The 237793-nt window shown below is 39.7% G+C and overlaps 4 protein-coding genes, 2 non-coding genes and 2 pseudogenes across 8 annotated transcripts; 2 read left to right on the top strand and 6 right to left on the bottom strand.

The window, feature by feature from the left end:
- Positions 1-1912: 1912 nt before the first annotated feature.
- Positions 1913-38808, bottom strand: GSR (glutathione-disulfide reductase). Its single transcript, XM_053659961.1, has 13 exons — positions 38484-38808; positions 24980-25006; positions 22912-23000; positions 21265-21334; positions 18787-18934; positions 18384-18438; positions 16270-16369; positions 11832-11918; positions 10613-10771; positions 8367-8478; positions 6521-6652; positions 5630-5763; positions 1913-2843 (listed from the first exon to the last, which is right to left on the bottom strand). Exons 1-13 carry the CDS (start codon positions 38772-38774, stop codon positions 2694-2696), a joined length of 1554 nt encoding a protein of 517 aa, XP_053515936.1. The 5' UTR covers positions 38775-38808; the 3' UTR covers positions 1913-2693.
- A 7169-nt stretch (positions 38809-45977) lies between these two features.
- Positions 45978-63092, top strand: UBXN8 (UBX domain protein 8). Of its 3 annotated transcripts, XM_053659885.1 has the most exons (8): positions 46094-46395; positions 49181-49303; positions 51099-51169; positions 52720-52842; positions 55236-55367; positions 57417-57458; positions 61723-61797; positions 62306-63092. In XM_053659885.1, the coding sequence occupies exons 1-8, from the start codon at positions 46308-46310 to the stop codon at positions 62480-62482; spliced, it is 831 nt and encodes a 276-aa protein (XP_053515860.1). In that variant the 5' UTR covers positions 46094-46307; the 3' UTR covers positions 62483-63092. The 3 variants fall into 3 exon arrangements, with proteins under 3 accessions (XP_053515862.1, XP_053515861.1, XP_053515860.1); XM_053659887.1 differs by lacking the exon at positions 49181-49303 and having other exon boundaries at positions 45978-46395; XM_053659886.1 differs by lacking the exon at positions 61723-61797 and having other exon boundaries at positions 46085-46395.
- A 4072-nt stretch (positions 63093-67164) lies between these two features.
- PPP2CB (protein phosphatase 2 catalytic subunit beta) lies at positions 67165-99351 on the bottom strand. Its single transcript, XM_037128752.2, has 7 exons — positions 99234-99351; positions 82865-83074; positions 80874-81047; positions 76954-77043; positions 76679-76840; positions 74656-74774; positions 67165-70073 (listed from the first exon to the last, which is right to left on the bottom strand). The coding sequence occupies exons 1-7, from the start codon at positions 99333-99335 to the stop codon at positions 70001-70003; spliced, it is 930 nt and encodes a 309-aa protein (XP_036984647.2). The 5' UTR covers positions 99336-99351; the 3' UTR covers positions 67165-70000.
- Positions 99352-106053: 6702 nt separating this feature from the next.
- LOC119036933 (U6 spliceosomal RNA) lies at positions 106054-106159 on the bottom strand. Its single transcript, XR_005080106.1, has one exon. It is a non-coding gene; the product is annotated as a U6 spliceosomal RNA (small nuclear RNA).
- Positions 106160-111843: 5684 nt separating this feature from the next.
- Positions 111844-158129, bottom strand: TEX15 (testis expressed 15, meiosis and synapsis associated). Its single transcript, XM_053659801.1, has 9 exons — positions 157991-158129; positions 151902-152067; positions 139001-139238; positions 135733-135879; positions 134729-134891; positions 119298-126616; positions 117697-117755; positions 114542-115809; positions 111844-111931 (listed from the first exon to the last, which is right to left on the bottom strand). Exons 1-9 carry the CDS (start codon positions 158127-158129, stop codon positions 111891-111893), a joined length of 9540 nt encoding a protein of 3179 aa, XP_053515776.1. The 3' UTR covers positions 111844-111890.
- Positions 127842-127999, bottom strand: LOC119036926 (U1 spliceosomal RNA). The gene has a single exon (XR_005080103.1). It is a non-coding gene; the product is annotated as a U1 spliceosomal RNA (small nuclear RNA).
- Positions 158130-179320: 21191 nt separating the features above from the next.
- Positions 179321-179624, top strand: LOC119036817 (vacuolar ATPase assembly integral membrane protein VMA21-like; annotated as a pseudogene).
- Positions 179625-181894: 2270 nt separating this feature from the next.
- Positions 181895-181988, bottom strand: LOC119036930 (uncharacterized; annotated as a pseudogene).
- Between the last annotated feature and the right edge of the window lie 55805 nt (positions 181989-237793).

Genomic DNA, 237793 nt, shown 5'->3' with positions numbered 1-237793 from the left:
AGTTTCTCTTCCACTTTTTCTCCCACCCTTCCCCTCTCTCTAAAAATTAATAAAATCTTTAAAAAGAGAAAGATGGCCACAAATTCTTTACCAATCCTCCCACAGAGAAACGAATTCCCATTAACTTCTGCTTAAATCTGGGCTGGCCTCAGTGACTTGTTTAACCAATAGCATGTGGCAGAAGTGATGTTCTAGAACCTCTGAGGTTAGGTCATAAGGCTCGCAGCACTTGCCTGGGAACCTTGGAACCATCTCTGGGAGCCCTGAACTTCACTATACCACCCAAGTCCATTACCCTGAGACTGAAGTGCCGGAAAGGGCACATGTAGGCACTCTGGTTGACAATCTCAGCTGAGGCCAGCCTTCCAGTCATTCTTGCCTAAGTATAACATATAAATGACTACGTTTCTGACCTTCTAGACCAGTTGAATATTCCCAAATGGTCTCTGTCAACACCAACAGAAGAGCCATCCTTCCTTGCTTCCTTGAGTTTTGCTTCAATTCTAACCCACAGAATTGTGAGATACAGTATCATAAAGTGGTTGCTGCTTTATGCCCGTAAGTTTTCAGGTAGTTTGCTCCGCATATCTGGATCATCAGGCAAACAACTGGGGAAGGACATTCCCAACAAAGCAAACACGCACGCTTGCGCTCCAGCCACACTGAATGAACTCATTTCCCACGAACACTTTGCCCAGCTCTGACTCACATACCTTCCACGTGCCCTAACCTCCTCCTCCACCGTCCTCAACTTCCAAATCCTATATAACCTTTCTTACTCAAAGTCTTCTTCAGTTTTCACAGCAAAATGGCACTTTCCACCTCTCTAATAACGAAGGTGATACTGTCCCTGTTTTCTGCAGAAGTAAAAATTTATGCTTTTTGGTCCAGTTAATTGTGCCTTGTTTCACTCCCAAAAGTGTCCAATTTTAGTCAACACATCATGTGGTCATCCAGGACTTAACACCGTACTTTCAACTGCAGTTATCTGTGTAGGACTTTAGTTCTTATTCTAGACCGTATGGTTACTGGGAGCAAGTACCAAGTATTTCCTGCAGTAACCACTTATGAACACCTACAATGTGGCAGATGTTGCCCTGTACATTCTGAGCTTGCCCAGCTCCTGATGTAATGGAGTCTGTTGCAGATCACCTCACAGCTGAACCAATTTGAGGACTGGTGGGGAACAGAGTCTGCAACTTGGAAAAGGTTCCTTTCATGTAGATTTATTATACAGGAAGTGCAAAAGATACCTGAGACCAAAACAAAATTACATGGTTAGAGTGGACGTGACTACTGGGCCCTCGCCTTTTCTTTACAGAGCCACCTCAGAAGTTTGGGGCCTGTGTGCTGGGAAAAACCCACCGGGTCTGCGAAGCCCAGAACCTCAGCCCACAATTTTCAGGCTGGTGCATATGAGGGGGGAGTGGTTGTGTCAGCCTGTCCATGACCAGGTTTTTAGACCCTCTTTTCCTGCCGCAATCATCACGTAACCCAGTTACTAATGTGGCAATTTCACTGACATTGGACCTGGGTGAAGTCAGGGCAGCAAACCTGGCCACTGCCGGCTAGAAGGGCACTCAGCAACAGCCTGATGAAAGAAGTCGGTGGCACCGCATCACTAATGAAGGCCACGGGAAAATGAACTTACCTAGCTGGTGAAGGCTACCAGAAATAAAGTGCTGTGATTTCTAGGCTGTTCTTCCAACTCAACCATTAAAGAAACTAAATGATTTTCTTATACCTCTGGTCTCTTCTTTATAAAAGTGCAATCTGTCCCCCATGAGGTTCTCGGTCTTCTGAAGGTGGTGGCTCCGTGTTAACAGCTGATCCTCCAATGGCAAATGCTCTTAGAAAATGAACTGGTGTGATCCATACACTCATAACAACAAATTTTATAAGAAGAAGAAAGTATGTGATAAAAGTATGTGATTTTATTTTCAAGTTTTGAAAAGTGTTTTCAGAAAAAAAGAAGACAAGAACACATACAAAAACTGAAATCTTCCACTGAACTAGAATTAGGAGAGGAAGGGACTTTTGAAATGTAAGGCCTTGTCCTTAAATCACCTCTAAAATGTCCCTCACTCAGGTGACCAGCCTCCTCAAACCTTTCCCAAGTTTGGTGTACTTCATGTCATAAAAGCAACCAATAGTCTTTAATCATTTAAAAGAGAATAAAATAAGGGAGGAAAGGCCTCTGGTGTTGTCTGTGGAGAAGGGCCGCACGCTTGCAGCAGCTTTGGAACACGCAGGGCACAGTACTGGCTTCAAAAACAACGAAAGGTTCTGTGCACTTGCACCGCGGGAACGTGAGCAGCTGCTGCTCACCCTCCTCTATGCACAGTGGCTACATTCCTTCAAGTGCATTCACTTAATTGTAGTTCATGTACTTCTGCCCTTGGGATGGGGCTGAAACAGAAACAAAACAACCAGCTAACACAGAGCTGTTAGCAAAAAAAGTCAAAGTATTAATTATTGTGAGAAGCGATCAACTGACAATCGATCCTGGATAACAACACAAATTTCCAATTACATAAACAAATTCTGTTACTTACTGAAAATTTCCACCATTGGAAGATCCTGATTACAGTAAAGAAATACATTAAATGGAAACGGTTTAAGGAAATGTGATTATTTGGTTCATTTCAGAAGGTCTGCTGGTCCAGCTGCTAGCCGCAGGAGTCCCTGAGTTCTCAGCGAAGTGTGACCAGTTCTTCCGAAGAGGTAGGGTGAATGGCGACCGTGTTGTCGAAGTCGGCCTTTGTGGCTCCCATTTTCACCGCGACGGCAAAGCCCTGCAGCATCTCGTCACACCCGATTCCCTGCATGTGGATCCCAACCACCTGGGAAACAAAGGAGGAGGACACCTACCGTTTAGAAGCCTCTAAAACATGGCAACGCTGAGGACACAGCCCACCAGGCCCTCGCAGTCCTGCCTCCACAGCCCTCCACAGCCCTCCCTCAGGCTCTTGGTCTCGCTAGCTTTCCTCTGGTCCTGAGCACTCACTGTGCTCTCAGCTTTGCACAAACTCTGCCGGGACATCTTTACTTTCCTCTTTTCAGGGAGAAGGCCCATTTGCTCTTCAAAGAGCTACACACTCCTTCCCTAGCAAGTTTGACGATCACGTGGTCTCTCACTACTAGTATTTTTCCACGATGGTTCTATCACAACTGCAATGCTTTACTTATTTATGTGGGGACTGAAGAGTTGCGGTCCACCTTTCCCATCAGACTCGAATCTCAAGAGGAAGGGGACTCTGTCTGCTTTTGCCCCCACTCTATCCCTATGGCCAGGCACACAAAGGCCCGCACCTGCTGGATGAATGCATGAAGGGCTGTGAAGGGCTCTTTGTTTCAACTCTCATTTCCCGGTGGTTTCTCGCTACACTTTAAAGCTATGAGTTATTTTAGGTGTGGTTCTTAATAACTGTCCTTTCACTGTTCATCTTTTTAATCTTCTTTTTCTTAGGCAAGTCCCTTTAACATTTCATATAATAAGGGCTTGGTGATGATGAACTCCTTGAATTTGATCTTATCTGAGAAGCACTTTATCTGCCCTTCCATTCTAAATGAAAGCTTAGGTAGAAAATAGATAGGGGGGAGGGCAAGAATAGTGGGGAAGATATAGAATCTAAAGAACTTGAGACATGTGGTCATAAACTAAAGGGGGGGAACAGTGGGGGAGGGGTGTGCAGGGTGGAGGGGAATGAAGGGGGGGAATAGTACAACTGTAATGGCATAATCAATAAAATATATTAAAAAATAAATAAAGCTATGAGTTAATGTTCACCTTCAGCAAATACTTTTAGGGTAACAAGTCCATTGAAAAACAAAGAGAACATACAATTCAGCCACAAAAATAGTTTGTTTATAAACATGTCAAGAATATACTTAATATCAAGCCCTGACTGGTGTAGCTCAGTGAATTGAGCGCGGGTCTGCGAACCAGACGATCACGGTTCGATTCCCAGTCAGGGCACATTTGTGGGTTGCAGGCCAGTTCCCAGCAGGGGCCAGTTCCCAGCAGGGGATGCACCAAAAGCAACCATACATTGATATTTCTCTTCCTCTCTCCTTCCCTTCCCCTCTAAAGATAAATAAATAAAATCTTAAAAAAAAAAGAATATACTTAATATCAGTGAATGGTACACTTAAAAATGGTGAGGATGGTAAATTTTACATCATGTGCTTTTTACAAGGAAAAAAAGTACCTCTGAATTTAAAGCAAAAAAAAAAAATCCAAATCATATATTATCTATGCATTAAAAATCCACATTTTTAGAAATGTATTATGATCTAAATTGATTTTATAACCCCACAATTTCTGATGATGGCAGGAACTTCATATCATTCCTCTCTATACCCCAGTTCTTAGTCTCTATTAGGTTGTCAGGTAGTGTTTATCAAACAAATAAATGATGAATGGCATGAAGAAATAGCTGATATTTAGAGATAGGAGGGGCCCGGCTGATTCAACAGCTGGAAAGCTGAGGCTACTGAGGAACATTCAGGGTCAGGAAACAGCGACCCGGGCTTCGCTGCCAACCCACCTCCTGTCTTCTCTTTGCTCTGATTCTCTACCCTGCCAGTCCTCAGGGACGTTGACTTCTGTAAGACCAGGGGCTCTGCCTTGTGGATTTTGCAGTACGGGGCCAGTGAATACAGACTATGCTCTTTTTGATAAGAGAAGTTGGAAGAATACATCTGAATCTTCAATTAAGCCACTGTCCCTCATGGAAGCAGGTTCCCAAGGCATACTGCTAAGTGGCATTTCAATATTTAATTCCATCTGTAGAAAAGCCCACTAGACTGACTAATACCCAAATAAAACCTGTACTTCAAAAATTCTGTTTAAGAAGAAACCTGTTCCGCCCTGGCTGGTATAGCTCAGTGGACTGAGCGTGGGCTGCAAACCAAGGAGTTGCCAGTTCCGTTCCCAGTCAGGGCACATGCCTGGGTCAAGGGCCAGGTCCCCAGTAGGGGGCGCATGAGAGGCAACCACACAGTGATGTTTCTCTCCCTCTCTCCTTCCCCTCTCTCTAAAAATAAATAAATAAAATCTTTAAAAAAAAACCCAACCTGTTCCTATTCATACCAAAATCACAGTAAGACACCACTTCACATCCACTAGGATGGCTAGAAGAAAGAAGAGTAACAGGTGCTGTCCAGAGTGTGGAGACACTGGAACCTTCACGCATGGCTGTGGGGGACGAAAAAGGGCAGCCACTTGGGAAGCAGTTTGGTAGTTCCTCAAGAGGTAAACCCAAAATAGATCATTTTCCTGGCTAAACTTCCTCTGCTTTGCTGATTGGTTGTATTCAAGGTATCTGGCATTAAATTCTCACACTTAACACTATTTCTGAGTTTCCTATCTACTCTGGCCTACTGGTTGATGACAGAGAACTGTTTGTGGCTTTCGACCTTTCCCCTAGTGTTTGCAGTAGAACCTTCCCTACTGATGAAATATTATGAGGAACCTTAATGTGCAGACAGACAAGTGGAAGTGGGTCGGCCCCAGCAGAATCAGAGAAGCCTCACCTACGCGGTCTCCTCCCTCCCAGTCCCACCAAAACGCCCCTTTCCTGCCACCCTTGCGGTCACTCTTTGGCCCACTGGGTTTTCCCCATACCTTTTCCTCTTTGTTAGCGCAAACCATTTTCATCACACAGTTTGTTTTCCTTGTGGTAACTGCATGATACATTGGGGTAAAGGTGGTGGAATAGATCTTCACGTTTTCTTTTCCATATTTATGCATGGCCTCATCTACAATGTACAGGGAAAAAGAGCATCTGTGAAAAAACAGAACAATTCCACTGACCTATCAGAGAGCAAGAAATATAACAGATGACCTAGTCAAATTATGAATACCTAACAAAGCCACAGTGAGCGACAGCCTACGAAATAAATGCTGATGTCATGAAAGATAAGAGACTGAGGAACTTTGTCTCTAACAGAGACCAAAGAGTTATAAAAACTAAATGCAGTGCGTCATCCTGGACTGAGTGCTGTACTTGGGAGGAAAAAATGTTAAAAATGTCCTGATTTGAGATAACTGGCAACATGTGAATAGAGTCTGAAGTTTAGATAATATTGTTTCCATTTAAATGGTCTCGTTGGAAAACCGCACTGTGCTTCCGTGAGGGATGGCCTCATTCTTGGGAACAGTTACTGAGGTGTGTGTGAGTGTGAGTACACGCGTGCAGAAGGAAAATGGTCACATGAAAATGTTCAGGGTATACAGGAGGCCTCCGCACTATTTTTTGTAACATTTCTTTAAATTTGAAATCAGTGCAAATAAGCCCAAAAAAGTCAAAGAGACAGACAGGGTGGTGTGGGGGAAAGGAACTAGACTCTCAAAGGGGTAGTGGTCGGCGAAGAAACTAGAATAGCAGCAAGAGGCTAACCAAAAAGGGGTGTAACTGGGGGGCCGAGATAGATTTAAGCAGCCGACAGACACCCAGTTTTAAGCTGGGGATGGGAGGAAGGAAACCATAATTGATTTCCGTTTTTAAATACCTACCTTCTGTGAGTCCCACTGTGCCAATAGGGGGGTGGCTGAAGACCACCGTGGGGATATTGTCATAGTCTAATTTGGAATCTTCTTTGCATTCAAAAAGTCTATGGGCAAGTTTTCGGCCAGCAGCTATGGCAACTGCAAAGATATTTTTAAATATCAGTGGTTAGCTTATTGTGCATTTTAACACAGCAGAATTGTAACCATTTAGCAATTTGGCTTAACATGCTAGTTCTGACAAAGTTTTATACCAATTTTCATTATACTACCTAGTTCAATATAATGAAGACATATTAATGCCTTAGTTAATGCCTTTTAACAACTCAAAACTAGCAGCTTATTCTATTACATCACACACACACAAAAAAGAAAGAAAGAAAGAGTGAGCTCTGGCTTGTATGGCTCAGTGGACTGAGCGCCAGCCTGGGAACTGTAAGATTGCAGGTTCAATTCCCAGTCAGGGCACATGCCTGGGTTGCAGGCCGGTTCCCTGCAGGCCAGTTCCCAGCAGGGGGTGCACAAAAGGCAACCATACATTGATGTTTCTCTCCTTCTCTCCTTCCCTTCCCTTCTAAAGATAAATAAATAAAATCTTAAAAAAGAAAGAAAGAAGAAATTTACACATTTACAAGTTCCCAGCCAATCTGGCAGTTACCTACTTAATGAGGATATTAGCTTTTTGATTCAATATTTATGGAGCAAAACTATATTAGTTTCAAGCATCTTCAGTCCTACTCTATAACCATGCTTAGTTCACACAAATATTTTTTTAAAGATTTTATTTATTTATCTTTAGAGGGGAAAGGAAGGAGGGAGTGAGAGAAACATCAATGTATGTTTTTGTGCGCCCCCTGCTGGGAACTCGCCTGCAGGGAACCGGCCTGCAACCCAGGCATGTGCCCTGACTGGGAACTGAACCTCGATCCTCTAGTTCACAGGCCTGTGCTCAATCCACTGAGCTACACCAGCTAGGACCTCACACAAATATTTTAATGTTTAAATTATTTTATTTCTTATATTTTTTCAAAGTTTATTCTCCATGGCCTGTTTTTATTCCTGATAGTCTTTTAGAATAAATGCCTAAGTTCAGTAAAAGCATCAGTTATTAATTGTATTGATTTAAATTGACAGGTTTTTCTCCCCTCTCCAAATAAGATATCAGTAGGATATGTAAATTTCTTCACTTCAACATACTTTTCAACTGTTATAGATTGTTTTCATTTTATATTTTATATACTCACCCGAGGATGTGCTTATTGATTTTAGAGATAGGGGAAGGGAGGAAGAGAAACATCGATGTTTGAGAGAAACATAAACTGGTTGCCTCTCGCATGCACCCTTACCAGGGACCGAACCCGCAACCTAGGCACGTGCCCTCAACAGGAATTGAACCCATCACCTTTTGGTTTATAGGCTAATGCTCCAACCAACTGAGCCACATTGGCCAGGGCTGTTAACATTATGTTTTAAAGTTTTTTAAGCTTTACCTGTTATTTTGCTTTTTGCTAAGACAACTTCCTAAACATGCTAAAAGGCTTTGGGGGTGTAACTGGGGACGTTTCCATTCTGAGGTAAGACCCAGGGCCGTTCCGGGGTGGCTGGTGAGGTCCCGGAGGGGTGTGGAGCGAAAGCATGTGGAGTGGTGTTCACAGTGGAGAGAAGTGGGACAAAGAGCTTGGGAAGGTGCCGGTAACTGAGGAAGCTGAAGTATGGGATTCAGAGGACAGGGCCAGTCTTGGTTGTATCAAGACTAAACATTGCATTCCTCCCCCCTTTTGGTTTTTTCCCTTTTTATTTCCTTTTTTTTTTCGCACCCCATTTCTTAATACCCAGAGCCTTCAAGAAACGTTACCTGGAGTGAGAAGAGCTTTTCCACATACATCCCCAACTGCGTAGATGCCTTTTACGTTAGTATTCTGGAATTCGTCTACAATGATGTGACCTTGGCCATCAGTCTGAATCCCCTAAAATTGTGAAGGGACACCATGTAAATATTTGGCCTATTACAAAAATGGAAGATCAAATCTCTGGGTCTACCTCATTTTAGGCACCTCTTTGGGCTGAATCTCCAAGAACCACATTACTCAATCACAAGATGAAAAAAACATCTTAGCAAATTGGCAACATTCATAGCTTTTGCTTAATTTAAAAGGGAAATATTTTATCCAATTTTGAGGTTTTTCAACAGGGTTTGACTTTGCAGTGTTCAACTCAACTGGCCAGGCAAGATGAGAAGGAATCACTCAACTCCCAGACGTCGTGTTTGCTATCCCCACGTAGTCCATCTAGGACATGTTTTTGCCCTTTTCCACCAAAGCACTCAGTCCTCCCGAAGTAGACTCAGTCACACGTAGAGGGCTACAGCCCGAAACAGTCATCAAAACCAGATGTGTGTGAACCTTACCATTTGAGCCTTAAAATCCAAGCAAATTGTGCACTGTGCTCTAAAACATGCTGCTGTTTCCTTGAAACAAAACCTTTTCCCTATATATCGATCTGAATTTTTGCTCTAAGATGTGTCGTGTTTATCTTGTTGTGCCTTTCTAGATCCCGCCTGTATGTGCTCCCATGTGGGAAGTAGACAGACAACAGAGGTGGAAAGTAGGAAGCTTAGCGGGTAAGGGCGTATTACCTTGGAAGCCAGACAGAGCTGGGGTTCAAGTCCCAGCTCTGACAATTACTAGCTATGAGACCTTGCATAACCACCTACGTATCTATGAACATTTGAACTTCTAGCACAAATGAGGCATGAACCTTGTCAGTGTGAATACAGGGGCAAGTGTAATACAGACAGCCTCCCGGCTCCACAGAGTTTCCAGCATGAGTTATTTACTCGCTCTGTGCTCCTAGTTTCCTCATCCTCACACCTCAGAGTTGCTGGAAGATTCAATTAGGTTAGTAACACGCTGACAAAACCTACAGGTAGGGATCATTCAATCTGCATTACAAAATATACCTTAACACTGAGTGAGATTAAAAACTTGGCCTCTTTTTTTAAAAAAAAATCAGCAAATATAGGTGGAAATTGGACCTGCTAGTGCTTATATTTATACAAAGGCAAAATATCCCCTGAAGGATAAAAAGCTGACTGATTGGCTTTGTTACTATGGAAATGGTTTTACTACATTTCAATGAATAATAAGCTTCAAAACAAGTAAACCATCTCCCTGAATATTTTATTTGTTAATGCTAAAAAATATATAAATGAAAAAGGACTGTACGTTATAACAGATCATAATATTAGAACATAAATCAAAATATTAGCTACTTCTCCAGAGGCTCCATGAAACGTATAATCCTCAAGCATATAAAATAGCTATCATTACTAGCAGAGTAGTATAGCATTTCAAAAAAGTCACCATCATCACAACCATCAACAGCAGCTGGTGAACATTTACTGAGTTCATACTATAAGCCAGGACCTTAGTGAATCATTTTGCACGACCTTTCTCATTTACTCTTCTCTACAACCCAATGAGGCAAGTAGTATTATTATTCCCATATTTACATGAAGCAGTTCAACTTGAGTAATTATACTGCTTGCCTAATAAGGTCATGCAACTGGTAAATAATAGAACTAAGGTTCAAAATTGGGTCAAACTCTGGACCCACACCCCAAGCTGCTCTATGCTAGACTTTCCTTCAAAATGTAAAAGCACAAATAAAAATGCTAATTATAACACTGGTAGATCAGCTTCACATCTATTCCCATCCCCACGTGCCACAATGTCCAGATGATTTACACACCCAGCTATCGGGGTCAGCGCTGCAGACAGCAAGGAATATGACAGGGCTTTAAAGAGACACGTATAGTAAAACGGAAATCTCTGTGCAAGAGGCTGGTCAGGAAGCTGCTAGACAATCCAGATTAGAGGTGTCAGGGACCTGATCTAGGGTGAAGACTCAAAAAAGAAAATCTTTTAAGTTCAGAGGAGCAGCAATGGGGTTTGATTACAAACTGAATGCAAGGAATAATGAGGATAAAAAATCCAATACAGCCCACCAAAGTGTGGGGAATCTGGATGAGCTGGGGGGGGGGGGGCGGCACAGGGCAACTAAGAGGTTTCAGAAGGTTTGGGGCAGACTAAATCAGCTTACCACTTTGTTTAAATTCAGGCCCCCAGAATTCGGGTCCCGCCCAATGGCCCAGAGCAGGCAGTCAACATCTTGAATGGTGGTGAAGGTGGGTTTCCTACCAGGAACTGAGGTAACCACGCAGACCTCCAAGCCTGAGGAAGTCTTTTTAACTTCCTTGACCTATTGGCAAATAAATATGTTAATTGCAGGGGGAAGGGGGAAGGAGGAAGAAAGGAAAGCAAAGAGGAAACTACAATTGTAAACATCTAAAAAAATCCCCACTGAACCCGACATGTGAATCTTACAAGCTGACGCATTTCCTTCTGCCCCAAAGCCACCAACATGAGACGCCTGGGAGCCAAGACTGTTTTCTCAGCTTCCCCGAATCATCTAGACGATGGCCAGAAACAGTAGCTCACTGTCACCCTCCTAATACTTCAGCTTAAAACAAAGTATCCTAAACTGTGCCTTTAAAAACTGGTAAGATTTTTAACTCACAAATCTAAGCAGAGCGCAGCAGGAGTGTGAGGAAGACGAAAAGTATCACTAAGAAACTTTTCATGCCGTACACTCACTGCATCTCCCTGGACATTTTCGACCAGAATCGGGAGGGGCGAGGTGAGAACTAGGTCAGGAGAGTGGAGCCACACAGTTCAAGTTTAGTGAAGGTCCCAAATGATTCTGATGTTGACCCCAACACCAATCTAGTGCTTTCACATTCACAAGGCTCGTTCACATTTTTTACTGCACCGGGCATGGCCTATGGTGAAAGGGCCAATCTATGGGGGGAAAGGGTGACTTTTACAAGGCTAATGCTCCAGGAAAATGCTGAAATTTAGGTGATTCTCTGAGAAGTAAAGCACTCTGTAATTCTGCAAATCCCAAACGGGTATGCTTTGAAAATAGATTCCATCACATCTCCTGAAAAAATAAGTACAAACCTGCAAAATAAGGATGCTCACATAGATGTGAGCATCTATGCACGACAATTAAAGTTTTAGTTCTAACTAAAGTCAACTCCTAGATTATTCTAATCTTTTATGCCCTGACTTCATTAATACATTAATGAGAAATATAGCAGCTTAAAATGAAGACAAGAATTGGTAGTACTCTAGAAAGGAATACATTGACAGGGGTAGACAGAGTCTGCGTTTATAAAGCTCAGAGGGTGAAGCCGAGAGCACAAAGTGTGAGTCATGGCAGAGAGACAGGCCGTTCGCACGCCCTGGGCCAGCCATACCTGAGAGTGCTTCAGCACCTCAACGCCAGCATTGTTCAGCTCTTCAGTGCAGTTGGAACTGATCATCGAATCAAAAGTTCTAAGCACCTGCATACAAACAGAGGCAGCAGAAGGATGGTGGTGGGAAAGGAAAAGCCTTGACCGAAGCTACGCTACAAACCTGGCAGGGAAATTTCAGTGCCATCCTCCCTCTTATTTCCCTCTTCATTCATGGCCATCCTGGGAGCGCAGCTTTCATAAATCTATTTTCCCACGTCCCCACCAGTGTCTGCCTTACATCTGACTTCGCCCACTCCTGCTTTAGACTCAAAGAGATAGGCAACCTTCAGGCCTTCACTACCTTCACCATGTCCTCTCCGCCCAAGCTTGTTTCTCTCTTCTGTAAGTCTAGGGACCAGAAATTCTTTCTCTTTTTAGTATTCCAAGGCCAGCTTTCCCTCTGATATGATGTAAAATCTCCTTATCGAGGAAGAAAACTCAATACAATCATTTTGAAGATTTTTTTTAACCCTAGTCTTACTATTTAAGATCTCCAACTATTTTAGTGATTTAAATTTGGTAAATATGAATTCCATTCCTATTAAAAATTCCTGACAAAGTTAAAATATTGGCTTTTCCCCCCATGATACAATAGGTGTTGTTCTAGAGAACATCTGTCTCTGTATCCATCTATCTACCCATCCTCAAATCCTTCTAATGAGGGTATGGGGTAGGTGATGCTATCCTCATTTATTTTTTCAGATGAGAAAGCTGAGACTCCAAGAAATGGAGTGACTCTTAGAAAGTATTACAGCCAGGACTGAAAATGAGCTCAATTCGATCCTTCAGATCAAGTTCTCTCCACGACATTATGCACTTGCTTCTTTGGTTACATAATCTTGAAGGTCATGTAAAGACCCTGGGACTACTAAGAACTGACCACTGGGCGCCCGTCAGGACAGACGGCTCTGCGCCATCACCCACTGCAGGGCTATACATCCTGGGAAGGCGGAGAGGACATGGGAGAACAAAGGCATAGGAACCACTCTCTTGCCACATCTGTCAGATCTGTGTATGGTGTCACTAGCTGGGGAGTAAAGACATGGGGCTTCTTCACGTTCCTAGAACCAAGGCTCATTAATCTCCTCTCCATATTTGCGGACTTCATTTCTTCTGAATTGAGTTCAGACTGGCAAGTCCAGGGCATTGGTGAGTTACATCTCCCAGGGCATTGCCATGGTCTCTAGCACAGCCGTTACGACACCACCCTCCCACCGCGCCTCTCACAGCCACCGTGTACTCAGTCTTCACTGGAATGCTGTCATGAAAGGGAGCGGACGTGCAGTGACTGCCTATTAGGTGGGCTGTACTCACGTAGGGAAACCTCTGTGCCTTTTCCAGTGGAGGGGAGAGGCATGCAGCTCTTGCGAGCTAAGCTGAGGTCAACACTGTAATTGCTGACCATTCATTCCATTAATGAATAGTTATTAAGCTCTACTATGTGGAAGACATAAAACAACAGAATGAAGGACACACTAATAATTAACTTAAAAGATGTACAGATATGGTGGTCTAGAAGGGACAGAAATTATACAGAAGAGAACAGGAAAATTTTCATGGGGAATGTGTTATTTGCACTGGATCTTGATTTGGAAAGAGAAAGTACCTTAAGTAGAAAAGTCTGTACAAATATAAGAGATGGGAACAGCTTACAGGCGGGGAATAGGCTAGAGATGGTTCAACTCCTTCTGGGAAACGGGGCATGTCTGACGAGATTACTTTTATGAGGGCTGAGTATGTGCTTAGAGGGATGCTCAGGCCTGCAAATCACAGCAGTAGATCAACATGCCACGGAATACAGTGATGGAGGACTTGGTGGGGATGGTAATGACACAGGTGATGATGACGCTGGTGATATGATGACAGGGGTGTTGGGAGATGATACTCAGTGGGGAAGGCAGGTTTTTGGAAAGAAAATGGAAAAACCCACATTTTTCCTACACATTATTGGGTGAAAGTCTACCCTAATTATCTTAAGGTGTGCCGCCTCAAGATGCTAATAGTCACTGGGGAAATCAAGGAATTGGTACTGCACCAGATTTAATAGCCAGCTAAGCTAATTAAAGAAGGCAATGGATCTCACGAGATGTGATCAGGCCTCTTGAAAACAAAAGAAGACACAATTTAAAGACAAGCAAAACTGGTAATAAGGAAACAACCTAAGGTATATAATTAACCCATAGAATCCAGTGACATGGGATACATTAACGGACAGTGAATTTAAGTAGAACTGTGAGATTTATAAAGCACTTGGCACTTACATGAATAGGTAATGTTTTAGTATCTAATATCCCCAAAGATAAGTATCATTATCATTTGTGAATTTTCACTTAAGATGCTGAAATAGCTGTTCTTTGCTTGCCCTTAGCAAGTTCCCTGAATATGAACGTCACAGAACCTTGAGGTCATTGGGAGCCACATGAATGCTAGAGTATAAATAACATCACTGAAATAAGAAAGAGAATTGACATAATAATCAATCTAAGTTTTCGCTGCCAGGATTTTTGTTCTTTTTTCAAGATTCCCAATGTTATTTCCAGTTGGATTTCAATGTTCATAATGATGGCTTCTATCACTGCCTTCAGGAGACTAGTCTTTAAAATAACAGTTGTTACTGTCTAGTAACTTTTCTTTTCTCATAGACATCCTCTCTCTTTCTCTAGAGATTTCTTTGTGATACCACACATACAACCCACCCCAGGCAGGGTGAAGGTGGGGTCATGAGTTATTCGCAGGCTAGTTCTAGGACAGAGCACACTGGGACAGGGGACAGAGGGAGAAGGAGCTGGGTGCAGGCAGGGGGAGGAGCAGGAAGCCCAAGCAGATGTGGCTTTTGGCAAACAAGCCACTTGTCCAAATGCAGGAGATTCACCACTCTACCGATAAACTGCTGTATTTTCTTTGCTTATTTATATATTAAATTCAGACTAGCTACCCCTCTGCTTTCCTTCTTCCTTTCAATTTTCTGGATATATTCCAGCAATACAAAATAACATTTACCTATAAAAAACATTATTCAGGACCTAATTCTTCTGAGGGTTAACTGTATGACGAGTCTCAAAGCCAAAAAAGAAAGCCCTGTAGACTCTAAGGCTTAGAGTACATGCTGACCAGGATTATTGGTTTTCCTCCTCTCTCTCCATTTGCTCAAATAATAAAGAATGTGAATCATAGCATTTCCGTGGTCAGGGATCTGATAAATCCTGCTCCAAAGACATTCAATGACTTGCCCAAGCGATTACTGCTCCACACCGTGTCTCTGAAAGGTCCGATACTGCTCCACAACCCAATGGTGCTAGCCCACAATTAATCAAAAAACGCATACAAAACAACACTTCTTCATTATTGGCAAACATGGAGGCAGTATTTTCACAGATAAAAATACTAGCTTGGGCTTCTCAGACCTTAGCTGACTCTCAGTTCTGACACTAATTAGCAGTCTCAAAACCTCTCTTGGCCTTAACATGAGGTTCAAACAGATGGCTTATGAATCTTATGGCTCTATTTTTGTGTGTGTGGTAAAAAATGCTTAACATTAATTCACCAACTTAACCATTTCCAAGCGTACAGTTCTAGAGTGGTAAGTATATTCCTGTCGTCGTGCTGACCTCCAGAAGCTGCCCCTCCTGAAAAACTGAAACTCTGCACCCCATTACACAACACCTCCCCATTCCTGCCTCCCCCGAGCCCCTGGCAGCCACCACTCTACTTTCTGTTTCTATGAGTCTGACACTCTAGATACCTCACAGAAGTGGGATAATATAATATTTGTCTTTGTGTGAATGGTTTATTTCATTTAGCATGTCCTCAAGGTTCATCTGCACTGTAACATGGCAGAATGCCATTCCTTTTTAAGGCTGAATAATATTCCATGGTATGTATATGCCAATTATGTTTATCCATTCATCCACCAATGGACACTGGAGTTGCTTCCACCTATTGGCTACTGTGAATAATACAGCTATGAACATCGGTATGTAAATATTGTGGATATGTTTCCTGTTAATGCAAAGAACTTTGCTGAATGAGTGTCAATAATCCAATACTACCTGATCATATGATATTGATTTCCAGAATAATAACTTAAAATAATAATCTATTCAATTTAGCTAATATTCCTATATAAGCCTGCATTCCTCCTAATTAAGGCCTATGAAACTACCTAGAACTTCTTGAAGAAAACACCAGCCAGTTCTATGAAATCAAAAGCATTGTTAGCTGGGGAGGACTTGAAGCTTCACTCAAACAACCTCTGTGCAGCCCCACGTGGGACAAAGCAGCTGATCCCCACATGCTTTGCACCCTAGTATTTAATGACAGTGTGAGAGGAAATTCTCACTGTAGATTTTTTTTTTTAAATTAACATCAAGGAAAGAGGAGGCCGGCGGGCAGAGCCTACCTTGTCATGCCGTATCATGAGGGACGTCCTAGAGCCCAGGGCAGAGAGGATCCCGGCGATCTCCACGGCGATGTACCCCGCGCCGACGATGACACTGCGGCTACGGGAGAGCAGAGGGCTGCTGTTCTTAAATAAACTTATTTCGGGATGATTTTAGCTGTACAGAAATGTTGAAAAGCTGGCACAGAGATGGCCTGTACACCCCCGCCCAGCTCTTCTGAAAGTTAACATCTTGCATAACGTAGTACAAGTGTCACAACTAAGAAACTGACACTGGTAGGATTTGACCGAATTCATTTCACTGCATTTATTGCTAGCAATGCAAGTTTAACAAATGATTTCAAAATGCGTAAAGGACAGCCCTGGCTGGTACAGCTCAGTGGGCTGAGCGCAGGCTGCGAACCAAAGGGTCGCTGGTTTGATTCCCAGTCAGGGCACATGCCTGGGTTGCGGGCAGGTCCCCAGTGGGGGCCTGTGAGAGGCAACCACACAGTGATGTTTCTCTCCCTCTCTCCTTCCCTTCCCCCCTCTCTAAAAGTATATTTTTAAAAAATAAATAAATAAAGCCTCTGTGAGGGTAAATTTGGATTGACTTATATCATCTAAAGAAGATAAGTAATGAATGCATGTGTCCTATCATTCGACTCAAAAATCAAACAGTACAGGGTGGATCACAGAGAAGAAAGGCTGTTCTCTAGCATGTTTAATGCTCTGCAGGCAGAAAACCTAAAAAAACTGCCTTCCTTCCAGTCAAAAGCCTGCCTTGTCTGCACATCTTAACAGGACATCTTCACGGCAGCTGTGGAAGCACACAGAAGCCCTCTTGTCTCGTATTAATTCTGGCTCCGGGTGAATTCAAGTAAACGTGTGGGCGAGAATTTTATTTTTTGAGAGCACATTTACTAAAACTGGGGGCGGTGAAACCAGGAAGGGCTTAGGGCAGAAGGAACGACAGGAAGGAGCCTTGGCAGGGCTGCCCTGACTCGGTGAGAAGTCAGAGGAAAGAGGCCTTGGACACAGGTCCGGGGCCGAGCCTGGGAGGGCCTGCCGCTGCCCGTTGCTCCCCTAGTTGCAAGTCTCATGGGGTCCCTTAGCGTGGAGGAGAGGAAAGGGAAGATGCTCGCCCAAGAGGGAACACAAGAGAGAGCGCGCCACCAGGAATTTTCAGTAATCCCCCAAGAAGGCCTTTATGAAAGCACAGGATGAAGGCCTCAGACGTACTGGCAGCACTCGCCAAGGGAGGAGCAGAGTTGAGCAACACTGACTCCAGAGTGAGTGTTACTCAGGAGGAGAAAAGGTCCCTGGGCCAGAAGGGTCCCTGCTCCGGTTCCCGGGTTGCACCCCTTCGTGAGTGAAGGGAGGACCCCTCTAACCGGGAAAGCCTTCGATGGGCAGCTTCTTCAAATCAGAGAAACAAACTTCCTCATTATCTTTTTTCTCTCTGTGTTATGACAGAGAGAAAACCCATCGCAGAAGTTCGCTAAGGTTATTTGGACAAATACGTATAAGGAACAATTTCAGAAAATTTATTTCTGTGAGATTGACAGAGCTTTTATTTATGGAGATCCCTCTGCACTAGCTGTTTTGAAAACCAGGTCCCAGCCCTGGCTGGGTAGCCCAGTTGGTTAAAACATCATCCCAATGTACCAAGGTTGCGGTTCAATCCCTGGTCGGGGCACATGCAAGAATCAACCAATGAATGCATAAATAACACCAAATCGATGTTTCTCTCTCTTTCTCTCAAATCAATAAATTAAAAAATAAAAACAGAATCAGTTATTTGAAACACATTATCAATTGATGTTGTATCAAATTGAAGACAGAAGATAGTTTTAGGGCTGTACTATTTATTCTTCAGAACCACCTGGGTTTGGTTCTGGTTCTAAAAATTCTGCAACAGCCTCTGACCAAAGGTATGAAAGATCTGAGTCCCTGCATGAGGGGTATGAGTGAATGAGATGCCCACCGTCATAAAAAGAGAAGAGGCAGGAGGACAGAATTCAGGAAATGCCTACATTTAATGGGGGGCGGCGGGGGGGCGGCGGTGGTGAGAAGTGTCGGCAGGAAAGACTGAGGGAGGATGAACAGTGAGTTCAGCAGGGACGCCGGCTTACCGAGGCAATTCTTCCAGCTGAAAAAATCCATCACTGGTTATTCCCAGGCTGGCGCCTGTGTAGGAGAACACACTATCAATCGCACAGACTGGGCTTTGTCTTGGAAAATAATCCCGAGAATTTATGCAAGCCCCAACACCTCTCCAGACATCACACTCTCTGTTCTGACAAGTTCTTCACAGTCCTCACTCAGGAAGCTTCCAACCCTGCCCTCCCTGGGTCAATATTTGTATTTTCTTTCCAGCAATAAGAGCAGTGATGACTAAATAACTATCAAATTCCTCTGCGGAACTGAAATTTTCCCAGCTCTCAGAGTGGACTCTTTGCCAGCTCTTCTTCACTCTCCCACACTCTAATAAAGTCCCGTTGGTCACGAACCAGCGTTTGCCTTTGGAAGACTCACCTGGGATCTCGCTCTCCTGCGGCTGCGAGGGTGAGCCACCTGTTGCGATCAGGATGTGAGGAGCCGTGTATTTTTTCCCAGTGACCTCCACAGTGGGCTTGGGGTCGCCTGTGAAGGCTGCATAGCCAGGGATGATTTCTATATTGACCTGGAGAAGGAACCACGCATGACGTGAGCCTGCGCTTCATTATTAACATGAAAACACCTCCTGCAACTTCTCAGCATTTTCCATTTCTCTACTGAAGATTTTGATTTGGGGTTTGCTCAGGCCAGGACTTTTCTCAATGTTCAAGCTTCTATAGAACTTTTGTTAATTGATAGTTAGGTAAGAGGGTTAAAGTAAGAAGAAATAAAGGTGCTATTGTGGACCAAAACCCAGAGTCCAAAAGAATATATCCAAGTCACCCCAGAAAGAAAAATATTACATCTTTATCCCCAAGAGTTGAATGAGAAAGCCCTCCTCACAAGAAAAACACACTAAAGAATGACCATGTCTGCAGGAGGAACAGAGGGCTGAGAAAGACAAAGGATGGATAAAGGGCAGGTATGAGAGGCAAAGAGAAATACTACAGGTGAGGCGGGAAGACACAGTGTTTCTGCCTCCTTAAACAAAATGGGAAGAATACCACAAAATTACATGACATTGAAGTTCTGTGTCAGAAACGTCGAGACCTCAGACCCCCACTTGCCCTTATTGTGCCTCGATTTGGGGACCTTCGATTTGGCGACTGGAGATTGCCAGCAAGCTCCTGCCAGCTATGCTACATACCGGCACGCACTGTGGCATGGATACAAGGATGATGGAGTCACACAAGCAGGCTCGCCGAATAGAATGTCTTAACATGTTAGAACGTGCTCGGTTCTGCATTGAGTTATTGCCTCTTTTCTAATCACCCCTCCAGGCCTTCTCTGCCTGTGCTCTGCTTAATCAGGTTGAACCAAGATCAATGCCAAACAACACAAACCTCCAGAAAAACCTTCCTTCAGGATGTAACAATTTCCTATGGGCGATAGACAAAAAGGGATATGCAGCAACTGGCAATAATATAGATGATAGCTTGGGGGAAGAACCGATGCAATCTTTATTTTCACTTCTTAGGATATTTGATAGAAAACTTCCTTTCCTATTCAGATTCCTTCCCCATAAAGTCACAGTGAGTTTTACAGCACACCAAGATTTGTGGGTATTTAAAAATGCTGTTTCTTGAGTGATTTTCCTATCTCTTCTGCATTTTCACCTGGCTCCACTTTTTAATAAAATTTGATGTGGGTGTTATAGTATAGCAAGTGTTATCTCTATACTCATGTCTAATAGATTTAAAGTATCTTGTCATCAGTGCCTACGGGACCAAAGGCCCCCAGATATTTTCCCCTTGAGTTGGCAATTAAGATCAGAAAATATCACCATCCAAAGAGAAAGCCAATGAGGGATAAGAATCAATATAAAAACATGTGAGGTTAGCCCTGGCTGGTGCAGCTCACCGACTGAGTGTCAGCCTGTGAGCCAAAGGGTCACTAGTTCAATTCCCAGTCAAGGCCCATGCCTGGGTTGCAGGCCAGGTCCCCAGTACAGGGCACGAGAGAGGCAACAAACACATTGATATTTCTCTCCTTCTCTTCCCCTCTCTCTCAAAATGAAAAAATAAAATCTTTAAAAATATATGAAATCAGCCATCTGTAGGAGTAACTTACACTAAAAACTGGCTTATAAACAATCTGCTAATGAGATCACAGAGGCCTGGATATCATTGAGAATCTACTGATCTAAATATAACCTAAGCTACCTTCGAATCTTAGAAACTGCAAAGTGAGACCATAAAGGCCTTTGCTGGATGCAGGATGCTGAGGTACACACTGTCAGGAAAAAGAGAGTCGATGGTGCGTCAGTATCTCCGGCACAGTCCCAGCTGGGAGAGGAATGACGTCTAAGTGCAAAGACGGAAAGAACCCCGGGAGAGCCAAGGATAGTGCGTACTGGCTAAAGGCAAACCCGCCTTAGCCCAGCTTTCTTTTTATATGAGTTCATTCACACACAGGCACAAAAACATCTTCTGAACCACAATCTGCCCTCCTGAGTAGATTTAGCCACCGAGGATGTTATTTGCTCTAAGCGAATAAATAATTGCAGGTTTCCAGCCAGAAAATGCTCCTGATTTTAATTAATAAATGGGTATAATCAGTCTCTTATGTGATGATTTCTGCATCTAAGTGGAAGGCCAAACCTACTGAGGGTACAGCACTCAGGCGAGACCTGGTCTCCCAACTTCGGCACACACTGCCCAGCCTCTGTGGAAATGAGAGCGGCCCACAAAGTGGGAGGCTGCTCTCTGCACAGGTCAACCTCAGAATCTTCCATCATAAAAGTAACAGACACAGTAAGAGAGACAGGCAATGGCTACGCTGCAGTTTGGCCACCCTTGTTAGCACACTCCAGCAGAAAACAGCGACTTCTCAAAATTCAGAGCCCAGCACACTCACCTTGGTTAGGTTCTTTTCATAAATGGAGTTCAGGCGGCTCACATAGGCGTCCCGCTTCTCCTTTATGACCCTGCAATGAAACCTGAATCAGCACTGGGACAAAGGATTCTTGTCTTCCAGCCGGTAACTAGGGCATCTCCCTGGAACACAGAGTCACAGACTGCCAGCACGAACCCCGGGGGTCACAGTCTCTAAAGACAGTCATTCGCCCTTCCTGCGTCCGCCTGCCTTCCCGTGTGTGGAGAACCCCTATTTTACCCTGTAGAGGATGTTCAGGTGGCATCCATGGTAGGTGAATAAAACTTTTCTTTGCACAGAAGATGAGGAAGGCTGCTTTGGTATTGTGCTTAGCATGGCAGCATTAAGAGCTGCTTGAAACTAAATGGTCAGTTGCATCTAAAGGAATAAATAATTTGCAAATCACACTTGCCACTCAATACTTGTTGAATAAATGAATTTGTTAAAAATTTGATGGCTCCAAAAAGTTCATGGGCCCTGGCTGGTGTGACTCAGTGGATTGAGCACTAACTAGCCTGGGAACTGAAAGGTTACCAGTTTGACTCCCGGTCAGGGCACATGCCTGGGTTGCAGGCCAGGTCCCCAGCTGGGGATGTGCGAGAGGCAACCAATCGATGTTTCTCGTGCACATCCATGTTTCTCTCCTTCTCTTTCTCCTTCCCTTCCCCTCTCTCTAAAAATAAATAAAAAATAAACTCTTAAAAAAGTTCATGGCAGCCCCTTAAAAAATTAAACACAAAATTGCCACCTGACCCAGCAATTCCACTTCTGGGTATAGATCCAAAATAACAGAAAGCACAAACCTGTAGACCAATGTTCAAAGCATGATTATTCACAATAGCTAAAAGGTGGGGGGGGGGGAAGTCCATTGAAAAGTAAATGGAAAAACAAAATATGGTATATAAATATAAAGGAATATCATTCAGCCTTTAAAAAGATGGAAATCCTGACATATGGCACAAGGATGAACTTCAGAAACATGCAAGTAAAGTAAGCCAGGCATAAATGACAAACACTGTAGAAAGTACCTAGCACAGGCAAAGTCACAGACACAGAAAGAACAGAGATACCAGGGGTCGGAGGAGGGGAAAGCAGGAATTTCTGTTTAATGGTACGCTGAGCAACACTGTTCTTGCTTGGGATGGTGGGAAAGTCCTGGGAAGGGACGGTGGTCATGGTTGCACAACATGATAAATATACTTAATGGCACTGAAACGACAAGATTAAAATGGCTAGAATGGGCCCTGGACAGGTAGCTCTGGTGGTGAGGGCATCGTCCCGATAGGCCAGCCAAGGGTGCGGGTCCCATCCCCGGTCAGGGCACATACAAGATTCAACCAATGAACACATAAACGAGTGGAAAAACTAGTCGATGCTTCTCTCTGTCTCAAATCAATTTTTAAAAAAGGCTAAAATGAATATTTTATGTTGTTTGTACACATTTAACATATACAACTTGATGGGGTTAGAGATGAGCGTACACATCACCACAATCAAGGCTGTGAACAGATCTATCGCCCCCCCAAAGCTTGTAACCACCATACAACACCCCAAAAAGCTTTATGGCTTGTTTAATTATGAAAGAAAAATCATGTTTGTAAAAGAAGTCCTCTGAGAATTAGCACTTACCGCCAACTGAATTTACTGTCACAACTCTGAAAGCCATAATCAGCATGATCATGCATGAATTCCGAGTGCATGGCTGTGTTCCACATCACCTGCAGAAAAAGTGCCCAGAGCAGCAGGACGTGAGTCCTCAGGGGAAGCAGAAATTGTGGATGAAAGGCAACTATGTAACAGAGAAAATAATAACACTGACCTTTAAACTAAAAACACAACTCGACATTTTAGAGGAGAACAGAACGTTCAGAAATATGAGCAGGCACCTTTTACAGGGAGGCTTCTGAAATATCGGAGAAAACTACTTCTGCAGTTAAATCCCCTAGTTCAGGAGCTCTGTAAACCAGGATAAGACTCACAGTGCTTCCGTTAACACTTACTGCTGCTTACCAGTACATTCTGTCTTTGAGTTTCAGATTTCCGTAAGCCCTGCCTTTTGTGATTAGTTCCAGGGAATGGAAGTGCACTGTAGCGTTATAGTATGGTGATTTGGAAGGAAGCTACTAGGTAAAAGCTGGGGACTAAAAACTTCAAGAGTGGGAATCCCGTCGGGTGTGCAGGACTACATACATGCCCTTGTAAGAACGTCATGCAATCAGATACCTGGAACTCAGAGGCTCAGTGCATCTCTTGTGGAATGTAGCCTACAATCTGTAAAAGCCTTTTAACGCCAACTGATCATCATGATAACTGAATTCAGAGCGGCAGCCAGGACTCCAGATGACAGCCAGACCATTTTTATCTTGGTCAGGCAAGTCTTAACTCCATTTTTGACAAGCCTTAACACTGCTCCTTTGCACCTTTCTCCCTTTATGCCTAAGGATGAATAAACTGATAACTCAGTTGGATTCAGTTTCGTTTATTGAGGTGAAATGCATGAATACACAATGAGCCATTTTATCTGCTATACTCTTTATCTTAAACAATGCATGTGAAAGATGTATCAGTACGACAAGTAAGTTGTCATTTTAAGAAAACACCACTGTACCTCCTATTATCCTGAGGGACCATATTTATTTACTTCCAATTTTAGTACATATGGTGCTGCAGCATCTAACCCTCTGCAGAAGGGGCTTCTATCGGAACTGCAGTGGCTTTTCAACTGAGACCTAATCAGGGCACTGGCAGGCCCATCCCTGTGGTTCCTTCTCTACCGCCGCCTCCCTCTACTCTTGTGCACGGGCGGCTACTCTAGGCTCCGGTCTGTTCTATGGAATGAGAGGCAACTACCAAGTGATCTTCAAGGATGCAAAAGCATTTTGAAATCAGTACAGTCCCGTAAAAGTATAAGGTAAATGTCTAGTATGTGTGGTCAGAATAAAAGGGTAAGGGAAATACATGGAAACAAATTATTGCAAATTTGGCCCCCTACAAAGATCAGCCCAGATGGCATTTTAAAAAAAATGAGGCAAAAAAATGAATAAAGTAAAATAATGAGATAGCACAAATCAATAGCAGATTTACTAACATAATCGGTTTAAACTGCATAAAACTACCTTATAACTAATATACATAAACCATACATTCATAATTGCATGATTCTAAGTAAAACAGATTCCAAAATCTATGACCAAAAGGAAAAAAATTGAGGAAAATGTCCCACAGGAAAAAAAAAAAAAAGAAGAAATCTTCCTAACACAGGAAAAGAAAAAAAAAAAAGCTACTTATACCAGGACACAGATTACAGAAAACCTTTATGGAGTTACATTCAGGCGTGCGTCACTGATGAGATGAGGATGTTTGCTCGTATACCCAAAAGCTTGCCAGTTTAAAATGTAATCTCAGTAACAAAAGGTTGCAAGCCTAGGATTACAACATGTTTTGAAAGGAGTAAAATTATTTGCAAGTATAGGCAAGAGGCAGCTTTGAAAACAACAGCTGTCATTGCTCCCTCTTTGTCACAGGTGAGGATGAGTTCATCTGATGTGACCTGCACTGCAGCCACTTTTAGTTGGTTTCTCAGTTACTTCTTGCAGAAGAAATTTTGGCTGAAACACCTCAGAAACAACCTTATTCTAATCATAATTTACCAAACATACAAAAGGAGTGTAGAAGGAATAAGAAATAAAAACCCTACCTTTTTGGGTACACATCCGACATTAACCTGGGAACAAAATTTAAAAGGACATATTTTAATAACATTAAACTCAACACACCTGCAAGAAATGAACCCCAAGCATCCACCCAGGAGACTTTTCTGATATAATTCACAACCTACGGTTATTTCCTTTTTCCTTGTATAGATTTGGAAAAGATATGAAGATTATTTTTGTCACGTGACGAGGTAGAGAATTTCACTCATCATCGTTTTCTCAAGAAAAGCAGAGAGAAAACAATTCCACTTCCAGGGGGCCGTGCACTGCAGGGTACGCGTCAGGAGACAGCAGAGTCTGAGTTTGCGCAGGACCCAGAGGGAAGCGGCAGAGCAGTAGCAGTGTGAAGTGAGAGGACCATCCAGCTAAGCAAGAGCAAGCCAGCCATCTGAGCAGCTGTCCCAGAGGGTTTCGGGGAACCTCACTGCAGAGCCTCCAGTGTAAAACACCCAGAATGTCCCCTCTGCAAAAGCCTCTAGTGGAAATCGACATTATGCTCCAGGACCAAAGAACAATGATGAATCACACTAGGAAGTCTGACGCACTTACTAGAAAACAGATCACAATTTTGGTTCTCAGGCTTCTAGCAGCCAATACACAAAGAGAAGCACAAATGCTGGTAGATTTCATGTAAAAACTAACTAGTTGTTTAAAAAAATAACTATTTATGTCCATTAGAGTTGAGAAAAATTCTTTCCAAGGGTCTGTGTGAACAAGCTGTTATATGTTTACACACAGACTTCTGTTTATATCCATTTATTTCCTTTTGATCACCTAAAATAACCATAAAAACAAAACAAAAACAAAAACTTGGGTTAAGAGTAGGATTGATGAAAACTGCTCAGAGGGTGAAGAAATTTGGACTTGACCAAATGGGTAATCACTCTATGTGACCTAGCAGAGGAGCAGCTGTAGAAGGAAAAACGAGATCAATCCCATTCTATTTCCAAATTAAATCTATCAGGTGACATTAATCAATTCAATCATATAGGTTTCAGGTGTACATTCTATAATACATCTGTATATTGCATTGTGTGCCCACCTCCCAAAGTCAAATCATTTTCTATCCCCATATAGTTGACCCCCTTTCCTCTTTATCACCCCCACCAACCCCTTTCCCTCTGGTAACCACCATACAGCTGACTGTGTCTGTGAGTTCCAGTTTGAGATCCCACATATGAGTGAAATCACACAGTTCTTGACTTTTTCTGTCTGACTTATCTCACTTAGTGTGATATTCTCAAGATCTACCCTTGTTGTTACAGTAGAACCACATCTTCTTTATCCAATCATCTATCAAAAGATATTTTCAGTTGTTTCCACGTCTTGGTCACTGTGAATAATGCTGCTATGAACACGGGGTGCACAGATCTTTATGAATACATGTTTTCAAATTTGGAGGGTAGATACCCAAGAGGGGCTGCTGGTTACATGATAACTCTATTCTTAATTTTTTGAGAAGCCTCTATACTGTTTTCCATAACAATACCAGTTCACCTTCACATCAGCAGTGAACGAGGGTTCCTTTTCCTCCACAAGCTCTCTCTCTAGCACTCACTGTTACTTGTAGATGACAGCCATTCTAACGGGTGTGAGGAAGTACCTCACTGGAGTTTTCATTTGCATGTCCCTAACAGCTAGTGAAATTGAGCATCTTTTCACAGATCTGTTCGCCATTTCTATGTCATCTTGGGAGAAGTATCTGTTCATGTCCTCTGCCCGGTTTTTAATCAGATTGTTTAGTTTCACTGCTTTTATTGTTGAGTTGTATGACTTCTTTATGTATTTGGGATATTAACCCCTTATTGAAAGTGCTGTTTGCAAATATCTTCTCCCATTCAGTTGGTTGCCTTTTTCAGTTGTTGATTTCTTTTTCTGTGCAGACACTTTTTAGTTTAACACAGTCCCATTATGTATATTGCTTTTACTTCCCTTGTCTTTGAAGTCAAATTCATAAAATCCTTTAAACCAAGGTCCATAAGTTTAGTATCTACATTTGTCCTATATAATTTATTGTTTCACGTTTTATATTTAGGTCTTTTATCCATTTTGAGTTAATTCTTGTGTATGGTGACATGTAATAGTCTAGTTTTATTCTTTTGCATGTGGCTTTCCAATGATCTCAGCACCATTTATTGAAGAAGTCATCTTTTCTCCATTGTATGTTTTTGACTTTTGTCAAAGATTATTTGCCTATATATATATATAGGCAAACCCATATATATATATATATATATATATATATATATGGGTTTATTTCTGGGCTCTCAATTTTGTTCCATTGGTCTGTGTGTCCGTTTTGCTGCCAATACCATGCTGTTTTGATTATAGTCACTTCGTAGTATAATTTGAAGTCAGGGAGTGTGATATCTCTAGCTCTGTTCTTTTTTTCAGGATTTCTTTGCCTATTTTGGGTCTTTTGTGAGTCCATACAAATTTGATGTTTTTTTGGTTCTATTTCTTTAAAAAACATTCAGATTTTAATGGGAATTGCATTAAATTTGTATACTGCTTTAGGTAACATGGCAATTTCAACTATGTTGATTCTTCCAATCCATAAACATGAAAAATCTTTCCATTTCATTCTTTCTCAATCACTTTGAATAATGCTTTGTAGTTTTCAGTATATAGGTCCCTCACATCCTTTGTTAAGTTTATTCCTAGGTATTTTATTCTTCTTGATGCAATTGCAAAAATAATTTTAGTTTTCACTTTTCTAAAATCTCATTGTTATTATATAGTAATGAAATGGATTTTTGTCCATTGATTTTATATCCTGCAACTTTGTCTACTCTTTCTTTTGGTGGTGTCTTTATATAAAAAATCCTGTCTGCAAAAAGTGACAATTTTACTTCTTTAAAAAAAAACTTTTTTAGAGACTTTTTATGAGTTTATTTGAGCCCAAGTGACAACACTGCTGGAAAGCAAGATCTCAAGTGCTGCCTAATTTTACTTCTTCATTCCCAATTCGGATGCTTTGAAAAATTTCTTTCTCTTGTCTGATTGCTCTGGCTAGAACTTCCAGTACTATGTGAAACAAGACGGGTGAGAATGGGCAACCTTATCTTGTTCCTGAACCTGGAGGAGAACTTTCAGTTTTCACTATAGACGATGACATTAATTGAGGGTTTGTCAAAAATGGCCTTTATTATGATGAAGTCCTTTCCTTCTATATCCATTGTACTGAGTGTTTTAGTCATAAATGGATGTTATATCTTATTGCATGCTTTTTCTGCATATATTGATGTGATCATGATTTTCATCCTTTATCTTGTTAATGTGGTGTATAATGGGAATACCACGATTTATTACTCGTATAATTCATCAGAACAAAGAAATAAACCAAAATGATTTTACCTGGGTAGTGGAATTTAGATGTGAATTCTTTCATCTCTCTTGTCTGTTTTCAATATTTTATATAAAACCATTTTTTATTATATGGAAACAAAAGGCTTCTAGACATAATTTATATCAGGGGCTTATAGCCCTGCTAATCATGACCATAAGAAACTAGGTTGGCTCTCTGTAAGCACAAAGAACACCAGCCTATTCTTACAGTAGAATGTTTTCCGGCTGTAATATATTGAAACTTAAACCTCATACACACTTGCCAAGGAACTTCATATGAAATCCCAGATTAAAAGGAATCTGCCCAAATCCCAGTAAGATTGCAAATGTTTGAAAATGTGGGTCTTACTGAATAGTAACTTTCTATTCCTCTAATATTCTATTTGCTAGCAGCCTACCTGCTGCAATTTCATTATGATCCTACTATTTGTTATTATTCTGCACTCAGAAATTTAAAGGAGTGAATTGTTTCTGTAGAGTTCTCAAGTTATCAGTCATTTGTTTTGTTTTGTTTTTCTCCTAGAAACAGTTAGGTCATACACTTCTAGTTGTCTACTTCAATTCTTTTATGAGGTGATGCTGCAATAAGGATTCATAAGGCAACAGAATCAGGAACTCACAGGATTGAGAGAAGGGTGCAGAATTCAAGCCTAATAAAGTACTTCATGTTAGCAATTAGAACAATTTATGGCTTTCTACCTGGACTGCTCTCCCATCTGAATAAGCCAAAAATATGCTGTTTCTCGTTGCCCAAGTGTTTGACGAAGCCATAACATGTCATAACACGTGGGGTATATGGAGAAAGCCATTCCAAGGAAGGAAGATGGCAGATGTTTCTTGGGTGGGAGAAGACAGAAAGGCAATGGAATCCTAGTGGGAAGAGAAGGCCAGCCTTGCGTTGGACGACTTTATCATCCGACCTGGCTTCTCCAGTTCACTTGGCAAAGTGCTTCTCATCCACAACTTTATACTCTGCAGTGTGCAGCTGAAGTTCATTTAAAGGCTTCAGCTAGGGCAGACTCCAGAAGCACTTTCTCCAAAAGCAGAGAAGATTTCAATGTATTAAATAAATACACTCTGCCTGTCCTCCAGTCAACCTTCTCCAGCTTCCTAGGGATCTTCAAAAGTGACTCATTGTCATGAGGCACTAAATACTCTGAGTCACTCTCATATATTAATTTACTCCTCCTGTACATTTTAAGCTACCTGAAAGCTATTTAAGGCATTTTTAAAAAAGGTTTGGAATATGGCCCTGGCCAGTGTGGCTCAGTTGGTTGGAGCACTGACCTGTAATTGGAAGGTTGGGAGTTCAATCCCTGGTCCAGGAGCTGGCGGGTGCAAGCCCTGGGACAGACTTGTATGATCTCCAGTAGGGCCACCAACCCCAGTCCTGGAGCGTTCAGGAGGCAACTAATCGTGCTTCTTTCTCACATCAATGTATCTCTCTCCCTTCCTCTCTCTCTCCAAAAACAATGGAAAAAATATCCTACGGTAAAAATTAAAAAACAAGTTTGGAATATGCTTTTATGGGCCAAGACAGCCTGACTTTCACTTGTGCCAAGTGTATGAGTTACTCAGGTTTAATTTTTTAACTTGCAACCATTCATTCATTCAGAAGTATTGGCTAAGGACGCGCTCGCTGGTGCCAGGTATTATGCAAACCAGAGCATTAACCCATATACCCCCAGTACCATGCAGCCCACAGTCCTACCGGGGAGGAAAGAGGGACAGAGACTCAGCCTTTGCAAGACTGACTCCAGGGGCAACAGCCGGGTAGGAAGGGGGTGGTGGGAAACAGAAACCTTGCTGGGCTGGGAATCCACGCTTCAGCACAGCACACTTCAGGCACTTGGGATATGGCTGAAGGGAAGCCCTTGACTCTGCAGTACTACTTTCCCTATTTTGGCAACTCTGCGGGTTTTAGAAACCTAGTTATACTTCAGCACAACACAACTGATTATTAGATGCCCCTTTGATCTGAAGAAAGACGAGAACAATTAGTTGTCTACAAAGAGGGTGGGCAGGCGTGGAGAGCTACATATGGACAGTCACGCTCAACCCCCTTTCCCCACTGTCAGGCTGACGAGTGCAGTAAGTTCTGAGAGAGAGCTAATTACAGTCACACAGACATGAGCTTGAATCTCAGCCCTCCCACCTACTGGCTGTTGGTAGGTTAAGTTTCTAAATCTCTCTGAGCTCAGTTTCTTACTACATAAAATGAGAATGAGAAAACTTACATCATAGGTTATGAGAGTATTAGACATAATGTGTATGTACAAAGCACCCATTTTCTAATTTACGACAGACACCGATCCGTCTGAATTACTTCTGCAGTCTGCCGGCTCCCTGTGTGCACCAAAGGCATATGGCGAAGAGAGAAGATGAAACCCTTCAGCCACTGGCTGCCTTTCAGAAACAGGTCAACTGATGGCAAAGGAAGCTTGCCTGGCATTACTGGGGCAGCGGGGTGATGGGTTCTCAGGGCTCACTTCCCAGGGGTGCACACAGCTGATAAGACCGGCAATGCTTTCTACCTGGCTAATCTTACAGAGCCCCCATTCTCCAAGTGGACTTCGACCACAATAAGCTGTAGAAAGGGATGAATTTCTTGCACCCAATCCTGTGCGCACCCACCATCAGGCACTCCTGAGGCTCTGCCTCGCTTTGCAAACTGATAGTCCACCTCTGATAACTCCTGTTCCAAACTGGTGTTCGGGATCCTTCTGCTCGGCCAGCCCACCAGCATTGGCTCGCAGCGAGGACAGGAGCCACCCCCCCTCCAAACTCAGATGGCACATGACCCTGATGTTACACTTGGAAGAATTCAGGAACTTTACCATTTTTCCTAGGGCTAGCCCTTTTACCTTCAGTTCTGCCTGGGTAAAAACACCACAATGCCCGTGGTGATGGTAAAACAAGAACTTGGTTAAGTTACAACTGGACTTGTCAGGAATGTCCCATCTGCTTAGGTAAGAGTAAACTTCCTTCTCGTTTCCCACTTCTGCGCCCAACACAGAGTTGTCCACAGCTCCCTGTTTTCCTTCTGCTGGGTAAAGTCTGCTTCAAGACTGACAAGCAGGAGGAAGGAAACCTTCGAAAATGGACCAGTCATCGTTTACTAAGCAAAACACTAGTGATTCATGAGTTCATTCTTTCAACAACTGTGTATGTTGAGAAACTGCTTACTGCAGGACCATTCCAGGAGCCTGGCAAACACAGATGCCTAGACCAAAGATCCCGACTTGTCGAGTTTCATCGACTTTGCACCAACAGTGACAAAATAAGATGCTGTCTGGACAACACTTGGCCTGGCCTTGTATGACTCTAACACCGATTCCAACTGATGTGTGTGTGTGTGTGTGAGATCATACACTGCCAAACAATTAAATCAATTTTGACACCGTCTACCTGGAGACAGCATCAGACCCCACATGTTAATAATGGCTTAGTCCTTCAAGACTGCCCCTCCTGTTACCGAACAGCAACTGGGGTCCGCTGCCCACCACCACCCTCTAGGCAAAGTTCCAGGGGCAAAGGTTTGCTGATAAAAGAAAGAAGTTTTTATTCGAGAGCTTCACAATTTTGGAATAACAGCTTTCCACATGAATTTGTCACTTACCTCCATCAATTAAGACTAAGCTCTTTAACACCTGAGTTTTCTGTTAGTTTTTTTAAATTTAATCTTCACTGTATTTTTTTACATTACCTTTTAGTCCTCTTATACCCCTCCCCCCAGCAGTCACCACACTGCTGTCCAAGTCCATGAGTCCTTTTTGCTCAATCCCTCCACCTGCTAACCACCGCCACCACCTGTCAGCCTGCTCTCTGAGTCTGTCCCCATTTCCCTCGTTGGTTCAGTTTGTTCATTAGATTCCACATATGAGTTAAATCATATGGTATTTGTCTTTCTCTGACTGTTTATCATTCCCCCTGTTAGTTTTAATTATCTTATTTCTATAGGGTTAGTTTACAAACTAAAACAAAAGATACAAAAGCTACACAATTCTGGAAGAAGGGCAGGCTTCTGCCTCAAAGCCTCTTTCCTGCAGAACACCCGAGGAAGAATAACCCTGCCACCCTCTGCCAGGCCAGCCCAATCCTAGGCTGTGCCCCGAGTTCCTTCCCATTCAAAACACCATCCGCTGGGACACGCAGGCAGCTGCGGCGCGATCGTGCAGGCATCCTCGAGGAAGAAGAGAGCCTGAGCGCCGAGGAAGGAGAGAGCCTGAGCGCCGAAGAGAGCCCGGCCCCAGTCCCAGAGCCCTTCTTTTATTTTCTCTCTTCTTGCCCCTAATTGGGTGCGCTCTGGAGGCATTGAGCTTCTCAGCCAATCCCGTCCTATACTGCCTAAGGTTGCCTCGGCAAACTCCTCCCTCGTATGGCCCCTCCCTACTTCTCCCCAAGACCTGATCAGCTCTCTCTGCGTCACCCCCGCGCCACTTCAGACGCCAATCCAAGTCCAGTTATCACCTGGGTTTTGGCCAACCAGCTCTAGGTCAGAGGTTCTACAGACCCACTTCTTGGTTTTGATTAATTTGCTAGAGCAGCTCAGAGAACTCAGAGAAACATTTTACTTGCTAGATTACCAGTTCATTATAAAAGAATATAATTCTAGAACAGGCAGATGGAAGAGACGCATAGGCCAAGGTATGGGGGAAAGGGTACAGAGCTTCCATGCCTTATCAGAGTGCACCACGCCCTCCAAACCTCCGCATGTTCACTAACTGGAAAGCTCTCCGAACCCCGACCTTTCGGGTTTTTTATGGAGGCTTCCTTACACAGGCATGACTGAGTTACTGGCCACTGATGGCTGACTCAACCTCTAGTCCTTCCCCCCTCCCCAGGGGTCAAGGCGGTGGGACTGAAATAGCAACCCCAAAATCACAGGGTTGGTTTCCCTGCCAACCAGCCCCCCCAAAGATACCTCGCAACATGACTTCAGGTGTGATAGGTGACAGAAATCCAATTAGTGCCATTTGTGCCAACCACACCCAAGGACAGAAGTCAGGGGAGTAAATCTCATTCCGGCATATCAGTGTAAAGCTGATGACTATTCTATTGCCATCCTCCTATAAAATACCCACCTTTAGAAAACAGGAAAGAGCCCGAGAGACAAGCACGCCTGCGGCTTCCTTCCCTCTGAGATGCCCATCTCTACTCTTCTGGCCTAAAGTCTAAGGGTTCCTACAAGTCTAAGGGTTCCTACAAGACTTGCAACCAGGAGAGCAACGGGCAGCTCATTTGGGGCTTACCCCCTGAACCTGTCCCCAAGGCCCCCTTTTCTCTGACCCCGCTGTGAGCTGACAGCAGCCCCACCTTGGCTCACTCCTTTCCTATCACTTTTCCAGGGAGCCAAAGCAGGGCACCACCTGGGCTCTCTCTCCAGTGCTTCATCTATGCTAAGCCCTCCCTTCATCTCACTGTCACCAGCTTTTTAAAAAATTTAATTTATTTATCTTTAGAAGGGAAGAAAAGGAGAGAGGGAGAGAAATATCAATGTATGGTTGCTTTTTGTGCATCCCCTGTTGGGAACTGGCCTGCAACCCAGGCATGTGCCCTGACAGGGAATCAAACCCCGGTCTTTTGGTTCACAGGCCCATGCTCAATCACTGTCACCAGCGTTAATAATCATACTTTCAAAATGATCTGGATTTTTAGTGAAATCTTTCCTGCAGAGTCAAGAACTCACACACTACCAGCTGGCATGTGGCACACCGGCTTGGGGAGGTTCCTTTCCGGTGACACTTCCAGAAACCCCGCATTTTTCAGCACAACCACCTACCCATCAGCTTCCCGAGTCTTCTATTAGAGACGCCCTCTGCTCCAGTCCAATCCGATCCCACAACATCGCCTGTCTCTGGGCCTCTGCCCTGACTCCATCCTCACCAAAAATATGCATCCACCAAGTGCAGAAAGATACTGTCTACATGAAACCATCCCATGGTGCCCAGGCGGAAATGATTCATTACAACTCCTTTCCACTACTGTACTTTATTATTAATGCAGCAATTAACACAGACCTGCCTATATTTTGTCCTCACTACATCGTAAATTCCTTGAGGGAAGGGAACTTTGTCTTACAAATGTTGGTTTCGACCCTTTTCTCTCAGCCAGCCCCAGTTTAGCACTTAAGATACTAGAAATAAAGACAGAAACAAATGAAATTATATGCTTAAGAAAGTCTCAAGTTTCCCTACACCTGCTTGGAAATTCCTGCACGTAAAAAGTTTATTTTTGCAAGCCCAGATATTGGAATCTGAACAAACAAACCTAAACTCGTGTCTTACAAGTTGGTTATATCCTCTCTCATATTCAACATATACCAACACCCTTCCTTACATAAAACTTCGTTTGAGAAGAACCCAAAGGGAATGGCAGGAAGGGGGAGGGGATTTCCCCCAGAACATCCATGCTTATGGGAAAATACAAGTTGCTGCAGGAGTATGAGGAGGGAAAGGCCAGGTGCTCTTTAGGGAAACATCCCTCCCTTGTAGCATAAAACCCCCACTGCCCTGAGCTGACCTACACCCACTTACAGTAGTTTATCTCTTATAGCAGGGGCGTCAAACTTATTTTCATTGGGGGCCACATCAGCTTTGCGGTTGCCTTCAAAGGGCCAAAATCATTTTAGGACTGTATAAATGTAACTACTCCTTAACTGTTAAGGAGTCGAAATTACACTCAGCCCTTGAAGGCAACCACAAAGCTGATGTGGCCCCCGGTGAAAACGAGCTTGACACCCCTGTCTTAGTGTATTCACTTGACAAACAAGGACCTAGATACAAGACAGCCCCTTCTTGATCAATACCAGTAGAACCGGATAACAACAAGGAACCCCACAAGCTTATTATGAAATAAAGAGGGAAGAGACGAAGGAGGTACAAATGTTCTAGGCCGTCAGACAGACATGAGTGGAGCAAGGACGACAGGCCAGGTACGAAAGGTCACTGGGGTGGAAAGAAGGGGGAGGAGCGTGGTGCTTAGGCACAGACAAAACCGGGAAAACAAGGACCTCCCCCAGGGTGACCTTTCCTCTCCTTGCATGTCACTGTCCTTGCCATCTAGACCCGCTTTGAGGGGGCAGGAAAATAGGTCTTACGTATTAAGCCCCCAGGAAAATGAGATGCTGACCTGTATTAAAAACATCCAGGCCTCAGTTGTGTTTCAGCTCCAGGCCCAGAAAAGCAGCCACACCACACAAGGAGGCCACGGCTGACAGCAAGAGCAGCTGCAGCGACTAAAGACCTCCTGTCCGGTGCTGACCAACCAATGGAGACCATGACCCTGAAAGGACACGCCTGAAAAGCTGATGAACGGTTTACTGAATCCTCTCCTGGGACTGCTCCTAACACCCCCACCCCTAAAGAGTCCTTAGGATGGAAGACCCAAGGCAGCGCTGTCCGAGGAGCTCAGCAGCACCTTCCCCGGCCCTCCTAAGCTCGGAGGGGCCTTCCTTTGGCTTCTGTAACTTGTTTCCCAAGCCCAAGTCTTCTACGGTTCACTTCTTTTACCTTTATGACTCTCTAAATACACTTTCTTTTTAAAATTCATTTAAAAAAATTGATTTTAGAGAGAAAGGAAGGGACAGAGAAAAACACTGATTTGTTCTACTTATTTATGCCTTCATTGGTTGATTCTCATGCGTGACCTGACAGGGTATCGAACCCACAGCCTTGCTTTATTGGGACAATGCTCTAAACAACTAAGCATCCTGGCCAGGGCTAAATACACTTTCCTGTATAGTTTTGAGTCTTGGCTCTGGATTCTTTCTCTGCCAGAACTCAAGTCCAGGTCTGTTCTGACCCCACCAGGCCACACCTGGTGCCGTTTTGCTGCCAATACAAAGATGAGCAGTAATCAAGCTGTCAGGAGACCCTCAGTGGCACCCCCTCAACGCTTCTTCAGAGACATACTTCTCACTGCGTTTCTCTGGACTAAGGAGCAAAGGTGCAAGTAGATAATTAACGGGGATTGTTTTCCTTTTCTCATTGCCATTTTCATTCTGAACTTGGAAAATCAGGACTGGACACAGGAGTCACCCCTTTCAGAGCTGTTAATATTAAGTTTCGCCCTGGCTGGTGTAGCTCAGTGGATTGAGCACGGGCCTGCGAACCAGACAATCACAGTTTGATTCCCGGTCAGGGCACATTCCTGGGTTGCAGGCCAGTTCCCTGCAGGCCAATTCCCAGCAGGGGACGCACGAAAGGCAACCAGACATTGATGTTTCTCTCACTCTCTCCTTCCCTTTCCCTCTAAAGATAAATAAATAAAATCTTTAAAAAAATTAAATAAAAGACATTAAAAACAATATTAAGTTTCACTCATTTTGAGTCAGGCTAGTAAGCCAGGGCAAGAGAAAGAAGGCGGAAAAAGAGTCCAACAGCCTAGCAATGCACAGCCATATAGTAAATCCTATCTTCTGTAATCAAGGACAGTTAAGATTTCAATAGTTTAAACTTCTCCCCAACAGGAGGCTCTGGAGATAGATGGCAGAAATCCAATTAGTGCCACTGGCCAAACACACCCAAGGACAAAGGAAGTTACAGAATAAATTTCATTTTGGTACACCAGTGTAAAGCTGATGAATATTCTATTGAATCCTCCCAAGACTTCCTCTAAACTACCGGACTTTAAAAACCCTCATAATGAGGGTTCAGTGCACACTCTCCCTCCCAGGCACACCCTGTCCCTTCCCCTTCCCCCCTCTCCCTCTCCTTCCCCTACAAGCATACATCTCCTAAACCCTAAGGGACCCCACTAGGCTTGCAACCAAGGACTAATGGGCAGTGGCAGCTTATCCAGGGCTAACCCCCAGACCCTGTCCCCAAGGTCCCCTTTCTCTGACTTCCTAGTGAGCCAAAGCAGCCCAGTCCAGGCTCGTTTCCCCACTTAGTCCCTCTTCTGTTGCTTCTTCTATCCTAGGTCCTTCTCTGTTTCACTGTCCCCAACTTTAATAAACGTCCTCTAGAAATCACCTGGACTCCTGCTGTGCAATATTTCCTGCACAAGGAACCCACACACCAGCAGCCGACTCTAGGCAGACCCTCCGAAGGCCAGGTCCCCTTTCCTGCAACAATTTCACACATGGTTATGGAGCAAGGTATTTTGTTACAAGGTGCACACACACAGGGACCCATCCCTGCCCTTAAGGAGTTCCCAGTTTAGTGTAACTTCAACGTCAGTCTCCACAGGAATTTAGAGCACCCATCCCCAATCCCAGGTTATTCTTGGAAACATTTTAATATTAACGGCAAGTACCTCACCCAAGTCTTGTGATAGGAAAGCCCGCAGCAATAACAAAACTTCTTAGATAGGATAGTTTTTCAGTCGCAGGATTTATAACCCTTTTTAGGTAGTTTTAAAATGTGCGCCTGCCCCCCTCCCCCCAGACAAAACCAGCTAAAGGCTTAAAAATCCACTTAATAGTAAATTCTACATCAAAGTAACCTGTAGTCAGTGGTTCTCAACCTTGCCTGAAATTCAGAATCACCTATGTTGCTTCTAAAACTCCCAACAGCCAGCCTGCACCTCAGACCAATGAAATCGGAAGCCATGGGGGCAGAGCCCAGGCAGAGTTTTTTCAACTCTTCAGGTAATTCCAATGTGCAGCCAGGGGTGAGTAAATCACTCTGCCCTTGAAGTTCAAGGGAGAGGACCAGGATTCTCTTTGCTCAATGATATATATGCCCCTCTCACCATACACGGAGGCCACCTGCAGGTTTTCCAGATGCAGTTTCATGTTTCATGGATCTGGTTATAAACTCAAGCGTGGAAAACAATATTCTTCCACCTTGAGGACTGAGGACACGGGGAAGTTACGTTAGATTTAACCACTTACGGCTATCGCTAATTTGGCACCTGGGCCTGAACAGACTCAGGCTTAGATTGGGGGGGCGCAGGGACGCCCCTTTAGACGTCTTTCATCTAAATCTGCTAGGATCCTGCCTTCGGGAGCGGCGGCAAAGCAGCGAGCGTAGCACGGAGCTGGCATCCTACGGGCCCGGGCCTGGAGGAACCCAGTGCACTGAGAAGAAGGAGCGCAGGCGGTTCCCGGAGAAGCTTAGGGAAAGTGGGGCTGTGGATCGCAAAGCTGCAGCAGAGACAGAGGCGCGAGAAACGCCGGGAGGGACCGGTACTCACGCAAGTGCCGCCCAGCTTGTGGCTCTCCACCACCGCGACCCTGGCGCCCAGCTCGGCCGCCCTGCGCGCGCTAGCCAGCCCCCCGGAGCCTCCACCGATCACCAAGTAGTCGTAGGCCACGGCGCCGGCGGGGGGCGGGGGGCCGTGGGGCTGCGACTCCTGCCTTGTCGCCATTGCGCGAGCGACTGCGCAGGCCGCCTGGGGCCGAGGCAGCGGGAAGCCGGCGAAGGCGCGCGCCACCTGCCGCGAGCTCTGCCGCGCGCTGACTCGCAGGGTCCCCAGCGAGGCCATGCACGCGGAAGCACGCGCAGCGGGGCGGCCCCGGGGCGGGCCCCGGGGAAGGAGGGGGCGCGGGCTGCGGGCCGCGGGCAAGCACGGCCTCACCGTGATGACTAAGCAACTGGGGCGTGGCGGGATGGAGTGCTGAGCCCGGCAAGGGCCTCCGGGCAGGCCCCGGCTCCTTGAGACTTGGGTGGACTGGTGCCACGGGGCCACCCCAACTCCCAGCGCCACCCCTAGCTATTCTACCTGCGTGCAAGCCACCTTCCCTGCCCTACGTGAGGAGGTGAGGGTGGTGGAAGTAGTAGTAAATCACTGCGCCTTCGTAGTCACCGCACCTGGGTCCCGCACTGGAGTAACCACAAACAGATATGTTTTGAAGCCCGTGAGGCGAGGAAAGATGAACGCCCTCTATTATTTCATCCAGCCTTTGGAGAATTGCCCTCCATTATTTTGGAGGTTGATGTTTCTTGGATTTTTTTCGCAGCCCACGTGGAGTGTTGATTCCTAGGCTCTAACCCAGATCAATAAAATGGGAGCTTCGGACCACCGACCTAGCAGTCTACACTTTAAATCAGCAGTGCCTAATCTTTATGGCACCAGGGACCGATTTAGTGGAAGATAATTTTGGGGGGCAGTCAGAGGGGAGAAGATAGGACTGGGAACCCAGGTAATAAGGCTCAGCGCTCGCTTCCTGCTGTGCAATCCGTTCCTAACAGGCCATGGACAATACAAGTCCGCAAGGTTGGGGATCCCTGCTTTAAACAACAAACTCAAGAATTCTGGTCCAGATGGGGACATAGGTACTTCGCAAACCACATCAAAATTACAGCTAAACGTTAGGACAACCGGCATTTGGAACCATCAGAAATCGAGGTGAATGGAAGTCCCTACAACTATGGAGTTGAAGAAGAAGCCACATAAGGACTGGTGAAGGAGTGAAGCTGCAAATGCCACTGTGTGGTGGATAAAAATTGGGAGGGATTGCACAGAGGGTCCCAGCCCCACACCAGGCCCCCCCAGCCCAGAGTTCCAGTGCCTGTAAGAGAAGTTGCCATATTCTGGCTGTAAAAACCGGCAGGGATTGAGGCTGTAGAACTCAGACTTCTTGAGTCCCTGACAGTACCTCTTAAAGGGCCTGCACACAAATGTACTCAGGTTCACTCTTTCTGTGCTACAGTGTGAGAGCAGCAGATCAGAGGCACCAGAGACATAAGGGGAGGAACCAAGCTGTCCAACATCAGGGTGAGAGCTGGGGGTCAACTTTCTCCGGGACAAAAGTGCTGGCAGAGGCCACTGTCCTTTTTTGAGCCCTTCCCCCACAGAGCCGTAGAGCTGGCAAGTGGGCACTACATTTGAGACTCTATCAACCTGGGTCACACTGTCTGCCCCACCCTGGTGATTCCCTGAGGCCTTGCCCAACCCAACTTTCAGGCTCACACAAGCTGTTTCCAGTGGCTTTTCCGTACTAATAGCCTGTCTTGATCCATGCTTCAGATTTTCCTAAATTCTTTCAAACAAGCAGCATCTGGCTTCAGTGTGGTCTGTACCTCTCACTAAGTTGCCCCAGGCCCAGTACTAGCAGCAGCTGGCCTTGGTTCACAGCTTGACCTCACCTGGGCACCTCCAACCCCAGCACAAGTAGCAACCCTCTGCAGATCACTTTGTATCTTATGCTGTGTGACCCCAGGCAGAACAGGGGAGGTGGCTGACCTTGGACTTGCTGACTGCCACCTAGGCTCAACTACAACAGGAGGGTGTACACAGCCCACACAGTGGGCTTGAGTACACAGCTTGGGTGATAGGGGAGGCTGTGCCACTGGACCCTACAGGACACCTACTACCTTAAGCCACTGTCGAGCCTGGGAGATATAGTAACTCTACCTAATACATACAAACGAACGCAAAGGGGAAAATGGTAACTTTACAGTGGGCCACACGCCACCTTCTCCAAGTGATCAAAGTGAAGCACTGCCAGTAATGAGACAGTTGCCATTGTGTGCCTTATGACATGATGCAGCAAGAAGTGCACAGCTCGCTTATGTAGTATACCTGCTAAAAATCCACAACCTGAATCTAAGCATGAGGTAAAACTCAGAAAAACCCACAATGAGGGAAATTTTACAACTAGCCTGATCATTTAAATTCGCTTTTTTAAAAGATTTTATTTATTTATTTACAGAGAGAGAGAGGAAGGGAAGGAGAAAGAGGGAGAGAAATATCAGTGTGTGATTGCCTCTCATGCACCCCCTACTGGGGACCTGGTCTGCAACCCAGGCATGTGCCCTGACTGGGAATCGAACTCATGACACTTTGGTTCGCAGCCCTTACTCAATCCACTGAGCTATACCAGCCCAGGCTAACTAGCCTGATGACTTAAAAACTATCAATGCTAAAAACAAAGTAAGGCTGAGAAAATATTCCAGGTTAAAGACTGAAGAAATATGGTGACTAGAATTAAGGCTTGATCCTGGATAGAACTGGACTGGGACAATTGGTGAAATTTGAATTTGGCTTGTGTAATATATAATGGTACTACACTGATGTGAAATTTCCCGAGTTTGATCACTGCACTGTGGTTATGAAACAATATCCTTGTTCTTAAGAGACACACACTGAAGTATTTAGGAGTTGAGCTTGAGTCAGAGAAACTTGGATTCATATCACACCACAGGCACTGTCATAGTTACTTAACCTCCCTGAGTTTCAGCTTATTCATCTGTCAACAAGGAGGCTCACAAAAAGAAAATAAGCATGTCAAAGAAATAACTAGAATGGAGGAAATCAGCCAACACACACTGGAAGTAAGCAGAGCAGTGCGGACTGGCTAGACCATAGGCAGCTTGAAGAGGTTAATGGAAGATGGATTTTGGTAGTAACCAAGCACAAGTATTTAGACATTACTCCAAAGAAATAGTCACTGGAGATTTTTCAGAGGTGTATTTCCTTGGAAATACATCAAATGAACTGGAGACTGTGAAACTGGAAGTATAGGAAGCAAAAGTAACAGATAGAAGTATTGAGAACCCAGAAGGTACAGATTGGACAGACATAAAGAAGTGAAATTGACAGGCTGGGGGAGGGTACAAGAGGATGACAGATCTTGAACCAGGAAATCTGGGGGTAAAAATGACTCCATTAAGCAAACATAAAGAAGATAAAAGGATGCATAAGTCTGTGACTCAGCTAGTTTCAAAAGAAAACGGAACTTTTAATCACCCAGTTATATAACCCTATGTAGTGTGTTGAAACCAAAGGTTCATGCCATATTTGGACTAAATTATTTTATTACCAGGGGAGTGTTTTTCCTTTATGCTTCTGATTTATGTGGGGAGTAGGTAGCCATATCTCAAGTATTTGAAGACTTCTGATTATATCTAAATTTTCTCTTTTTTTGTCCATGGAAATTAATTTTTTAAATATTTTATTTATTTATCTTTTGAGGGGAAGGGAAGGAGAGAGGGAGAGAAATATCAATGTATGGTTGCCTCTCATGTGCTCCCTGTTGGGAACTGGTCTACAACCCAGGCATGTGCCCTTGCTGGGAATCAAACCGTGGTAGTTTGGTTTGGAGGCCCACGCTCCAACCACTGAGCTACACCAGCCAGGGCTAAATTTTCTCTTTAAGCAAAGAAATGTCAGCTAAAGTAAAATTTTAGTTAATGCAGTTAATAGAGGTGGTTTGGGGATGATAGTAAATGAGGAAAATAAAAATCATCCGAGTTACTGTTTAAGTGTGGCAGTTTTATGATATCATGGTAAATTAGCATGATTTGTGAGAAGAGCAGCGCCCCATACAATTATTTCACCTTTGAATAATTTCATTTTTAATCATCTATTTTATTATTTTTATTTTTAAAAAGATTTTATTTATTTATTTTTAGACAGAAGGGAAGGGCGAGAGAAAGAGGGGGATAGAAACATCAATGTGTGGTTGCTTCTCATGCACCCCCTACTGGGGATCTGACCTGCAACCTAGGCATGTGCCCTGACTGGGAATTGAACCAGCGACCCTTTGTTTCGCAGGCTGGTGGTCAGTCCACTAAGCCACACCAGCCAGGGCTAAAAACATATTTTAAAAGATTTTATTTATTTATTTTTGTAGAGGGGAAGGGAGGAGAGGGAGATATGTGAGAGAAAAGCATCAATTGGTTGCTTAAAATATCTCCCCCCAAAGCATATTTTGGGTTGGCAAACTGCTCCCTCTTCGTTGCTATGACCATTTATTTGCAACTTCTTAGGTGAATGTAGCTTTTATTTCTGAGGGATTAAGGTCCAAGACTGCAATTGTTGGGTCATATGATAAATGCATGTTTAATTATCTAAGAAAATGCCTTATTTTTCAGACTGGCTGTACCAGCTTATCTTGCAACCAGCAATGTATGAGTAATTCAGTTTTTCCACTTCCTTGCACACATTTGGTAGTGTTACCATATACTATTTTATAAGCCATATTTAGATATGATAACATTGAGGAACTTGGAATAATAGCTCCTAAATTAGAATCTCTGTGGAAAACGTCGATGTATACATGGAAAGTTCAATAACAATATAAGAATATTGTGGCATTCCAGATCACTGGGAAAAGCCCTGAGTGCTGTGAAGTCAGAGCCAGGAGAGGTCGCTGTGAACACTGAAGCTACTGTGGAGGCTTTGCCCAGTTTACAGTTTTAAATAATTTATATTCTTGGTCATGTATTTTAGCTTACATGCATAATGGATCACTGGATAAATATACAAAGCTAAAGGACATTTATACTTAAATACAAGTTAACAAGGAGATAAAATATTAATCTAAAAATTCACCATAAAATTTTTTCTACCAGATCACTAAGTTGCATTTATGGGATCAAAATTCTTATGGAGCACATCAAGATGTCTCTAAAAGTTGAGAAGTGAAAATTAAACTGTCTTTGCAATTTAAGTTTTAAGTTGTTGGGAATAAAGCCTAGGGAAGTACTTTCAAAAGTAGCCATCTTTCCCATTATTTAGGGAAAATACAAAAATAATTTCATAAACCTAAATATAAAAGCTAAAACAAAAAGCTTCAGAAAAAAATAGGAGAGTCCTTCAACTTCAGGGTAGGCAAACGTTTCTTAGAAAGCAATGACTATAAAAGAATATTTGACAAATTAATCTTCAAAATTAAACCCTTCTCATTTAAACATTAAGAAAATAAGTAGGTAAACTAAGATGGAGAGATTCACATATGAGTAGTATTGAGACTATGTAAAAAACTCCTACACCTCATTAATACAAAAGAGAAGCAGCCCTGAGTGGTGTGGATCAGTGGATTGAGTGCCCGCCTACAAACCAAAGGGTTACCAGTTAAGATTCTCAGTCGGGGCACATGCCTGGGTTGTGAGCCAGGTCCCCAGTAGGGGGCGCATGAGAGGCAACCGCACATTGATGTTTCTGTTCTATTTCTCCCTCCCTCCCCTCTCTAAAAAAACGAAGTCTTTTAAAACGATACAAAAGAGAAACAACACAGTTAAACACATCTGAGTGGATACTTCAAAATGAAGATTAAATGGTCAATAAGCACCCCAAAAAGTCCTCGATATTATTAGTGACCACAGAAACAAAGCTGCTGTGAGAAATCACAGCCCCTCTGCCAGTGAATGGATGCCGATGAATGTTGAGATTGTGCCCCCACGTTGTACCTTCACTTCCAGGATGCAGTTCTTGGCCTATATACAAAGCAAAGGCCTCCACGGTCCTAGCTCCACCCAACCCATAGGCACCTCCATTCAAACTCTGAACTGCAATATTTTAACTGTGGGTAGTTCCTCTGCATTGTTGTCTACACTTAAAACTGCCACTCTTCCTTGTGTGCCCCCACCCCCATTCCTAACCTTTACAACACAGTTTGGTCATGATTTCTTTTAGGAGAGCCTTCCCCCAAGCCCCGGTGTAGGGGTAGGATTCGGTACCACCCTGGAGTATCCCTATCATTGCATTTAGGCACTCAAGTTGTATTTATCTGTTTCCAGGGCTATCTTCCCCGCTAAACTGAGTTTCGTGAGAACAAATTCAGTAACTTACACTAATTTGAATCTCCACAGTACCAGGCAAACTGTGGGGCTCAAGAAATGTTTGTTGAATTAAATTGCAAGGTGAGGAGGGAGGACCGATGGATGGGTCAGAAACAAAAATTCAAAACATGAAATCTTGTTAAGCTGTGAGGACCTCCATAGTTTAACTTTCAGGTTGGCAGCAGAACCACACGGGTGAGTCATGTGATGGCAAAGAAGTGTCCGCCTAAGAAATGCCCAAACCTGTAAGGATTTTTATGAGCTTATTTGAGCCAAACTGCAAATTACCAGGAAGCAAAATCTCAACAGACTGAGAAAATGCTTGGGAAAATGGCAGTTTTTCCAGTTTTTTTCTACATCAAAATCGGAGGGGAAGATGTAAGGGCGTTACATGAAATTAACTGGTGATAGATTAGGGAGGTGGGAGAAAGCAAAACAGGGAAACCTCTGGGACTGTATGAAAACATAAAATGAATAGACACATACTTATTTTATGTAGGTGGGTACCGGATAGTTACCACTCAACAATTCACAGTATAAAAATAATGAGGGACTTTCTGGTCTCTCCTCTGGTGCGGTGGTTGAACTTTGAGGGGATCTTGAAAAAAGAATTACTCCGTTATTCCAAAGGCCTGTTATCAAGTACTTCATCCTACATGCATAAGGACGACAGGCTCAGGGGTAAGGTAAAAATTAACCTTTGTTAGGGAAAAATACTGTCCTAGGACATGACTACCCATCACGAACCGCTTTTAGTTATCAAGTTTTAATTTCAGACCACCCTATGTGGTTACTTTCTGTCTCTGAGTTTGTAAGGCTGTCATGCAGGCCACCCCGGAGCTTGTGAGGTTTAGTATGTGGTGCCGTTTTCGTCCGCAATCACAAAACTGTGAGGCCGAGTCATGAACAACTAACACCTGTTGGAAAACTGACAAGCAGCCGGTACAAAGGGTAGCAGTTCTCTAGGATCTGGAATTAGGTGCCAGCCCCCACGTTGAATCGTCTTTTTGCAGGCACCGAAGACTGTGGATGAGCCAGGAACCGTTAAAGAGATAAGGCAGGTGCTTCCGAAGGCAGTGGTGCTTAGCAGCTCGACCCAAAAGTCCACAATCACCCATTAACGACCCAAGAACAAGGGCCAGGCTGTCTACCCCCAGCGTCCACTGCGCGTACACGTTCTCTTCCACCTGATTCTACTCTCGAGAGCTCGCTGTCTCCAGCGCCCTAAGGCCGAAGGGCAGGCGCTGCTGGTCTCGTCTCCTGGGTCCCACCACGCGGGAGCTCAAGCTTCGCTTTCACAAGATTTGGCTTGGCGGGCGGCCCGAGCGGCCTTCGCCGGACACCGTGTGAAGTGCGGAGCTGACTGGTAACTCCTCTGCCAGAGTTCAAAATCCAATCTGAGAACCGACCCGCCTCCACGCTTTAGCGTTCCTGAATTCCCGCCTTCGGGATCGGTGCCCGGGACCGTCCTCGGGGAGGCGGGGCCGGAAAAGGAGGGCCTTCCTCCGCCATGGCATCTCCCGGGGTCGTTGGCATTTTCCTCCTCTCTGCGCTCCCCCTCTTGTGTCTGGAACTCCGGCGGGGAATCCCGGACCTAGGTAAGCGTTGACTTTTTCCTCTCGGCGCTCACACCCTGGTAACTCCGCTTACTGGGCTGCACGAGTACCGGCATTGACTACAACTCCCAGGCTGCATCGCGCCTGCGCTCGTCTTCCGGCGCGCTAGGGCCCCCCGGGAGCAAGTCCCCGGGGGCCGGGGAGGCGGAGTCCCCACTCGGCGAAAAAGCGTCCCTGCAGATCTGAAATTTCCCGTGTAAGGAGAGAAGACGCACAAAGCCCAGGGACAAACATAGACACCACTTTCAAGCTGTGTTGATATGCTCCAAAGGAAATAAACAGGGCGGCGGGATGTAGGCCTTCTGTGGATTCTATAAGCACTTTTCAGTAAGGCCCGAGGCAAGAACACTCCAGACAAAAGGAATTCTGACCTGTTGGAGGAAAAGGACCGGAGTGGCTGGGTCGGAAAGATTAAGGGGGTGGGTGGCTGAAGATAACATTCATTGAACATCTATTATAAGCCTACGACGAAATGCTTTTTATTCATTATCTCATTACATCCGTAGGCAGCGGTTACTGTTAAAATCACTCCCATTTACAGTTAAGGAAATTGAGATGTAGGGAGGTTAAATGGCTTAAGGTTTTAAAAAGGTCACTGGATTCACTGTGGAGAATGTTTAGGAAGGAAGCAATAGGGGAGGCAGTGAAGCAGGTGAGATTTTTAAAGTACGCAAGTAGTGATAGTGGCCCGGACAAGGATGGTAACCGACGTAATGTGCACAGACGTGGGATATTTACAAAGTACAACCACAGCACTTCTTGATGGATCGTTTAGGGTGAGGAAAATGAGGGACTCGAGGATGACTCCTACGTGTGGTCAGAATAACGCCGAGTAGTTGGTAGTGCCAAAAATAAGAACAATGAAAGGAAAATGGTGGACCTGTGGGGAGCCAGTTCAGTTCTCCCTCATTAAACTTAGTTCTAAAGTTAGAGACCCTGATGAAACTCAGTTTTACTATTTCCTGCCTCTCCACTCTCCCTCAGCCACCCCTAAGAAGTCAGGTCCCCAGAAATGTTGCTTGAAATAAATTAAAGTGCTTTTTGTTTTAGAGTTAAACAAAAAAAATGCTTTAGTCCTGACTGGTATGGCGCTGGGAATTGAGTGCCGTCCTGCGAACTTTGCTCGCAGGTTAGAGTCCCAGTCAGGGCACATGCCTGGTTTGGGGGCGAGGTCCTCAGTTGGTCCCTCCCTTACCCTAATTAATTTACACACACACACACACACACTAAAATAAAAAACAAAATGCTTAAAAAAAACTTTACAAAGAGCTTCTAGAAGCCTGATTCAATTCAAATGTGTTGGAATCTAACAAGACCTTTATCGAAATGACAAACAGAAATGTTAAATTCACATTTACCTATTACAGAACTCTGCTCCTTTCCCTTTAGAGCATCCATCTCTACTCTGCCCATTTGGAATCAAACAACACCAGAATCAATGGTTAATGCTGGCAAAAGCCTGAGGGCCATGATGCAAAAAAAAAAAAAAAATCTGGGAAGCCAGAATTTATGTATAGCTGATAGTCATAATATTTATAATGTAGGCAATAGAAACAAACGTATTTCTATTTGTATATGTAATTGCTTCTTTAATTTTTAGTTAATTCACTACCTACTGGCCCCATTCCATTGGTAAAATGGTTCCTCTATACCTCTGCCTGATAATATCTGAGACTTAAAAAACAAAATTAAAAATTCCTAAGGGGTAGAAACCATTTTTAGCCCAACTTCCTTATTTCACCATTTACCAAATTACAAAAAGTAGGCATTTGTTACATTTTTGTTGATATTTTATCTTGGTTCTTAAAATAATGTAGAACCAAATACTGATTTTTTTTTCTAGGCAAAAATGTAATTTTCTTTACGAAAGACTGAACTGAGAAATAAAGTACATAGTTCCATAATTTAACAGAAAAATAAATTCGTGTTTTGGTGGGAATGACTTTTTTTTTTTAAAGATTTTATTTTTAGAGGGGATGGGAGGGACAGGGAGAGAAACATCAGGTGTGTAGTGGCCTCTTGCGTGCCCCCTACTGGGGGCCTGGCCTGCAACGAAGGCATGTGCCCTAGACTGAGAATTTAACTGGTGATCCTTTGGTTTGCAGGCTGGCTTGGCACTCAAACCACTAAGCCACACCAGCCAGGGTGGAAATGACTTTTTTTTTTAAAAGATTTTATTTATTTATCTTTAGAGGGGAAGGGAAGGAGAGAGAGGGAAAGAAACATCAATGTATGGTTGCCTTTTGTGCATCCCCTGCTGGGAATTGGCCTGGGCTTGCAACCCAGGTACGTGCCCTGACTGGGAATCGAACCGCGATTGTCTGGCTCACAGGCCTGCGCTCAAACCACTGAGCCGTACACGCCAGCCAGGGCTGGGAATGACTTTTTAAATAGAACTAGAATTTGAAAAGATGATGCGGTCACCGTCATTTAATTCCTAAATATGTGGATAATTTTATCTCCTCTGGGCAAAAGGGAAACCAGAATTTATGTATTACTGATAGTCATAATATTTATAATGCAGGCAATCAGTTGAATTATGCCTATATTCCCGAGACAAAAGATATTCTAGAAGTGTTTTCTGGAAACTTGTTCTGGTATTGACAACCATGATGAATTTTGGTACCTAAAAGAGACTGTATGAAAAATCCTAAGACAGTTGCATACCTTAAACTTACTGTACTTTTCTAATACAAATAATCTTCTAAATGTGTTATTTATTATATCAATAAAATGTTTTTAATTTTATTTTTTTTACCTTTATAAGGAATTAAAGATATAATTTTGCTGTGTGGCCGGATTTTCTTACTGCTTGCTCTTCTTACTTTAATTATTTCTGTGACTACCTCATGGCTTAACTCGTTCAAATCTTCCCAAGTTTATCTGAAAGGTAAGATTATTATTTACCTACCCTTTTACACTTTTTTACTGCAACCTGTTTCCTTGACTTATACTGGAACTTTGCACGATGAGAACCGTTTTACCCTTTACTTGTGCAGTGTAATTTCAAGGTAATCATTACAACTTCAGTCATGATTTTTAATGGGCTGTATATCCCAACATTTTTATGAGAAATCATACCTTTTCCTTATATAAGTATAAAGAAACTATATAATTTGTAAGTTGGCATGTTGGAAATTCTCATTTTTAATTGTGTTTTTGTGCAGCTTAACTGCTATTTGAGAGTTACAGCTTATAAACTATGCTGCAAATGTTAACAATATCCACCACTAATCTCTAAATGCTTTTCATCCTAAATTATTTTTCATTCCATTCTGGCATGTTTTTATTTGCACACTTCTCTCTCACATATACGTAGTTAGGTGCTCTTATTTTTAGGAAACCATACTTGTTTTTAGCTTAGTTTTGTTTTTTTGACAAGTGAAAATTGTACTAGAAGCCTTTTATCTGCTAGTAATTTTTGCAGACTTTGGCACAATTCTACATTTGTGTTCAACTTTTCTATCATGGTGCCAATGCTTGTACAAGATTATTCCGCTACCACTCTGAATGCTAGCTTAGACTCAACAGTGTTCACAAAGTCGGCCAAGTCCACCACCTGCACAAGGCATCACAGGGCCTGTCAGAGATGAGCTGGGCCTGGCACCCGGGCAGTGTGGAACACGTACGTGCCACTGCAAGTCCCTCCTTCCCAAGGTGTGCCCTTGTGCGTTACAGAGTCGTTCTGGGGCAGGATTAGAAGCCTTTAAAAACAATATTGTAGTTCACCTCAACATATGCCTAAAACTCATGCCTACATTCTTGTAGCCTATTAGAAAGTTTGCCAATAGTGAATTTGGGGCCTTGTGTTTTGTTTTATTTAAATGTAAATAAATATAAAAGGAAAATGATTAGCATTTAATTTGTAGCCCTTTCAGATTACCTATGAATAAAATCAGAATCCTAAAACTTTACACTATTCAACTATAGGAGACATGTAGATGCTTTAGTATCTCCCAGTCATAGATTTTGGAAATCAATGTTTCTCCTTTTGACAAATTTTTCAATCACTCATATTTCAAATTACTCTATTGGAGAATTAAAATAACTGATTATAACTTCTCTAAGAAACACATTTTGTACTAAATGTTCTAAACATATTTCGGTGTCAGGAGAATATTTGCTGCTGGTGTGAAACTATTGGGTCAAGTACTGTATGTTTTATACATAAGGGGGAACACACACCTGACAGCTTCGTACCTTAACTGTACCTTTTCGTTGCCAGGAGTGGAAGTCATTTTGATACATTTTTTGTTGGCAATTTTGAGACATAATCATCACTGAAGGCTGAAACGAATTAGTAATTAAGATTGTGTACAGGGCCTAGTTACTGTCAGATTTTCTTCAAATAAGTAAAAATCAGCCTGCCCACCCACTGTCTATTTCTCCTGCTGTCACAAGCCCATCACAAGCATCCTTGAAGCCTCCCCACCGGAGCTATAACATGTCATACTAATGGGTTACAGTTCTTGTTTCAGAACGGACCGTTTCTTACTCATTTTACTTACAGATTTCTTAGTTTCAACTGTCTTTATGTATCCATTTTCATTATTTAAAAAATACCTGTTTTTTGAAGAGTTGTTTCTCAAAAAAATGTTAAGATCCACAGTTTGTTTTCAGAGAAAACAGCACTCAGTTTCTGGAGAACTGGGAATTGAAAACACTTTTATGTTTTGATGTCTTAGAAGAAGAAGAGGAGAATGAGAAAAGGCAAAAGCTTGCAAGAAAAAAACAACAGGAGGCACAGGGTGAAAAGGTAAAGCACAGTTCCCAGTGAATGTATCTGGAAAGAACACAAAGATACCTGCAGCACTTACAATTTAGGTCTCTTGTTCTGTCCGTGCTCAGATTTTTAAAAAAATTACTGAAGTTGAATTCACATGACAAAAAGTTAACTATTAATATTTTAAAGTGTACAGTCAGAACAAGACTGGCATTTAGAGCAGCATTCACAACGTTCTGCAATGACTACTTCTACCTAGTTCCAAAACATTTTCTTCACCTCAAAATAAAACCCCACACTTTGGCCAGAACATACAGGCACCTGCTCTGTGTTCTCAAGGCCTTTAGAAAACACGGAATGTTTTGTTCCTTTGGCAGAATACATGCAAATCTACGAGAAAGGTGATATTGTAGACATCAAGGGAATGGGCACTTCTAGGGGCCCCACAGATGTTTCCAAGGCAAACTGGAAGAGTCTACAGTGTCACCCAGCGTGCGGTGGGCACTGTTGGGTAGGGTTCCAGCCCAGAGAATTCATGCATGTGTTTAGCGTATTAACCACTCTAGGAGCTGAAATAGCTTCCTGAAACGTGTGAAGGACAATGATCAGAAAAAGAAGGAAGCCAAAGAGAAAGGTACGCAGGTCCCACTGAGGCACCAACCTGCTCCACCCAGAGAAGCGCACTTCGCGAGAACCGCAGGGAAGGAGGCTGCGCTGCTGGAACCCATTCCCTGTGCATTCATGGCTTGAGTGTAAAAAAACATGAAGAATAAAACCCCATGCCCATTAAAGTTACTTTCTCATTCCCTCCCTCCTTCCACCCTTTGGCAACCACCAATCTGCTTTCTGTTCGTATGGATTTATTTAGTCAGGACACTTCACATGAATGGGATCATATTACATGTCCTTTTGCGTCTGACTTCTTGTACTTAACATAATATTTTCTGGGGTTCATCCTTATGGCATGTATCAGTACTTCACTCCTTTTTGTGGCTAATATTCTGTTGCACGGGAACTATCAAAATTTGATTATCCATTCATTTGCTGCTAGACATTTAGGTTGTTTCCAGCTTTTGAAGGCTGGGGCTCAGTAAGTTTTTGTGGCACTGAGAACACATTAAAGGATATAGAGGCAGATGGCCAGACAACCGTAAGTGTAGAGTATTTGTTTTTATTTGCATTATCCACACGCAGATTTTTAGGAGTGACTGATGGAGAAGTGGAGGATGCTGCTTTTTTGGCAAAACTGAGTTAAGTGTGAAAAGACAATTTTTAAAAGACTTTATTTATCTTTAGAGGGGAAGGGAAGGAGAGAGGGAGAGAAATATTAATGTATGGTTGCCTCTCGTGGGTCCTCTCGTGGGTCCCCTGCTGGGAACTGGCCTGCAACCCAGGCATGTGCCCCGACTGGGAATCTAACTGCGATCCTCTGGTTCGCAGGCCCGAGCTCTATCCACTGAGCTACACCAGCCAGGACTAAAAGACAATTTCTTATCTGGTTCTTGATGATAACTATATAGACAATGCAAAATCTTAGGAATGTTAATGAATAGTAATAACACTTAATTTATTTTTTTGGACAGGCCAGCAGATACATAGAGAATGTTCTAAAACCTCACCAAGAAATGAAATTGAAAAAACTGGAAGAGCGCTTTTATCGAATGACGGGGGAAACCTGGAAGTTAAGCAATGGTCATAAACTTGGGGTTAGACAATATTCCATTTTTCGTTTTGAATATTGATTTTTTTAAATGGCAACTGATGTTAAACTGTTAATTCAGGCGTTTTAGGAATCTTTATTAATGATTGTATATCAACTTTTATTCAGCACATTTGCGTGTCCAATGGTTAAGTGCCTGGGAACATAAAACCTAAGAGCCTTGAAAAGTTTTAACATGAGGTAATCTTTAAGAAAACTGTTGACTCTAACACTGTGTATTGTATGAGGGAATTCAGATTTTTCCCCAAGAAAGATCTCCAAGATATAAGCTCACATTATATTTATTTCCTTTGGCTGTTTTTATAAAGCCCAATCAACCTCTGACTCTTTTCCTTTGGCCTTGAGTATGAATTTTGTCATTTGCTAATGGAAGTTTACAGTTCTGTTTTCTTAAAGAGGGAAAAGGATATGCATAAAGGAACTGAGTTTTAGAATAACGGGCCGTAGATTTTAGATGTAAGATTATTTCTGCCCCAAAGACTCACTTGCTTTCTGTTTCTACTGCACCTTTCACCAGCTTGTAACAAAAATGATTCAGTAAAAGGTGAACGGGATCCCTGCAGTGAAGCAGAATGTTTTTATTCATTTCATAATGATAAACATGTCATGAAACAATCAAGGGGGTAATAAAGTCAGTGTGAAAGATGGACAATAAAAATGCATCTGCTCTATGTAGTGATTTCACTTCTGAATCGAAGTTGTCTTCAGTTTTGTGGTGATAGCCTGATTTTAGCCTACCTTGTCTCCTGAAACGGTCACAGCGTGAATTAGTCACTTTGCCCCTTGCATTTAGGCTGTGTCTTCATGGTACTACTAATATTTTTTGGCCAAAAAGTCTGTTATGTTTTCTCTAAAATAAAAGACACATTTTTCATTTTCACCAATGACTACTGATTTGGATATTTTGGGTAGGTTGGCTATCTCCCACCATTGGTTTCTAGAGGGCAAAGGCCCAGGGTGCTGCTAAACATCTTCCAATGCATAAGACAGCCCCACAGCAAAGAGTTATTTGGCCAAAATGTCAGTAGTACCAAGAAACTTTGCAAATCACATTTGACATGTTCCATCAGTCAGCACCTTCTCCATACATTGCACAAATCTTTCTTTGCATTTGAGTCACACTGAAATAATAAAGCGTAATACGCCAAAAATGTTGTGTATTTTCTTCCATCTTCAATATTAAAGTGGCTGAACAAAATTCACCCATTTTGGTAAATTCTTTTTAAACTCACACTGATGTGACAGCTGTCACCATACAGTCTAACAAAATTGTTTCCAATGACATTAAAGACAACTAAGCACCTACTTGGAGCTGTCATACAGAAAAAATACAACGGCCTTTTTGGCCAACCCAATATTAGTAGTACCAGGAAGACACAGCCTAATGCAACAGGCAAAATGACTGATTCACGCGGTGACTGTTTTTAACCTAGGTAGTAGGGACAACAAAAAGTTGGACAGGGTAGACCTTTGGTGTTACAACTGAAGGCTCCTAGGACTATCAACATGAGAACTGGAGAGTTAGAGCTGAAATCAGGTGTATCTGTCAGCTGATCCAGCCCCATAATTTGCAGTGAAGCAGTTAAGTCTGGTAACTTCACTGTTCAGCATCACAACCTTGGGACTTCCATTCCCCACGCTCCTTCCACCAACTTCTGTTAGGGTAAAGGAAGGGGGAAAACTACCCACCAAAACGATGTCCATGTTAGTCTGATAGAGAACTTTTAGAAGGTCAGCAGATATGGAAGAAAGCCATTTGTGAACTATTAAGTTTATATTTGAGAATTTGACACTTAAGTATCTTGCTAAGGAAGAAGGTTTAAAAATATTAGTAAAAATCTTTGATTTCTGGAATAAAATCCTTTGCCTCCTAAAGTTGTTAATTCAAATGCAAGCTCCAAGTTTGAATTTGAGAACGAGGATATGATTATATGGAACAAGATACTATGGCTGCATTCAGCTACAGAAGTTTTACATGGTCATATACCAGGACCTGTTTTTACATATATGTTCTATTTTCACAGCTTTTAAGGCTTAATTCCTTGCACTGCCTTACTTCCTTTCCTGGAAAGAGTAAAGGATATTATCCAGGTTGTCTTCTTTCTTCCATCTTTCTGAAAAACTTGGGGTCAATTAAAATGGAAAGGTCTCTTTTAGCCTTGTATCTATCAGAGAACCCCAGAGCAGGGTAAGGGTAGTATCTACAAGATGTTAAGCTCCATGTTTTACTTTCTAAGGAGATAATGTTTTAATTTGTAGGGTCTTATAATAGCTTTACATTATATTTTTTACTGAGATTCCGTCAGGATAAAAGAAGTAATTATTGTGAATAAAGTTGATAGAAAGCATCTCTCTTGAAATTATGTTGTTCTTGACTAGGGTGATGAAGATTCAGTGCTTGAAAATGAGAGTCAGACATCTCTTGAAACATCCAACAGAAAAGCAGCGAAGAGACGGAAATTGCCTAAGCCTTCAACCAAAGTTTCACCACCTGGCGAACAGCCGGAGGAGGTTGGTTACTTCGTGCCGGCTCACTGCACAGCATCGCTGTGCAGCGGGAATACCCTGGGGGGACGAGGCGGTGCAGAGTGAAGGAGGACCGGCTTCTAATCTGGGTCATGTCTTCCCTCTACCTTACAAGTGATCACCTTCACTGAGCACTTTTCCTGCTTACTCTTCATGTTCTGAACCAAACTCAGGAGGCTATGAAGATAAATGATAGTAAATTTAGAAAATAGTTAAGTTCTTTATGAGGAAGTAATTTGATTACGTAGAAATAAAAACTGTAGTCTTTCCTAAGGAAACATTCCTGTGGGTAGCTGTAAGCCCTTCTTAGTGAGTGGCTAGTGTTCACGTGTCTCATTTTCCTCATGACCCTTCTAGGCAGTGTGTTAGTGACCATTCACTTTGGCACGGTGCCCAGGTTTATTATTCCTTCTTCCCTTTCAAATTTTTAATCCTTAAGTTAAATTTAAAGCTAGCAAAGGTTAGAAATAAGAAGGTTGTTTTACTGACTCTTAGGGAAAGCTGGTAGTTATCTTCCCAGTCCTTGAAAGAGGTTTCTAATGTATGCTTCTCAGTCGGGTTGCCTGGTCCCTTCCAGGGGCCTGCGGGTGAGAATTTGGTCGTTCAAACTATTTCTAATATTTCAAAAAGGTCTAATGAACTCTATGGACTAATTAAAAAATCAAGAGTCTTTTCTGTTTGTTAATAGCAAAGATTATTTCATGCTGATAGTAAATTTTAGTGGACTAAAACATGCTTTTGATACCAAAGGAAAATAGATGGTTTATTTAATAAATAAATACAATTACTGTTTGCTAGATAAAATGTTATAAAACATGGCACTGGTTGATGTGGCTCAGTGGTTAAGTGGTTGCCAGTTCAATTCCCAGTCAGGGCACACGCTTGGGTTGTGGGCCAGGTCCCCAGTCGGGGGGCGTGGGAGAGGCAACCACACACTGATGTTTCTCTACCTCTTTCTCCGTTCCCCTCTCTGAAAAATAAATAAAATCTTAAAAAACAATGTTTTAAACATGGAGTCTATAGTATTAAAAAATAAAAAGTGTCCCTAGAGGTGAAATTATTGGTAACAAGTATTTCAGTAAGAGAAAAGTTTTGGACATCTGGTTTTTAATAGATTAACAGACATGGAGAAGCAATGAGTAAATCAGGAAAGCTACCAAAGTTGTTAACCAGTCCTGTGAGAGCCATGAATAAAAATATGTAGCCCTCTTAAAATGTATGTATGTATGAACCTAAATAATTTTCAGGTCTTACTGGACTTAATAATTACCCTGTTTCTTTAAACAGTACATTTTAGCCCTGGCTGGGGTAGCTCAGTGGATTGAGCACAGGCCTGTGAAGCAAAAGGTCGCCGGTTCAGTTCCCAGTCAGGGCACTTGCCTGGGTTGCAGGCCACGTCCCCAGTAGGGGACATGTGAGAGGCAACCACACACTGATGTTTCTCTCCCACTCTTTCTCCTTCCCTTCCCCTTTCTCTAAATAAATAAGTAAAAAAAAAAAATATATATATATATATATATTTAAAGTACCTTTTATATAGTATCTTGGAATGTCATTAAAACAAAATTACTTATATGTGTATAGATTGATACCTGTCATCTAAAATCTTATTTTTATGATCTTTTGTTAGCACATAGTTGCTTACCCAGAAATGTTTATTAATTGAGCTCATTCTCATTGTCAACTTACATGGGTGTATGAAGTGAAGATTTCATCAAACTTAGGTGTATCTAATATCTGTATTGAAAGGAACTCTTCTCGTTGAGATTACTTTTTTTTTAAAGATTTCATTTATTTATTTTTAGAGAGAGGGGAAAAGAGGGAGAGAAACATCAGTGTGTGGTTGCCTCTCATGTGTCCCCTACTGGGGACCTGGCCTGCAAGCCAGGCATGAGCCCTGACTGGGAATTGAACCAGCGACCCTTAGGTTCGCAGGCTGGCACTGAGTCTGCTGAGCCACACCAGCCAGGGTAGGATTACTTTTTTGTCTTCAAAATGTTTATATTCCTATTACTAATACTTACGATTCTTTAGGTTCCAGGTTTACCGGAAGAACCTCCTGAAACAGCTGAAGAAGTAAGCTTACTTTCTTTTTTTGAGAATTAAATGTATCTTGTTTCCTTTAGCATCACGTATGTTCATCTAAATTTGGGTCTGAGAGCAAGGATAGCGTAAGTGTTTATATAATTGCACTGTAATTAGGTCTTGTTTTGAATGTGCTGTAATACCCAACCCCTTGGTTCAAGGCCTGTTTTGGAAGCCTGGTGTCTACTGAGTGCATTTTCAGAGCTTGGAGCCTTCCCGCTGCATCAGGCAGGGACGGAATACATGGGCTTTTCAATAGAATTGCACACCCAAAACCTACATAATTTTATTAACCAAAGTCACCCCAATGAATTCATCCAAAAAACCCAAAAAAGAATACATAAGCCTTTCCAAAAGTTCAGGTGAGCAAGTGAGTTACTTATTATTTTTTAAGATTTCACTTATTTATCTTTAGAGGGAAAGGGAAGGAGAGAGGGAGAGAAATATCAATGTACAGTTGCCTCTCTTGCGTCCCCTGCTGGGAACTGGCCTGCAACCCAGGCATGTGCCCTGACTGGGAATCAAACCTCGATCCTGTGGTTCGCAAGCCTGCACTCAATCCACTGAGCTACACCAGCTAGGGCAGAGTTACTTATTATCGATCAATCAGGATCAACACAGGCAGATGACTTCAAATTGCAGTTTTCCTGTTAAGAAAAGAGAAAAGGAGAACGCAGCCACCTTGTCAATGATTGAATGCAAGGATGCTCTGCTGACTGGTGGGCAGGGTCAGAGTGAACCCCACTGTGCGCTGAGCTGCTTTCTGCCCGGCTGCCTCATTACAATCTGTGCTGCCTTCCCGCCCTTGTCCCACTTGGTTTTAGACACATCTCCAGAGGACGGGTGGACATACTTGAAAGCCATCAGGTTGCTTAGGCAAAGGAGAGCCCTGACGGTTTTGTGTCATGTGGGATCAGTGACTACACTGAGTACTTAACCGTCCTTGAGACGGCCGTGAAAGTCATAGGAGCGTCTCGTTTTTGTCAACACATCTGCAACGTACGTTTAGCACTTTGGACATCAGAGGAAAATCTGAAAGTCTTACTGAAAGAGATAATAAAGGGTGTAGTGCAGGAGAAACACCATTTTTTTTAAAAACTTCTAATTCCTCATTATATGCAATAAATTTATGCCTACGATATAGCCCTCCTGACACTTCTACATTCTTCTTGTCAAGCTCTGGTTTGGTTTTTATGACAACAATTCCTAATACAGGAGTATTTAAACACAGCTCCGGTTTGACAGGGAACCCCTTTGATGAATTTACTCTGGCTTTAAAACAGGACATTCCACAAAACAGCAATTTGTCTGTTGTAATCCAAAGATACACGGGTTACAGACCTTAGGTTGTCAGTGAATTCTGTTCGTTTATGTCTTTTTGTGATTGTGTGTGAAAGGGTGGTGTTTTTCTTCACCGTCTCAGATCTGTGACCCTACAAACGCTGAGCCACCTCTGCCACAGAGGCTGTTGACGGTGCTCTCCTCTCCACTGTTTACCGTCGTTCCGTTTAGTTTTCTCGGCCCTTCTCCAATACCTGTGAGGTGGTATTTTGTGAGGCACTCATTAGAGTGTAAGTCAGAGTAGTGGAATTTCAGAGCTGGAACGAACCTAAGTAACTCATCCCGTCTCACTTGAATGAACCTGCAGCCTCAGGTAGGAAGTTTCTGAGGTGTCTCCTGGGACAACCGAGGCCTCCTGGGGGCTGCGCATGCACACAAGATTTCAGGATACCTAATAAATAATGTGTTGCAAGTGACATAGTCATGTTGTTTCTGGCTTTCTGAAAAAACACTGTGTCCTGTTTTGTCAACTGAACAGCTCGGCTCTGGTATTATAATCACTGTGTATCGCATTACGTAATCATGACAGGTCACCATATGGAAAGCCTGACCCTGTTAAAACGAGTATATTTTAGCCCTGGCTGTGTGGCTTGGTGAGGGCATCACTCTGCACCGTGAAAGGCTGCCGGCTCGAGGCCCAGTCGGGGCGCACGCCTAGGCTGCAGTTTGATCCCTGGTTGGGTTCGCACGGGAGGCAGCCAGTCGGTGTTGTCCTCTCACATCGACGATTCTCTCTCTTTCTAAGCCAATGGAAATGTGTGCTTGGGTGAGAAATAAAAAATTGATTAAAAAAAAAACACCCAAGTATATTTTAGCCTTGACTGAGTAGCTCAGTTAGTTAGAGCATGGTCCTGATATGCCACGGTTGTGGGTTCGATCCCAAGTCAGGGTGCATACAAGCAGGAGCCACTGAATGGATAAATACGTGGAACAACAAATCAATGTTTCTCGTCCCCTCACTCTATAAAATCAATTTTTAAAAAAGAAAACTTTAAAAACAAGTATATTTTAATCCCTAAGTTGTATAACTGTCTTGTAAGTACTTATGTAAAAATGTAATTTCACTTTTGGGAATACTGGAAATTACAATTTTCAGGAAATTCTCTCTTTCCTTAGTAAAGTCAGGCCCATTAAATGTCTGGTGTCGCCCACAGAATGGAGGGCCGTTTTTATACTCCTCTATCGCTAGGGAAAGGGATTACCATTCATTCTAAAGGTTATCAGAACCAGGGGAAGCTTTCACTGTGTGTATATTTCTGTACATACAACTGTGAGTCTATAATACTGAGCTGTATGAGAAAATCCTCGTTAGAGTGGAAACTCGCTTGGACTTAGGAGCCGCCTAATAGATGAGGGAACTACTGGCTAACATGGATTTCTGATGAGGGAGGGAGGGGTGTGAAACGTAATTGACGCAATTCTTCCTTAAGCAGAACACCTTGACTTTCAGTGCCTGTTACGTATTTGGTCTTACAACTATCCCTAGAGTTCTAAAATAATATGGTAAGACTTAAAAATGAGAGGAGGAAATAATTCATGGTGGTCTAGAATTCACAACAGAATATTTACCATGTGTTACTGTTCTACTTTTAATTGAAAAGATAGTAACTGTAGAATTTAAGAAAATTTGAAATTTATAAATCACCATATAATGTTACCATATTACCACAGTAACTATTTTCACTCTCGTATGCTGTCTTACTTCATTTTCAAGAGTACCTGGAAACCAGACATTCATTATTGCTGCTCCTTTTACTTCAGATGTCATTGAACAGTCTGTTTGTCACAGTGACTTACTTTTCAGTTCTGGACAGTGCCCCAGGCCCCTTCCCCATCCATCAGTCAGTCTGTTACACTGTCAGTAACACGAAGAGAAACTGCACGACCAACTTTCACGGTCCCTGCAATAACAGAACAACTGCTAGATTTCAAATTATGATAGTCTGTTTCCCTCAAGTTTCATTTAATTATAATGGAAAACATGAATGCACTGTATTTTAACCCTAGTTTCTCATAAAGCATTTGGCTTTAATTCTCCTATAAAATCACTATTTGAAAAAAAATCACTGAAAAAGTTAGATTTTACTTCTAAAAATAGGCAGAATTGGCCTTCAATCTGTGATTCAGTCATTTCGTATCTGTTTTATTATAAAACTTTGGTAGAAGTAGTAACAGCTCAGGTCGTCTGGATGTGAGTCAGGTCCCTCCCCTACTTGGATGGAAGTATCTTCTGACGCTGCTGTGAATTCTATGTGCTGTTCTCACATTAACTCCCAGGGGTATGATGATGGGACCGTAAGAAAGGGTTTCCTGACACGTAAATAATGAACATCAGAAGAAATGACCAGTTCATTATACTTTCTTTTTAGAATGTCCATCAATATGCTAGCAGCTATTTTTCGCTGTCAAACCTTCAGCTTTATCGAAGGAAAGATGATGGGGAAACGCAACACGCACGGCAGACAAAGTGGGGCTGCTCCCACTGGACTCGAGGCCGCCTCCCACCGGCCTGCACGACAGGGGCCTGTAGTCCGAGCGGGCTGCGTAACTGTTTCCCTCCAATCTCGCCTTTCTCATCTCCAGACTGAGATGGCACTGGATCTGCTTGGTTTGGTGGGTCGGTTGTGAGGCCCACCTGCGATCCGGATGTGCGCCTCACAGGCAGCACTGTGCAGCCTCGCGCGTCCTCTCTCGAAGGCTGTCACTGGTCTCAACCAATAGGAAGACGGTTTTGTTTCAAAATTATTTCTATGATTAGAGTGAATTTTATCCAGATCTAATTTATGTTGGTCTACTCTCTCAGAGCTAAATTCCTACAAAACCTCATGTGAGTTTTATAACGGCAGATGTTGTAATTTTGGAATCGCAAAGAGCAACGCACTGGAATTCTTATCCGAACATTCTCATTGCCCAGGCAGTTACTGTTGCTCTCCGGTGTCCGAGTGGGAGGGTCCTGAGGAGGAGGTTTTTGAAGTCTTGCAGTTCACAGGTGAGGACATGCCTATTTTATATTGACTTTGGCAATAGTTTATTCCCACGCAGTGCGAGAGGTGTTCTCACGTCCTCGTCTGGTCTCTCAGCACTTGCACGTGCTCCATGTTGAGAGTAAAGGGAATTTCTGTGCGTTCTGTGCTGCAGAGATTTAGGCTGTTAGGTATGTCAGGTCTTTTGAACCGTGATTCCTGCAAATTTTCTTGTTCTTCCCATTTTTTATTGATTGATTGTCATCACATTTTCACAGCTTGGTGGGTAAGGTGCTTTCAAAGCAGCTGGTATTAACTCTGTTCCATTACCCACTAGTTCTTGCATGGTTATGATGTAGCTTAGATTATGATCTAAATCATTTTTATCCAAAATGTTAACCATTTGTTTTCAATCATTTTATTGCATAATCTTCCCATTCCGCGAGGCTGGGACTTTGCTGATTGTTAAACACCTCTGCTGACTGTGGGTGCCAGTAGTCCCTGGGCCTTACAACTATGTTTCTTACCTTTTAGGCTCTATTTGACTGGATGCTGAAGATTGGGTACCACACCTCCCTGTACAGCCTTTCCACGTCCTTTCCCAGAAGGCCTCTGGAAGTGGAGGGAGGCCTTCACTGCAGGACACTGCAGGACGTAGGAATAACTGTGGATACCATACTCAATGTGGAAGAAAAAGAGCCAAGCAACTAGAAATGAGAACTGTCTGTCCTACATAAAATCACTTATGTGACAACCTTAAGGATTCACATTAAAATCACGCCAGTAACACTGATGTTGATGTCCATGAGAATATAAGGACTACTCTCTGCACATAATTATTTTTGGAATGTCACTTTATAATGTACCGCAGGGACCCTGACTAGGTAAGCTGTTGGTCAGAGCATCATCCTGGTACACCAAGGCTGTGGGCTTGATCCCCAGTCCGGGCACATAGAAGAATCAGCCAATGAATGCATAAATAAGTGGAACAACAGACTGATTTCTCTCTCTGTCCCTCCCCGTTCTGCCCTCTAAAAAAGTAAGTAAGAACCAGAAAAACGAAGCCTATGACTTTAGTTTCTGCCTCATCAATTCATCTTAATCACACTATAAATATTTTACAATTCAGTGAAACTCTTCAAGGTCTTTTAAGTTGGAATGTTTACTCTGCTGTCTTTCTAGAAGTGAAGAACTTTGGAAGAATATTCAAAGCCCTTTACAGCTTTAAAGTTCTTTTATTAGGTATGGATTAATCTTCACTTATGTCTGGGATTTATGTACCTTTGCCCTATAATGCAGTATTAAAAGGCTGTGAACTTTGTTCTGGTCACTCCCCTTTTCTTCCCCTATGCTCTGTCTGAGGAGTCAGTCAGCCCGACTCCTCAGTCTGTGGCCCTTTAATGCTCCTTTACCTCTTCTGTGGAATGACACTGTGTTCTAGCTGTTTTGTTCTCCCAAACACATAATTCTTTAAAAGCAAGGACTATATCTTTTATCTTCCAGAGGTATCTAGTATATAGCAGATTCTTAATACATGTTTGAAAATGAGTAGTAACTTGTCTCAATTTTTAATTTTATTTCTGGGATATCCTATGTAAACAATCTTTTTCTAATTACAAAAGTATTTCAAAACCACAAAGCACAAAAGCACATTACCCATAATCTCAATATCCAGGCATAAATATGGCGAAGATGCCTGCTTCCTGTATGTTCTGCCAGGCTGTTCTAAGCTTATGTGCCACAGGTTAAAAAAAAACAAAGACCCCACACTTTAGATCCTTTGGGAAAATTGATTACTGTGAAAGCTACCCAGTAATTATCTACTTAGGACATGAGCAAGCAGCCCCTGAGGTGGCTCTAGTGACCTGCGCCTCCTTGTGGTGGCACCTTAGTGGAGTCCTCTCCCACATGATACTGGGGCTGGTCTGTGGCACCAACAGAACTCACAGAAGTGGGGTGTGTGTCACTTCTGCGACTGGACTGAAGGGGACTGTTGTAACTGCTGTCTTGGTGCTCTTTCAGGTCACTCACTCACCCAACACGGCAGGGGTCGGGGCAGCCCTGTGCCAGGAACTAAACAGCAACACGAGGAGGTGGGGGGCTGGGCCTCGGCCCCAGTTCAGTCTGCCGGCTGGGCATCAACTTCTTTCTTCATCAACATTGATATGAAACATTATTTAAGAATCCGCAGTCATGGTATGTCTCTTTAGATTATAAAGGACTGCCACTTCTATTGCTCTTCTCTGTCCCATCAATTACTCTGATGGAGACCCTGTGGTAGCAGCTCAGCAGAGAGGACCATGAGTCAAGGAACTGAAGCCTCTTGCCTACAGAAAGCTTGGACTTATCCTCCAGCACCAATCAGACCCTGGGATCACAGGCCTGGCGACACTGTGCCTGCAGCTGAATGTGGGCCCTTGAGCCAGAACCACCAGCTGAGCTGCTCCTGGATTCCTGACCCATGGAAACCATGGGAGGAAGTAAATGTTTTGGGCTAAAATGTGTGAGGAAATCTGCTATGTGGCAATAACACATAGAACTTTCAGGGCATTTTCCCCAACAATGTGAAGATGTCCTTAGGAATGACTTACTTTTCTGGGTAAGTCCTTTGGTTTCTCTAGCTGTTAATAGCTCCTAGGATTCCTTTCAAAGGTTCAGTAAGCTCCCATGATTAGTCTTTGGAACAGACTCAAATACAAATACAAGAGAAATACTTTCATATTTACCTTCTGATCAGACTTTCACAGGTCCTATATTCAGCTGTTCATCCACATCTGTTTCCAAGGCTACTGACTACAGAAAATAAGTACCATTAAAAATTTTCTTTTAAAAAGCCAAAATTTCAATAATTAACAAATGGCTCCTAAAATTTGTGGGATAAAGGTTCTTCCCTCCTCCCAATTTCCAATCCTAAAATCATCGGGGCCATTTCTTTGTGGGCCAATACATTTCCCTTAAAGGCAGAAAAAGCACCATCAATTGAGTGTACAACTGGAAGCCATAAATAGAGATGATCAATTGTTCCATGGGCTGCAAAAGCTAATTCTTCCTCTGAGTTTACAGATGCCTTCAATTTTTAGATTCTTGGTGACTAATTAGTCATTTTTCCTAGGTGTGATGATGGTACTGTGCTTAGGAGAAAGAGAGGGAAGGAGGGAAGAGAGGAAAAGGGAAAGACAGGTGGGGAAAGAATATCTTTCTCCCTGAAGACACAAACTAGAATATATAAATTATGGTCAAAATATACTTCAAAATAATTGGAGGGGGGACAGCAGATGGAGATAGATTAACAAATACTAAAACTAAGTAAAAGGTACATTGGGGTACTTTATACTATTTTTGCATCATTTTCCAGGATAAAATGTTTCAAGATAACAGGCTCATGATAAAAAAGCAGCAGACTTGTAAAATTGCCAAATGATAAAATAAGGCTGTGGTTTAAAATAGCTTTAGATTAAAAACAAAACAAAACAGGGAAAACTAACTTGAATCCTATTTCAACTTAGCACATTTATTATTGTGTTTAATAAACCACTTTAGTGAAAGAGTAGAATTGAAAAATGTTAAAGGCCTACACCTTCACGATACTGAAGAATGTTCTGGGTATTTAAAAAAAAGCAGTCCAAATGCTCGGGAGTGCACTTGATAACCTATTCACCTCCGGCACACAAGCCACATGTCCTTAGAGAATTCCCCTTAATTTTATTACTCATCTCCGGTCATGCTTCTTTGTAAACTTCCTCACTGTAATGGACTGACGTGGGTGATAAGTCTTTTGAGTTTAATGATACAGTAGCTGCTTGTTTGCAAAACATGTCACTCTAGATTGTTCTACTCTAATGACAGTGACTAAGGGTATTTTGTTTTCTCAAGAGAAGAAAATAAATAAAAAGCATAAAGTCATCTTTTCCTTAAACTGTAAAAGAAATAGGACATTCCCCTTTAAGGTGAGGGGCGGGGGTGTGTGACTAGCCTTAATTAGTTAATTGCACTGCTGGCTGAAATTGAGAGCCTAAAAATAAGAAATTTCAAACATAAAGCAGTTTGGGACTTTCACTTGGGATGTAGAAAGCGGCAAAAAACATTTCTTAAACCCCAACAAAAAACAATATAAAATCATAGTATTTTTGAGCTCGCAGCTGGCAGAGAGAGGCTGCAAAGCATCAGGGAAACTGGACTAGAGAGGACAATCCACCCGGAAGACGCAGGACAGTTTTCCCTGCTGTACAAGCCAATCAGGAAAACTCAGCGAAGATTTTCACAGGTTTCAAGGCCAAGTGTGGGTCACTGCATCACTTGGGAATGGGACTGGTTATTTAGTGTGTGGGTCTCAGTGCAAAATACAAATGCTGGCAGGACTCCCTGCTCAAAATTAAAGAGCTCAGGATGGTGACAGCACAGCGCCAAAGGCAGCACAAGGCCCTGCAAAGGGTGAGGCTGTGTGGGACTGCACAGGCCACACATCATGCAGCCAGTCCTGGCTGGGGGACTCAGGCACAAGAGGACTTTCCGCTCACCTGCAAGCTCTTCTCTGGCCTTCATCAGTGTTCACGAGGAGAGAGAGGTGTGCAGACGACCAGAGAAAGCCACCTCTGTGCAAACAGGGAGGTGGCTGCAGAGGGACACACTCAAAGCTCCACTAGCTTCTTGGGGTCAGTCAACCAAGTGCTACGGCCACAAGGACACTGGCAAGAGACCTGTTTCTGGAAAAGCAGTAAAAGCAAAATCCATGCGCCTCCTCCCAGGATACAGGCAGGTACTCAGTGCGGCTGGGGAGGAGCAGGTGCAGGGAACGACAGGTGTTTGCTACTGCTGGGGATGACTCAGCAAACCACCTCCCTGGACCCACCCCAGGTACAGGGCAGAGTCTGTCTGCCACAGGCAGGAGGAACGGTAACCCCAGCTCGGAGGCCAAAGCACAAAGGCACTGTCTGAGACTGAGGCGGATCTGGGACAACAGGACATCTCACCTGCTCCTACCACGAGCCTAGCACACATGGGAAGCAACAGCAGTCTACAAATGGCGAAGCTTAAGAGCAGGAAGAAGGGCCTCTCTCCGACACAGGGATGCGGGGACAAGGGAAAGTGGGCACAGGGGAAACCTAGCACCCCCGCCCCACTCTAAGCACAAGGTGACAGCAGCCAGCCCATCACAAGTAGAGTTCGTCTCTGGGTTCCAAGTCTCTGCGTAATGATAGAATTCTGCACCCTGTAAAAATACCCATAAAAAATGAATATGAAACACTTTTAAGACACAAAAGTTGAAGAAACCCATCACTGGCAGACTTGTACTACAAGAGACAGTCAAGTAAGTCTTTAATGCTGAAGAAAATTATACCAGGAGGAAATAGGAATTTACACAAAGACATGAAGAGCACTGGAAATAGTACATATTAACATGAGTAAATACATAAAAGTTTATTTAACTTCCTTTAAATTTAAGTCTAATTAATGTTCAAACAAAAGTAGTAATGTTATATAGGGTGTTTAATACATGTAAAAAAGCAAAATATATGACAACAGCACAGTGATAAGGGGTAAATGGAAGTGTACATTACAGGGTTCTTATGCTAAATTCTATGCAACATTACTTGAAGGTAGACAGTAAGATTTATACCAAAAATCCTAAAGTAACAGAACACAGTGATACAGCTAGTATGTCACTCAGGAGATAAATGAAAAATATTCCATTAATCCAAAGGAATTAAGAAAAAAATAATATATGGGGCAAACAGAAAACCAATACCAAGATGGCAGATGTGAATCTTTTCATGTACTTCTTAGCCATCTGTGCAGCTTCTTCCATGAAGTGTCTGTTCACATCTTCTGCCCATGTGACTGAATAGTCTCAGTGGTGAGAGTTCTCACAGAACATGGACACAAGTCCTCTATCAGATACATTTTGCAAATACTTTCTTGCAGAGTACTGTCTTTTAACTCCATCCTTTGAAGCACAAAAATTTTTATTTTTGGTTCAATAGGTTCAATTCACCAATTCTTTCATTTTCCATTCTTCCAGTGTAGTTATTTAGGAAATCTTTGCCCAACCCAAGGTCTGAAAGGGGTTGTTTTCTTGTACAAGTTTGTGTCAGGCCGTATGTTTGAATCTATGATCCATTTTTGGTGACTGTTTTTCTAAGGGAAGCATCTAAAGTCATCCTTTTCCGTGCAGATGTACAACTATTCTAACACTATTTGTTGAACAGACAAATCTGTCCCTCAATTAACTGCCTTGTTTTTGTTGAAAAACAATTTTCTCTAAATGTTAAGCATTTATTTCTGGACTTTCGATTCTGTTCATTGATCTATGTGTGTCCATTTACCCCTGTACTATACTGTCTCAAAAACTGTAGTTTTGCAATAGTTAAGTTTTCAAATAGGGAGATGAATGTAATTTTCTTAATTTTTCAAAATTTGGGTATTCTATGTTTTGTCCACATTTTTACAGAGTTTTTCTGAATTTTATCTTATAGAATTTAAGTTTCCTTTATTTCATCTTGGATCCTCATTTTTCAAATTTCAAATTGGCTTTCAGAAAGTTGTATTTTTGTTATTGACCTCTAAAATAACTGCACTGTAGTCAGATTTTAGTGTGACATAATCAATTTTTTAAAAAGTTTTTTGATATGTAACAATCGCCAATTTTTAGAAACCTGACAAGAATGTGAACTGTTAGGGTGCAGAGGTCTAGGTATGTTCATTACATCAAGCTTATTAAAATGTTACTCAAATCTTCCACATCTTTTTTGACTTAATAATAGAAAAGGAAGCTGCAACCTGCCACTGTAACGGGAACTTCAATTTGCCTCTGCATTTCTAAGGATTACTGTTTTTACCATAGTGAGGCTATTTTGGTGTGTGCACACAGGTAAAGGAAGTCTAACTTCATTTGCATTGACCCTCTGCTCTTCAATTTTATCACAAATCCACTTAATATTCGTATAACTACTTCAAATGTCCTTTGTTCAGTACTTTCTTGATCTATTGTATCTTTTTATTTTCAATCTACCCAACTCGCTTTGCTGTTGGTGTGTGTCTGATAATGGGTATATAGCTGGTTAAAAAACAAACAAACCACATTTGACCCTTTGTCTTTTAATTAGAGAATTCCATCCATTCACACTGATTATAATTTTCAGATATTTACAGTTAACTTCTACCACCTTTTCTTGTACAAACACATAGTTTTTCCTCTTGTGTCTTTCACCCCCAAACCGACTCCCCATTCTCTCCTCTACTATTGGGAATTTACATGTACATTTGTTTAGTGTGATTACTAGTATTTCTACTAAACTCTTTTGGAGATTAGTCATATATTTTGTTTTTTAAAAGAGTCTTCCCAGCTACGTAATATTCTACAGTTTTAGATACAATTCATAGTTAAAAACATTGAATACAATAACCCAAATTACCTAACAAAATGTTTAGGCTACAAATGACTTTTTCATGATCTAAAAGACATCAGGTCCTATTTAAATTTTTTCTCATAAGCCTTATACAAAGAACATTAATTTAAATGACCTCAACGCCACTGTTCATTACAAGATTTTATATCAAATTTTAAAATAATAAAAGTTTCATTTCAAGTATATCACAGTAAATCAATGTTTTTGTTTAAGATGAAAAGTTTATTTGCTCAGTACACCGCAGGGATGCAAGCGCCGTCAGACAAACACACAGTAATATGCCAATCGACGTAAAACCGTGATTCAGTTCAGATGAAGGGAAATGTCTTTAAATGTTATGACTACATACTTCCAAGAAGAATCTTTTCTTCAGTTAATTACACATTTCAGTAAAATAAAGGATAATGGATTAAGTGAAAGTTAGCTTGTGAATTTTTCTTAAAAATAAAATCCCAACTCTATTAATCCATGCCAGTTAAACACCGAAACTACAATGTCCAAGTAAGTGCCAAAGGAGATGAAGGGGTATTTTTGCTCTGACAGTCCAAAAACGTTCACTACAGACACGGCAGGCAGACTGTTAAGACCGACTCATCTGGAACTGCACTGCATTCCCGTCTCAGCGCTCATCGTGGCGCTCAGTGCTCGTGGCGAGGGTGGCATGTTTTGGTCCATGATACAGTTTAATGCCAAGACAGAGCCCAATTCCCAATCTGTTACAGATACGCACAGATTACTGCGGCTGAGTGTGAGTGTGTGAGTGTGTGTATTTTTAAGCCAGTACACTTCCACATACAAAGGCAGGATTTTCCCAGGGAGGAGTTTATAGGAAGTAGTCTGGGGTGCGCCGGGTAACGTGAGGCTCTCCACGACGAGGTGCCGGGTCAAACTGAAGGCTGTTGGTGGCAACAAACAAAACAAAACAAAACCAAAAACCCAACAGTTAAAGGATTTGAAGTTGTAAGCAAATGAATCAATGTTATGGCTGAAATGAACACGCCAGTGCAGGTGCTTTGCATGAAACTACCTCACAGAGCTACAGCGAAAATTTAAGCAGATAAAATGTTGAACTCAGGGCCCGGAATAAAAGGTTTGCAGTATCATCATCAGTTAAATGGAAGTGGTAAGAGCAGACATGCTTATTTTCTGCAAGACTTCGGGGCAAAGTATTCAGACTTTTACTATTAAGAAGGATGTTAGTTGTGGATGTTTTGTAGATAAACGCTGACCAATTCATTATTTTTATTATGAAAGGGTATTGGGTTTGACAGCACTTTTTCGGGCTTTACTGAGATGATCATGTGGTTTTTGTCCAATAAACTGTTTATTGCCCTGACTGATTTTCATGTTTTGAACAAACTTTACATTCCTAGGTTAAATCCCACTTGGCCATGGTGTATCATCTTTTTTATACACTGTTTCCTTCAGTTTGCTCATATTTGGTTGCAGATATCTGCATCTACATACATTGACAGTATTTAGCTGTAGTTTCCTTACAACGTCACAGATTTTGGTATTAGGGCTACACAGGCCTCTAAGAATGAGTTGAGAAGTAATCCCTTGCTATGTGACCGGCTGCCTCTTGCACGCACCCCAACCAGGGACTAGGCCTGCAACCTAGGCATGTGCCCTGACCAAGATCGAACTGGTGACTTTCATTTTACAGGACAAGGCCCAACCGTCAGAGCCACACAGTCAGGGCTTAATTCCTCTTTAAATATATGGTCAGTTTCCCACAGAAGCCAATGGGGCCTGGACTTTTTTTGCAGAAAGTTTAAAAATTATGACTTCAATTTCTTTACTTGTTACAATTATACTCAGATATTCTATTTCTAACTGAGTCAGTTTTGGAGGTTTGTCTCTCTGGGAATTTTCCCGTTTCACTCAGGTTACCTAATGTGTTGCCATCGAGTTTTCATGACATTCCCTTATAATTCCTTTCACCTCAGTCAGGTCATTAGTGATTCTGATCATGTGTCCTCTCTCTTCTTTTTTTGGCCAGCCCAGTTTTTTCATTGAAAAAAAAGTTAATGTACTTGGTTTAGTTGATTTTCTCTGCTGTTTTTCTGTTCCATTTCATTTTCACACTAAACTTTCCTTGCACGGGGTTTAGTTCACTTTTCTTTTTCTGGTTCCTTAATGCACCAAGTTAGGTTTCTGATTTGATATCTTTCTTGATTTTTACTATAGGCATTTACAGTATAAATTTTCCTAAGATCATGGTGTTTTCACAGTTATCCCCTAAGTTTTGGTACATTCTATTTTCACTTTCATTTTTCTCAAAGTATTTTCTAATTTCCCTTGTGATTTCTTCTTTAAACCATAGGCTATTTAGGAGTGTGCTAACTTTCACATGTTTATAAACTTTCCAGCTTCCCTTCTGTTATCTCTAATTTCACTCCATTGTATTTGGAGAACAGACTTTGTATGTAGATTCCAATCTTCTTAAATTGAGGCTTGGTTTATAGCCTGGCATATAACCAATCTTGGAGAATGTTCCACATGCATTTGAGAAGACTGTACTCTGCTGTTGGGAGGTGGAGTGTTCTGTAGATGTTAGGTACAGCTAGTGTTCAGTGTTTCGTAAGTCTATTTCTTTGTTGATCTTCTGCCTAGTTTTATCATTGAAAGTGGTATAATCAAGTCTCCAAAGATTATTGGTCAATTGTCTAGGTCTGTCTTTCTTCAATTCTTTTAATTTCTGCTCCATATACTGTAGGGCTCTATAGTTCAGTGCATGCTTTACAGGGGGTCTCTTCTCCCAGTCGTGGGACTCTCACCATTATGAAATATGCTTTATGGCTAGTAACAATTTTTTAAAGATGCTATTTATTTATTTTTAGACAGAAGGAAAGAGAGGGAGAGAAACATCAATGTGTGGTTGCCTCTCTCATGCCCTGTAGTGGGGACCTGGCCCACAACCCAGGCATGTGCCCTGACTGCAAATCAAACCAGTGACCCTTTGGTTCGCAGGCTGGCACTCAATCCACTGAGCCACACCAGTGAGGGTGCTAGTAACAATTTTTTATTTTGAAATCTGTTTAGTCTGATATTTCATCCAGTCCAATGTTCCGATGGTTGCTATTTGCATGGTGTTACCTTTTTCCACCATTTTACTTTTAACTTATCTATACTTTCGAATGTAAATTGTTTCCTGTACACATCCAATAACTGCATTTTAAAAAAGAAACCCTGATAATCTCTGCCTTTTGTTTGCAGTGCTTAAATTGCTCACATTTAGTATTATTGCTATGACTGAATTTGTATCTTCCATTAAAAATGTGTCTTCTTTAGCTTTTAGTTTCTGCTTTATTATACTGACTTAACTCTAGTGCATTATAGAAATTTACTCCTATGTAGTATATATAACTCCTTTCGTTTGCCCTCCCTTTTTTGCTATTGATGTTATTATACACAGTATATCTACATACATTACAAACCTCCAAAATACTTGTAATTTTACATAATCTGATGACCTTAAACACACAGAGAAAGGAGAGCAAGTATATATTTATAGATTGTCATATTAACCTCATTTTTGTTTTCTTCATGTTCTTCCTTAGGATTCAAGTTACCATCTAGTGTTAACTTTTTTACTTCAATAAGCTTTACTCCCACCCATCTCCTCTGTCCTGTTATCGTCGAATATACTATATTTGCATGTATTTCCTGTAAATCCAACTGTACCACAAATCTATCCACACCGTGCACTGTGACTGGTTTTAACTGTTAAGAAAGCTGCAACCGCATGTCTACGACAGCCACCGTGTGCGTGCGTGTGCATTTGATTTACTTCCTCCCGTTGTTTGCTTTCAGCCTGGAGTAGACCCTTTTGGCATGTCTGCTAGTATTGAATTTTCTCAATTTTGCTTATCTGGGAACATTTTTCTTTTGCAGTTGTTTTGAAGTTTTGCTGGATGTACGATCTTGACTGAGTTTTTTATTTTCCGCACCTTGAATGAAGATATTGTCCCACTGCCTTTCTGACGAGACCGTCAGCTGATTATCCTATTCAGGTTCCCTTCCCCAAGTCATTTTTCTCTTACTGCGTCCCAAGATTCTTTCTTTTAGACTTTTAGCATTTTAACTGTGACGTGCTGGGCACAGATTTCTTTGAATTTATCCAAGTTAAAGTTAGTTGAGCTTCTTGGATGTGCAAATTAATTTCAATGTTTATCAGCAAATTTAAGAAGTTTTCGGTCGTATTTCTTCAAATACTCTTTCTCCCCTCCCCTTCTGGAACTTCTGTGCACTGACACTGATGTGCCTGAACCGGCCCCATGTTTCTGAGCTCTGGTCACTTGCCCTTCACTGTTTCTGCCTGTTAAACACCCCCTGCCCTGCTCCTTCGCTGCTGCAGGCATCATGTCATGAGAGTGATGTGAGCCCTCATAATTGGTTTCTCCCACGATACTCACTGTTTTCAACAAAATACTGAGGCTTGAGATTCCCTACCCTCTGTTCCAGGTAAGATCAGTCCCATCAGTCAGAGCTGAGGAACGTTTGGTTCTGCCTCTCACCCTGAACAGAGCTTCTATGCTGCTGCTTTGGTGCTGTTTCTGCCCCCATCCCCCCTTATTTTATTTTTTCCTTTTTGCCGAAGCTAGTGTGCATAGGTCCTGTTACCCGTGTCTTTTTAAAATTGAGATGTAATTGGTATATCATTCTCAGGTGTACACATAATGCTTCAATAATGCATATGTACACTTTGAGAAATGAGCTCTACAATATGTCTAGCATCCATCGGCACACATTGTTACAAAGTTTTTATCTTGTGGTGATAACTTTTAAGATCTGCTCTCTTAGCAACTTTCGAATATACAGCACAGTGTTAACTAGTCACCATGCTCTACGCCACACCCCCCCATTTCACCACTTCCTGGTGACACCCCCCGTTCCCTGAGCAGGACCCAGCATTCTCACTCTGCCGCGCACACCGGAGGAGACCTTCCACCCCAGGAGCGAGGCGGGGGACGAGCATCCCAGCCTGCTGGACGGCACCCCCCAGGGATACAGCTTCTGTAACCCAGGACGGGGCAGGCGTGCTGTGCTGGCTTAGGGCCCCCCGGGGATAAGACTGGGAGCTAGGAAAGGGCAGAGCCCCCCTTCTTGTCCACACCCACGCACAGTGGAGTGTCCGGTGTAGTTTCCACACAAGGGATCCAGGACTAGGGGCAGGGAGTCCACTGTGGCTCAGATTCCACAGACTGGCTGCTACTACTGAGATTTAATAGATTTTCTAGAATAAGTGTTTCTCTATTTGCAGTATATACTTAAGACAATTTCCAAAAATTTGAAATACTTGTTCAAAAGAAGTTTCTCCTGTTACACAGTTGTTTTCATTGGGGAGAGAGTTTACCACATTTCTCACTCCATTATTCCAGAAGCAGAAATCCTCTACCTTCCATTTTAATAACCTGTATTTTTAATTTTCCTTCTAAAAGTGGTCACATACAACTGAAATGTACAGTTACTTACAAGGAATATTTTAGCGTGTCATCCAATTCCATGATAGCAGCCTGGTTCCCACAGCGATAGCAGTAGTTGGGCGCACTGAAAATGGTGACCACGTTCCGGTCATGGCACCAGTTGTACCCCTGCAGCATCCAAACAACAGTATCATCACCATAAAGTTGTAATCTCAACACAGAGAAATCTAAACGTACACGCTGCAAGTCTGTCCTGTGGAAATGCAGTCTTTGAAGTGACCTCACACAGTGTCCATCTCTAGTATCGTGCACCTGCATGGAACACTGTCGACGCAGTTTTATCATCACGTGGAGCTCAGTGCAGGCCCTGTTTTGGGTTAACGTACGGCTGCGATGTCAGCTAGGATCTGCACTCAATTCCTCCCACCATTATGGCAGATTTTCTTTCTTTTTTTAAACTTATTTTTAGAGAGAAAGAAGGGGGGCAGGAGAAAGGAAAGGGGGGGCAGAGACAGAGAGAGAAAGGGAAACGCGGACTTGTTTTCCCACTTTTTTAAGCACTCATCAGTAGCTTCCTGTATGTGCTTAACTGGAGACTGAAGCGGCAACCTCAGCAATTTCTGACAATGCTCTACGCAACTGAGCCACGCGGCCAGGGCGGCAGATTCCTTGTCGCTTGTGTCGATTTCTGCTTTATGTATTTTGAATTTATTATTAGGTAAATACAGGCCAGTTTTCTCTAGTAGTGACCTCTTTTTTATTTCTAATTATACCTTTGTCTTAGAGCCCGTTCTGATTCATATTATTGGCTGTACTTTGACCATTTACCTGATACACCAGCACACCATTTTCCACTCCTTACTTCTAGTGTGTGGTGTCATTATGTTCCATGTAAATCCCAAATGTAAATCTCAAATAGCAGCTGAATTTTGATTGTTTTATCTGAGTCTCTTCTTTTACAGAAATAAAAATTTTCATCCGTTTAACTTTTTAATATTTACTGATATAATTAGATTTATTATCTTCATAAGAATTTATGTTCTCTATTATGTTCTCCTCCTCCTCTTGCCTTTACTGGCTTTGTAAAGTGTCCCCTTACATTTTGAAGCTACTTCCTAGTGGTTTGGAAGGGCTGTATTCTATTTATTTTCCTTTAGTGTTTACAAAACAGTAACACCACAGTAGAAAAACCTGGCAGGCATCTACATAACTAAGTGACCCAGGTAAAACCACCTGCTGTGGCATAAACACATCTTGTGACCTCAGACGTGAGGCACAGAAAAGGACACAGTGTCATTATGTGGTTTACCCACCAAAACACGCCTGGAATCAAAAGCTGTAAGGAAGCGTCAATCAAATCACAAATGAAAAACATTTATACAAGATAAAATTGTTTGTACTTTTCAAAAAAATGTCAAGATTACGTAAAACAAAGAAAATCTGAGGAATTATCTCCACGTCAAAGGAGACCACCTGCAGCATGATCCTGGATTAATTACATAAACATATATCCAATTACATTTTGTTATAAAAGCCATTAGTGATATAGTTAAAATTTGAATAGAGTGTTTAGGTTAGATAATAGTACTACATCAAGGCAAATTTACTGACTGTAATAAATATAGTATGGTTATATAAGAGAAAAGTCCTTATTTTTACAAAACACACATGGAAATCTGGGGGTAAAAGACCATCATATCTGCAACTGAGAGTCAAACGGTTGAAAAGAAAATAATGTGTGTAAGGGAAGGGGAGGAACAAAGAAACAGAACAGCAAAGCAAGTATTAAAATATTTGTATTTGTGGAATCTGACTTTAGGAAATAAAGGAATTATTTGGTACTGTTTTTGCAACTTTTCTCTAAGTCTAAATTAATCTCAAAAGTGAATTATAATCTTGCTCCAGCAAACTAATACTTTTGCTGCCTGCTACGGCCCGGCCAGCCAAGTCTTTTCTCCTTCTCAGATAACGCTGAAGACAGTCTCTGCTATTCTAAGGCACGAAGGCTTTGTTACAGACATACACATATTTATCTGAAATAAAGATCGTCCTCCTGTAGGAAAAGGACGTACCTCCATCACAAGCTGGTGAGCACGAGAAACCAGTGTGAGACCGTTGGCATGATTAAATGTTTCGGAAATGTCTTGTCCAAACGTGTAGCCAGCACCGCGCGGTGAAATACCCCATCCGCCGCGATCGTCCGGGTCTGACCATAACAGATCACACATTGGGCCCTGGTCAAGAAAAGTAAGGTCATGCTGTAAATTATTAGCAGTCACGTTTAAGTAATTAAGCTTTACTGCAATGTGGCTGTATTTCTTTTTCATCTAATTTAAACTAAGTTTACCTCATGTGGAACTTCTTGTAAACGATCCAGGGCTCTTATGTGATCCAGTGTGTCTATGGACGGAGAGAGGCCACCGTGGAGGCAGAATATCTGTTCATGAATTTCAAAATAATTGGATTAGTCGCTAAAAATTAATGCAAAGTAAGTAGTGAGTGTAAATGCCAATCCTAACAGCTCTTTTCAAAATAAAGTTTAAAAGTATTCACTGTGGAGAATTTATAAGATATGATGAAAAAGGAAACAAAAATCACATCAGAGAGAGATGTTAACATTTCAATGTATTTTTCTGGTCCTTTTTTCTTTAACATTCCAGGTGTTTTATGCAGTGTTTATCCCTTTCTCTGGTGATGAGACCCGGGTCCTGGTGGCCCATCGCAGCCTCCTCCCTCGGTTGCCACCGTGTGAAGTTTCCCCCTCACCACAAAGACCCCGCCGGCCCTGCCCCTGGGGCCAGCAACTTTTCAGTTTGCTTTGACTTTTCTGAGTGCAAAATCATGTTTGCAAATTTTTTTTTTCTCTTCTTTTCAGTGTTTTTAACCTTTTAAATTCTTCTTACTGCTCAGTATACTGGCTCGAATTTCCAAAACAAAATTAAATAATGCAAGCTAGCGTTTTTGTGTGATTTTTTGTTTTGATTTTTTGTAAAACATCTATTCCCAAGCACAACCTCTAGGGATTTGTAATCAAATTTACAGAGATTTTTCCTCCTGATTTTCACGAGACGGTTTCTGATATTTTGCTAGTAAGTACAGTCAGTGTAAGTTTATCTGATTCAATATTATTTTACTCCTAATGACTTAAGTTTTAAATAAATAATACAGGACTTTTTTCCAACAGTTATGGTCTGATTTGGGTTCTCTGTGCTTGCCATGTCTAGTGTGGTATCAGGGTTACCCCGGCTGGATGGAGTGGTCTCAAACTCCCGTCCTTCCCCCGAGCTCCGGAACACAGAAATGGTGTGTGTGTACTTCAATGAGGGCGAGATTAGCATAGAAACGATCTAGATCCAGTTGCTTTCCCAGCTTCTTCTAAGTTGGATGGTCTACTTACACTGATCTAATTTCCTCAAAAACAAGTTAATATTTTGCTGTAACAAATTTCACCCATGCTTCCAAGTTTACTGAAACGATGCCGTGTCTGTCACTGCACTGCGTACGCACCCCCGTATTTAGAGTAAGGCCTTATTTCTTATTCTCAGTGTTTCATGCGACCTGAACGCCCTTGTTTTCTCCTAGATCAGTTTTGACTATTACATTTCTTTTTTAGCAGCCTTTTCCAACACTGCTTTTGGCCACACTGGTCAACTCTACTTCTTTTTATACACATCTGTTTTTATATTTAATTAATCCTATAAGTTTACTTTGCTCTTTCATTCTTTGAGCTAAATGTTTATAACATTATTTCCTATTTTTGTACAAAACAAATGTAAGGATATGCACTTCCTTGCATTTCACCCCTTGTTTACATCATAAAGTTTCAGCCTGAACCACACTTCACTATCATAAGAAATTATTTGGATTTTCACTTTTTATTTTGAGTACAGGTTGAAGACTCTAAGTCCCCAAGCAGATTTTTCTTTTCTACTGAATTTCTAGTCTGACTTTTGCCCTACTACTTAAAATTGAAGACGGTCACTTAACACATGATATAAAAATAGATGGAGAGGTGGACAGATAAATGGAAAGAAATGAAGTAGGAAAGAAAGAATGAATGAGTGAATGAATATGTGGAAAGATTATCTGGTTTCTGTTTGTTGGGTACCAATATGCCAAAGGCTATTTACTGTGTGTATCTGTTACACAAGCTTCTCCCATTGTCCGTATACCATATATACGTATTTAATTTCTATCCACTTCACTTTTGAGGTATACAACATCTTCCCACAACATTTTATAAACAATAACCTGTCACTCATGGTGTGTATATTGGCTGTTTTGTTCTTTAAAAGAACTGTGATAAAAAAGATCCATGGCCCAAAGAAGGTAAAAGGCTGAGAGCAAATATACATAACTTAACTGAAACACCGTCTAAAGGCTCTACTAATGCACCATTTAAAAAGCCAGATTCACCATCAACACAGACTGTGTCCTTCTAAAATAATTTTGTCCATTAATTACGTTAATAAAGACTACGCTGACTTTTAAAATAAAAACAACCTTAATTAAAATTTAACACCCTTTAATACCACTTTGTTTTCCATGGATGGACCTGGAGAGTATTATGCTAAGTGAAATAAGTTAGTCAGAGAAAAACAAATACCATATGATTTCACTTGTACATAAACTCTAATGAATAAAATAAACAAACAAGAAATCTTATTTATCTAAGCTTCAGCAAAGTATTTTCGTTTTTTAAAAAAATTTTATTGTAATTTTTCCACTACCAATTAGTCCCCTTATACACCACTCCCCCTGCAATCACCACACTCTTGTCCATGTCCATGAGTCCTCTTTCCTTTTCCTGCAATCCCTTCACCCCAGAACTTCTCCGGCCCTAGCTGTCCTCCTGCTCTCCATCTATGAGTCTGTCTCTATTCTGCTTGTTAGTTCAGTCTGTTCATTAGATTCCACATACGAGTGAGATCATGTGGTATTTGTCTTTCTCTGACTGGCTTATTTCACTTAGCATAATGTTCTCTTGGTCCATCCATGCTGTCACAAAGGGTAAAAGTGTCTTCTTCTTCTTCTTTTTTAATGTATGGCCAAGTAGTATTCCAATGTGTAAATGTTCCATAGTTGTTTTATCCACTCATCTACTGATGGACACTTAGGCTGCTTCCATATCTTGGCAACTGTAAATAATGCTGCAATGAACACAGGGGTGCTCATGTTCTTTGCAATTAATATTTTGGGTTAACAAACAAAATTTTTAAAAATACCACATTGTTTTCTTTCATTTTAGCAAGTGTAGGCAAAAGGTTGTCCGTCTAAATTAATTACCACGCTCCAAAATCACGGCTGGGAACATGTGGTCTGTCAGGATCACACAGAAAAGGTCCTAACCAGATTATACTCCCACAAGCAGTCCGAGATGGTCTGCTACACCCCTGACAACTCTGGGATTTTATAGTTTAAGAATTGTAGTTACATAGTATGTTTTGTATTTATATTAAAATCAGTTCAAGCTCACAGGGATTACATCTATACACTGGGATAATAGGAAACAATTTTTTTCTTGTACTTGTGAATGTTTTTATTTTTACAGTATGTCTGTAATATTTGTTATAGGTAGAAATAAAGCATTCATTTCTTAGTAAAAAAGTCTAATACACAGTATTACTGCTGGCAATTTCCATGAAAATTGGAATAAAAAGTTATTAATAGTAGACAGCAAACCCTCATATGTGAAAACACTTTTAAAAGAACAGCTTTGCTTTACTATTATTATTTGTTAGGGTCTTAATCATCCATTTACCATATATATATATTTTTTAAATATTTTATTTATTTACTTTTTAGAGAGAGGGGAAGGGAAGGAGAAAGAGTGGGAGAGAAACATCAATGTGTGGTTGCCTCTCGTGAGTCCCCTGCTGGGAACTGGCCTGCAACCCAGGCATGTGCCCTGACTGGGAATCGATCCGCGATACTCTGGTTCGCAGGCCCGCGCTCAATCCACTGAGCTATGCCAGCCAGGGCCCATTTACCATATTTTATTATAATAAAGTATAATGGCATATTATCTGGCCAAAAGATTTGAACACGTATCTGATAACATGAAAATTTGGTGGTCTCAATATGCATAAATCTTATGCAAGTCCCTGTTCTAAAATCTTTATAAGAGAAAGACCCCCCCCAAAAACAGCCAAAAAGATGAAAAAAACACATCATATAATTAAGACCCCCTACCACTAGGAGAAAATCTTTCCCTCCTTTTATTCCGTCCCAACCCCCAACCACCCAGAAGAGCACACACATACACACCTGTCCATCTACTAAAGCTGTAAGTGGAAGATAATCAAACAGATCTGTAAAGTATCTCCAGACATTGGCATTTCCGTACTTTCGTAGGCATTCATCATAAAAGCCATATACTTGGGTAATTTGTCGGCTTTCATGGTTTCCTCTCAATATTGTAATGCGTTCTGGGTAACGCACCTAAAGGAAAAGCAAACAAACAAAAAACAAAGAGGAAAAAAACATGGTGTGAACCAGTGACATGTTAAATATATAAACCTATGACCCACTTCTTTAAATCAGTCTTTTGCCTGTAAGTTAAATGTTACATGTTTTTCAGAGTAAAAAATGTTCTCATTCATAACCATTGATTAAATTATGATGAAATATTTTGTGTAGACATACTTCTTTATCACTATTTGGAATCCTTATTAACTGATACCTGTATTACTGTAATACGTGTATGTGATTCTTTCTTGCAAACACCTTTATCCTCAGACTATCACTGGTCTTCTAAATCTAGGAACAGTGTGGCTTCTACTCCTGAAGAAAGGTCAGAGACCTGAGACGAACTCCTGTACAGACCAACTTCTCCCCCCTTTTCAACTTTTATTTTCCATGAGAAGATTGTATTTGCCAACAAAAATAGGCCTTTGCCAAATCTAAGCAAGATTTCAAATGTATTAATAATCTTTTTTCCATAACAAAATATAGACACACACTTTAAAGCATACTATTTGGTTGGGAATATGTCTGATAAGTTACAAAAAGCACTGGATTCTGTAAACCAAATTAACCAAAAACTGCAAACACACAATTCCACCCATGTATATTCACTAAGCATCCATTATATATGTCCAGGCTTAAACTCAGTGCTTAAAATGAGGTGAGGTCTCCACAAGTGCAACATTCTACAGGAGTTCTGCGCTTTAGGGACTAATCTCACTAAAGAGGTCTGTGAACTAAATAATGGGAGGCAACATGCCGCTACATAGCATAAATAAGGGGTGAGACAACTCTTCATAGTAACTTCAAGCAAAAGAGTGAGGCTAAAATGGTCGAAGACTTCATGGAAGAAGAACTGGAGTTGAGTCTCGGCGTAAGGGGTAAGAATTCACAAAGTAATCCCGTGAAGAAATTGAATAGAGACAGACTGAGCAATGAAATACTCTGATTTGATTTGCTACCAACTACTGGCAGGCAAATCGAGGCCACAGTCCAGAGGGGCCAGGCGAGGACTTTGAGCTTGAGTCTATTCACAACATGACATCACTAAAGAATTTGGGTGGGAGCAGGGAAGTGACAAGATGAAAATGTTAAAGAGATTTAATCAGGCAGCATATGCAAGAATTTGGAGGGGTCAGATCTAGGAAGCAGAAATATTAGTTACTAATATTACTGCTATGGCAATAATCAAGGTGGAATGCTAAAATGCAATCTAGGTGGAGATAGTGAAAACAGAAAGACACAGGGATAACAGACTTCTTAAGGCCGAGAATTTTAAAAGACTAGTTTAAAAAAAAGAGACTTGTGCCCTGGCTGGGGTGTAGCTCAGTGGACTGAGCATGGGCCTGCAAACCAAACTACCGTGGTTCGATTCCCAGTCAGGGCACATGCCTGGGTTGCAGGCCGGTTCCCAGCAGGGGACACACGAGAGGCAACCATACATTGATATTTCTCTCACTCTCTCCTTCCCTTCCCTTCCCCTCTAAAGATAAATAAGTAAAATCTTAAAAAAAAAAAAAGACTTGTTAATTGACTATAAACATGAAGGATAGTAGACTAAGTCAAAAATGATCCCAAGACTTTGGCTATGGATTCCCCAAGAGAAGGATTTACCAGAAGTCACCAGGAAGGTTTAATGTATTATTCTCATCTCTCTTTTAAAAGGTATAAAAATCTACTATTAAGAGTTATAAACTGAATGAATTGTTAAGTAAAACAGATAATATGCGATACTGCCACTGTTTCCTTTTGCTGGTTTAAAGCTTGAAAAACACCAAGTTTCATTAACGCACCTTTAATGCTACAAGAAGAGTCACAGTCTCCACGGAATAGTAACCTCTGTCCACATAGTCGCCCATGAACAGGTAGTTTGTATCTGGGGATTTTCCTCCAATCCTAAAGAGTTCCATAAGATCATGGAATTGACCATGAACATCTCCACAGACGGTAACAGGACAACGAACCTCTTGTACATTTGACTCTTTTGTTAAAATTTCCTTAGCCTGTCAGGAAAAGAATATCAACAATTAAAAAAAGATTCTATCACAAACTTAAAGGCATCATTCTTTATGTATTAAAATAAAATGTGGGGGGAAAACCTGAAATGCGCCTTATAAAATCATAAAACTAAAACCCCCAATGAGATGCCACTTTACACCCAAGTAGGATGGCTAAATCAAATAGATGATAACAAGTGCGCGCGAAGGAGGATGTGGAGAAACTGGAAGTAGCGCACATGCTGTCGGCGAAATGTAAAGTGGTGCATCCACTGTGGAACGGTCAGGCAGATCTTCAAGTTGAAAAACAAAATTACTGTATGATCCAGCAATTCCACTCTTAGATACACGCTTAAAAGAAATGAAAAGTTATGTTTACACATGTTCCCACAGCATTATTCGCAATAGGCGAAAAGTGAAAACACTCAAATGTCCATTAATTTGTGGATGGATAAATAAAATGGATACTATTCAGGGATTAAAAAAAAAAAGTACTGATACGTTCTACAGTGTTGAAAACATGACACACTAGTTCCCCATTATCCACAAGGTTCCAAGACCCCAGTGGATGCCAGAAACTGTGACGGTACCAAATCCTACAGAATCAATGTGTTTTTTATACATACATAACTAAAATAGAACAATTATAATAATACACCGTGATAACAAAGTTAATATGGTCAGTCATTTAAGGGGACTCTTTGCTGGAGTCTTCTCACAGGCTCGAAGCTTTCTGGCACAACATGTTGTCATCCACTGGAACGTGCTTTCTGTTCACGTCTTCCACACACAAATTTCATGGCTTATCCCTCTGAACTAAGCACCTTTCATGCTCTGTGTCTGTGACTTTTGCAGTTTGAGGTGGGACACCAAAACCAGCATGGCTTTCTTTTCCCTTTTTCACAATTCCATGCATAGAAGATTCATTCTTGGCACAGACCTCTGCAACCTTGGTACATGCTTTTCTTCCATGCTTTATTAAATGAAAACTTTCACCTTTTCACTTAAAGGAAGCACTTTAAGACTTCTCCTTGGCCTATCTATGCTTGGCCAGCATCACTACTCTTGCACTTGGGGCCATTACTAAGTATAGTAGGTGACTTGAACACAGCACTGCGACACCTCAACAGTGGATCTGATCGCCACGATGGCCACTGAGCAATTCACACGAGAGGAGGGTGTGCCGCATGGAGGTGCTGGACGAAGGAGGGGGTCGAATCCTGGAGGACACGAGAGATTTCATCATGCTCCTCAGAAAGGTGTGCAATTAAAACTTACAAACTGTTTATTTGGTCTATGGTTGACCTTGGGTAACCACCTGTGGAAAGTGAAACCATGGATGTGTGTGAGGGTGGACTACTGTATTAAGTGGAAGGAGGCAGTCACAAACTGTCATACACTGTATGACTCTATTAACCATGAATGTCCATAATAGACAAATCTACAGAGACAGGAAGTAGACTGACTGGTGGCTGCCTGGGACTACGGAGTCTGCGGGAGGGCTTAATGGCTAAGGGTACACACAGGGCTTCTTCTGGGGGTGATGAAAATATGTTCTATCTGTGAATGTACTAAAAGCCACTGAACTGTACACTCTAAATTGATGAATTGTATGGAATTATAAGAATTACAGCTTAATAAAGCTGTTTTTTAAAAAGATAATCATAAGAAAAACAAATTATTCATATTCTTTTACAAAGAAACATTCTCTCACCAATTCATAAGCGAAACTCCAACTTCTTTATTTGAACTGTTTCATATTTAATGGGGCAAGTTAGAATATATCCTAATAAGGCCCTGACTTATATAGAGTTTATATATAAACAAGACAAATTAAATGTACAGACTAAATTCAAGTTCATTACACCTTGTCTATTTACCACCTTTGCCTAATAGGGAAAAGATCCCAGAATCATAAAAAAATAATTTAAAAAAGGCCTCTGAAGGTCTGTAATAAAACAGGTATAATAAAAGTATATCTACCTTTCCATCAGCCCCCAGAAGAATCTATTAGGCCTCAGTCTGGGCCTCTTTCCTTGTGCTGTACAAAACTGTAGTGACTGTTTATCGCATGCCCAGGCACCAATGGAAAACCGTGATGGACAAGAGATGTGGGACTAATACGGACTACAAACTAGTGAGAAACAGCCTCCCCGTGACAGTGATGGCAGCGAAAATGACACTGGGCGACAAAAGGCAAACCCTCAGGGTGAGGCCGACAGCAGAACATAGCAGAGGACAGCCACCATGGGTGGGAGGGTAAAATTTTAGGGACATTTTGCTGCTCCCCCGGGGCTTCGATAATCTGAAGAGCATTTAAAGACATGCATTTTGTTTCTCTACACATAAACTTCCCATTTCTCTGTATCTTTGTCAACACGCTTTACCATTCCTGTCAATCAGTGAGTACACAAGTTATATTTTAATTTGCACCTGACACTTTTTAAAATGCAGCTTGTTATGTTTACTGGTCACTGGATTTGTGTGTGTGTGTGTGTGTGTGTGTGTGTGTGTGAGAAATACCTACTCACGAAATTAGCCTGATTTTCCTACTTGGTTGTTTGTATGCCCCCTACTGATCTGTACTAGTTTTGTTGATTTTTAGCATTAGAAATATTTACCTTGTACTGGTTTTATGCATTTTAAGTATATTCTCACAGTCTGGGGCTGGTGTTTTCATTCTGCTTAGTGCTGCTGAAGTTTTGTGGTTGTTTCCAAACTTTAAAATAGCCAAATCTACCACTCTCCTCCCTTTACGGTCTGTGCTATTTTGGTCTTGTTTTAGAGACCGTAGCCTGCGCAGAAGTCAAAAATGCACTCCTGTACTTTTATCTCAGAAGTTTTTGCTTTCACATTTTACGAGTCTTTAACCCAGAGTTGTAATCGTATGGTAGACAATCTTTTGTTGTATGGCATAATGCAGGGATTCGTTTCAATTTTATTACTCCTAATGATTAGCCAACTGGCCCAGCATTATTCCACGGTGCCATCCTTTCCCCACTAATTTGTAATGTCACCTCTGCCAAGCTTTTGTAAAGAACTATGTCTGTGTCCTGATTTCTAAGACCTGGACACAACCCTGCAACCCCCTCAGACTGTCTTCACGGCCTTTTTTCCTGAGGGAGCTGCCTAGCTCCCCAACTGCTCCACCAGCCGTCCAGGGAACCTCACCGTCGGTTCCCTGGATGTTTCCCTTGCCCAGCAGCGGAGCTGTCTAGAGTCTACGCTGAAGCTGTGGACCTGCTTGGCCCTGGTTCTATCTATGCTGAGCTGCTGCTCCGCTTCCAGACACGGATGGAATGCCACAGGCGGGATGTGGGACCTGGCTTCTTGAGCAGGTGCTGAGAGCTGGATGGATATTGTGTTAGTCACCTCTCCAAGGAGTGAACCTGAACTAGTGGGAAGAGGGAGAAAAGAGGGAACCAGGGAAAGAAATTTCCCTCTAAGGTAACATATCATATTGCATTGCTTCACAGCTTCTCCCACCTTCTTTTTTTCCCTTCACCCTACTTTCTTGGGTTTGCACCCCCCATATAAAGTGTCAGCTCTTTAACCCCTGCCTCTCATTTCATTTTCATTGGTCCCCCACCCTTCTGTCAGTAACAGACAGGTTTAACTACTATAATATAATAACTGGGCCCTGGCTGGTGTAGCTCAGTGGACTGAGCAGGGGCTGTGAACTAAAGGGTCACAGGTTCAATTTCTAGTCAGGGCACATGCTTGTGCTGCAGGCCAGGTCCCCAGTAGGGGGTGCGTGAAAGGCAACGACACACTGACGTTTCTCCCCCTCTTTCTCCTTCCTTTCCCATTTCTCTAAAAATAAATAACATCTTAAAAAAAAAGAAATATAATAACTGGGAGAAGAGGCTCCCCTTCCTACTCCTTTTATTCAAAACTATTTGGCTATTTTTGGCCCTTTCATCCAGCCTGACATATAAATTTTAGAACACCTCAAGTCCTATGAAAATCTCGAGATTTAAACTCAATTTGCAAATAAGATTTCGCAGAAATAGTAAAAAAAAATTAAACTCTTCAAGTCATATGACATCAAGAATTTAACAAGCTAATCCTACTTTTAATAAAAACACACTAAAGGAAACATTACCAAAAACAGAGGAAAGGTTATTTAATATACAGTACCGGTACGGAATGTTTATCAAGTTGACAGAGCAGTCACTCGATGTATGTATATACCATACACAGAAATCACCCAACATATCAAAATACTCCTGAAGAGTAAGGCTCACGTAGTCACGTAGCACACACACACCTGTCACATGTCTGCTGGGGACCAGGCTCCAGAGCCACCCTCTCCCAGCCTCAACACACTGGCTTCGAACGGCTCAGCCAAACAAAAAAACCTCCTGTATACAGTAAAATGAAAGAGAGGCCTGGAAAAATGTTTGTGACACAGAAGATAATAGGAACACGTTGATAACCACCATATAAAGGTGTGTGTAGAATAAATCACAATATGTATCAAAAATCCCTGATTCCATCAATCTTAAGTCCTAATAAACTATATTCATACGCTTGGAAAAGAACATTCAAGGATATAAAGCTCCCAATCAGCCATCTTCATTTAAACTGTTTAATGAAAGGGGGCTTGTAACTATTTTTATACCAATTTACGTATCATGTCAAGTTCTATTCTTTTGTATTTTAATGTCAGAAAGTTGACTTTCAAGTCTGAGTAAGGAGATTTTCTGTAATATTGATGGCTTTTAGTAGTTTCATGACATAACATTGAGACAGTGCAGTTTTGTTGAAAAAACAAAACAAAACTGTGTTTATTCACATAATGTACAGATAAATGAATGTAGTGGTTCTCAGAGTGGGACCAAGAGCATGTTCAGATGTAATATATTTGCTATTGCTGCTTCAGGAATAAATGCTTTTTGAAATTTCAATTTTAACTGTCAATACAGTAAACATCAATAAAATGACTTCTTTGTAGTCGTTAGTTTTTTTAATTATAAAGGGTCATGAGACTAAAATGCTTAAAAACTGTTCTTAATCCCTCTGTTCTGTTGAGCTACATGTAACAATAAAGAAACAGGAAGTATGTACTCGGTAAATCGATTCACACTTTTACAAAAACAGGTGTCCTATTCACTTCACCTTGTTTTCAGTGACTATTTTTTAAAAACATATTTCATTGATAATGCCCTTACAACTGTCCCATTTTTCCCTTAGTCCTTCTCTGCCCAGTCTCCCTGTCCCCTCCAGCAGTCCCCACTTTAGTTCATGTCCACGGGTCGTGCATGTAAGTTCTCTGCTTCTCCATTCCCTACACTGTTCTTATCCTCCTGTCTATTTTGCATCTATCGATTTTGCTTCTTAATCCCTGCACCTTTCCCCTCATTCCCTCACCTGCCCCCCTCCACTGACAACCCTCCAAAGGACACCCATATCTATGATTCTGTTCCTGTTCTGGTTGTTTGTTAAACTTGTTTTTTTAGATTCATGTTAATTGCTGTGAATTTGTTGCCATTTTAATATTCTTAGTTTTGATCTTTTTTTCCCCCCTCTGTTAAATAAGTCCCTTTAACATTTCATGTAATAAGGGCTTGGTGATGATTAACTTCTTTAGCTTTACCTTGTCTGGGAAGCACTTTATCTGCCCTTCAATTCTAAATAGCCTTGCTAAATACATTAATTTAGGTTGCAGGTCCTTGCTTTTCATCATTTTGAATACTTCCGGTCAGTCCCTTCTAGCCTGCAAAGTTTCTTATGAGAAATCAGCTGATAATATTATGGGAACTCCTTTGTAGGTAGCTCTCTGCTTTTCTCTCGCTTTTAAGATTCTCTGTTTATTTAACCCTTGGCAATGTAATTACAATGGTCTTGGTGTGGTCCTCTTTGGGTCCAACTTATTTAAGACTCTTTGTGCTTCCTGGACTTGTATGGCTATTTCCTTTGCCAAATTAGGGAAGTTTTCATTCATTATTTTTTCAAATAAGTCTTCAATTTCTTGCTCTTCCTCTTCTCCTTCTCACGTCCTTATGATTAGGATATTGGTACATCTGGAGATGTCCCAGAGGCTTCTTATATTATCCTCGTTTTTAAAAATTCTTTTCCCCTTCTTGCTTTTCTGGTTGAATGCTTATTTCTCATGTTCCAAATCAATGATTTGAACTTCAGCTTCCTTACACCCACTATTGGTTCCCTATAGATTTCTTACTCCGTTAGGGTAACCTTCATTTTTTCCTGGGTCTTTTTTATTTTGTTGCTATACTCAATGAGTTCTTTGAGCATCCTGACTACCAGTGTTTTGAACTCTGCATCTGAGAAGTTGCTTACCTCCATTTGGTTTAGTTCTTTTTCTGGTTCTGGTTCTTTCATTTGGGCCATATATCTCTGCCTCCTCAATTTGGCAGCCTCCCTGTGTTTGTCTGTGTCTATTAGGTACAGCTGCTTTGAATCCATCTTAGTAGTGTGGCCCACTGTAGAAAAGATATTATAAATTGTGTGGGGCCAAGCCTTAGCTAATCACCAGGGCAACACAACCCACTTCACTGCTTTGTGACTGTGTTGGGGAGGGCTCGGAGTGGGGACAGTGCTGCTGCCTGGCTTCTGGAGGTTTGCCCAGCACTCGCCCTGTTTCCAGTCACTTCACCCACTCCCTGTGACTGGCACCTTTCCAGCTGTTGCCCGGGTGCTGAATCCCAGAGAGGGTGGGTCTGTGTACAGTCTAAGTACACGCGAGCCCTTTAAGCAGAGACTCCTGAAAATCCAGTTTCTTCTGCTACCCAAACCCCCACTGGTTTTAACAACCAGAAGTTACGGGGATTTATCTTCCTGGTGCTGGCACCATGGGCTGTGTGGCCGCTCCCATTCCACCACTGCCGCGTCTCTGCCTGTCTCCATGTCTCTGCCCCTCCTACTCGTAGGGATGAATGTGGCTTCTTTAAATCCTTGGTGTCAGACTTCCATACAGCTCAATTTTCTGATGGCTCTGGGGTCTAGTTGTAATTCTTTCTGGGGTTGTACGAGGAGGTGAAGCGTGTCTACCTTCATCTCCATCTTGACCGAAGTCTCTGTTTTCAGCGACTGTTACATTACAATAATGGAGTACTGATGTCAGAATATGTAAAACCAACTCACAATGAAAATTTGTATACAGTGTAGGATTCACAAAGAAAGTCTATTTTCATATCCATCTATGCCAATTGGATGCACTCAGCCCAGACTTTTAATTTGAAGGGACTCTAAGCAGTAGGGACAATGGCAAGATCTATTCCAACAGAGATGTTCTCACCTGTGTTCTAAAACATTTGTACAGTATGATTTTGACTGGCCCCAATCTGTTAACTGCTACAGAATTCCCGAGTCTGGTTCTCTAGCTTTCTTTTTGTTTCTAGGCTACCAAATATTCTTCCAACAAACACCATTCCTGCTCAAATCAGCCTGACAGACTTTCCAAGAGTGATGAACTCTAGGCCCATGTTTTTCCTTCTCTTTGCCTATTAGTCAGAAAGAGACGATGGGTACAGAAGTCTTCAATAAACCATGGGTTCGCCTCCCAGTTCGAATCTAATGTGTAACCTTAAGAACTATGTACCCTTCACGTCCTCATTCAGAGTAGCTTTCTGAGTCTGCATGTCTAAAACATGAAGTCTTACCTTCATCATGTATAATGTGGAAATAGTTATTTTACAAATTGTTTAAGGGGTCAGTCTTTGCTGTGTGGCAAAATACATTATTTTATTATCATCATGTTACTGAAATTATCTTTTTGGGAGGAGACGACTTGAACTGCAAGTTAATGCGTCTCACGTAACGAGGCGATGGGAGCTAGGCAGCCCTGGATGGCAGAGCTTCTCAAGTAAGGGCCGTTGGGGCAACAGACTCTTTCCACCCACCTTCTCTGCCACCCTTAACAAAGGGCATCACCCCCTCGTGAACACAGATGGTGGTGCATCTCTGGGCCCTGCATCTGGTATGTTACAAGTGAGAAAGAAAGCAGACGGGGCAAAAGAGCTAAGGGTACGTGTCAGCCCAGTCTACCAATCTCACAAAGCTTTCCCATTAGTCTCACTGGCCAGCTGATGTGCATATCTCTGCTGTTGCAATCAATCATAAATGTGACTAGAATGAGGGTAGAGGCACTAAAGGTGTAATTCCAATTCGAACTGAAAGAAATTTTAGAGATGATCAAGTATCTCCAAAGGGTCTGACAAATGGCTCAGAAATGAAACATTTTAACCAAATTTATTCTGTAACACAGCCTCTTAATTCTGTTCAGAAAAATAATCCAACCCAGCCCTGGCTGGTGTAGCTCAGTGGATTTAGCGCGGGCCTGTGAAGCCGACGATTGCGGTTTGATTCCCCATCAGGGCACATGCCTGGGTTGCAGGCTAGTTCCCAGCAGGGGCCAGTTCCCAGCAGGGGATGCACCAGAAGCAACCATACATTGATGTTTCTCTCCTTCTCTCCTTCCCTTCCCCTCTCTAAAAATGAATGAATAAAATCTTAAAAAAAAAAACATTAAAAAAAATAATCAAACCGAATAGCACAAATCATCAGTAATTCAATCACAGCTGATATCTTCTATTTATTATGATAAAATCAACTCAGCTAATGGTTCCAAGTACGAAAAGAAAATCTGCTTCCTATACACCACTATCATTTCCTACCTTACTTCAAGTGAAAAAATTAGCAGCACCCAAATGCAAACATCCAATTCAGTTGTCCTTGTGAGGACATACTGCCTAAACCAAGTGCAGGTTTTACAAAACTACTGGAAAGGTCAAGATACAGTAAGCAGTCCCCCTTGTCTGTGATTTCAGTTACCCAAGGTCAATCAAGGCTGGAAAATGTTAAATGGAAAATTTCCAGACGTAGACAATTCCTAAGTTTTAAATTGCGATTCGCTCTCAGTAGCAGATGAGGTCACAGGCAGTGGGCCCCAAAGCCTGGCTCACCCTTCTGTCCAGTGTGTCCGGACTGAATGCACTACCCACCTATGACCAGCCATCCTGGCGATCTGACCCACAATCCCAGCATCGCGGCTGCCCTTATTCTACTTATTAATGGCCCAGAGCCACTCGCATAACTTTTATTACACTATTATTAGTATAATTGTTCTATTTTATTAGTACTTATTCCTGTTACTCTCTTACTTTGCTTATTTATAAACTTTATCATACATATGTTTGTACAGGAAAAACACAGCATATGTATGGTTTGGGACTGTCCAAGGTTTCAGGCATCGACTAGGGGTCTTGAGGAGCCTACTGTGTATGATATACTTTGAGTGTGTGTTTGAGTGTTTGTTTTTATAAAAGCCTGAACTTTTATCTACATAGTAATGAAGAAAGTACTTATCAAGTCAGTGTGAGCCACTCCAACTTCCCAATTTTTATTTCCACTCAACACATCTCCTATTGTTTTTAAACACCTGATATATTAACGCATGCCCTTTATTCCAATTCCTAGCTCACCAAGTGATTCTTATTTTGAGATAATGTCCACTTGCCTTCAAGGGAAAGAATGTGTTGGACTGGGAGAAGTACAGTTCACCTGACAGTTAGAATGCACAGTGTAAAAACCTCACGAGTCTGGACTCCCAAGGCCACCCCCAGGTTTGGTGGTGATAAAGACCCACTCAAGTTTTAGCCTAGTCAGACTCATGGCTGTGATTTGTTACAGTAAAAGGTTACAAAGCAAAACCAGCAAAGAGAAAAGGCACGCGGGCCAAACTCCTGAGCAATTTCAATGCAAGCTTCCAAGAGTCCCCTCCCATGGAGTCAAGAATGCACCTAATGCCTGCAGCAACACTCCCCGAAACGCTGTCCACCAGGAAAGCTCATCAGAGAGAGACTCGGTGCCCAAGACCGGGAGCTGGTCACCTGGCACATTCTGCCTGGCCTGTACCCAGACTGCACACTGGCAGGGAGACATCATGGGTGCAGCAGAGAGCACGCTGCTTGCACGAACGGTTTAGGCACAGTGAGCCCTTCTTAACAGGGAATGGTAGAAACCCTCCCCCCGAAACCAAGGTTTCAGATACCAGCCAAGGGCAACTTGAAATGAGGCCTTTCTAAAGAGAGTGGTCTCAGGATTGCTGTGTACAGCTTGTGGTTCTGTATGTAATTCTCATGAGTGTTTTCGAATGTGATTTATTTAGCACCCAGTTTCTCTCTTAAGACATTAGATACTGGTCATCCTGTTCTAACTCCATTGGCCTACAACAGTATTTCACATTTAGTCTTTTTTTATCTCAGTACAGATTTTTTCTATTGGGATGTAATTTGCATACTATTAAAGGTACCCTTTCAAAGTGCACTATTCAGTGGTTTAGTGAATTCATAAGGTTTCGCAGCCACCACTGCCATCTAATTCCAGAAATGTTCATTATACCAAAAAGAGAAGCCCTGTGCCCATTAACAGTTGCTCTTCCCACTGCTTGGTAACCACTAATCTACTTTCTGTCTCTATGGAATTGCATGTTCTAGAATTATTTTCAAGATTCTTTCACGTCGGAGCACATACCAGTACTTCATTCCTGTTTATGGCTCGGTGACGTTATGTGGATGTAATGCTATGGTTGTATTCATCATTAATTTACCGTCATCTCTAATTTGAATGAACTCCAGAAAGTTACTTGCTCAGATTTAAAAGGCAACACACACATATTTTTTTAAACCCATACACATCAGAGATGTAGGGAAAAGAACACACACTCCCCACTGCTGCACGCATCTTCCCCATCCTCGCGGCGTGGCCCTCCTCCTCCTCCTCCTTGGGGACAGTCCTGTGGTCTGCCAGGCTTTGTTCTGTGTGCAGAAAAACGTGCTGGGAAGGAGGTAGGTGTTTGTGGCGTATTGTTTTTATTGGAATGGAATCACAGGTATGATATTCACTGAGCAATCTACCTTGGCCTGTGTGCATATACATACCTCATTCTTTTTTAATTTCCAAAGTATGTGATGTATTGTGCCAAGCTGGATGTTGTTTGGCATACAGACACTTGACTATTGTTGAAATAAAAAGAAAGGTTCGTTTCCTTGTAGTTAAAAAAAAAAGGTCAGCTATCACTTGTGGAATAACCTGTTAACTAAAGGAGGCCAAGCACCCTTAAATTAACCAAGCCTTGTAGAATTTCTAACTTCATTTCATCTCATGTGTTTTAGACATTAGTTTGTTCTGTGGCCTTCCCTAGACTAATTTGCTAAAGTGTAACAGATAATCTATAATATTTTATAACAGATGGGTATGTGCTAAATAGAGGTGGAAAAGAACTTGTATGCAGACTCTGCCAAAACCAAATGCAGTAGCTTTTTGTTAATACGACGCTGGCAATGGGCACCAGCACAAGAACAGGTCCAGACTGCTAGCTGTTGGGCGGCGGGGGAGTCTGGAGTATATTTACCTATTCTGCATTTCTTAAAACATGGACAGAGGGTAAAAATACTTTGTTCATCCTACTGTATGTGAATAGCATCCCCAAGTCTTCATTTTCTCAATTCTCTTCCTAAGATTTGATTTATAGCATCAAGAATGTGTATTAAATGGGTGAAGAAAGAAAACAAGTCTGAATGAGTAAGGTATCCAGCAGTGCTCGCAGCTGTAACAGCTATCTGCCTGGCATATGTCTGCCAAAGGTTCATTTTCTTGTAGTTTAAAAAAAAAAAGGTGGCACTGACTGCCACCACAGTTCTTTACATGTTTAAACTTGGTCTTATCCATATCTTAGAAAGAATTAAACTTTGGGCGCTAAATCACATTCGAAAACACTCATGAGAATTACATACAGAACCACAAGCTGTACACAGCAATCCTGAGACCACTCTCTTTAGAAAGGCCTCATTTCAAGTTGCCCTTGGCTGGTATCTGAAACCTTGGTTTCGGGGAGGGTTTCTACCATTCCCTGTTAAGAAGGGCTCACTGTGCCTAAACCGTTCGTGCAAGCAGCGTGCTCTCTGCTGCACCCATGATCTCTCCCTGCCAGTGTGCAGTCTGGGTACAGGCCAGGCAGAATGTGCCAGGTGACCAGCTCCCGGTCTTGGGCACCGAGTCTCTCTCTGATGAGCTTTCCTGGTGGACAGCGTTTCGGGAGTGTTGCTGCAGGCATTAGGTGCATTCTTGACTCCATGGGAGGGGACTCTTGGAAGCTTGCATTGAAATTGCTCAGGAGTTTGGCCCGCGTGCCTTTTCTCTTTGCTGGTTTTGCTTTGTAACCTTTTACTGTAACAAATCACAGCCATGAGTCTGACTAGGCTAAAACTTGAGTGGGTTTTTATCACCACCAAACCTTGTCTTGGGGATGGCCTTGGGAACTCTAGACATACAAATGTTTTGTTTGTTTTAAATTTATTTACTTCTAGAGAGAGGGAAGGGGAGGGAGAGAGAGATAGAGAAACATCAATGTGTGTTGCCTCTCACATACCTCCAACAGGGGACCTGACCCACAACCCAGGCATGTGCCCCAACTGGGAATCGAACTGGCGACCCTTCAATTCATACGCTGGCACTCAAACCACTGAGCCACACCAGCCAGGGCACACAAAGGTTTTTATGTTGTGAACTCTAAATATCAAGGGAAGGTAAAATGGCAACAGGGATTTGGGCTGTTAAAAACAACTTTTTTTTTAAAGCTACAATCTACCAAAGAAAAGTAATCCAAGTGACTTTTTCTCAACTCGCAAAAATCATTTATTTGTCTCAGGATCTAATTTTCATGAAGATGGTTTTGGGTATTTCATGTTAATGAAGTACTATCCTAAAGGTAGTTCTTGGTTATTACAAGGCTGAGGCCAGGACCCAGAAACAGACTGAGCAGTCCAAATAAAATTTACATATGTGTACTCCTGTCCAAGCCTCCAATTTTTTCTAAGAACTTTATAATCTGAATAGAGAGCAGCTAACATACAAACAAGCTAAGTTTCCCTCCTTACTGAAGAGTATCACCACCAAGGTTCTTCAAAATAAATGTTTATCACGTCAAGGAGCGTCTTACCAAGAGTTAAATATAGTTCTGGTCACAGAACGTCCTGAACAGCGCCAGGCTGGCTCTCTAGGCGCACCATCTTTTAAAAGCACTGCGCACGCTGCTGTCGCAGAAATAAATTGCATAAGCAGTTTCTCTATACACATGAAAGGAGTCAAATTCACAAGTAGCTTCAAAAGCTGGGCTAATTTAATGTTAAGAGCCAGACTTCTCAGAAGATATGCCTTTACTATTTTATGCAAATTTTCTCTAGACAGACATTAACCTTGAAGACTAGACACAAGTAACATATCCATTTGTACCCATTTTTTAAAAGTTATTCTCCAACTGGTATTATTTTACCAGTACCTTAAAAAAGGGCTTTTACCAGTACACTTCGGTCTTCATTTCAGCTACTTCCTTCAGTTTTTATACAATTTGAGCTAGAGTAATTTAATTTTTTAGGAAAAAAAAAAGTATCACATATAGTAACTTTCTACAGGGTAGTATTTCCTATAGACTTCAAAAAAATCTTTTTTTTTACATTTAAAAAAAATTTTATTTAGTTATTTTTCAAGTACAGTTTTTTGTCTATTTCTCCCATCCCAGCCCCCCCTGCCCCGTGCTCCCCACCTCCCTCCCATTTCCTCCCCCCCAGTAAAAAAAAATCTTGTTAGGGAAAAAAAAACCCTTAAAAATTTGTCACAAAAAAATTAAACAGTAAGTTACTTCACAAAATTGCTACTAACCCCAGTACTTTATGCTTCAGATAACAATGACCGCAAGAAATACTTAAGCAGTATTTCTTAGGGTTTTCTAGCCACTCTAGAAAACCTCTTTTGAAGTACATTCACCAGAAAAGCCATAGTAACCCGTCTATTTATTTTGGACCTTTCTCTAAAAGAACATGGAGCGACAAGTTTAAAACAAGATGAAAATAACTTCTTTTTCATTTAATATTCATTGAGTGCTTATTTCTTGTCAGGACCTTACTTGGATAATATCTTAATACTCACAACCATACACAGTGATTGGCAGGTATTATTACCCCTATCCTACAGGCAAGGAATCAGAAGTGAAAGAGACTGGCAGCTATCAAGCTGTGGAGCCAGGCTGACTGCTGAGTTTATAATCCATCAACACTACACTGGTCAGGAGAGAGGAAGATGGGGCAGAGATACAAAACAGAACTAGACCGTGGCTGGAAGACAGATGTCACGGTTCCTAGAAAAAAGCTCCAAAATTAAGCGTTGCTTAGAAGGGTAGAGAGAAAGGAATGCTATTGTATTTCTCCACCCCATTGGCAAGTCCATCAAATATATGGTGAACAAAGATAAAGGACAAGGAATTTTCGCTTAAAAAGTCTTGTTTGGCCCTGGCTGGTGTGGCTCAGTGGACTGAGCTGGCCTGTGAACCAAAGGGCCGCCAGTTCAACTCCCAGGCAGGACACATGCCTGGGTTGTGGGCCAGGTCCCCAGTTGGGGGCATGCAAGAGGCAGCCACACAGTGATGTTTCTCTCCCTCCCTTCCCCTTTCTCTAAAAATAATTAATAAGCCTCTAAAAACAAAGTCATGTTCCATGCAAAAGTACGAATACTCAAAGAAAAAAGTATAAGCTTAAATATATCTATAAGGTCCCAGGGATCGGTAGTCCAATTTATTTAGGAGCTGAAGTAAATAAAAGTAATCTCTCCTGACAAATACAGAAAGCTTCCCTAAGTGATTAAGACTCAAGTGTGACTGACTAGTGGAACAGTATTCTTCTCTAGGACTACATCTTAAACTTGGAGTCAGAAGGAAAACAGATCCAACTCCCACTTTTGTCCATAACTTCAAGTCTATATATAATGTTCACAGTGAGTTAACTGACTCAGCTAATTTCAAAGCTGGATATTTCACTTGATACTAGAGCTCGAGAGAGGTTTAAAAGGTAAATTTTAAGTCATGAAATTATAGGCTATCGCACAATTGAATGTTTATTTGAAGCTATAAGTAAACAGTTTGTTTAGAGAAAAATACCATTTGCTTGGCAGTTCTATTTACAGAAATAACGTCTCCAATTTTAAAAAGGCACTTGTTAAAAACATCATGTTAATTTACCATTAGCCACGTCTCCTCCATCCTTAAGTCAGCTGCTTAATTTTCAGAGAGCCCCATTAAAAACATTGACCAAATCTTTCGTTCTCCAGTGCCTGTGTGATGCGTCCTGACTTCAAACACAATGACCAATTCTTACAGATTATGGCTCAAAAATACAAACCAACCCAACAGTATTAAAGAATAAATAATCTCACTACTCCCATATGGGGCATTTTTACATAAAAATACATACAGATTATTTAGTCCAAGACTATAAAAGATGCATGAGAAAAAACTACAATTTAAAGTAAGACGGAGAGTCCAAAATAATGCCAGTGGTTAAGAAAACAATGGCTCCAGACTTCAGAAAATTGTCTAAGATCACAAAATCAAGAACTATAAACGGTTAATCACGTACATATTTGATTACTTTGGAACAAAAAAAAATTACATGTAACAAATGGCAAAGAACCTTCTGAAGTGCTACCCCACCCAAAAAACGCATACCCTATTTATCCTTTTAAACCAGCACTCTAGCCAAACTTAATGCTTGCTGGCTTCTTTCTGAAAACCAGCATTTTGCTTCCAAGGGTCTCTTAATGTGAAGACCAGTCACCATCTGTTTCAACTAAGACTCAACTTCTATTTAGAAATCGCAGTCCCGGTCTCCCATCACACCCACCTCTCTACAAACGCACGCTTGACACATTCCAAGTTAGTGATTTTTTGAAGGGCCCGATTCACTTGCGAAAAACCCTCTGTTTTGTATAAGTCCGTTAGTATTAACATCCAGGTTAAATTTCAGCGTATTTTCTAGTAAGAAACTGTATTAGACGAACTGGCTAAAGCGGGGAGATTTGCTTGTTCACACGTGAAATGCTGGAGCGTCCATAACTCCCCAGAAAAGGATCAGTGACCCCAATCAATCACAGGGCGTGGACCCCCAGGAGCCACGTTCCCACCTTCGCCAGCCCATCTTCACGGACCCTATAGGCCAGTAACGTGAGCGTCCGGCCCGGGCCGTGGGGCGTGCCCGGAGGAGAGGCACCGGAGCCCGAGAGACAAGCTCGAGGACCCGGGCCCTGGAATAGCCAGTTCCCCCACCGCCCCCCCACGCCCGCGCTCCCGCATCTCTCCCCTTTGCTATCTCACCTTTTCGCACAGCGTCCGCACTTGATTCTCGTTCAGCTGTTTACACTCGTTCAGCTGCTCGACCCACTGGTCCAGCTCCTTGGTAAGCGCCTTGTCGTCCATGGCGGCCCGATCCCCCTCCCCCCTCCCCGCCCCCACCCACCCTCGGCCCCGGCCCCGCTCCCCTCTCCGGCCACTGCCGCCAGCTCCCTGCGGGCGAAGAAGGAGCCGCGGAGCGCTGCCGCGGGCCCCACGCCCCGCCCAAGCCCAGCGGACGGCTCCGGCTCCGGGCGCGCGGCCTCCAGGAAACCCCGAGCCTGCCCGCCGGGCCGCGCGCCCCGGGAGTGGGGAGGTGGGGTGAGCGCGGCACGGGGCCTCAGAGCACCTCCCGCCTCACGATGGCCACCTAACTCCACCACCTCCCGTTCGAGGGCCTCTCCCAGTTTCCTCCCCCTTCTCTCTCGGTCTTTCTCTGCCCTCCCTCCGGCTTTCCGTCATCGCCTGGGCATTTCCGCTGGGAAAGGCGAGCCCGCCGCACCGCCACCTAAACGATGCGAGAAGGGATGCAGCGCCGCCGTGTGTCTTGGCGGAGAAACGGTCCGAGAGGGCCCGTGATCGCCCGGCTTCCTCCCTCTTCCCCTCTCTAAATTCTTTCCCAGGTCTCTTGTTTTTTTCTTCATTTCACATCCTTTTCTCTAGGAACCTCGTCCCCACTTTAGTTTCCAACAGTGCTTCTTCAGCGCTCTGGAGAGGGATCGGTGAAGGTCATGCCTTCCCCAACGACATTGTCTCCCCAGATCTACCATTCTCCGGCAAGCATTCAATGTTTGAGTAAATAAATGAATTCCTTCTAGCCTTACCCCTGCCACTAACTAGCTGTGGGGCCGCAACATCTCAAATCTCCCCTTTCAGCATTAGCAAGATAATATGATTGCTCTGCATTATATCAATAATGCAGAACAATTATTGAAAGGGCACGCCCCTTCCAACTCCAATATCCTTTACTGCGTTACCGCACTTTAGGCAATGTTCTAAGTTGTTCATTCAATAAATATTTATCAAGCAATGCTAACTGCCAGATTCCTTGAAGAGCAGATGCCAAACAAGCAGACTGCCTCTACTGGAGGTGTGTACTACGGCGCTGAACCCAAGAGCAAGGCGACATGCTGCAAAGGATGGCAAGGGTACCTACCAATCTTGGCTTTGCCAACTTCCTAGGTGTTTCCTTGGGCAATCCCCAAATCTCCCTGAGTCTCAGATTCCTCTTCTATTAAACGGACTCAATAAGGCCGACTTTTTCAGATTGTGAAGATTAAACTTTACAAGTGCCTTCAATGGTTCAGTTTGGAAGAAATAGTTGCCCTTTTTCCTCCTAAGCAACAGTTATAGAAAGCTTTAGAACTGTGGATTTGAACTGAATTTTGAACATTCTGCCAGGGCAAAAACTTGAAGCTGCCTGGAGTGGAGGAAAAAACGTTTTAAGGATTTTTTTTTTTTTTGTCTTGCTATGCTTTGTGGCAAAGGACAAATGTGTAAAAGACCATGGTCTGTGGAAAAGCTACATAAATACTCCTATCAAACAGAAATAGGTCACGGGGTGGGAAACTGGCAGAACTCCTGTTTGCAAATAACTTGTAAATAGCAGCACACCAGTTGAAGAACGAATCATGAATAGGTGATGAAACGATAATGAAGGGGCAACTGTGTGATCGTGATAGAGGTTGCGTCTCTGAAGAGGCGAGACTCTAAAGGTTTCAAAGAGGCTGAACTTCAGCGAAACCTAGAAAGCTCAGAATGAACGTGAGAATGGTATTTTCTGAGTGCCTCATTTATTCTGATCATTACAACCTTATGAAGTAGGTGCTGTTAATATTGTTCCCATTACTCAAGTGAGGATACTGAGGCAGAGAGGTAAGATTCTGGCCCAAGGTCACCCAGTTGGGGCTGGGAAAGGAAGCTTAGTAGCTCTCCAGGCTGTATGTTCCACAGTCACCAATTCTGCCAATAATTTTAAGGCTTTTTTTAAAAGGCTCTTGTGCTCCAAGAGTATATGAATATTTTATGTATTTTATATAAATGTATAGGTGAAATATATAATTTACTGTAGATTTTCCACTAAAATTGCCTTACACTACTTTTTTGGTTATTTTTCTTATTTTGGTAAAACATAACATTTACTACTTTAACTACTTTTAAGTTTACAATTTAATGGCATTAGAAACTCTCAAAATGTTGAACCCTCAGCACTATGAACTCCAGAACTTTCTCATCATCCTATTAAACTCTGTGCTGATTAAACAATGGTTGCCTTTACCCCTTAATATATGTGTACCTTTATGTATTGTCACAAAACTCAGAAGTACTCTTAGCCTGATGCCCTAAAGAAGCATGTGATGCTCTATTTCTCTTAAATGATCTAGGTTGATTTAATTCTGATTTGCATTTTCTGATATTGTATCATATTTCATTGATTCTAAGATACTGTTTTTTCCCCCACAGCTTAACATTTCTGAAATTCAGTCCCACCTTATAATTAATGAAACCTTAGATTCAATAAAATCCTCTTAGAATAATTATTTATAAGCCAAAGTGCTATCTTCAAGCAACTTAAAAGTTTTGGTCTCTCCCCACCCTTCAGTTTAGTGCATTATGATGGTATTTATTTAATAGTTAATTTTATTTCTGCCTGCATGTAGTTTAAGTTACTCCCACCCTTCCTAATTTTTTCTTGATATGTGAAACATTACCCAAGCTTCCAAAAGTAAAATTTACCCAAAAATGTGAATTCAGAAAAATGTCAGTTTCCCTTAAACATTTCACGTCAACTTGTTTTCCTGTGTTCTTGTACGTCAATATATGCCTATATATTTCCCCTTATTTCTCACGTAAAAGGTAACATATAAAATGTACTTTTTTGTGGATTTTCAGGAAATTTCTTGTTTCCTCACATTTAGAAAGTCTTTAAGATAACTAACCCACAATATTGGTTCAAACTGTTCAATTAGTAAAAGTAGTTAATAGTCATGTATTTATTTATTGCGTATCTACTTTGTGCTACTTACTACACCTGCGGCTGAGTATATGGTGCTTTTAAGAATGTTATTTTTAAATATATTTTTTACTGATTATGCTAGTTTTCCCATTTTTTATCCCCTTTATCCCCCTCCACCCTGTACCCTCCCACCTGCATTCCCCCACCTTAGTTCCTGTCTATAGGTCATACATATAAGTTCTTTGGCTTCTACATTTCCTATACTATTCTTAACTTTCCCTAGTCTATTTTGTACCTACCGTTTATGCTTATTTCCTGTACCTTATTAATGCCCCCCACTGATAACTCCCCATGTGATCTACATTTCTGTGAATCTGTTCCTATTCTGGTTGTTTGCTTAGTGCATTTCTGTTTTTGTTTTTGTTCTTTTTAGGTTTGATAGTTGGTGATTTTGCTGTCATTTTGCTGTTCATATTTTTGGTCTTCTTTTTCTTAGATTAAGTCCCTTTGTTTCATATAATAAGGGTTTGGTGATGAACTTTTTAAACTTCAACTAATCTGGTAAGAACTTTATCTGCCCTCCTACTTGAAGTGATAGCTTTGCTGATAGAGTAATCTCCGATGTAGAGTCTTGCCTTTCATGACTCCAAATACTTCTTTCCAGCCACTTCTTGCCTGCAAGGTTTCTTATGTGTGGTATAAGAAGGTGGTCTAGTTTCATTTTTCTGCACCTGTTCAATTTTCCCACTATTTATTGAATAAACTATTTTTAGCCCAATGTATGTGTGCTTGCTTCCTCTATTAAATATTGACTGTGAAGGTGTGATTTTATTTCTGGGCCCTGCTCTGTCCCCTTGATCTATGTTTCTGTTTCTATGCCAGTACCATGCTGTTTTGATTACTATGGTTTCACAGTATAGTGTCATAACAGGTAGTGTGACCTCACTTTGAGAATATATCCAAAGGAACCCAAAACACTATTTCGAAAGAACATAAGCACTCCTGTATTCATTACAGCGTTATTTACAATCACTGAGATTTGGTGGCAGCCCAAGTGTCCATCAGTAGGGCAGTGGACAAAACCACCAAAGGACATTTGCACAATGGACTACTACTTCGCCATAAAGAAGAAGAAAATTTTAACCTTTGTGACAGTATGAGTGGACCTGGAGAACATTTTGCTAAGTGAAATAAGTCGATCAGAGAAAGACAAATACTATGTGATTTCACTTTTTGGTGGAATCTAATGAACTGAACTAACAAGCAAAATAGACTCACAGTGTGCTAAGGGGGCGGGGAGGTTAGGAGTGGAGGGGCAGAGCAAAAAGGAAAAGGACTCATGGACATGGACAACAGTGTGGTGATTGAGAGGGGGTAGGGGATATAAGCAGACTAAATGGTAATGGAAAAAAACAAACTTTCAGAAACAAACAAAAGAAATCATTTACCAAATCAGTGCTAAAACATATATTTGTGGAACAATGTTTTCGCTAGCATGTACTTAGGCCTAGGACGTTTGTGTCTGCATTGAACATGTACAGACTTTTTTTCTTGTCATTATTCGCTGAACAATTCAGTATTACAGCTACTGATAGCATTTACATTGTATTAGGTTATTTTTTTCAAAAGAATTTATTTTTAGAGAAAGGGGAAGGGAGAGAGAGAGAGGTAGAGAAACATCAATGTATGAGAGATACATTGACCAGTTACCTCTCACATGCCCCCAACTGGAGACCTGGCCCAAAACCCAGGCATGTGCCCAGACTGGGAATTGAATAAGCAAGGACCTTTTGGTTCGCAGGCCAGCGCTCAATCCACTGAGCCACACCAGCCAGGGCACATTTTATTAGGTACTATAAGTAACCTAGAGATGATTTAAAGTGTGGGGAGGATGCACAAAGGTTATATGCAAAGTCAACATTTTATATAAGGGACATGAGCATCTGTGGATTTTGGTATTCATGGGGGATTCTGGAATCAGTTCCCCGTAAATACTGACAGATGACTCTACTTCTTTTCACTTCTGAGGCAAACCCAGAGTTGAGCCAAAAGAAAATGCAATGCCAAGTACTATGCTAGATCGATATCTTGCCAAGAATATGAAACATGTCTATCAACTTAAATCATTCGATGGAAGATGGAATTATACTTTCCTATAATACATTCATCCATATATACAATGTCAGTTTTTAAGGTATACTAAATTCATGTGTCACTTCCACCTAAAAACCTTACACTCACCTTTTCACCATGTGTAACTCGATTGTTCAAGACTTGACTTAGGGTTGTCTTACTCTTCTAAGTATTCCTAAGTCCAGCAGGACTTAAGAGGAAAAGATTTTCTTCTTAAGACCTATAACACCAAGCACAGAATCTATCACACTATTTACTCTTTATTTCACACTATTTACTTTATTTCAATAGCTGGTTTCTTGCGTGCCTCTGTCACTCTACACAGAACATAAACTCCTTTGCAGCCAGAAATGCCTCATGGGTTTTTTTCAGTCCCAAATGTCCATCATACTGCCGAGTGTGGCAACAGAAAGTGCTTGATACACATTTGTTGTTCATAATTTGGTAGTGTATTTACATTGAATGGAATAGATTAATGGATTTTAATTGTCTCTATAAAAACAAGCAAGTGATCATTCCTAATCTCTAATCATTTTTGATTTTTTTTACTCTATCAAACACTTGAGATATTCACTCATAGGTAATTTCTACTTTGCTCTCTGAATGAGTACCATCAAGATTACAGAGGAGAAATTTTTTTGTTATTGCATGTTTCTGGTTCAAGAACAGAAAACAGGTTCTGGTACCAGAAAACAGGGTAAGAAAATTAGTTTTTAGTCTGTCCTAATATTTTGCCCTAAAAATGCATGAGAAGAACACAAAAGTAACACAGCTGACTCAGCAGGTTCTATGTGCTCATAATTCAATAGATGGCATATTTTGAAATCCTGTTTTATTTTTGTATAGTTGAGTATAAGAAAGGTTAAGAGGGTGGGTGTAGTTCTAGGAAACTCACAGAAGTTAATGGTCTTGGGAAAGTTCTCAAAATCATGAGGAGGGATGGAAGACAGAGAGCATGCCTCTCCTGAGTGATACAGAGCAGAATAGGCTTCGGGACAGGACCTGAAGTCCATTTTGAGGAAAATGATGTTTTTGTCAATATTCGGGCATGGTATCAAAAACATCTTGGTTGGGAATCAGTGGATGAGGAGTCATGAGTGATTTAATTCAGCTAACTCCCAATATGGAAAACACATGCACTTCTTAATGTAACTAAAATAATCTCAGCCAAGAGGAGGATGACAGCTAAGAAACGGGGGAGGTTGGGGGACGGAGGGATTGAGCACAAACGGAGGAGGATTCATGGACAAGGACAGTACAATGACTGTGTGGGGTGGTGGGTATAAGGGACTATAGGGTAATGGAAAAAATATAATAAAAATTAAAATAAAATGAATGCAAAAAAAATAAACTTAGCCAAAGAACTAGAAAAATTTGTGTGCACATATGAGGTACCCCCAAAATCCCAGGATTATCTGCAGGAGGGTAGGCCATTTGTAGTAACAGGCTTCCCATACTAGGTGAGCATTCTAGGAACCCATCTCACCGGTGTATGGGCTGGGCTGGTGGTGTTGAGAGAGGCTGCATTTGGCTTCAGTGACATTTTTTGGGAAGACTCAGTGCATTTGCCTATTACATGATGGGTGAATTTATGAGTGTACCCACCCACACCGTGCTGAGTGTCCAGCAGTTTTTTAATAAAAACATAATCTTTATATATTTTTCCCATTACCACATAGTCCCCTTTTACCCCCCTCCCCCCAGCAATCACTGCACAAAAATATGGAACGCTTCACGATTTGCATGTCATCCTTGCACAGAGTCCATGCTAATCTTCTCTGTGTCTTTCCAATATTAGGGTATGTGCTGCCGAAGTGAGCGCTGCTCAACAGTTTTTGACCAAAAGCAGCATGACCCCCGTGCCCCCCTGGTGCGACTTTTTTTGTTTCCCCAGATGAAAAAAGTCCTCAAAGGGAAATGTTTTGCTCATGTGGAAAAGGTGAAACAAACAAAAAAGGTCAGAAGCACTAAAAGGCATCAAAATCAACTGTTCAAAACTTTTGAGCAGCGGAAAAAAACGCCTCGATAAGTGTATTGTATCAAATAGAGAGTACTCTGAAGGTGACTGAAGTTTAAACATGTAAGAATAAATACACAATTTTTTAATAAATAAATTCTGGGGTTTTTTGGGTCCCAGCCTATTGAGCAATTCAAATCGAACAGGCAAATACACATGTTTCTTAATCAAACATGCAAAAATCTCAAACTACTGCTCTTTGCACATTCTAATTTTAAAAGGGATTATATATCAGGTACACAAGTTGTTTGGAATTAAAAAAGCAGGTAAAACATCAAAGGAGAGAGATTTAGGACATCTTATATTCTTTTCAAACAAACAATACTGGAAACTATTAACTGATCTTCACAAAAATGACTTATGCAAAAATATCTTAAAGGGCCTTCTGAATGAGTGCATTTATAAAGTAATCCAATATTTCCCTTTACAGGGATGGTGTCAAGATTAGTTGATGTGCACACATAAATAAACAAACAAACAAATAAATAAATAAAATAGGATGCTTTTGGCACAAGACATGTTCAATAACTGCTGACTGAATGTAAATATGATCTTTAATCAAACAGTAACCAACTGACTAGAGCACCTTTCTCAAAACAAATTCTAACATTTTCAGAAAGAAATGACTCTTGTCATACACCTAAATTATTCTTACCAAATTAAAAAAAAATACTTTAAAATAAAAGGAGTTACAAATCCTAAGATAAATGCAGTTTCCTGTGACGACAAATTGGAATGCAGTGTAATTTGAGACAAACTGTTCCACAGGATATAGTTCAAAGGAGACTTCTAACAAATACCAGAGGGATTCTGTAATGGTTTTAAGATTCAGAAATAACAACAACAAAGCGACAGCATAGCTTACATACCAAGAAATAAAAAGAATTTATATCCTTAGAAAAATTTTCCTGTCTTAACCTCTACTGAATTCTTTTAAGTCTTATTTCCACACTGCATTACTAATCAACCCCTTACCTTCTCAGTTTTTCATTAGCAGCTGTACCTGCCGTCATTGCTCTTGGAATTGCATTTATTATAACAAATTTAAAGTTGTTTTATAAAAATAATTTTTCCCTCCACAATCCTGTTTTTCAAATTGCATGAATAATCCTGAGTTTTATCATGTACTCAGAAAATATTATGAGTTAAAATCAAGCTAAGCCTATAAAAAAGGTTTAATATGCCTGAATACAAATTATTTTTTCCCACTTAAAGTTACCCCCACTGAAAAGGACATGAAGCCTTACTCTCTTTGGAAGACTTAAGATCAAAAGTAACTTTGAGTCCTGGCTGGTGTAGCTCAGTAGGTAGAGTGCGGGCTGCAAATCAAAGGATCACTGATTCGATTCCCAGTCAGGGCACATGCTTGGGTTGCAGGCCAAGTCCCCCCAGTGGGGGCCACGTGAGAGGCAACCACACATTGATGTTTCTCTCCTTCTCTTTCTCCCTCCCTTCCTCTCTCTCTAAAAATAAATAAACAAAATATTTTTTTAAAAAGTAACTTTGAATGTGTATTCAGAGTTTACAAGTATGTACCGCAAACAACTTAGGAGTTGACAGGATATGCTTTGGTAAACTCTGTTAGACGGCTCAAAGAGTATGAATGATAACAAACGCTGGTGTCCAAGATGCACGAGAGGATGCTGAAACTGTTCTACGACTTGTTAAAATTAAAAAAATATTTTAGTGTAACATACAATTAACATTTAAACCTTTTATGTGTATCCCTAAAAGTTCATATATTTTTTATTAAAAACCTTTTCTTTGGGGAATCACTGGGAAAGTGAGGGTACAGCCTTGTATTTTTGGCTAGATTCAGAATCCAGGTTTTAGAGACATTTTTATGTTATGCATATTAATGGAAGGCAGAGTAACATAATAAAAATATAAGAATATGAAAATTAGGTTGATTACCTCCTCAAAGAGACCTTCCCAAAACATCTCAGCTCATGTATCTAGTCATTTTTTTAAATGTATTTTATTATGCTATTACAGTTGTCCCAATTTTTTCCCCTTAGCCCCCCTCTGCCTGATATCCCCTTCCTTACAGAAATCTCCCCCCTTCCCCAGCAGTTCATGTCCAATGGGTTGTGCATCGAAGTTCTTTGGCTTTTCCATTTCCTATACTATTCTTAACATCCCACTCTTGTATCTATCAATTTTTATGCTTTTTAATCCCTGTACCTCTTCCCCCATTTGCCCTCTCCTGCCTCTCAGCTGATAACCCTTCAAATGATCTCCATACCTATGATTCTGTTCCTGTTCTAGTTTGCTTGTTTTTTTGTTGTTCAAGTAGTTTTGTCTTTTATTCCCCTCCCAGTCCACCCCCCCAGTGCCCCCTGCTTAGTTGTTTTTTGATCCAGTTGTTCATAGTTGTGAATTTATTCCACGTTGTTTTTCACGTATCACTTATGATGTGAAATTATTTATTTACATGTTTATGACCTGTCTCTCTAGACTAGAATGAGAACTGCACTGAGGGCAGGACTTTGGCTCGTCCTATGAACCTGCAGGCAGTAATGAAGTGTGTAAGCATGAGGGGAAAGGAAGGAGGCAATGAAAGCAAAAGCAGATGGAGTGGAGTGTTGGGAACCGCCCTGCCTGGTAATCCCATGGCTAAGGCTGAGTGAGCGACCTTCGGACCATAAGCCACTAAGGTAACAAAGCTTATCTCCCTGGCAAAAGTGGCCCATCTGCTCCTTTTACTTCATCCATAACTGGCCCCCAATGCTTGATCGGTTAGCCAATGACGGGTAAGATTCCCCAAGGGGAGAACCACCTAAGATAGGCATGATCACGAGGAGGCCCCAGGGAAGGACTTGGGGGGCTATAGCAAAAGGGGGTGATAGACCCTTGCCTCTCGGCTTTGACCAAGCCTGAGTCCTCATTCTGTCTTCGAGAAGTCTCCTCATCTCTTGGCTGCCTTACTTCCCCTGCCTGACTTAAGCCTGAAACAATAACAGGGGGCTGTGCAGCCCCTGCTGGAAAGGTAAGGTCCCCCAGGTGATCAGGCCTAAGAAAGAATAAATTCCTGTGACACCTGCTTTGCTAAGAATGCTCTCAATTAAATGATAAGGGTCCGAGCAGGAAATGAGTTTGTTTCCCAAAGTTTTGTAGCCCTTTAGCTAACAGACCCTGACTCAGAATAGGCCCTTGTAGTTCTTTGTATGCTATCTATTGTTTGATCCTTACTGGCTGACCATCATTAATGAGCTTTACCTGAATTCCTGTGCAATCTGAACCCAATAAAAGCTTGTCAAGGCAAGGGTGAAGGCGCTCTCCCCTTGAGAGAGTAGCTGTGCCGTCCCTTTTCCTCCACGGGACTCGGTAGTCTGAGTGAATTTGTCTCCTATCTCATCCACGACACCTCGGACACTGATGCGGGCTGGTGTCTACATCGGTGGAGGAAGGGCTCCAGTGGTTTACTTGGTCTCTAAGTCAGTTCTCTGTGGGGTGGGTTGGTGTTCACGTAATAGGTGTATCTAAACCCAGGACCATCCGCATATTTGCTCATTCTTCAAGATACACAAAGGGAACCTCCCCTACCTCCCTGAAACCAAATAAATCCTGGAATTCAGTTTATTCAGATCATTCTTCTTCAAGTTCCGAAAGAATATTTACAGATAGCCAGGAATTTTTGGTGTATAATGTTAGCTCAATTTTAAATTTCTTCTATTTTTATTTTTAGAACCAAAATTTTAGCTCAAGGAGGAAAATACTACATTTTTTCATGGTCTGTTTCAAAGTACAGATTTCTAAGTATAACTGAATATTCAGATAAGATTGTTTTCATTTTTTTGAAGAAATTCAAACTTATGAAATAAAAATATCATGAAGACAGTATCAGTATCAACAGAATCTGAAAGTTGTTTAAAGAAAGCATCTTTAATTAGAATATTTAACTTTTGGTTTACCTAAAAGAAACATTTTTAATAATAAATTTGTAACATATTTTTATAACCAAACACAAATCAAATGGCTGAGGCAGTGTCATTTTTTGAATAACAGTTAAGATTATTGCTGTAATGCCTGTTTAAGTGTTCTGATTTTTACAGACTATTTTCAAATAAAACAACTATATGGACAAAAATACATGTGATCTTGGTATTGCTTTAATTCTATAGCATTTTTTCAAATTCGTTTTTCTCGATTGCAGTTCTTTGCTTGACCTTCCTCTTTTAAAGATCTGTTTGCTTGCTAGAGAAGAACCCTAAGCATTCTGCATTCTGTGCTGTTCAGTTAATGTGGCTAAAGAAGCTTCTCCTGGGGGTTATTAGTGTTTTCTAAATTCAAAATTTACTCTACAATAGATATGGCTGAATTACACTCCGTTTGGAGACCTGTGCTAGATAACAGTTTGCTAACTTAAAAAAGTTTGAGAGAACACTGAAAGGTTACCTGTCTGTGCAAATCTATTACCACATTTTAGGGCCTGCTAGCACGTGAGAAAATGCTGTCTAGTTGCGAGGAATCCGTCTGACTGAAATCTCACAGCAAACAGGGATATTGCTGGCGGTCAGAGAGGTTTCTGAAGATCACAGTTACACACTATACCCTGTTGTTCTACAATGGTTATCATTAAGGCATTTTTTTTACTTCTGTGGATTACTGAAAAGGAAAAAAAAATTGTAACCCCAGCACTAAGAAAACTTGTATTTGTGCTATATTATTTAAATAACTAAAATAACATAAAACTAATAGTGTAAAGACTTTTTTCCCTATTATTTGCCACAAAATCATCAAAAACTGTTTATATTATGAAATACAAATACAAAAGATAATATTGTGGAAAAGGCTATATAAAAAAAGATATGAAATGTGCTTTAATTTCAATATAATGAAAAAAACTGCTTCAAATATAAACATTTAAAAATTTCTACTCAATGACAAACACTGAAAATATATAAAAACTATTACAATATAGTTTTATAAATAAAAATCAGAAAATATTGATTTAAAGCAAGTTGCCATGCTGGACATAGTAAAATTGTAAACTACAGAAATAAAATATCAAGAACTATAAAATTATTGTCCTGACAACCAATACAAGTAAAAAGAATCCTATTTTAATCTAAGTCAAATGGTATAACACTATCATAAACAATGTACCAAAAATATCAGAAACAAATTCTTAAGATTTTACTACTTTTGCTTAACCTTAATCACAGTAAATGTCACATTTAACTCTCCTCATTCTATTAGAATAATCTCAAAGAAAATCTTTATATAACTGTAATAGCTGCAATAGGAACACTTCAAAAAATCATGTTTCTGATGGTAGGGGGATACTGAAATAGCCTAGTTTAGAGTTCACTAAAATAACTGTATAATTATGGTATTTTAGATGTCAGAAACTGATTTCCCACTGCATTGTATGATATGCTTTGTTCCAGTTAAAAATTGTATAAAATGTTGTATGATTTATATTTCCTACCACACTTACATATATTTAAAATGTTAACATAAAAGTATACGAGTAAAGATACTTGAAAAAACTTGTAAATCTCTCCTTTATTTCAGTAGACAGAAAACTGTTTCAATGTCCTGGATGAAAGAGCTCTTGATGTTGCCATGGAACTGGAAGAAAAAACAAAACACAAAGATTTGAGAAAGTTAATAATGCAAACTAATGGCACATAATAGTACAGTGGAGAGACCTGAGTTCAGTTAAAGCCGAAGAGATCAAAGTTTTAATCACACATCTGCCCTTCACTTGCCATGGGATCCTGAGAAAGTGATTTAAGCCTCCCTAAAGGAGTTTCTTCATCTGCAAAAGAACAATTGTTTCTAACCTCTCTCAGGCATCTTGTAAGAAATAAATGGAATAAAGGATACAACGTGTCTGAAACACAGGGCTCACCTAGTCCCTTCCTTAGTCCCTTTAGTTCCATTCATGGTGTTGAGCAAGAGCATCACGACCTGCCCAGCAGGTGGGTTGTAGGGATTTTCACATTAAGAATATAGTTCCTGCAAGTGTGTGAGGTCATCTCACAGATTATTTGCACTCATGAAAACTAAATGATGTGCTTACATTGCCTCCTAATTTTTTTAGAGTCACTTTTGGATACTATAATAAGTAAATAATCATTTCTCCTTTTATTATCACTCAACCAATATAACCAAAGAGGTAACAATTAAAAATTTCAAGAATCAAAGCTGAACTTGATTCCAGAGATGTCTTTTTTAGACAGTTTAAGAACATTATTATTATTTTTTAAGATTTTATTTATTTTTACACAGAGGGGAAGGGAGGAAGAGAGCGAGAGAAACATCAATGTGTGGTTGCTGCTCACATGCCCCCTACTGGGGGACCTGGCCTACAACTATGCATGTGCCCTAGACTGAGAGTCAAACCAGGGACCCTTTGATTTGCAAGCCAGCACTCAAACACTGAGCCACAGCAGCCAGGGCTAAGAACATTATTAAGAACACCAGAAAGTTCAAACTACGAGAATCTTTATGAAACAGTTACATTCAAGATGTCTGCTTTAATTCATCGGTTTGCCACATCTGTGCTTAGTGTATTCATCATTACAGCACAAGGAGCAGCAGCAGTAATGTATTGAATTAACCAAAAAGGATTATATACGCTCCAGACCTTCCTTTAGAGGTTTTTTCAGATTGTTTTTTGGTGAAAAATTCCCAGTCCTGTTTAAATTCATTTGGTGGGGCAGAGAGGGAAGGAATGATACACAGATAATTGCAACATCACACAACATTCAGATGCCTCATTCCGTTGAGAAGTGCACACAAAAAGTACTATGGGGAAACAGTCCCAAGTTCAATGTGACTTGCATACAGAAATGGAAGCGGTGGGAAAGGAGGCTATACACAGGATTGTGAAGGACCCTGCATTCCAACCTAATTTGAATTTTATCCTATAGGTGTTAGATGCCAGTGTCAACTCCAATGCAAAGGTGCCCCCATGACAGATTTTTTTCCCTCCCTTGTTTGTGAAGCTCTTTTAGGTCAGGGGTTATTTCTTTTTTCTCTGTTAAAATTAATTTTTAAATTATAGTTGACATACAATATAATATTAGTTCAGGTGTACAATATAGTATTTATAAATTTATACACCCCAGGAAGCGACCACAGTAAGTCTAGTAACCATCTGTCACTATACACAGTTAATAAGATATTGACAATATTCTCTATGCTATCCTGATTAGGCTTTCTCCTTAGAAATAGAACTATGTTAATAAGTTGCTCTTTGTTCAAATTAGACAAATGAAATGAATTGATTCAACTAATTTTTCTACTTAATAATTTGTAAGAAAGTGCAGGACTGAGACACAATCCTTGAATTTAAAGAAATTCTCTTACATTTCTCTGGTTAAGACATGAAGAGATTAACTTCATTAACAGTATATTTTATTTCTTATGGTAGAATGCTTGGGTGTTAGTGAATAACTAGCTTTTGCAGAATCATCAGTAATTGCTTTAAAATTATGCTTTAACTCTGGTAAATATATATTTCAATTTAATTTTAAAAATCTATACTATAATCATATTTTACAAATAGAATTATGTTCAAGGAGAAAATCTTCAAGTCCCAATAGCAAACCACCAGGTTGTTCTATTGACACATCTCAACTCCATTTTCACTTCTGCTAAGGTGACATATTAAAATACAGAAGAAGAGTAACTGCTTTATCTGATTGAAGTTTCTTTTTCCACTTTTTTTAAATCTTATTTTTCTCCATTTATTAAAATAATGTACATGTTCCCAGTAGAAAATACAGAAAAACACTTCCTACACACCCCAAACTTTATCACTCAGCGGCAGACAGGTTTAAATGTTGGTGTACTTCATTTCAGTATTTCTATGCATTTCTTTGATTACATAGGTAAATTTATATGACATAGTTTTAAAAACTGTCATTAAAAACTTAAATAAATCCTTTAATTGTCAAAGCATACTTCATGGTATGAATTAATTACAATTTTGTTAATGATTCCCAAAATTGAGTTTTGTTGAAGAACACACTAATAACATTGTTCTTTTTTCCCCATCTTTAACAACATACCTGACAAGATAATTTAACTCTACCTAATATTTGAACAAGTCTACATATATGCACAGAAATACGGCTGCTATGTATCATCACTTGTAAGTTGTTTACATAAATATACAAAGATGAAAGTAAAAACTCAATGCAAGCAAGCCTTAGAACTTGTGAAACTCACCATAAGTCCAAAGAACTTGTGGAAGCACACCTAAATCAGGAGGGTAAGGGTATGCAGCTTGTGGTAGCAGCTGATAGGAAGCACAGTGGGAAAAGGCTGGCTGCTGAACATTGGAAAAAACAGGCACCTGAGATGGAAAATACCTGTTTGCTGGCGTAAGGCCATATGCTCGTGGATCCCCAGGGAAGTAACCAAAATATCGAGAGAATAAAAGATTAGAATGTATATTTTGGACAGTGCTTGGAACTGCAGTGAAGATCTCAGAAGAAGGTGGCTGTACTTCGAATGATGTTATGCCTTGGTATGTCTGGGTAATGAAACTGCCATTGCTACTGCTGTAATGATAAACATACCAAGCACAGGAAGGAGATACAGTTCCAAATGAGTGTTCAGAAGAACTATATATTGGGGAACATGCAGCCTGTGGAAGCTCACTGCAATGTGTGGCAGCATTCTGAGTTAGCACTTTAGAATTTTTATTCTTCTTTTGTTCAGAAAAAGAATTTTTATTATTTTTTTGTTCTGCTGTTTGACTGACATTAAGGGTTATATTCTCAGATGTTTCAACAGGTACAGTGCTGGGGTTCAATGTATCCTTCACATATTTTTCTTTTGACTCAGTTTTTGCAGGTTGTGTTTCATTTATTTCTTGAAGAGGTATTTTGTTCTGGATAAATATGGGTTCTGTAGATTTAGTGCCTGTATAATTTTTAATAGATGAGTTTAATATTTCATTATCTTGAAGTTCAAAGACAGTGCCATTCATTTCTAAATTGGCATGGATATCACTCACAAGACAGAAAATAGGCTTTGAGGGCACTAATGCATTCAACAGAAAAGTAGCATCAGTTCCTGGTTTCATGTCTGAGGGATCTGGGGAATTGTTAAGTTTCTTCTGTGAAGGTGTTTCATGGTCTTTTGAAAAGGTTCCATGTACACTTTTTTGGTCACAAATTGCAAAAGAAGAACAATCTTTCTTATCACTTTTTGTTTCAGCAGTACTAAAATTCACATTTCTTTTCTTCATGCTATTTACCTTTTCCTGATGTCCAGTGAATTCTTCTGAAGTATCAGATGAAATATTGGTTAAATCAAATTTTCCCTCCGACTTCAACATGCAAGTGTCTTTTAGGTTCTTTAAAGGTAAAGGTGAGGCAGGTAGTGATCTTTGCATTTCAACCTTTTTTGGAGATCCATAGTTTCTTTTCAGATTGCCAGATGAACTTGGTCCTATTTCGCTTTCATTTTCAGGATGAGATCTTGTGGTCCTATTAAGTGTATCATATAATAAAAACCATTGAAAATATACAGTTATATATATTTTTAAAATATACAGAGCTTCCAAATCTTGTAAAAACTTATTTTATACTTTGGGTATTTCTTGATAGAGACCTTTAGAAACAGAAAAGCATCGTTATTTGATTCTTTCAGTGTAGATTCTAATTCATATACCTCCGACCCAGTGACAATATTCTTTACTTAACACATGGCTACACATCTAACTGGTGAACAACCAAACATGCCCTACCCTCTAAGGTCTTCTGTTATCATTAACAACTAAGATATTTTGTCCGTTCCAAGTTGAGAACAGAAAAAGCAAACCTCTAAAATTCCTTGCCAATTTAATATTCTTGTCATTCCTACATAAATGTGGACAGTTTCAAGCAGGCTGAAGGAAGCATCCATCATGGGCAGGTAGAGAACCAAACAATTAACACAGGTCCCCAAGGGAAATGTATTTTTTGGTGTCTCATCAAATTCTTTTAATTACATCTGGAAAAGAACATGCTGAAAAGAAAAAAGTAACCACTCCTCTAGAGTCAAGCAAAACTAATCTTTGGCCTTGAATTTGTATTTTCCACGTATGAAACTAAAAGTTCCACATTTTACTTAATCCAGCTTCCTTCAAAAGCACTTTAATAACTAAATTGCCATCTAACCCTATATAATACTTTGACACAATTTCCAGAAAGTATAATTTCTGACTTTATAATATTTCCACTGATGTTTCAGTGATGCCCCACCTGACTGACAGTTGCCTGTGTTGTCTTGTCCTTTTATGTATTTTCTTAGAGGATATTCTTCCATGAAGATAACACCCTTTATTAACCTTATTATTAATTTTCCTGCTGGGTGAAACCAAATTTGATTCTTTGAGTGGCAAATACTACCTATACTTAGCTACCCAAACCAACATGATTACAGAACTTGTTTATATGTTATTCTTCTAACAGCCTGTTCTTTTTTATACCACTACATAACTGTTCAAAGTTATACGTGCCAGGAAATAAAATGTTGCATTGAAAGGAGTAAACCCAAGTAAAACACACATGAGGGTGTATTTTTTGTATTTTATACTATTTTCATTCATAAAATGAAAAGATGGAAAAAAATGAAGCTTATTATAAACTGAAAATCTTAGCAAGCTGAATAAAACAAATGATGGGTAACAAGTCCAACGGTGGCAGTTCACATCAAAATAAGAAAAATATCAACAATGTAGTGAGATTTTCCTAAAAAATAATTCAGTTTCAAGAGTTAGGCTTTCTTTTGAAATCAAGTTCTGTGTATATTATAGTGTTAAACATCCTTTCATGAAACACTGGTGTGTTTATGTGTATCTATAACTAAGCTCCCACTTAGTAATATAAGTTGGCAATTTATCTGTTTTTAGCCAGTTTTGAAATGTGATGGTCTCTAAAGTCCACAAATTTTAAAAAATCTGATCACTTGTCCTATTCTTTTAAGCCATTTTTAGTAAAATCTGTCACTAAGCACGATCGGCTCTTTAAGTAATGTCTGTCAAATAAGACTTTTACTCTTTTATTATTAAAACATTCCTCTTTTCTAAGTCCTGACTGACTTACAACTTCTAACTGTACTCAGAATCTCCTTTCCCTTTACATCTTTTTAAAAATACATTTCACAGGACATTATCCTTCAATACTCACAGAATAAAGTTCATTATCTTTAGGCCTTACTTAATAAACTGCATAATCTCAAACGACTTCCTCCCTCTTTAGATTACTCATGTCCTCTAAATTCCATGTATGATCCAGCACAGGTATAGATAAATAAATGGCTTAGTCTTGCTCCTTAGTATTTGCTCAGTTTTATTTAGTTTTTCTTCAGATACAGCTGACAGCAACTCTTACCTTGGATACTTGGACGTTGCCTTTTCTCCGTTGATTTTTGTGACACCTTTCTCATTAACCTATGGTTAAAAGATACGAAGTAAAGCTGCATTGGTGATGGTTTAAAATACAGTATATTTACTATCTTAATAGCAGATATTTGCAATGACTAGTTCTGTCATCATCTAAAATGCACTAACACTACATTCATTATTGATCCTCCCCTTCAAAAAGTAGTGACTCTGCCAGACTTCCCATACTTCATTAATGTTTGGAGATACTTAAAAGAAATCTGAAAAAACAATTCTTATTCTCATATTTTATAACAAATATTAGAGTCCACTTTACCACTGCTCCCTCTTTTATACTTTTCAGTAATCTAGTCATTCAGGCCCACCGTAAGTAACAGCTGTCAAACTTGGATTTTCCTTTCTTATTCTGTAAAACAGCACACCCTCTTCTAGGCCCTGGATACTTACTACTTCTAACTGTTCTCAGAACCTCTACCTTCAAATTACTGAAAATACATGTTTTACAGGACACTGTCTTTTAACATGGAAAGAATAAAGTTCAAATTCCTTAAGACATTTCATAATCTGAAACAATCTCCATATTTGGTTTGTTCACTAAGTTAAATTTTTTGTTCCAGACATACTTTTAAACTTATTTCTCAAGATAGGTCAATGAGCATTGAGTCTTTGTTCATGTTACTTTCTGTAAGTTAAGATACCTTCTTCATTTTTACAATTATCTGAATTTTTTTTTACCTTAAGGCAAGGCTTTGTGTTATTCCATGAAATCAACACATAAACCTCCCCCGTTTTTTTTTGTTGTTGTTCTCAATACTTACAATAGCTTTTTAGTATCACCCTCTTTTTACTCACTGTGAAATACACAACTTGTGTTCCTGTGTTTTGGAAGTATGTGTATAAAGTAGTTGTTTATTATGCATTTTCCTAAATACACAATGTAATAATACCTAATGATTAGTTTCCTAGTCTCTACAGCTAATGAATACAGTTAGAAGAAAGTAACAGTGCCTATATCATAAGGCTTTTGTGAATAATAAAGAGTTAATACACATCTGTATAATATTACAACAGTACCAAGAACACACAAAAATGCTGTATAAAATTTGCTACATGAAATATGTTCATGCAGGACTTCTAACACCTTCCTAATAATCTATTTTAAAATATCTGTCCTATTTCCCCATGTGGATAATGGTAAAAAAACACAGGCTCTCTTAGCAGTTTTTAATATCCACTACATTAACCATGTAGACTTGTTATATAAGAGCTATTCAATAAATACTTGCTCATTCACTTAACTCACATTCATAATGTTGGACTTCCCCTTAAGATGCAATTAAAATTAACATAATTCCAGAAATGTTTTTCCTAAGAATTTGTACATTTAAAGGACATTTATAAGGTACCTCACATACACAATCATTTATAGTTTATAGATAATATAAATTATTGAATCCAATGCTTTAGTAAATTCATTTTGCAAGGCAGTATGTAAACCATGATCAATTTTTACAATTTGGCTAACTAATTTGCTTAAAGACTAGACTTGTTCTCAAAACTACGTAGATTTTGTTTTAAAATGTTTGTTACCTTTTGTTTTTTACAATGGGAAACAGTAGTGTTTTTCTCTTGTTCCTGAGAGTCCTGACATTGGTCTAGAGCGATACGTCGTTTTTTAGAAGAGTCTGAAACATTTTTTATCATGCACTCTGAAATTGAAGGTACTGTCACACAAGTACTGGATTTATTGATATTCCTCCTAGGTTTTACATGAACATTCATTTTTTCATCTATCTTTAGTTGGAAAGTGTTCTCTCTGTTATGCAGCATTTGGCATAGGATGAAGGAAAGGGTTAATTCAGCATTCTTAGCACATACTATCTTCATATATTCAATAGTTTTCATGACTCTCACAGTATGGGCCATTTTCCCTAAATCTTTCCGTGAGGCAGCCAATAAATTTTTGAGCAGTGTAGAAAACTGATTGTAGTTGTATTCTAACTGTGTCATAGTGCTTCCATAATTTATAGATGCTATACATGGCACAAAGTCAATATATGTGGAAATGGAATACTTAGACTTCTTTAGAAGTTTCTTAATTTCTGAAAGTTCTTCAAGTTCTCTTGAGAACAAATGAAGAGCATATGAGCAATTAATAGCTTCATCATATTTGTAGGTAACATCCAGATCTTTCTTCAGTTCAGAAATAACAGTTTCTACCACTTTCCAAAGATGATTTGTTGAGCTATCTTTAAGAAATGAAAAAGAAGCCATTTTTTCTTGGCAGTGAATGAGCTCAGGAAGAAGTGACAAATCAAACCAAAGCATACCTCGAAACCTTGGTTTATCTAGTTTCTTTGCCATTGAGTTTTTAAGAAAGTGAACTGTTTCTGACAGCATGGCTATTTCAATATAGGTTTCAGTGGCTGCAGGTTTTAAAATTACAGCCTCATGGTTATAGTTTTCAAGCACGTCCAAAACGTTTTCTTCTGTGATAAAAATATCATCCCTGTTATCCTCTTGCAGCATCTGGAAGTATTTTTTTAAAACTTCTAAGTGATCAGTACATCTCAAAGTGAGTTCCTGTAATGTTTTAAAGTCTGCAAATTTAGCTTGGTCCAATATTTCACTAACACAACAGATATCTGGGTGTGAAATCGAAGTACTGTTAAGCCTACAGTTTTCTATGTTAATATTTGGTTTGTTTATTAGATCATCTGACTTCCTGGAAGCCATCATAGTATTCTCCTCAAACCCAATATTGGAAATTTGTTTACTGCTTAAATCTTTAGACAATGTATCATATATCTCTTGCAATTTAGAAAAAGAATGTTGATTCATCTTGAGTAGTGTTCCTTTGTTCTTCTGTCCTGAATATTTTTTGCTGAAAGATTGTTTCCTCTCTTTCCAAACAAGACTTTTTGCAGCATCAAAAAAGATATGTTCTAGACCAAAAAGAGATATATTGATACCTACTGCCTCACTGCTCTTGATAAAATTAACTTTTGAGGAGATCATTTCAATGATAATCCACAAATGGTCTCGTTTTCCTGGACAGGAATCAACTTTAGGAGAGTCCCCATACATACTGATTAGCTTTAAAGTACTTTTTCTTAAGGTTTCTAGGTCTCCTAAACTATCTCCAAAGTTAACTCCACAGGTAAATGGAACAGAAAGAGTAAAGTCAAAACAATCAGAACAATGTCTCAATATTGCTTCACACTCTTTAATCTGTCGTTTGCATTTTAAGAATGCATAGTATGAATTGTTTTCCTTTTTGGTGTCTCCTAATAACTCAATTAATTGATCATGATAGTTCTGCAACTCACAGAATGCGTTATACTTTAGCCTTCCTTGAAAAGCAGGATAGAAATTAGATTGTTGTTGAAATCCACGCGGCCTGCCAAGCAGCTCACTGTACAATGTCTCATCATACCAAAGTAAGCTTCGGAATGTTGGTTCACCTCCTAAGAGCCTTTTTTTGTTTTCAATGAATTGAATAGTTTCCATCATCATTTGCAGTTCTACCAAGGAGTCAACAGCACATGGTTTTAATTTGTGTTTGCAATTATCCCACAGGTTTTTTTCTACCAAGAGTTCTCTTGAAATTAAGATTTGCTCAAGTGAACATTCTTGTTTTTTTTCAAAAGCCTCAACAAATAATGGGAGAATACTTTGACAAACCTTAGTTTCTTCCTGTAGTCTCTGTAAAGTTGATGCTTCATCTGCCCTCTTCAAAATTTGAGCAAGCCTAGCTATAAGACTTGAATGGTCAGCTGAGCAATGTCTTTCTTTTAATTTATTCATGTACAATGTAGGATTCTTCTGAGGAGTAGAGACTTTGGAGGTTTCAGAGCGAGCACGTAAAAAAGGCATATGATTAACTCCTAATATGTCTGGTTTGGAATTACAGGCTAGTTCTGAATGCAAGGTAGAATCAGACTGAGAGTCAATACGAACTTTAACTCGCCCCTCTTTCTTCCTATCATTAAGCTGATTAGAAGCTGTGTTATTCAAAGAGATTGCCTCAGTAGTATTCTTAATGCTTTGATGAGAATCCATCAAGTTATTTTTAATTGTTTTCTCACTTACGTAGGCATCATCTGCTAAAATCTTATTCTTTTGATTTCTGTACTCATTAACAGTTGATCTTTCGGTCATGCTTTTTTGGTGAACTGAATCTTTGGCTTTCTCAGTTTGTTTAATTTTCCACATTTTTCTGTCTGGAATGTTTTTCTTTAAAATACATTTTTTTGAAGAACTTTTCATATCATCTTTTAAAAGCATGGAACTATCACTAAAAAAAAGTCTCTTCATTGTATTTTCCCTGTAACTTTTACTTTCTTCAGTTACTGGTATGAGATCCAATTCAGAATTCTCAATAACATGTGTTTCATTCCTGTCTATACGGACACAACTACTTGGATACCATTGTTCTGTCTTTAGAAGCTTCTTTCTACTACATTCTTGCTGATGGTGTGGTACATTGGTGGATGTTGAAAAAGAATCTGTAGCAAAAGCTCTCTGTTCATCCAAGTATGTTTTTTTAGATTCTCTCTCATTACCTGTCACTGGAGCAGCTGTTAATTGAGGAAGAGTATTACACTTTTTGCTTGTTATCAGAGTTTGATGTAATGGGTCCAAATGGACATTTCCAGTGATAGTGCCTGGTGTGGAGTTTTTACTAGGAGATGTCCACTTTTCTAGAAAATCTACTTCCAGGTTTCTTTTATAAGCAGGTGAAATAAGGTTATCTGGTTTGTAGTTATCAACATTCAAAAAGTGCTTCACATCTGATTGTAAAACTGAAATAACTATGCCAGTTTTCACCTTTGCGTGAGCTATACAAGTTGCATCATAATTTTCGTCTGCGCTAAAACTTACATTGTTTTCTTTTATGCAACTTAAAGATACTGAATTAGTTTTATTTATCACTTCATTAGCCTCAGCACCTTCTTTTACTGCATCTTCATTATTATGTGCTAAATGCTTCTCAGGCTTTCCATATTTATTAATGTTAGATAAAGACTTTATGTCAACTTGATGTTCTTTTTTAGTTAGTTTTTCATCTGGGCAATCTGGAAAAAGTAGACACCCCATCTTTCCAGAAAAGGGTTGAAGTTCTGAGGATTCTGGATTTTCCATATAGATATTGTTATAAGTTGACTGACTTGTACTTTGGGATGTGGAGCCCAGAGTTAACTGTGATTCAGGACATTCTTGATCACAAAATTCTCCCATGTGAAGGGTGCTATGACTCCTGGAGACACTGTTGGGCACATTTTTCTTAGAAAAGCACTTTGTGGTTCTCTCTTCACTTGTTCTATCAAACTGGTACTTTGATACAGGAGTTAATGATTTATTAACTTCAAATCCCAAAGCTCTTTTCTCTCCTGGTTTGTCATATTTTCTTTTTGGAAAAAAATGCTTAGTGGAATAATATCTTCTTTCAGAAACAGAACCATAACCTTGAAGGTCACAAATTTCCCAGAAATTGTTGCATATTATTTCGTATGATTTCGGTAATGGGCCCTTTCTTGTTTCTCCCACTTTAGCTATAAGTTCCAAAGATGTGTTAACTCTTCTGTGAGCTTTTTTCAAGTAAAGAAGAGCCCTGTCGAGTTTTTTGGAAAGACATTTACTTTTGCATAAAGATACTTCACTATTTAGAATGTCCAGGACACTTCGAATGTGCTTTTCTGACTGTGAGAAGGTTTTAATTCGTCCTTCAGATAATGAAGAAAAACACTCGGATGGGTCTTGATCGGTTAGCCTCCTCTTCTTTTCACAAATTTCATGATGTGGTAGGCTCTGGTCCCTAAAAGGTGTATGCAGCTTTCTTTTGCTAATTCTTGATTCCGTGTCTTTTTTACTTCTCATATCATTGCAAACAGTTTTTGAGTTTGTAAGGGAACATCTGCTTTCATTATTTATTGTGACACTTGAAGGTTCAGTAAGCAAAGGTCCACTGCTTTGTTCTTTAGACATGTGATTCATGTGTGTATTATCAGTAAAGTCAATAGAAAGTGAGATTTCAGATTCACTGACCATTCCTGATTCTTGCTTTATATTACCAAATTCATCTTCAAATGAGTAACGTGAATTTCCACAACACTGGGAGTAAATTTCAAATCCTGGAACTTTCCCCACCTCTTCATTTATTTCTGGTTTTGTGGCTTCAGTTATATATTCACAAATATTATCTTTCAATGAAAAGGACTTAACAGTGGAACTGATTCCTGGCATAAGTGTATTAGTAATTCTGATTTGTAGATCTGGAAGTAAAATTGGGTTGAAGAGCTCTGCTTTGTTTTTTTGTGTAGAGGCATAATCAGAGTAATGCTGATCACTATGCTCCCTTGCGGTGCTTGTCAAAACTTCCTTCTCCCCATTACTGCTTCCTAGAAGACTTTTCCAATCAATACGATATTTCAATTCCTCATATATTGACCCAAACTCTTCATACAGTGTATTTCCAGGGCTATGAGTATCTTGTTGAGGTGGAAAAACATCATCACACTCTTCTGCTACTACTTCGATCTCACTTTCCAATTCAATACTTTGAAGAACTACATTATCACTTGACTTTTGAAATGAGTTATATAATTTATTTTTATCCATATGAATTTCATAATCAGAGACCTTATGTTTTACCAACCCCAAATCTGGACTCTCAGAATAAGAAGTTTGTTTTAACTTGTGTCTTTGGTGATCTCCATCTGTTTCTAGTGTGGGCACCACAGTACTATTTATCTGTAACACAGCATTTGACGCCACATGCTCCAAAGAACCTGAGATTTTGCAACCATTGGCATGCTTTACACTCCTTACAGTATTTTGTGTATCTTTTTGTTTTATGGCAGTGAGAGTATCTTCAGTTTCTAATAATGTAGTTTCTGCTGATACAGATTTTTTCCCTGGAGGCAAATTAAATGTAGTAAATTCTTCAGAGCTCAGAATTTCTACATTATTGTAATTGTTATTCTCCCATCTTTCATCTGTAATAAAACTTTTGTTTGTATGAAAACCCTGCCCCTCACTGCCACATATATTTTCTATGTTGTTTTCTGTAGATGAAGCAATGTCTTTCCCTTTAACCTCATTTTGGTTTTCTCTATCATCTCTTTGTTCTCTGAAATTAACAGTGAGGTGCATGTCATTATTCAACTGTGCATTACAGAACAGAGGATGGCCTTGACCTTTATTGTCAACTTGAGAAGTTCCAAAGTCTCTCTGAATCCTTTCTAATAACATTGCATCATTTTTATTTTTTCTATTGATAGATGTATGTTCTCTTGCTATGCTGCAATTTGAATTGTCATGAGCTGTTTTAATGTCATGAGATGAAATAACTACATCCATTGGTAGGTTTTTGACATGGGAAATGTCCTTTGCTTCTTGGAAAGCATCAGTTATAATGCTAACACAGTTTTGATTTGTTCTTTCCAATTTCAGTTCCACTAGTTTTTGAGAAATGGCAAAATTGCTATGAATGTCATCTTCATTCTCCAAACAGTGTTGAGGATGCTTTTGTGAAAGGCTCTCCACTCTTGGAGTAAGATTATTTTGTAGTTCCAATGCTAGACAATCTAGCTCATACTTATAATTTGTGGTAGATGTAGAAGATTTTGGTATTTCTAACTCCTGAGGGATTAATCTTTGATCACATTTTCCCCCCAAATAATTAAGACTCTCATCCTCTTCGTATTCTTGGTGCAAAGAAATGCTATTATCTGTTGGACTAATTTTTGTTTCATTAGTATGATAATTATCAATCTTTTTCCATAAATTTTGCTTTGCTATGTGTTTGGAACCATCTTCTAGGCCAGTGAAGTTTCTCACTTTTCCAATGTTTTGAATGTACTCATGTATACTTTTTTCCTTTTGGAACTGAAAAACTGCAGACATCTGGTGATTAGTCTGACATGTAGTTTTTAAAGTAGAAGACTGTGATTCCTGAGAAATGTGATTGTCATACCCTTTTGTATAAGTATTCACTGATTCACAGGAGTTATGTGGCTCACTATTTCGTTCAATTAAAAGTGGGATGTTACTTCTCTGTTGAGATCTCTGGGCTTTTTCTGCACTGTGTTTCTGGTTCTTAACTTCTGGAACTCCATTTAACAAACACATAGGGAAGGAAAAATTGTCTTGGTCCTGGCACTGTTCTGCCATAGTAATTTTGGGGGGAGTTGTATAATAACTACAGTCCTGAGAGCCCATGTTGTGAGTCTGAGCTTGTGAATCATCGAAAGAAATTTTGAAGCAAGGTGCATCCATACAATTAGTAAGAATAGCATCATCACCAGGCATGACTTTAGATGAGGAGGCAGAATCAGTTGGCATAGTGAGGTTAATTCCTGAATTAACGAAATCTGAATTCTTTTTAAATGGCAAAATGTTATTTAAACCTGTCATATTATTATGTTTTTCCACACTTTCTTCTCTCCTCATAAGTCTTGGGTCTTTGATGAATTTTGAAGTAATAACTGTGCTTGAGCCAAAATTGTTATGAAAGGGAAAAGTAGCAGGAAGACCACTTAAAACATTTTTAAGATGTGTCAAATTTAACAAGTCACCATTAACATTTTCTTTGGCATCACTGGAAATAAATGAAAGACCTGAATCATCTGCTTGTACTTGAGAAGTGTCTCTACATTGTGTTAAATTGTGCTTCATCTGTCCGCTGTGTGTGTCAACTATAGAAATGTTTCCATTTTGCACATTTTCACAGGAGTTAGAAATATTTGAGTTGGAAGAATTTATGTCTGAACTTAGTGAACTGCATGAACAATTTTCCTGAACTAATGGATCTACAGGTTTTCTGAAATGCTCAAAGATGATAGTAGCATCTTTTCCTTTTCCGATTCTTTTGGCCACTGTACAGTTATTCAGACAGCATGTCCTTTCTGTGGAAATAAAAAGAAAATAAGCAAAGATAGGAAGAAAAAGTATTTCTACAGACAACCCTATCAAAAGTTTTTTAATTTAAAGTTCATCGAATAACCCAATGATGATTAAACTATGTTCTCAGCAAAAGAAGCAAGGAGAGCAAAAGAGTAACAAATGAATAAATTATAAATGATGGAACATGAAATTGGTCCTTAAGACCTTACCAAAGAAAGTATTTGCCATAAAAAATGTGCATTGTCAAATACTAAGAAATAGAAAAATTAAATAGGAATAAAAACATGTTACTCACACACCAGATATTTTCATATTAATTTCCTATATTCAGGTATTCAATAGTATCTATGTATTAATAAGCAAAACTGTCTCCTTCTACCTACTGTTACCTTGCTTTATCTCCCTCTACCACTAGAGAACAAAAAACAGAAAGGAAAAAGCAATGAGGTGAGGAACTAAGGAAGAAGAGATCAAAAAGTTTCCACAAAATCCTTCCCAGGAGCCAAAAGCAAACTACTACCCCTGCTGCACAGTAAAGTATTTCCGTAAATAATATGTAAATAAAACCTGGAAAATACAACAACATTTTTCTTTTATAATTTATAAAAATGTATTTCTAAAATTTCATTAACTTTATGGAATCGTAATAACAAAGGAACTTATAAAAGTGTGTATTTAGCAAGCAGAATGTTCAGAGAGGACTCAGAGCTAAGTCATACCATAAAAGTATCTTTATTAAAACAAATTAATGATGAGAAATTCCTTCTGAGATTTATGACATATGTAAATTTAATCATATTACTGGGAAGTAACATGAGGTTCTTTTTCACAATATAGTAAAAGATCCATTGTTGAAAATTTCTAAATTCTGTAACTGTCATATTTAAAAATATATTTTATTGATTATGTATTACAGTGATCTCAATTTTTACCCCTTTGCCCCCCTCTACCTGGCACCCCCATTCCCTCTGGCAATCCCTACCCTTACTTCATGTCCATGGGTCATGCATGTAAGTTCTTCCTTCAGCTACTCCATTTCCTGTACTGTTCTTAACACACCCCCTTGTCTATTCTGTAACTACCTATTTGTATTTCTTAATCCCTGTACCTCTCCCCCTTTCTCTTTCTTACTCTTGCCAACTGACAACCCTCCAAATGATCTCCTCATCTATGATTCTGTTCTGTTCTGCTTGTTTGCTTAGTTTTTTATTTACTTTCAGTTTTTTAGAGGAGAGTGCAAATGCAGTCCTCCACTACCAATTATGCCACTGAGTTTCCCATATTTGGGGAAATCGCAGGGGTCGGCCCATGGGAGTATAATGGATAAGCTTCGCCCTGGGAAAACCACCTTTATGATCATGGTATCTGCCCTGCCAGGTAAGTATGCTTAGTTTGTTTTTTAGATTCAATTGTTGATAGTAATGAATTTGCTGCCATTTTAATGTTCATAGTTCTGATCATCTTCTTTGTTTTAGGTAAGTCCCTTTAATACTTCATATAATGACGACTTGATGACGAACTCCTTTAGTATTACCCTGTCTAGGAAGCACTCTATCTGCCCTTCAATTCTAAATAACAGCTTTGCTGGATAGAGTCATCTAAATTGCAGGTCCCTGCCCTGATGCCAGATACTCCAGTTTCTCCCTGTATGCCACAGGTGACCTTCTAGGTGCTGTTCCAATGCTGGAGCCCAGAGGAAGTGAGTCTGCCTAACCCTTAAGTCCATTATGGGCCCTTTAACAGGAAACTCCTGAGAAACCTGCAGTTTCTCCTGCCACCCCAACCCCTACTTGTTTTTATAGCCAAAAGTTAGGGAAACTCAACTTCCTGACACTGGAACCCTAGGCTGGGTGGTCTGGTGTGGAGCCGGCACCCTCACTTCTTCTGAGGTAACCCTCCAGGTTTTTATCTACCACACGTGGGCGTAAGACTGCCCATTCCATGTCTCCACCCCTCCTACCCATTTAGATGAATGTAACTTCTTTAATTCCTTGGTTGTTGAACTTCCATACAGATCGATTTTTTGGTGATTCTGGGTGATAGTTGTTTTGTAGTTTATTTGTAATTTTTGCTGTGGTTGTGCAAGGAGGTGAGCCATGTTTACCCACCCCCCCCTTCTTGACTAGAAGCCCCAATTATACTTTTTAATTACACTAAGCTATAGCAGAAATATGCCCTCAACTAGAGAGATGATTCTTAAGACTAGGAGCTTTAGTGAACAGATAAAAGGAAAGATAACATAGACTTCAATACCTCCTTATACCAAAATAAAATAACATTCATTGTAAATAAATAAAAACCATAAAATTATTACAAGAAAACATAGGGAACAGCTATATAATCTTGGTATAGAAAAGTATGTCCTAAGAACAAAAATTTAAAAATTGTGTAAATTACATACAAACAAAATACAAAATAAACTGATAAAAAGTATATTGTGAATGAGACAACTTAGTACACAATTATAAATATGTTAGAATACATAGAATATACAGAGGATCTTCAAAAGATTAACAAAAAGAACGCAAGAGAGAAATGGGCAAAGTACATTAAAAAATCACAATTTAAATAAAAGTTGTCAATAATCACAAAAAGATGTCCAACCCTGCTAAGTAAACAAGATTCATGTTTAAAAACTTTTTAAACTGACAAAGATTTTGAAAGATGATCAATACTCTGCATATGTAAGCACTTTTAAACTGTTTATAAACTGGGTAAGTAAATCTATAGTAGTTATCAAACTGTAATGTAATCTACACTCAAAAAATATACTTTTATAATTTATTCTTTTGACATACTAATACTCAAGATATACATACAAGAAATTTTAGTACCGGCCAAACTTTGGTCTGTTTGGGCCTGATAAACTCTGCTGGACTCACTCTGATGACTCCCTAAGACCCCTCCCTACCACAAAGGTCTGCAGGAACTTGGTGGGAGTCATCAGAGACCCAGCACTGGCACTGAGTTTGAACCTATATCACTCTGGTGAACACCACTTGTCCTTACCTGGTGAATCATAGGAGCCCACCTCATGCAACATAAGTACTGCTAGAGGCTATTTCAGTGGCTGAGCCTAATAGGCAGAGGCAGATCTTAGAGCACATCGGGCCATTTGCTGACCTGTCCCTGGGGCCGGTGCTAGTAAATGCCATCTTTGGTGTGTAGCTCGGTCCTTCCAATGCACACACAGGCCCAGAAGAGGCAGCCACAAAATATGGATCTGTAACTCCAAAGAGATTGTCTGGCATTGACTTGCACCAGAATCATTCCCAAGAGTCCCCAGAAGCAACACACACAGTGGCCAGCTTTAGACAACATCAGAGCAGGATCAAATTAGCTTCATAAGAGTCATAGCTCAAGGAAGATTTCGGCAGGCATCAGACCCTGCTGAGGTGAATTTCACTTCATGTGGTCAGCACCTGCACAGCAGCTCATACACTGTGGTCAAGGTCAATCAATCCTCAAAGTCAGCCAGTCTACAGGTCTACCCTACACAAAAATGGGCCAACAGCAATCAAGATTCAATTACAACAGGAGGGCCCACATAACACACACAAGGGACATTCCTGGAGCACCCAGATCAGAGAATTGAGGAGACTATGCTACTGGGTCCCACAGGATACTTACTACATAAGGCCACTGTACCAAGACTGGGAGTCATTGCAGGTCTACCTAACACATAGAAACAAACACAAACAGGCAGCCAAAATTTGGAGACAAACATGCCCTAAATGAAAGAACAGGAGAAATCTCTAGAATAAGGGCTAAATAAAATGGAGGGCTAAATGAAATGAAATCAGATACCGAGCTCAAAAAAAAACCAATTATAAGGGTGCTCAGAAAACCAGTGAGAACTTCAACAAAGAGATACAGAAAAGGATACAGAAATCATAAAAAAGAACCAGTCGGAAATGAAGGATATAATATCTGAAATGAAGCATACACTAGAAGGAATAAACAATAGGCTAGCAGAAGCAGAGGACTGAATATGCAATCGGAAAGACAAAGTAGGAGAAAACACAATTAAGAACAACAAAAAGAAAAAACTGAAAAAATGAGGACCATTTAAGAGAGCTTTGGGACATTAAGTGTAACAACATCCACATCATAGGGGTAACAAGAAGGAGAGAGAGAGCAAGAGATCGAGAACCTACATGACTTAAGTAATAACTGAAAACTTCGCTAACCCTGTGAAAGAAAGACACACAAGTCTAGGAAGTGCATACAGTCCCAAAGAGGATGAACCCAAAAAGACCCACACCAAGATACATCATAATTAAAATGGCAAAGGTTAAGGACAAAGAATTTCAAACCAGCAAGAGAAAAAAAGCTACTGACAAGGGAGCCACAATATCAGATGTCACAATATCTGATATCAAACTATACCACAAGGTCACTGTAATCAAAGTAGCCTGGTACTGGCATAAGAACAGGTGATAGATCAATGGAACAGAATGAATGCCCAGAAATCAACCCACACCTTTATGGTCAATTAATATTTGACAAGGGAGGCAAGAGCATATAATTGAGCAAAGACAGTCTCTTCAATAAACGTTGGGAAAATTACGTAGGTACATACGAAAAAAAAATGAAACTAGACTACCAACTTATACTATACACAAGGATAAAATAAAAATGAATAAAAGACTTAAATGTAACTGGCAAACCCATAAAAATCCTAGAAGGAAACAGGCAGTAAAATCTCAGACATCTCTCATAGCAGTATTTTTACCAATACATGTCTTAGGGCAAGGGAAATAAAGGAAAAAATAAAACAGGACTACATTAAACCAAAAAGCTTTTGTAGAGCAAAAGAAATCATTAACAGAATGAAAAGGGCACCCACTGTACGGGAGAACATTATTTGCCAATGATACATCTGATAAAAGGTTAATTTCCAAAATACATCAAGAACTTAATTCAGTACCAGGAAGACAAACAATCCAATTAAAAAATGGTCAAAGGACATGAATAGACACTTCTCAAAAAAGGATATATAAATGGCCAATAGACACAGGAAAAGATGCTCAACATCACTAATTATCAGAGAGATGCAAATTAAAGCCACAATGTGACATCACTTCATAGCTGCCATAATGGCTACCATCAAGAAATCAACAAACAAGTGCTGGCAGGAATGTGGAGAAAAGGGCTCTACAGCACCGCTGGTGGGAATGCAGACTGGTGCAGCCACTATGAAAAGCTGTATGAAGATACCTTAACAAATTAAAAAAGGGAGCTTCCTTTGGCCCAGCAATCCCACTTCTGGGAATATATCCTAAGAATCCCAACACACTAACTAGAAGAAATATATGCACCCTATGTTCACAGCAGCAATGATTACCACAGCCAAGGTCTGGAAACAAACAGCCCAAGTGCCCGCTAGTAGATAAGTGGATAAAAAAGCTGTGATATATTGACACGATGGAAAACTACAAGGCTGTAAAAAATGAAGGAAATCTTACCTTTTGTGACAGCATGGAGGGACCTGGAGAGCATTATGCTAAGTGAAATAACCCAGTCAGAGAAAGACAAGTACCATAAGAGCTCACTCATATGGGGAAGCTAATGAACAAAATAAAGTGATAAACAAAATAAAACCAGATGCACGGATACATGGAAAAGACTGACAGACCTCAGAGGGGAGTGGGATGGGGGAACTGGAAGAGATTAGGTAAAGAACATATAAGCATAACCCATGGACAGAGACAACAATACAGTTAAGGCTGAGGGTGCTGAGTGGAGGGGTCAAAGGGAAATAAATGGGGGACATCTGTAATAGTGTCAACAACAAAAAAATCAGAGACCAAAAGATGGTTCTTTGATATGTTAAAAAAAAAACCTGACGAACATTTTGCCAGACTGAGCAAGAAAAAAGACAGCAAACTCAAATTATAATAGAAATGGGAGGCTATTACTGCTGATCTTACAGAAATAAAAAGTGCTATGAAGAAATATAATGAACAGTATGCTAATAAGTTAGATAAAATGGATGTATTAAATTAAATGGACAAATTCCTACAAAAACAAAACCCTCAAAACTGATACAAGAAGAAATATAACATCTGAATGGGCCCAGCCCACAGTAAGTGAAGAAAACATAACTTAAAAAAATAAACAAAAATAAACAAAAAACACCCACAAGGAAAAGTCCAGGCCCAGATGGCTTCACTAGTAAAGTCTAACAAATGTTTTAGGAAGAATTAATGCCACTTCTTCACAAACTCTTCCCCCAAAAATGGGAAAGGAAGGAATATTAGCTAAATCATTCTATGAGACCAGTATTACTCTCATACCAAAACCAGACAAAGATATCAAAAGAAAACTACAGAAAAGTATCTCTTATGAATATGGACACAAAAGTCAACAAATTAGTAAATGGATTTCAGCAACACATAAAACAAAGACTATACCATGACTAAATGGAATTTATCACAGGAATGCAAAGTTTGCTTAATATCTGAAAATCAATACTGTGATATGCTACAGTAATAAGGTGAAGAACAAAAGCAACATGATCATCTGTAAGATGCGGAAAGAACATCTGACAAAATCCAACAACCTTTCATGAAAAAGACAAGCAATAACTAGGAATAGAAGGGAACCTGCTCAACATGATAAAGGACATCAAAAAACTTCACAGCTAACATCGTATCAGTGAATGAGGGATGTTTTCCCTCTAAGTTCAGGAATAAGACAGGAACTTCTATTAAACACTGGAGATCATAATCAGGGCAATTAGGCAAGAAGAAAAAAAAAAAGACATCCAGTTAGAAAGGAAGAAGTGAACCAGAAATAATATTGCAGGACATGAAAAATAATCAGTTGCAGGACATGAAAAATCAAAATTATTTCTATATACTTGCAATGAGCAAGCAATACAAAAATGGAAGAAAAGAATTCTATTTACAACACGATAAAAAAAGATTACAATACTTAGTAATAAATTCAACAAAAGAGTGTAAAACCTAACCCTGAAAACTTCATTTCATACCCACTAGATAGCTATAATCAGAAAGTGGTGTGGTAACAAGGAAGTGGAAAAATCCTAACCTTTACACACTGCTGGTGTGAATGTAAATGGTGCAGCCACTTTGGCAAAAACAGTTGTAGCAATTCCTCAAATGGTTAACACAGAGTACCATGTGACTGAGCAATTCCATTCCTTACTATACATCCAAGAGAAATAGAAACACGGGTCTACACCAAAACTTGTACAAGAGTGTTCAGAGCAGAATCATTCACAATTACCATCAAGTGTCCATCAGCTGATGAATGGATAAACAGAAAGTAGTATACCTATACGATGAAATCTTATTGCACAAAAAGGAATGAAGTACTGATACATACAACAACATACAAGAGCTTTGAAAATACTATTAAGTCAGAGTCACTAGTCACAAAAGGCCACATACTTGATTTCACTTACATGAAATGCCCAGAATAGGCAAATATATAGAGACAGAAAGCAGATTAGTGATTGCTTAGGCATGGGGGACTGAAGGGAAAGGGATATAATAGCTTTTAAAGGTTCAGTGTTTCTTTCAAAGGTGATGATAACAATGTATCACACTCACTAGGCTGGCAGAAACAAACATTTAAAAAAATATTATGTGCTGGCACAGATGTAGAGTAAATGTGTAATCTGATGTAATGACTTTTGAAAACTATCTGACGTCTTTGAATTGGTTTGCAAATTCCTGTTGTGGATATACTGTGTATTCTACAGAAAATCTCTTGCACATATGTACTGAGACACTTACCTGAATGTTTAAAATAGCATTGTCTGGAATATGACTAAAACTGGAAAGTATCCAAATATCCCCAGAGGAATAGTTTATAGTAAAAAAATGGAATAATATGTGAGCACATTCATACACGTATGAAAATAAAGAAACTACAGTTGTACATCAACATGGAAGAATCACACAACTATATTGAGCAAAAGAAGTCACAAAAATATCAATATCCGCAATATAATTTTAGATATAGCAAACTGAAAACAGGTAAGGCAAACAACTATTTTGCTTAGAAATTCATAATTAGAAAATATCCACAAGTTGTAAGACCAAAATAAATGCTACTGAAATAGAATAACATATGTATCTTACCAGCTCTCTTAGGAAATCCTGTTGAAAGGAATCTCAAAGATGTCATAAGGTGTCCATTGCCTACTTTTTGACCAATAAATTTCACTGTAACTATTGCATATGGAAGACACTGCCTGGGTTTATCTACTGGGTTTGAAAAAACATTGTATTCATAGAAGTATACCTGAAAAGTAAAAGAAATGAGAATATTTTTATGTTGATTAATTGTAACTGATTTAATATTTTTTAAACTATATTAACTGCATAATGTTATTTATTCATTTGTTTCCATACACCACCCTCTCTTCCTGCCTTCTTCGACCTTTTTTTCCCCCCTAAGATGTATGAATTTTTTTCCCCTGCCACATATTTTTTCCTTGGTAAGCTACCAATGTCAGTAGAAGCAGACACAATCTGTTTTTAAATTTAGAAGTATTTTTCCATTAAAGATTTAATGTTTTGCATATGCTGTGAATACACTACACTATATTTTACTTGGTTGGAAAAGTTGATTTAAAAAAGAACCAAAACAATACATTTTACATGTGGTGGCATATATATATTTCTAGACGGTTTAGCTTCATTTTATTATATATAATGTAATCTTTTATAGTAGGCTAAAGTAAAGGTCTACTATTTCACCAACATATGATACAAAATTATCATTTCACATGTAATGACCAGGATAAAAGTCATTGCTCCTTCTGCAAAGCACAAAGGATCAAGAACATTATTTCAAAATAGCCTTGTTTAAAAAAAGGTGGCATGCTTTGCAAGACATAAATTTACCTATGGAACATCTAAAGAAGAGCAGACACTCTATTTTACACAAATTTAAATATAAATTTGAAAACCCTTCTACTAACATTCTCAGATAGATATCAAAAGATCTTTCACTACTTATTTATTTAAGGTAATATTATATTTAATGAATTAAAAGCTGTTCCTTAAATATTTAAGTTTTTACCATACAATGTGAACCATATGACTTTCAAGTAGTCAGATGAACTAAAACATTAACATACTGCTGAATTGTAGGCTTGTAGCTCAATGGTATCTTTTGGAGAAGGTGTATTTCTCGACATATGGCAATCAAAGTTAGGAGAAGGATCCAAAGAAACTTTGTTTTTATCCACCAAAGGCTGAATTTTCTTCACTTTTCCAAAGAGAACCTTTAAAAGAAAGCAAAAAGGAGGTCTGTAAAAATATAGCAAAACACTTTAAACTTTCAAAACACAGAGAGTTGTGAAGCTCACTCTTTTTAAAAGGAAGATCTACAAATGCAGATATTCCATTCACAGTAAACAGATGACTAAGTTATCTATTCCATTAAAAGTTGATACAAATTTGACAAAAATTTGTAATTATATCAATTTTCACCAACTTAAACTTTAAGACTATAGTAATCCCAATAAAAATTTCAGAAAATCTACTTGTAGGAATGAGTTGTAGTCTAAAAACTTATCTGGAAGACTAAACAAACAAGAATACCTAAGAAAATTTAGAAAATTTTTTGTAAAAAGTTTTGAGTCAGAGATAGAGAATGATGGTACGGAACAGGTGACTAGCACTTCCAGATATTAAATACTTTTTAAAAGGATGGAACTACTATAAGAAAAGGCAGAAACTACCATAAAAAAGTTTTTTCCCCCCCTGTTGGGGAGGGTAAGAGTAGGGGGGAGGGGAAACTGGGGGGGAAAAAAAGCCCAGGTAAGTCCAAGCAACTAAAATTATACAACTAAAAATACTGTATAATATTAAAAGTACTATTTGAAGTAAAGCATAAACAGATTTAATAAATAGTGCATAACTGGAAAATTAAATTCATTTCTTAATCTATAAACCAAAATAATTACCAAGTAATATATTTATGTAATACAAATATTATAGAAAGAAATATCAGCAAATCTTTATCTCATTTTAAAGTGAGAATTCTTCTCTAAGCATGTGTGCCACAAAACCATGAACCAAAAACATAGAGTTCACTGTAAGATATTTGAAAACTGTACATAAAAAAAAATGTGTAAGCCCTGCTTGGTGTGGCTCAATGGATTGGGTGCTGGCCTGTAAACCAGAAGGTCATTGGTTCAATTCCTAGTCAGGGCACATGCCTAGGTTGCGGGCTGAGAGGCAACCCATCAATGTCTCTCTTTTTGATGTTTCTCTCCCTCTCTTTCTTTCTGCCTTCCACTTTCTGTAAAAATAAATAAATAAAATCTTTTTAAAAGTTTGTAAAATTCAGAAAATGAACATAAGTGATAGAAGACAATGAGAAAGAAAATGGAATGTGAAAACAAGTCCACACTTTATTTAATAAAAGCAACTCTATTAGTTACTTCTAACATGCTAATACTTTCATTAAAAATTAAAAACATAGTAAATGTAATGTGGAATCCTACATTTGGATACTGGAAGAGAAAAAACATTTGTAGAAAACTGGCAAAACCAAATACAGTCTGTAGTTTAGTTAACAGTACTGTACCAATACTACTTTCTTTTTATTTTATTATATTTTATTGAGATGTAATCGATGTATACATCATTAGTTTCTTAGTTTTGATAAATGTGCCAGAGTTATGTGAAATACCAACATTAGGGGAAGCTGGGTGAATTGTATAAAAGAATGCTCTATACTATTTTTGTAACTTTTCTGTAAATTTAAATTTATTCCAAAATAAAGTTTATTTGAAACAAAGATCACATTGATAAAACATTGTACCAAGAAAAGCCTAGCTCTGTGCTTTAATAAACTGATAATGCTCACAAATAACTGGGAAAAAAAGAAAAAGAAAATGGCTAATGATATTATCAAGCAATTCTGTATTGTTAATGAATATATACAGAATGTTTAATGAATATATACAGCAATAACTGTGAAAAAGAAAGAACTGAACCAATGAGAAATTATCACATATTAGACCGGTAAAAAGATTTTCTTTTTAAGTGTAATATACAGAGTTAGTGAGAGTGTGAGGTAAAAGACATTCCCACATAATGTAGACAGAAATGTCAATCTTTCCAAGGACAACTGGGCATTATATATCAAAAGTTGTAAAAGTGTGTATACCTTTGACTCCTAATCTGACACCTAAAAACTAACCAATTAACTCTTAACAAATAATCATAGGCATGTGTAAAAACGTATCTACAAGGATGATCAAAGTAGTATATAAAAATATAAAGACAAAATGAAACAAACAACTTATACCCTAACATTAAAAAATCGTTACACAAATTTATGGTAGAGTTGTATAGTGGAATACTATGCAGTCATTCGAAAGGGTATTTCAGAAGAAAACTTATTTAAGGACATGGAAATGTTCATTTTATAGTCAATGAAAAAAGTTATATAGTAAGTAAAGTAAAAACATTTTAATTATGCTTATATATATGCATATCCATATACATGAACAGAAGACTAAATATAAGTACTTGTTACTAAGTATTGTAAAAGTAACTGTAGTTATTTATTAATGGGCTTTTTGGAGCTTTTCAGTATGTCCCAATTTTTATAAATTATGTATTACTTTTTAATGTAAAAATAAATTATGCTTTATGAATTTGATACTTTTTGAGGTCTAAAAATAAAAGAAATTATACCAAATGAACCAATAATTTTACACTCTAACTTATACAACTCAGCATCCTGTCCAGCTTCTGTGATTTTAGTAATCCTGGCAAAGCTGCAATTAACCAAAAAGTGTATCTTAACCAATTTGTTAATGCTTAAGATTCAAGTATAAGACTTACTGTTTTCAATTTTGAGTAACTTTAGACTTTCAGAAAAGTTGCAAAAATAGTTTGGAGGTCCTGTATATCTGTACCCAGCTTTTCCTAATGTTAACTTCTTACATAACCATAGCAAAATTATCAAAACTAAGAAATTAGCATTGTATAACACTATTAACAAAAATAAACAATAGGAATTTAGTAACTTTAGCTTAAGCCAGAATAACTATAATCAGTGTTTTGAAGAAGGACACTTAAAATTTTCTGGCATTAATTGCGGTCTGAACAAGAGAAAGAAAGAGGGTCAATTAAGACAAAAAATTACACACCGAGAAGGCAAAGATGATACAGTCTGCCTTTGTTTACTTGGGCTTTGGTTTATGCTGCCCACCCAACTAACATCGGAAATAGGAGAAAATTCTGAACAATGATGATGGCAGTAACAAATATAATGATTATTTATTTTACATAATGTAAGTTAAAAACACTAATAATAATCCACATGTTCAGGTCAATTTAAAATAAACTGAATATAATAGCTAATACTTGTTTTAGGGTACCTACCTTAAAAACTATAATATTTTCTACGTTAATGCTTCTAGTATGAGCATAATTCAAGGCAACATCAACATGTCTAAAGATATAAATTCCAAGAAGAGGATTTCCTAATATCTTCAATGTAGATGCTTTGCTACTTATCCCATTGTAATATATCTCAGCCACATCACTCTGAGGAAGTGCTAAAAAGCAGAAATGTTCTTCAAGTTCTCTGCCATGTCTTCCATTCTCACGCATCTCTGACCTAAAGCAAAATAAACATGCAGTGAAATGAGAATATCAACACAATTTTTAACAGAAAATAAGTATTTCAACTTACTACAGTTAGAAAAGAAGACAATTACTGATAACATGCACAGGTGACAGTGTCCTATGGAAACAAGTCAGGTTGAAAATCATTTAAGGGAGAAATGCAAGTAGCAGTTAGATAATTGCTTGTCCAGAATTATGGTAAGGGCTAACATTTCCTGCATGCTGCTAATATGCCCAATATCGTTAAGACTTAACCTTTACATGCATTTTTTCATTTTGTTCTTAACTGCCCCCAAATTGAGCTGTTACTGCTATTTTTATATTGTTGTTATACACGTTTTTAAAATGAGGAATATGTTTCAAGAGTTAAAACATACCAAAGTAGCAAAGTACATACTTGGAATTGTATATGCCAGCCATTAAGTTCCAGAGATCAAATTCATACTTATTTGTGATACAGAGGAAAGAATATGCATTTCTTAAATACATATATATATATATACACAGACACACACATACACATATATATGGTCAATTATTAGGGCACTCCATTCTTCAGGGATCGAGATAAGAACTGGAAGAAATAAGTGAGAATGTGATTACCAACTCCTGTTTTGGTAGTAAGATAAATCATCCTTAGATAGGATTATAATCTAAACTACAGATACCCTTGAAATTTTTTACTACAATCAAGCACCACTTAAAAATACAAAGTATCTATCATCCCCTTTCAATTGGCAGATTGGATGAGGAGTTCTCTAAGGCTTGCTCAGTGCTATATCACTAGCAACTTGTAGGGTGGCAGTTCAATCACTGGGACAGAAATGTGATGCCAAATGACTATCAGCAATGGAGAATCTAGAGGACCTATCGGATAATGTGTGTACCACAAAAGAAAATTTGTTCTTGAAAACCGCATGCTGCCAACATCTGTTATTTACTCCAATACCACTCACAGAATTTATAAAAGTATACAATGCACTTTAGCATATTCATATTTTTTCATTAGCAAGAATGACTCACCATTCATTGTAGACAGGGCTACAAAACACATGACAACGGTTATAATCAAGACTAACTGATTAGATCATGGCCACCTCTCTCTCAGTTCCTGCAGATGTCAACCTTAACTTTCAACTTCACGTGTAATCATTTCCTGCTCTTGCTTTCAAGTTGACATCAGTAGGTTCTGCGAAACACTAAGATCTCTATGTTGATTGTTAAAGTTTAAATCTCACAGAAGTATAACAATACTTTTTGTTTTCCCAATTTCTCAATTGGTTTTTCTTAGGATCTGGAAAAACATTAACTCTCCGAGCAATGCCTAGAAGGATTTCCTAGCAGGACCCAAGTATTTGCCCAGAAAGTTAGTTTTCCCACATGGAAACACAATAGCACAAAGGATGTGTGGGGAGGGAGGAGTAGAAAAATCAAAGTATACTGTTGTAAGGTTTTTACCTACACATAAATATAACATTATGTGAAAATACAGTTATAAATGAAAGATGTATAATAAACACTAGAGCAGGGTTTCTCAACAGTGGCACCACTGGTATTTTAGGCCAGGTAATTCTTTGTGTTTCTTACTGGCTAAACATTATGTCCTCTCTAAAGGATTAAGTAGAATTAAAAAAAAAAATTATCAGCAAAGATCCAAAAACCTATATAACTAAAGTAGAACATATTCTCTGGAGTTTTGTATTGGTAATATACTAATAAGTACTACGTAGTTTTCAGAATTATGCTGGAAATTTAGGACTATAAATGACTTAGATAAAAATGAACAATAAAAAATTAGCCATGACAATTCTTCATAGGTTTAAAAATTTTTATAGAAGATTGACTTTTTGAAGTTACTCAGAACTAGAAGCTGTCAGCCTGTCAAAATGATAGAAGCTCTGAGCCTCAAAACCTTCATTTCAGAGATAGGTGAAATGAATCTGGATAGTCTTTTGTGTTTACAGTAACATGTACTTGGGAAAGAATAAGAACTACTATATACAAAGTGCTCTATCACCAAAAGATAGTAATATCTATCAGAGTCTATGCCAACAAGATATTTATATTATCTTAAATATAAAAAATAAGAGCTAAGAATAATTTTCCAGAAATGTTTTTTCATGTTTTTATAAAGCAATACTAATGAGGAGTGTCACAATTTGTCAGTTCCTGAACCTTATAAATACTTTAAGCTCTGTAGTGGAAAGTTCAAAATCAACACAGCACTCAAATGCTAATTTTGCAGATATACTCTTGGTTGTGGGCTGGTCATTATTTTAAACCACTATAAAGAAGTTACATATAAGTTAACACAAGACAACAAATAAGTGGTAGAAACAGGATTAGATTATCTTGAGTATCTTCTGAAAGACCACAAACTTATAACTCACTGTGCTACCATGATGTCTATCTACAGAAACCAACTGTAACAGACTACAAGGTTTAAGTGCCTCAAATAGAATGCCTATGTCACAATTAGTTACATCACACAAAGATTCCAAAGATAACTTGTACAGTAGGTAATGAATAATTTGTTTTAGTAAATGAAACATGGAAAGTATCATTATCTTCAAGTTTAACTAGAGTCAAAACAGTGCTATTTAGCTACTACTTACTGGTTATGTAGCTATTGGTGGTGCTTAGACAACAGAATGAATATACTAAATTAAGTTTTTTAGGATATAAAGAAAATAAAGTAACTGGCTTTGGAAAGCTTGAAAGGGAACTTAGTTGTTTTCGAATCCATCAAACTACCTGTGATAAGTGATAATTGTACAGCTGGAATAAGGTGCAATATGTAAAAGAAGCACAGAGAGCTAAGAGAAATTGGGATTTAACAAAGTTTAAATAAGAAAGAAAAGTTTGATGCAAGAGTTCTGGTGTCACAAAGACAGTAAAGCAGAAGACCCCAGCCTTCAGCTCCAACAAAGATCAATAATTAGAGCTATCCACAAAGAAAAGCAACTCCAGGAGAGCTCTACAGTCAACTTAAGAAACTTCAGCAATGCAGTGGCACAAAAACTCAAGAATAACTGCACAAAAAGGGTAAGATGAACAGCTTTGCCTGCATCACTGCCCCACGCCCCATGCTGGCATTGTCCGGTGCCCAGTGGGAATTCCCTGGGTAATTTCCTCTTGCTGGGAAAATGAGAGCAGGGTGAGTGACTAGCTTCCCCAGCCTTTTGGAGTACCACATGAAGGACCTGCTTTGGTTGCCCCGACCAGAGACCACAGGCATATGAAAGTTGAAATCGGTAACAGGAGAAAGATTTAGAAATTCACAAATAAGAGAAAATTAAACAATACACTCCTGAACAATGAATCAAAGATGAAATTACAAGTGAAGTAAAATAATACTGAAAGCAAAATGGAAATACCATATACCAAACTTTATGAGATGCAGCGGCAAAAACAGTACAATAAATGCCTACATTGGAAAAAATATCAAATAAACCTAATTTTACACCATCGAGAAATTACAAGTGAAGTAAAAAAATACTGAAAGGAAAATGGAAATACCATATACCTAACTTTATGACATGCAGCAGCAAAAGCAGTGTTAAGAGAAAATTTTATAGTAATAAATGCCTACATTAGAAAAAAATCAAATAAACCTAATTTTACACCATCAAGAAACTAGTAAAAGAAGAACTAAGTTCTGGCTGATGTGGCTCAGTGCACTGAGCACTGGCCTGCAAACTCAAGGGTCACTGGTTCAACTTCCTGTCAGAGTACCTGCCAGGGCTGTGGGCCAGGTCCCGGGTAGGGGACACACAAGAGGCAACCACACATTAATATTTCCCTCTCCTTCTCCTTCTATTTCCCTCCTCTAAAAATAAATAAATAAAATAAATAAATAAATAAAAATAAATAAATAAACAAAGTTAGCCATTAATATCATATTCCATGGTAAAAAGCAGAAAGCTTCTCCTCTAAGGTCAGGAATAAACAGGGACTCCCACTCTCACTACTTTTATCCAACAGAGTACTAAAAGCCCTAGCCAGAGAAATTAGGTAAGAAAAGGAAAGGGAAGGAATTCAAATCCAAAAGGAAGAAATAAAATGGTCTCCTTTTTTTTCAGATGACATGCTCTTAAATACAGAGAAAGACCTCAACACTCTACCCAAAACTGTTAGACCTAAGAAACAAATTCAGTAATGTTTCAAGATACAGAAATCGATATAAAAAGCACTACATTTTATACCATAACAGTAAACTACCTAAAAAAATAAAGTAATTTAATTTACAGTAACACCAAAACCAATAAAATACTTAGGAATAAATTTAAACAAGGAGGTGAAAGATCCATAAAACAAAACTATAAGACCCCTATGAAAGAAATAGAACACAGAAGAAATACAAAGATATCCCATATTCATGGGTGGTAAGAGTTAATGTTGATAAAGTATCAATACTACCCAAAGCCATATAAAGATTAAATGCAATCTCTATCAAAATTCCAATGGCATTTTTTATAGAAACAGAACAAACAATCCTGAAATTTTTATGGAACTACAAATGAACCTGAACAACCAAGGAATCTTGAGAAAGAAAGGAGCTTAAGGTATCGCACTTCGTAATTTCAAAATATATTACAGGGACTTCCAGTCAAGATGACAGCATAGGCAAACATGGCTTGCCTCTTTGAACAACCACACCAAATTTACAACTATAATACAGATCAACCATCACTCAGAACCATCAGAAATCTAGTTGAATGGAAGTATGACAACTATGGAATTAAAGAAACCACATCCATCCAGACTGGTAGGAGGAGCACAGATATGGCACAGGCTGGTCCCACACCCGTATGTGGTGGATAAAAATTCAGGAGGGATATCTGGAGAGCGAGGAGTCCCAGCCCCACAGCCCAGGGTTCCGCAACCTCTGGCTATAAAAACCAGCAATAATTGCATTGGTAGAAGAAACTGCTGGAGTCCCAAGCAGTTTCTCTTAAAGAACCCACATATGGATTCGCTTAATCAGAATCACTCCCTCTGAGCTCTAGCACTGGGGTAGCAGCTTGAATGGCACCAGTGGTATACAGGGAGAGACTGAAGTGTCTGGCATCAAGACAAACAAAGGCCATTGTCCCTTTTCTGACCCTCCCTCCCCCAGGATGATATAAGCAGCCTCTAGGACAATTTCAAGCAGTCCAACACTGGCATCATGGGGGTGCCATAAAAAGAAGAGAAAGAGCAACAAATTGCAAATCTATTTGAAAAAATAATGAAAAAAGATTTCCCTGATATGGTGAAGGAAATAGATATGCAAGTCCAGGAAATACATACAGTCCCAAACAAGATGGATGCAAAGAGGCTCACTCCAAGATACACCACAATTAAAATGCCAAAGGTTAAAGATAAACTTAAAAGCAGTAAGAGGAAAGAAGTTAGTTACTGACAGGGGAGTTCCCATAAGGCTGTCAGCTGATTTCTCAAAAGAAACTTTGCAGGCTAGAAGGGACTGGCAAGAAACACCATAGTCATGAAAAGCAGGGACCTGCAGGCAAGATTGCTCTATGAATCAACTCTATCATTCTAATTGCAGGGCAGATAAAGAGCTTCCCAGATAAGAAAAAACTAAAGGAGTTCATCACCACCAAGACATATTATATGAAATGTTAAAGGGACTTCTTTAAGAAAAAGAAGATCAAAAGAATAAAATGGCAATAAATATGTTATCTATCAACAACTGAATTAAAAAAAACAGACCAAGCAAATGAGAAAAACAGAGACAGAACCATGAATATAGACAGCATTTTGATGGTTGCCAGAGTGGACGGGGGGTATGGGGAAATGGGTGAAGAGGTAAAAGGATTAAGAAGTACAAACAGTCACAGAGTAGCTATGGGGATATAAAGTACATAGAGGAAATGGAATACCCAAAGAACTTATACGTATGACCCATGGACATGAACAATGATGGGGGTATTGACTGAGGGAGTAGGGGGTGCTAGGTGAAATGGGTATAGAGGATAAAGGACAACTGCAACAGCGTAATTAATAAAATATAATTAAAATATATTACAAAGGTACATTAATTAAAACAGTATGGTAGTACCATACAAACACACATAGACCAATGGGCCAGAATCAGGAATGTAGAAATAAACCCACGCATATATTGTCAACTAATATTTGACAAGAGAGCCACAGATATGCAATGAGGAAGGAGAGTCTCTTCAGCAAAGGACTATCCATATGCAAAAGAATGAGACTGTATCCCTCTTACACCACTCACAAAAATGAACTCTAAATGGATTAAAGACTTAAAGGTTAGACCTGAGGCCATAAAACTCCCAGAAGAAAATACAGGGGAAAATCTCCTTGACAATCAATGGTCCTGGCAAAATTCTTTGGATATGACATCAAAAGCAAGTATTAACAAGTGGGACTACCTCAAACTAAAATGCTTTTGCACAGCATATAGAAACAACTGATAAAAGAAAGACAAAATGAAATGGAAAATATTTGCAAACTATATATTGATAGGGAGATAATATCCAAAATACATAAGTAATCCATACAACTCAATGGCAAAAAAAATCTGATTAAAAAATGAGCAAAGTAATTGCATATTTTCCCAAAGAAAATGTACATCTGAACAAGCACGTGAAAAAGTGTTCAACATCCCTAATCATCAGTGAAATACAAATCAAATCACAAGATATCATCTTTCACCTGTCAGAATGGCTATTCTGAAAAGACAAGGTAAGTGCTGGTGAACCCTCACTCATTGGTGGGATATAAACTGGTACAGAAACTACAGAAAACAGTATAGAGATTCCTCAAACAAACAAGCAAAAGCAGTAAAAAAACTGCTATATGACCCAGCAATGCCACATGTGAGTACGTATATGAAGGAGATGAAATCACAATTCTAAAGAGATATCTGCATTTCCACGCTCATTTCAGCACTATTAACAGGCAAGACATTAAACAACCTACATGTCCACTGACAGATGACTTGATAAAGAAAATGTGGTACATATACAATGAAATATTACCTACCATAAAAAAGGAAATCCTTCCACTTTCAACAATGCAGATGGGTCCTGAGGGTATTATTTTAAGTGAAATAAGTCAGAAAGAGAAAAGACAAATACACTTATGACCTCACTTATAGGTGGAATGCAAAAACATCAAACTCATAAAAACAGCAGAATGATGGTTGTGAGAGCCTGGAGAGTGGCGGTAATGGAGGACGTGTCAGTGAAGGTACAGACTTTCAGTTATAAGTTCTAAGAATCTAAGGTACAAAATGGTGACTGCAGTTAATACTGTATTGTAAACTTGAAAGCTGCTATGAGAATAGAGCTTTAATATTCTTATTATATGAACAAATGGTAATTAGGTGAAGTACAGGATGTGTTACCTATCCTTACCATGGTAAACATTTTGCAATACATATATGTGTATCAAATCATCACACCGTATACCATGTTATGTCAATGTTATGTCAATTATATTTTAATAAAGTTGCAAAAGGGGAAATTTTCTCAAGCAAAAAGTTCAGATTTATGGTAGTATATTAGCTTTCTATTGCATAACTATAAAAAATTACCAGAAATGTAGTGGATTTAAATCAAGTTTATTATCCTACAGTTATGTAAGTCATAAGACCACTGAGGGTCTCATTATGCTAAAATCAAGGTATCATCTGGACTTATGCTCCTTCCTCAGGCTCTTGAGGAGGGTTTATTTCCTTGCTGGCAGAATTCAGTTAGAGATGGAAGACTGACATCCGGTTTGCTTACTGTCTGTTAGCTGAAGGCTGTTCCAAAATTCTAGAAGTTAACTGCTTACCTCGGCTCATTAGCACCTTTCCTTCATCTTTACAGCCAACGAAGTCAGGCTGAATCCCTCTTATACTTACTGTCTCCTCTCTCTGACCCACTCTTCTGCCTTTCTCTTACATTTCTGAGAGCTCAGCTCAAGTAGGACCCACTGAGATAACTGAGGATAATCACCCATCTGAAGGTCCTTGACCTCAATCACATCTACAGAGTCCTTTTTGTTACATAAAGTAACAATCCAGAGGTTCTAGAAATCAAGATGTGGACATCTTTGGGGAAGCACCACTTTGCTGCCCACCACAAGCAAATTCAGAAACTTATTTAGTCCCTCAACAAAATCAGGAAGTAAATTTTTTCCCCTAGACTCCACATTGCTGTCCACAACTTCATTATCTTCACCTCTGTCATGGCTCCTCTTATGGTCCTAAGAGGGCTGCCAGCAGCTGCTAGGTCTACTAGCTTCTTGGCTCACACCTATGGAGACAATGACTTCAGCATCTCAGGATTTCCAAGCAAATCTCACACTGTGTTTGACTGAACTGGAAAAGGAGAAAATTCTGAGATACCCTAAATTAAATTACAATGGGCTGGAGCATGGAAGAGACAGTAATTAATCAGTTAACGATTGCAGGGCAAAACAAATAAGAGACTGCTTACATTCCTCAATGAATGTTGAAATTTAATGAATTAACTCCCAGGTGGCTATTTCCTCAATTATTTCAAAAGAATAGCTGTGTAGCCAACCACCAGGTGCACTTCTCCATCTTTCTCGGCATGGAGTTTCCAGACTGTTGCCCACAACCATCCCGAAGAGCAAACCCTTACTTCTTATAGACCACGCACCTATCTCCCTCCCTTTCACCACTTTTATCTATATAGCCAATGTAAATTCTTTCAGAACAGCTTATATCTTTCTTCTGCCAACCTGATACAGTAAAAAGCCTGTCAACTCCAGGACAGCAGACATGTTTTCCCCATGTGGCCCTATTGTTTGATGGTTTAGACTTCATGTCCTGGGCTTGGTCCTTTTTGGCTAGCAATGACTGACTCAATAAAACCCTTTCCTCTTAAGAAAACTTCAACAGTGGAAGTTTTTGTTTAATATATGAGTATCGACTAGGTTTAGATGTCAGTGAACCAATAAAGGTAAGGGGGATGGAACAAAGAATAGTTTAGTTTAATTATGTAAAATGACTTACAATTATTAGGGAGATTATAGTCTACTCATTGGTTACTTATACACACGCTTCTTTCAAAACACAGACCTTCAAAAATGCTCAAGCTCACACCAAACACCTTCAATCCACTTCACAAAGGGGAATAACCCAAAGTCTCATCCAGTTATCGCACCTAACTTCAGATCCATCATGTGAATAATTCGCTTTCATTTTCAAAAAAAGAAATAGATCCATATAGTCAACATCAGGAAATACATGGCTACAAACTTATCTTCACCCAAAATCCACTGGTGGAGAGAAAATGACTACAATTAAATTCAGAAAAGTGAACAATAACACAAAAATGTTCAGTGTTAACTGGCCCTTACTGAGCACAAAGTATACGCTTTTAAAATGTAGTAGCTAGGAATTCTTTGCCTCCTCTCAAAATTCCAAAAGCTAATAACCATAGCTAAACCTTGTCTGGACAATGGTAATGATTAGCAATTTGTCTCCTGGCGACAAGCCTCTCAAAACTTTCCTTCCCCCAAGGCCCTGAATTTGGAGTGGCCCTTACCTATTGCAATCGAATGTGATGCAATCAGTTTCTTCCCTGAGACTGCATTTAAAATATATCTTTACACTAAAAACTTTAGTAGTTCCATTTAGCAGGTAGAAAGTGCTCAGAAGAAGGTATCTGGGAAAGGTAGAAGGCAATATATTTGTGCTTTGTGGCATAATTATCTCCCACTAAATTTCTTTCCTTTTAAACCCATATTCACATTAACTCCAGAAAAGATTAATTTTTCCTTCAAGCTAATTTTGCAAAGCTGATCTGTGAAACTAGGCTATAAGTAGAAAGGTTCTTTCTGACTAACTCTGAATTTTAAAGGCTGGGCAATGCACTTCAATATCCTGCAGTTTTTTTGTAAAGTTCCCTACAAACCATGGCCTATGAAGCATATGGTGTATACCCCAAAGTGTAAGGGAATACTACCAACTTCCCATCTGGGAACAGCGGGTTCTTTACTGCCCTCCTTCCAGGTTAAACCTGTATTTTAGAATCTCTTACACAAGTATGTCTCACCCAGTACCAAACCGAATATCAGTTGGAATGCTACTGACTTCAAATATAGAATCCCATTCAAACTGGCTTAAAAATAAGTTAACTTCTTAAAACAAGAAATTCAGAAATCAGGCAGCCTTTATCAGGGTTGATTCCATGGCTCCAGGTGTTAAGATTCAGGTTTTCTCCATTTCTTTGTTCTGGTATTCTCAGTTTTAGGGTATCCAAACACTATTCTCCTTATCCCAAAAGTGCTATGAGTAGCCTGAGCAACAATCTTCCTTGTTCACATCAGACTGGCCCTAGAGAATTCCCCACTACCCTACACCCCAAGACAATCTGGCTCAAAGCATTACTGGCCCAAATACATTTAGTTCTGCCTACTCTTGAAATCATAAGTAAAGTGAATGAAATTAACCATGCTCAGACTACTCACTTGAGGGGAATGTAAACTGAGATGTCAGGTACAAATTCAACCACAACATCAAGCTGAGTACTGACAGTCTTTAAAATATCCATACACACACACACACACACACACACACACACACACACACACACAAAATGTTTAAAGGTTAATAAGTTATCTTAAAACAAAAAATGATCAAAGTGACACAAATAAGGCAATGGACATAGTCTCTCTTTTACCTATTAAGATCAGCTCAAGTTTTTTAACTCTTCAAAACACCTCTAAGACTCTTAGAAAGAATAATCCACCCATCATTTGTACATCTATATCTTTATTATAACATTTTATATTTATATTTACATCCTTTCCACTAGGATGTAAATTAAGGCTGAGGGGAAAACATTTTTCTCTGAGTGTTTCAAATACAGTACTTTTTGTAAAGTGCAGTTGGGAATCTGTGTATGAGGGTGGTTGACTATAGTTTATGTGGCTTTTTGACTGCAGAGGTGGTCAGCATCCCAACTCCAACACTGTTCAAGGATCAACTATAATATCCGACACAGCAGGCACTCAAATGTTTAATGAATGAACGAACACACAGATATTTGGATTAATGTATTTTGCTGCTTTCACACTTAAGAAGTTGTAGGTAGAATAAAGATTAGAAGTGGAGACTGGAATCTTTTTGAAGCTACTTTCTTTTGCTGAGACCACAGATTTATAATCTTTTCTAAGGGGAGTGATAAAAAGAAAAGCCAGAGGCAAGCAATGTTATTAACGCTTTCTCTTTTCATCCTATTACTTTATTATTTTTCTAACCATTATTATTTACTTTTCCTTTTATTTTCCTTTTCTATCTGTGCTTTAAGACTAATTAAGGTACTTCCTACCATCATTCATATTTAAAAACATAAAATAAGGTTAAATAAAAATTCAACCTAATTAAATGATTAAGTGTGCACTGTTTTGCCAGACTCAGTTCCATACTATGGACACAAAAACAAGTAATATAAAATTCACGATGCAGTAGGAAAATCAGACAAAACCAATATAATGTGGTTGGTTCTATTAAACCAGTATAAAGTTCTATGGGAAACAAGTGAATTTGTCTAAACAGGCAAAAAGTATAGACTTGTTGGTCATTTAGAAAGTAACATGTATCGCTGGGTGGTAGTTCTATCATTTCTGTAACATTAATAAGCACAAATAACTGGATGAAAATTAATTTATGCTGTGGGGGAGCACATTATTAAAAAGGACAAAATTTTTAAATGCCTAAAAGAACTGGAATCAAAGAACAACGCTGAGAATTCAATCTTATTCAAACCTATTTCAATCTGGAAGAGGCAGGATATATCCATTCCATTCTACTTTTGCTCAAAACTGTGGTTTTTAGATGAAAGAATATGCCATAAACTAATTTTGTCATTTCCTTAAGTTCTCCCAAATTAACACCAAGTGGGACAGCATGTGCGAGTGGAGAAGAATTGATTCTAAAACAAAAAAGAAACCCCAAACATTTAAAAATGAGCTCTAAGGGTGGGTCCATCAGCTTTTAAGATAAATGCAAATAGGTGAAGAAGGCAAATTCAAATAGTTAAAAATCTACACTAAATTTTGTTCACATAAAATTTATACCTATAAATACAAAATGTTTACTATGAGAACTCTGTATGTGCTCTAATTCTTATCAAAATACCATAATGGAATGTGCCTTCCCCAAAAGGAGAAGAGATACTTTTTTAAAAATTAAGTGTCAAAAATGGTGCTTCTAGTGGAATAGTTGGAAATAGCAAGATACAATCCTGCCTAATGAAAACATCAACTCAGTTTCTGAAGGGTTGAGTCAAGGGAAAAAAAGTTTACTTTCTAAATACTTTAACTGCTGTTTTATATTGCATGAGGTACAAGGGATCTACAAAGTTGCTTAATGTATGTGCTGATGTATGCTTCTGAAAATTTTATTAATTAGAAAATTAAGAATGCCTAAAATATGGCTAGTTGATATATAAAACTTGCTATAAGCCAAGTATCACACTTAGCTTTTCACTATTACAAAAGGCTGATAAAAAGGCCAACAAAATAATGAATAAATAATATGTACTTATTTTCTAAGTAATATTTATCAAACCTCAAATAGTAGAAATAACAAATACATATGAGACTTCATAGTAAAAACAAAATGAAATCTCACACTTCTTTTCTTTAGGTCATAGTAACTTACCGCTTAGAAGTAAAATTTTTTTCCAGATCTTCATTGTGAACCAGTCTTGTATCCCCAAACTGCCATGAGGACTGCAGATCGCAACTTACATCAAGCCGACACTGGTTAAGAGTATCATGTATGAAACTATACTCTCTAGTATTGGTGAAACAAGGTGATAAGTAAACTAAAGATAAAGAAAAGGGCAAATGGTTGGAATTTAAAAGACATCCTTGTACAATGACAATTTGTATCTGATAATAAGACACAAAATAACCAAGCACTTGAAATTTTCTTTAACATCTGGAGGTTAATAATTTATATTTAAGGTTTTATGACAGTAATGTAGACTTCCTACACCTGTTATAAATGAAAATATGGACTTTGTTCTTCTCCGCATACCTCTTGAAGCTCCTGAAAGTTGACAAATAGTACTATAATTCAGGTGACTCATTTTCTATTTAAGATGTACGCTGACTCTACAACATGTATTATTACACACATACCTGGGAGCTACTGTTAGCACATGAGTATTTCTTGTATTTTCCCCAAATTAAAAAAAACCCTATATACTAATAAACTATTTGGTTTATTAGTACTACTCGGACTTGCAAAAACACCAGAACATCTTTATAAACTGCTGACTGACACCATGGCATGAAAAAGAGGTAAAAACATTTTTCAGGACAAATAAGCAATGTTTTAAGCATGTCTATATTATTAAGTATACACACAAAAGGATTAAAACTATTTAAGAAAGAGGATTCAGAGGAAAGAAAGGAACAGATACAGATGACTGTTAATAAAGTTGCTGTCAACACTGAATTAGTGAAGATAAGCATACCTCATATTTAGTGCGGGTTTAGTCCCAGACTGCTACAGTAAAGCCAATGTCGTACTAAATCAAGTCAAACAAAATTTTTGGTTGTTCAGTGCATACAAAAAAGTTGTATGCACTATACTGCAGTCTAGTTAGGTGACCAATATATTGCACTGTATCTAAAAATGTACATACCTTAATTAAAAATACCCCACTGCTAAAAAATTCTAACCATTATTTGAGTCTTCGCAATCCATAATCTTGTTGTTGGTGGCTCATGACTGGTCAGGGTGGATGTGGCAATTTCTTAAAATAAGGCAGCAATGAAGTTTGCTACATTGATGTGACCCATCCTTCTACAAAGGATTTCTCTAAAGCATGTGTGGCTGTTTAATAATATTTTACCCACAGCAGAACATTCAAAATTGGAGTCAATACTCTGAAACCCTACAGTTGCTTTATCAATTAAGTTTATGTTAATATTCCACAACCTTTGCTGTTATTTCAGCAATCTCCACAACAGCTTCACCAGGAGTTGATTCTATCTCAAAAACAAAACAAAACAAAACAAAACAAACAAAAAAACCCACTTTGCTCACCCACATAAAGCAACTCTTTATCCACTGAAGTTTTATTTTGAGATTGCTGCAATCTAGCCATATCTTCAGGTTTCATTTCTAATTCTAGCTCTTTTTTCATGTCCACCATGAGCATTGAAACCAATTTATTCCAAACTCCTGTTAATGCTGGTATTTTGATTTCTTCTTTTGAATTACAATATTCTTAATGGCATCTAAAAATAAAATCCTCTCCAGAAGGTTTTCAATTTATAGATGCTGGGTTAGCAGGCATGAAAATAACATCAGTCTCATTGTTCACCCCCATCAGAGCTTTTGTATGATCAGGGGCACTATCAATGAGTGACAGTACTTTGAAAAAAAAATCTTTTTTTTAAGTAGGTTTCAACAGTGGACTTAAAGTATTCGGCTATGTTATAAACAGATGTGCTGTTATCCAGGCTTTGTTGTTTCATTTATGGAGCACAGGCAGAACAGATTTAGCACAGTTCTTAAGGACTGTAGGAATTTTGGGACTGTAAATGAGCATTGGCTTCAACCTAAAGCCAGCTGCATTAGCCCCTAACAAGATAGTCAGCCTGTCCTTTGAAGCTTTGAAACGAGGCAATGACGACTTCTCTCCAGCTATGACAATGCTAGATGGTATCTTTATCTAATATAAGGCTGTTTTGCCTACAATAAAAATCTGTTTAGTGTTGTCCCCATCTTTAATTATCTTAATTAGATCCGTTGGATAACTTGCTGCAGCTTGTTATTTCACCTTGTAATTTTATGTGATGGAGAGCAAGCTTCTTTCCTCAAACCCATGAATCAACCCCTGCTAGCTTCAAACTTTTCTTTGCAGCTTCCTCATCTCTCTCAGCCTTCAAAGAATTGAAGAGTTAGTGTCTTGCTCTGGATTAGGCTTTGGCTTAAGGAAATGTTGTGGCTGGCTTGATCTATCCAGACCACTTTACTTTCTCAACATTATGTGTTCACTTTTAATTTCCTCCAAGAACTCTTCCTTTGTGTTCACAACTTGGTTAACTGGTGCCAGAGGCCTAGCTCTCAACCTAGCTTGGCTTTTGACATGCTTCTCAAAGCCTTATGGTTTCTAGCTTTTGATTTAAAGGAAGAGGCATGTGACTCTCCCTTTCATTTGAATAGTCAGAGGCTGTTGTAGGGTTATTAACTGAACCAATATCAATACTGTTGTGTCTCAGCGAACACAGAGGCCTGAGAATAAGAAGAGAGATGAAGGGAAAAACCATATGAGCGTTCAGAACAGAAAACACATTTATCAATTAATCTCTCTTACACAGGCATGGTTTGTGGCATCTCAAAAATGATTACAATGGTAATATCAAAGATCAATGATAACAGAGCTCCATAAAAATATAATAAAGTCTAAAGATTTTAAGAATTATAAAAACATGATATTGAGACATGAAGTGAGCAAATGCTGTGGGGAAAAATGGTGCCAATAGGCATGATAGTAATACCCATTTCATCCCTGATGGGCGTAATTTGTGGCTTGTATGTATTTTTCTTTGTCAGTCTTGCTAGAGGTTTGCCATTTTAAAAAATGTTTTTAATCAAACAGCTTTTTATTTCATTGATTTCCCTTTCTTCTGCTTGATTTGGGCTTATCATGCTCTTTTTGTAATTTCTTCAGGTAAAAGCTTAGACTGATTTGAAACCCTTCCTATTCTCTAGTGTAAGCATTTAGTGCTATAAATTTGTGAGCAATACTTTTCCCTCAAATTTTGACATGCTGCATTTTCATTTCTGTTCAGTCCAATGTTATCTTTAATTTCTCTTGAAATCTCACGAATATTTAAAAATGTGTTGTTTACTTTCCATGTGCTTGGAAACATTAATTTCCAGTTTGCATGTGGTCAGAAAACAAAGTCATGACTTCAATTTCTTGAAATACGTGTTTCATGGCCCAACATACTATCTTGAGTATCAAATGAGAGCTTAAAAAAGTCTACTCTGCTGTTGATGGGTAATGTAAAAACGTCGGTTAGAGCCTGTGGGTTGATAGTGTTTACTTCTATGTCCTTGCTGACTATCAATTGTTGAGAGAGTAAAGCTAAAGTATTTAACTATAATTCTGTTTTTTTCCATTTCTCCTTTCAGTTTTCTCAAATTTGCTTCTGTATCTGAAGCTCTGTTGTTTGGTGAATACACATGTAGGATTGTTATTATTAGTGGACAGACCTTTTCATCATTATGTAATATCCCTCTTTCTTAATAATTTTCTTCTCTCTGAAGTATACTTTATGTGATGTTAATATAGCCATTCCTGCTTTATTCTGATTGTTTGCATAGTCTGTATTTCACCATTAGTTGACAATAAGCAATTGTCAACCAACCTGTAGTACTGTATGTGAAGGGAATTTATTGACAGTACATAGTTGTGTCAACCTCTATTAATATATTTAGATCATTTATATTGAACATAATTGATATGTTTAAGGCTTAAATCTGCCATTTGTTTATTTTTTCCACAGCTGTTTCTCTATTTCATTGTTCTGTATTCCTGTGGGTTACTTGGACATTTTCAAAATTCAATTTTCATTTATCTATGGTTTTTATTTAAAAGTTTTAATTCTGAGATATACAGATTCACATGGAGTCATAAGCTACAGTGCAGAAATATCCTATATCCCACCTACCCAGCTCCCTCCAATGGTAACTATAATGGTCTTAAATACTTCCTCTGTGTGCACTTAGATCAGTCATAGAATGTTATACTTTTTGCTCCAACTGTCAAACATAATTAGAAACCTCATGAAAAGAATGACTTACTGTATTTCTCTTTATTTTTACTCTATTGTTCTTTCTTTGTTCTTAATGTCTGCAGCTTCACTCTTTTGTCATTTTCTGTTTGGAGAACCTTGTTTAGCCATTCTTTTAGGGTGGATCTGATGAAAAATTCTCAGTTTTACTTTATCTGAGAATGTCTATTTCACTTCTATTTCTGAAGGATACTTTTAGCTGGTGACAGAAATACTTGTTTGACAGTTTTTTCTTCTTCCTACACTTGAAAAATATTGTGCCATTTCCTCTGGGCTCCATAGCTTCTAATGAGTCTACTGTCAATTTGTCTCCTATACACAACACTGATTTCTCTCAAATGTCAAGATTTTTTCCATCCTTAGTTTTCAGAAGTTTGATTATAATGTGCCTTAGCATGGATTTCTTTGGGTTTACCCTATTTAGGGGTTATTCAGCCTTTTGAATGTACAAGTTTATGCCTTTTACCAACTTTGGAATATTTTCAGCCAATATTTCAAGTACTTTTTCAGCTCCACATTCTTTCTCTCTTCTACTTCTGGGACGCCAAGGACAAAGATGTTAGATCTTTTATTACTGTTCCATAGTCCCCTATAGCTCTATTAATTTTTTCTGTATTGTTCAGGCTGGGTAATTTCTATTGTTATACCTTCAAATTTGATGATTCTTTCCAATGTCTTCTTGATTCTTCTCTGGATACTATCCAAATAACTTTTTATTTAAATTACTATATTTTTCACTTCCAAAACTTATACTTGGTTCTTTATTATACTTGCCATTTCTTTGCTGAAATTTTGTAGTTTTCATCTGTACAAGAGTGTTTCTAACTGTTGAAACATGGTGGCCACTTTAAAAGCCTTGTCAGATAATTCCAATATTTGTTTCATCACTGTGTTGGCATCTACTGATTATCTTTTCTTATTGAGATTTTCCTGGGTGGTGGTAAAACAAGTAATTTTTTAATTACATGTTGGTCACTTGGGTATTGTCAAGAGCCTCTGGATCAAGTGTAATCTTGTGCTTTAACATGCCTCTACTAAATCTGAGCTGGTAGAATAAGTGCCACTAGGGAAAAGGGGGTGGCGGTGAAGACTCTTCACCATCAGACAAGGTTGAAGTCCTGGCTTTCCACGGGGTCTCCACTGACACCTGGGGGGATGCCTTGTTACCATGGAAAAGGGCTAGAAGTCCACCTTCTTACTCACCCTCCACGGACGCTGCTGGAGGGGAATGGATAGCTTGTTACTAGTGGGTATCTAGATTTCCATGCTCCCACTTCATCTTCACTGACTCTACTCTCAGTGAGAAGGATGATTCATCACCACAGGGCAGGGGTGGAAATCCACTGACACTGCAAGGTCAGAGGATGGCAGGGAGGAGAACTTGAGGAAAGACACAGGTGGAAGCCTATGCCTATACTACTTACCTTTGCTGACAAAGGTATAGGAACTATGTTTTTTTACCCCTAGTGTTTTATAGGAGTAGGGTGTTTATTGTCAAAACAGGCTTCTATCTCTTTAGAATGTCCCTTTCCCAGTCCTCGGCAAGAGAGAACAGACTTTTCCTGGCATTTTTTGTGGCTGCAAATGGTACTCCTGAGTTGTGGGCATACTATCTGAGACAGAGGAAACAAAGGAAATCAAGAGATATGTCATTTCTTGAGTCTCAGGGTCCCTAGCCAGTCCATCATCATCTCTCCACCTCTCAAAGTCTTCTTATGTTTGTTTTGTCTATGATGTCCAGAGTGTTTAGGTATACTTAGTGAGAGGGACAGAAGACATGTCTATTCCATTTTGTATGGAAACAAAAGTACATGTGTGTTTAAAGCATTAAAGGCCTGACTTAAGCTAATTTTATAGTCAAAATAGAAGATAAAACATAAAGAAAGAATCAGATAAATGTAGTAACCCCATTTTCCACAAAAATATTACCTTTCCTAGACGTCCTCCTGATCTTGGGAATGGTAAATTTCTTCAAAGAATGGTCTTCTACACCAGTACTTAATAAAGGTTCACTGGTTGAGTTCATTTTCCACAGTGTCTTGTGTTTAGCAATCTTCTTCATTTCCATTTTTTTGTTGTCCTAAAATCAACCCAAAGTTATTAAGCAAAACATCAATAAATATATACGAGGCAATGGCAGTAGAATAATTTAGAAGTTCTTACATAGAATTAAATATTCTTGGTCACACTTGCAACAGGTTTCAATCTCAATTTGCCAGGTAAAATATTTATTTTGTAGTTTGTAATAGACTTTTTCCTTGTAATTCTTGTAACTGTAATTGGGTAACAAAGCCTCTGTGTTCCTGAAAAGCTTAACTTCCAAACACCAATTTTTCATTTTACTAACATTTGGTAAAATTCTTGCCAATTACTCTACCTCTTACAATATTTTTCCTAGACACTTCTGTGAACAGACAATATTGTCTATATCAGAATTTCTAGCTTTGGAAGACACTTATGAAAGTTCTAAGTGAACTACTGCATGGCTGTCCCAACAATTGATGGCCTTACACAGTCACTCATTGACTGTTGCTCCTAAACATCACTCTACAAATGGTTTAGACATCACATATTGTTATACTACTAGTGGTAACAAATTCTTTTCCTCCCTCCTTCCTTCTCTTCCTAACCCCTCCCCAATCACACTGATTGATTCTTAACCTTTCATGTAGAACTCATATTGGATATCAAAGAAAAGCTACAGAGCCCATATACGTGTAAAAAATATTTTTCATACCCTTTCATAATACAATTCATGGGCCTCCTGATATCTACCAACTACTTAGCTCAAATATTAGCCAACAATCCAAATTAAGAGCTGTCAAAATTCCACAGAAAGATCACAATGGGTAAGATTCCACTGAAGGTTTATGGATCTTCCCCCCAATCCACACTCCTCTTCCCTTTATGAAAGGTGATCTTGCTGTCTCCCAAACAAGTGTGGATCAGAATAGGGAATGGACAGACATCTCTAGAAAGAGAGGAAGATCACTCTTTCTCTCATCTAGCCACTAGTAGTGTTGACTCCTAATAAGAATACACTTAAGATCTTTACCAGCTCCAGAGACAACTACCAAGACGGCCATAGTCATCTGGTAGTTCTGTAAGAGAGAGAAAGGAGAATAACTTTGGTTCGCAGGTTCATGCTCAATCCACTGAGCTACACTAGCCGGGGCAAGAATAACTTATTTAGATTAATTTATTTGACAAAAAACTCTTCAATTAATCTTGATCTATACTTACTGCAGACAAAGGTATAGGCATACAATCATCCATTGAATATGCTTAAAGAGCCACATGCTGTGACAGTCCTTACTGCTTTTAAAGACAGTCAAATTATATTTTCTAGAAAGCGGAATGATACTTCAGACATATGGTTTGTTATGAATGTTTCTCTAGTAGTAATAAGTATCTATGGAATTCAATTTGTTTAGAAGGACTATCTCAAATTAAGAATAAAACAAGGATACCCACTGTCATTGCTTCCTTTAACAGTATGCTAGAGGTGCTCACAATGGCAGAAGAAAAAAGTATATAGGAACTAAAAAAGCTAAAGGGGAAAGTAAAGGACTAGGGAATTTCTGGGAGTGAGAGTGAGTCTCAGCTTGTAAAAGAAAGCTTAGACTCACATACTATAGTCAGACTAAGAATAAATTTTACTCAGAAAGGCAAAAAAATCATAATGGTTCAAATTTTGGTTCTACCACTAATTAACCATTTCATAATACCTAATGTCTCTGAGACTAATAATAGTATCAAGAACCTGACATGGTTGCAGAAACTGGTACACAGAAACTCCACACAATTAACCAGTAACCTTGAAGCCTATACTATGGAACCAAGTTATACAGAGTTTGTTGGAAAGCACAGTACTGTAAGGTTAACTAGGTTAGAAGGCAAGTGATGTTGGTTCTGATTCTAGCTCTGAAAACCCTGGAGAAGTACTATCCAGAAATGAATCAGTGGAAAAGGAATAAATCCCTTTTATGTCAAATAGCCAAGTCAGAAGCACTTTTTCCTCTCAAAGTCCATTTAAAAGGGATATTTGTATGGAGATTACTAAGACTAAAATTAAAAATCAAACACCTGAGTGCTTGAGACTTCAAGTGCTAGATTAGCAATTCTTCAAGCGCTAGATTAGCAATTGCAACATTTTTTACCTAATTACTGTAAGAGTCTTTCATAACAGTACCTTGTAAATAGAAATAAAAACACAACAGTAGTTAGTACTTCAATTGAAAGCCCTAGAATTGTAATAGTAAGACTTAACTACTATCAGTTATGAAAAGGTTTCCTCAGGATGATTATAGATACATGAAGCATTATTAAGTTTTTTAGGTTCTCTTTCAAACTTTTACATTAATCAGCTTGTTGACTTACCTTTAATATCTCTAAACATCTGCTCTCTTTTTGACAAAATAAACAATGCCTCAGTTTCAGGCTATTTTCTGGCAAATATATTGTTCTAACTTATTTTTACTATTACCCTTTATTTGTGCTAATACTTATTTTCCATTTATTTTCTATCCCCAAATATACTTAAGTAAAAATAAGTCTATTTTAAAATATCGAAGAAATTTTTGTAATGATGGTATGTGAATATGACCAAAATCATTCCTCTTTCAGTAATATCAGGAAAGAGTTCTGAAGAATAAATGATGAATAAATGATATTCTTGGAACTTTAGTCACAAACACAAATTCTGAGCTCTTGAGAGTTCTAAACAGTTGAGACTAAGAATTACTTCTAATAAAAGGTTAAGTCATCATACATATGATAAATATACACTTAATGAGATCAAGTCTATTGATTAAGTCCATTAAATGTATATTTATTTTATCTATACATATTTGAGTCCAAATTTTCATTTGATAGATCAGGGGTTGGCAAAGTATAGTTTGTGGACCAAATCTAGCCCACTACCTGTTTTTGTAGGGCCCACACGATAAACAACTGAAAATCAAGAATAATATTTAATGTCACTTAATTATATGACATTCAAGGTCCATACTTTAATGGAACACAGACACACCTATTCATTTATGTATGGTCTATGGGTGCTTTCCTTTTAGAAGGAATATAGCTGAATAAATGACATAGACACTATAGCCCACAAAGACTAAAATACTTACTATCTAGCCTTTTACAGAAAAAGTTTGCCAGTTCCTGTTATAGATGAAGCAACTAAGTGTCAAAGAACTGAAACAATGAAAACTAGGTCTCATGACAGCGATTTTAGGGCTTTCTCCTCCTACACTCACACTGTCTTTGTAATCATCTCTTCACTATACTCTGAATTTCGTCCCTACTCACTTTGCTTCTCTCCATCCTGCTCAACATTTAACCAGGCTGAAACCTCATCATTTAAAAAACAAAATAAAATCTGCCTGAGTCATATTTACCTTTATCTATGTCACTTCCTCCTTCCTCCTCACTCTTTAATTTCTACCTCCATTACACTACCTGAACAGCAATCTTTAGTCACTCATGTCCACATTACAGTCTCTTATTCACATTAGTACATTTCTGGTTCATATCTTACTTGGCTTCTCTACCTTTGATACTTGACCAATCAGCTCTTCCTGAGATTTGTGATTTCATAATTCACTTTACAGTCACTTCTCAGGTACTGCTTCCTTAGACTCTTAATAACTCATTTTCATTTGTCCTTTTCTATTGTGTTTTAACTGTTTTTACTTACATAAAAAATTCTCTTAATTTTTTTAGTATTTTATCAAACTAATCTTTGCAAACAATAAAAACAGAACCTGGTGGATTTAATGTGCATTTCTTTCACTTTTGGGTAAGGCTGAGTCATCTTGTACAATTTTTTGTGAATCACTTGGTCCTACCTTTTTCTCCATTTTTTCCCCTGCAAGTAAGATGGTCTTTTAGTTAATAGTTTGTAAGGACTCTACATGAAGAGAAATTACTTTATAATTTGTCATAAATGTTGCAATATTTTTGTCTTTTGTTTATGGGGTTTTCCTCCCATAGTAGAACTTTTAATTTTTGTGTAGCCTAATTTCTCAAGCTTTTAATTCTACTGGATTTTGATACTATCACCAAGGGTGTATGACAGTTCCATTTGTTATGCATCTGACTGACACCTGATACTGATATACTTTAAATTTTGCAAATCTGATAGATGCAAATATCTCATTGTGGTTATTCTTAATTTCTCTGATTTTTGATGAGACCGATCATCTACTGAGCATATTCACTAGCCATTTATGTTTTCACATCTGTGAAATGCCTGTTCAAGTGTTTTCTATGAGGCTGTTTATGTATTTGCAAGACATCTTTTCAAGATACTCTTTATCAATTATACATGTTGCAAATAATTCCCCCTACTTTCTGAACCTGTCTTTTCATTTTTGTGAACAGAAATATTTAATTTTAATGTAGTCAACATTATGAAGTTTTCCTTTACATTTTGTGTTTTTTTACTTTTCACAAACTTAAAAATAATTCTCCTGAAGGTCAATAAAGACAATCCCCACATTCTCTTCTAAAAGTTTTATAGATTTGTCTTTCACCTTTAAGTCTTTACTCTGCCAGAAATTCATTTTTGTCTAAAGCAAGTAAGAAGGGTTCAATTTTTCCATGTGAGTATCCAACTTCACTGGCATTTATTTGAGCAATCTTTCTTTTCACTATCAACAGTATCATCTCTGACATACATTATCTTTCCACATATGCATGAATTCCAGTTTCAGGCTATTTTGCTCTGTTTTACTGCACCCCTGTACAAACACCATCACTATAAATAAATCTTGATATACGGATGGGGCATAGTCAAAAGGAAAAACAAATTTTGTTCTTCCAAAGCATCTTTGCTCTTATGTACACATTTTACAATAAAATAGCCTAATAAAAATTTATTTAGGTTTTAATTGGAATTTCACTAAGTCTACTGATCATTTTTGGGAGAAATGACATTGCTATATTAGTCTGTGAACATGGTATATCTCACTTATTCATGTCATAATATTGATTAGTAAAATTTAATCATTTTTCCCCATGAGGGTTTTATCCATTTCGAAGAATTTATTCTAAGAATTTACAATTTTTAAATTACAACACATGGTATATTTAAAAGTTACATTTTATTCCCTCCTATTATGTTTAAAATGGTGTTGATGATAATAATAGTAATAATGGCCAACATTTACCTGTAACGCTAGGTACCAGACACTTATCTAAGTGATTTAGATATATATTGATCAATTTAATGTTCCTACTTTCCCTACGAGATACCCTTATTTTGAATTAGAAAATGAAGTGTAAGGAAGTTAAATAATGTGTCCAAGGGCACGAAGCTAGGAAGTGCTGAATTATAATCAAAGCCAGATAATGTCTTAGTTTTGTTTTTTCCTTTGTTTTTCCTTATATCACTTGTTTCTTCTGCTTTAATTACTATACTGGCTAGGAATTTTAATATATGTCAAATCTGTCAAATACAGATGTCCTCTAGTATGCAAGGTCTGTCCAGAAGATATCCAGACATATAATATGAAAAATAGGTATTTATTCAAAAAGATACAAGATACAAGAAACACTGTACACAGGACAATGACTCCTCAGTCCTCTTCAAAGTAGGAACCTTGGGACCTCATAGAGTTCTCCCAGTTGCCATCAGCTGCCCCACTGTGTTTTCCTGAATTTCATCAACAGTGTAAAATCTCTTCCCTTTCAAAGGTGATTTTAGTTTTGGGAAAAGCCAGAAGTTACAGGGTGCCAAATCTGGGTTATAGGGGGTCTGAGTCACCTGGGTGATATGATATTTTGCTAAAAAACTGCACAAGAGGTGATGCATGAGCGGTGCATTATCATGATGAAGCTGCCAATCTCCAGTTGCCCATAGCTGCAGCCTTCTGAATCATCCACTCAGTTTCTGCAGAGGAATGTTCTAGTCCAACACAAACTTTGAGACAGACCTGTTGCTCTACTTGCTCAGTCATTTTGAATGTGAGGGACACACAATACACATGCTCACTCAACGGTGTCTACCGATCTCCACTGACTAGTCAGTGAAGTTGCCATTGTTCATGTATTCTCACTCCGGTCCACTCTCCTTGACTGCCAGGTTACATCGATATGATATGAACTGTTCCTGTTATATTAACAATGGTTGAACATTTCCTGGACAGACCTTGTATGCATGGGATTGGCACTAGGACCCCTGCTTATACCAAAATCTGTTAAGATGCTAGCCCTTACTGGTGGGGCTCTGAGAGCTGGGCATCATATTGTGAACCAAAAGGTCACCCAATTTGATTCCTAGTCACAGCACATGACTGGGTTGTGAGCCAGGTCCCTGGCTGGGGCATGCGAGAGAGGCAACTGATTGATGTTTCTCTCACACATCAGTGTTTCTCTTCCTCTCTTGCTCCCTCCCTTCACATCTCTCTATAAAAATAAATAAAATCTTTAAAAAAATCTAGAAGACGCTCAAGTCCCTTACAGAAAACTGCACAGTATTTACATATAACCTACATACATCCTTCCATATACTTTAAGTCATCTCTAGACTACTTATAATACCTAATGCAAGGTAAGTGCTATGTAAATCATTGTTATACTACATTGTTTAGAGAATAATGACAAAAAAAGTTGGCACATGTTCAGTACAGATGCAACCATCCTAGGCCTAACTACAAAATACGTGTCAGCAACAATGTAACCTTTTTTCCTAATGTTTTTGATGCACAGTTGATTAAAATCTGGAGATATGGAAGCCACAGATAGAGGGCTGACTGTATAAAGTGATAATGACAGGCACCTTGGTTTTTTTCCTCATTTAAAAAAAAAACCCTCACCCGTGAACATTTTTTTCACTACTTTTAGAGAGAGGGAGGTGGGGTGAATGGAGAGAGACAGAAATGTCAACGTGAGAGAGAAACATCAATTGGCTGCTTTCTTGTACATACCCTGAACATGATTGAACCCGCACCCACAGCTTGGGTATGTGCCTGCCCAGGAATAGAACCTGTAACCTTTCAGTCCACAGGATGTTTCTCCAACTAACTGAGCCACACCAGGCAGGGGTCTTTCCCTTCATTTTTAAGGGAACATTTTAATTCTTTTGCAGTTGAATGATAAATTCTGTTTTTGTGGTTGACATCCTGTAGACATAAGGTTAAATTTTCCTGGTTATAAAATTCCAGAATGAAATTTTCTCTTAGCATTCTGAAGATATTATCCCATTACTTAGTGCTATCCGCTACATTTTAGAAATCACCTCTAATTTAATTGTCATTTGTTTTATAGAATATCTTTTTCTCTGGCAGGTTTAAAAATTTTTGTCTCGATATTCTGCATTTTCATCATGATGCTGTAGTCTTAAGATTCTGATGAACTTCTTATATCTGACGTTTGATATCTTTGAAGTTATATAAAATTCTCAGCAACATCATCTGTTTTTTAAAAACTGTATTTTAGTATGTACACTATTAGGTGTCCTGATTTTCCCTCTTTACCACCCTCCGCCCAGCACCCCATTCCCTCAGGAAATCCCCATACCCATGTCAATGTCCATGGGTCCTACATGAAAGTCCTCTGGTTTCTCCACTTCCTATACTGTCCTTTACATCCCATGGTTATTCTGTAACTACCTATTTGTATTTCTTAATCCTCTCACCTCTTCACCCATTGGCCCACAATTCCCTCCTACCTGGCAACCATCAAAACACTCTTCATATCCATGATTCGGTCTCTGTTCTTCTTGTTTGCTTAGTTTGTTTTTTAGATTCACTTGTAAACAGGTATGTATTTATTGCCATTTTATTGTTCATATTTTTTTCTTATTTTCTTAAATAAGTCCCTTTAACATTTCATATAGTAATGGTTTGGTGATGATGAACTCCTTTAGTTTTTTTCTTCTCCAGGAAGCTCATATTTATCTACCCTTCAATTATAAATTATAGCTTTGCTGGGTAGAGCATTCTAGGCTGTAGGTCCCTGCTTTTTATGACTCTGAATATTTCTTGCAATCTCTGCTAGCCAGCAAAGTTTCTTTTGAGAAATGAGCTGACAGTCTTATGAGAACTCCTCTGTGGGTAACTAACTTCTTTTCTCTCACTGCCTTTAACATTCTCTCTTTATCTTTAACCTTTGGCATTTTAATTACAATGTGTCTTGGAGTGGGCCTCTTTGCATTCATCATGTTTGGGATTCTCTGTGCTTCCTGGACATGCATGTCTATTTCCTTCACCACAATAGGAAGGTTTTCTTCCATCGTTTTTTTCAAATGGATTTCCAATTTCTTGCTCTTTCTCTTTTCCTTCTGGCACCTCCATGATGCAAATGCTGAACCTCCTGAAGTTGTCCCAGAGGCTGCTTCTTATACTATCCTTGTTATTTAGATTCTTATTTTCTTCTTGTTTTGACTGGTTCTTTTTTTTTTTCTTTAAGTTGTAAATCACTGATTTGATTCTCAGCCTTATCCGCTCTACAGTTGTTCCCCTGTAAATTGTTCTTTACATCAATTATGGCACCAGCTTGCCAGCTCTGTGGGGGGAGGGTTTAGAAAAGAAACAATGGCTTCTTCTTGCCTTGATGCCAGACACTTCAGTCTCTCCCTGTATACCACTGGGGCCTTTCGAGGTGCTACCCCAGTGCTGGAGCTCAGAGGGAGTGATTATTCTGAGTTAGTGAATCCATATGTGGGTTCTTTAAGAGGAACTGCTTGGGACTCCAGAAGTTTTTTCCACTGACTCAATCCTCACTGGTTTTTGCAGCCAGAAGTTGTGGGGACCTATCTTCCAGGCCCTGGAACTCTGGGCTGGGGGACCTGTTGTGGATCTGGGATTCCTTGCTCCTGAGGATTATATTTCCTGAATTTTTAACCACCATACATAGGTGAGGGGCCAGCCCATTCTACATCTGCATCCCTTCTAGTAGTCTGGATGGATGTGATTTCTTTTAATTCCATAGTTGTCATACTTCCATTCAACTCGATTTCTGATGGTGATGGCTGTTCTGTACCTGAGTTGAACTGTGATGTGGTTGTGTGAGGAGGTGAGTCACGTCTGCCACACTGCCATCTTGACCAGAAGTTCCACAACTTTATCTTTGAATATGGTTCTATTTACTTAGAATAACACTTTCTGTTATGTATGTTAAAACTTCTACCTGTATTTTTCAAGTTTCTTAACTAATTCATATTCTTTATCGCTTCCCTAGAATGCCTTCTCAATAAAGTTGATTTAAAAATCAGTTGATTTTATACAGACACAATATACACTGGGGAGGAGGGAAAATAATGTGGTATCTGTGTTTGCATTATACAGTTTATAAATGAAGCTTCATTAGGGTTCATTATAACACTCTTATTTTACATATGCTTAGATTGTTTATTATGCTTGAAAAACAATAATGTAAATGTAACGGTGTTTGCCTACCTATGTATAAATTATCTTTGAAAGAAATCAGTAAATTATAGAGAAGCACTTGGTGATTTAGGAATGAGGAGGAGAGCAATTTATCAGTTTATACGGATAACCAGAACTCTCATGTATTTTTGGTCATCATATAAACTGGTACAGCCACTTTAGAGAGCAAAGAAATAATAAAGTGAAGAAATAAAATGGGAGTCATTATAGTCAGGCTGCAAAATTACTAAAATCAAATAGATCGAGGCATGAGGAGATGGTTCTATTCTTATTTTAACTAGCCTGAAAACTTGAAAGTTTTGAACTTTCCGAACCTGTTCACAGGTTAAGACCATTTGACATCCATTATCCAGACTGCCAGTCACTTCGAGCAGGGGTCCCAAACCCTCAGGCTATGACCCATTAGGACCCCAAGCTTTACTCTTCTCATCAGTTTTCAGAAAGTTTGAAAGTTGTATTGTGAACTACAAAATTTTTTGCCTCCTATACCTAAACTTCTCTCTTCCACTTTCAGGTTCCGTTTACTTTTTCTCTGTGGTCCTACTTGTAGGCTTATACAACAAATGTTTAAATTTTTTTTCTTTATTTTTTAGAGAGAAAGGAAGGGAGGGAGAAAGAAAGAGAAACATCAATTATGAGAGAAACATTAATCAGCTGCCTCTCACATGTGTCCCAACCATGGACTGGCCCACAATCCAGGCATGTGCTCTGACTGGGAGTCAAACTGGTGACCTATCACAGGCTGGCATTCAATCCACTCAGCCACATCAGCCAGGACTTAAGGTGTTTTTTTTTTTTTTAGAGGCATTTAAATCCTAACTCTGATTGTATGTATCATGGAAACAGTAACAAACTGTAATCAGTAAAAATCTAAATGACTTATTATAACTAGCTTCATGCTTATGTCTTGATTTCAGGATACTACTACTTACTCCTTGATTTCAGGATAATGCTAAAATACCACAATAACACTACTAATTTCATGGTAATATCTGTGGGGTACACTAATCTATATATTAAAACGCTACAAATTCTTTAAGAAAGGTACTTTTTATTAGACATTCAGCAAAATTTGTGATGGCTTCCAAATTCTAGATTCTTTTGTTTCTCCAAGTTAAGCATTCAAGAAAATAATAAGGTATTTAAAATAGACATTGTAGATATATTTTTAAAAATATCATTACTATACATTTTAAAACATTTAAACAGAACATTTCACCCTTTACTGATGTTATTTGCCTATGTTTTACTGAAGTGCTTTAATAAACTGTCATTGCCCAAGAGACCTAAAGAAATAAAAATAGAGAAAATAAAAAGAAATTGGGGTAATTATACTCATGAAATCTAAGGAAAATAAGGATGAGACTGCATATAATGAAATGCCAAATAATGTGGGAACTAGAAATTCTGAACAATTTGATAGTGATAGTCTATATCCTTACAAATTTCCATGATGTTCATGCTGGCATTCACTTAGAATATCAATGGTGGTATAAAATATTTAGTAATGATTAACATATACATTTAGAAATTAGTGACATTTGCATGTCTTTTATAATTATACCAAGTTAAAGGATAATTTTTAAGTCAGTACATTAATAAGAATCTGAAGGAAACATAAGTTAACACAACTGTCAAGTATAAAAAACACGTACGTATGCAGATATGAAAGTGAAAAACTATCTTTCAGTTTGACCAGAAAATCACTCAAGGAAGGATGTTAACACAAAGACACTTCTTCCTCAGTGGTGTCCCAGGCTTTTTGGAATAGGAAAACAGTGACAAACAAAACCCTTGGACTAAGGGAAAAGAATATGGCTATGAGGACATTAAAATTACAGAACACTACCAACTACAGGTTTTAACAAAGGGTACTGAGTCTGATAAGCTTTTCCATAAATTTGTGGGAGGTATTCCATTAAAAGGAAAACGAGAGACTTCTAGCCAAGTTGGCAACACAGGTAAACACGACTTGCCTCTTCACACAACCATATCAGAATTACAACTAAATTATAGAACTATCACTCGGAACTGGCAGAAATGAAGCTGAAGTCTGACAACTACAGAATCAAAGAAACCACCTTCATCCGGTCTGGTAGGAGAGGCAGAGACACTGAATTGGCTGGTTCCACATCCATGTGCTCTGGATAAGAATCTGGGAGGGATATTTTGAGGGTGAGGAGTCCCACACTCACACCAGGCCGCCCAGCCCAAGGTTTTCAGAGCCAGGAAGGTAAGTTCCCGTACCTTCTCACTGCAAATCCCAGCAGGAATTGAGTTGGTGGAAGAAACTTCTGGAGCTCCAAGCACTCCCTCTTAAAGAACCCAAACACAAGCTTACTCAGACTCACACTCTCTGAGCTCAGGCATGGGGTAGTAGCTTAAAAGGCACAAGCAGTGTATAGGGAGGAGCTGAAGTGGCAAGAGCTGGGGACAGCTTTCTCTCAGACAGAAAGGCAGCACAGCCACAGAGCCGGCAGGCAGGCACCTTTTCTGAGATTCCTAACCAGGCTAACACTGGTCCCACCCAGGTGTCCTGCAGATCACCTGAGGCTCTGTCCCACCCAAGTTACAGCTGTTAACAGTAGTAGCTTTTCCACATAAATGGCTAGTCTTGGCTCAAGCTTCACAACTTCCTAAATCCTCTCAAAGAAGCAACAGCAGGCCTCAGTGAGACTCCAGGCCCCATACACAGCTTGGCTTCACCTGGGAATCTCCAACCCCAGCACAAGTAGCAGCCATCTCAGATTGCTCTATAGTTCAGGCAGGGTGGCCAGGCAAAACAAAGGTGGGGGCTGACCTTGGCCTGCATCACCCAGGAAACTCCAGAACCTGCACACTTAGTGGACAGCTACAGACCATGTCAGAACACTAACACCCTGCCCCTGCGGAGCTGATCTTCTACGGAGGGCAAAAGTTCGTGATCAGTGGTCACAGCCAGTCCTTGCAATTGACTGACCTGGGTAAATACCTCCCATTGACCTGCCAACAGTAACCAAGGCTCAATTACAAGAGGAGGGCCCACACAAAAGGTGCACCTTGGGTACCCAGCTTGAGTGGTAGGGAAGGCTGTGCCACTGGACCCCTACAAGACACCTACTATATTAGGCCATGCTACCAAGACAGGGAGTTATAGAAGCTCTTTTTAATAATAGAAACAAACACAGGGAGGCTTCCAAAATGAGGAGACAAAGAAACATGGCCCAAATGAAAGAACAGATCAAAACTCCAGAAAAAGAGCTAAACAAAATACAAGCAATCTATCAGTTGCAGAGTTCCAAACATTGGTCATAAAGATGCTCAAGGAACTTAGTGAGGGCCTCAGCAGCACAAAAAAGATCCAATGAGAAATGAAGGACACACTAACTGACATGAAGAACAATTTACAGGGAAACAACTGTAGAGTGAATAAAGCCAAGAATCAAATCAACAATTTGGAACATAAAGAAGAAAAAAAGAACCAGTCAGAACAAGAAAAAAGAATAAAAAAAATGAGGATGGTATAAGCAGCCTCTGGAACAACTTCAGGAGGTTCAGCATTTGCACTATATGGGTGCCAGGAGAAAAGCAAAAAAACTGGAAATCTATTTGAAAAAATAATGAAAAAAAACCTCCCCAATTTGGTGAAGGAAATAGACATGCATGTCCAGGAAGCACAGAGAATCCCAAACATGATGAATGCAAAGAGGCCCACTCCAAGACGCATTATAATTAAAATGCCAAAGGTTAAAGATAAAGAGAGAATGTTAAAGGAAGTGAGAGAAAAGAAGTTAGTTACCCACAGAGGAGTTCTCATAAGACTGTCAGCTCATTTCTCAAAAGAAACTTTGCTGGCTAGCAGAGATTCCAAGAAATATTCAGAGTCATGAAAAGCAGGGACCTACAGCCTAGATTGCTCTACCCAGCAAAGCTATCATTTATAATTGAAGGGTAGATAAATATGAGCTTCCTGGAGAAGAAAAAGGAGTTCATCATCACCAAACCATTACTATATGAAATGTTAAGGGGACTTTTTTTTTTAGAGAGAATCTTTTTTTTTTTTTTAAGATTTTATTTATTTATCTTTAGAGGGGAAGGGAAGGAGAGAAGGAGAGAAAGATCAATGTATGGTTGCCTCTCATGTGTCCCCTGCTGGGAACTGCCCTGCAACCCAGGCATGTGCCCTGACTGGGAATCGAACTGTGATCCTCTGGTTTGCAGGCCTGCACTCAATCCACTGAGCCACACCAGCCAGGGATAAAGGGACTTATTTAAAAAAAGAAGATAAAAATTATGAACAATAAAATGGCAATAAATACATACCTGTTTTCAAGTGAATCTAAAAAACAAACTAAGCAAATAAGAACAACAGAATCGTAGATCAGGAGCATTTTGATGGATGTCAGATGGGAGTGCAGGATAAGGGAAGGGGTGAAGAGGTGAAAGGATTAAGAAGTACAAATAGGTAGTTACAGAAAAGCCATAGGGCCCTAGCTGGTGTAGCTCAGTGGACTGAGCGAGAGCCTGCAAACCAGAGGATCACAGTTCAATTCTACCCAGGGCACATGCCTGGGTTGCAGGCCAGTTCCCAGCAGGGGACACACGAGAGGCAACCATACACTGATATTTCTCTCCCTCTCTCCTTCCTTTGTCCTCTAAAGATAAATAAATAAAAATCTTAAAAAAAAAGCCATAGGGATGTAAAGTACAGTATAGGAAATGGAGTAGCTGAAGTATTTACATGAATGGTCTGTGAAACTTAAGAATGGTGTAGGGATTGCCTGAGGGAGTGGGGGTGCTGGGTGGGTGGGGCATGGGGGGCATGGGGGGCAAGGGGGGAGTACATTCAGGCAACTGTAATAGTATAATCAATAAAATGTAATTTAAAAAACGAAAAATTTAAATTAAAAAAGTCACATAAAAAAAAAAAACCGAAAATAACTAAATAAAAATTAAAAAAAAAAAAAGAACATCAGCCTAAGTTTAAAATTAACCCTAAAGATAAAAACAATCTTGGCCTATTAAAAAAAAAAACTAAATAACTGTCAATACTTTTTTTATTTACTAGAACCTATCCAGGATAATAACTCTGAATTTAATATGCAGAAATATGTATTTATTTGTGTGGATATGGCTGAAAGTCTTCAACTAATGTTACAATTAAACATAAAAATTCTTATTCTGCCCTCACTGGTGTGGCTCAGAGGACTGAGTGCTGGCCTGTGAACCAAAAGTTCACTGGTTCAATTCCCAGTCAGGGCACACGCCTGGGTTGTGGACCAGGTTCCCAGTGTGTGGCATGCAAGAGGCAACTGCACATTAATATTTCTGTCCCTCTCTGCCCCTCTCTGTCTAAAAAATAAAGTCTTTAAAAATTTTTGTTAAAAAAATGAATAATTATTCTTTGAAGTACAGAGACTGGCACAAATAACACCTCTCTCTTTTTTTTTTTTTTTTTACAAAATCTTTTACTACAAAATCATAAGCATTTAATTCTGTAACATAACAACATCATACCCAACCCATCGTATGACATTTTAGGTGAAATCTTCAAATTAAAACTATAAATGATCATGCCCACATCATTACCCTACCAACCACACCCAAACAGGCCTTTCTTCTGCTGGATGCCTATATCTCAGATTTTCTTCTTTAAACTACCCAGTGTGTGGGTTGGAAAGGCTTATAAAATAGTTGGGGAGAAAAAAGCTTCAGTTTTACCTCATTTTAACCAGTTTCAGGAGATGCTTACAGTGACTCATTTAAGAATACAAGTGTCAAGGAGTCAAGCCTACAAAATTATGTTCAGCTGTCAGTCGAAATGCCAACTTTCCCATTCTTTAGGAACCTCTGTATTTGAGGGCAGAAAATAGAGACGCAATTATCACCTTATATGATACACCAGCAACATTTGTTAGGGTATAAAATTATATTGGAAAATTAAGCAAGCTTGTTATGAATGCGTCAAATTAACACTTATTAAGTGGAGCACAGGGTGCCAGATGGTGAGTCAAGGTTCAACAACAGACCACAAGAGGAATTTAAATAGAGAAGTTTATTACTCACAGGTCCTTAAAATGCCTCAAGGGACTACTCAGGTAGGTCAAAGCACAGTGCAGAGGGAGAGAGAGAGGCATGACCTGGGGCACTGCCTTTATGAGGGTCTATGTGGAGTGAGCTGGGATTCCTGGGCCAGAGACCGACAGAACAACTCAAACCAAAAGAGCAGGATTCCAGTAAGCTACATGGGGGTCTTTTCTAAGGGGAAGACAATGGGAGACAGAGGAGAATGTTGATAACAAGGGCTGTTGGGGAAGTCATACCAGAAACTTCTATTTGCTTGTGATTCTGAGGGCTACTACTGAGGACGTGCACTCACGAGAGAGGCCTAGTCTTGGCGTAAGGTCACTGCAGACTGCTCAGCAAACAAAATGAATGCTGAGGTAGCAATGAAGTAGCTTAGCTAAACTCTCCATAAAACTTGAGGTTAAAAAAAAGCAGAGAAATGAAGTGATCAGTGTGGCAAGATCTGGGTATGGAATCAATTCCACTCAGTTAAATTCAGTTATTTAGGTAGTTGAGCTTTGAGTCAGTTTTTAAAGCTTTTAAAAAAATCTTGTACTGAAAAAGATCTTAACCGACACCTCTAGAAAAAAATATTATTCAGTAAGTTATCTGGGTGTACGATACTTTCCAACTATGGAACACTGGCTGGAACCAGGAACTAAAAAGCACCAGAAACTAAAATTCACATTGATGAAATTACCTATGTTTCTGGTCTTAGTGAACTAAGGGCAGTGGTTCTCAAATTATGGTCCCTAGATTAGCAGCATCAGTATAGCTGGAAACTTGTCGGCAACGCAAACCCTCTGGCCCCACCCTAGATCTACTCAATCAGAAACCCTAGGAGTTGGGTCCAGCAGTCTGTGACTTGAGCCCCAGCAGTCAAGTTCTCTGGGTGATTCTGATGTAAGCTATGTTTGACATTTATAGTTGGATAATTAAAGGTGAGAAACGCATCCAATAAACTACATAAAAATCATTTCTTTTAGCCCCTTCTTCTTTTTTATTTTTATTATCAGCAATCTCTTTCAACCAGTGTCACAATGAGGAGAAAGAAATATTCTTAACCAGGAAATTCACTTTCTGGCTTAACACTCCTGCAGAGAAAGAATCAAAAAGAAAGAAAAGAAAAGAAAAAGGAAGAGAAGAAAAGAATGTGGTTTTGCCTTTTGGGGATGAAATGGAGACAGGCATTTAATTCATTTCGTAAGTATTTACCAAGCAGCTACGCCTTGTTTCCAGGCACTCAGCAAGAAGGAAAGACAAGGAAGTAGAAAAGTACCGTGAAGGCCATCAACAATTTTTATCCTGGGTGTCATTTAGTGTAATACTAGTAACAGAGATTGCCTATTCCTGGTGTTCACATAGGCAGTAATACTCAATTGAAGAATAAGATATTTATATTAAAGCAATGGACTAGCAAAGCAAAAAAAAAAAAAACACCCAAAAAACAAAAAACAAACCATGGTTCATCCCTAATACCCTAGGGTTAATGTTTCACAAACTTTAACATATACCAGAATAACTGAGAGGGCTTGTTAAAACACAGATTACTGGGTTGCACTTCCAGTTTCCAATTCGGTATGACTGACTGAATTGAGGCCAAGTAATTTCTATTTCTAATAAATTCCCAAGTTACTCTGATTGTTAGAGACCACATTTTGAGAATCACCAAGCTAGATCATCCAGCCCAATAAAATTTGGGTACTCCAGGAAGGAAAACAACTAAGGATTACCAGCACATTTTTTAAGCCTTATTCATTTATACCTGTTGCTGAGATTTAGTTTGTTAACCTCAGGGCAAGGAAAGTAGCCAAGAGAGGGATTACCTTTTAAACAATGCGGTTTAACTATTTTATCACAATAACCTATGTCCAGTTGTCTATGTTGGATCTACCAACCTCCACTATGAGGGGCTTCCTAAACTAGAAGCAAAAGCTAGTACTCAAAGATTTTCATGATTTTGTGGTGACTCAAAAGTCCTAATTTTGTTTAAAGTCCTAATGTCCTGTTCTATATGGGTAGATTTCTCTAAAAATTTGGGGCAGACTCTCCCTCCAGGTCCAAGAGTATCCTATATCTAATTACACACAGTCAAATGAAAGGAAAGTTAAAAGTAATTTACATGCTTTAAAGACTATCCCAAGAGTCTAAGCTACGGAAAAGAGTATTTCCAGTCTAGCTGCTTTTCATCAGGGGAATAATTAAAGTTAAGGGGTCCCCGGGTTTCCCTTTGGAGTCTAGGAGCTTGAGTAAAAATAGATCAGGTTCCACAAAGGTCCAAGGTCATCCTAGTTACAGAGAAAGGTGAGGAAATATTTTCCATATTTAAATTTGAGAAGGTTAAGAATTGACAATTATTCAGTCTTCTTTCATTTCATCAATTTTTCACTAACTCGATCCTCCAGTCCTAGTCTTCTTCAGCCTTAAATGCCCAAGTTCTGACTGGCGTGACCAAAATAGAACCACTCTACCTACCACAGAGTGAACAAAGGGTAACGTGCAACTTATTTCACAACAAGGAAAATAACCTGGATTACCTACCCTCCTCCTCTACATATCTTGTTTTATGTTTATAGATGAACACAATGAGAGGGTAGTTGTTACTATTAGTGAGCCCAAATATTGAATATAAAGAATACCTTCCTCTAAGTTACTGTATTGAAAACATAGTGAAAAGCAAATGAAAACAGCCAGAAAGAAAACCCTTTGCTAATTTACAGCCATTTCTTGTCCTCTCCATGCTGATATAAAGAGAGATGATTGCCTAGGGAAAGTCCTGGAAATTAGATGTGTTCCTAGAAGGGTGTAATATATGGAAGTTAAGTGTGCCAGGGGCCGCGAAAGATGAAGAATAGATCAATCAATAAAATCCCAAACTGAGCACGCTCTGCTCAGCAGATGGAAATTACATGCAAAAGGAGTTAGGGAGTTGTTATGAAAGCACAGGGATAAGATTAGTAGCTAATCTATTATGGCTATGAGACTTTAAAAGACATTAGGGAAATACAAAGGAATAATCAGATGATTAAAGATAATGACATAAAATTTTCAAGGGAATTAAAAACATAAAACTCTTGGAAAAAAAATAATAATAAGAGCACCTTGTTTAATCCTTGTAGAAAACCTATCAATTACCTTCTGTAACAAACAATATAATCTCTAAAACTGATCACATCTAAAAATCCACACAATTCATTTTATTAATGTAGGACAAATAACTATACAGGTAATACACAAGGCATTTCTTGGATTGAACCAACAATGAGTCAACCTTTCCTCCCACTCTGCATTGTTATCTAGTTAAAAACCAAGAGTAGCCCTCAGATTGCCCCCTAATCTAAAACTGTGCACTGAATAATTCTTGCTTTTCAAGATATTCCTCTCATTTTTAAATATTATGGTATCTTTTTGTGTTGGTCCAAAGAATTCAGCAATAGTTTCATTTTGTCCACATCTTGGTATGGAAAATATAGCTACCAGACATTATTCACCTATTATGGTTTGCTAAATCTAAAATAAGTAAATGTATGGCTGAGGCCAGAAAGATAAAGTAAAAAAATCTTTTTTAAAAAAGTTAACTATTTAATATTAGACTATGTAAATGAAGTGATGCCTAGAAAACACTAACACATAATTATAATTCCTAAATAAATTTATTTAATTATACATCCTTTTCATGAAAGTGGTAGAATATTCGTTTAAAATTTTAATTTTTCATATTTAAATTTGAGGTTAAGAATTGACAATTATTCAGTCTTCTTTCATTTCATCAACAAGCTAATAATGTGCATCCTTACTAATGATCTTACCAAGGATTGTTTTTAATATCATTTATCTATTTCTAACACTAAATTTATTTTAAGAGTCTACCTGACTTAAATAAATAACAGTTTTCTCAAATATTCTGTAGAAGTAGTTTAATCATGTAATGTCTAAAACATTGAAATAAACCTGGTGGGAATTACACCTAGTAGATGGACTGGGGATTCAAAGGACTTCAAAGACACATACAGGCAAAATCTGAATATGGAGTCCCAAGGAGAAAAGTACTGTAACTAGAATACTTTTCATATCCACACCCCACCCCCTGCCCAAGCAGAAAAATAAACTGGAATCATTTTTCTTTTTGATAGTATTCTTCCATTAAACTGAAATTTTAGTCCTACTTTTGGACAGTCACATTAAATATAAGGTGACCAAAAAAAGTAATTTGCCATCAGATTTCAAATTTGAAGCACATAATTATCCTTAATTTAGCATTAAGTCTTTTAGATTCCTTAAAGTTATCTGACATACTCATGTCATAGATTAAAGATAAATTTTTACAAGATTTATTTTTAGAGAGAGGGGAAGGAAGGGAGAAGGAGAGGGGCAGAAACATCAATGTGCAAGAGAACTGTACATTTCAAATCTGTAGCAAATAATTATCCTTAATTTAGCATTAAGTAGTTTAGATTCTTTTCTACAAGAAAATTATCTGACACATTCATGTCATAGATTAAAAATTAAAAATTTTAAAGATTTTATTTATTTTGGGGGGGAAGGAAGGGAGGAGAGGGGGGCAAAAACATCGATGTGCAAGAGAAATACCAATTGGTTGCCTCTCACACACCCCGGACTGGGAACCTGGTCCACAACCCAGGCATGTGCCCTGACCAGGAATTGAACAGACAATCTGTTGGTCTTCAGGCTGGTGCTCAATTCACTGAGCCACATCCACCAGGGCTAAAGGAAAGTATTTTCAGTGAGTCTGGTAAAGTCAGATCACCTGGTTCCAAATCCTATTCTCTCCCTGACTAAATATCCAACTTTGGACCAGTCATCTTCTCTCTCTTGTGCCTCACTTGTTTCATATATAAAAATGAGAAAGTTAACAAATATCTACTTATTTAATTCAGTTAGTCAATACTCTCCTGCTGTACTGATTAACTGAACACATGCAACACACAGAACAATGGCTGGCACAGGATACATGTTAGCTCTTGTTAGTACATGTTTAATCATATAGGAGGTGTAATTTTTGTAAACCTTACAGCTTAATGTTAATCATTTAACATTCCTTTTCTTTCTCAAAAATCTGCAAAGGCTTGATTTTTTCTTTAGCCTTAAGAGAGAACAAACATCCATAAAGGTGCTTGTATGTGTATGGGCAAAATACCCCACATGGGTAGGTATAAGTTTGGAAAAACTAAAATGCTAGGTTTAACTGACTGAAATAGGCTTGACAGACATAGGCAAACACACAAAAAAACAGGTTTTCTAGGAAGAGAGAAAGGCGGATTCATGGATTTTCTTTAAAATTTGTTGTGCTGCTATTCACTGAAATTGCTTCCTAATTCCTTGGCTAAATATGATTTCATACAAGACATACCACACAAAATGTAAAGGATGAATAAAACTTAAGACTACCATTTCAAGCTCAAAAGGCTTATAGACTTCTCTGACCACCACTACAATATGTAATTCTACTAGCAAAGAATTTAATTTTGTGCAAGTTTTGTCCCTTGATTTGTTTCATTATATTGACACAAAATTTGTGGCAATATTTTCATCTATTTATGTTAAAAATATTTGTTCGTATCTCCCTTTAAAGATAATTAGTTTTATGCTCATAGTTTCTGCTAAGATCCAACCTTAAAATGTTTATATGAACTTTAAGTGTTTCTCAAAACAAACCCTTACTTGTAAGCCACAAAACACTGACCTACCAAAAGAGGTCACAGTGCTCTACCTCCACCAGTAGTCTGCCAAGCCACTGCAGTGTGGCCACTGGGAGAGTCCAGTCTGCCTAAGAGAACCTGCTCCTGATGGCCATGCCATGGGGTGCCTTGATAAAGCTACACTGAACGCACTGCAGCCACACAGCGTCAGAAAGTAAAGTTTATTAGCCTCTCCTCGGAAGACTCTCCTGGTTCTTCAGAGCTTTAATGACCACTGTACCTACTGGGTTATATTTCACCACCACTAAATCTTATGTTTTTGAAGATGCCTTTGGGATGTCCAATGAAGACAGCTATTTTTATGCTGCTATTGCTGCAGTGGTTGCTGTTCATGTGGTGCTGGTCCTCTATGTGGCCTGGAATGAAGGCTCAGGGCAGTGGTGTGAAGGCAAACAGAATTAAAGTCAACATCACCTTTTGATAGCATTAAACTGATTTTTCTTAATGGAAAAAAAAAAGATGTTACTATAAGGTACAATTAATGCGGATTGAGGGAAGAAGTAAAGGACTGGCAGTTAAAAACCCAGGTTTGAGTACTGGCTCTCCTACTATCTAGCTATCTCTGTTTATAAAACTGAAATGAGTTCCTCTAAAAACAACCATTAAAGTTCATTAATGCTAAATTTGTTTCTGGGGGAGGGGTGTCTCACAGTTGAGAGATGAAACCTTACATCTTTTCCTCAACAAAATCCACATTTCTTTGCAAATAATTAGGGGCTGCAAGTAATCATTGAAAACCATGTATCCTAAGTTAAGAACCTCGAAAGAAGACTATTACAATGGTTCCTCCTGATTTAATATAAAAAAATGTTATTTACTCATTCTTCCCTATCTCCTTCTCTTTCAAACACACACATACACACACTCTCTCACTTTATAAACTTGCTGTTCAATCTGTAACTATACAATGGCTAACTTTTACATTTATTTTTTTTAAGTGAAGAAAATGAAGATTTACCTTCATCAGAAAAAGTAAAATATCTTCCACCATTGATGCATGTGCACTTGCGCAGGTCTGAGATTTGTATCCCGACTAGCTAGATACTCAAATCACTGATGTTCTCTTACTGGATCACTGTCCTCAAGTTGAGCTACACTACAGTGGATTAAACCATTTAGAAAACCTAAAATCAAAATAGTTTTTGCATATCTGGTGTCCAGTAAGCACTACCAAAGCCAGCCAAAAAAAAATTAGGTTCTGATTAGGATTTAATTATCCACATACATTCACAGCCACACTGGTGAAAGCAGCAGTTGCAGCTCCACCAAAGTCTCAGCTGTTGTAATTAAAGACAGGCTCTCAGGAGCAGCTTTCATTAGTTTCACAGAGTGGTAATTACAAACGCTTTGTATTATGTGGATTATACATTCCAAGGTATAGAGTTTCTACAAGACTTCAGGGACTATCTTAATAGGCAAAGTTGCTCATTAAAGCAATAATCAAATTTACACTACATTAAGAGTTTAACATTTTCTGAACTATGCTCACCTTATTATGCAACTTTACCAAATATTGTAAAATGGAGCTAGTTCTAAAAAGTTAATTTCTGTCAATCTCACTCTACTACTGGGCTAACTTTATAAAACCAAAATTATTAAAAAGTTCAAACAAATCAGCCTACCATATCACTCATAAACAGATAAAATCAATAAAACACTGGAGTTCTGGAAATATTTGATGAATCGAACTGAAAAAATCTTCCTTTTGATATGTAAGGATAAGTTACAAACTATGAATAAAAAGGTAATCCTTACCTTTTTATTCATAGCTGAATAAAGTTGAAAACTAATCCCACTTGTGCAGCACATTTTGGGGTGACAGACTTAATCAGATTCCATTGAATCTAACAGAGTAACATGCAGGCACTTCAAATCCCCTAAATTATCCTTCATGAAAGCAAAGATATTTTGAAGTATGTGAGAGAGAAAATAGGAATACGGAAAAAGCAGACCAAAGTAATATATTTACCAAAATCATAATTGCCAATTTTTAAAAAATAAATCTTTGGGTACTGTAAGAACAGTGATTGTTTTCTCTAATTCAAAAATTTTGTAATCCAGGTATAGTATGCCATCCTTTCAGTATAGTAAAACATAACTTTAAAAGTTAAGCTATCTTCCCATTAGTTCACAACTGAACTCTACCATTTCTTTCCTAGTTATTTGAATTCTTCAATAAATGTTTAAAATGAAAAATAAGCATGGGTAATCAAGATGCTTAGGCATCTTCTCAAAAATTTTGACATCTTTATGTTTAAGGAAGGTTCAGAATTTTAACAGTGCAATAAGGTAAAGACATTTTTTTTTAATTAGAAACTTTGAAGGAAGTTATGACAGAGCACTGAAAAATATCCCCAATAATGATTCTACTCCTTCAACCCCCTTGGTCTGAAATGCCTTCCTTTCCAATCAGCAATGATAGATATATTTTGAGAGAAGCCTAAAACCTTTACAAAATGCCTAGTAAGTAAAAATAACAATTTTCTAGATGCGAACTCAATCACACTTTCCTTAAAGCTTGTATCACTTCTATTCCCTCTATACTTAACACGTAAGTTAAAAAGGAAATTCAAAAACTTAAGTAAATTATAATTTTGGGTCATTCTGACTTTATACGTTGAAGTAGTCCCATACTCACCTGCCATCCCCCAAAGAACACTTCACTTACAGTATTGGAGTACTTCATATTGCACTTGGAACCCACAATTTTTAAACTGGTAAGAACAGATACTACACCTGATCTTAGCCAAAAGGCTGAGAAAGAAGTGTTGGAACCCACAATTTTTAAAACTGAGGGTAACAGGGTAATGCCTGGTAATGCCTTGGAGTCACCAGTAACCCTCAGCCTTTCCACTTTCTGTAACATCACTATTAAACTTTTTTTCTACACGGCCACTATGAACCTCAAATTGAGCATTCCAGACAAATGGAGTAAGTCCAGCCACAAGCATGGCAAGGGTGGAAACTGCCTTAAAATTAAGTATTGGATAGGCTTAGGCTATTAAATTACCTGATGTTCAGGAGACTTTTTCTGCACCCACAGTCCTGAGCGGCCCGAAAAGTATCAGTATGTTCCTCCTAAAAGTCAAGAACTACCAAGCCGAAGCAGTCCCGCAAAATTTCCACTCTGCCTTCACAACGGCCAAAGCGCCCGGGACACGCGGCGGCCGCATCCCCGGACGCCTAAGCCCGCCCGCCCGCCAGTCGGGGCCAGCTCTCCGCGGGCTCCTCTCCCGAGCCGCCCTCGCCTACCCGAGCGTCCCCACGTCCGCCGGTGTCTGCAGCGAGACCGCCGGCGGCCAGCACCCGCAGGCATCGTCCTCGCGCGCGCGGCTTCTGCTGGGTGGCGGCCCGCGGACAGCCCGGGCGCCCCAGACTGCTGGGCTCCTCGCTGTGTTCCGAGAGCAGCCAAGGGGGGGGGGGGCTGCTGGGCTCCTCGCTGTGTTCCGAGAGCAGCCACGGGGGGGGGGGGGGCTGCTGGGCTCCTCGCTGTGTTCCGAGAGCAGCCGCCAGGGGGGGGGGGGCTGCTGGGCTCCTCGCTGTGTTCCGAGAGCAGCCGCCACGGGGGGATGGGGGGGGTGTTCCCTGCCTCGGGGATCCGGAGCCTCGAGTCCCGCGTGAGCCCCCCCCAACCAGGCCCGGAGTAGGCGGCGCCCGGACAAAGCCACACCCTACCCCACCACCTGCCCGCCGCCCCACAGAGATACAGCGCCCCAGCGCCCCAGCGCCCGAGGCCCAGTTGAGCACTCCAAACGCCCTACTCCGTGCAAGGGCGCGGAGGATTCGAAGCGTTCCCTTCTGCCTTCGGTAAACCGAGACCCGAGGCTGAAGGGAACGGGTCGAGGTGAGGTCACGTCTAGCACACTGGGCTCTTCCCTACCGGGGCCTCGGAACCCCAGGCTGCGGAGAGGCATGCGGCTCCCTCGTGGCTCTCAGTCAGGAGGCAGAGGGGGCGCAGGAACAAGACCCTCCGTTTGAGGCCCCTGGCTCCTCGGATGCCCACTTTTGGGCCCAAGACAGGAAGCCCTGAACCTCGTGATAATTAACGTTCTCTCTTTAATTCACTGAGAACCTCCCTAGTTTCTAAACGGCCTCCCCTCATCCTCCACATTCCCCACAAACCCTGAGCCGTCTTACTTGTCCAGTCAGTTCCTCGGCATCTAAATCTTCCCAAGGAGAAAATGAGTTTCCATCACCTTCCACGAAACTTTAAGAACAGAGCTGAGCGCCTCAGTCACGTGGTCACGGCACACGCAGAGGCGTCTGTACTAGGCGTGGTTTGCATGTGCGCCTGCGCAATGGGCAATAAGCGATCAAGAAGCCCTGGGTGAGAAGACCTGAAGCTTGCGGATTGGGGGCTGGGTAGACATAGCTCTAAGTTCCCATGGAGTGTTCCAGCACATAATGTGTGTTCCGTGCATACTTTATTTACACCTAGTAGGTCTTCAACAAACATGAGGAATGAATGAATGAAATATACATGCTGCTGGTATCCTCTCCAGTCAGATGCCTGGATTCTCTTCTCTTAACTAAAGAGTGGGTGTTGCTTAAGTCAGTCTCCACGTATCCTCAGTTCTTCTGAAGGGGCCATTCTGGTGCATTGTAGGCCTGAAGCATTCTTCATTATTTATGGGTAAAGATGGTGGGCAACTCAAATAATGCCCCATTCCATTTCCTGATAAACACTATAAGGCAAATTGCTTCAGGCCTACAATTGTGAAATTAAATACAAGAGACTGATTGATCCACAGTACCTGGATTCTGAGATTTACACAGCCCTCGAATTGAGCTGTAATAAACTATGCTGTAGATAATTAATTTTCTGAACGTAAGAAGTCTTTTTTTTTTATTGATTATGCCATTACATTTGCTCTATTCCCCCCTCCCCCACCATTTCCCCCTTTAGTTCATGAACATGTGTCTCAAATTCTTTAGATTCTGTATTTCCCCTACTATTCTTACCCTCCCCCCTATCTATTTTCTATCTACTGTCTATACTACTTATTTTCTGTACCTTCTCCCCCCTTCCCCTCCTCCCACTCCCCTGTTGCTAACCCTCCATGTGATCTTCATTTCTATGGTTCTGCTCCTGATCTAGCTATCCTCTTAGTTTGCTTTTGTTTTAGGTGTGGTTCTTAATAACTGTGAGTTTGCTGTCCTTTCACTGTTCATCTTTTTTATCTTCTTTTTCTTAGGTAAGTCCCTTTAACATTTCATATAGTAAGGGCTTGGTGATGATGAACTCCTTGAATTTGGTCTTATCTGAGAAGCACTTTATCTGTCCTTCCATTCTAAATGAAAGTTTTGCTGGGTAGAGCAATCTTGGTTGTAGATCTTTGGTTTTCATGACTTGGAATACCTCTGTCCAGCCCCTTCTTGCCTGTAAGGTCTCTTTTGAGAAATCAGCTGACAGTCTGATGGGAACTCCTTTGTAGGTGACTGTCCCCTTAGCTCTTGCTGCTTCTAGGATTCTCTCCTTCATTTTAATCTTGGCTAATGTAATTATGATGTGCCTTGGTGTGTTCCTTCTTGGGTCCAACTTCTTTGGGACTCTCTGAGCTTCCTGGATTTCTCGGAAGTCTATTTCCTTTGCCATCTTGGGGAAATTCTCCTTTATTATTTGTTCAAATAATTTTTCAACTGGTGGTTGTGCCTTTCCCCCTTCTGGTACCCCTATAATTCGGATGTTGGAACGTTTAAAGATGTCCTGGAGGTTCCTAAGCTTCTCCTCATTTTTCTGAATTCTTATTTCTTCATTCCTTTCTGTTTGATCATTTTTTTCTTCCGTCTGGTCCTCTCCCTTGATTTGAGTCCCAATTTTCTTTCCATTACTATTGGTATCTTTTGTATCAGCATTCATTTCAATTAATTTAGCTTCCATATGTTTCTCTAATTTGTGACTAAAATCCACCAGTTCTGTAAGGATCTTTATAACCAGTGTTTTGAACTGTGCATCTGAAAGACTGGCTATTTCTTCATCACTTAGGTCTATCGGTTCTGGGGCTCTGAGTTGTCCTAGAGCCATTTTTGGTCTATTCGTGCTGTTAAGTGAGCGGAGCGAAGCCTTAGTTGTTTACCAGGACGGGGCGACCCAGGTCGCTGGTTTGTGACGCTGTGTGTGGGGGCGTGGTCAGAGAGGGAGCAATGGCGTTCCTCTCCGCTAGCCCAGCGCATCCAGTCACTCAAACGCCTCGGGCTTGCTTATCCGATCCTAATTTTGCGAGCCTGCTGCACCGCGCGGGTTTCCCTTCTCACTGGTTTCTCCACACGTAAATGCGCGCGACCGACCGACTGCGCCTCTTCCCTGTGCGCTCCGGCAGCCAGCTTGCTGGCGATTAGCGCCCTCGGTTGCCTGCGTGTACCGCGCACCGCCCCGGGAATTTTTTCTTGCTAACCTGCTCCACTGCTGGCCTCGCTCCTCGTACCAGTCCAGCCGAGTATCTAGCTGTCCTTTGGACTCCGTATTGTCGATTTTCCGTGTGGCTTGGTTGTGACTGCTGTTAAAAATAGTTGTTCTTAGATTTGGTTGTGCACAGAGGCGAGGTGGACCCTCCACCTACTTCTCCATCTTGGCGGAAGTCCTGAACGTAAGAAGTCTTTAAAAATCTTGATTTTTAGGTTCCCCAAAACTTGTTATGTGTTTGCTACCTCCAAGCTCAAGCCTTAGCTAACAAAGTTGGCTATTAGCTGTAGAACATAAAAAGTCCTTTAAAAACTTTTAAAATTAAATTATAAAATCATCAAAAAAAAAAGGGGTGCCAGAATGGCTTTTGCAAAAGAACTGGTCCAGAAATTCAAATATTTTTTTTCAACGTCACTGATGTAGCTAGGTATTCACGTTTTTTAGCCTCTTTTCCTTTCTAAAGTCATTATCTTCAAATGAAAGAAGAGATTGATCTATTTCTTGTCCTCCCAGATCCCTGCATATCACATCCAAGATATCCAAGTCATTAGAAATGCATTTCACATTGCTTTTGCTGTTAACACTACTTTCAAAGACTATTGATACAGGCGGGTGTAATTAGTTGAATTCGAATACTGGCAAGCATACTACAATGTTCTGAATATTCAATTCTGTGACAGGCTTGGAATTTCTTAAAGAGTTTTTTTAAAGAAGAGAATTCCTACAAAGTAGAATTTTTGGACAGAATGAAATAAGTAAGATGTTATTCATGAGTCCTACCTCTTTTCATTCTTCTACATTTCTCTATTCTATTCTTTTCCTCAAAAGAAGTAAATAGTGCCAGACGTCCAATAAAGATAACAGAGAAGGTAAATACAGTACTTGAATCCTTCCACAATCACATCAAAATTACAACAAAACTACAGAACAACCAGAACCTCCTGAACCTCCTGAAATCTAACTGAATGGCAGTCTTATAACTAAGGATATAAAGAAACCACACCAAGATTTGTTGGAGGGGCAGAGATGAGGAATAGGCTGGTCCCACACCTATGTGTGGTATACAAAAATAGGGAGGGATATCTCAGTTGCAGAGGCCCTCCACCTGCACTGCTAAAGAGCAAGGGGTCCCAGACCCACACCAGGCACCCTAGCCCAGGGTTCCAGAGCCAGGAAAAGACGTCTCTATAACATATGGCTGTAAAAACCAACAGGGATTGTGGTTGAGGGAGGTGGAGGGCTTTTGGAGTCCCAGGCAGTTCCTTTTAAAGGGCCTATGAACAGACTTACTTGGACTCACTCACTCTGAACTTCAACAGTGGAGCAGCAGCTGAAAAGGCATCAGGGACATATAGGGAGTAACTGAATTGTTTGGCATCAGAATGAGAGCTGGAGAGACAGCTTTTGCCAGACAAAAGTGCTGGCAGAAGCCATTACTCCTTTCTGAGACTCCTCCTTACCCTGCAGGTAGGTGCCATATCTGAGTCTTCATTAACCTGGTTCACACTGTTCATCCCACCCTGGTGATTCCCTGAGACCCTATCCCACCCAACTTGCAGGCCCACCCAAGCCATATCCAGTGGTTTTCCATACAAACTGCCTGTCTTGGCTCTAACTGTGGACTTTCCTAAAATCTGTCGGAGTTCCACAAATTGCAAACCAGCAGCATCTGGCCTTGGTGTGCCCTGCACCTCTTGCTAAGTGGACCCAAAGCTGGAACTTGTGATAACTGGCCTTGGTTCTAAGCTTGGCCTATTCTGGATACCTCCAAGGCCAGCAAAAGTGGGAGCCATCTGCAGATCACTCTATAGCTCATGCTGGGTGGCCCCAGACTGGGTACAGGCAGTGCCTGACCTTGCATCTTCCTGGAGGCCCTAGAGCCAGTGCAGCTGCTTCAGACCATGCCGGATTACAACTCTACCACCTCCGTAAGTGACACACTCAAGGGACAATCTTGGTGAGCACCAAAGCCCCGCTAAAGCAAGTCCTGCTCCACAGGGTCAGTTCCTGCAGAACGGCATCTTCTTTGTAGTCATATCTGGTCCTCACAGCTAATCGATCTGGGTCAATTCCTCCCAGTGATGCCAACAGCAATCAAGGCTAAACTATTGCAGGACAATGCGTACAGCCCACACAGGACACACCTGAAGCACCCAGTTGGGGTGACTGGGAAGGTCGTACCACTGGGCCCTACAGGACACCTATGACACAAAGACCACTCTACCAAATCTGGAAATGTAGAAGCTCTACCTAATACATAGAAGCAAACTTAGGGAAGAAACCAAAATGTGCAAAGAAACAGGTCCCAAGTGAAAGAAGTGGAGAAATCTCCAGAAAAAGAACTAAGTTAAATGTAGGTGAGCAAACTGCCAGATACAGATAAAAGATATAGAAACCCTAAAAAATAACCAGTCAGAAATGAAGGATACACTAACTGAAATAAAAAATAATTTTCAAGGAATTAACAGTAGAGTAGATAAAGCCAAGAGTCACCTCAAGCAAAAAACACCCAATCAGAGTAGCAAAAAGAAAAAGGAATCCAAAAAATGAAGGTAATTTGAGGAGCTTCTGGGACTTCCAGTGTATCAACATTCACATCATAGTGGTGCTGGAATGAGAAGAAGGAGAGTAAGAAATTGAAAACCTATTTGAGAAAGTAAGGACAGAAAACTTCCCTAACCAGGTGAAGGAACTGGATATACAAGTCCAGGAAATGTAGTTCCAAACAAGATGAATGAAAGAGGGCCACACCAACACACATCATAATTAAAATGCAAAAGGTTGAATACAGAGAATCCTAAAAGTAGTAGGAGAAAAGCAGTTTGTTGTGTATAAGAGAGCTCCCATAAGACTGTCAGTTGACTTTGCAGGCCAGAAGAGAGTGGCAAGAAATAGTCAAAGTGATGAAAAGCAAGGACCTATAACCAATATTACTCTATCTAGCAAAGCTATCATTTAGAATTGAAGGACAGATAAAGGGCTTCCCAGACAATAAAAAGCTAAAGGTGTTCATCACCACCAAACTAGTATATGAAATGTTAAAGGGTCTTCTTTAAGAAGGAAAAAAAGATAAAAACTATGAACAATAAAATGACAATAAATATATATCTATGAACAATTGGTTTAAAAAAAGTAAACTAATAAGCAGGGCAGAAACAGACTCATAGATAGAGAACATTTTGACAGTTGCCAGACAGTTTTGGGTCTGGGGGAGAGAGATGAAAAAGTTGAAGGGATTAAGCAATACAAATTGTTTGTTACAGAACAGTCACGGGAATATAAAATACAACATAAGGAATATTCAATAATATTTTAATAACTATGTGTTACTAGGCAGGGTCTGGGCCCAGAGTGGGTCTGCCTCAGGCCTGCTGGCAGTGTGTGGGTTCTTGACCTCATGTAGGAACGATTACACAATTTGAGTCGAGGTGATTTTGAGAGTATGCTTATTCAAGCAATGGACAGTGAAACAAAGAAAGGGCTTAAGGTTGAAGAAGCAACAGGAGAGAGACAGTCAGAAAAAAGGAGCACCTTGGAGATGGGTTCAGGGAGTAAGCCTGGGATGAGTTGTCACTGCCTATTGCTCCCCCCGTTGCAAACCTTGTGGGGTTTCTTAGAGTTTAGGAGAAAGAGTACGGAGATACAAGGCATGGGCATACTTTAGCAAGAGCACCCTGTAGATCCTTTGTCTTGAGGCTTTTTATATTTCTTTGGCTGGCTGCCAGAATCCTAGGGGAGGTCTCAGGGGAGGGTCTTAACAGAATATTTAAAATGTGCACATACAGTGGTTAGGGTTTGCTTTCTGGTTAGTTTTATTTTAAAGGATATTATTGGAGAGGGACTGGGACCAAGGCTGGTTTGCCCCAGGGCAGTCTGGAACGTATAAATCAGAGGTGTCCAACCTACTGGCATCTCTGGGCCACTCTGGAAGAAGAACAGTTGTCTTGGGCCAAACGTTAAATACAGTGTGACACGTAATCAGAAGAAAATCTCATAATGTTTTAAGTAAATTTACAATTTTGTGTTGGGCCACATTCATAGCCATCCTGAGCTGCATGTGGCCCATGGGCTGCAGGTCGGACACCCCTGGTCACACCATTTGCTCCTAAGTGTCCTTGGTGATTCATTAGCTGGCTGTAAATTGCTTAAATTGTATGGCCTTGTTTAATTATCTCAGGGTCCCTTATTCCACTTGTCAAGAAATTTCCCCATCTTCTTAGTATCCAGCCACATTCGTATGGTATCAAATGGGTATAAGATTTATCAGGACAATCACTTAATAAGTTATATAATGCCTAATCACTGGGGTGTGCACCTGGAAGTAATATAATACTGAATGGCAACTGTAATTGAAAAAATTAAAACAATGATTAAATGGCAAACAACAACAACAAAAGAAGTATATGTATATATATGTGAGAGAGTGATTTATTATTAGGAATTAGCTCACAGAATTATGGAGGCTGAGAAGTCTCCAGATCTGCATTAGCAAATAGTATACTGAGGGGAGCCAAAGATGTAGGTATAGTTCTACTTCCAAAGTTGGTAGAACAAGAACCAAGAACCAACATTTCAGTTCAAGACCAAAGAAAGGAAAAAAATTAATATTCTGGCTCAAGGCAGTCAGGCAGGAAAAATTTCCTTTTATTTGCTCTGTTTAGGTCTACAATTTATGTGAATGAGCCCCACCTATGTTAGGGAGGCCAATCTGCTTTCCTCTGTCTACTGATTCAAATGTTCATCTTATCTGGAAACAACCCTATAGACACATCCAGAGTAATGTTTGAGCAAATGTCTGGGCACCTGAAGCCCAGTCAAGATGACATTGAATTAATCATCACAACCCTACCTCTTGTCAACTTGGCACCCATACACATTTCCTTAAAGTGTGTTCAGAGACAGTAACAGAGTCATAATTCCACCTGACATAATACAACTAACATGTATACATCTAAAAATTCACTAGTCCCTTCTAGAGAAAAGGATGTAAGGTCCTGGAGTGATGTTTACTCTTCTCCTTGATACCCCATAACTAAAATACTAGGACGTAAAATGACCAATACTTTAATACACTAACATAAAGTCAATACATCTGTTACACGTTAGACACTTGTGAAGTTTTTGGTTTCCATTGATGTTTGATGTTTTCCAATTTACATTTTGTGATTCTCTTTAATTTCTCTTTTTCTTTCTTTCTTTCTTTATTGATTTTAGATATTGAGAGGAAGAGAGAGACATAGAGATAGAGGAGAAAGAGAAAAACATCAATTTGTTGTTCCATTTATTTATGTATTCATTGGTTGATTCTTGTATATGCCCCGACCTCGGATAGAACCCACAACCTTGGCATACAGGAACAATGCTCTAACCAACTGAGCTACTAGGCCAGGGCCTCTTTTTTTCCTATAATTTTAGTTTCAGCTTTCGACTTTACCTCATTTCAAATGCAACAATTTGCTCCTTTGAGCCTTGTTTGTTTTTTTCCTAGGGATCATAATACTCTGGCAGCTGACAACCATTTGATCTAATTTGTTCTGCCATTCGCTTATCTTTCATCTCATGAGATTGATCTCTTTTCCCCCTCTATTGGTAGATCATGTCGGCTAGTTTCCAAAGCAACACATACCCTGCTGAAATTGTTTCTACTTGGATTTCACTGATTATTGTAAGAATTTCATGTTTTCTCTCAGTCTGACTTGTCCTCTCTGGAGTTTACAGCCTTCTTATTTCCTGAGTTGTATGCTGATTTGACATTTGCTCTGGCTGGGAGCTCTTCAAACACTGTCAATTCATCCTTCCTCCCATTTTATTGAAATGACAAGTTTTCTTTATTCAACTCCTTTAATCTTAAAGGTGGATTATCCACTTGTCTATGCTAAAATTCTATTCTAGTTTTAAACATGGCACTGTTACAATAATTTCTTAAGTTAACTCTGATTTCTTTCCCTAAAAGTGACTAGCTTTCCAGGTGTCACAAATGTGAATGTATTTTTTAGCAAAAGGTTGTAGGATTAACAACAACAGGATTTTACTAAGGTAATGGTGAACTTCAGGTATAAATCTACAATCAAAGCATTCAAAGTCTCATGTTTTAGAGATTCTGAAAACTACGGTCTACAGAAGTTAAGTAACTTGCTCAAACTTGATTAAATATAAGTAAATCATATTCCTTTCTTTCTATTAAGAAATCCCTTACTGCTCACACATTGTATTCCACTGAAATGAGATTGAGGAGGAATGGGTAATAGAAAGAACTAAGATTTTCTATACAGAAAGACAGTGTCACTTTTTAGATATATTTCATGGTTAGATCGTCTAAGTGTTTTAATACTTTTAATACAAAACATCCTCATGTCATGACATATTGGTCTCTTCCCTCTTCTCTCTCTCTCTCTCTGTTTTTACCTCTACCTCTAATTCTATTTCTGTCCACCATAAAGGAAAGATAAAACTAATGATACTTGGAAAGGCTGACTCAAGTTGATTTTCGTTTTAATATTTTCTAGCCCTTTAAGGCTTAGTAATGTTTTTGGAGGGACACTACCATCTTATATATGTTACCCGACACTGTGCCCTTTACAGATATTCTCATTTAATCCTCATAGCAATGCTGAAAAGTGGCATGGATTTAATTTTACAGAAGAATCTGTGGCTCAGCTAAAGTCATTTCCTAAGCACATATGGCTAATCAATTATCCACAGGGTGAGAATTCAAATCTAAGCACATTGGCTCTAAAACCCAATTCCTTCCTACTATACTACACTAACCAAAAATTTGAAAAGAATACGTGATTTTCCTGCCATATTCTGAAAGTAGAGATAGTTTTGTTAAAGTGTTAGGCTCCTAACAACATTATAACCTTTGACGTAAATTCTGGTTGTTGACATTTTTGGAGCTAATTAGCAGAGTTGCAAGGGAGTGCTCGGCACACGAAATGGCTGCTGAACAATGCTGTTGACACAAATCCAGGTAAAAGATGTCCTCTCCTGCATGATTAGGTCATTATTCATTTACTGGCAAGAAAGCTACCATTTAAAAATGCCAGCACCACTCACCTGTATACAGTCAACTAGTGTATCACAAAGGAGCCAAGAATATACAATGGGAAAAGGATAGTTTTAATAAATTGTGTTGGGAAAACTGGACAGCCACATGCAAAAGAGTGAAACTAGATCACTGTCTTATATCATACACAAAGATGAACTTCAAATGGATTAAAGACTTAAAGTAAGACATGAAACCATAAAACTTCTAGAGGAAAAGAGAGGCAGTAAGCTCTTGACACCAGTCTTGGCTTTGAATTTTTGGATCTGACTCCAAAAGCCAAGGCAACAAAAGCAAAAGTAAATACGTGAGACTACATCAAACTACATCAAAATAAAACTAAAAAGCTTCTGCACAGCAAAGGAAACATCAACAAAATAAAAAGCAGCCAACTAAAATGGGAGAAAACATTTGTAAATCATATACCTGACAAAATATTCAAAATACATAAAGAACTCAGACAACTCAACAGCAAATAAAAGAATGTGATTTAAATATGGGCAAAAGATTTAAAAAGACATTTTTCAAAGAAGATATTGATGGCCAAGAAGCATGTGACAAGATGTTCAACATCACTAATTATCAGAGAAATGCAAATGAAAACCACAATGAGATATTATCTCATACCTGTTAGACTGGCTATTATCAAAAAGACAGTAAGAAATGGGACTTTTGGCCAAGATGGAGGTGTAGGTGGAAATGCTGTACCTCCTCGCACAACCAAGTCTAAGGACAACAAAGTTTTAGTAACAAAAATGCAACCAAAACATGGAAAATTGAACTGTACGGAAGTCCGACAACAACGAAACTTTCAGCCAGACCGGTAAGAGGGTCGGAGTCAGCAGCTGGTGGAGCAGAGTCGGGCAGGCAAAAGCAGCCTGACCGACCCAGGAGCGCGGGTGGCAGTTGGCGGATCCCAGGTGTGGGGTGGCAACAGGCAGACCCAGTGAGGGTGCAAGGTGGCTGGCTGACTGTGGTCACACATTCGCATGCAGATAAAACAGGCAAAGGAGTGGGCAGTGAGACAGACTGCACAGGCTAGGGCCCCAGCACCAGGAGTTAAAGACTGAAAGCACCAATTGGAGAAACTTTCCAGGTCAAGGTGCCAGGAGAAGCTCCCAGGCTCACGGAGAGTTTGTTGGAGAGACTCACAGGGTCCTGGAGGATGCACAGGCCCACACACCTGGGAGCCAGCACCAGGAGGGCCCAGTTTGCTTTCGGGAAGTAGCAGAAGAGGCCGAAATCCCAGAGTGAGCGTGGAAACTCCTCTCTGACCCCGCCCCCACATACCGCGTCACAACCCAGCGACTGTGAACACTTAAGGATCTTCACACTTAATAGGTACAACCTGACCAAAACATTATGGCTCAAGTAGAAAAAGACCTCAAAGCCCCAGAGCCAATACTTTCAAGCGACCAAGAAATAGCCAACCTAGCAGATGCACAGTTCAAAACACTGGTGATCAGGATGCTCATAGAACTGGTTGATTTTAGTCACAAATTAGAGGAACATATGAAGGCTAAACTAATTGAAATGCAGGGAAATGCACAGGAAACCAATAGTAATGGAAAGGAAACTGGGAGTCAAATCAAAGGAGTGGACCAGAAGGAAGAAAAAAAAGACCAAACAGAAAAGAATGAAGAAACAAGAATTCAAAAAAATGAGGAGAGGCTTAGGAACCTCCAGGGCATCTTTAAATGTTCCAACATCCGAATTAAAGGGGTACCAGAAGGGGAAGAGGAACAGCCACAAGTGGAACACTTATTTGAACAAATAATAAAGGAGAAGTTCCTCAATCTGGCAAAGGCAATAGACTTCCAGGAAATCCAGGAAGCTCAGAGAAGGAACATACCAAGGCACATCATAATTATATCAGCCAAGATTAAAATGAAGGAGAGAATCCTAGAAGCAGCAAGAGATAAGGGGACAGTCACCTACAAAGGAGTTCCCATCAGACTGTCACCTGATTTCTCAAAAGAGACCTTACAGGCAAGAAGGGGCTGGAAAGAAGTATTCCAAGTCATGAAATCCAAAAACCTACAACCAAGATTGCTCTATCCAGCAAAACTTTCATTTAGAATGGAAGGACAGATAAAGTGCTTCTGAGATAAGATCAAATTCAAGAAGTTCATCATTACCAAGCCCTTATTATATGATACGTTAAAGGGACTTATCTAAGAAAAAGAAGATTAAAAAATATGAATAGTGAAAGGACAGCAAACTCACAGTTATTAATGACTACACCTAAAACAAAAGCAAATTAATAGGACAGCTAGATCAGGAGCAGAACCATAGAAATGAAGATCACATGGAGGGTTAGCAACAGGGGAGTGGGAGGAGGAGAAGGTGGGAGAAGGTACAGAGAATAAGTAGCATAGATGGTAGGTAGAAAATAGATGGGGGGGGCAAGAATAGTAGGGGAAATAGAGAATCGAAAGAACTTGAGACACATGGTCATAAACTAAAGGGGGGGACTGATAGGGGATGGGTGTGCAGGGTGGAGGGGAATGAAGGAGGGGAATGGGACAACTGTAATGGCATAATCAATAAAATATATGTTTTTAAAAAGGCAGGATATGGCAAGTGTTGAGAGGATGTGGAGGAAAAAGAACTCTAGAACACTGTTGATGCAAATGTACATCGGTGCGTCCACTATTGAAATGGTATAGGCAGGGGTGTCCGACCTGCAGCCCACAGGCTGCATGCGTTCCGAGATGGCTGTGAATATAGCCCAACACAAAACTATATATTTTCTTAAAACATGATGATATTTTTTGTGAATATGTGTCACAATGTATGTAAGGTATGGCCCAAGACAACTCTTCTTCCAGTGTAGCTCAAAGACACCAAAAGTTTGGCACCACCAAAAGGTTTCAAAAATTAAAGATAGAACTACCTTACATCTTCAATTCCACATCTGGGTATTTATATGAAGAAAATAAAACATTAATATGAAAAGCTATGTGCACCCCTGTAATCACTGCAACATTATTTACAATAGCTGAGATTTGGAAGCAAGCTGAGTGTCCATCAGTGGATAAATAGATAATATATGTGGTCTGTGTATACAATGGAATATTACTCAGCCATAAAACATAAAAAATTCTTGCCATCTGTGACCACATGGATGGACCTTGAGGGTATTATGCCAAGTAAAATGAGAAAGACATCCTGTATGGTTCCACTTACCTGTGGAATTAAAAAGCAAAACAAATAAACAAAATAAAACAAAACTGACAGATACAGAGAACAAATTGGGGCCATAGAGGGGAAGAGGTTAGGGAATAAGTGGAAGGGATGAAAGGTGTCAATTGTACGGTGACAAACAATAACTAGAGTTAATTGTGGTGATCACTTTGTAGTGTATACAAAGATCAAGTTATTATGGATTCCAGCCGAATATAATGTTATATACTAATTTTACCTCAATAAAAATAAGACAAAATAAAAAGTTGCTAGTATCTCCTCCATATAGTAAATGATCTAGAAAAAAAATTACTTGAGTAGTTAGGTAATTGAAAAGCAAATACGCACTCAGTTCCCTAGGGAAAGAATATAGTAGTAACTTTTCTGTGACTTAAAAAATGGCTTCATCTCCCAAAACCCTATTGATGTGAAAATCTTGACACTGGGAAGAAAATGTACAGATTTACTAGAACCAGTGAGCATCTTGAGAGCAGAGTGAGAGAGTCCTTGACTGACTCTGGGTCCATATAGAATTTCTCTGATGAAGTAAAATGGTCCCTGCTGGGATATGCTGGCAGGAAAGTTCCTGAAGAAATCCCAAGAATGAGCTCTTACAAAGGAAGGAAAAGTGTGGTGGCAACCGCCAACATCAGTGCGTAGCCTGGGCTGAGTGTGGATGCTCTTCCCGGACCAGCCACTACAATATGGGCAATCCATGGTGCTGTGTAATCTTAGGAGCACAGACATGGAACACAAAACTGAAGAAAAAGACTCTTTTCTTTTGAAGAATCTCTAAATCCTCTGCAAGAAACTAGGTGATCAGTGGGTCCATCACAGGCACAAGCAAGGGTGCAGAGGTAATGTAGGAACTGCTATTTCAGTGGTGAAATGGAGTGGAAGGAGTAGCATTGGCAGTGATGGATGCATGGGCTGCGAGAGAGGGGAGTCCAGTAGTGGACTGATCACTTAGTTCCCTCACTACATGGCGTTTCTAAAGCAGAACTTATTAAATCCCTGGAGCTCTTGGACAAATCATGATTGGGGAGGTGGGCAGAGTTAGAAAAAAATGAATAAAAATACAGGGTGCCAAATTAAATATGAATTTCAGAAAAACAACAGTGTTTCAGTGTAAGTATGTTGTATACAATACTTATCTAAGATTCAAAATAACTGGGTGTATTATATTTTTACTTGTCAACCTCACCTCCAAGGTAAAAACGACGGAATTTCTGGATAATTTTATCAGGTCAGGTCTCAAATAGGGGTCACACCTGTTAATAAGCCAAGGTAGACTATAAATAGTATTTTCCCTGTAACATGATAGTATCTGTGCCTACCACTATGGTAGCACTTAACACCATATTGCAATCACTGATTTTCTTATGTCTTCCCCAATTTTCTGTGAGCTATTTAAGGGGAGGCACTGTGTTTTCCCCATGTCTGTATCCCTGAAGCTCCACTCAATACCTAAGACAGTCATATTCGTTAAATGCTAAATGAATACTTGAGTAAACTAATTCCAGTTTCAAAGAACTTAGGCAAATTGTCATTCTGTCCAATAGAGGGAAGCTATACACACAGTACTGTACAGAGAAATCCGTACAATAGGGCCGAGCAAACCTGCCTTCTTTTTTTTCTTTTTTAAGATTTTATTTATTCATTTTTAGAGGGGAAGGGAAGGAGAGAGGGAGAGAAATATCAATGTATGGTTGCCTCTCATGTGTCCCCTGCTGGGAACTGGCCTGCAACCCAGGCCTGCGTCCTGACTGGGAATCAAACCGTGGTTGTTTGGTTCCCAGGCCCGTGCTCAATCCACTGAGCTACACCAGCCAGGGAGCAAACCTGCCTTCCAAAGTTGAAAAATTGGATTCCTCCAGCTCTCTATTTACTGTGGTGTGACAGGTTCTTTTGAATTGGTACTTCAGGATTCTTAGGGTACAATCTCTAAGTGGGATTATTCCACAATCCCAACAGTGGAACTGCTGGGTCAAAAGGCAGTTCATTTTTAGTTTACTGAGAAAATTCCATACTGTTTTCCACAGTGGCTGCGCCAGTCTGCATTCCCACCAGCAGTGCCCCAGGGTTCCCTTTGCTCCACAACATCACCGGCACTCATTCTTTGTTGCTTTGTTTATGATGGCCATTCAGTAGTTGAAAACAATTGCTATTGATATACTAACAGCAAATAAAATTGCCCTGGCCAGGGCGATTCACATGTTTTTTATATTCCAACTATCTATAATAGAATTTAAAAAATCAGCCAGCTAAGCTGGAAATTATTTGCCTATTCTTAGTATAGAAAATGGTAGTATGACATTACATAATGCAAGAGCTATTCAGAGGGAACGAAGCCTAAATATGGAGGGAAAATGTATTAGAGCTGTAGGTCTGGCAGATAGTTAATATAATAGTATGCTATTTTCTTGGATTTTGTGAAGTCAGATTTATTTAAATCTGTACTTTATTATGATCTTTCCTTATTCCTACCTAATTTTGAATTCATAATTGTTACTTTTTTTCTTAAATATTCAGAACTATATAAGATCCAGGACCCCAAATCCTGGCTCTGATTCTGGAAATAGGAATTATTATTATAATAGGAAAGTAAAATTGAAGTTCAGAGAGTTTATAACTTATCTCAAGTCACAGGGCTTGCAAAGTTCAAATGCAGATCTGTGCGATGAGACGCCAGAGAATGAGGGGCCATAAGCCACCCACACCGGGTCGGCAGCAGCTCCTTCCACCTCTGAAATCTCACTTGGGGGAAGTGACACCGACCGAGTGGTTTCGGTTGAAGGTGCAGTTTCAGTTTACCCACATTACATAGGGAGATTTAGAAGACTTACTATTTGTATACCCCAGACAAGGGGGCTGGGAGGGGGAGGAGGTTGCACAGTGAGGAAGGTGAGGAGGGGAGGGCAGCCCATTGTTTTAGGTCAGGAGCAGAGCAGGAGATAGAGGGGAGGGCAGCAAGGAAGTATTACTTAAGAGGCGTTTGGGGCAGAGGATAACTGTAAATGGTTATTTTAAAAGGCACCCCTGGAAAAGCAAAGCTGGAATTTGTGGACCATCCTAAACTCAAGTACTTATCAATGTCCAGATTCTGGGAGTGAGCAGGCTTATCCTGCTGCAAAAGGCCCAGGCAACAACTCAGAAAAACAAAGTTGTTTTTCTCAGGAATTGTTTTCTCAAAAGTTGTTTCACTCATCACAACCAGTAATTCCAAAGTCAGTTTGAGGATCAGTTGGGCTGTCTCTTCTAACTAACCTTGTTCGTGATTTCTCAGCTCTGCCTCTGTAAGTAATGTGGTGTCTACCTGCAGAATATTGGCATGATCACAATTTCAGGTTTCGTCTTAACCTTATATCCAACATGTATAAAGTTAAATTTCCTAGTAAAAAAAAACAGAAATAAGGTGGTGAGGATGTAGAGAAATTAGAACCCTCATACATTGCTTGTTGGAATGTAAAGTGGTACAGGTGCTGTGGAAAATGGCCTGGCAGTTTCTCAAACGTTAAATATAGAATTACCATACGATCCAGCAATTCCACTGCTAGGTAAATGCCCAAGAAAAGTGAAAACATACATCTGCACAAAAACTTATACATGAATATTCATAGTAGCATTATTCATAATAGCTCCAAAGCAAAACAACCAAAATATCCATCAACTGATAAATGCAAAAACAAAATATAGTATATGCATACAATGGAATATTATTCAGACATAAAAAGAAGCGACATTCTGATTCATGCTACAACATGGATGAATCTGGAAAGCATCATACAAAGTGGAAGAAACCAGATACAAAAAGTTCACATATTGTATGATGGGAGGTTATATTGACCTTGAACTAGAGCTGCAAGGTAGAGTAGGCTCTCTGGTAACAAATGCAGCAGCATCTCCTGCTCCTGGGAGGCTAGGAAGCCCAGAGCAATATGCAGAATAAAGATTTTTAATAAATCTGGAAAGTCCAACAAGATTGATCTCACGGTATCCAAAAGCAGGGTAGCAAGTGCTCTAAGAGCTTTGTGAAATAAATAAAGGCAGATTCTTCAGGCAATGGAAATCAGAGGTTCAAATAGGCAGCCAGAGGGATCAACTGCTGGAATCCCCAACTGAGAAGAATTCAGATCTCCAGTTCTAAAGAGATTCCTGACCTGGAACAGACGACCAAGATTAGAATTGGGAATATGGAACAAAATCGAAAAATGCTAGTCACTATAACTCAGGTAAAGTATCAGAGATGTGAAGTAGTGAAATAGGATGATATCAAGTCCAATACTTTGAGGTTAGAATCCCTTCAATTCCTTCTTCCAAATAACTAGAATTGACTGTACTGATGAAGTATGGCCTGGTTTAGAGTAGGGAGTTGGTGGCAGGAAGAAGAGATATTAGGCATAATTTGACATAATATGGAAAACTCAATTATGCCAGTATAAGTCTCCATCTGAAAATGGTGCTATAAATGGGACATTTCTTCCCCCCAGATTTGTTGCAACATAATTGACATATAGCACAGTATAAGTCCGAGGTGTACATCATAATGATTTCACTTACATAAATTGTGAAATGATTACTATAATAAGATTACCATCATCTCATATAGATACCAAAAAAAAGGAAACATAATTTTTTTCTTTGTGATGAGAACTCTTAGGATTTACTCTCTCGATTCTTAAAAATCCCATGCAGCCCTGGCTGGTCTGGCTCAGTGGATTAAATGCCAGCCTATGAACCACAGGTTTGCTGGTTTGATTCTTAGTCAGGGCACAAGCCTGGGTTGTGGGCCAGGTCCCCAATAAGGGGCGTGGTAGAGGCAACCACACACTGATGTTTCTCCCCGTCTCTTTCTCCCTCCCTTCTTCTCTGTCCAAAATAAATAAATAAAATCTTAAATAATATATATCATGTAGCAGTATTAACTATAGTCATCAAGTTGTCTGTTTTATTCCTAGTACTTATTCATCATGAATCTGGAAGTTTGTACCTTTTAATCATCTTCATTCAGTTTCCTGTGTCCCCATCCCCCATCCCTGCCTCCAGTCACCACAAACTGAGTCTCTTTTTCTGTGAGTTTGGTTGTTTTTGCTTCTCTTTCTGTGTTTGTGTGTGTTTAGGATTCCGCACATAAGCGAGGTCATGCGGTGTTTGCCTTTCTCTGGCTGACTTCGTTTTGCATACTGCCCTCGAGGTCCATCCATGTCGTTGCAAATGACAGGCTTGCCTTCATTTTTATGGCTGAATAATATTTTGAACATTATTTCTATAAAAATCATTAAATGTTCAATTCCCACATGAAAATAATTTGACAATAGAACTGATAACCATCCTTTTTCAGTTTTATTGGGGCCTAATTAGTACATTAAAAACTACACATATTTAACATATACAATTTGATGATGAATTTGGATGTATGCATACCCTTGTGATTACATTACCACAATGCAGCTAATAAACATATCCATCACTCCAAAAGTTTCTTGGTGTCCTTTTGTATGTTTGTTTTCTTTGGTAAGAACACTTAGCATGAAATCTATCTTCTTAACAAATTTGTAAGTGCACAATACCATGTTATTGACTATAGGCACTATATTGTATAGCAGACCCTTAGGGAAGCAATTTTCAGCTGGCGTGCCACAAGAAGCCCACTGGTGCGCTGCAAGAATATTTAAAACATGCAGTACCCGACTACTTAGTCAGGGGCACTGACCTTTTCCCCTTAGACTGTCAGATTAAAATATGACAACGGCCAACCCAACAATAGCTGTATAGTGTACATGAATCAAAATTACACCTATTTTTTGTTAGATTGGCAAAAAAATATATTTTTTGTTGTGCCGCAGAATTTTAGTAATTACAGTAGTTTATGTGCACCATGAGATGAAAAAAGGTTGAAAATTGCTACTCTAGAGCTTATTTATCTTCTGTAATGGTAACTTTACAGCCATGGAACAGTCACTCCCCACCTTCACCTCTCCCCTGGCAACCACCACTCAATTTTCTGCTTCTACAAGCTTGACTATTTTAGCTACCTTAGGTAAGTGGAATAATAAAAGTATTTGTCCTGACTTACTTCACTTAGCATAATATCTTAGGTCCATCCATGTTGTCACAAATGGTAGGATCCGCCTTCCTTTCTAAGGATGAATAATATTGCATTGTGTCTATTTACCACATTTTCTTTATCCATTCATCTGTCACTGGACACTTGGATTGTTTCCATATCTTGGCTATTGTGAATAATGCTGCGGTGAACATGGGTGTGCAGGTATCTCTTTGAGATTCTGATTTAAATTCTTTTTGGATATATACCCAAGATTTGGATTGTGGGATTATGTGGCGTTTCTAATGATAACTCTTACTTTTGCACCAAAATATAAAATAAATAGAGTTCCCATCATATTGAGTAGGGACTAGAATATTTCTATGGACACATAAAAATATAAATAAAAATTCAAGAGTCTAACACACTGTTAACACAGTTCAATAAAGTTCACAGTTCACAGTCTAACACACTGTTCAATAAATATTTTTGAATTAAAAATATGAATAAATGAATCACAGTGTAATTTGTAAGAGAAAAGGGAGATAAAAACTAAACTCCCATTAGTAGATGTGCAGAAAAGTATACTTTCATAATCTATAATATTGTGCGGTTATGAGGGAAACAAAAAAAATCAGATCATTTTATGCTCATACTGAAGGATGTTTGTGATATTTCTTTAACCCCCAAATAAAGAGAATAATGACCTTCCATGTGACCATTATCCAGTTCAACCAATACCAACATCTGTAGTTCTCATTTCATTTCTCTTCCTCTATTTCTTGTTTGGTGCGTGTGTTCACCACCCCAAGTCAAGTCTCCTTCCATCACCATTTATCCTCTGTACACCTTCTTCTACCTCCTCCCCCACCTCTCTTTTCCCTCTGACAATCACCATACTGTTGTCTGTGTCTATGAGTTTTTTTGTTTCTGAATCCCTTCAACTTTTTCACCAGCCCCAAGACACCCCTCCCCTCTGACAGTTGTCAGTCTCTTCTCTATATATGAGTCTGTTTCTATTTTGTTTATTAGTATATTTTGTTCATTAGATTCCACAGAAGAATGAAATCATATTGTACTTGTCTTTCTCTGACTGGCTTTTATCACTTAGCATAATGCTCTTCTGTCAGAGTAAGATTTTTTTTTCTATTTTATGGTCAAGTAACATTCCATTGTTTAAATGGATCAGAACTTTTTTATCTACTCATCTACCGATGGGCAGGTGGGCTGCTTTCAAATCTTGGCTCTTGTAAACAATGCTTTAACGAACATAGGGGTGCATATATTCTTTTGAATCGGTGTTTCGGGTTTCTTCGGGTATATTCCCAGAAGTGGAATTGCTGGCTCGTAAGGCAGTTCCATTTTTAACTTGCTGATGAAATTCCATTCTGTTTTCCACAGTGGTGCATCAGTCTGCATTCCCACCCACAGTGCACGATGGTTCCCCTTTCTCCACATCCTCTCCAACACTTGTTTGTCGATTTATTGATGAGAGCCATTTTGACAGGTGTGAGGTGATATCTCATTATGGTTTTAATTTTCATTTCTCTGATGATTAGTGATGTCGAGTACCTTTTCATATGTCTATTGGTCACTTGTATGTCCTCTGTAAAAAAGTGTCTATCCAGGTCTTTTGCCCATTTTTAAAATTGTTTGGTATTTTGGTGTTGAGTTTAATGAGTATTTATAAAATTTGAATATTAAGTCTTTATCAGATATATCATTGGGAATATGCTCTCCTATTTAGTGGGTTGTCTTTTCTTTTTTATTTATCTTTTTTAGAGGGGAAGGGAAGGAGAGAAGGAGCGAAATAACAATGTATGGTGGCCTCTAGTGCGTCCCCTGCTGGGAACTGGCCTGCAACTCAGGCATGTGCTCTGACTGGGAATCGAACTGCTATCCTTTGGTTCACAGGCCCACGCTCAATCCACTGAGCTATACCAGCCAGGGCTCAGTGAGTTGTCCTTTCATTTTGTTGATAGCTTCCTTTGCTGTGCAAAAACTTATAGCTTAAAATAGTCCCACTTGTTTGTTTTTTTTCTGTTTCCCTTGCCTGAGGGGACATATCAGAAAAAATATTGCTGCCAGAAGTGTCTGAGATTTTACTGCCTATGTTTTTTTCCTAGGGTTTTTGTGGTTTTGAGTCTTGCATTTAAGTCTTTAATCCATTTAGAATGTATTCCTATATATGGTATAAAAAGGTAGTCTAATATCACTTTTTTGCATGTGCCTGTCTTATTTTACCAACACCATTTATGGAATAGACTGTTTACCCCATTGTATGTTCTTGCCGCCTTTCTTGAATATTAATTGACCATAAAGGTGTGGGTTTATTTCTGGGCTCTCTATTGTTTTCCATTGATCTATATGTCTGTTTTTATGCCATTTTCATGCTGTTTTGATTACTGTAGCCTTTTAGCATAGTTTGATATCAAGTACTGTGATTCCTCTAGCTTCGTTTTTTCTTCCTCTCAAAATTTCCGTGGCTATTCCGGGTCTCCTGTGATTCCATGTATATTTTTGAAATATTTGTTCTTGATCTGTGAAATATGCTATTGGTATCTTAATAGGAATTGCATTGAATCTATAAATTGCTTTGCATAGAATGGACACTTTACCTATGTTAATTCTTCCTATTAACACATTATATGCTTCCACTTATTTGTACCTTCTTCAATGTCTACAGTGTCTTATAATTCTCTGAGTACTGGTCTTTTATATTCTTGGTTAAATTTTTGCCAAGGTATTTTATTTTATTTTATTTTATTTTATTTTTGATGCAGTTGTAATTGGGATTGTTACCTCAGATTTTCCTTTCTGATTGTTCATTACTGGTGTATAAAAATGCAACTCATTTCTGGACATTTATTTTGTATCCTGCTACTTTACTGATTTCATTTATCAGTTCTAGTGGGGGTTTTTTTGTGCAATCTTCAGGATTCTCTATACACAATATCATGCCATCTACAAATAATGACATTTTTACTTCTTCTTTTCTAACTGGGATGCCTTTTATTTCTTCTTGCTGTCTTATTGCTGTGACTAGGACTTCCAGTACTATGTTGAACAAGAGTAGTGAAAGCCAACATCCCTGTCTTTTTCCCAATGTTAAGGGAAACACTAGTAGTTTTTCCCCATTGACTATGATGTTGTCTTTGGGTTCGTCATATATGGCCTTTATTATGCTGAAGCATGCTTCCTCTATTTCCATTTTGCTGAGAGTTTTTATCATGAACGAGTGCCAAATTTTACCAAATGCTTTTTCTGCATCTATTGATATGGTCATGTTGTTTTTATCCTCCATTTTGTTTATGTGGTGTATCACATTTACTGGCTTGTGAATATTTTACCAATCTTACATCCCTGGAATAAATCCCACTTGATTATGGTGTATTGCTGGATGTAGTTTGCTAATATTTTGTTGAAGATTTTAGCATCTAAGTTCATCAGGGATGTTGGCATATAATTTTCTTTCTTTGTAGTGCCTTTATCTGGTTTTGGAATTAGGATAATCTGGGCTCATAAAATGAGCTTGGGAGTCTTCCTCCTCTTGAATTTTTTGGAATAGTTTAAGAAAGATAGGTATTAGTTTTTCTTTGAATATTTGGTAAAATTCACCTGTGAAGCCATCTGGTCCAGGAATTTTGTTTGTTGGGAGTGTTTTAATTACTGCTTCCATTTCACTAATTGTAATTAGTCTATTCAGATTTCCTGATTCTACCTGATTCAGTTCTGGAAGATAGTATATTTCTAGAAATTTATCCATTTCATCCAGATTGTCCAATTTGTTGGCATATCATCATTCATAATCTCTTCCTCCTTTGCTCATGATATATATGAGGAGTGAAATTCACAAATACACACAGCATTATCCTATTTTATTTAAAAAGTAACACATTGAGTAGAGTTGGAGAGGTGGAGTGTTTAGTTAGAGATGTGGAAGAAAAAAACCACAACAACTGATAAGTGATTTTTCCTACTCAGTGGGAATAAGGTAAGTTAAGAATAAGGAAAACAGGTAAAATTGTAATTTTTTAATTTATACTCTTGGTTTTTTTTAAAAACAACATCATGTGTTACTTTTACAACTAGAAAATTTAAGGATAAAAAGGAAAGCATTTTACAATACATATATAGCTTAACAAAATTAACCAGCATTATTATTGCTATTATTATGTATGGCCTTCATAACCTTTTCCTTTTTCTGTGGTATCAACAATTTGTTGCACTAGTTCTAATATATATATACAGTTCTGTAACCATATGTAGAAAACTCACATTATCGCCAGAAAAGAAAAGAAAACTAAGCTATCAATGGCAGCAAAGGCCTGAACAAAATTGCAGGTAAGGCTGTAAATTAACAATTGATTTGATCAGTGCAGAGTGAGCTGTCATAGGAAGATGAAGAGTGGCCAAATCCTCTGTATTGCATTGACATAGAATAGGAGGTGAATTCAGGTACTGCATGCTCTCTGGAGGCTGCTAAGACCATTATTCACACAAGACACACTATCTTATGTGGCATAGCTGTTACCCTGTCAAATATAAATACATTGCTTTCTCTCTTCTGTGAAGAGGAGACAACTTTCAAGAAAAGGAGCGATTTTAGTGCACAATATTGGAAAAAGCTGAGGAAGTGCCTGTTATGGACTAAAATTATATACTCCATAAATTCATATGTAGCCCTGGTTAAATAGGTCATAAGTGTGGGGCTTTAATCTGATAGGACTGGTGTCCTTATAAGAAGTGGAAGAGATACCAGTTCTGTCTGTCTGTCTGTGCACATACAGAAGAAAGATAAAGTGAGGACACAGCACAGAGGCAGCAATCTACAAGCCAGGAAGAGAGACCTTAGGAAAAATCAATCTTGCCTGCATCTTGATCTTGGACTTCCAGTCTCCAGAAATGTGAAAAAGTAAGTTTCTGTTGTTTAAGCTGTCTAGTTTGTGGTATTCTGTAATGGCAGCCAGACAGATTAATACAATGCCCTAGTATCTTTCTTTAAGATTCTTTATACTCAATCAAGATCTCCTGTTGTCTTTTTTTTCAAGGAATTCTATTGAACCTTCCAGTCTCATCTCTATCTTTTGTTCTCAGTCCTGTTCTCTCTCAATATTTTCTTATCATTTTTGTATTACTAACCTTTATTAAAATACAGTCTTCTGCTCTTTAGATAAGAAACTGGGCAAAATATAGTACAATGTGATTTTATGTTTTGAAAAGACATTAACAAAAATACACTATGGTTTAGAGCCAAAGTGCTAAAGTACTTTAGTTTCCATATACATTTTTATTATCTTCTTTATACTCTATATTAACTATATTCATCGGAATCTATTTAAAAAAGGGTGGCCTTCCTTATCAGCCTGTCAAAGTTACCATTTCTATTCAAGCACAGTTGTTAAGCTTTTTTAAATATTATGAGAATTTTTTTATCACCATAAAAATAGCAAAATGATAATTGTACAAGTTTGAAGATGTGTCAGACTTGTGGTAAACATCTCACAGTACGTATATCAAGTCATCACATTGTATACCTTAAACTTATACAACGCTGTGTCAAATGTATCTCAATAAAGCTGAGAAATTTAAAAAATTGTTTTAAATACCATTGTTTCAATATCTAGCATGATGCTTGATAGACATGATCAATAGATGATTTTTAAGTTAATTTTAATTGTGTACGTGCTAACCCTCAACATATGTATAGGTTGGCAATAAATCCAAGCTAATAGCAAAAAGATCCAAGTGAACGTGACTCCTAATGATACATAAAATTCTATATTATATGTCAAGTCATTATTTCTTAACTATAATAAACAGGACACTTAGACTCTGCACTTGTTTTCTTGTCTGCAAAGGAAGGTATACATTGCTATGTGTTTTTTTCCTCAAAGGTGTGGTTTGTAGAAAAGTTTGAGAAGCACTGGACAAGATGGCCTTTAACATTCTTTAGAGTTCTAAAACTCTAAAGAATTTTTTTCAGTCATATGTCATAATTCGCAATCTGAGCTGCATGGCATGCTGGGACATTCTAATCAGCAGGATCAGGGAGCCAAGGCCAGAAGGTGGCAGCGATGAGGTGAAACCAGTGGAAGCATTAACTCCTGGGCCCACTCTGTGCCATCATATCAAGTCCACGGGCATGTGGCAATCTTCAGGTGGCTCTAGGCCAGCAGCACTCTCCATGAGGGGAATCTTGATTCTGAGGGCAATGGGCACAGCACGTTGTGCAGGGTTTCTGGACGATGGTGATTCTCAGCATCAGGTGGTTTCCAGGATCGTAAGTCAGGGAGGCTTCAGAGTAGTCATTGCAAAAAACACCAAGAGTCCCAAAGGATGTGGGTGGAATAAACTCAGTGAAGGGCACTTGGGTTATAGTGGACTGAACTGGGATTCAGGACCAAGCTTTGTTTCCAGTGGGAAAGCTGCATGGGGCCAGAGAACCGGAGTACACAAATCAGACAGACTGGCTATACCTGGAAGTGGTGAGTCTGCTTGCTGGCCACGAAGATTATAGTCAGGTTGTTGTTTAGTGCTCACATAAATGAGGTCTGTCCAGAAGGTATCCAGCCATGTAAAATGAAAAATAGAGACACTTACTGAAGAAGATACAAGACACAAGAAACATTGTACATAGGGCAATGATGTACATAGGGCATTGTACAAAGCAGGCATCTTGGGACCTCACACAGTTTCCCAACTGCCATCAGCTACCCCATCATATTTTCTTAGATCTCACCAACAGTCTGAAATCTGTTCCCTTTCAAAGGTGATTTTAGTTTTGGGAAAAGTCAGAAGTCACAGGGCACCACATCTTGGCTATAGGGGCCTGGGACACCTGAGTGATTTGATGTTTTCCTAAAAAACCGAATGAAATATGATGTATGAGCAGGTGCATTGTCATGATGAAGCTGCCAATCACCAGTTGCTCCGTAACTGTGGCCTTCTGAATCATTCAAATAGTGTCCGTGGAGGAGTGTTCAATGCAAAAGTTTAATGCAAAATTTGATGCAGACTCATTGCTCAGTCATTTTGAATGTGACAGCCACCCAGTACCCATGCTCACTCAATGGCATTTACCACTCCCACTGACTATATAGTGAAGTTGTGATTGTTCTCACATGCACATTCCAGTCCACTCTCCTTGGCTGCCAGGTTACATCAATGTTGTGAAAACCGTTCTCATATTAACAATGGCTGGACTTTTTCCAGACAGACTTTGTATATCCAGGAATCTCTTCACTCTCTTCCTGACTTACAATGAGGTTATATCCCAATAAACCCCTTGTAAGTTGAAAATATAGTTAAGTAGAAAATGCATTTAATATTACACTATAGAGTACCTATAATTTCCCTCATGGGGCTGTCTGGGAGCTGTGGCTCATTGCCACTGTCCAGCATCATGAGAGTATTTTACTACAAATTGCTAGCCCAGGAAAAGATCAAAATTCAAACTTCATAGCATGATTTGAACTGAACATATATTGCTTTTTCACCATTATAAGTTGGGACCTCCACACACTGCTGAAGAGAACTTATTTCTCACCAAGTTAAGTTTTCATAAGAAATGAGTAGTGCTGAGCCTTCATAGGGTAGGACATGAGCGAGCAGTAGCTGACATTTGGCAGATGGAAGAGGGAGCGGCCTTCTCTGGGCCATTTCAGAGACTCAATGTTCTGTGTCAGTCTCAGCCTATTAACAGTGATGCTATTGGCTAGAAACGACCAGGGCACGCTTCTGAGCCAAGGGGAGCGCCCAAAGACATTTCCCCTTCGAAGTCAATGTTGCAGCTGGGCCAGCTTTTGTGGTTATTATGACTGCAAGATGGACCTCCGCAACAACAATCAAGGAACTTTGGAAGGGTTATTACTCACAGATCCTGGAGAGCCACACAGTGGCCACACAGTGAGGTCTTGGGTAGACAGAGAGAACATGGGCCTGAAGTTCTTTTACTGGGGTTGAGGGTGGGGTGCCTAGGGTTTTATGGGTTCATTCTTTATTGGTGAATTTAAAACATAGGAGTGGTAAGTGGAAAAATAAGTGACCGGTTATCTAAGGCAACCAGAGGTCAACAAAGGAAATGAGAGTGGCATGGCTTGGTTCTTTATCTGGTCAGGTAGCTAGCACTGTGCTTATTTGAGATAGCAGCCTTTGAAGTGGATGCTTTGAAGTAGTTGCCTCAACAATCAGAAACTTAGTGTCAGGCACTTGCATTGCAATCTCACTGCTACTAGGAACACAGGGCACAGTCATCTGACATAGACTTAGCTCACAACAGACGAGAATGTTCTGTCAATTCAAGCTGTGCAAAAATTAATTTTCTGTTACTTAATTGTTAGATTGGAGATGTCTGAAGATACATACTATTGAGGGGATTTCTATCAAGCATCAGCAAGCTGGTCAGCTTGGCCTCCAAAGTCTATCTGCAATCTGATCGCTTCCCTCAGCCTTTTCCCCAGGGTCCCATCATCTCCTCCCCAGCACTGCAGATGCTTCCTCAGTAGGATCCAATTCTCAGAAAGGCCTAAACTCACTTTGAAAGTCCCACCATGGTTCATCTTCTTTATTAATCCACCCAAAGTCTACTGATTAAGGACCTTAATTACAACTGCAGGAGCCCTTCACCTTTGCCATATAATGTAACATAATCACAGGAGGCATGTTCCATCCCATTTACAGGTCCTGCGTACACTCAGGGAGAGGCGATTATACACAGGTTCGGGTCCTTGCAGACATCTTAGAATTCTACCTATCACAAGTATATCGCTAGCTTCAGCATAATCCCATGGGAAACTCTAAAGTATAAATTACATTACAGTTTGTGGAAACTGGAGGCAAGGAATCTGGATTACTTATTCTCTGCCCAGTTGGTCACTGGGTAAGGGCCTTTCTAGGGGATGTAAACTCCCAGGTATTTTGGTGTTTCAGCAAGTAGCTCTCGGTAAGTTGTATGAATAGAGTCTCATGTTCAAGCCATTAAAAACAGAAAAGTTTGGAAATGAGGAAGGGCACAAAGAATTAAGGAATCGTAAGGGATCCCAGGATAGTACTGGGGTAGTCAGGACCACCTACACATTCTAACACTCAGTTTGCTTGAGTCTCACTTAAGTGCCGTCCATGCTATCAGTTTTCTTCAAAATGGTGGTTGGTCATGTTTCTGGGGGGGAGCTTACTTACCAAAGGCACATTGGTGAAATAGCTAAAGTCTCCATTGCTGCAGTTAGTCTTGTGGTCCTCACTGATATTCATCATTTCTCTCTACTGTTTATTTTTGTTTCTCTCATCTTTAGCAAGCATTACTTGTGGTCTAGATGGCCTACCTTGTGAGGCAACCTAGGCCTGAATCCTTGAGGAATGTGATCCCTGGTTTCCAGGCCCTCATCAGGCCATTTTTGTTGCAGTTGTCCATTTAGAGTGACAACTGGGCATGGGAGCACCAGGACTTGACCCAGAGGATCCTCTGAGACCCAGACACATTACTCTTGCCCCATTCTGTCTACTCACCATGAGCAGGGCCAATTGCCCCTGACAATGCAGTAACTTTTTTTTGACTAAATGACCACATGGCTGCTGTAGCCATAAGATTGTACAACCTATACTTCTGGATACAAGAAGGAAAAATTCTTCAAGTGAGGTACTGGAAATCACTGTGAGCAGTGTCACTTCTATTTCTATTCCTTGTTTTCTGGGCCTCTGTGCTCTACTTACGAAGGGCACAGCACTGTCTAAAGGCTGCCGATTGAAGGTAAAACATCCTGTGGGCGATGGCCTGATCTTGCAGGGAGCCGTTTGTAAGCTGGTGCCATAGCAGCATTTTTAAGATAATTCCAACTCTTCGTCCGGCAGGCTGCACCTGGTTGATGCCACCTGTGATAGGACCAGTTGATCTGGGGCCTTCAGGCAAGGCCATGACTCCTTTGCTCTCAGTGGGTTTTCTTTGTTATGCAAAGTGAGGCTTTCTCAGGTGGAACCCCAAGATATTGTGGGCAAAAAGTCAGGCTCGGAGAACATGTTGATCCCAGGCAAGATCAATCACTGTCCCTTCCAGAGTGTAAGGGATCCTATGTAATCAACTTGCCACTATGGGGCTGATTGGCCTCCTTGAGGGAAAGCACCGTATTAAGGGCTCAGTGTCAGTCCCTGTTAGTGGTGGGGCAGACACTTGGCAGCAACGCGACCGAAATCAGCCCGGTGAGAAAGAGTTGAAGCTGCAGGGCCCTAGGTATCTTCCATCTTGGCCATCTTTTTTCAGGTACCAGGTGGCTGGTGTTAGAAGTCTGACATTCTGGGGGCAAATCCTTAGTTTTTTAATGCCTCTCCTGCAGTGGATCCACCCTGGTGGGTATTCACCGGAGATACAAATATTCTCAGATTTAGGCCCACTCTGACAGGCCCCCAGACTGTAATGTCCCTTAGTCCCACTCCCTCCAGACCTCTGACCAACCAACTGAATTATTCCCCTTAGACTATAAGCAATGGTGAACTAGGGGGAAAGTGGCAGAACTGGTTCACTCCTGTACAGGCGAGAAGGGTGTGTTTTGTCTGTAGAGAATTTACAAAGAATAATAAAAGTGCCTACAAGTCACTCTATTGTTTTCTTATCACTGTGCAGTGGCAAATCTAAACAATGTTGATATTAAACAATTCCTCTATGGTGGAGCGGGCTGCTCCCACTCCCCCTTGCCCACTGCAACATGGTATCTCCCAACAGTATCTGCCCCACAATGCAAGCTGTCCTTACTATGGATTATTTCTCTCTTCACACAAATGGGTGACCAGGTGCTCTGTCTGACACAGCCCCCTAGAAGGATCTCCCTTCACCACTGTCTGTCAAGAACACCCCTACACGGATGGGGCTCTAGGGCAGCCCACTTCATCTGTGGCTCATTCCAGTGAGTTGACCCATCCACAAACCATTCCAACCTTGCCAAACCTTACAATAATTAAGTTCACCCTCTCTGATGGTTAAGCTCTCTCACCTGGCCTCTACTGTTCCGGAATTCTACCATTCCCATTGTCATCAAGAACTGTTTCATGACAGCATCTGGAACCAGAGGCCCTGGGCAGTGGCGTGTCTCAGCTGAGTGTTTGAAGAGTGCTATGCCTTCATCATTAGTACTTTCCTTATCATGTAAGTGAAAGGAGTATTCTTCAGGCCCTCACAGAAACATAATGAGTCCTCGAGTCTTGAATAATTGAGTCCTCCTGACTTGTTCTTATCTCTGAGGCTTTAAATATCATTCTTCACCCTCTGCCAAGGCATTTCTGATAGCTCCACTTCTTTCAATGTGGCTTGTTCTCCCCACAAACTTTGGAAAGCTATCTCAACAGCATTCTAGGTCTAGTTCCATTAGCAAGCCCTTCAATCCTGAGTGATACAATACTGGCCGAATATTAAGGAACTCTCCCTTTTCCAGATTAGTATACTGTCCCCAGTTCAGGTCCAGCACCCTCAACATCCACACCCAGACATGTTAGCCAGTCCCTGAAACTCCTTCAGTGAATACTCTTTCTTTCTCTGTGTGGCAAGGTCAGCACTTTCCTAATCAGGCCACAGTGAGACTTGTTCCTTGGTCATTGGTCTAGTGTCCAGGAGGGAAGGAGGTTGCCAAACTTGAGGAGAGCAAATATTGTCTTGAGGAGCACAAGATACCTGTCTCATTTGACACCTTATGTAGCCTCCAGGTGAGGGGTGGGCCACTCTTCTTTTGCCAGGGACATAGAGGCTACTTCTGCAGACCCCGAGGCTTCGAGGTTCTCAAGTGCATCTACCCAGATGTCACTATTCCAGGTCTCAGGTTCGCACTCCTTCCCCAGCTAGGCCCTGGCTCTGTTCTAGGAGCCTGGATGAGGCTGCAAATTCAGCCCTCTCTGAAGTTCTGCTAGTCTTAAGATTGTTAAGAGGTCCTGGCCTGTTCTTTAGGATGCTGTGTCCTCTGGTTTCTGGAATTAAAATGTCTTTAAGTGGTGCTGAGGGGGCCTTCTGACTTTCACACATGAGCCTCTCATTTTCTCTTTAACGCATCAGTGACGCCCAGAACAGCCAATTTCACAGTCCTTATAATTGCCATTTCCTACTTGCTTCTCAAACAATAGAGAAATTACACAAGCCACTGCCTCGCTTCCCACTGTGTCCTGTCTGGATGACATCTTAGAGGGACTGCAATTCTCCATACTGCACTCACCCCCACTGGGAGAGTCCTGGTTGCCATCTGGCCAGCAAGTGACCCAACTCTAGAACCTCATGTTTAGCGTCAGTTTCCCAGGACCCCTTTCAGAACCAACTGTGTTAGGTTCAGTTCCTCAAAAGTAAACACCGAGACAAGGATTTGAGAGCAAGGGATTTAATAAGGAGGTGCCTCCAGGAGGAAATTTTGGGAAATGAAGAAGCAGAGTAGAAGGGGAAAAAGTGAAGAAAAAGCACAAAGTCTCCATTTCAGCATGTCCCCATCAGGACCTCTGGACTGTAAATTCCCATTGAAGTTAGCTCACTCCAGGCAAGGGAGATGGGCTTTCTTACACTCACATGAGTCAGCTATTGGCAGAGGGCCCCTCCCGGGAGAAGCAAACTCCTAAGCACACCTGCCTCCCTGCAAGTGTGGGCTAATTGGCTTGGTAGCCCTTGGACTGTGCTCTGAAGAGAGTCACTGGTGTGGGCTGTTACAAGAAAAAACACAGGACCTGGGGGGAGGGCCCTTAGAAATGGTAGAAGGAAACTGAAGGGGTCTGGGGGAGTTCCTAAATGTTCATTACACTGATCGAAGCGGTGTAGCGATATACCTGTCAGCTATTCCAAAAGACTTCCCTGATTATCTGGATGTTGGACCCCTGGATGAGTGAGGAGAGCAAACGACGGGCGTGTGGACAACAGCAGGGCTGAGCCCACGGGTCTTTTGCACTGTGTCTACTGAATTGGTGTGCATGTGTGTGCGTGTGGGTATGGTTTGTGACTCCTCAGTGTTGGCAGGCTTCTTCTAGTCACATGCTTGTATTCTTCATTATTTAATTGCCATCAGATTTAATGTGTCCACATTCTAATATTAGAGGTATAAAAGAAGGGTGTATCTATTCCTGTCTTTTGCTTCACTGTGGATAAATTTCCACACCATGTCTATTCATAGAAATACAGGCAAATAGAACACTGGATATAGATCTGAGAATTAATGAACACCCATCCAGTTTAAGGGCGAAATTACAGGCACCTTAGATGGCTGCACATATAACCATAACTTTTAAAAAAATGTTCAACTCTTAGAAATTATCCCAAATGAGAACTTTCAGGAACAGAGCAAGTGACATTCATTTATTCAGCAAATGCATGCTGCAAACTTATTATATGTCATGCCTTTTGCTAGGGGAGAGACATACAGTGATGAATAAGAGACAGTCCTTCTTTTTGAGCTTACAAATTAGTGGAAAAAGTGCACCAATATATAGTTACACAATATGAACACATATATACACAATATGTAGTTGTGCTGGATGCAAAAATAGAGATATATACAGGTTAAACAGAGGTATAGAATAAGGCTGCTAAAAAATAGCTTGCTTCAGCCTCAGAAATACTTGGTAAAACAGCAATTAAAAATAGCAGGCACTGGGCCTGGCTGGTGTCGCTGGCTCAGTGGACTGAACTCTGGCCTGCAAACCAAAAGGTCGCCACTTCGATTCCCAGTCAGGACGTGCGCCGGGGTTGCAGAGCCATGTGTCCAGTTGGAAGTGTGCCAGTGGCAATCAATCAATGTCTCTCCCTCTATTTCTCCCTGCCTCCCCCTCCCTAGAAATAATAAAATGTTTTTTAAAAATTACAAATACCAAAGCCCACAGAGTCAACGGCTTTTCCCTACTGGAGATGCGGTGGGAGTATCACATTGCATCTGCTTCTGACAGCCTCTGAAGGTTTGACTGTGACTCAGAGGAGAAGACAGCTTAACCGTAGTGCATGATACATGATTGTTAACTCTTGAGGGGGCTGTTGACTTCACCACCAACAAATATGTGTTTGCTCTATCATGAGACATGCTGTGTGTGTGTGTGTGTGATGGGGGGAAAGTGGAGGTGGATAGGGAGCTTAAATGAGGGAGCACCTCATTTACAAAGACTTTCCTATTCTCTTCAGCTACACTTTGAGGGAGATAAATTACAGTATCATGCAAAAGTAATTATAATATTACAGGTCTAGGTCATCAGTATTATAGTTGGAATAATAAGAACATGCTTTTCAGCTGTACATCAAGGATGAATTGAAAAAGATGCCCTGGCTGGTGTGACTCAGTGGTTGAGCACTGGTTGGCGAACCAAAGGGTTGCCAGTTTGACTCCCAGTCAGGGTACATGCCTGGGTTGTGGGCCAGCTCGAGAGGCAACCACACATTGATGTTTCTCTCTCGCGAGTTCTTCATCCCTTCCTCTCTCTCTAAAAATAAATAAATAAAATCATTAAAAAATGAAAACATTCTATAGTAATAAATGGATGAATGAGTGAGTGAGTGAATTAAGCGTCTGCTACAAGTAAGGCACTGTGTCAGGGCTGGGGGCACTCAAGAATGAAGAAGACTGATATAGTCTTGCTCTTCATAAGAGGTAGATACAAAACAAAGAAGTATACAAGTAATTACACAATGAAAAGTGTTGTAATACTAATGGAGAAATGCATTGAGATTGTATAATAGGTGGATCTAATTCAGGGGTGTGATGTTTAGGGAGAGATTTGCAGAGTAGGTTGAAATCATCCAGGTGTATTCGTTTCCTAGATTTGCCCCAACAAATAACCAAAAACCTGGTGGTTTAAAACAACAGAAGGGGGTGTCCAGTCAAGATGGCAATGCAGGCTGACATGTCTCACCTCATCACACAACCACATGAAAATTACAACTAAAGTATAGAACAACCATCACTCAGGAACATCAGAAATCCAGTTGAATGGAAGTTTGACAACCACGGAATTGAGGAAACCACATCCATCCAGGGTGGTAGGAGGGGCATAGATGCAGAACGGGCTGGACCCACACCCACGTGGATACAAATTTGGGATATTCCAGAATGAAGAGTCCCAGAACCACACCAGGCCAGGATTCCAGTGCAAGGAAGATAAGTCCCCTCAACTTCTGGCTGCAAAAATTCCAGTGGGGATTGCGCTGGTGTCAGAGGCTGCTGGACTCTGAAGCAGTTTCTCTTGGGGAACACACACTCAGACTCACCTACTCAGACTCACTCCTTCTGAACTCAGGCTCCAAGGTGGCAGCTTGAAAGGCGCCAGCAGTATACAGGGAGAAGCTGAAGTGTCTGGCATCAGGGTAAACAGAGGCCATTGTCCTTTTGCTGAGCCCTCCTTCCACAGAGCCAGCAGGCTGGTGCCATATCTGAGACTCCATCAACCTGGCTAATGCTGTGTGATCCACCTTGGAGAGCCACAGAGGCTCTACCCCACTCAATTCATGGACCCACCAAGCTGCCTCTCCATAAGAATGGCTGATCTTGGCCCCTAAATCCTATCGAACAAGGATTGGCTGGCTTCAGTGAGCCCTAGCAGCAGCCAGATTAGAGTCATAGCTTGGCTTCACCTGGGAATCTCCAAGTCCAGCACAAGTAGCAGCCATCTCAGATTGCTTTATAACTTAGGCAGGGTGCCCTGAGTAAAACACAGGTGGGAGCTGACCTTGGCCTGCACCACCCAGGAAACACCAGGACACCCCATGGATACCTATAGACCACGTTGGAGCACCACCACCCTGACTCTGCATAGCTGATCCTCCACATAGTGCAGAGGTTGGTGGTCAGTGGTCACAAACAGTCCTTACAGCTGACGGGCCTGGGTAAATTTCTCCCATTGATCTGCCAACAGCAACCAAGGTTCAACTACGAGAGGAGGGTGTATTCAGCCCACATGGAGGGTACACCTCAAATACCAGCTTTGGTGACAGGGAAGGCTATGCCACTGGACCTTACAGGGCACCTACTACATTAGGCCGTACTACTTAGACATGGAGTTAAAGCAGCTCTATCTAATACATACAAACAAACACAGGGAGGAGACAAAGAAACATGGCCCAAATGAAAGAACACGTGAAACCTCCAGAAAAAGAGCTAAATGAAATGGACGTAAACAATCAGATGCAGAGTTCAAATTGCTATAAGGATGTTCAAGGAACATAGTGATAACTGCATCAGCACAAAAAGGACCCAGTCAGAAATGAAGGATACCCTCATTGGAATAAAGAACAATTTACTGGAAATCAACAGTAGAATAAATGAAGCCAAGAATCAAATCAATGATTTGAAACATAAAGGAAGCAAAAAACAACCTTCCAGCTTTGGGTGGCTCCTGGAGTTCTGTGGCTTGTGGCTGCATCACTTGAGTCTCTGCCTCCATCTTTCCATAAGCTTCTTCCCCCCTGAGTCTTCTCCTCTGTGTCTGTGGGTCTCAAATCTCTTTTTACTTCAAAGAACTTCAGTCATTGGATTCAGGAACCACCCTAAATCCAGGATGAGCTTATTTTGAGATCTTTATCTTAATTACATCTGTAATGATCTTATTTCCAAATAAAATCACTTTCACAGGCACTGACTTGGACACGTCTTATGGGGGTCACTGTTTAATTTACTACATCAGGCAAATGGATATCCTGCAGATAAGGAAGGGGGAAGAAATGTCCACAGAGAGGAAATAGCATGTCTAAAGACCCTACTATAGAAAGCAATACAATACTTTTATCCAAGCAAGAAAAGAGGATTTCTTTTCAAGCTTGCATTGAACACATTTGTTTATAGCTGCTTCCTGTCAAGGTCCCACTAAAGTGACAGAAAATGAATTTGAAATGTATGAATTCACACATAAGAAAAAGAGACAACAATGGACTAGTGCTGTCAGCAAAGTTTTGGAAGATGGTAAACAGAGGGAAGAATGATAAATAACTTTCATAGAACAGAAAAAAACTGAAACCTTACATCCCTGTACAGAAGGATGACAAAAAAGAGTAAACCCATTTCCTATAGAACCACAGAAAGGGTCAGTTCTTGGAGGTGCCGGTAGCCGTGGAAAGCAAGGGTAAGTGAGGGGACTGAAGCTAATGACTAGTTGAAAATCTGTATGTAAAACAGATTCCAGTCCCTCTTCCCCATGTTTCATAGCCAGGCAACAACATTTCCTACAGTCTCTACAGGACAGCAGAGGTTTAGGATCTGAAGAAGTGAGAGAAGTTCCACACTTGAGGACACCAGGCAGAATGGAGGGTGGGAGAGAGAGGCTTGATTGATAGATGCGAAATTAAGTGAGAATCTGCGTATGGTATGGGAAAGCCCTGTTCCTCTCTCTGACCCCCACTCCCTGGACATAGACTTTCAGACATGGAGGGGCACTGGCAAACTATTATTAATACATAAAAACTCAGAATTTTTTGGATGTAGTTCCCATGAGCCCTTCTTGCCACACTTGCTAGAGAACAGCTTCAAACAGCCCATGTGACAAGAGACAGGACAATTGTCCGAGAGCACTCGCACACCCAATGCTGTCTATACTTCAGGTAGGTGTTTCTTCATTGTCCTTGGAATTTAAAGGATGATTTTAATCTTGAAACTTAGTTCAGGCTTAAATGTAGTTAAATTTGCATAATTCCTTTGAAAATCTCCTCCCCTACATTTTCTTTCTTAAACTCTCATATATCAGAAGTGCTCTCCTCTGGTCTATTTCTTTGCCTGTTTGGTGTATATTCTGAGAGTTTCCTGACTTTATTTTCCAGCCTCTGCACTGAAAGTTTTAATTTAATCTCATATTTAAAAAAAGATTTTATTTACTTATTTTCAAAGAGAGAGGAAGGAGAGGAGAGAAACATCAATGTCTGGTTGCCTCTTGCACAGTCCTTATTGGGGACCTGGCCAAAACCCAGATATATGCCCTGACTGAGAATCAAGCTAGTGACCCTTTGGTTCTCAGGCTGGTGCTCAATTCACTGAGCCACACCAGCCAGGGCCCTATTTTTAATTTTCAAATGCTCTTTCTCTTGGAGGAGTTATCATGACTGCCAGTTGACCTGCAAGATGGACCCAGGCCATTGGAGGCTCCTCCTCCCTCCCCTGTCCTGGGAATGTACACTTTGTCCTCTGTTCCTGCGATGAGAACTGTTCTAAGAACCTGGCCATGAGAGAGTAAATTGTTGTTGTGCCCAGCTGGACTGTATAAGTGACTGAGTGCAAGGAAGGCCTCTATAGAAACTTTAAGATTCTGGAGTTTTGGTGCAGATATCTATGTCTCTTGCAGCACCCAAAACAAGTCTCATAAATTCACTTGCTTATTAAACTTGTCACCCATCAATATGGAATGGTCTGCCTCTTCCTTTGGTCTCTCCTTGCTTTTTGTGTAAGGGGGCTAGTTTGTGGAACCAACACTCTTCTTTGATTTTATTTTTTTACAGAAATTGGATATTGTTTCATGGATGAAGTATTTTCTCTGATTTTTCTGAGGATATTATAAAGTTTTCCTCTGCTCCTTATAATACCTGTTTCCTCAGAATCGCTTTTCTGCATTTCATGGTACTGGCTTTCTTCCAATGCATGGCGGCCCTTGATTGTCCACTCATATTTAATTTGCATACTAGAGAGCTGACTAGAGCTCTGTGTGCCCACACTCGTTTGACCACTGCAGGGTGTTTGTACAAGGGCTCTGGTGATTTAAGAGACCTAAAAATATCAGTTTGTGCACCTTTGATTTAAATTTTTTTTTGTTCCTCTGAAATCATTCTGTTCCCCTAGAGAAGTATCATTGGGGTTTTTTGTTGTTGTTGTTTTTCCTGGGAAAGTATAACCTTTGTTGCTACCACTCAGAAATGAATAGGAAAAGGTGGTTGGCAGAGCTGAGGCAGAGAAGTACCATCTGAGACACGGGGGGGGGGGGAGGAATCTATAAGCTAAAGAGAGAGATCTCAGAAGGATCCAACCCTCCCACACTTTGATCTCAGACTTTTATCCTCCAGTATTGTGAAATAAATTTTTGTTGTTTAAGCCATGCAGTCTGTGGTACTTTGTTATGGCAACCCCAATAAACTAAGACATTGAGAAACTAGATGCTTTCCTGATAAGATCAGGAACAAGGAAAAGATGTCCCTTATTGTCACTTATATCCAACATCTCACTGAAACTTCTAGAAATGCTATATGACAATAAAAGGAGGAGATAAAACATATATAGAGTGGGAAGGCAGAAATAAAACTATTTGTTTATAGGTGGCATGATTGTCCATGTAGAAAAATCCCAGAGAATCAACAACGATAACAACAACACACTCTGGGAATAAATCAGAGATTATAACAGGTTGCAGAATATAAGATTAATATACAAAAGTCAATTGCTTTCTTATATACCAGTAACAAACAATTGAAATTTGACATTTGAAACACAAAACAATTTATACTAGCACCTCAAAAATGAAACACTTAAGTATAAATCTAGCCAAATATATATAGGATCTATACAGGGGAAAACTATAAAACTCTGATGAAAGAAATAAAAGAGGATATAAATAAATGGAGAAACATTCTATGTATATGGACAAGAAGATTGTTTCAATATTGTCAAGATGTCAACTTTTCCCAACTCCATCTGTGTATTTGATGCAATGCCAATCATAATGTCAGCAAGTTATTTTGTGGACATACATCTATGCCTTTGTATATGCTTAGATTCTATCCACTATACCATAAGAGTACTGCTAACAATGATTGCCTCTGGAAGTGAGGAACAAGTGATGCAGGCGGAGACCTGCTTTTGGACTTTTTCTAGCTTTTGAGTTTTGTATCTCTTACGTGTTATATAGACCAAACAATTTAGCCAGAAGAGAATTTTTATTTTAAGTATTTTATTTATTTATTTATTTTTAGAAAGAGGGGAAGGGAGGGAGAAAGACAGGGAGAGCTACACTGATGTAAAAGAGAAACATTGATCAGTTGCCTCTCATATACACCATGACTGGGGACCTACCCCCCAACCCAGGCATGTGCTCTGACTGAGCATCAAACAGACAAGACAGCCTTTCACTTTGCAGTAAGACACCCAACCAACTGAGCCACAGCAGTCAGAGCTAAGCTGGAAGAGAATTTATACAAATTCGCACATGTAGTAAGGGACACAAAAGCACTAAACCTAGGTATTCTGAACTGTAAGGTGAGTACGAGAAGAAGTTGCTCTTTGTGTGAGATGATAGTGACAGAGAGGATGGAAAAAGCCATGTGGTTGGATAAGGAGTGGACTAGACACAGTGCCAGGCTAAGAAGTGTGGGTGTCATCCTATGGATCATGAACAGTTGTCCAAAGTTTTGAGTAGGGGGAAATTTCATCAAATGAATATTAGGAACTTTAGTTCTCTTCCTTTTGACCACTGCCCAGAACCCACCTAGTCAGGCTTCAAAGGGGTGACTTAGGAGAAAGAAGAATTTGTAAAAATTGAAAAAGTAAGATACAGAATAATTCTCTTTGGCCTGAAGAAGACAACTCATTTAAATAAACCTCGAAAGGCTCTAGGAGTGATAGGAACACCTGGGAGCACAGAAAGTGATGGAGAAATGACTCGATCAGTAGCTAAAGGAACAGCAGGCACATAACCAGTTAAACAATTAGGAGACAGGGAGAAAGTCCAAGAAAAAGCATCAGGAGCAACTCTAACATTCCTGGTTAACCTTCACTGATGGCTTTTCCTTTTGGACAAAAGATTGAGGAAGCTGTGTTCAGATTTGAATCACTTCTCAATGTTATGAAAGAATCTAGGATCTAAAATCCATTGCATTTGTACATGTAAGCCTAGCCATAATGCAATGATTTGCATTTATATAGCAACATTCATCTAGGGAAGAAACGCACTTCCCCAGCATTAACTCATTAATCCTTACAATGTCCTTGTGAAGGAGCTGGCAAGCATTATTATCTCTATTTCACAAATAAGAAAAATGGAACTGCTGAGAGGGTAAGTGATTTGCGTGAAAATAGATGGGATCTATATTGGGTATTAATACCAGTATTACTACAAGTCTCTTGGAAATGAGTTATAAATGATTGGTTCAACACAGTTTGGTGTTCAGATGTCTCAAAAATTTGAAATAAATGAACATTTTACTTTGACTTTATAACCAACAGAATCTGATTATTATTCAGTCTTTATTCACTCTGATGAATAACATTTGTCTCATGGGATTCAAGGCCATATTTCTCCCTGACTAATAACTTTAGACTCTGTGAAAGGAATTGTAAGGTCAGGGAAATAATAAGAAAACGTCACTTGACTTTATAGGTTACAGATCAGCAATTTGTTTTAGTTTCTGAATTCCCCAAAAGCCAACTTTAAGACAGGATTTGGGTGCAAGTGGCTTATTCAGAGGATATTCCAGGAAGTATGTCGAAGAAGCAGAGAAATAAGACAGTGAAGAGAGGTGAGTTGATAAAGCATTTCTTAAATGAGCAAGGTGATGGAGGGATGACTAGATCTGTGGCTAAGGACGTATGGAAATGGCTTTATGTGTTAGGGACCCTCTGTGAGACTGTTGATCACAACTCTGAATTGTCTCACGCAGGAGGAAGGAAGTGGGTCCAGGTGAGTGCCTCAGGCATTCCTAACTGATAGCATCACTCTCATTAGGCCCAGGGACACAATAGAAGCTTTCTGCAAGTAAGGGATGTAACACCAACTGCTGCTGAGCTCAGGATGGCCAAGAGGATCTGATAAAGGCTCTGACTGCTTCTGCTACAATATTCAACAATTCAACATTTATTGAACATCTACTATGTGCCTACCACTTTGTTAGATATAGGTCTACAAGATACCTAAGACATGGTAATTTCTCTGAAACATAAATCCTTATGTGCCATTCTCTAGAACCAACCACCAGTAATTCAGATCTGTTTTAAACTGCTACAGGGACTTCCGCCAAGATGGAGGCGTAGGTGGAAACACCTTGCTTCCTCGAACAACCAAATCTAAAAATAACAAAGTTTTAACAACAATAAATGCAACCAAACCACAGAAAATCGAACAATACAGAGTCTGAAAACAACGAGCCCCTCAGCTAAACTGGTGAGAGGGGCAAAGCCAGCAGTGGAGCAGGTCGGGCAAAAATGATCCCCCCCGACCCAACCCGGGTGGCACGCAAGCAGCCAAGGGCTCAGATAAACAGGCGGGGGCAAGTGGTGAGGTGGACCGGGTGAGCAGAGAGGACCGCCATTGCTCCCTCTCTGACCCGCCCCCACATACAGCATCACAAACCAGCGATCTAGGTGGCCCCACCCTGGTGAACACCTCCTCATACGTAACAGGGATGAACAGATCAAAACGTGGCTCAACAACAAACTCAGAGCCCCAGAGCAGATAAATCTAAGTGATGAAGAAATAGCCAAACTTTCAGATGCACAGTTCAAAACACTGGTGATCAGGAAGCTCACAGAACTGGTTGATTTTAGTCACAAATTAGAGGAACATATGGAAGCTAAACTAATTGAAATGAAGGGAAATACACATGAAACCAATAGTAATGGAAAGGAAACTGGGACTCAAATCAAAGGAGTGGACCAGAAAGAGGAAAAAAATGACCAAACAGAAAAGGATAAAGAAACAAGAATTCAAAAAAAGGAGGAAAGGCTTAGGAACCTTCAGGACATCTTTAAGCGTTCCAACATCCGAATTATAGGGGTACCAGAAGGGGAAGAGGAACAGCTACGAGTGGAAAACTTATTTGAACAAATAATAAAGGAGAATTTCCCCAATCTGGCAAAGGAAATAGACTTCCAGGAAATCCAGGAAGCACAGAGAGTACCAAAGAAGTTGGACCCAAGAAGGAACACACCAAGGCACATCATCATTACATTAACCAAGATTAAAATGAAGGAGAGAATCCTAGAAGCAGCAAGAGATAACGGGACAGTCACCTACAGAGGAGTTCCCATTAGACTGTCAGCAGATTTCTCAAAAGAGACCTTACAGGCAAGAAGGGGCTGGAAAGAAGTATTCCAAGTCATGAAAACCAAAGACCTACAACCACAATTGCTCTATCCAGCAAAGCTTTCATTTAACATGGAAGGACAGTTAAAGTGCTTCTCAGATAAGATCAAATTCAAGGAGTTCATCATCACCAAGCCCTTATTATATGAAATGTTAAAGGGACTTACCTAAGAAAAAGAAGATAAAAAAGATGAACAGTGAAAGGACAGCAAACTCATAGTTATCAACAACCACACCTAAAACAAAAGCAAATTAATAGGACAGCTAGATCAGGAGTGAACCATAGAAATGAAGATGATGTGGAGGGTTAGCAACAGGGGAGTGGGAGAAGGAGAAGGGGGGAGAAGGTACAGAAAATAAGTAGCATAGACAGCAGATAGAAAATAGATTGGGGGGAGGGTAAGAATAGTAGGGGAAATATAGAATCTAAAGAACTCGAGACACGTGTTCATGAACTAAAGGGGCGGGGAATGGTGGGGGAGGGGTGTGCAGGGTGGAGGGGAATGAAGGGGGAAATAGAACAAATGTAATGGCATAATCAATAAAATAAAAAAGTATATAAAAAATAAACTGCTACACTATCGTAAGAGATGCAGAGAAATTCTAAGCCCGAGAGAAAAACATTGACAACATTAATATATTCTGTTTAATTGGGTTTGGCTGAGGGAGCTATTGCCCAGGCTGCTTCTCCCTTCCCTTCCCAATTTCTAAGTTACAGGATTTCGTTTCCTGCTAGAGCACGGCAGGATCCCTTTGCTTTATGAACCCCCTCTTGCCACATTTCAATTACTTCTTCCCTGGTAGACACAATATCTATTTGGCTTCAGTTTTCTTCATCTCTTCTAGCTTGAGACATAATAGACCTGCTTGTCTCCTGTTAACTCCTTTGCCTGTCTTTCCTCTTTTCAATCTGATTTTCCCTTTTAAAATTCTTTCCAGTGACTATGAGCTCATTGGGGACTTTCCTTCCCTCGTCCAGTGTCCTTATAATGATGGCCCTTCCCTGACAGTTTTTGCTCTCTATTTGAATTTACTGATATTTTAATGTAATGCTGAAGTTCTATTTTCTTTTTCTGACTTCCAGCCTGAAGCTAGGTGAATTTTTCCTGGGGTTAGGAGATGGTTAGTGAGAAAAGCAAGTCCTCTCTGCTCTATCTCACTACTGTACCCAAGACAGCACTTAGGCATTTTAAACATGGTTCTTAGGAGTCAGCCTTCCGCTTCCTGACCACTGTTTGGTCCAATGAAATAATGATGACAAGATCCTCAGTTTAACATGGAGGCAAAGATGGTGTATTATCTGGACATAGGTGGATCTCTGCTCAGGAAGCTGATGTGTTATCTAGGTATAGGGCGATTTCTGCTGCTCAGTGATTCCGTTTCCCGGTAGTTTTGTGAAGACAGGAAATAAAGTAATTTGGGGTGTTGGGGAGGGTTTAAGTTACATTTCCGTTAGCTACATAATTAGTATCTGTGCTTGCCATCATGCAGCTGTCTCCTTGGCCGTCTGTGTGCTTTTTGCTCAGGGTCAGACATTAAGATGTGTGTTTTTGTGCGTGTGCATGCATGCATCTCTGCAGCGATTATGTGAGGACAGAGTCAAGTGAGCCTGGAGTGTGTTAGCCATTTTGCTTTATCAATGCTACTTTGAGGAACTCCTGAAGTTGAAAATTAATGCGGTATCTGCTTGATGTGGTAGCCCTCCTCTAAGATGAACAATTGGGCACCAAGAAAAGACACATGCTCATCCATAGATGAGTAGGCAAAAAAAGTTATGGTACATATATATGATAGAATATTAGTTGGCTACAGGAAAGAATGAAATCTTACTATTTGCAGCAGCGTGGATAGACCTAGAAGATATTATGCCAAGTAAAATAAGTCAGACAGAGAAAGAAAAATACCATATAATTTCACTTACATGTTGATTCTAAAGAGCATAATAAATGAGCAAACAAAATAAAAACAGATTCATAGATACAGAGATCAGACTGATGGTTGCCAGAGGGGAGAAGGTGAAGGGATTAAGAAGTACTAATTGCTAGTTACAAATGGTGCCGGGGATGTAAAGTACAGCATAGGGAATATAGTCAATAATATTGTAATAACTATGTCCGGTGCCAGCTGGGTACTTGAAATATCCGGGGGAACATTTTGTAAAGTATATGATTATCTAACCACTATACTGTACACCTGAAATGAATAAAAAATAATATTAAATGTAAACTGTAATTGAAAAATGAAATTAAAAAAAGGGAAAGACCCAGAAGGTATAATTATGTAATTGTGGGCAGTAAAAGTCGACTTCCTCCATCCCCCACAGAAATTGTCTGAGGGGGTGATGGACAGTATGTAAGGCCAACCTCAGAGATTCAGTTGATAACTCACACCCTGAATGTTCTAGTTTCGGTGGCATTTGGCTGTTATTGTATTAACTTTGGGGAGGGAGAAAGGGTGGAGTGGAGATGTAGGCTTTTTCATGCTATTGGAAGACAATTCTAAATGGGAATCACAAGCCTTTCTAGAATCTTGCCTAAAAAGGAAAGGGAAGAGTGAGAGAGAGAGGGAGAGAGAGCGAGCTATGAATACAGGGTCAAAAAACTGGCGAGCAAGCAAACAAACAAACACCCTGTCTTAATGGGATATTATCAAATAAAGTTAGGCAATTTTCTTTCTGCCTTCAGTCTCTAAGTGTTTTTTTCTTTTCTGTTTTTTGTTTGTTTGTTTCTTTTGTTTTTGTCTGAGTCTCTACTTGTCCCCTCACTGGACATCTATGAATAGCTATGGTCTCTTCATTTGGTAACATTCCAATTCCTTAGGGAGTAACCCCTCTCCCATGCTCAGTCAGGTGGTTTAGATAGGGCCGATTCTATTGCCCTGCTCTAAAGGTGAGAACAAATCCCAGGCTTGGGTAATTAGATCATTCCATCCCCTAGAAATGTAATTGGTTCAGAAATTAGTCCTGATCCAAGCCAGACCATGAAATTAGCTCTAGGATTTTTATTGGAACTATTGGGAGAGAGTCACTGTCTTTCTTCTGTGGTTGCTAAGGTGATAGGATATAAGCCTGAAGCTGTGGGTACCTCCTTTAACCATCATCTGGGGAAAACTTGCTTGAGGATGAAAATAACACAGAAGAAAGCACAGCCAATAGACAGAGAAGTCTGATAAGGTTGATTGTTTGAATCAAGCCATTCCTGAAACTAAAAAAAAATTATTCCTTGACTTTTAAGTTGCATGAGCCAATACATTCCCTTTTTTGCATAAGCAAATTTGAGTTCTTTTTCTTGTGCTTGAGAACCAAGCACTAATGTAACTAATATAACCTTTTACTGATCAATGACTGTTCCTTTCATTACTGTATTTGTCTTGTTTGCAAATTTTAAATATAATCTTAGCCTTTTTAATGTGATCAAATATATATAACATAAAATGACCATAAAATTTTAAAGTGTACAATCCAATGGCATTAAATATGCTCATAACGTTGTGCAGTCATCACCCTCTTCATTTGCCTCAGCCTTTTTAAAGAAAACAATAATTCAGTTAAAATGTCCTCTTTATAATCTGTTTCCTAAGAGATCCAGTCAGTTGCAGTAATGGTGGATTAGGACCATTATAGAAAATTAACTTATAAAAGCAGTACTGTGGAGGCAGAGAAATAAGCCATCCATGAGTCACAAAGGAACTATTTCTCTCAGATTCTTATTGAGTGGACACAATCTTGTTGTCCCCTGAATACCTTTTAGTCTAATTGTCTTAGTCAGTTCGGGATGCTATAACAGGGTACCACAGGTCAGGAGGCTTAAATGATGCACATTTATTTCTCATAGTTCTAGAGGATGGGACATTCAAGATCAAGGTTCATGGTGAGGTCCCTCTTCTTGGTTTGCAAATGTCCACCTTCTTGCTGAATTCTTACATGGTGGAGAGAGAGAGAGAGAGCGCATCTCTCTTTGTGTCTTTTTATAAGAACACTAATGCCATTCAGAGGGCTCCACCCCCGTGACTGAGTTACCTCCCCAAGGCCTCACCTCCAAATACCGTCACTTTGGAGATTAGGGCTTAAACCTGTGAATTGGGGTGTTTTTTTTGGTGGGGTAGGAGGAACACATTCAGTTCACAGCACTAATGTCAGTATTGTAGAAAGACACTTATATTTCTAGTACTAGGAAAACATTAAGTAATAAAACTAGACTAAGACTCAAAATCAGAGACACTAACACTGTTAGATTCTCACTGGCAATTTAAACTACTCCACCTTCTGATACTATGACCTGTAGTGTTCTGACTCTTCTGAGCCTTTAGAAAGTAATTTTGAAAGCATTTCAAAACTTGGATAAAAAAAAACATGGAGCAAAGAGAGTACAAGGCACTGAAGTGAACTGCGGATGAGAAATACATATTAGAATGAATGAGATGCCTCTGGGTGGCAGCATACCTGTGTGTGGGTGTGTGTCTGCAATGGGGTGGGGAGGGGGCAGGATTTTCAGAAGAAAGTTAAAGAAGGAGACCACTTCAGTCAGATTCATCTGGACAGACCAGTGGTGGCCTTCATTAAAGTCCTAAGCGGTTGTTGGAGCCAGTCTCACCATTTTCATCCTTCAAATATGCCCCTTTCTTTTTATCTCTGTTGTTCCCCTACTCATCTCTCCTACCCAACTTTCCTTCCCACATGTGCCCTTTTCTCTTTATTCTTTTCCTCTGCCTCAGTCTTGTACTCAATACCAAAGGCAACAGCAGACATCTCTTACTTCAAATATGTCCCTAAAGCCCCTTAAAACTCCAAAAACAAGTCCAAGAATCACCTTGATTTCTCCCAAAGAACTCAAGATTTGCCCTGTTCTCATGGCTAGCTGTATGGGAGTTCAGAAGTCATACTCCCTGTTATATGTGCATAAAGTTTCCTTATAGACATTGGATTACTGACATTTCAGGAGTTCTGCTATTTCAAGCCCTCAGACGTCCTTCAGTGGAAGATGCAGAAGAAATGATAATGGTTTCAGCCAAGAATTCTTATTAAAAGTGAGTATAGTGTAAGTATAATTTTTTTCAAATCTTAACTAAGGACAATAGAAGAAATGAGGAATCAAAGGCAATTAGGAGTGATTCATAACGTTTAAAACAGCGACCCTACTTGTTACTCTAGCTAGAGCTCTTTTGTGATGCTGGGGTTACTGTGTTGAATCCAGATTTGGTTAGTGGGTTGCAGACGTTGGGAAATACCACACCCCTGTGGAAAGAGTGAGGGCTTTCTCTGCAGGGATCAATTTTTCCTGGTGTCATTTATCCAACTGGCCTTAATAAATCAGAACCCTGAGTAGATGGCAGGGAACATATGTCCCACTGAGGCCTGGTTCCTTTTAAGGATAGATTTGAAAGAAGATCTCAGGGAGGTAGTGTGCAGGTGGGCTCCTGGGTAATAAATAGATGCAAAGACGGCATCTGTAGCAAATTTGGCAATCATTGTTTTCCTAGCCATTGTGCTTTTCTTTGAGATAATATCCTGCGCACAGCCCCTGAACACACCACTGTGATCCACCCGGCCCCGGCAAAGCTTGGAGGACAAGTTGTGGATACTCAGTTCTAGATGGGCGAGTTAGATTTTTGCTTTTGACAAGTGGGAATTGTGACAAGGAGAGTCTGAGTCACTTTGATGATTATGGGCACTAGAACTGAAAGGTCATTGTACAGTCAGGGCTGGAGTTGACTTCAGGGAAGCTCCATGTTTCAGCTAAATTATAGGGAGTTGAGAGAGCTAGTCTCCAAAGAGAAGCAGGGGAATGACAGAGCAATGCAGCCAAAAAGAGACTAGAGATCACATAGCAACCCTGATTACTGAGGGGAAGGAAAGTCATCTTCTGTAATGCATAAACCCCAGTGTTTTAACAGATGCCCTTCAGTGGTTTAACCAGGAGAAGTTTATCTGTAGTTACACCAGGCCCATCTGGGTGCTCTGGGTTGGTTAGTGGCCTTTCTCATCACTCAGGGACCTGTGGTCCTTCCTTCTTTGTACTAAGTAGTATGTCAGCATAAATAATGCTCTGTAGCAGATCCATCCTCAAGCATGAATGGCTCGACTAAATAGTAATTTACTTCTTGCTCAAATAAAGCCCAATATGGGATCTCTGGTTGGAGAACACTAATATTTATACTAATAGTATACAAATTATGCTAAAGCTAATGTATGTATTTAACATTGGATGTATATTGGAACTATTATATTACTAATATTAGTAGTAAAGAACAGAGAGAAACCCACCCATTCAACTCTTCTTAACTGAGGTAATAGAACCGTGATTAGATGTCACTACTGTGCATCTTTTCTGCATCGGATGTTTTAAAAGAAGAGCCAGAATGCTTTCCACCTTTGAGGCAGGGAAACCACAGCAGGTGAGAAGCACTGTGTGCACATTTTAGTGGAGTGTGGGGAGCACTAGAGCTGATTAAACACAACAAAAACGAAGAACTCCTACCAGAAGACGGCTAAAACGAGAGTGGTCCTGCCTCAGTGTTAATTTTGTTTTGGGTAGAGAATAAATAGGTGTTAAAAATTCTTTTTTACTGGTCTGACTCTTCATGAACTTTTAAACTTTTTTTCCTGTAATTTATTGAAAAGCACCAAAATTAGGCTTTGTAAAAAGAAAAAGGGTGGGGAGTGGAGCCATCTCTGACTGTAGCAAGTGCTTAGCACAGGTACAAATGGTTCCTCTTACATTGTCTTTAATGAATCATTGCTTCTGAGCAAGTAGAACAGTGATCTGCAAGATCGTATTGTCTACCTACAAGGACTCAGATGGGAGGATTTCTTTCTCAGAATGCTCTTTGATTAAATGCCTACATTGTACAGATCTTTTCTTTAAAAATAAGAAATCATTCAGCATTATTATTTTTAGGTAACAAATACTTGTGTGCTGCACATCAAGGATCCAGTAGTGAAAAATCAATAAGTTTATCCTGGAAAGAAGCTGAAAATGCTGTGAATGAACAGTTTCAAGTGTCAGATTTGTCAAGTTGAGATTTTCCTTTTGAGGAAAAGTTATAGAAAAGTGAGCAATAAAGATTTAAGGTGAGACTTCCTAAGAAATGACATCCACCCTTACCGCCATAAGCTTGAAATGTTAGGATGCTTTCTGGTTCAGAAGCTGACGTTTGGGATTAAAGTCGTCATCATCCAGAATGGTCTCTATTTCTTCTCCCCAGCATGGAACACTGATTATAAGATGCAATACACAAAGACTGACATTCTTTAAATCTCAAAGAGAGATGGTAGCTGTAGCTTAGATTTTTAAAGAAATTCATAGAACACACAAGTTAAAGGGTAAGTTTGCTTTATCTCCATATAAAAAGTGAATTTTGTTTGAAATCATCCTTTCAAGGTACAATGCATAGAAAGTCAGACTTTCTCGAATCTGAAATGTGTTTTTTTTTTATTTCAACGTATGAATTTGTTTTGCTGAAATACCTTTCTGTTGTTTAGTGATGTGAATGAGAGAGAAAGCCTTAAATACGGATGCTAAGCACCACACTGTTTCCCGTGCTACCCAGTCAGTGGGCTGTTACTATCCAAAAGAGGGGGTTGTTAATATCCAGAACAAGCAGGAATTGCTCTGAAAAAGAAGAGCCACCCCTTGCTGTTTAAGTGATGATTCCTGTCCACAGCAATTTTCGCAAAAAGAGAAAACACTGGCTGGAAGGGAAAAAAAGTCACTTTCCATTGTCTCTTCCTCTATAAGGCCAAAAATAATCTGTTGAAAGACAGTGGGGAAAAATCCATCAGACAACTGGTACTTTGTCTGTACTAGGTCAAATGATTTTTTAAAAAGAAATTGACATCTATAGATGGTTGTTTTTTACATTGGGTTGAGACAAAGATTTTAAGATTTACCTGCACAAACAGACCCTGCTAGCAGGATGATGACGATGGTGACCGTGATAAAAGATATCACTCCCTGAGTATTTGTGATATGCACATTGTCTAATATCCAATAGCCTAATGAAGTTGGTGCTATTGCTGTCTTCTTTGGGCAATGCCAAAACATAGAAGCAATGCCCAGGATCACACCTGCGGCACAGCTGAAATATGAACACTGGCTGGTGAGCTTCATAGACATATGTGGAACATGCCAGAGAAGAGCTCATATGTGTGAAAATTTAACTCGCAAATGCATACGAATATATGTGATTTGATATTCAAAACCTAATAATAGTAAGTCAGAAATGCCTTGGATTTAAGTAACCTTTTTTTTTCCCTGAAGAGGCATCTTTAGAAAACACTTTCACTATTTTATGCCACTTAGTCATCCTACTTAGAAGAGATTACAGAACACAATTTGTATGTTTGGAAGTTCCTAAAAATTGAAAGTAATAACCGGTCATTTATGTAATTTTTTTACAGCACGTGTAACATACATTTGGATGAAAATATTGATGCAGTTGGGCATGGTATATAAAAAGAAAATAAGTTTAGAATGAGAGTAAGAAATACTGTGATTTAAATTTGAGCAAGCCGAGCCATTCCCTAGGTATTCTATATATGTATACTTGAAGTAATATAGTAACATAGATTTTTGGGTTACCCAACACAGAGACGTGAAGAAAAATGCAATAATGTACGAGATGTATTTAGAATGCTAAATACAATGTTACTATGTTTCTATATTTCACATATATGTCATCTAAAACTACATTATATTTTTAGATATAGATTCTCTCTTTTGGGAGGAGAGACCCAGCTTTCAGACAACTGGGTCCTTTCTTTCTCTCATATTTTCCAAATCCTGGTGGCTCCACTTCCAGGACATGTTAATGGTCCTTCCACTTCTCACAGCCTCCACTGCTACCGTGGTTTAAACCACTGTACTCTCTTGCCTGGGTTACTGTAAAGGGTTCCTACCAGTTTTCCCTGCTTCCATGTTGCCCTTTGGTGATCTACTGGATCCTCTTAAAATGTAAGTCAAATTGTGATGCTCACATGCTTAAGACTCTCCAGCAGGTTGTCATCTTACTCAGAGTAGAAGTCCTTACGATGGCCGTACACACCACTACTTGATCCCATGTAAACTTGATCCCGTTTACCCCATCCACTCTCTCATCTAAGCTATTATTCTCTCCCTTATGAACTCTGTTCCAGCCACACTGACTTCTTTGATGTTCCTTGAGCATTCCAAGGGACACTCTTGCCTCAAGGATTCTGGACTTGCTGATCTCTTGGCCAGAATGCTGTTCCCTTTCAGGTCCATGTGACTCTCTCCTCACTTTCTTCAAGTCTTAGGTAAATTCAACACATCCTAGGGACTTTCCCTAAGGGCTGGGATTCGTCCTAACACCTGCACTCTCTATTTTTCACATTCTGCTTTACTTTCCCTTCATCCAGAACTTCTTATCACTTGACAAATTCTTGTTTGTTTATTGCCTATCTCTCTAGTCTAGAATGTAAGCTGCTTAGGCAGGAATGGTATTCGGTTTATTGCTGTACTCCCAAGAACATTTAAAAAAAAGAATGAATGACTTAGTCCTCATGGTAGTTCAGAATCAATTAAAGGATAGAAAAAGATCTACCCCCTAAAAATTGATTCGAAAGCAGATTTTCATAGCACAAATTATGTTTGCACATCACTTATAAACTTTAACATGATTTAGGAAAAGTGGTTCTAGTTTCCAACAGTTCCCATTTTGAGCTGGTGATAACCAGAGTGATAAAAGAATAGAAGAAACATAAACAGTTGGATGCAAATGTATGTAAGTTCCATGAAAGCAGAGACTTTTTCCTTTTTGTTCACTGTTCCTTTCCCAGCTCTTTCAACAGTATTTAACAGAGAGGAGGTGCTCAGTAATTACTTATCAAGCAGTTGGACACATTTTGTATATGCCCCCATTAGAAGTAGTCTTATGGAAGCAAACAGCAACCTAACTCTTTCCTTTTATTAATGTCATTAGACAGCTTTTTAAACAATGAATTTTGGTAGGTGTATCTCCATGTATAGGTGGATTATTATGTAACAAGTATGATTTCGCCAGTGAAATTTGCAGTGCTGTTTCTTAAATATATTGAAGGACACAAGGCTAATTAATTTCTCCAGCTTTGTTTGTAATATATTTTTCTATTTTGTTTCTAGTTTGTGATTCAATTGATTTATTCCCTGATGTTCTCACTGAGTACCTACTGTATGCAAAGTCTGATTAGATGCAATCATTGAGCTTTTGAGTGATGATAGGCCCAAAGTGGGTTACTGTCCATCAAAGTCCATGCAAGGAATAGACGTGACTTAATCACAGCAAGAGTATGGCCAGCATTCGACAACTGATTGAGTATGAAGGCAAAGAAAGGGGGATTGACTTTTCTTGCTCTTGCTGCCATTCATCCTGCCCCACAACACAGCCATATGGAAAACATCCCTGGACTCCTCTAACTTGAGGCCCTATGGAAAAACCTGCATGCTGTGCATGGAATACAGAAGCCCACAAATGAGACTCAGACGGGAACCTGAGTGAGACTCAAAGGGAGGAAGTTTACGGTGGAATTCTTATGTTAGGACGTCAGTAATTTGCTTTAAGGTAAATCACCATAGACTGCGTATTATTATGTGTTATTTAGATTAAGCAGCAACCTAAGTGCATTCCGGTGGGGGGTTACCAGAGCGGGCTATCCTATGCAGATGGTGCTTCTGTGATGACCTGCGTCATGACTCATGGGTACTTTACTACTTAGCAGGTGAGTGTCAAATGGCTGTTTTACTGGTATAATTAGTGACTCGTTAAATAGCCTAAAGGATGTTAGAAATGGGCGATTTCAAGATTTATTGATTGGTGGAATATTTTAGATGCTCTCCACACTTGCTTATGCAGCATAGAAAAATCAACAGAATCCTGAAGCTTGTATCATTAGGAATGTCATGTCAGACTGAGAGGATCCTTGTCTATCATTCTTATCTCTCTGGTGTGGCTACGGTATCTGGGAAAAGGAAAGAAAGGGTGGGCAGAGGAAAGAGGGTAGAGAGGGAAAGACAGAGAAGGAGGGGGCGGCAATATTAAACATATGGTCCTTTTTCATTTTATTTTTCGGCATTCCTGATTTGCTGAAGCCTAGTGAAGGCACAGCCCGGCAAAGCCCACCATGATTCTGTTGTCACTCTAGGCTTCTGGGGAAGAAGTCACTCGGGCATTTTGTGCTTGGTAACTTGTATTATCTTTCTCCTTGCAAGATGTGCCTGCTGCTGGGAGAGCAGCTCAAAGACGGGGAGAGGAGGCACCTGAAAGTCAAAGGACGGGAAGAGTAAAGAAATAGGAAGGGACCTAGGAAAAAGTGGGAAGAGCTAGGGGTGAATCTCCGAATAACAGTACCACTGACTGGTGCCCTCAGGGCAGCTGACAGTTGACATGATATTTTTCATGTTCCTTTACGCCACGGAAAACCCACGACCTTGCTTTATTTACGAGGCAACTGAATATTGTTACTTTGAAATGAGTTTCCAGACCTCTGTTTGGTGTTCAGTTAAAGAAGAGCAATCTCCTCATCGGCTTTCATGCAAGCACCCATTTTTTCATCCCTTTAGACTTTCTCTTTGTTGGTACCTTAAAACTATTAACTTTCCGTCATATCTGTGAATTGTCAGAAATAGAGAAACATATTACCAAATTTAAGGTCTAAAACATGTCCTGCTTACTTTAGTCATTCTCTTTAATTACTGTTTTCTGAACTTAAATTATACAGCTGTCTATCAAAATGTGCAAATAAAAAAACCCCTACCTCGACACAATCAAAATAATATATTTTGGTATATACTTAAATTACATGTTTATCTTCCATGTGCCCGATTCATTACCTCACAAAGAGTTTTTTTTTGGTTTTTGGATAGTTAAAAAGCCTTCTTCTCAAATGAGTACTGAATTCATGCTACAAGATGGATGAGCCTGGATTCCACTGGTAAGAAAGGTCTAGAACGGGCAAATCTTGAGAGACAGAAAATAGATCGGTGCTTGCCTAGGGCTGGGAAGTGGGGTTGGGCGGGAGAGATCGACAGCTGATGGGTATGGAGTTTCTTTAATAAGGGGTGCAAATGCTCTACAATTAGATTTCAGTGATGTTTGCGGGCCATCCTCTTTTATTTCCCTTTAACCCCCAACACATTTGCATATAGAAGTACATACTACTTTAAGTATTGACGTAGCAAAGCCATACAATTGCATTTAGTATCACTCAGTGGTGAGACGTGCTGCTGTTCATACCGATCCTTCCACGGGTGGGAAAGTGGCCAGTGATTTCAAATCCATACGCAGCGTGTGGTGTTTTGGGGTATAATTAACAAGTGAGAATTTAAATGACTGATGCTGTGTATCTAGTTGAGCTCAACCACAAAACCATCTTTTAAAACCAGGAACTACCCCATAAAGAAAGAAGTTATATTTTAATAACACTGCTCCATCTGTAGAAAATCAAAGCCGATTACACTAACCATTCATTTTCTCTGTCCTCATTGTTAGGATCCAGACAAGTCAAGAGGGATAAATCCCTGTTAGAATTTTCTTTTCCTCCTGCTACCAGTTGTGCAATGAATGAATAAATACATGCACAAAAAGAGATACATTAAAGGAAATCACTTATGTGAAAGAAAACAGTGTCTAGCATGTGGTGGGTATGTGATAAATAAATGATAGACTGGTTTGTTAATAAGTAGGAGGGCATCTTTTCTGCCAAACAGAAAGCAGGCTTCAGCTTGAAGCAGGCTTCTTCACGGTTACATATTTGCTGTTTCGCTGTATGGGGGATTCAGAATATAATTAGTGATTTTCAGTATTTAGACCTTTGCCTATTTGGCAGGAATCAGAGGACAGAATAAAGATAATCTACATGTTGTTAGAAGCTACACTTTGTTAGCATGGAGAGAAAGCTGTTCAATCTGTTTGGTAGGTGT

This window comes from Artibeus jamaicensis, unplaced genomic scaffold (assembly GCF_021234435.1).
Source record: "Artibeus jamaicensis isolate MK-2021 breed Jamaican fruit bat unplaced genomic scaffold, CSHL_Jam_final scaffold_833, whole genome shotgun sequence".
Classification (NCBI taxonomy): domain Eukaryota; kingdom Metazoa; phylum Chordata; class Mammalia; order Chiroptera; family Phyllostomidae; genus Artibeus; species Artibeus jamaicensis.
The sequence above is the reverse complement of the archived record's forward strand: the minus strand, read 5'-3'. Positions and strand labels throughout refer to the sequence as shown.

Excerpts from the sequence above, each read along its gene's own strand:
- GSR (XM_053659961.1), bottom strand. The coding sequence starts at position 38,774 with ATGGCCTCGCTGGGGACCCTGCGAGTCAGCGCGCGGCAGAGCTCGCGG. Across the intron at positions 25,007-38,483 it reads ACAAGCTGGGCGGCACTTGC|GTTAATGTCGGATGTGTACC; the intron begins GTGAGTACCGGT and ends TTTTGTTCCCAG. Across the intron at positions 6,653-8,366 it reads AAAAGCTCTTCTCACTCCAG|TTGCCATAGCTGCTGGCCGA; the intron begins GTAACGTTTCTT and ends ATATCTTTGCAG.
- UBXN8 (XM_053659885.1), top strand. The coding sequence starts at position 46,308 with ATGGCATCTCCCGGGGTCGTTGGCATTTTCCTCCTCTCTGCGCTCCCC. Across the intron at positions 49,304-51,098 it reads TTCCCAAGTTTATCTGAAAG|AAGAAGAAGAGGAGAATGAG; the intron begins GTAAGATTATTA and ends TTGATGTCTTAG. Across the intron at positions 51,170-52,719 it reads AGGAGGCACAGGGTGAAAAG|GCCAGCAGATACATAGAGAA; the intron begins GTAAAGCACAGT and ends TTTTTTGGACAG.
- PPP2CB (XM_037128752.2), bottom strand. The coding sequence starts at position 99,335 with ATGGACGACAAGGCGCTTACCAAGGAGCTGGACCAGTGGGTCGAGCAG. Across the intron at positions 83,075-99,233 it reads TGCGGACGCTGTGCGAAAAG|GCTAAGGAAATTTTAACAAA; the intron begins GTGAGATAGCAA and ends TTTTCCTGACAG. Across the intron at positions 81,048-82,864 it reads CTCTTCTTGTAGCATTAAAG|GTGCGTTACCCAGAACGCAT; the intron begins GTGCGTTAATGA and ends CTTTTCCTTTAG.
- TEX15 (XM_053659801.1), bottom strand. The coding sequence starts at position 158,129 with ATGGAAATGAAGAAGATTGCTAAACACAAGACACTGTGGAAAATGAAC. Across the intron at positions 152,068-157,990 it reads CAGGAGGACGTCTAGGAAAG|TTTACTTATCACCTTGTTTC; the intron begins GTAATATTTTTG and ends CTTTATCTTTAG. Across the intron at positions 115,810-117,696 it reads GCAACGTCCAAGTATCCAAG|GACCACAAGATCTCATCCTG; the intron begins GTAAGAGTTGCT and ends TACACTTAATAG.